Source organism: Nyctereutes procyonoides, unplaced genomic scaffold, assembly GCF_905146905.1.
Source record: "Nyctereutes procyonoides isolate TBG_1078 unplaced genomic scaffold, NYPRO_anot_genome, whole genome shotgun sequence".
NCBI classification, from domain to species: Eukaryota; Metazoa; Chordata; class Mammalia; order Carnivora; family Canidae; genus Nyctereutes; species Nyctereutes procyonoides.
Genome location: NW_026575047.1, coordinates 57,032,669 through 57,321,026, shown reverse-complemented (window position 1 = coordinate 57,321,026; position 288,358 = coordinate 57,032,669). Strand labels below are relative to the sequence as shown.

Here is a 288,358-nt window from a genome sequence, read left to right as displayed (position 1 = left end):
TGCTCCCTCTTCTCAGAGGCCTTTAAACTAATCCTGGGGGTAAGCATTGCTTTTCTGGGGAGAACATGGGTACAGAAAGCTACAAGGTAACAACTTTGTAAGCTCTATAAATTCGCAAGCTCTTCCTCAAGTCTCTATAGCTGGTTCAGATAGGATCTCCTTCTACAATGCCTTCCCCAAATACAAAAGCAGGGTCTGTGCCTCACCCAAGCCCAGTTGCTTAAAAGAGTGTAAAAGACAACCAAACTAAGAGACCTATCTAAATATCATCCTTCAAAAGCTGCTAAAACACCTTAAGCCTGCATAAGACTTTGCCTTCCTGCTCTTATGCACAGCGCTGTCACTGGTGACACTGTCCCTATAAGCTGAGACTGTGTTCTTTGTTAGGAGGTTCCAAATTCAGTCTCTCTGTAGTGCAGTAGTGGCAGTGACCTCATCCTTTTCAGAGTCTTGCCCCCGACCATTCTTGTTAAAGGATGCATAGCTCCTGAGCTAGGGTCCTGTGAGACCAAAGAGAATATCCGATTCTAAAAATATATCTTATTCAAGATTATCAAATTTTCAAGATTATCAAATTTTTTCTAGATATGCAAGACAGGCAAATAAATATTTGATGTGCTTTCTTTCAATGTAACATTCAGTAAAGAAATCAAATCTATGTGGTCAAACAAAATCATGAAATATTTATTCCAGTTATATCTCACCTTTATATGTTAGATAGAATGTTCAGGGATCCCTGGGTGGTGCAGCCATTTGGCACCTGCCTTTGGCCCAGGGCGCGATCCTGGAGACCCGGGATCGAATCCCACGTCGGGCTCCCGGTGCATGGAGCCTGCTTCTCCCTCTGCCTGTGTCTCTGCCTCTCTCTCTCTCTGTGTTACTATCATAAATAATTTTTTAAAAAAAGAATGTTCAATATGTTCTGCCTTTTATTAACAAAAAACCAAAAACTATATACAAGGAGTAAGAATCAAAGAAAATTTTGTCATGTTATACAAAAAAAATTAATGGATTTCTTTTCCAAAATTTTATTTTTTTTCTTTTCCAAAATTTTAAAAAGTGATTCTTGTTTAATAATAATTTTAAAAAGCTTGTTTAATTTTAATTTAAGCCAAACACTAGACTTTAGTGCATGTTTGCCTACACATTTATGGAAGGGATATCAAAGTTTCTCCTATGCTCCTCATCCATATGTGTAAGTCTAACTACATATAACATTTCATTATTACAAATTAAGTGATGCTAAACAACATTGTTAACTTTTATTTATTACCTAATAGAATGGATAATTGATTAATGTTTAATCAGCATTGTTTTAATCTTGACTGCTATTAGTAATCTATCCTCAAAAACAGGTTCCATATTTATTTCCCAACATTTTTGGTAATATTCCTCAACATGTATGTTAACTAATTTATTTGCATGCAAAAACAATATTCTAACAAATTGACATTAATGTGACAGTCATTTTGCATAGATGGAGTAATTTAAATCTACAGCTTCAAAGTTTTGACAAAAAATATATGTAGGGGCACCTGGGTGAGTCAGTTGGTTAAGCGTCCAACTCTTGATCTCAGTCCAGGTCTTGATCTCAAGGTCATGAATTCAAGCCCTGTGTTGAGTTCCATGCTGGGCTTGGAGTCAACTTAAAAAAAAAAAAATATATATATATATATATATTATATATATATATACATGTGTGCATGTGTGTGTATGTATATATGTAAAGTATATGATAAAAGTATTTTATCAAAAATAATACTTATTTTGCAAAAGTATTAGAAAAGGTGTTTTGAGATTAATGTTTCAATTTTCCCAACCCTTTATTAGGAGCCTAAAAGTGAAAAAGAAACAAGAATAGTTGAGAAGAGTGAAGATGGAAGAATAGAGGACCGTGGTTTCATCTGATCCCTTGAATTCAGCTAGATAATCTATCTAATCATTCTGAACACCTATGTATTCAACCTGAGATCTAAGAAACAAATTGCTGCAATTCTACAAATAGAAAATTGACCACTTGTTATAAGGTAGGAGATGCAGAGAAGTGAATCTGAGGGAAAATATCAGAAGATAAACCTGGGGTAAGGGAGCCTCTGAAAGCTGGCAGCCAGAAAGAGATAGAGCAGTGGAATGCAAAATCAGAACTTTTAGAAATCTGCTCCTGTGAGGGAAGTCCCTGCTTGAAAGGTGTTGGGGGGGGGGGGGGTGAAGCAGGGATGGAATCCTACCTGGGACAGTGTGGTCTCAGGATCCCTGAGGTCACAAAAAGAATGGAGGGGCCTGAGTGTGGCCAAGTTCCCAAGCATTGGAGCAGCTGCAACAAGTGAACCTAGGAGTGGGCTTTCAGCTTGGTGTTGCCATAAACTGTGAACCACAGCATGATCGGGCAAATGCTCTCAGATCAGGGGCCAAAGAAGCAGCAAAACCACTGCAGGACTCTGCTCCTTCCCCTAGTGTGGGTATGTGTACCATCAGGGAACTGCTCCCAGAGCAAGAGCCCAGAAAACAGCCTTCTGCGGTAAAACCCACCCCCACTCCTGGGAGGATTGGTGAGGGGTATGCACTGTAGCAGTCTGCAGAGTTTGGAGCACACAACAGTGATTGCTTTTCCCTGAAGGTGTACTGAAGAGTGGGAGCTGTCATCCTTCAGCTCCAGAGCTGAATATCGGGGTGTCACCATTTTTTTTCATCCTCTAAAACCACTCTCATAAAGCTTTCAGGGAACAAAAGCCACAAAGAACAACCAGAAGCAGTTTACACAGCCCGGACCCCTGGCAAGGGGCAGTATAATTCTGCCTAAGCAAGGACACCTGAAAATCAGTGCCCCCTCCCCCAGATCAGCAGGAACACTGGGCTAATAGTAAGTTCACAAAGCACACAGAACTGAAAAACTCCTGTGCTAAGAGAAAATAGTATATAGAATTTGAGGGGTTTTTTCTCGGAATTCTTAATCTTCCAGTTCAAAATTTTCATTTTTTTCCCTTTCAACTATCTTACTTATTCAACTCTTCTTTTTAAGTCTTTTTAAAATTTTCATTTTAAAATTTACATTTTATAGACATATTCTTCCTTTTTGGCTTTTTTTTTACTGTATTCGTTTTATTTTTGTATATATATGTTTTTCTTTCTTTACAATTTTGGAATCAAGTGTTTCTGACAAACAGACCAAAACCACCCAGGACCAAGTGTATCACCATGTTCTGTCTACCTGTTTAGTTATATTCTCTCTTTTTTCTTTTTTTGGTTTTTGACCTCCTCTGATTTGCCTAGTGTATATTTTGCCAGGATCATGGCTGTTATTTTTTTTATTTCTTTTTTTGTTCTCCTGTTCATATATTTTACTTTGAACAAAAGGACCAGAAGGAAAAATTCCCAGAAAAAAAAAAAAAAAGAACAAGAGGCAGTACTCACTGCCAGAGACTTAGTAAATTTGGATATTGGTAAAATGTCAGAGCTAGAATTGAGAACGATTATAAAGATACTAGCTGGGCTTGAAAAAAAACATAGAGGACACTTAGAGAATCCACTTCTGGAGAAATAAAAGAACTAAGATCTAATTAGGTTGAAATAAAAAAGGGTATTGCTGAGATGTAATCAACAATGGAGGCTCTTACTGCTAGGATAAATGAGGCAGAAGACAGAATTAGTGATACAGAAGATAAAATTATGGAGAAAAAGAAACTGAGCAAAACAGAGATAAACAATTATGAGTGGAGGATTTGAGAAATCAGTGATACCATAAAGCAAAAACAATATTAGAATTACTGGAGTCCCAGAGGGAGAGAAGTGAAGGGGGCAGAAGGTATATTTGAGCAAATTCTAGCTGATAACTTCCCTAATCTGGGGAAGGAAATAGGCATTCAAGTCCAGGAGACACAGAGAACTCCCCTTCAAACTAACAAAAATATATCGATACCCCAACATGTAATAGTGAAGCTTGCAAATCTCAGAGATAAAGAGGAAATTCTGAAAGCAGCTGGAGACAAGAGGTCTTTACCCTACAAAGTAGGAACATTAGACTGTCAGCAGAGCTGTCCACAGAGACCTGGCAGGCCAGAAAGAGTTGGCATGATGTATTCAGGATACTAAACAAGAAAAATAGGCAGCCAAGAATACTTAATCCAGCAAGACTGTTATTCAGAATAGAAGGAGAGATAAAGGGTTTCCAGGACAAACAGAAGCTATAAGAATTTGTCATCACTAAAGCAGCCATGCAAGAAAAATTAAAGGGGATCTTGTAAGTGAAGAGAGAAGCCAAAAGTAACATAGACCAGAAAAGAACAGAGACAATCTGCAGAAACAGGTATTTTACAGGTAATACAATGGCACTAAATTCATATCTTTCAATAGCTACTCTGAACATAAATGGGCTAAATGCTCCAATCAAAAGACACAGGGTATCAGATTAGATAAAAAAGCAAGACCCACTGATATGCTGTCTATAATAGATACATTTTGGACCCAAAGAAACCTTCAGGCTGAAAGTGAGGGAATAGAGAACCATTTATCATGTTCATGGACCTTGTCTATCCAACAAGAAGATCTAACAAGTGTAAATATTTATGCTTCTAACTAGAGAGCCCCCAATTAAATAAACCAATTAATAAAAAATTAAAGAAACACATTGATAATACTACAATAATAGTAAGGGACTTGAAACCCCACTCACAGCAATAGACAAATCATCTAAGTAGAAGATCAACAAGGAAACAAGGGCTTTGAATGACCCACAGGACCAGATGGACTTAAAAGATATGTACAGAGCATTCCATCCTAAAGCAACAGAATACACATTCTTCTCAGGTGCACATGTAACATTCTCCAGAATAGATCACATGTGGGTTCACAAATGAAGTCTCAACTGCTACCAAAAGATAAAGATTATTCCCTGCATGTTTTCAGAACACAATACTTTGAAATTTGAAATGCAGAAGACATGAACAGACATTTATCCAAAGAAGACCTACACATGGCTAACAAAAACTTGAAAAAAATGTTCAACATCACTCCTCATCAGGGAAATACAAACAAAATCACAATGAGATTCCACCTAACACTTGTCAGGATGGCTAAAATTAACAACACAGGAAACAACAGATGTTGGTAAAGATGCAAGAGAAAGGGAAACCTTCTTGCACTGTTGGTAGGAATGCAAGCTGCTACAGCTACTCTGGAAAAGAGTATGGAGGTTCCTTAAGAACCTAAAAATTGAGTTACCCTATGACCAGCAATTGCACTACTGGGTATTTACCCTAAACATATAAATATAATGATCCAAAGGGGCACCTGCACCCCAGTGTTTATAGCAACAATGTCCACAATAGCCAAACTGTGGAAAGAGCTGAGATGTCCATCAACAGATGAATGGATAAAGAAAGTGAGAGAGAGAGAGAGAATCAAATACTACTCAATCATTTAAAAAGATGAATACTTACCACTTACATCACCATGGACAGAACTGGAGGGTATTATGTTCAGTAAAGTAAGTCAATCAGAGAAAGATAATTATCATATGGTTTCACTTATATGTGGAATGTAAGAAATAGCACAGATCATAGGGCAAAGGAGGGAAAACTGAATGGGAAGAAGTAAGAGAGGGAGACAAACCATAAAAAAACTCTTAACAATAGGAAACAAACTGAAGGGGTACCTGGGTGGCTCAGTGGTTGAGCATCTACCTTTGGCTCAGGTCATGATCCCGGGGTCCTGGAATCAAGTTCCGCATCAGGCTCCCTGCATGAAGCCTGCTTCTCCCTCTGCCTGTGTCTCTGCCCCTCTCTCTCTCTCTCTGTGTCTCTCATGAATAAATAAATAAAATCTTTAAAAAAAGGAAACAAACTGAGGGGTGCTGGCAGGGAGGTGGGTGGGGGATAGGGTAATTGGGTGATGGGCGTGAAGGAGGAAATATGTGATTGATGAGCACTAGGTGTTATATGCTACTGATGAATTAATGAACTCTATATCTGAAACTAATGATGTATTACATGTTGGCTAATTGAATTTAAATTAAAAGAAAGGAAGAAAAGAAACAAAGATAGTCATCAAAGAAAATTTGTTTCAGTGGGGAAGTATGCATTTGTCTAGATTCTAGAGCACACATTTTCAGTGTATCCAATTCTGCTTTCCTCTGGCATGAGTTATTTTACATTCCAGCAGATTGAAGGCAACTGATTGCCCAGCAAAATCCTCCCTGCCTATAGCACTGTAAGCTCCACCTTCCTGTGTAAAGGCAACTGACTTTCTCCTCCAAATGGAAGAGGCCAAACGTTGTGCATTCGATTGCACTTTTCTGCCAATATTCCTGATCTTTAAAAAGTCTCTTTTCTTGTAATTTCCCTTGAATTCATTGCAATGTCTTACTAGTTTCACTGTAAGGATAAATTAAGAATTTTAAATAAATTTCATTTTATAAATGTATGAGAATTATGATTTCATCTTTTTAAAGTATTTTTTTAACCTTTTCACTTTTTAATCCTGATAAAGTCGTTTTTCTTAAATATCTCCCAGAAATTGAGAGAGTAAATGACTTTCCTGGCTTGGTAACAAACCCCACAGCAAGCGTGATTCCAATTTTTGCTTTTAACAAAATTGAATCAGTCAGAAAATAGATCCTTGAAAATAGTTTATAATGATGGATTATTTTGTGATTTGGAGCATATAACTCAAGATATCCACAAAACTAAGTATCTCTATAATAAAAGTCAGCCCATATACACCAAGACATTTTAGTGCTCCAGCTATAAAAAGCTAAAATAAGAATAGATTCAATGTTGAACTCTATCACAATCTAGCATTAAGCAATGTTCATTTGTGGATGCATAGACTAAATGGAAAAGAATCTTCATCCATACATCAAGTTTATCAAGTGATGTATTTCCAATACAGTTATCATATTTATTTAGTAATAGTTTTAATGCATTTTTATGTTTTGAACAATTTGCATGCATATTTTATGACAGAGAAATATGATAGGATAGTCAATAAAAGACATTTAAGCAAAATATAAATTATGTTAAATTGTATGGAGAAGTGAAAAACAAACACAGAAGAAAGAAAAACATATCGTCCAGCTGTCAGAGATTTTGCTCAAATTTAAGAATGATGGTATATTTCTTTCATATCACTAGAGGATCTAGAATTCATTTTATACACTTAAAAGAATGGCATAATATGCATATAATTAAATGTCAATATTTGCCATATACCAACAAAATACATCCTTTTCAAGTATTTAAACTTTAAAAATTTCAAAAAATGGCTTTCGACATGTTTCATCTTAAGTTTAAAAGATTTTATTTATTTACTTGATGAGGAAGAGAGCATAAGCAGGGGAGCAGCATGCAGAGGAGAGGAAGAAGCAGGCTTTCCACTGAGTAGGGAATCTGATGTGGGGCTGAATCCAAGGACGTTGGTATCATAACCTGAGCTGAAGGCAGACCCTTAACCAACTGAGCTACCCAGGCTACCCCAAAAGCCATTTTTACAATGTGTAAAATGTATGAAGTTTTTCAGGGCAGTTTTAGGAATTTGTAAGAAAAGGTTTGAAAACTATTATGATTACTAATGTTTCATTTTAGTTGACAGGGTTTTTTTTTGACATATAGAAGTTTAAAATTGCTATACAGTCAAATCCTGTGATATCCCTTCAGGTGATTATTTTCACTGTCTTGTTGCTTAGATATTCCTCCCTTATTCACTTATATATTCTAGACTTTTTAGTAGCTCCCGAGGAGTGGATTTTAGCAGAACATTCTAATGCCTTAGTAATCACTGTTCAATAACACAATCACTGTCTTTTTTTTCACTGTGTCTTTTTTAAAAAATATTTTATGTATGTATTTGAGGGAAAGAGAGGGAGAGAGAGAGAGAAAGAGAGAGAGATTAGAAGGAGAGGGGCAGAGTGAGAAGCAGACTTCCAGCCAAGCAGGGAGCCCAATGTAATGTTTGATCCCAGGACCCTGGGGTCACGACCTGAACCAAAAGCAGAGGTGGCTCAGCACTGCTTCTCTATGACCTCAGGGAATCCACCCTATAATCCTGGTCCTCTCCACCCGGGACTGTAAACCTGTGGACTTTCACTCCATAAAACAAAAGTGGAATTATCACATATTTCCTTGCATTTATTTAACTTGACATTTAAAGTTTATATATATATATATATAATTTATATATATATATATATATAATTTTTATATAATTTATATATATTTACATATTATATATAAATATATAATGTATATATACATTTATATATATTATTTATATATATTATATATATTTTTTATTGGAGTTCGATTTGCCACCATATACTATAACACCCAGGGCTCATTCTGTCAAGTGCCCTCCTCAGGACCTGTCACCCAGTCATCCCATTCCCCTGCCCACGTCCCCTTCCACTACCCCTTGTTCATTTCCAAGAGTTAGGAGTCTCTCATGCTTTGTCTCCCTCTCTAATTTTTCCCACTCATTTTCTCTCCTTTCCCCTTTAATCCCTTTCACTATTTTTTATATTCCCTGTATGAGTGAAATAATATGATGTTTGTCCATCTCCAATTGACTTACTTCACTCAACATAATACCCTCCAGTTCTATCCACATCAAAGCAAATGGTGGGTATTCGTCCTTTCTAATGGCTGAGTAATAGTCCATTGTATATAGAGACCACATCTTCTTTATCCATTCATCTGTCGATGGACACCGAGGCTCCTTCCACAGTTTGGCTATTGTGGACATTGCTCCTATAAACATTGGGGTGCAGGTGAATCGGTCTTTCATCACATTTGTATCTCTAGGGTAAATCCCCAGTAGTACAATTGCTGGGTCATAGGGTAGCTCTATTTTTAACTCTTTGAGGAACCTCCACACAGTTTTCCAGAGTGGCTGCACCAGTTCACATTCCCACCAACAGTGCAAAGGGGTTCCCCTTTCTCCACATCCTCTCCAACATTTGTTATTTCCTGTCTTGTTAATTTTCAACAATCTCACTGGTGTGAGGTGGTATCTCATTGTGATTATGATTGTACTTTCCTGATGGCAAGTGATGCGGAGCATTTTCTCATTCTCCCATTCTGTAGGTTGTCTTTTAGTTTTGTTGACTGTTTCTTTTGCTGTGCAGAAGCTTTTTATCTTCATTAAGTCCCAGTAGTTCACTTTTGCTTTTGTTTCTCTTGCCTTCATAGATGTATCTTGCAAGAAGTTGCTGTGGCCAAGTTCAACAAGTGTTGCCTGTGTTCTCCTCTAGGATTTCGATGGATTCTTGTCTCATATTTAGATCTTTCATACATTTTGAGTTTATCTTTGTATCTGGTGTAAGAGAATGGTCTAGTTTCATTCTTCTTCACATGGCTGTCCAATTTTCCCAGCACCATTTATTGGAGAGACTGTCTGTCTTTTTCCAGTGGATAGTCTTTCCTCCTTTATCGAATATTAGCTGACCATAGAGTTGAGGGCCCATTTTTGGGTTCTCTATTCTGCTCCATTGATCCATGTGTCTGTTTTTGTGCCAGTACCACACTGTCTTGATGATCACAGTTTTGTAATATAGCTTGAAATCCGGCATTGTGATGCCCCTGGCACTGGTTTTCTTTTTCAATATTCTCCTGGCTATTTGGGGTCTTTTCTGATTCCACACAAATCTTTTCTTTTTTTTTTCTTAAATTTTTATTTATTTATGATAGTCACAGAGAGAGAGAGAGGCAGAGACACAGGCAGAGGGAGAAGCGGGCTCCATGCACCGGGAGCCCGACGTGGGACTCGATCCCGGGTCTCCAGGATCACGCTCTGGGCCAAAGGCAGGCGCCAAACCGCTGCGCCACCCAGGGATCCCTGATTCCACACAAATCTTAAGATGATTTGTTCCTACTCTCTGAAGAAAGTCCATGGTATTTTCATAGGGATTTCATTGAATGTGAATCACCCTAGGTAGCATAGACATTTTCACAATATTAATTCTTCCAATCCATGAGCATGGAATATTTTCCATCTCTTTCCGTCTTCCCGATTTTCTTTCAGAAGTGTTCTGTAGCTTTTAGGATATAGATCCTTTACCTTCTATAGGTTAGGTTTATTCCTAGGTATCTTATGCTTTTGGGTGCAATTGTAAATGGGATGACTAATTTCTCTTTCTTTAGTCACATTGTTAGTGTAGAGAAATGCCATTGATTTCTGGGCATTGATTTTGTATCCTGCCACACTGCCAAATTGCTTGTATGAGTTCTAGCAATCTTGGGGTGGAGTCTTTTGGGTTTTCTATGTACAGTAGCATGTCATCGGCAAAGAGGGAGAGTTTGACTTCTTCTTTGCCAATTTGAATGCCTTTTAATTCTTTTCATTGTCTGATTGCTGACGCTTGGACTTCTAGTACTATGTTGAATAACAGTGGTGAGAGTGGACATCCCTGTCTTGTTCCTGATCTTAGAGGAAAGGACCTCAGTTTTTCCTCATTGATAATGATATTTGCTGTGGGCTTTTCATAGGTGCCTTTTAAGATGCTGAGGAATGTTCCCTCTAACTCTACGCTCTGAAGAGTTTTGATCAGGAATGGATGCGGTATTTTGTCAAATGCTTTCTCTGCATCTATTGAGAAGATCATATGGTTCTTGTTTTTTCTCTTGTTAATGTGATCTATCACATTGATTGTTTTATGAGTGATGAACCAACCTCGTATCCCAGGGATAAATCCCACTTGGTCGTGGTGAATACTCTTCTTAATGTACTGTTGGATCCTTTTGGCTAGTATCTTGTTGAGAATTTTTGCATCCATCTTAATCAGGGATATTGGTCTGTAATTCTCCTTTTTGGTGGGGTTTTGTCTGGTTTTGGAACCACAGTGATGCTGGCCTCATAATATGAATTGGAAGTATTCCGTCCCTTTCTATCCTTTGTAACAGCTTTAGTAGAATAGGTATTATATCTTCTTTAATTGTTTGATAGGATTCCCTGGGATGCCATCTGGCCCTGGACTTTCATGTCTTCGGAGGTTTTTGATGACTGCTTCAACTTCTTCCCTGGTTATTGGCCTATTTACGTTTTCTATTTCTTCCTGTTCCAGTTTTGGTATTTGTGCTTTTGCAGAAATGCATCCATTTCTTCTAGGTTGTGTAATTTATGGCATATAGCTGCTTATAATACGTTTTTATTTGTATTTCCTTTGTATTGACTGTGATCTCTCCTCTTTCATTTGTGATTTTATCAATTTGAGTCTTTTTTCTTTTCTGTTTAATAAGTCAGCTAATGTTTTATCTATCTTATTAATACTTTCAAGGAACCAGCTCCTGATTTTGTTGATCTGTTCTACAGTTCTTCTGGTCTCTATTTCATTGAGTTTTGCTTGGATCGTGGACTGTGTCCCCGGGCACCCTGGCATCCGAGGCCTGTGCTGCTGGAATCACTCCCAGGCCAGGGGTCCTGAAGACAGCAGGATGCAGCCCCCTATGCCGGGAGCCCCAGCCTGACCCACCGACTTCTCCCTGAGGCCCCGCTGGCTGCGGTTCCAGCCCTTTATGGAGATCGGCCATGGTGTGCAGTGCGCTCTCCCCCAGGCACCCCTCCTCTATTAGTGACCCCGGGAGACTGGAGGTGTCCCTGCTCCTCCTGCAGTTCTGCCCGATTTCTCTCCTGAGCATTCTCTGTCCAGGAAGAATCCATGTGGATTTTTAAGGTTCCCACTTCTCCAAGGCTGGGCTTTCCTGTCTTGAGGTTCTCGCCACCCACCTTAGCCCAGCAGCTCGTGGGGCCCCTCCGCAACTTGATTCTTTTTTATTTTTATTTTTTTCTGCCTTCCTACCCTGTGAGAAGCAAAAACCCTTCTCTCTGTAGCTTTATGGCCATTCTCGCTTCAAATCTCAGGTTGAATTCGTAGGTGTTCAGGATGGTTTGAAAGTTATCCAGGTATGTTGGTGGGGACAGGTGAGGTGAGGACCTTACTCCTCTGACATCTTGACCTGCCTTCAACATTTAACATTTTTAATCACACATTGAAATAATTTAAAAGGTTTAACTTTCAGCATGTCATAAGTTAACATTACAAAAAGTACATACTTCTTAAGTATAATCCATGGAATCGAAACAGCCTAAAAATTTGATACTTGCCATTATCCATTTTAAAAAGGGAAAAACAAGCTCTTTCTTAAATAAAACAGCTTAATTGTATATTATTCATTTTTTCCTTCAATCCATATTTTTCCCCTTCCCCCACATATTAGAGATGATTTTTAATAGTTTTAAAATAATTTTAATAAAAATTTTTAGCATAGTATTTTAGTCTTTTGTAGATAACAAAATTGAGTTTTCTGAAAAAAAAATATGTGTAGAAATAGAATATTTTAGTTTTCCATACATGACCTTATCCGAGGAAGAAAAGAAGAGAGAGAGGAAGGGAAAAGGAAGCTCTTAGTAAGGTGATTCTGAAAATCAAGGAGAGTTTTCCTTATGGTACAAATAAAAACACATGGGATTATGGAAAAAAACTAGAGCAGCAAGGAACTTTTTGTCTCCAATTTGTGTTTCCTGTTAGCGCATTTCATACTTCCATGAAATTGCAGAGAAAATTGAGCTTTGCTTTTTTCTTTTTCAAATCCTGTGACCTCCCCCCCAGCCATGCCCTGAGGAAGTCTATACTCTGAATGAAGCAATAGTTCTACAAGGAACACAAGGGCACCCTCCTCACACCAAAGAGCCCAGAGTTGCCAGCGCAGCTCAGTCCCCTGTGACATACATGGTGGCCACCAGGGGTTGGTTTTACAGGTCATGGGTTCCCTGCCAGCTTCCTCAACCACTTAGCACTGTTGCCCCATTGGTTCTAAGGTTAGGAGAGAGACTGGGGGCAGCTCTCAGAGGAGAGTTTTGGAGTAATTTGAGTTTAGATACTGAAGGCTTTCCAAAATCTTTTTCCAATAGAAACTACCTTCTCGGTATTTCTCTATCATTCTTACATACATACTTGTGTTTGTTGATTTAGAGTGAAGCTTCCATACTCTGTTATATTCTACTCCTCACCACCGTACATTGGATTCAGTCTTCCAGAGCTACTGGCTCTCCTACCTGTTAGGTTGTTTACTTGAACTACTGGTGCGATATTTATTATATACAATAACAATTACAACAGGGCTGCTTAGGTGGCTCAGGTCAGTTAAGCCTCTGACTTTTGATTTTGGTTCAGGTCATGATCTCAGGGTCGTGAAATCAAGCCCCACATCAGGCCCTGTGCTAGGCATGGAGCCTGTTTAGGATTCTCTATATTCCTCCTTTTGTCCCTCTCCTATTGATCTCCCTTTCTCTCAAATAAATAAATAAAAATTTAATAATAATAATATTCCTTAAATTCCACAACAGAAAAATCATTTTAACCTATCACATCAATAGGTGAAAGAGGAAAAATAACTTGATCATATTAACAGATGCAGAAAAACCACTTATTAAAGTTAAATACCACTTATGACTACTCTCTGTAAACTAGATACAGAGAGAAACTTCCTCATTTGGATAAAGAACATCTATAAGAAACCTGTAGCTAATATACTTAATGGTGAGAAACTGGAAACCTTCCCACTGAGATCAGGAGCAAGGCAAGTTTGTCCTTTCGCAACATGCTTTTCAACATTGTACTGGAAGTCCTAGCTAATGCAACAAAAGAAGAAATAAAAGATTAGGAAAGAATAAATAAAAATGTCTTTATTTGCAGATGACATGATTATCTTTATGGAATTCTTATAAAAGTTACAAACAAAAATGAAAACAAATTTACAAAAACACTTCTGGAACTAATAAATGATTATTGCAAGTTTCTAGGACATGAGATTAATATACAAAATTTGATTGTTTTCCTATATACTAGTAATGACAAAGTGGAACTTGCAGTAAGCACTATTAGTGCTTTATGATCATTTTGATTTGTGTCCCTAGTGTTTAAATCAAATTCAACTTTCCTTCCTTATTTTTTCCTTTTTCAGTTGTGGATTTCATCTTCTTGTTTTCTTTAGCTCCTCTTTGCCCGTATTGTGTCTTCCAGGTCAAGCTCAGGAGTAAGAAGGCACAGTGAATAAGTAGGTTTCTCCTCCATCCTCCATCCCCCTCTCAGGAAGAACAGCACATCAGAAAGCAGCAACAACACAGTGCTTATCAGTCACTGCTGTCCTGGGAAAGAGTTACAAGTAAGGCAATAACTTACCTACAGTTTTAATGTATGCTTTTATGGTCAATAAATTGTATATTTGTAGGTTAAATGCAATAAACACTTATGGTTTGGAACACTGTATTTTCTTCTATGAGAACAAGGAACTAAGAAGGACTTTTGTTCCTCTAACTACATGAGACACGAGAGTAAAAAGAAAAAAAATTTTAAAGAATTTGTTTTTGGGAGGAAAAGGACTGTGAGACTTTTAGAGTATACAAAATGACATTTTGGGACACCTGGGTGGCTTGGTGGTTGAATGACCACCTTCAGCTCAGGTAGTGATCCTGGGGTCCTGGGATGGAGCCCCACATCAGGCTCCCTGCAGGGAGTCTGCTTCTCCCTCTGCCTATGTCTCTGCCTCTCTCTCTCTGTGTGTGTCTCTCATGAATAAATAAATAAAATCTTTAAAAATAAATAAAAGATCACATTTCTTTTTTTAAGATTATTTATTTATTTATTTATTTATTTATTTATTTATTTATTTATTTATTTATTTGAGAAAGAGAGCAAGGGAAGAGAGATTCTGAAGCAGGGGCTCAATCCGATGAGCCTGAGATCACCACCTGAGCCAAAGCCAAGAGCCAGATGTTCCACCCAGGCACCCTAAATGATGACATTCCTATAAAAGAATGGCATCTTTTACTATATTATAAAAGAGAATTAGAATTTAATGTGCTAATGAAGCTACTTTCTTTGTACCTAGGTAAGCTCACAAATTATGATAATATTAGGACCTAATTCTCTAGAATGTGCTACCTTATTGTGAAGAATCGAAGTTAGATGTAAATTTACTCATCTAACTTTCTTTTAAAAAGGGCCACACCAGGGCAGCCCTGGTGGCTCAGCGGTTTAGCGCCGCCTTTAGCCCAGGGTGTGATCCTGGAGACCTGGGATGAGTCCCACGTCAGGCTCCCTGCATGGAGCCTGCTTCTCCCTCTGCCTGTATCTCTGCCTCTCTCTTTCTGTGTCTGTCATGAATAAATAAATAAATAAAAATCTAAAAAAAAAAAAAAAGAAAAAAGGCCACACCAAGGTTTTCTACAGTGAGTATGCATCTTGTCAACTTTGGTTATAGAGCTCAAAGGATCCTGAGTTGATGATATTTTTAATATTTAACTGAAGAATTGCTTACTGTATCTAAAATTAACCACATCCAAAACTTAACTCTCCCCATCATTAACCATGCTACTGATATCTCTTCTCTGCCCTCAATTTCAAAGGTTCATGACGATTCCATTATGGAATCGGGATGGATTCCCGATTGGAATGGGAACATTCCAACATCTCATATTCACCCATCTTCTGAGTCTAGCCTGCATTTCCATATACTATGATACCTCTACTCCCTCTTCTCCTACTCCAACCCCAGCATCATTTTTCCAACAGTAAGAATTCATTACCATTTCCTAAACACCCAAGTCCCTGCCTTCTGGCCTTTACATACTCTAATCCTTATCTAGGCATCTCTCCTCCTACACAGCCATTTACAGCTACTAAATCCAATAATTCTTCAAGCCAATCATAAATGCTGCCATCTTATCAAAGGTTTCCAGTTACAAATGACTATCATCTTCTGTTCCCACCTTAGAACTTGGGATTTTAGTCTAGCTTTCATCACATTCACTCATTCAATTTAATTGAGCACTTCATTAGGCTTTAGCAATTTATCAAGCTCTAGCATATATGTTTGGCAACTTTCTATTAAATCATCCCAGCCCTCTAGTCACTTAGGGCTTTTCTTGGTGTTGTAGTAATCGTGTTTCTTCTTCTTCATTAGATTGTAGGCCTACCCAGGACAGAAACTATTCTACTTAGTTTTTTGATGGGTTAATGACCAATGTTAAAGGAAGCCAGTGCAACTACAAATTAGCTCATGACCAGAAGACTACTCTTAGCACCTGTGGGGTTATAGACTCTGCCTTCAGATAATAATCCAATGAAAGTGTCAGTAAAAGATCTAAATGTACACTTTGATTACAATGTTCATATGGAAAGACAAACAAAAATAGAAAAAATTTGGAAGAGGAATGCCTGAGTGGCTCAGTTGGTTAAGCGTCCAACTCTTGATTTTGGCTCAGGTCATGATCTCAGGGTTGTAAGACCAAGTTCTACTTTGCATTCCATGCTGGGCAAGGAGACTACTTAAAACTCTCTCTCTCTCTCTCTCTCTCTCTCTGTCTCCCTCTGCCCCTCCCAAGCTCCCTCTCTTAAATAATTAAAAATAAATAAAACAAAAGCTTAAATACACCCTAAGAAATCAATCAATCAATCTTTGGAAAAAGTAACAGGGGAGGGAACTATTTCTAACAGATATTAAAACATGTTATAAACTTTCATTCATTAAAATAGTGTTGGCAAATGAGAGGATGACAGGCCAATGAAATGGAATATAAAGTCTTGAAAAAGAACAAAGTACATATGGAGATAGATTATATCATAAAGATGGCTTCTTATATCAGCCAGTAAAAAAATAGAATTCTAAAATAAATGTTGGCACAAAGGGATAGTTACCTAGAAAAAGTAAAATTGTATCCATAAGTGCACTTCTCACCAGAATATGTTAGAAACATAACAGAAATATAGATACAGAATTTTGAAATTATGTAAATTCTAGAGGAATAAGAAAACCTCCCTGATTATGTTTCAAAATTCAAAATTTAGAAGCTATGAAAGAAACAACCCTACAGAAAACTAGAGAGTGAGTTTACAGGAAGAAAAAAGTATAAATAGCCCTTAACCATGGTAAAGATGATCAACTCACTCAAAATAAGAGAAATACTGGGTATGGGGGGTTGGTAAAGTGGGTAAAGATGAGCAACAGGCACAAACTTTCAGTTATAAAATAAAATCTGAAGATGTAATGTACAGCATAGTGACTATATATCATACTGTATATTTGAAAGTTACTAAGAGAGTAGATCTTAAAAGTTCTCATCAATGGGGCACCTAGGTGACTCAGTTGGTTGAGAATCCAACTCTTGATCTTGGCTCAGGTCTCGATCTCAAAGTCTTGATCTCAGGGTTGTGAGTTCAGGCCCATGTTGGGCTCCATGTTGGGCATGGAAGCTACTTAAAAAGTTCTCATCACAAAAACAAACAAATCTGTAACTATGTGTGATGATGGATGCTGACTAGACTTACTGTGGTAATCATTTCAGAAGATATACAAATATCAAATCATTATGTCTTACACCTGAAATTAAAGCAATCTTTTATGCCAATTATATGTCAATTTAAAAAAAGAATTTGGGAACGACTTTTACAAATTACATATTCTAAGATACATGTTTTAAATAAGTTTTTAACTCTAGTTGAATTCAAAAAGCTAGTGTATATTTTATTTAGAAATAAATGTTGATATTTCAGTTCACTTTTTTAAAGATTTTATTTATTTATTCATGAAAATAAAGATAAATAAAGATTTTATTTATTTATTCATTCTCTCTGATTTATTTATTCAGAGAGAGAGAGAGGCAGAGACACAGGCAGAGGGAGAAGCAGGCTCCATACAGGGAGCCTGATGTGGGACTCGATCCCTGGACCCCAGGATCATGCCTGGGCTGTAGGCAGCGCTAAACCACTGGGCCACCAGGGTTGCCCATCAATTTTTCACTTATATAATAATTTGTAGTCCTTTACGAGAGATATCATGTTCAACATGTAATAATGATTGATTTCAAAGAATTAGGACCATTTAAAAATACAAATCTAGAATTATACTGAATATATAATATTTCTTCAAAGAGATTTACTTTCAAATAAAGGGGAAAGTGTTTTTGTAGGTTTTTCTGATTGTTCTGACTTAAGTGGGAGTTGGTTGTAACAGGAATGGCTAAGATTAGGCATGTGTACCACAGGTATCTTTATAGCACCCAAAGCAGACATCACTAGTTGATCATGGAATATTTAATCCTGTGAGTCTAGATTCAACCACAGAATATTTTTCAAATTAGTGCTCAGGTCAGCCCCAACAACTGATTCCTTAATACCTGTTGCTATTCCTTGCCTTTGCAAAAAGAAAAAAAATTATTATCTTATTTTATTTAAATTCAAATAGTTAACATAAAGTGTATCATTAGTTTCAGATATAGAGTTTAATTATTCATCAGTTGCATATAACACCCAGTGCTCATTACATCACATGCCCTCCTTAATGCCTGTCACCCAGTTAGTTACCCCATCCACCCATGCCTAAAAGCAATCTTTAAATAGGAGTGGAATAAAGCATAAAGGATCAGGATAACAATGTATACATCTTCATAATTCTGAACAATGGGAAGAAAATAGAAGAAATACAACTTAAAACCAAACTGGAATACCATTTCATGCCTACTGGGTTGACATAAATACAAAAGGTTGATAGCAAACTGCTGGAGAGACCATGAGGAAACAGACACTCTCAAATACAGGAGTTGCTAATGTAATGGAGAAATTTGGCAATATGAAGCAAAACTGCGCATGTACTTGTTCTTTGTCTCTACAATCACACTTCTAGGAATCTAGCTTAAAGATACCCTTGCAAAAATGTAAAAAGATGTAAGCAAAAGGGCATTCATTACAGCAAGAGAACAGAAACAGCCCACATGTCAAAAGAGTCTCCTAGACTGAATGTGCTACATGTCCCATGAAATGGTGAATATGAAGCATTCTGGGCAGTGGTTATGTTAGGGTTGTTGTGTTATTCCCTTCACTTTTGTATTTGTTAAATATATTTTTATCATGAAATGTTAAATACTACCCTTTCCTCCCCTTTCCCAAGATTGGCTCTGGAAGAATATTGGTAATTTTTTTTAATTCACCCTAAGGGTCTCTTTGTTCATTAAAGCAAAGATCTGAAGGTGGTCTGAGCCTCTTTAGGAGCTTGCAACAGCCATCTGTTCAGGGAATATTGAGTGTTTCTAAAGTTTGAAAGCCTTTGATATATCGGACTTATGCCTGGCTACTTCACAGAGAAATATTTTGTTGCCATCACAATTCTTTTCCACTCTTCAAATTTATGAGTCCACTGTCCTTCAGGCTTCCATTGGCTGCATTAGTTTCAGCTGGTACTCTCCCTGCTGTTGTCTTGTAACTGCAATGAAATGTTGTTGCTATAATTTGAGGTATCTTTTGCCTCTTCAGTATATCACAGCTCCAAAGTCTCTGTTTCTGGTCCCTAGGCAGCGTTGTTCATAGGGTGAGGACATTACAAGTTTCAACAGGATGTTAAATACTTTTTCAGAGCCAAAACACACACTCCACCCCATGCTCTACCTTCTCTCCCTACCATGAACTAGAAAGAAGCCTTGCAAATAATTATGAGAATGAAATGAGATTGTGTTGGTAAATAGAAAGTGCAAGGGAAATTAAGTGCTAATCAAACAGGAGGTATGTTATATAAAAATACCAGTTTCACCATCCCAAGGTTTTTAATTCCTATAAAGCCTGGCTTGGCTCATAACTTGTTCCACCCAACTCAAACTAGTATGTGTAAATATTTCCATTCTAACCTAAACATCTTCCACTTACATTTCCTAATCTTTTATTTCCTTCCTCCAACTTAAAAGAAATAAATTGAAAGTAGTAATTTTAATATCCTATAGGAATTTCCCATCTAAAACACTTTAAAAAATCTTTCAGTATTTTATGAATCCACATACACTTCTCTGTTGAAGATGTAAGCAAGATCCTGGAGATAAAATCAGCTTTCTTTTCACCCAAAATCAAAGCTCTTCCAAGCTCTTCCAGTCAGTGTCCAGGACTGTAGGGTAAGCAGGTGACCTTGGTGCTCATCTGGTCCAACCTCCTGACTGATCTGAACATCTTGGAGTTTGGCTACCTGAGCCTTGGGTTCTCTTCTCTCTGCACTCCATGCAGAGAAGGGCATGGAGAGAAGAGCATGGACAAGGAGGTAGCTTTGCGATATGTGACAAATACCTTTCTAACCCTTTCTAATGCAAGTTTCTCACACTTGCCCCATATTTCCAGGCCTATAGCTACCCCATATATCCTGCCTTCCTTTCCTTTCACCTGGATAATTGTTTTCTGTCTTCACCTTCTCTGATGTATGTTCTACCTTCAATACCCTCCCTTTAATCTACTTTCCACATTGTCACCACGAAAGCTCGCTATTTATTTATTATTTATTTTTTTATTTTTTTATTCGTGAGTGACATAGAGAGAGAGGGATGCAGAGACACAGGCAAAGGGAGAAGCAGGCTCCATGCAGGGAGCCTGATGTGGGACTCGATCCTGGGACTCCAGGATCACTCCCTGGGCTGAAGGCATCCTAAACCCCTGAGCCACCAGGGCTGCCCACGAGAGCTCTTTAAAATACAGCTTCAAAGTCAAAGTCCCTCAGCCTTAAAAATTTTTAGGAACCATAAAATATAATTTTCCCCCATCAGCTGAGCAAAAGTGGATATAGGCAGATAGTATCTCACCTATTTAGATGTGGTAAAATCAGTGCACTCACTCCATCCAGTAATACAGCATTTTGGAAAAACTGTTCCTACATAAATTCAAATGTAATTTTCCTTTGAAGAATCCAGTTCTAGGAATTCAACCTATATCAATTATTCACCCTGTGCATCAAGGTGCATTTGTGATATGTTTATAGTTTCACTGTTTGCAATAGGAAATTGTTAAAGATATCCAAATGCTTATCAATATGTAAATGATCAAGTATATTTTGGAAACATTTTGCAGAGAACACAACAGACCTATCACAAAACGTAGCATAGATTGTATGTCCTGCAGGGAAAGATATCCCATATCACACTTCCACTGTCATATGTTAAGCAAAGATAGATGATAAGTCACATGACCACCACTTCTGTAAGAAAAAACTATATCCTCATGGAGAAGGCCAGACCCTATGAAGTCCTTTCATTGGCATCAAGCACCAAATCATTAAGGTGCCTCCTCCCTTTATATAATAATAGTTTTTTTTTAACTATAAAATAGATATAAGACCAACAAACTACTGGTTTTTCTTCTCATCCCCAAAATCTCATTTTGTGCTGGTGCACAGACCACAACCTTAGCCTTTGCATTCTTAACTCACTACTCAGAGACAGGGTAACATTTCTGTATAGAATGGGTGAAGGATTTATAACCATATGCTTATTTTGTAGTTTAGCTAAATATTTTTTTCAAGGGTCCTGTGCCAGCTCTCACTTATATCTCAACCCTCCTCTCAACTCGCCACCTTGATGTCATCACATCAGATTTCTCACAAGCCTCAGAAACAGAAACAGTCTTCAGTCTACTGGCTGGGCTCTATTTCACCCTGTCATCCTTCCCAGCCTCTCCCTCTTCCCTGCAGGCTCCTACTCCGACTCAACTGACTCAGGCCTCCTTCTCATTCCAAAAGACCAGGAAGAGTCATGATTCCATCTTAGAAAATTTTAAAAAGAATATGTAAATATTCCATTGCAATCCCATGCCATTCTATACAGAGGTATAAATATATTAAAGATTTTATTTGTTTATTTGAGAGAGAGCATAAGCTGGGGGGAGGAGCAGGAAGACCCATGGGGGTGGGAGGCTGCTCAATCCTAGGACTCCCATGCAGGGCTCAATTGCAGGACCCCAAGATCATGACCTGAGCCAAAGCCAGATGCTTAACCTACTGAAACACCCAGGTGCCCCCAGATACATATTTTTTTTAAACAAAATATATGGACTGGGCAGTCCGAGTGGCTCAGCTGTTTAGCGCTGCCTTCAGCCACTGTGTGATCCTGGAGCCCAGGGATCCAGTCCCACGTGGGGCTCCCTGCTTCTCCCTCTGCCTGTGTCTCTGCCTCTCTCTCTCTCTCTCTCTCTCTCTCTCTCTGTCTCTCATGAATAAATAAATAAAATCTTTAAAAAAAAATAGTGAACTAAGGTTCAAAACAACCAGGCCCTGGAATTACCAAACAGGCACAGTGGTTATGTGGGAAATCAAAAAAGTGAATTCAGAGGAGAATTCAGGCTTCTAAAACTAGAAATAGCAACCTTAGGAAATGTCAGGTGCAAACTCAGAATTAGGTTGTTTAAGAGAATCTGCATAACGCATTAAAAAATGCACAAAAGTGAATTTCAAAGCATCAGAAAAAAAGAAAGTCTGCTGAGGAATCAATAGTGAGCAAAGTATGAGAAGAGCCAGTACATTCAGGAACAATGTCACTGGGGGCACCTGGCTGGCTCAGTTGGTGGACTATGTAACTCCTGATCTTGGAGGTTGTGTGAGCTCATGTTGTGTGTACAGATTACTTAAAAAATAAAAACCTTTAAAAAATGAAGCAACAGTCATTTGAAGAAAAAATGGCTGCAAGTGGTAAATAAAATGCATATTAAGGCAATAAAACAGTTTTATAACTAATAGGTTAACCAGTATCTAATGAAAATCCTGGGCTGGTAAGCTCCATGCACATTGGTGTCCTGACATGTACACGTATAACCTCCATCCTCTTTCCCCTATAGCAGAAACACTTCCCCGAGCAAGGTGTGAGCTCCAGGACTGCTGGCACAGAACAGGGGAATTGAGCAAGATTTTGAGTAGGAAAGGAACAGAGATAGGGCGGGGGGCAGAGGCGTGGGTGAATTTGACTGGAGGCGAACTTCCCGTCTTACTAGCCTTTTCTTTGACACCAGCCTCAGAGAAGTTGTGTCCTGCCCCATTTCTCTCTGTTCCACTTCACCATGTTTTCCACTTCACTGCCTTTCCTATGGGATGAGGAAGAGCAAACATTTGTATCCTAACAAAAACCTGCATGATGTGATAATATACTGATGTTAACCAAGGTGTCATTCCCTTTGTCCCTCCTCCCATTTGAGCCCCAACCTGGAAATTCTTGTCTGACCAGCTAGGAAACAGTGGCCAGAAGGGTGCAGAGATGTAGCACTTGGGTTCTCAAAACAGACTTTGGAAACTGTGTGGCAGAGAAAAACCGTTGAGAGACACTTCAGGGAGGCTCATAATGAGAGCCATTCCTCTCCTTCACTCCACTCAGCTTGACAATGATGCCAGAGTCCAGCAGAGAGGATGAGGAGAGTCCACGGGGATAGCTGGGCCAAGGGGCACGGGACAGAGAGAATCTCTGTGCAGTCTTTCTCTCACTGGCTTCTCCTTACCATGGACTTTTTTCCTTCTGATTCAGTCTTTTGTCACATCTGTGTTTGTTCTGCTATTTTTGGTCCTATTTTCTATGCCCCAAGATCTCTGTTGCCCTTTATCTCAAGTTCACATATTACTAAGTATTGTTATTTTATGTGTGTGTTTGTGCATATGCACTTATGTGTAGTTTATTAGCTTCTAGCTTCTTATTCCCTTTTCTCAACTGTCTCACTTATTCTTCAAATATTTATTGACAACATACTATGTGCCAGACATTCTTTTGTGCACCAGAGCTATAGGAGCAAAGCAAATATTTCTATCCTCCTGTTTCACAAACTTTATATCCAAATAGATTAGGGGCCGTAGCACAAAAAAGGCACGCCGTCAACAAAATCAGCACCTAGACCACAATATCAGGCAGTGATGGGGGCTTTGGAGTAAATAAAGGAGAGGGACCAAAGAGTCAGAGGAAGAAGGAATTTCACCTGTGAACAGGTAGGCAGAGGTCTGTGAGAAGGGGCATCCAGGCTAGAGGACCAGCACAGATGGGGGCTGAGGTTGGAGCAGACTTAGCATGCTCAAGGGAGAGCCAGGAGGGTAGCATTGCCTGCACAGGTATGAGCAAGGGGAAAGGAAGAACACAGGGCTGTGGAGTCAACTGAAGGTGAGCATGTTGGGCTTGACTATGGAAGGGACTTTGTAAAGTCAGCCAAGGGTTTTGGGCAGAGGTGTAACCTTATCTGATAGACATACTTAAAAAGATCACTCAGGATACTATGTAAGAAATACACCAGAGAGGTGGGGTAGAGGCTGAAGGCAAGAGCCTATTATAGTACTTTAAGGGAAAGGTTGTATCTTGGACCAAGATGGTAGCAGTCAAGATGGTTACAGTGAGGAGAAATGGGTTAAGGTATGTTATGAGCATAGAACATGTAGGAAGATTTGGTTATATAATGGAGTGGGACATGAAAGAAAGTAAGCAGTCTCTTCTCTCTGAGCCCTTACTTTTTTTTTTTTTTTTTTTTTTTGATGTAGACTCCATGCTACCAATGTGGGGCTTGAACTTGTGGCCCTGAGATCAAGACCTGAGCTGAGATCAAGAGTCTGATGCTTAACCCACTGAGCCACCCAGGCACACCTGAGCCCTTACTTCTGTTTCCCCTTCTTGAAGTTTCTCTTTTCTCCCTTTTTTAAAAAAGTTTTCTTAAAATTTTATTTATTTATTTATTTATTTATTTATTTATTTATTTATTTATTTATGAGAGAAACAGAGAGGCAAAGACATCAGCAGAGGGGGAAGCTGGCTCCCTTCAGGGAGCCTGATGTGGGACTTGATCCCGGGACCCCAGGTTCATATCCTAAGCCAAAGACAGATGCTCAATGACTGAGTCACCCAGGCATCTCCCCCACCCCCTTTTTTTTAAGTAGGCCCCACAACCAACATGAGGCTTGAACTCATGATCTCAAGATCAAGAGTCACATGCTCCACTGGGGGAGATAGCCAGGAACAGCCCCCTCTCTATTTTTAACTTTTTTTTTAAATTTTATTTATTTATTCACTAGAGACCCAGAGACAGAGGCAGAGATACAGGCAGAGGGAGAAGCAGGCTCCCTGCAGGGAGCCCGACATGGGACTCTCTCCAGGGTCTCCAGGATTACTCCCTGGGCTGAAGGCAGGCACGAATCCGCTAAGCCACCCAGGGATCCCTATTTTTAACTTTTTGATACTAAAGATCTAAACCAAATGTTGTATATTTATTAGCCTTTCTGGAAAAAGTTTCATGCCTTAATTTAAACATGTTTTTTGAATATTTTATAAATTATTTAAATTAAAAAACAACAGGGGCATCTGGCTGGGTCACTTGGTGGAGCATGTGACTCTTCATCTTGGGGTTATAGGTTCAAGCCCCACATTGGATGTAGAAATTACTTAAAAAGAAAATATTTGAGGCACCTGAGTGATTTGGTTGGTTAAGTGTCTGACTTTTGATTTTGGCTCAGGTCATGTTCTCAGGGTTGTGAGATGGAGCCCTGCATCAGGCTCTGTGCTCAGAGCTTGCTTAGGATTTTTTTCTCTCTCTCCCTCAATGCCCCTCCCCCCTGCTCTATCTCTCTCTCAAAATAAAAAAAATCAAAAAAAAATTTAATAAATAAATAAATAATTTAAAAAAACCACAAATTACTGATGTTTGTGATAGGATTTTTTTATTTATATGTATTATTCCAATTCCTTTTATCAAAGTGCCAGTTATCTTCTTACTTTTCATTCCAAATAAAAATGCCTTTTTTTTCCTACAAAAATATATGAGATAGATAGAGGCACCTGCGTGGCTCAGTTGGTTTAAGCATCTGCCATCAGTTCAGGTCATGATCTCAGGATCCTGGGATCAAGATCTGTGTCAGGCTCCCTGCTCTCCCTGTCTCTCTTCCTGCCACTCTCCCTGCTTGTGTACCCTCCTCCTCCCTATCTATTAAATAAATAAATAAAATCTTTAAAAAAATGAGATTTTCATAGTCACATATTAGTGCAATGACCACTACGGTAGTAATGAACACCCTATCACACAGACTACAGTTTCTAAATATCATTTCCCATACAAAATTATCAGGGGTTTTTGAAGAAATGGTTTATTCCAGAATCAATGTAGGAAATGTGTAAGATGAGCCTGGAACGTCATGCTATCCAAGAGATGATGGAAACTATCAAGTATAATTTGACCCAGAAACCAGCCTGAATAGACTCTTACTAACCAGTAACATAAAAACCAGAACACCAAAATGCTATCTGTAGTGATTGAAAGACATTAATATGTTAAAATCCACAAGTTCATTTTGATACAAAACAGAACACCCAAACTGATCACAACTGGAGGATGCTGGGAACCAATTCATTATTCTGCGAGCTAGTTAATACAGAGAAATAATACAACATTTTTTTAAAAAAAAAAAGACTGAGTGGAATGCCAATATATTGAGAGGTCCTTGGGAAAGTTGATTTAGCTTAGTCTGACAATGGCAGTTAAACAGAGCCTGATTGCTAAGAAGACTCCCAAGACCCAATGGCAATGCTTACAATTACATAGGTTGTTATAGAAAAAGAATCCAATGTACTGCGTATAGCAACCGCATTAAAATAAAGACATGCATCCCTGCCAAAGACCATCTCCCAGGAAGGTGTCCAGAGAGGTCAGCAGCAGGCTACCCCTGTGTTCCCTCTGACAGGGCTGTGGCCAGAGGAACATTCTCTCTCTAATAAGGAACCATGTGGCTGGAGAGTTCAGGGCTAAGTAGACGGCTAAGTAGACGGCTAAGTAGAGTATTAGCTAAGGCTAATAAAGCAGAACCCAGATGTAAAGCCAAATTGGGAAGGCAAGGTACAAAGATCCCCAGAGGCTAAGGCCAGAGAGGTGACTCTGAATAGTTCTTCATTGTATTAATTCACATTGAGATGGTTTCCAGTTTTTAGTTATTTTGAATTAAATTGCAACGAATAAGGCTTTTTGTGTACATGTATTTTTGTTTCCCTAGAGTACATGCCAAGGACTAAAATTTCCGATCACAGGTATTAAATTAAATAAAGAACTACCAACTGTTTTTCCAAAGAAGCTGTACCAGTTTTACACTCGCACCAGCAATGCATGAGAGTTCTAGTTGCTCCCCATCCTTGCTAACTCTGGGTATTGTCACTTCTTTTCATGGTAGCCATCCTAGTGCATGTGTAGTTGTACCACCTGGTACTGAAGTTGCCTTTACAGTAAGGTTTTGATGATGAACTTAGTATCTTACATTGATATAGAGCTATTCATATTTCCTCTTCATTTTGTAATAGTTTTGGCAAGTCATATTTTTCCAGGAAATTACTTTTTCCACCTAATTTGTTGAAGGTATTGACATGAAGTTATTTGCAATGTTTCTTCATTATTCTTTTAATACCTGGAGGCTGTAGTAATAATGTAATTCCATTTAATTTCCAATTTTTGCACTATTGTTGCCCTATATTTTTAATTCATTTAAGTTATAAACCTCACAATAAAGTAGTATAATTTTTGCTTAGACAATCATTTGCTTCTTAAAGATATTAAGAAGTAAAAAATAATATAGAGTATTTAATATTTTATATTTACTATATCCAGTAGTATGTACTGCTTTCAGCTGATCTGGATTTCCACCTGGTTTCATTTACCTTCAGACTAAAGAACTCCTTTTAGCTTTTCTTCTAATTCAGGTCAGTCAGTGACAAATTTGTTTATCTTAAACTATCTTTATTTCACCCTTATTTTGACAGATAGTTCTGTTGGACATAGAGTTTTGAATCAACACGTTTTCTTTCAGTGTTTTAATGATATTCTTTTACCTGCTATTCTCCATTGTTTCTTTTTTTTTAAGATTTTATTTATTTTTTCATGAGAGACACACAGAGAGGCAGAGACTCAGGCAGAGGGAGAAGCAGGCTCCCTGTGGGGAGCCCAATGTGGGACTTGGTCCCAGAACCCCAGGATCACAACCTGAGCCAAAGGCAGGCACTCAACCACTGAGCCACCCAGTGCCCCTCTCCACTGTTTTTTATAAGAAGTAGCTGTAATTCATATCATTTCTTTGTATATGAGTGTTTTTCTCTGGCTGCTTTCATGATTTTATCTTTATCCTTTATTTTTAGCAATTCGATTCTAATGTTCTAATTCTAATGTTCTGTTTTTCTTTTATTCATCCTGCCCAGAATTTTCTAAGCTTCTTATAAACTCATGGAAGCTTACATTTTCCCCAAATTTGAGAAACTTTTCACCATTATTTTTCTCAAACACTTTACCTGCCCTATCTTTCTCATCACCTACTGACCTCCAATTATACATATGTTAGACTGCTGAATATTGTCCTACAGGTTCATGACTCTGTACTTAATTTTTCAGTATTTTTTTCTTTTTCTTTTTCAATTTGGTTAATTTATATTTACCTATCTCAATGTATCCTAAATATACTTATGTTATGGGGCAGCCCCAGTGGCGCAGTGGTTTAGCGCCGCCTGCAGCCTGGGGTTTGATCTTGGATACACGGATTGAGTCCCGTGTCAGGCTTCCTGTATGGAGCCTGCTTCTCCCTCTGTCTGTGTATCTGCCTCTCTCTCTCTCTCTCTCTCTGTGTGTGTGTCTCTATGAATAAATAAAAATATATATATACTTATGTTATCTTCAATCTATTGTTATGCCCATCCAGTAAAATTTTAATTTCATTTATTGTACTTCTCAGTTTTAGAATTTCCACTTAGGTCTTCTAATAATTTTAATTTTTCTGCTGATATCCTCTTTTTTTTTTCAATTCATCATGACTATATTTTTATTTGCATATAAACATATGTACAATAGCTAATTTAATGTCCTTGTCTTCTCATTTAAAATCTGGGTCATACGGATTTGTTTCTATTTTTTTGTTTGATTTTTGCTGGTTATGTATCAGATTTTTCTGTTTCATCTCACATTTTGCATGACATTGTATATGCTAGGTTGCTAAGAGTTGTTTTGATTTGGTTGATTTTGACTTCCTTTAGATGTGTGTGGTTTTTTTTTTTCTGATAGGCAGTTAATTCATTGGTATTCAATGTGACCCACTTGAGACTATTTCTAGGCTTTGATATTGTAGCTCTGGAGTAGCTCTTACTCTTGGACTGATATAGTCTCTCCATGAGACACAGCTTCCCCGAGGCCATTTGAGTGAATATTCAGTGTATCAACATTATGTCTTTGAAGAGAGAAACTTCTGGTGAATGAGAATTTCTATATTCCCCAGCCACCTCCCCAGCACTGTGCAATCTCTGGAATTTCTGTTCAACTTGACAACCAGATTTTGCAGAGTATTGACTTATACTTTCATAGCTTAATATGTAACCAAAGACTTAAGTGGACGCTATGCAAATTTCTATAACTCCTTCCTTGCACATTTCTTTGTTCTTTCTGATACTCTACTGTACAAATTGGCTTTTAAACAACTCTGAACTTTAGGCAAGGACCCTACCACTCAGTGAGGTCATGTGTTTTGTGTTGGCTCTATCTCTGTCTCCACCTGCAGTTTGAACAATACCCTCAGTAGCAATTGAGACAATCTTTGGTGTTCATCTCATGTTTTCCCTTTATTCAGGGGTCACAGTCCAGTGCCTGAAAACAACTGCTTTATGTATTTTGTCCATATGCATAGTTGATTATCATGGAAAATCTACTTTAGTATCAGTTACTCCATCATGGCTAGAAGTAGAAGCTGACAAGAGGCTTCTTCTTTTCTTTCCTTTTTTAAAATTTTGTTAAAATGTGTACTTCAATTATTCACAAACAATATCACATACAGATTATACTTTATGTAATTTTCTATAAACTTTAAAACAAGAAATAAATACTTAAACAAATATACAGTATGAAAGTAAGTTTTGAAATAGCTTGATTTAAAAAAGAAATATTTTGAGGAAATCAAATAACAGAGCCCTTCTGTTGACTCTGCTTCAAATGCTACCTCCTACCATGCTGGCACATAATTCTCTAGGTACTAGGATTTAAAATGCACTTGCAGGGGCAGCCGGGGTGGCTCAGCGGCTGAGTGTCTGCCTTCAGCCCAGGGCATGATCCTGGAGACCCTGGAGAGAGTCCCATGTCGGGCTCCCTGCATGGAGCCTGCTTCTCCCTCTGTCTGTGTCTCTGCCTCTCTCTCTCTCTCTGTGTCTCTCATGAATAAATAAATAAAATCTTTTAAAAATAAAATAAATAAAATAAAAAATAAAATGCACTTGCAAAAGCAGATAAGAAATAGATGTGTACATGTAGTATAGGAAGAACTATGTTTGGTCTTTATCTCTGGCTCCTGGCAGAGTTCCAATGAACCCTTGGAACTTCCTGTGTATAAGTAGTGTCTTTTATCATTCATAAGGAACGCCTTTTGAGTCCACCTAAGTTTATGCTAATGAGGTGGCATAGGGTCCTTAGGATGGGACTGGTCACTAGAAAATCTAAGTTATTAGAAGGCTGGAACTTTCAGCCCCACCCCGAAACCCCTGGGAAGGGGAAGAGAAGCATGCAGATTAAGCCCATAGAAGCTCTAGAAGAGGGAGATCTGAGAAGTTTTCATATTGGTGAACACATCCACATGTAGGGAGGGTGGTGTACTCAAGATCTACTGGAACAGAAGCTCCTCCACTTGGGACTCTTTCTTCCAGACCTTACCCTCTCTACCCCTTCATCTGACTATTCTTGCACAACCTTTCTAATAGCTTTTATAGGGGCACCTGGGTGGCTCAGTCAGTTGAATTCCCAACTCTTGGTTTTGGCTCAGGTAATGATCTCTCAGTTGTGAGATCAAGTCCTGCATTGGGCTCTGTGCTCAGTGCAGAGTCTACTTCAGATACTTTCTTCTTCTTCCTCATGTGCTCTCTCACATGCTAATTTTCTCCCCTTGCTCACTTGCTCTCTCTCTAAAAATGAATAAATAAAATCTTTTTAAAAAATAGCTTCTATAATAAGCTGGTAAATCTAAATTAATATCTGTTAAAGAACAAAAATTCACCTTAGTTGGGGTACCTGGGTGGCTCAGTTGGTTAAGCATCTGAGCATCTGGCTCTTTTTTTTTTTTTTTTTAAGATTTTATTTATTCATGAGAGACACAGAGAAAGAGAGAGAGGCAGAGACACAGGCAAAGGGAGAAGCAGGATCCATGCAGGGAGCCTTATATGGAACTCGATCCTGGGACTCCAGGATCACACCCTGGGCTGAAGGTAGACACTAAACCACTGAGCCACCCAGAGATTCCCAGCATCCAGCTCTTGATCTTACCTCAGGTCTTGATCTCAGGAATGTCAGGTCAAGCCCTGAAGTGGGCTCTATACTAGGTGCGGAGTCTGTTTGGAAAAAAAAAAAAAAACTTACCTAAGTAAATTTGAAGATCTAATTGGTTGTATTAACTGATTCTCAAATCACACAACATCCCATCTGGCAAGTAGAGGAAATCCCTGAGGTTTTGTTAAAAATGGAAGGTTTTTATAGGAAGGACGGTGAAGCAAGGATTATTAGCAAAAGAAAAGATTGTTTCAGGCAAGGTCACCCTCAGGTCTCCTCAGGGAGAAGGACATGGGTTCTTACTAGGTGGATTACTTCATCTTTCTTTGAGGAATGGAGAGGGCTCCTGAGACAGATTACCTCAGTGGTGGTGACCAGAAAATTCCTTACCAACTATCTAAGACTACATTTCTGTGGGAAGTTGATACTGCAATTAGGTTAAATATTTTGCCCTAGTTTGGTGACTTGGTCTAAGTGGCTCCATTTTGGGTGTGATTTTCTTTTTAACATAGATAAGTTCTATGAGCCACCCTAATAGAACCTGAGGAAGGGGTTGTAAGAACCTCCAATGTGTAGCCAGTTGGTCAGAAGCACAGTTGACAATGGCAATTGGTAACTAGACTTGCAATCAGCTTTTGAAGTGGGGGCAGTTGTGTAATCAAACTCTAGAGGTTGAGAGCGGAAAAAAACAGTTCCTAGTTGAATTGTATGCATTATTGCTTGTTCAGTCTCAGCATCTGCGCAAGTTTAGGTTCCTGAAATGCCTGGAAAAGGCATCCCATACATCATTTAAAATGAGCTTAGAGCAAACTTTTTTTTCAGGGCTGCCCTAACTCTACTTAAAACTGGGGGTAGCAGCCTCAATCAGTTTTCCTGAGTTTCTTGACAAAGCTTAGTTAGAGTTCTGTTACATCTTTCAAACTTCCTGGAAGACTCTGTTCTCTAGGCAGCATTGTAGCTCCATTTTATGCATAGATCAGGGGCCACATCCATAGCTATTTTAGAGGCAAATGCTGGTCCAATATAATTTTGTATTGTTTGGAGAAGACTAAACCTTGGAATCACTCCTTTTAGCAAATCCTTCGCAACTTCATTTGCTTTTTCAGTTATTTTTTTTAAAAGATTTTATTTATGTATTCATGAGACACAAAGAGAGAGAGGCAAAAGACATAGGCAGAGGAAGAAGCAGGCTCCCCGCAAGAAGCCTGATGTGGGACTCAATCCTGGACCCCAGGATCATGTTCTTTTTTTTTTAATTTTTATTTATTTATGATAGTCACAGAGAGAGAGAGAGAGAGAGAGAGAGAGAGAGAGAGGCAGAGACATAGGCAGAGGGAGAAGCAGGCTCCATGCACTGGGAGCCCGACATGAGACACGATCCCGGTTCTCCAGGATCACACCCTGGGCCAAAGGCAGGCGCTAAACCTCTGCGCCACCCAGGGATCCCCCCAGGATCATGTTCTGAGCCAAAGGCAGATGCTCAGCCTCTGAGTCACCCAAGCATCCCTGCTTTTTCAGTTCTGCAAGGGAAAACTTCCAGCCAGTGAAAGTATCCATGAAAATCATGAGATATTTATATACTCCAAGGGCAGTTGGCATAACCATAAAATATACCTGCCTGTCTTCCCCACCTAAAGCTCTTCTAGTTTGTATTATTTTGGCTAGAGGTAGAAACACTGGGATAATTTGTATATCTATTTTTTAACACAGTACATACATTTCTGTGCAGTTTCTTTTATAGTGCCTCTTGGGATCTTTCTGAGTTGCCTGCAGGCATGAAGGTTGTGTAAACATGGCCATTATGGCAATAGTCTCAGAATTTTACCTTAAGTTGTCTAGTTTGAGATTGCAAGGCTTCAGGAAAAAAGGCAGGTCTAGTTCCAAAGAATGGGAGAAAATTGGAAACCTTAGTTTAGAGAGTCATAGCCAGATAATCAGTGCACCCAGAAGATTCAGGATCCAGCTCCGTTTTATAGACAAACAACAAACATGCAAATGCAATTAATCAGACTGTAATTTAATATTCACAGAGGTTTGTTACTGAGATATAATTTTTTCTCTCTAAAATCACCCTAAATTTCCACCAAAGGTAGCCAAATTTGTTTGTAGAACAAGTATGGTTTTAATGAACTTGGTCTATATATTTACATAAATGCACCAAGAATGGTGATTGTCAATATAGGTTCTGCTTTGCTGGAACTTTCTATAAGGAATTTCAGATTAAATGCTTAACAGCTTCTCAAGGCTAAGTCAAGCCAAATACTTGCCATCAGATCTGCCTGCAATATTATATAGATTTTGGTTAATTACTCTCTTCTTCAGGTTTTCAAAGTATCTTCATGTTCCTGAGTATGCCAGGAAATGACCTTCCTTACTTGGTAAGTCTCCCAGGAATGCTGTAAGCAGGGTCCCAGGTCAGTTTTTCCAAGTGGCTTATTGGATCCATAAAGTCAACCTTATTTCCTTAAAGCTCTCTGGTCATAGCTGAGTCAATGCGTGTCTCTCTCAAATATGATATTCCAGTCAAAGCCTTAGCAATATGACCAATGTGTCCAATGGTATTCTGTTATAAAGATAAAAAGATTTTTATTGAACTTTTGCAAATGTCTTTTACAAAGGAATATCTTCCCAAATTTTTGTAAGTCATAGGTAGCTTAAGTGAAAAAGTTTCCTTAAATCTAGAAGAGCAAACATTAGAGAATTAACAATGTTTCAAACAAGGGTCATAAAAATTATAATCATTGCCAATTCACTCAGTCCCAAATTACTAATTCTTGTTCTGTTTGAATGTAGTTTTTTCTGTTAGTTCCAGGAATTCTTACTCAGTTTAGTTTTATGATCTTAAAGGTATCAGAAACCTGTATTTGTCGAAAGTCCTTTCCCTGAATCTCCTTGAAATGAAACACATTTACAAGAACATCAGGACAATATTTGTAATGACAAAAAGCTCAAAAATAACCACGGTTGAAGATCTTATCAGAGTACATTACAATGCAGTTGACAAGGAAATTTGATTATTTTTGTGACACACAATACTTCAATAACTATAATTACAAGTGATGACATTATACCAGGACGTATTAAAACTTGAGAAATTTCGTATAATTTCTAGAACAGTTAGAGCATTTATCCATACAACATCACCTAAGGTTTATTATTTGTTTCACAATGTTTCCCATGTAACTTAATATATAAAATAAACAAGACAAATTAGTCCAAAAGACTTTTTAGAATTTCATTTTGGAGGAGTTTATTAAAGACCTCAGAAGGTTTTAAAGCACATGCCAAAATAGGATTACAAATATTATAGAACTTAATACTTAATTATCTATTTAACCAAGGTAACAATAAGAGATTCTACACAAGGTTACATAGTTGTTAAGAAAATATAGCTCTTTTTTTCTCTCTTTTTAAAAAGTTTTTATTTTAATTCCAGTAAGTTATTTTAGTTTCAGGTATACAATATAGTAATTCAACAAAAAACTTGGCTTTTTAAATTTAATTTTATTTTTTAAGAAGGCTCCACACCTAACATGGAGCACCCAGGAACCCCCAAAATATTTATTTATTTATTTATTTATTTATTTATTTATTTATTTATTTATGAGAGAGAGCTTGTGTGCACAAGCCAGGGGAGGGGCAGAAGGAGAGGGAGAAGCAGACTCCCCACTGAGCAGGAAGCCCTACATGGGGCTGAATCCCAGGACCCTGAGATCATGACCTGAGCTGAAGGCAGGAGCTTGACCGACTGTGCCACCCAGGCACCCCTGAGAAGATTCAGTTTTCTTAATTAATCAAAGACCTGATAAAGATAAAACACAGAAACTTTGTTTTTTCTAGACAGATTAATAAAATCTTCGTTTACAATTTCTTATCAAGAGATGAGCAATAATCTAAGAAAACTTTTTTATTTTAACAGAGAGAAAAATCAAATTCCAAACTTATACCAATATTCTTTAAAACTCATTCATCCCCATCTTACTCCTGACAACATACAGAACAATTTTCCAAAGATTTTTTTTCATAAACTTTCTACAGCTTTCTTTTTTACATTCAGATTTGTTCTCAGTTTCCCCTCTCTAAACAACTAGTCTGTTTTTGTTTTTGTTTTTTTAATTTTACTTTTAAGTAATCTCTACACTCAACATGGGGCTCTAACTCACAACCCTGAGATCAAGAGTCGCTTGCTCTACCAACTGAGCCAGCCAGGTACCCCCCAACTGGTCTCATTTTAGGACAAAATCACTTTCTTTTTCCTCAACAAAATTGTATTCCCATTTGTCATGCCTTTCTTACCAAAAATATATATCTTACTTTCCTTTTATACAGAGTTATTCTCCCTATTATTTACGGTGGCCTTAACTCCATTTATTAGAATCCTTAATGCTGAGAAACCTTAATTTCTAGTAAAAAAAAAAATAAGTGGTAAACAATTGTGAACTCTCTGTTATACTGAAATTCTTTAGATTGGCCAATTTATGAATTTCTAGGAATATGTACTTCTCCATAGTACAATCTTTGTATAAAGCATGAAACATAACAGACACAAATTTATCTTTAATTTCTCTGTAATAAGACAAAAGTAGGTAAACCTATGTTTAATAATCAAAATTTCAGTATTTTATCTCACTTGGAGAAGACTTAGCCATCCAGTGAATTCAACCCAACTTATCATTTAACCTAGCAAAATTTTAAAGTTCTAGGTTATTGAGGATTTTGGAAACTATTTAAAAGTGTACCTAGACCTTTTTATCTGTTTAGCCTATTTGTTCTTAATGATTACCCATGAAAACTCCATGAGACAGACAAAATTAACCATAATTTTAGTCATGTTTGCTGACAAATTGCAAGATATAAAAAATGAATTTAACTAATAAATTTAGGTAGAATAAAAGTTAATTACCTGTATATTTGATGTTGGTAACTCCAAAAGACTTACCTACTTTAATTAAACCAACAAACTTACACTTTAATTTACCAGAGATTATCCCAGATCACATTAACCTGAAAAACATTTGAGATGGTTTCTCCTTTCTTGAGTTTTAAAGTGCTCGGTTTTTATGAGTATTTGTCTTCTAGTCAACTAAATAGAGCTTTTTTGCCATTAATTTTAGCAATATCATCTGGAGGTAGAAATGTCACATATAGACAAACCAAACAAAAGTCTTATAGTTGAGAGTTGTATTTATCTTTGTTTTTGTTTTTTTTTTTTAGTTTTTTAGAAGATTGTATTTATTTGAGAGATAGAGAGAGAATGGGGGGGTTGCAGAGCGAGTGGTGGGGTGGCACAGAGGGACAGGAAGAAGCAGACCCCTTGCTGAGCAGGGAGCCAGACACAGGGCTCAATCCCAGGATGTCAAGATCATAACCCGAGTGATCCAGGTGCTGCAAGAGTTGTAATTCATTTTTTATCTAAATAACCTTATGGAATCCGAGGGCAAGATTTTGAGCAAGGGTGATTTTCTAGTCTGTATCCTTTAACTTAGGAATGGGGAATGATCCAGATAAAAGTTCCCAGAGAGGTTGAAGGACTTTGAATTGTTTCTGAGACCATATTTGTGTCTTTTGCAATGATTTGTAAGATAAGGACAGTTTGCTTTCAATCCCTGGAGGAATTGGGTTAAATGACATCATAGGTTGATCTACGCATCTGATTACATTTTTCTCAATTTGCTTCTACCTCTCTGGGTACATGGTTCTAATTTAGACTTAGGAGAGAAGATCTTAAAAGAAATTCATACCAGATTCTCATTATCTGCTTCCAATCTGGCCAACTTATAACTACAGAGTTGTCATTGCCTTAGCGTAGTGAGGAGGATTTTGATTTTAATGCTTTGTTCCCCATGTCTCATATCAAGGATGTGAAGAAAGTAGAGTGGTAAGAAGTACTTCTTCAGGAGTTGATATTTTTTAGCTCAATTTTGTCACTGTTTCAAAAAGTTTTTTATTACTTTCTTGCATGGATAGTATCCTGTCAATATTTTTTATAAGATTCCAAATACCAATAAAAATATGTATCCTAAAAAAATATGTATCCTGCTCAAATTGTTTAGTTAATAGGGGGCTTTCTTGGATTGAGTATACAAATACATTTGTATCAAATATATTAATTAGGTATTTCAAAGGATCCTCATTTAGGACATTTGAGTATTAAAATCATGCTTGGTATAATCCTAAAATTTTTGTTATCCCAGTAACCTGTACCTAGTGCATGCTTCTATGCTTCTAGTGACCCAGGATGCTCTTGCTTCTAGCACTTGAGGGTTTTTAAAAAGATTTCATTTATTTATTTATTTATTTATTTATTTATTTATTTATTTGAGAGCAGAGGGAGGAAGAGTGGGAGAAAAAGCAGACTCTTCGCAGATCACAGAGACCAACGTGGGGTCAGTCCCAGGACCCTGGGATCGTAACCTAAGTACAGACACTTCAATGGACTGAGCTGTGCAGGTGCCCTTCACTTGGGGATTTCTAATTTTTTTTTTTTTTACGATAGTCATACAGAGAGAGAGAGAGAGGCAGAGACACAGGCAGAGGGAGAAGCAGGCTCCATGCACCGGGAGCCCGACGTGGGATTCGATCCCAGGTCTCCAGGATCGCGCCCTGGGCCAAAGGCAGGCGCCAAACCGCTGCGCCACCCAGGGATCCCACACTTGGGGATTTCTAAACTCTCCTTGAATAAGCATTTAATCCCCCAAAGCATTTACCTAAGGGGGTCTTTTAAACAAACAAGCAACCTTTCTTCTGACCTTGGATTTCCTTGGTAAGGATTTCTCCCCAACTGCCAAGGTCTGTAATAGGGGTTAGTAGAGACACAGATTCAGCTGGTCTTAGCCTACTGGAAATTCCTTCTCTAGAAATTTGATAAGTAACTCTTAAAAGCTCTAAAAATGCACACTCAGGTTGTTCAGGTATACAAACCTGGCACCCCTCTTGCAGATACTTTCCAGAACATGAGATTTATTTTATGGAGGCCAACAATGATCAGGCATCTCCTCCAAGCAACCTCCAGGACTTACAATCTCCTAGACTCCCTAACAGGACCAGATCGGATAGTTGAGCAGATCCTGAGCCCTCACTCTCCCATCTAGAGGGGCAGAGCCCTAAAGCATATCCGTGCCAATTAATTGCTACTCACTTCATCAAATGGCTCTCCCATTAAAATGTCCTCAGCAGGTACTGAACTCATTCAGCTTGTCAAGGTGCATGAACCTGACAAACTAGGCACTTAGAAGGATTCTCCTATGCCCTTCCTGCAGGTTCCCCAGCAACATAGATGAGTTTGCCCTGCCCTGCCCCTGAGTCCTACCCCAGGTGAGGTATATACCACAACTCCGTATATAGCTGGAGGGGAGCTGAGGGAACCCAAAGGGGTTAGGCAAGAAGTCCCATCTGAGTCACCAAAATTTGTAACCAAACTCAAGAAGTTTGCTGCTTGGGTGCACTAAATTGAACACAACCCAACAAAATGTTGAAAGCCAAAAACTTGTCATTACTTGTTACAAGTAAGTAGACAGTGAAGTAGCCCTCAAAGCATAGTCCCCACCTTGGGGTTAGTAGAGAAGGCTTTTATTCAGTATATTAGGGGCAGAGGAGGGAGCTTGCATACACATTAAGGAACTTATGCATATTTCTATTACTTATGCACTTGGGTTCAATTGTGCATGCCTAGCATGTCAGCATGCTAGTACATATATTGTAGGTTAAAAAAATGGCAGAAAACCCTGCCCATAGGAGGGAGATCTTAGTATTACTATAAGGTAAAAGAAACTTCAGGACAACCAGGAGGCTTCTGCAGGTCCTCAGCTCCAAACTAGCTAGAACTGGCTCAAGCAAGGGGCTACCATGTAAAACACCTAGTTGGGTGCCTTTGTGAGATGCTTCCTCATCTCACACCCTAAGCCCTATATATTAAAGACCAAAATCCAAATGAGTACATTTGAAAATCTAATTCGCTTTATTAAGTTATTCTTAAATAAGGAAGCATCCCATTTGGCAAGTAGAGGGAAGTTCTGAGGAGTTGCACAAAATGCAAGATTTTTATAGGAATGAGGGTGAGTTGAGGAAGTTTTTAGCAAAAGAAGGGATTGTCCCATGCATGGTCATCTTCCCTTAAGGGAAAAAGTAGAGACCTTATCATGCAGATTATTATTTATTTATTTATTTATTTATTTATTTATTTATTTATTTTTGGAGATGGATAGGGCCCATGTGACAGATTACCTCATTTGTGACACTTGAAAATTTCCTGACAAAGAAAAAAGAAAGAAAGAAAGAAAAAAGAAAGAAGAAAGAAAGAAAGAAAGAAAGAAAGAAAGAAAGAAAGGAAGAAAGAAAGAAAAAGAAAAGAAAAGAAAATTTCCTGCCTGATGGGTAAGAGTACATTTCTGGGAGAGGTTGAAACAGCAATTAGGTTAGATATGAAGACCAGGTCTGGTGACTTGACCTAAGTGAGGCTATTTTTGGCCTGTGGTTTTCTTTGTAACACAGACATACTGAAGTTCTTGCAAGAGGCCCCTAAATACTTGGCTATTTTACCCTTTGCTTATACCATGATCTCTGCTGTGTCCCATTTTCCCTCTTGTTGTCAAACTCCGATTCTCCTTTCAAGACCCAGTTCAAGGATATGTCTGGTTAGAAGCCTTTCTCAACTACCTCTGTCCTATTAGCATTAACTTTTCTCTGACAGAATCCTGCAGAGGTTTCTATCACAGCAGTGGAATCATGTTGGGGCACTTAGGTGTTTACAAGTGGAAGGAGGTAGGACCTAGTGATGTTGGCCTTGGAAACTTGTTTTGCCTGCTCTTCCAAGTTTGGAACTTCCTCTTGATCGTTTGGGAGTGGAAGAGATATAGGAGAGGAAGGATAAATGAGGAAGGATATATTTCTTAGAGATTTGGGGTTTTGTTTTTCTTGCACAATATCCTTTTGAGAATCAAAAAGGAAGGTCTGAGGTGCTATAATATAGCAGAAATGGAAACAGTGAAGGAAGAGCAAGATGACTCCATGGCTGGAAGACTGTAGGAGGTTGCCTGGATAGGGGCCCAAGAGGCAAACATCTGACCTGGTAGGCTATTGTGGATACACTGGCACACTGCCTGACTTCCCCCTCCACAGTTGCTGAAAGCCAGTAGAAGTAAAGTTACTGCATGCAGACAGACTACATTTGTTAGGAACCTCAGATGTTGCCCTAATGCTTTTCTCCTCCCTTTAATGTATATGCTGGTCATCCACAGTTGCCATCAGGAATTTTCCAGCCGAGGTTTACCCCCATGTCATGCTATTATTTTGAGCCTGCTCAGAACTGTCCTGGTAGACATCCTTTTCTGTTTTCTGTGTGATTACACAGGGCACATCTGTGTTCTTCCAAAACAGAGATGAGGTCCTTAATACCTAGAGGGACAACAGTGGTGTAGAAGGGAAACCTTCAGTCTTGGCATGTAAATGTGGCTGGAGAGAGATGATAAAGTCATAATACATCTCTGTACCCCACTCAACATGGGCTTCTGTGGGCAGAGACCAATTTCTATTCTAGTGCTATTCAATTAGCATATCCACCACTGTTATTTGCCTGCCACAAGATTAAGAACTTGCATTAGAATGCAATGACAGGTGAATGGATAAAGAAAATGTGTATATATATACTTATATATTATGTTTATATATATTGTATACATATACACATAATGGAGTATTATATGTACACATTGTATATATGTATACAATGGAGTATTAATCAGCCATCAGAAAGGATGAATACTTACCATTTACATCAAAGGTGGATGGAACTGGAGGATATTATGCTGAGCAAAATAAGTCAGTCATTCAAAGAAAGATAATTATCATATGGTTTAATTAATATGTGGAATTTAAGAAACAGCATAGAGGATCGTAGGGGAAAGGAGGGAAAACTGAAGGGGAAGTCATCAGAGACATAGAGATTATTTTTAAAATAATAAGAAATGTCAAGGGGTAGGAGGGAGGAAATTAGGAAAGTCTCCCCTGATGAGGCCCCAAATGAGCTGAATCTTGAGAGATGAATCTTGCAAAGGCAGTCATCAGTGACGATTGGTCACCCAGAGCAGGTCAATCTACCTAGGATTTATTTTAGTTTATGATATGAGATTAGGATTTGACTTTTTTCCCTAAATAGTCCATTTTTTCCAGTATGCTATATTGAAAAGTTCTTACTCTCCTCTATTGATTTAAAATTCCACATTTATCACAGATTGGATTTCCATAAATACAGAAATTTGTGACTTTTGTCCTGGGTATACATTCCTTCATGAAAAAAACCATTAGGAATAATAGCTTTAATTGACATATAATAGGATATATTCTCCTTCTTCTTCTTCTTCTTCTTCTTCTTCTTCTTCTTCTTCTTCTTCCTCCTCCTCCTCCTCCTCCTCCTCTTCCTCCTCCTCCTCCTCCTCTTCTTCTTCTTCTTCTTCTTCTTCTTCTTCTTCTTCTTCTTCTTTTCTTCTTCTTTTTGAAAGTGGAAATTATAGTGTTTTCCCCCCACCTTTTAAATAAATCATTTGGTATATAAACATTCTTCATTAGATATGTTAGTTATAAAGCATAAAAATACATTTGAATAATAGTTATCTATTATTAAAAAACAAACAACGGTCACTTAAAACAATAATAGTTTATTGTCTTTCAGTTTTGTGGTTCAGGAATTCAGGAGAAGCTTAGCTGATGGTTCTGGCTTGGGGTCTTCCATAACCCCAAGATGCATTAAGATGTTGGGACCAAGGCTACAAATATCTAAATGCTTGATTAGAGCTGGTGGCTCCACATCCAAGATTACTGGCAGTTGGCAGGAGATTTCAGCTCCTTGCGACATGGATCTCATAGGGCTTCTTAGATGCACTTCACCACAGTAGCTGGCTTCCCTGGAATGAGTGATCTAAGAGAAGCAAAAACTGCAATGTCTTATGACCAAGCATCAGAGGTCACACGTCATTTCCTCAGTATCCCATTTATACATATCATCTCTGTTCAGTGTAGGAGGGAACTAGATCATTGGGGCCACAACACAGAACAACCATGAACTCACCACCACCAAGACCAAGAAATTGTACACTACCAAATAATTTGCATCTACCCATGTGTCTTTTCCTTACCACAGCCCCCTGCCTCCCTTTGGTATTTATCATTCCACCCTGATTTTTTTTTGTCTCTGTGTGTGTGTGTGTGTGTTAAGATTTTGTCTCTCTCTCTCTCTCTCTCTCTCTCTCTCTCTCTCTCCCTCTCTCTCTCTCTCTCTCACATACACACACACACACACAAATAGGCAGAGGAAGAATCAGGTTCTCTGCAGGGAGCCCCATATGGGACTTGATCCTAGGACCCTGGGGATCATGACCTGAGCCAAACACTCAACCACTGAGCCATACAGGTGTCTCTGTTTTGTTTTGTTTTTTTAATGTCTGCATTCTCAAAAAAATTATTTTGAGATAATTATAGATTCATATACAATTGTGAGAAATAGCACAGGGAGATCCAGTACATTTTTCACCAAGTTTACTTCAGCATTAACACCTTACAGAACTATAACACAGTACTACAACCAGAAAATTAACATTAATATGATTCATCAACTTTCACCATTAATTTCACCATGCACTCATGTCTGTGTATTTGTTTGTGAATTTGGTTGTTTTTTAAAATATTTTATTTTTAAGTAGTCTCTACACCCAATGTGGAACTTGAACTCACAACCCCAAGATCAAAAGCTACATGTTCCACCGACTGAGCTAGCCAGGCACCCTGTTATGTAGGAATTTAGTTCTATATAATTTTGTTGCATGTGTAGATTTATATGATCACCACTATAGTCAAGATACAGCACTTCCATCACAAGACTCCTAGGAATACCCTTATACCTCCATAGCCACTTCCCTTCATCCCCCATCCCAAACCACCAGCAAGCACATTTGTTCTCCATCTCTATTACTTTGTCATCTCAAAACTGGAATGGAATCATACAGTATGTAACCTTTTGAGATTAGCTTTTTTTCTGAGCATAATTCCCTTGAGATCCAGCCAAGCTCTTGTGTGTATCAATAGCTCATTTCTTGCATTGCTGAGTAGTTAGTTCCATGATAGAGATGTACTATAATCTGTTTATCTACTCAAATGTTACAGACACTTGATTTCTTTCCAGTTTCTAGTTATTGAGAATAAAACTGCTGCTATAAACATTTGTGTACAAGTTTTGTGTGAATGTGAGTCTTATCTAATAGTGTAATCACTGAATTGCATGGTTAGCACAGGCTTAGTTTCATAAAAAACTGCTTTATCAAAGATAAAAGTGATGAACAATTTTTTGCTCATAAATGCTAGCATTTGTGCTCTGTAAAAACAATATTGTCATGTATGTAGTCTTCTGGGACTTGCCTTTTCACTAACATTAGGTTTTCAAGATTTCTTCACATTGCTGCATGTAACTGTAGCTTGTTTTCATAGCTATACAAAGGTTTCATTTTGTGATTACTGTACACAATCAAAGGGGAAACAAATTGCTCCCTTTATGAACAAGCACATCATTTACAAAGGAAGTGTTCAGGTATAAGATTTACTTGGCATATTCTTAAGTATGGGGTGCTGAGATTTAAAGACTTTGTTCAAATTTCAGATGGAATACCAAATCGCTAGCCAAAGTGGCTGCATCCATTCATACTTCCAGTGGCAATGTTTAAAAGTTCCTTCTGGAGTTGAGGCAAGATGGCAGAAGAGTAGGTGTCCTCAACTCACCTGGCCCCACCAACTTACCTGGATTACTTTCAAAACATCCTGAACACCTACGAATTCGACCTGAGATTTAAAGAGAGAACAGTTGGAATACTACCGAGAGAAAAGTTTTTGCTTCTAACAAGGTAGGAAGGCAGAGAGGAAAAAACATCAAGTAGGGGAGGGGAACCAGGAATAAGCAGGGCAAAAGCAGTGCCTCAAAAACCTCCAGGGCACAAAAGCCCAGCCAGAGACAAGTGAGAACTTTAAAAATCCGCACCTGAGTTTTCCCTGATGGAAAAGTGCTTAGCAGGGAAATTGGGCAGAATCGCAGGAGGGGCAGTGAAGCATCAAGATTCCCAGAGTCACTATAAGAGGAGGAGCATCCAGGGGAAAGTGCACCACAAACCTCAGTCTGATCTTGGTAAAGGGCTGGAGCACTGCAACCCTCTGGGACATTTGGGAGAAGACAGTTGGTTACACGGGCCTGCTCCAGAGCTGCCTTTACCTTAGAGCCCCGTAACAGACGATGTCAGCTGTCTTCCATTGGCTTCAGGAGAGGTGGTCCCCAGAAGCGCAGGTCTAGTGGCACAGGGCTCTGGATCTGAAGGCTCTGGATCTGAGGGCTCCGAAGCAGACAAAGCCTGCTATCCTCAGTTCCCCCCAGAACAGGCAGAGGCAGGGAGGGCACAGGACAGCAAGGACTCTTACTGTGGGCACCCAGCAAGCCGTGCAGATCAGTGCACATGCACCTGTCTCCAGGAGCATCTAGGCCACTGCAGACTGGGAGACTGAGGTTACTCATGTGGAGCTCTATTCCAGAGCTGGAAATCTGGTCACTGCCATTTTTTTGTTTTCTCTTATTTCACCTAGCACCTGGGCGGGTGGGGGGGGGGGGCTCTAGGGAACAAAGGTCTCCAGGTAAACAGCTCATACTGAGCCCAGCACCTGGCAGGGGGTGGGGCATCTCCACCCAGGCACAGACACCTGAGAATCAGTGCAGCAGACCCCTCCCCCAGATGAGCACCTGGAAGAACAGAGTAAGAGCAATTTTACTGAACAGGTGGCAGTGGAAAGCTCTAGGACTGAGGGAAAACAGTATATAGAACTAGAGGGTCTTTTTTTTTTCTTTTCTTTTTCTTTTTTCTTTTTTTTTTTCATTACAGCTCCTTTTTATATCAGGTTAAAAATTTCCAATATTTTTTCTCTTTTCTCACCTTAACAATATTTTATCCACTCTTCATTTTTAAGCTTTTTCCTTTTTGACTTTCATATTTCTACAATTACATGTTATAGATATATTTTTCACTTCTGGATTCCCTTCAATGTATTCAATTTAATTTTGGTAGATGTATGAAATATGGGTTTTTGTTTTTTTCTATCTCATTTTTTATTACAGTGATGGAAATTAGTACCTTCTAACACACGACCAAAATGCACCCAGAACCAAGTGGAACACTAAGTTGGTTCATTCTGTGAGACTATATTCTCTCTTCCTTTCATTCAGCTCCCCTCTTTTATCTTGTTTATGTTTTTGTGGTCAATGTTGGGTCTTTATATAAGTATTGCTGGTTTATATAAATTTGGGATTGAGTACCTTCTAACATACAGAACAAAATGCACTCAGAACCAAGAGGATCACCCTCTAGGTCCCCTCAGGTAGACTATATTCTCTTCACCACCACTTCCTCACCACCACCACCCTCCACCTTTTTTTTCTTTCTTTTTCTTTGTTTTTGATTTTTATTTTTACTATTTTGTTTTAAAATTGTTTTTTCACCTCTTTTGTTTTATTTTGTTCTGTTCTTTTTCTTTTAATTTCCGGTCTCTGACCTCTTCAGAATGATCTAGCGTGTATTTTACTTAGGTTGTGATTGATATATTTTGACTCAGCTTGCTCAGCCACTCTGCACTGGACAAAATGACTAGAAGGAAGAATTCACCACAAAAGAAAGGACCAGAAGCAACACTCTCTGCCACCGAGGTACTGAACATGTCATAAATTCAATTCGGAAGTACAATAATAAATTTCCTGGTGGCTCTGGAAAAAAAAAGCATAAAGGACTCCAGACACTTTGTTCCTACAGAATTGATATCAAATCAGGCTGAAATTAAAAATAGATTGACTGAGATGCTGTCTAAACTGGATGCTCTAACTGCTAGGGTTAATGAGGTGGAAGAGAGAGTGAGTGACATAGAAGACAAGTTGATGGGAAGGAAGGAAGCTGAGGGAAAAAAAAGAGAAAAACAATTAAGAGCTCATGACAAAAGGCTTAGGGAAATAAATGATAGCTTGAGATGGAAGAATCTTCTTCTACCAGAAGAAGCTGAGAGAGAGAGAGAGGCAGAGAGAACCACAAAGTATATTTGAACAAATCATACTGAGAACTTCCATAACCTGGGGAAGGAAACAGGCATTCAGATCCAAGAGATAGAGAGGAACCCCTCCCCAAATCAATAAAATCCATTCAACATCACATTTAACAGAGAAACTTGCAAATTTCAAAGATAAAGAAAAATTCTTAAAACAGAGCATAACAAGAGATTCTTAACATATATGGGGAGGTAGATTAACAGCAGACCTCTCCACAGAGACCTGGCAGGCCAGAAGATATTCAGGGTCTTAAATTAGAAGAATATGCAGCCAAGAATGCTTTATCCAGCAAGGCTCTCATTCAGAATAGAAGGAGAGATAAAGAGCTTCCAGGATAGGCAGAAACTGAAAGAATATGTGACCACCAAACCAGCTCTGCAAGAAATATAAAATGGGACCCTGTAAACCCTGAAAGAGGAAGCCCCAAAAAAATAATCCACAAAAAACGGGGACTGAATAGGTATTATGATGACATTAAATTCATATCTTTCAATAGTAACTCTGAACGTGCATGGCTTTAATGATCCCATCAAAAGATGCAGGGTTTCAGACTGGATAAAAAAGCAAGACCCATCAATTTGCTGTCTACAAGAGACTCATTTTAGACCTAAGAACACCTAAACCATGAAAATGAAAGGTTGGAGAACGATTTACCATTTCAAATGTCCTCAAAAGAAAGCTGCGATAGTAATCCTCATATCTGATACATTAAAGTTTATCCCAAAGACTGTAGTAAATGAAGAGAGGCACTATATCACACTTAACGGGTCTATCCAACAAGAAGACCTAACAATCATGAATATTTATGCCCCTAATGTGGGAGCTGCCAAGCATATCAATCAATTAATAACCAAAGTAAAGAGATACTTAATAGTAGGAGACTTCAACAAGGCACTTTCAGCAAATGACAGATATTCTAAGCACAATATCACCCAAGAAATGAGGGCTTTCACTGATACACAGGACCAGATGTATTACACAGATATATACAGAACTTTCCATTGGAACACAACTAAGAACACATTCTTCTCAAGTGCACATAGAAGTTTCTCCAGAATAGACCACATACTGGGACACAAATCAAGTCACAACCAATACCAAAAGTTGGAATTATCCTCTGCATATTTTCAGACCACAATGCTTTGAAACTAGAACTCAATCACAAGAGGAAATTTGGAAGAAACGGAAACACGTGGAGGTTAAAGAGCATCCTACTAAAAGATGAATGGGTCAACCAGGAAATTAGGGAATAATTAAAAAGATTCATGGAGGAGACGGGGCAAGATGGCAGAAGAGTAGGGTCCCCAAGTCACCTGTCTCCACCAACTTACCTAGATAACTTTCAAATCATCCTGAAAACCTACGAATTCGGTCTGATGTTTAAAGAGAGAATAGCTGGAAGGCTACAGTGAGAAGAGTTTGTGCTTCTATCAAGGTAGGAAGACGGAAAAAAATAAATAAATAAATAAATAAGCATCGAAGGGGGAGGGGCCCCCCCGCGAGGACCCGAGCTAAGGACAAGCAGCGATAGCCCCCAGACAGGAAAGCCCAGGCCCGGAGAAGCAGAAACTTTACCAATCTTCTCGGACCGAAAGGCACTCACAGGGAGCTCGGGCAGGATCCCAGGAGGGGCGGGGACGCCCTCAGGCTCCCAGGGGCACTAACAGACACCTGCGCCCCGGGGGAGAGCGGGCAACACACCGGGCAACAACACATCGCAGGCAGAGCTCCTTAAAAGGGTGGAGCGGGGCCCTCGGGAGAGGCTCAGGGGCGGCTCCGCTCAGAGGGGGCAGCGCAGCCCCAGGAACACGATTCCAGCGGTGCAGGCCCCGGAGCCCAGGGCGCTGGGGGACACAGCCCACAATCTGGTGCTCCCCTCGGGACAGGCGGATGTCGGCAGGACACAGGGCAGCAAGGACGCTCCAACCGCTGGGCCTGCTGGGTGCCCCCGAGCTGTGCAGATCGGCACCTGCAGTCCCCGGAGCATGCAGGCCCCTGCGGACTGGGAGCTGCGTTAGTTACTGCAGGAGCTGACACCAGAGCTAGAGGAGCTGGCCGCCGCCACTGTTGTTCCTCCTCCTTGTGTCACCTTGTACCTGGGCCTCGCAGGATAAACAGCTCCCACTGAGCCCTGCACCCAGCAGGGGGCTGGGCAGCTCCCCCTGGGGCACACACCTGAGAATCAGCACAGCAGGCCCTCCCCCAGAAGACCAGCTGGAAGGACAGGAAAAAGCAAGTTACTGACCAAGCAGCACTAGAAAGTTCCAGGGGAAGTGGAGGGATTTACAGTATATAGAATCAGAGGATACCCTCCATTGTTTTTTTGTTTTGTTTGTCCCCCCCCCTTTTCTTCTCTCTCTTTTTCTCCTTTTTTCCAGTACAACTTGTTTTTGTCCACTCTGCACTGAACAAAATAACTAGAAGGAAAAACTCACCACAAAAGAAGGAATCAGAAACAGTCTTCTCTCCCACAGAGTAACAATATCTTCTCTCCCACAGACTGCAATTCCATGTCAGAAAGTCAATTCAGAAGCACAATTATAGGGCAGCCCCAGTGGCGCAGTGGTTTGGGGCCGCCTGCAGCTTGGGGTGTGATCCTGGAGACCCGGGATCGAGTCCCGCATCGGGCTCCCTGCATGGAGCCTGCATCTCCCTCTCCCTCTGCTGGTGTCTCTGCCTCTCTCTCTGTGTCTATGAATGAATAAATAAAATCTTTAAAAAAAAAAAGGAAGCACAATTATAAAGCTACTGGTGGCTAGAAAAAACATAAAGGATTCAAGAGACTTCATGACTGAAGAATTTAGATCTAATCAGGCTGAAATTAAAAATCAATTAAATGAGATGTGTTCCAGACTGGAGGTCCTAACAATGAGGGTTAACGAGGTAGAAGAACAAGTGACATAGAAGACAAGTTGATGGCAAGGAAGGAAGCTGAGGAAAAAAGAGACAAACAATTAAAAGATCATGAGGATAAGTTAAGGGAAATAAATGACAGCCTCAAAAGGAAAAATCTACATTTAATTGGGGTTCCACGGGGTGCTGAAAGGGAGAGAGGGCCAAAAAGCATATTTGAACAAATCATAGCTGAGAACATCCCTAATTTGGGGATGGAAACAGTCATTCATTCCAGGAGATAGAGAGATCCCCCTAAAATCAATAAAAATGGCTCAACACCTCGACATTTAATAGTGAAACTTGCAAATTCCAAAGATAAAGAGAAGATCCATAAAGCAGCAAGAGACAAGAAATCCCTAACCTTTATGGGGAGAATTATTATGTTAACAGCAGACCTCTCCACAGAGACCTGGCAGGCAAGAAAGGGCTGGCAGGATATATTCAGGGTCCTAAATGAGAAGAACACGAAGCCAAAAATGGTTTATCCAGCAAGACCCTCATTCAGATTAGAAGGAGAGATGATAAGCTTCCAAGATAGGCAGAAACTGAAAGAATATGTGACCACCAAACCAGCTCTGCAAGAAATATTAAGGGAGACTCTCTAAAAGAAAGAGGAAATCCAAGGAAACAATCCACAAAAACAGGGACTGAATAGGTATCATGATGACACTAAATTCATACCTTTCTTTTTTAAAGATTTTATTTATTTATTCATGAAAGAAAGAGAGAGAGAGAGACAGGCAGAGGGAGAAGCAGGCTCCGTGCAGGGAGCCAGATGTAGGACTCGATCCAGGGTCCCCAGGATCAAACCCCGGGCCAAGGTGGCACTAAACTGCCGGGCCACTGGGGCTGCCCTAAATTCATATCTTTCAATAGTAACTCTGAACATGAAGGGGCTTAATGACCCCATTAAAGGTGCAGGGTTTCAGACTGGATAAAAAAGCAAGACCCATCTATTTGCTGTCTACAGGAGACTCGTTTTAGACCAAAGGACACCTACAGCCTGAAAATAAAAGGTTGGGGAACCATTTACCATTCAAATGGTCCTCAAAAGAAAAAAGGGGTACACATCCTTATATCAGATAAATTAAGGTTTATTCCAAAGACTTTAGTAAGAGATGAAGAGGGACACTATATCATACTTAAAGGATCTATCCAACAAGAGGACCTAACAATAATGAAAATTTATGACTCAAATGTGGGAGCTGCCAATTATATCAATCAATTAATAACCGAAGTTAAGACATACTTAGATAATACACTAGTACTTGGTGACTTGAACACAGCACTTTCTGCAAGAGACAGATCTTCTAAGCACAACAACTGCAAAGAAACGAGAGCTTTAAATGATACACTGGACCAGATGGATTTCACAGATATCTACAGAACTTTACATTCAAATGCAACTGAATACACATTCTTCTCAAGTGCACATGGAACTTTCTCCAGAATAGACCACATCCTGAGTCACAAATCAGGTCTTAACTGATACCAAAGATTGGGATCTTCCCCTGCATATTTTCAGACCATAATGCTTTGTAACTAGAACTAAATCACAAGAAGAAGTTTGGAAGGATTTCAAACAGATCTGTGTTTCCAGAGTGGAAGGTTAAGGACCATCCAGCTAAAAGATGAAAGGGTCAACCAGGAAATTAGGAAAGAATTAAAAAGATTCATGGAAACTACTGAAAATGAAGATACAACCATTCAATATCTTTGGAATACAGCAAAAGCAGTCCTGAGGGGGAAATACATCGCAATACAAGCATCCATCCAAAAACTGGAAAGAACTCAAATACAAAAGCTAACCTTGCACCTAAAGGAGCTGGAGAAAAAAAGGCAAAGAGATCCTACACCCAGCAGAAAAAGAGAATTAATAAAGATTCAAGCAGAACTCAATGAAATAGAGAACAGAAGAACTGTGGAACAGAGATCAACAAAACCAGAAGTTGGTTCTTTGAAAGACTTAATAAGATAGATAAACCATTAGCCAGCCTTATTAAAAAGAAGAGAGAAAAGACTCAACAAAATCATGAATGAGAAAGGAGAAATCACCACCAATACCAGGGAAATACAAATTATTTTAAAAACATATTATAAGCAGCTATATGCCAATAAATAAGACAATCTAGAAGAAACGGACGCATTCCTGGAAAGCCACAAACTACCAAAACTGGAACAGGAAAAAATAGAAAACCTGAACAGGCCAATAACCAGGGAGGAAATTGAAGCAGTCATCAAAAACCTCCCAAGACACAAGAGTCCAGGGCCAGATGGCTTCCCAGGGAATTCTATCAAACGTTTAAAGAAGAAACCATACCTATTCTACTAAGGCTGTTTGAAAAGATACAAAGAGATGGAGTACTTCCAAACTCGTTCTATGAGGCCAGCATCCCCTTAATTCCAAAACCAGACAAAGACCCCACCAAAAAGGAGAATTACAGACCAATATCCCTGATGAACACAGATGCAAAATTTTTCAATAAGATACTAGCCAGTAGGATTCAACAATGAATTAAGAAGATTATTCACCATGACCAAGTGGGATTTATCCCTGGGATGCAAGGCTGGTTCAAAAATCGTAAAGCAATCAATGCGATTGATCATAACAGCAAGAGAAAAAAACAATAACCATGTGATCCTCTCAGTACATGCAGAGAAAGCATTTGACAAAATACAGCATCCATTCCTGATCAAAACTCTCCAGAGTGTAGGGATAGAGGGAACATTCCTCAACATCTTAAAAGCCATCTTTGAAAAGCACACAGCAAATATTATTCTCAATGGGGAAACACTGGGAGCCTTTCCCCTAAAATCAGGAACAAGCCAGGGATGTCCACTCTCACCACTGCTATTCAACATATTACTAGAAGTCCTAGCCTCAGCAATTAGACAATGAAAAGAAATAAAAGGCATTCAAATTGGCAAAGAAGAAATCAAATTCTCCCTTTTCACAGATGACATGATACTGTACATAGAAAACCCAAAAGCCTCCACCCCAAGATTGCTAGATCTCATACAGCAATTTGGCAGTGTGGCAGGATACAAAATCAATGCCCAGAAGTCAGTGGCATTTCTATACACTAACAATGAGACTGAAGACAGAGAAATTAAGGAGTCAATCCCATTTACAATTGCACTCAAGAGCATGAAAAAAATTGAGGAAAACACAAAGAGATGGAAAAATATTCCCTGCTGATGGACTGGAAGAATTAATATTGTGAAAACCTCTATACTACCTGGGGCAGTGTATACATTCCATGAAATCCCTATCAAAATGCCATGGACTTTCTTCAGAGAGTTGGAACAAATAATCTTAAGATTTGTATGGAATCAGAAAAGACCCTGAACAGCCAGAGGAATATTGAAAAAGAAAACCAGGGGCAGCCCAGGTGGCTCAGCAGTTTATTGCCGCCTTCAGCCCTGGTCCTGATCTGGAGACCTGGGATCGAGTCCCATGTCAGGCTTTCTGCATGGAGGCTGCTTCTCCCTCTGCCTGTGTCTCTGCCTCTCTCTCTCTCTCTCTCTCTCTCTCTCTCTCTCTCTCTGTGTGTGTGTGTGTGTGTGTGTCTCCCATGAATAAATAAATAAAATCTTTAAAAAAAAAGAAAGAAAACCAATGCCAGGAGCATCACAATGCTGGGTTTCCAGCTGCATTAAAAAGCTATGATCATCAAGACAGTGTGGTACTGGCACAAAAACAGACACAGAGATCAATGGAACAGAATAGAGAATCCAGAAGTGGAACCTCAACTTTATGGTCAACTGATATTCGACAAAGGAGGAAAGACTATCCACTGGAGAGAAAGACAGTCTCTTCAATAAATGGTGCTGGGAAAATTGGACATCCACTTGCAGAAGAATGAAACTAGACCACTCTCTTACACCATAAACAAAGATAAACTCAAAATGGAGAAAGATCTAAATGTGAGACAAGATTCCATCAAAATCCTAGAGGAGAACACAGGCAACACCCTTTTTGAACTCAGCCACAGTAACTTCTTGCAAGATACATCCATGAAGGCAAGAGAAGCACTGGGAGCCTTTCCCCTAAGATCAGGAACAAGACAGGGATGTCCACTCTCACCACTGCTATTCAACATAGTACTGGAAGTCCTAGCCTCAGCAATCAGACAACAAAAAGACATTAAAGGCATTCAAATTGGCAAAGAGGAAGTCAAACTCTCCCTCTTTGCCTATGACATGATACTCTACATAGAAAACCAAAAAGCCTCCACCCCAAGATTGCTAGAATTCATACAGCAATTTGGTAGTGTGGCAGGATACAAAATCAATGCCCAGAAATCAATGGCATTTCTATACACTAACAATGAGACTGAAGAAAGAGAAATTAAGGAGTCAATCCCATTTAAAATTGCACCCAAAAGCATAAGATACTGAGGAATAAACCTAACCAAAGAGGTAAAGGATCTATACCCTAAAAACTACAGGACACTTCTGAAAGAAACTGAGGAAGACACAAAGAGATGGAAAAATATTCCATGCTCATGGATTGGCAGAATTAATATTGTGAAAATGTCAATGTTACCCAGGGAAATTTACACGTTTAATGCAATCCCTATCAAAATACCATGGACTTTCTTCAGAGAGTTAGAACAAATTATTTTAAGATTTGTGTGGAATCAGAAAAGACCCCGAATAGCCAGGGGAATTTTAAAAAAGAAAACCATATCTGGGGGCATCACAATGCCAGATTTCAGGTTGTACTACAAAGCTGTGTTCATCAAGACAGTGTGGCACTGGCACAAAAACAGACACATAGATCAATGGAACAGAGTAGAGAACCCAGAAGTGGACCCTCAACTTTATGGTCAACTAATATTCAACAAAGGAGGAAAGACTATCCACTGGAAGAAAGACAGTCTCTTCAATAAATGGTGCTGGGAAAATTGGACATCCACTTGCAGAAGAATGAAACTAGACCACTCTCTTTCACCATACAGAAAGATGAACTCAAAATGGATGAAAGATCTAAATGTGAGACAAGAGTCCATCAAAATCCTAGAGGAGAACGCAGGCAACACCCTTTTTGAACTCAGCCACAGTAACTTCTTGCAAGATTCATCCACGAAGGCAAAAGAAACAACAGCAAAAATGAACTATTGGGACTTCATCAAGATAAGAAGCTTTTGCACAGCAAAGGATACAGTCAACAAAACTAAAAAACAACCTACAGAATGGGAGAAGATATTTGCAAATGAGGTATCAGATAAAGGGCTAGTTTCCAAGATCTATAAAGAACTTATTAAACTCAACAGAAAAAAAAACAAACAATCCAATCATGAAATGGGCAAAAGACATGAACAGAAATCTCACAGAGGAAGACATAGACATGGCCAACATGCACATGAGAAAATGCTCTGCATCACTTGCCATCAGGGAAATACAAATCAAAACCATAATGAGATACCACCTCACACCAGTGAGAATTTAGAAAATTAACAAGGCAGGAAACCACAAATGTTGGAGAGGATGCGGAGAAAAGGGAACCCTTTTACACTGTTGGTGGGAATGTGAACTGGTGCAGCCAGTCTGGAAAACTGTGTGGAGGTTCCTCAAAGAGTTAAAAATAGACCTGCCCTATGACCCAGCAATTGCGCTGTTGGGGATTTACCCCAAAGATTCAGATGCAATGAAACGCCGGGACACCTGCGCCCCGATGTTTCTAGCAGCAATGTCCAGAATAGCCAAACTGTGGAAGGAGCCTCGGTGTCCATCGAAAGATGAATGGATAAATATGTGATCTATATATCCAATGGAGTATTTCTCAGCCATTAGAAAGGATGAACACCCACCATTTGCTTTGACGTGGATGGAACTTGCAGGTATTACGCTGATGAAATAAATCAATCACAGAAAGACAATCATCAAATGTGCTCCGGGGCCTGCGCTGTTGCATTCGCGCTCCCGGCCGCGCAGCCCCCTCCGCGGAGCTGACGCGAGCCCGTTGGAGCTGCTCTCGGGTCCAGCCGTGCACGCTGCAGCCCTTTAGGGAGCGCGGCGCATTCTCCCAGGGGCGCAGGTGTCTGTTAGTGTCCCCGGGAGCCTGAGGGCACCCCACCGTCCTGGGGTCCTGCTCTAACTCCCTGGGAGCCCGTTTCCTTCCGGGAAGATTGGTGAAGCTCCTGCTTCTCCGGTACGGGGTTTTCCTGTCCTGGGGTCACTCGCCCCTGCCTTAGCCCGGGTCCTCGCGGGGCCTCTCCCCCTTGGAGGCCTTTTGTTTCTTTATTTCTTTTTGCCCCCGTCTCTCTACCTTGATAGAAGCACGAACTCTTCTTACTGTAGCATTCCAGCTGTTCTCTCTTTAAATCTCAGGCTGAATTCATAGATTTTCAGGATGATTCAAATTCAAAGGTTATGTAGGTAATCTGGTGGGGACAGGAGACTTGGGGACCCTACTCTTCTGCCATCTTGCTCCTCCCCCTATCTTCTCATTTTTAAAAGGGAAAATAAGATCCTCTCATCTCATGCCTCTGCTTGGGGTAGTCCATAGCTTCCTATTGCACTATCTCTTTCAAAGGCAGGCATGGCCCCTGCATGCTGGTCCTTCTGCCTCCCCCCTACTCCCAGCCACACTCTCCTCAACCCAGATCCAATCTCTGACTGCAGAGATTGCAGTCTCTGGCTCTCTGGCTGGGCCTCCCAGAAGACCTTGGCTGTGGGCACCTCCACCAGACCTCTGCTCCTGGGGCCTGGTGACCATCCTTGGCATGACCCTCCCATTGTCTTCCAGCCTCAGCAACTCAAGTTATCAACTGCTTGGGCCCTCCTCTGCTGCTTCTTTCATACCCCATACCCAGTTCAACAGCATATCATGCCTGCTTTAACATGGCCATGCCTACTCTGCACCATGGCCAGGCCCACAGGAATCACAACCTTTCTTTCCAGGATTATTGCAACGGCCTCTTACGATATCTCCTTGCTACTGACCCAGTCCATCTTCATTCTATTCACCAGTAACTGATAATCTTTGAAAACCTGAGTTCAGTCAGATGACTCCTGTGCTCAAAGCAATCCAAAGATTCCCTTCTGTCTCAACTAAAAGCCAAAATCCTTACTGTGAGTCTTTAGCCCCTACATGAGCCCACTCTATGCTACATCTCTATTCGCCCACTTGGCTTGAGACACCTGGATCATCTCACTGGGCCTGGAATTTATTTTTTATTTTTTAATTTTTTTATTTATGATAGGCACACAGTGAGAGAGAGAGAGAGAGAGAGAGAGAGAGAGGCAGAGACATAGGCAGAGGGAGAAGCAGGCTCCATGCACTGGGAGCCCGATGTGGGATTCAATCCCAGGTCTCCAGGATCGCGCCCTGGGCCAAAGGCAGGCGCTAAACCCTGCGCCACCCAGGGATCCCTGGGCCTGGAATTTGATACTGTCCTGTACTTGCTTGTTCTTCACCAAGACATCTCTGTAACTTGTTTACTTAGCCTCTGCTGAGGATTGCCCTGGGAGGTTCCCTCTAAAAGCCCTGGCTACAGTAGCTCAGGCACACCCCTCCCTGATGGGTTCCCCGTGCCACTCCATTTCCTGTGTCCTTCTTTTTGGAACATCCTTCAGAGAACATAGCATTCCTGAGCACTTAATGGTGTTCTGAGAGTGTCTTGTTTAGATGCTGCCAATGTTAAGGGATGCTGATTCTGTCAGGTTTTCCCCCACACCACCAAGCAATTCTTTGACACCAGTCAGTTGTCCTATAATTCAACCTAATTCTGAGACTTCTTGTAAGCAGTGTCAGATCCCACAGTTAAGGGCTCAATCCTGCAAAACTACCTCCCAACACATACACACACACACATTTCAGATGCTAGTCATGAGTTCAGATGATCACCTGTGCTTCTGACCAGCCAGCTATATAGATCAGACGTTTCAACAACCCCGTCCTTGGGTTTAGTTAGGTTGCTACAGTGGCTCACAGAACTCAAAGAAACATTTTACTTACCAGATTCCCAGTTTATTATAAAATGGTATAACTCAGGAATAGGCAGATAGATGAGATGCATAGCGCAAATATGGGGAAAGGGCATGGAGCTTCCATATCCTATCTGGGAGCGCCATTCTCCCTGAACCTCCAATGTTCACAAACCTGGAAAGTCTCCAAACCCCATCCTTTCAGGTTTTTAGGGAGGCATCATTACATAGACTCATTAAAACATTGTTCATTGGCAACTGATTCAACCTCTATCCAGGTCCTCTCCCCTCCCTGGAGATGAGTGGAGTGGGGCTGAAAATTCTCTTTAATCATGTGGTTGGATCCCCTGGCAACCAGCCCCTATCTAAACTGTTTTCTAAAAGTCACTTTATTAACATAAACTCAGGTGTGGCTGAAAAGGTTTTGTTATCAATATCAAGACAACTTCAGCATTCATTGCTTAGGAAATTCTAAGGGTTTAGGAGCTCTGTGCCAGAAATAGGGACAGAGACCAAATATATATGTATTGTTATAAAGCACGATATCACAGTCTCTTCCTACTAGAATGTTAGATCCATGAGAATTATCTGTTGTCATCAACAGATCTGACTTTCAAGTCAGTTCTCAGTGCCTAGTATAGTGCCGGGCACATAGTGGGTGAAGAATAAGTATTTACTGAAGGAGGACAATTAAAGTGACTTGCCCAGGGCCCAACAGCACAGCCTTGTCAGAGCTCAGCGGTGCAGACTGCCAGCCCAGAGTTCATCCAAGCTTGGCCCTGGCCCAGGCAGTTGCGTCTACGAGTTTAACTGGCATAAGACATCCAAGCTCAAAATCCCAGCAGAGTATTCACAGGGAGGCTTATATATCACTGCGTATATATCAGAACAGAAGTAATTTCATGAGGTTCAATGGCTCATGCAGTGTGGAAACCTCCTTGGAGGCCAGGTGAATGAGGTCTTAGTGGAAATATTGAATTTGGCTTGGCGAAAAGCAGGTGGGGGAAGATTCTAGGCTTCAGGAGCAGTGTGACTCATGGAATCTTGGAACCTTATAGTGGAATGTAGATGGGAATGAGCAAGGTCTGTTCTGAGAAGGGTAAGGAGACCTCTTGTCCTGGGGCTGGGCCAGGAGTAGGGAGGGTGGAGTTAAATTAGTAAGTTGGTGCCAGTTCCCCTGAGGGCCTCAAGGGACTTCTGCCTGAGGAGTCAGCATTTGACCTTGTAAGCAACAGGGGACTCCGGTAAGCTCCAGGGTAAAGAAATGAAGGGGTCCAGTAGGTCAAGGAACCACTTTGGCAATATGTGGACTGGTTGAAGCAAGGAGACTGGGAGTCAGGGAGACCCACCCAGAGACACTCGGGCCACACTGAGGATACCTGTAGGGATGGCAGCATCTAGACATGGACATCCATAGACATGGAGCCAGTAGGCTCTGGGGCCTCATTTAGGTTAGATGATGGAGGAAAAGAAAGGAGGGTCCATGGGGTCTTAGTCATTGGAAACCAGGGAAGCTGTGGTCCTTCACTTGCTGTTAATACCCAATTTGGGATGCCATTGGTTCATCGTGAGACCTAACTTCTTTCCCTGAAAATGCAAGTTCTTTAGCCAAATCTTTCTCTGACCCAGGCCTCTACACATTAATATTCTACCCCTAGGAATGGCGTGGGGAAGAGGCTTGATATATGGCATACAATGTGTTCTTAGTATCTGTCACTCTACCCTTCTTACTGGATTCTGACAAATATTGTGGTCTGTGGCAAGGCTCCCCGTAGAGACATGAGACCCTGGCATGGCTGGATGGGGTGTGAGCCCCAGAGTACAGGAGGTGAGTGAGTGTCATGGGGAAGGCGTAAGTGATTTGAAGAAAGATATGGAAGTGACCTGTAGCAGGCACAAAAGGGACAACCCAAGGCTGAGGTGGTCTGGTGGGAAATGACTGAGTATCCCAGGGCAAGAAGAGAAAGGAGGCGCTGGCCTGCAGGAAGCCAGTGACTCCCAGAATCAAGACAGTCCCCATAAGGGCTCTTCTTGCCCAAATCCTCAGCCAGAGTCTCCCTGGCAAGAAATCTCTGCTGCTTTTCTCTGTGTTTCCAAAGGAGAAGGCCACCGTGTTACATCTGTGCATGTCTGGTGGAGAGTGTTACTTGCAGAAGTAGGAACTCCTCAATACCTTTTGCCATACCCAGCATTCTCCCACCCCCGCCATTCATATGCAACTCTCTCTCTCCGACTCCCCATGAATACTGAGGAGAGCCCTTTGTCCCAAAAGACACTTCTGCAATTCTGGTCCTCTCCTCCCCTTCCAGTCACCACCTACAATTTCCTGTCACAGCTTCTCCTAGGCCACCTCAGAACTGCAACACACAGGGGTATTTTGTCTCTGAGGTTTTACCAGAGAGGAAAGGAAAAATACCTCAAACCAAAGTCTGCCTTTGCCACCACGAAATATCCCTCCTTTCAATTAAAAGATAGAAAAGAAAAGAAAGGAAAAAAAGGAAAAGAAAAGAAAAAAGAAAAGAAGCCCTTTTAGGGAAGTAAGGAAAGGCAGCGATAATTAGGCAAAGGACAAAGTCTAGTTACCCAAAAAGTGAATCTGAAAGTAGGTGGAGGTTGACAGGGACAGGAGGGAAGGGTTTAAAGGCAACAGAATCCCGACTTTTTTTTTTTTTTTTAAGATTTTATTTATTTGTTCACGAGAAATACACACACACAGAGAAAGAGAGAGAGAGAGAGAGAGAGGTAGAGACGCAGGCAGAGGGAGAAGCAGGCTCCTCGCGGGGAGCCCGGTCCTGGAACCGCGGGGTCACGCCCTGAGCCAAAAACAGATGCTCCACCGCTGAGCCACCCAGGCGGCCCAGAGTCCCGACCTCTTGGGCTCTCTCTAAAAGCAGATACCCTCGGCAAGTGAGGTACAAAAGTCATAGCACTGGTGTGACTCATCTGGATTTTGAGGCCAGCCGGTCGCAGGAGAGGGCTCCCTGCCGGTTTCCTGGCCCGCGCGTCCCCCGTCCCCCGTCCGGGCCTGAGAGGCAGAGCGAGCCAGAGAGCCTGCCCGCTGCCGGCTGCGGAGCCTGTTCTCTCAAACTCCGCAGGTTCTCCCCCACCCCCGGGTGCCAGGGCGCGTCGGCCGCGTTCTGGAACCTACTGGTGCTTCTAGAAACGAAACCAAACTGCTTTAAAGTTTGCAGCTCCGGTTTTCACGTTCCCCGCAGTCCGCGGAACCCCAGCCGGGGCGCGGCGCGCGGGAGGACTAGGGGTGCTGTGCGCCCCGCCCCGCCGGCCCCGGGCGCCCCGCCCGCGGAACCGCGGAACCGCGGAACCGCGGGCTGGGCGGGGCCGAGCGGGGCGGGGCGGGGCGGGGCGGGGCCGAGCGGGGCGGGGCGCGCGCTGACCGCCGGCTCCTTGCGTCCCGCAGGCGGGGAGCCCGCGCCCCCGCGCCCGAGCGGCCGGCGATGATCACCTAGGAGGCTGGCGCGGGCGGGCAAGAGCGGCGGAGGAGCCGGGCGCGGAGACACGCGGCCATGCAGCGGGAGCCAGCGGCGGCCGAGGAGCCCGGGTGCCCCGGCCGGCGGCGGCGGCGGCGGCGGCGGCGGCGCGGGGACGGCAGGACGCGCGTGGTGCGCTCCAACCTGCTGCCGCCCACGGGCGTCGAGGACCCCGCGGCGGGCGCGCCCAAGGGTGCGCGGCGGCGGCGGCGCGGGGGCGCCCAGCGCCTGGCCGACAACCGGCTCAAGACCACCAAGTACACTCTTCTGTCCTTTCTGCCCAAGAACCTGTTCGAACAGTTCCACCGCCTGGCCAACGTGTACTTTGTCTTCATCGCGCTGCTCAACTTCGTGCCGGCGGTGAACGCCTTCCAGCCCGGCCTGGCGCTGGCGCCCGTGCTCTTCATCCTGGCGGTCACGGCCTTCAAGGACCTGTGGGAGGACTACAGCCGCCACCGCTCAGACCACGAAATCAACCACCTGGGCTGCCTTGTCTTCAGCAGGTGAGCGGGGCCGCGGCGCCCCGGGAGCGCCCCGGGAGCCCGGCGCTGGGCGCGGTGAGCGGTGGCACCGGGCGGGGCGGCCCAGGCGGCGGCCCTGGGGGTGGAGGCCCTGGCCGGCGCGCCCGGGGCGCAGGAAGCCGGACACCTCGGGCTGGGCGCGCGGGGGGCGCCCTGCCCCTGCCTGCCGTTCAGATGCCGCATCCACACCCGTCCGGGGCACGGTCCGGGGCTGGAATCCTGCAGCCTCATCCCCAGCGCCCCCGCCTTTCGAGAAAAAGGAGGGAAATCCATGCCCTGATCTCTGGTTTGAAGTCCCAACTTCAGTTTTTGGCCAGGCTTTCTGGGACAGGTTGTTTAACAAGTTTAACTACCAACACAGGTATCTAAAGCTCAAGCTTAGATAACCCCTTTCTTGTTTTGGGACAACAGTGAAATTGTCACCAAGTTTTGGTGTGACCAGCACAGACATAGAGAAAAGCAGGGGTGATGGTAGCAATGTCCATCCACTGATGTGAGTTTGGAACAGGCCACCCAACTGGGTGCCATCCCATAGTTGACTGTTTAATGTTAATTTTCAAAAAATCAACCCCAGTTTCCAAATGGAAAACGGAGGCTTTCAGGGGTTTTCGAGCCTTGCCCATGCTTGGTACAAGGGAATGTCATCACATTGGGCACTTCCTCTCCCGGCTCCTCCCCAGAGTTTTGGACTCACCGCGTGGGGGAATGCTCTTTTCCATTTAGACTCCTCACCCCCCAAAAAGCCATTTGGCTGCAGAGCAATCTTGGAACAGCATCTAGTACCTGAGCCCTTCAGGTGGAACCTCTCAGGAGGACAGATGGGCTTGGCTTCTCTCCAGAGCTCAGCCCAGCTTTCCTTCCTGTTCACCTTGCTTGACTCCTGCTGATGTGGGCCTCTGTGTTAAAGACATGATCTTGTCCAGCTTCCATTGCATGTGAGACACTTCCAGGAAACCCCTTATGTTCACAGTGGCAGATTGTTTCCTTAAAAGATGAGGGTCATGGTTATTCCTACCTCTTAGGATAACGTAGATGCAGAGTATTATTTCTCACTCTTCCAGCAACACTGGTTGTGCTTCATACTTATTTTACAAATGAGTAAACTGAGGTTCACAAAGGTTAAGTAACTTGCCCATGGCCACACAGCTGCTGTGTAGTGGTATTCAAATTCAACCCAGGTTTTTTTTTTTTTTTTTTTTTCAGTTCTACAGCTTTTCCAACATTACTGGTGCTTGAGGTTCTTAAATTTATATAAAACTCACTTGAGGAGCTTGTTAAAAATAACTCTCAGGCTCCATGGCCAGTGTTTCTGACCAAGCTATTCTGGGATTGGACCCAGGAATCTGAGTATTTAATTAGCACGGAGGTGATGCTTATAAAATGGCTCATACTTTGAGTAATGCTGCCCTCTTGCTCTCAAGGGGTGCCCACTGTCCAGTCAGCAAGCATGATGTCAGTGGACAGGGCCGTGGAATTTCCTGGCTCCTGTTCACAAGAAGGCTGAGGCCAAGAATGGAGGAGGCACCTATTTCACAAACGTCCTCTGTCCCTAGTGTGAGGACTTTGGAAAGCTGTATATCTGCCTTCTGTATGACATAATTGGTGGGACTCCAGCAGGTTTAAGTCTTTACACTCATACCCCTTCCTGTTATCACTGAGCCAATAGCTCCTGTAGCCTCCTTTTCAGAAATACTTGGGCCTCAGGAAATATAGTATAATTTTTAATTGACAAAGTGTTTTTAACCCATTAAGTCAATTGACCCTTAAAACAATTATCACCCCCAACATGCAGATGAGAAAATAGAGTGGGACCCAAAAGCGGTTCTCTTCACTTGACCTTGGAAGGTTTCATGGGATTTTGAAGCATTCACCTTCCCCTTGGACCATACCTATCTGTGTTCTCACCTTCCATCCTGACCAGACTGAGATTCTTAAATAATCAGTACAGCCCTAGGGGCAGGTCCTCAGGGATAATGATGCTTTCAGGAGTTCCTAAATATCTCCCAGCTCCCAAGTTGAATGCTTTTCTGCGGGAGAGAAGGGGTCCTCTCTTTAGGGAGGTCCCAGGTGCTTATGCGTAGGTATGACAGGGGTGTTCAGAAGCCATGTCAAACTCCTCCAAGCCCAGAGGGTCTGAGATTGATGTTTTCAGGATTGAGCTCTGAGTGGTATGCATTTCTCAGCCCTCCCCCGTCGTGTCCTCTGAAAATGGTGAGAGACTTTTGTACCCATTGCATTCCAGGCTGTGTGTAGCTGCCTTGAAACTCCTGTCCATCAACTCAAACCAGTGCCCTGATTTGCTCCTCACTCTGCCAGGCCCTAGCTAGACCCTGGGATAGAAAAGGAGGAGGCTGGGTCTCACCTAGAGCTTACTGCGGGGAGTGATTATACTACAGGATGTGTCCATGGGTGGGATACCTGGGCAGGGTTCCTAGCCTAGGGATGCAGGATGTAGTTCAGGAGAGGCTTTCCAGAGGAGGGCATGAGTGAGGATTAGGAAGGATGTGGGTGTGAAGGGCAGATGCTACAGTGGAGGGAACATGGTGGTGGTGGTAGGGTATGGGATGGGGTCAGGGCAGCCTGAGACTACAACCAGGGCATAACCTGTTTGTGGGGGCAAGGTGTGTGCTTGCAGCCCAGGACCTCAGGGGGCTGGCATTGGGCCAGAGAAGTCCAGGAGATGACTTATTTTATGTCAAACCAAAATTTGTTCAGTGCCTTTGGTTACTGCAGAGACAGTGGGAAGTCAAGTTCTGTTTTGGGCTGTGCCATTGCTCTGGTTGATGTGCAGAGGGGTGTAAATGTAGTCAAAGCATATGTAAATCAGAGTATGAACAAACTTTAGTTGGGGAAGCGTTACCTACTGACACTGTCTCTGGCATTCCTTGGACATCTCTTTGTGTTCCTACTACAACTGAAAGTGCGTCAATTATTTACACCATTATTTATGTTTCCCTCAGTAACATAGTCTTTGGGTCTCTTCTTTATGAGAATCTCCATCAGACTTGTTAGAAATACAGTTTCCCAGGCTCTCCTTTCTCATCCCTGAACTGTTGAGCCTGTGCAGGTGGGAGAGCTGGCATCTACAGCATGGCTTTGTTTACACATGAAGTTTGTGAAGCAGTCCTCTGCTTCCATGTCCTGAGCCGATTGCATCCTCTTATGGATTTCAGATTTTTGGTATTTAGGAAGATCCTCCTGAGCCATGCCCAGTGGGATGAGAGAGAGGTGGGTGATCCTGGGGGGTCAGGTCCTGTCAGTGGCTTCCCAGCTGGTGGGATTGGTCAGTTTGAGCATCACTTAGTCATGGCCTGGTGGGTTGGAGTGGGTGTGGGAAGCCCTTCATGGTCATGCAGACTCCTTGATGCTAGCAGAGGCTGGCTAGAGAAGTCATCTCCCTTGGGGCACCAGGTGAAAACAAAGGGGGCTTATTGAGCAGCCAGCTGGGACAAGGTTGGTGTCATCAGGGGCTTGGGCTAAGAGGGGGGTAGGTGGTTGCAGGGTGAAGGCTGATGGGGCTGGAAGAGGTGAGGGGATGGGAACACAGAGTCGGCCTGGAGAGGACTGATTCTGGTGGCAGAAAAGCAGAGAATAGTTATCAGAGAAGGACATTGATGAAAAAGTTGAAGACTCCTAGAAAGGGATGTTGCCCAGAAGAGGCAAAGGGAGGAAGCAGAGACCATGCATAGAAGAAAGTGCTCTCATCCTCTTCTTCAACCATAGGGGCAAGTGGATAACACTGTTAAAACAAACATACCTCACCCCCTGCCTAATAAGGGTGCAGCTTGAGGTAAGGGTGCTACCCAAGGCCCCGGCCTTACCTGCACAGTGTTTCCTAACTTGTCAAGTGAGGTGCTGGGCCCAGGCCAGATACCCCTCCTGGTGCTCTTGTCCTCTGGCCCTCCCTCCCTCTGCCCCATGCCTTGCCTGGGTCAGGGTGTCATTTTGTTTTTCTTTTGTCTCCATTCTCTTTGTAATAATTCAAATAGGCTCTTATGGACACCTTCCAATATCTGTCTCCTAGATGATGGAAACAGTATTTCTGCAGGAAATAATCTGAGATGACTTTTCCCAGAATCATTTGGGCTTTGTACATGGATTTGAGTGTGGTGGGTTGGTGTCTTTCCATCCTCCTTTGGGAAAACAGGTAGTCAGGAGGTGCTCTAATGCTTGCTTATCTTGGAATTGCTCAAACTTTGTTCCCTTTCCTTTGATTCTCACTTCATTTCCCCAGCTCACTGGGGTTATCTGTCCAACTGGCTTACCCTGGACTTCATGATTTGTTTTTTCAGAAGAGCCTGAAATGACACCCAGCAAAGTTCTCCTTTTGTTTTCTGTTCATTTATCTGGCCTCTCCTCTCCTCTCCTCTCCTCTCCTCTCCTCTCCTCTCCTCTCCTCTCCTCTCCTCTCCATCCTTCCCTTTCCTGGGGAGTTGCATCTCTTCCTTGTCAGCAGCAGAGACATCTTTTCCCTAGAAGCATAGCGACTTTGTCTTAGTTGGAGTCAAAGATTTGCAAAAGCAGAGATACCAAGACCAGATCCAGGAGACAGGAATATGCCCGAATAATGCATGACCTCTTTAAGTAGGGCTGTCTCTCAGGTATGCTAGGCAGGACAACACTTGAGGAATTATATTTGGACATTGACATTCATATGGCTTTTAGAAGTTATTTTTCTTTTGATACCTGTCATGTTTCACATGTGACTGGGCTCATGGTTGTCAAATTGTAGAAAAAGAACCTTTCTTTTCCTAAAAATTTGGTTGCCCTCAGAAGGTAGGCATGGGGCAGTTCTTCTTTACTTGTTGATAGGAGGCAAGTGGCGGGGAGCCTGATGCGGGATTCAATCGCAGGACTCTGTTCTAACCTAAGTTAAGGTTAATTCTGTCTTAACCTAACACCAGTCATATTTTCACATTTCCATTTTTTTCACAGATGGGGAAACTGAAGCCATAATTCCATCTTATCCTCCCAACAGTCCCATTACTTTTTATATCCCCATTTCTCAGATGGGGGAAACTGAGACTTCGTATGCCTAAGGTCTCCTTTAGGAGGCAGCAGTACCATGGTTTGAAACCATAGTCCTCCTGCTCTGACTTCACTTTTGCAGTTATTTTTGTGTTTGAAACCTCTACCCCCAGAAGTAGGCCTCTTTTTTTAAAAAAACTGTTGAAAATTTTATTCATCTCAAAGTACTTCCTAACTTCCTCTATGAGTTTGTTTTTTTTTTTGACCCATTAGATATTTAGGAATGTCTTACATAATTTCCACATATTTGTGCATTTTCCAAATTTCTTTCTGTTACAGATTCTAATTTCATTCTATTCACACATATGGAGAAGTACACATATAATGTACCCTCATGAGGTTTCAACAGTTAGCAGCTCATGTTTCATCAGTGTTTTATCCTACCTACTTGCCTCTCCCTTTTATTTTGAATTACATCCCAGATATTTCTTCTGTAAATGTTTCACTATTTATCTTTAGAAAAGCAGGGATCCCTGGGTGGCGCAGTGGTTTAGTGCCTGCCTTTGGCCCAGGGCGCGATCCTGAAGACCCTGGATCGAATCCCACGTCGGGCTCCCGGTGCATGGAGCCTGCTTCTCCCTCTGCCTATGTCTCTGCCTCTCTCTCTCTCTCTCTGTGTGTGTGACTATCATAAATAAATAAAAATTAAAAAAAAAAAAGAAAAGCAATGACTCTTTAAAACTAAACTGCAGGGTCATCACTATACCTAAATTGATACTAAGTCCTTATTAAATACCTAATCTGTGTTCAGATTTTCATTTGTTTCATAAATGCCATGCATATTTCTTTTGATCTGTATGTTTCAGTCAGATCCAAATAAAGTCTTACTGTGATTGGCTGGTAGGTCTCCTTTAATCTGTAGATATCCCCCTCTCAAACTCCATTTCTCTTGCTCATTTTCTTCTTGCAATTATTTTGAAGAAACTGAGTTATTTATACTGTAGAGTTTCCCATGGCCTGAATATTGCCAATTACTTTTCTGTGGCATCATGTAACATGTTCGGTTCTGCGGTAATTCCTGTTTAGTGGTAGATTGGTCTGGATGCTTTATTAGAACTCCCTCAGGTACAGATTTGACTTTCTTTTCATTTTGGTTTTTTTTTTTTTTTTTTGGTCAAAACCATATTCATAGATGTTGCTGTGTACTTCCATCAAGAGGAACATGATGTTTCTTTGCCCCTGTTTTTCTGATGGATATTAGCAGCCATTTGATGATCATGGCCTCCATCTATTAATTTGTTGGTGGATGCCAAATGTTGATGGTCTAGTTTACTATTGGTAATACTTTTATAAAAAGACCCTTCCCCTCATCTACTACCTAAGTTCCCAGTGGTACAAACCAGGAAAAAGAGAGAAATGTTTGATTTGCAGCTCTAGCATCTTCTGGTGGGAACCAGTTGGCTTTCTAAAATTTTTAACCTTTTTATTTTGAAATAATTTGCAGAAAAGTTGCAAAAATAGTGTAGAATTTCTGTATATCCCTCACCTATCCTCTTCAAATTTTAACATTTTACTTGACTGTATTACAGTGTTCAAAACTAAGAAGTTAACATTACCACAAAACTATTGATTTTATTCTGTATTCAGATCTAAACAGTTTTTCCTTTAATGCATTATTGTAGGTCAGTTATTTTGGATATTGATCCTGTATCCTGCCACCTTGCTAACTCATTTATTAGGGCTAGTACTTGCTTTGTGGATTTGTGAAAAATTTCTCTATACTGTCATGTCTTGTTCCTGATCTGAGAGGGAAACATTTAGTCTTTCACCATGAAATATGATGCTACCTTCGGCTTTTGTATAAATGCCTTTATCAGGATGAGGAAGTTCTCTTCATACTTTGCTGAACTTTTTTTTTTTAAATCAAGAAAGAGTGTTAGATCTTGTTAAATGCTTTTTCTTATCTGACATGATCATCTGGCTTTTGTCCTTCATTAAATTGATATAATTATTACATTGATTTTCAGATGTGAAACTAAATTTTTCCTTCCTGGGATCCATCCTATGTAGTCATGGTCAATCCTGTGTAGTCATGGTGTATAATCTTCTTTATAGTTTACTGGATTCGGTTTAGTAGAATTTGCTGAAGCTTTTTGCATCTGTATTTATATGGGATATTGGGATATCTCTGTGGTTTTACTCTAAAGAAAACACTATCCTGGCATCATAGAATGATTTAGGGGTGTTCCTACTATTTTCAGTTTTAGAAGAGTTTGTGAAAAGTTGGTGTTCTTCACTAAATGTTTGGAAGAATTCAACACTGAGGAGAACTTCAATCTAGGCTTTTCTTTGTGGAGTTTTAAAATCACTAGTTCAATTTCAATACTTGTGGGTCCATTCAGATGTTCTATTTGTTTTTGAGTCAGTCATGGTATTTTCTTATTGTCCTAGGACTTGTCTGTTCCATCTAAATTATCTTATTTGTTGTCATACACTTGTTCATAATAATATCTTCTAATTCTTTTTATATTTGTAAGGTTGGTAATGATGTATCATCTTCTATTATGATTTTAACAATGTGAATGTTCTTATTTGCTTGCTCGTTCTAGCTAACAATTTTCCAATTCTGTTGATCTTGTCAAAGAACCAAGTTTTTTTGTATTGATTTTTCTCTATTGTTTTTCTATTCTCTATTTCATTTATTTATGCTCTAATCTTTATTATTTCCTTCCTTCTGTGCCTTAGGCTTAGTTTGATCTCCCTTTTATAGTTATTGAGGTAGAAGATTAGGTTATTTTATGAGTAATTTTTTCTGTTTTTAAAGATTTTACTTATTTATTAATGAGAGACAGAGAGAGAGATAGAGAGAGAGAGACTGAGGCAGAGACACAGGCAGAGGGAGAAGCCGGCTCCATGCAGGGAGCCTGAGGTGGGACTCGTTCCCGGGTCTCCAGGATCACTCCCTGGGCTGAAGGTGGCACTAAACCGCTGAGCCACCCAGGCTGCCCTTTTTCTTTGTTAATAAAGGTATTAACAGCTACACATTTCCCTGTAGAAACTATTTTAGTTCCATCTCATAAGATTGGTTGTATTCTTTTTTCATATTTTTTTGTCTCAAAGTATTTTTCAGTTTCCCTGGTGACTTCTTCCTTGAATTCCTGGTTATTTAGTAATGTCTTATTAATTTTTACATGTTTGTGAATTTTTCAAATTTCCTTCTGTTAGTGATTTCTAATTTCATCTGATTGAAATACTCTGTGTGATGTCAATCCTTTAAATTTGTTGAGGCTTGTTTCATGATCTATCCTGGAAAATGTTCCATGTGTGCTTGAGAAAAATGTGTATTCTGTTGTATAAAGTGTTCTAGAGATATTTGTTAGGTCTAGTTGATTTAAAATGTTTACATTTTCTATTTCCTTGTTGATCTTCTGACTGATGTTTTAGTCATTATTGAAAGTGGGGTGTTGGAAGTTTCCCAAGTCTTACCAAATCTTTTATTTCTGTTAGCTTTTGATTCATGCATTTTGGGGCTCTGTTAGATACATATCTTTTTTTTTTTAGATTGATTTATTTATTCATGAGAAACACGGGGAGAGGCAGAGACACAGGCAGAGGGAGAAGCAGGCTTTATGCAGGGAGCCCGATGCGGGACTCAAACTCGGGACTCCAGGATCATGCCCTAAGCTGAAGGCAGATGCTCAACCACTGAGACACCCAGGCGCCCCTGCATAGCTGTTTAAAATGTTTATGTCTCACTGATGAATTAACCTTTTTATTATTATAAAATGCATTTTTGTCTCTACCAATTCTTATTTTAAAAATCTGTTTTGTCTAAAATTAATATAGCTCTCTTGGTTACAGTTTCCATGGCCTATCTTTTCTTATCCTTTAACTTTCAACATATTTTTGTCTTTGAATCTAAAATGTTTGTCTTGTAGATGGCATATGGTTGAATTTTGTATTTTGAAAAATTTATTCTGCCGATTTTTGCCTTTTGTCATAGTATTTTATTAACATTTAATGTAATTACTGATAAGGTAGGATTTATTTGAGCAGACTTGGGCACCGCAGGCTCTGCATCTAAAAGAAGGTGTTGGGCCTCTTGGTGGTGAAGCGTGGCTTGTGCTGACGACGCAAGACCCGATGGGGCAGTGGGAACTTGATCTTGGAATCGTGGAACTGCTTGACCGCTGGCCGGCGGCACTTGCTGTCTGCAATCTCCTCCACCTTCATGATCTGGATAGAGTGGGCCCGGGCACGGTGTCGGGCACCCATGTCTCGGTAGCACTGGGTGACGGGGCCTGCGGTGGTCAGATCCCGGTATTCCCGGTACATATTGTGGGTGCCACTGCGTGAATCATAACGCAGCCAGATGCCGAAGTTCTTCACCCACAAGGGAGATTTCTCGAACACCTGTCCACAGCAGACAATTTCTCCAGAAGACTTCTTCATCTTCTTTAGTTGAGACACAAAGTACCAGAAGCGGGACTTGGCGACAACATGATTAGGGGCAAAGATTCGCATCCGATACAGGGGCGGAGTGCGACATTTAGGGGTGGGCAGACAGCGCCCTACCACCTTGTACTCTCGCAGCGTGCCCGAGGCCTTCATCGCGTACTCTCCGCTCTCGCTGCCACACCAAAAAAGACAGATTTATGTCTTCCAATCTGCTGTGTGTTTTCTATATGTCTTGCATGTTTCTGTTCCATAGACTGCCATTACTGCCGCCTTTCAATATTTTCTAGTGTACCACTTTAATTCCTTGTTGTTTCTTTTACTAATTGATGTTCTTGGTTATTTTTGTAATGGTGCTATAGAGATTGCAGATAGTATCTTAATTTAAAATAATGTAGTTCACATTAATACTAACAATTTCCATTGTGTTTAGAAAATGTCAGGTTAAAAAAAAATGTTAGGTTTAATCCAGTTGGTAGTGAAATGGAATAGAGAAGCCAGACAAAAGTTGATCAAACAAGCTTTTAATGGGACGCGATCTTAGCCGGCGAGGTTCCGTGGCCGGCAGGGGAGGGAGAGAGCAGGGAAGTCCCGGGCAGGGAAGTCGCGCCCAGGCACACCGCTGGGGGGTCTATAAAGGGTTTTTGGCAGGAAGATGGGGGCAGGGCGGCATTCTGATTAGGGCAAGGGTTACAGGTCTTGTAAGCTAAATTAGGGTAGGGCGGCAAGGCCGCGTTATTGGGAGGGTGCTGGCCTGGGGTTGGCGGTTTTGAGGTCCCCAGGCTCGCCAGCCCAACAGAAAATTCATTCAGTGCCCCCCTCAGTGCCCGTCACCCAGGGTGTTATTCTATATGTTGGCAAATTGAACACCAATAAAAAATAAATTTATTAAAAAAAAAAAGAAAATTCATTCAGTATAATTCTATTTTTTCTTTCTCCTTTGTGCTATTACTATCCTATAAATTTGTACCTTTACACATCGTAAGTCTATCAACACAGATTTATAATTACTGCTGTATGGAATTGTCTTTTTTAAAACCTTTATTTAAATGCAATTAGCCAACATATAGGACATATTTCATATCTGATGTAGTGTTCAATAAGTAATTATCTTTTAAGTCCACATAGGAAAAGAAACAGTTATGAAAAAATATACTTATCTTTTTTGCATTAACTGGTATATCACCTTCAGGCAGCCATGTGATGTGGAACTATTGCTGCTGATTCTTTTTTTTTTTTTTTTTTAAGATTTATTTACTTTAGAGCGCAGGCAGTCCCACATGAGTTGGGGAGGGGCAGAGAGAGATTCCAGCTGATGCTGCCGCCAGAGCAGAGCTTGAGGCAGGGCTGGATCTCCTGGCTGCAGACGTGTCCCGAGCCAAATACATAGAGCTGGACGGTAACAGACAGAGTCAGTGAATGCTCTGGGTATTGGGCTTTACCCACAGAGAAGGTCCAGCTCAGCTCCCATTACAACATTGTTCTGAGGTTGGGACTTTGTGAGTTACTCCGAACTCAGCCTGCCTTTTCTGGAAGGGGTCAGATATCTCCTGTCTGGGAGCAGGACTGCCTCCAGGTGTGCTTGCAAATACTTAGTTATCACAATGACTGCTGGTCTTCCTCGTGCTTGGTGCTTGGTGTTCCCGGCCAGGCTGCTGCATGGTATCTGATCTACTTGGTTTGCTCTGGACAGTCCCACCCCATAAAAAACTGCCCTGCCACCAAGGCGATTTAGGCCCTCATTGAAAAGCATTTTGGGGGCACCTGGGTGACTTAGTTGGTTAAGCATCTGCCTTTGGCTCAGGTCATTATCCTGGGGTCCTGGTATTTAGCCCCACATCAGGGTCTCTGCTCAGTGGGGAGTCTGCTTCTCCTCTCCCCTCTGCTTGCCACTCTATCTGCCTGTGCTCATACCCTCTCTCTCTTTCTCTTTCTCTCAAATAAAACCTTAAAAAAAAAAAAAAAGGATTTTGGGAAGACTTTGAAAGAAAGCACTTATCCATGTTTCTGGATTACTTGACTTGAGAAGATTCACAAAGGTCTGTGTGACATTGGGATCCTGCCTGTCACAGTGGGGTGGTTCCTATCTGCTGAATTCCTGAAGCAGGGGAGCCCAATGTACTTATTTGTACAAGTCTTAACCTTGCTATATACAGTACATCGAAGGAACTGGCAGTTAAAAATGGAAAGGCTATTTTGATTTTGATTTTTTTTTTAGAATACTCTTAGCTTGGTTTTCCATGTTTGCTTGTTTTGCATTTTCCCAGAGTACAGTTTGTATGCATTGCCCTGGATATACACTCTGTGGTTATTTTTCCCCTGAGTATACTGTAGTTTGAAATATTTTGCCTACAAAACTATTTTCATTAGGTAATAACACATTCTTTTGCCCATTTTAAGCCAATCAGGGACAATTAAAACCCCTTCAATGAGGTTGAACCCTTGCCAACAGTTAGATGCTGAGCAGGCTGCATCTCTCTTCAGCCCAGTGCCCTCATTTAAATAGAAGGGAGGACTAAGTGACATGATGCACAAAAAGGCTGAAGCAATGCCAGGCAGGCAGGTAAGTGTTTGAAGAAGTTATCTATAGCTCATTATTATGATTATTACTACTACTATTATTTCTATTATTGTTCAGAGCTTTTGGTCAAAATCTTTCTTAATATTGTTAATTACACTGAAGTAGATGTACTGCCAGCCCAAACAACGAACTTTAAGTGTCATTTAGCCTGTGTGGTTTCACCATGGGTAAGTGGACAGTTTTGGAAAAGCATTTTGAAATACTGAAATAATGGGAGCAGTGGACTCCCGTTGCTACCTTCATGAACCCTTGATAATCCAGGGGTACCCTTGGTTGGCTCAAGTATCTTCTTATAAATGCACTTCACTGGAAAAGCACTACAGGGAAATAGCAAAATTAAGGCATTTTTGTTTCTTAGAAAGCAGTGTGATGTAGTTCATTAATTATTTGGCAATAACCCTTTTATAATGTATCAAATAAGTTAAATTCATTGATCCATTTAACGGTGTCTTTGAAATTCTCATTTTTGTTTAATCAACTGTTGTAAAAATTTAAAAAAAAATCCTAAAGTAAGTCTTTGGTTTTCAAAAGGAAAACAAACCTAGAGCTGCCAGGACTTGCTTCCTCCAGAGATATACCCTACGGGACTCCTCGGACAAGTGCTTCCCAGGCATCCTAATCCATGATCTGTGATCTCAGAACAGTCAAGACATAAGATCAGAGTGGGAATCTGCTTTAGTTTTTCTTGCCCATCAGGTTTGCCTCTTTCAGGAACTGTAGGACTTTCCTAGGAAGGCCCCAGGGTGTGAGACGAGGGGGTAGTCTGGGTCTTATAAAGCTGTCCATCCCAAAGCTCTGGAGCCCCCCTGAGAATCCCATTTCTCCCACTTCTCTTCCTGTTGTTCTTCTCTCCCCATCAGTGCTTTTATGAATGGAACCTGCTGCCCCCAAAGGAATCCAGTAACAGAGGGGTTAATGAAATGGAAGGAAATGCGGCTGTCACCAGACAGTTGAGCTGAGCTCTTTGTTCTCACTTCTTACTATTCTTCTATCCCACCCTTTGTTTTTGTGTATTTCTAATAGCAGTTTTTTAAAAAATCAAGTTCAGGAGGGTCTGTTTTTGGTTCCTGTTTGCATACTTCGTTGAAATGTGACCTTGGGACTCTTGGTGGTATGTATAGTATGTCAGCTGTGGATAGGGAGGTGCATGTGGTGGATGCTCAGTGGCACCCCATCTGTGCCACCCAGACTTCTTGTTCCAGCAGCCTCATCTCATTTGGGTGGCACCCAGAATCTGGGTTTCATCTAGACGTTCCAGTTCTCTCAAGAGGTGAGTGGGTAGAAGAGGGGGCCCTGGGACTTATTCTGAGGATGTTGGCATAACCTTTTTCTGTGCTTGGGCAGAGATGCAGATGGGGCCTCTCCCCCAGCCCTCTGCCATGTTGGACATCATTCTCATTTCAGTTACAAAATCTGTTCTCTCTCTCTCTCTCTCTCTCTCTCTCTCTCTGTCATCTTCATTGTACAGTGGCTCAGGAAATGTATTGACTCCAAAAACTCAGGACAATCTGAGACAAAAAGGCAACGCAGGAAGTTGAGTGTTATCAGGAGGGAGGCAGTGGTTCCTCTTGGGATGCTTTCAGCTTTTGTCTCTCTCAGAAAAAGCAAACCATTTTAAAACATAAATCCAAATGATATATTTCAGAATGTCTTCTATAAATGACAAATAAGGGCCAGAAATGTTCCCCACAGATGTTCTGCCGTCTCAAGATACACATGGCATTTATTTATTTTCTAAAAAAGAGCACTTTTATTAAATTGCCTAATATTAGTTTTGTCTTGTTCCTCACGGCTAGTTGGTAGAAGCCTAGGTGGTACCTTTCCATATTGTAATTGTTATCACCCTCATTCTTTTCTTGGTTCATTTTGCCAGGACAGACTTTAGTCAAATCAGATGTGTGCGACTTTTCCTGGCACTTAACTGGCATTGTGACTTGCATTGTAACATTTTCCATTTACAATTTTTCTTTTTTTGGAAAGAAAATCGTTGCCTTTAAGTGGGATGGAAAGTTTGATTCATTACACTGAAATCTGGTTGCTGCATTGCCTTCTGTAACAGCACGGTGAGTGTTACACCATGTTGTGGCTGGGATGCCAAGCTTGCAGAGGCCCCTGGTGTTCTTCCATACAGAGATGAGGACCCGAATTGGGTCCCACTACTGTGGCAGCAGCCCCATGGATAGGAACTTCTTCATGGGTTCTGTTTAGACTCACTGTTGATCACTGTGAACCCCAATGCTTATGGTCTTAGTGTCTTTTTTCCTTTTGGTTTCACATCCTCTTAACTGCTCTGTGAAGTGTGTGGGGGATATAATGGGGATTCCCTCATAGTAAGCCTTTGGGGCTGGGTGGAGGGAGCATAGTGTCTGTGATTCCTGGCTCTGTTCCAACAAGTGTGTACAGTAACGTCTTAAATCAGTCCCTGCTTTTTCAATCCTGTGTTAACTTTGTCTTTTCATTGTCTGTATTTGAGGCTTTGAGATCTGGGGCCCCATAGATCCTGGTGGTTTACAACCCCTCCCAGGACCAGCCAGTTCCTAGTGAAGGCCAAGGACTTACTTGTCTGTGAGTGCACCTTTCATATGCAAACCAACCAATCCAGAGCTCCAGAGCCCACACTCCAAATACTTCTTTATTAGGCTGTTATCCTCAGGACCACCATCTCCCTGCCCCCAATGGCCTGGGGCTGGGCGGGGGTGGGGTGGGGTGGGGTGGGGGGTGCAGGTGCCAGACAGCTAGGGGCAGCCCCTGTGTACCAGAGCTCCCTGAAGTTGTTGCTAAGCCTGCTTACCCTACCTTTCCTTCCAATGGAAACCACAGTAAAAAGTCTTGCTCACATTTTCCCCTTGTCCTGATGGGCCCAAGTGCTTCCCTGTGTGACCGCCTGTGGTGTTGCATGCCTCTTCCTCTTGGAACTGTGAATGATTGTATTTTTAATGGCAGTCATCTCCTGATCTCTTGGCCTCAGCACACCTGAATAATAATAAACCCTTCATGTTAAGACATATCCCAAGAAGCTGCTTCCCTCAGGCCTTCTTCACCCTCCTTGTGTGCTTGACTTTACTTGTCCTATCTACTGCTGCCTTTGTCAGTGCCTCACTTCTGGTTCTCCTTCCTCATTGTCACTAGAGCTGTATTTTTTGGATTATAAATATGTCATGTCTTTTTCTTTGAATGTTGGAACCTACCAGTAAGCCTGGAGGTCATCCCACTACATGGCGGGGTGCAGTCCTGGACCTCTGTGCATGGGATCCTGGGACACCTGTAGCCCAGCCCCTCTGCACTCTGCCACCCTCACCCCATCTCTAGGCCTTTTTCTCTGACTCCTGATGACTGCTCTCTCCTGCTCCATCTATGCTGGGAGCAGAAGTCCCCCCTCTGTACCCTGGGTATTACTGCCCTTCTTCTGTTCCAGCTGTTTCTATGGACATACTGCTCTGTCCTGCTCTCTGGTCCTCTCTGGGACCAGCCAGTTTTCACTGTCCCTGTGGTTATTGTTCCAGAGCAGGGCCTCAGCATCTTTGACTGAATATATAGATGAGTGAGTGAACTAATCATGATATATGGGTCATGGCACGATGAATGCCTGTGTTAGAATAATGGCCCCCTAGAGATCCTGGTCCCCAGAACCAGAGACTATTAAGTTACATGGTACAGAGGTATTAACGTTGGTGTGATGTGAGGGCAGTTGCTAATGAACTGACCCTGAGATGGGGACATTATCTTAGTTCTTAGTCAAATCACAAGTCCTTAATGTAGAAGAAAAGAAGGCAGAAAAAGATGCAGTGTGAGAAGGGCTCAGGAATTCTCGCTGGCTTCAAAGATAGAAGAGCCACAACTTGAGGAATGTAAATGGCCTGCAGAAGCTGAAAAGTCAGAGCAACAGACTTTCTCTTGCATCCTCCAGGAGGAGCACTGTCCTGCAGAAACCTTGGTTTTATTCCCATGAGACTCATGTCTGACTTCCTGATTTCCAGAACTAGACCATAATACATTTGTGTTGGTTTAAGCCACTGAGTTGTAATTTTTAACATCAGCTCTAGGAATTGAATACATTAGTGTTCCTGGGAGGATATAACAAATACCAAGTGCTTTAACTACAGTTTTTGGTGTGTTACTATTGAGTTATATAGTATCAGTTAAAAACATCTGTAACTATTTGAATTAGTTGAGAATACATGAGGATCTCACTTTGCTTAGTGGGATCACAAAGACATGATATGTTGGAAAAGAGGTGTTTATTATTTTCCAGTTGAAATATTTAATAATTAAACATTATGCATTTCTCTAGTATGGTATGCTTTCAGAATTTTAAAGAACTTGTACGGTGAAGTTCCTGGCTAGCCTTGTAAATTCTTCATTGACCCTCTCTGGAAATGGTGGCTGAAGAGAGGCCTCAGCTCAGAAGGTCCAAAACTGGAGAGTGGAGAGGTGGCCCATGGGCTCTGGGATCCCAGGTGATGTTATCCAGGGCCGCTGACCACCTACTTGTCATGCACTACCCTGCATGAGCATCCAGGGCCATCTTCAACTTGGATTTGTGTGTAGATAGGATCCAGTTGTTTAAATATTTCAGGCTCTTGAGAAAGTGTCTCAAACCAGAGAATTATCCTGATATCATGACAGAAACCAGAATTTACCAAGGGTAAATGACAAAGAGGCTGCATATATCCTTTTTAGAAAAAATTAAATGTTATAGACAGTCTTTTTAGTGTAACTGGATCATATGAGTCATCTTCAATCCTTTTTTTTTAATTGGAGTTCAATTTGCCAACATATAGCATAACACCAAGTACTCATCCCATCAAGTGCCCCCCTCAGTGCCCATCACCCAGTCATCCCCACCCCCTGCCCACCTCCCTTTCCACCACCCCTGTTTGTTTTCCAGAGTAGGAGTCTCTCATGTTCTGTCTCCCTTTCTGATATTTCCCACTCTTTTTTCTCCTTTCCCCTTTATTCCCTTTCACTATTTTTTATATTCCCCAAATGAATGAGACCTTATAATGTTTGTCCTTCTCTTATTTCACTTATTTCACTCAGCATAATACCCTCCAGTTCCATCCACGTTGAAGCAAATGGTGGGTATTTGTCGTTTCTAATGGCTCTGGAATATTCCATTGTATACATAAACCACATCTTCTTTACCCATTCATCTTTCAATGGACACCGAGGCTCCTTCCACAGTTTGGCTATTGTGGACATTGCTGCTAGAAACATCGGGGTGCAGGTGTCCTGGCATTTCCTTGCATCTATATCTTTGGGGTAAATGCCCAGCAGTGCAATTGCTGAGTCATAGGGCAGGTCTATTTTTAACTCTTTGAGGAACCTCCACACAGTTTTCCAGAGTGGCTGCACCAGTTCACATTCCCACCAACAGTGTAAGAGGGTTCCCTTTTCTCCACATCCTCTCCAACATTTGTGGTTTCCTGCCTTGTTAATTTTCCCCATTCTCACTGGTGTGAGGTGGTATCTCATTGTGGTTTTGATTTGTATTTCCCTGATGGCAAGTGATGCGGAGCATTTTCTCATGTGCTTGTTGGCCATGTCTGTGTCTTCCTCTGTGAGATTTCTGTTCATGTCTTTTGCCCGTTTCATGATTGGATTGTTTGTTTCTTTGTTGTTGAGTTTAATAAGTTCTTTATACATCTTGGATACTAGCCCTTTATCTGATATGTTGTTTGCAAATATCTTCTCCCATTCTGTAGGTTGTTTCTTTTGCTGTGCAAAAGCTCCTTAACTCGAAGTCCAAGCAAGTCCGAACTTGCTTTTGTTTCTCTTGCCTTCATGGATATATCTTGCAAGAAGTTGCTGTGGCCGAGTTCAAAAAGGGTGTTGCCTGTGTTCTCCTCTAGGATTTTGATGGAATCTTGTCTCACATTTAGATCTTTCATCCATTTTGAGTTTATTTTGTGTATGGTGAAAGAGAGTGGTCTAGTTTCATTCTTCTGCATGTGGATGTCCAATTTTCCCAGCACCACTTATTGAAGAGACTGTCTTTCTTCCAGTGGATAGTCCTTCCTCCTTTGTCGAATATTAGTTGACCATAAAGTTCAGGGTCCACTTCTGGGTTCTCTATTCTGTTCCATTGATCTATGTGTCTGTTTTTGTGCCAGTACCACACTGTCTTGATGACCACAGCTTTGTAGTACAACCTGAAATCTGGCATTGTGATGCCCCCAGATATGGTTTTCTTTTTTAAAATTCCCCTGGCTATTCAGGGTCTTTTCTGATTCCACACAAATCTTAAGATAATTTGTTCCTACTCTCTGAAGAAAATCCATGGTATTTTGATAGGGATTGCATTAAATGTGTCAGTTGCCCTGGGTAACATTGACATTTTCACAATATTAATTCTGCCAATCCATGAGCATGGAATATTTTTCGATCTCTTTGTGTCTTCCTCAATTTCTTTCAGAAGTGTTCTGTAGTTTTTAGGATATAGATCCTTTACCTCTTTGGTTAGGTTTATTCCTAGGTATCTTATGCTTTTGGGTGCAATTGTAAATGGGATTGACTCCTTAATTTCTCTTTCTTCAGTCTCATTGTTAGTGTATAGAAATGCCACTGATTTCTGGGCATTGATTTTGTATCCTGCCACACTGCCAAATTGCTGTATGAGTTCTAGCAATCTTGGGGTGGAGTCTTTTGGGTTTTCTATGTACGGTAGCATGTCATCGGCAAAGAGAGAGAGTTTGACTTCTTCTTTGCCAATCTGAATGCCTTTTGTTTCTTTTTGTTGCTTAATTGCTGAGGCTAGGACTTCTAGTACTATGTTGAATAGCAGTGGTGAGAGTGGACATCCCTGTCTTGTTTCTGATCTTAGGGGAAAGGCTCCCAGTGATTCCCCATTGAGATTGATATTTGCTGTGGGCTTTTCAAAGATCAATTTAAGATGCTTAGCAATGTTCCCTCTATCCCTACACTTTGAAGAGTTTTGATCAGGAATGGATGCTGTATTTGTCAAATGCTTTCTCTGCATCTATTGAGAGGATCATATGGTTCTTATGTTTTCTCTTGCTGATATGGTCAATCACATTGATTGCTTTATGAGTGTTGAACCAGCCTTGCATCCCAGGGCAAATCCCATGTGGTCACTTTGAATAATCTTCTTAATGCACTGTTGGATCCTATTGGCTAGTATCTTGTTCAGAATGTTTGCATCCATGTTCATCAGGGATATTGGTCTGTAATTCTCCTTTTTGGTGGGGTCTTTGTCTGGTTTTGGATTAAGGTGATGCTGGCCTCATAGAACGAGTTTGGAAGTACTCCATCTCTTTCTATTTTGCTGAACAGCTTTAGTAGAATAGGTATGGTTTCTTCTCTAAACATTTGATAGAATTCCCCAGGGAAGCCATCTGGCCCTGGACTTTTGTGTCTTAGGAGGTTTTTGATGACTGCTTCAATTTCCTCCCTGGTTATTGGCCTGTTCAGGTTTTCTCTTTCTTCCTGTTCCAGTTTTGGTAGTTTGTGGTTTTCCAGAAATGTGTCTATTTCTTCTAGATTGCCTAATTTATTGGCGTACAGCTGTTCATAATATGTTTTTAAAATCGTTTGTATTTCCTTGGTGTTAGTGGTGATCTTCAATCTTTTTTGATCTCACACCCATCAGTAAAATGTACTTATGCATGTGCACTTAATGTGTGTTTATTTTTTTTTTTATTTTTTTTATTTATTTATGATAGTCACAGAGAGAGAGAGAGAGAGAGAGAGAGAGAGAGAGAGAGAGGCAGAGACACAGGCAGAGAGAGAAGCAGGCTCCATGCACCGGGTGCCCGACGTGGGATTCGATCCCGGGTCTCCAGGATCGCGCTCCGGGCCAAAGGCAGGCGCCAAACCGCTGCGCCACCCAGGGATCCCAATGTGTGTTTATTTATGTATAAGTCATAGGTATTCAGTACATGATTGATTGAGTAAATAAATACATTAGTAAATATTTATTAGTTAATAAATCAATTAGAGAGGAATATCAATTATAAATCAAAGTTGTGATATTTTTGCAACCCAGTGATGGTGTATTTTTTTGTGTGTGTCCACTTCTTCAGGGACCGTTGCCCTGGAACATCTTCAAGTAGCTTTATGTTGTAAAATCATCTCAGACCACTGAAAGAACATTGTATAGTTTCAGTTGTATGTCAGCCCAATTCATTCTTTTGATTTCTCTTTTATCTTAGATTACTTATGAAGTTTTGAAAAACTATAGGCACCACCATGTACACAAAGGGACAGTCCTTACTTTTGTGCAGTGGGGTTGGTTCTGGTGGTCAAGAACTGTGAGGTGCTGGGTATCTGACTAGGTTCACTTTCTTGACCTTTGTGGGTGACTGCTGGTACAGGTGGTAAGCCAGCATGGGCTTGTGACTTCACACTGGGCAGCCTGAGCTGGGCTGCACAGGCACACCAGCCTCCTGCCTTTGAGTGTGCCTTTCTCATATGCCTTAAAATTTTGGATTTTTTTTTTTACTATGGTCAAGTATACATGACATTTGCCATCATAACTGCCTTTAAGCTTACAACTCTGTGGCATTAATTATATTCACATTGCTTGCAGCCATCACCACCACCTGTCTCTAAAACTTTTTCATATTCTCAAAGTGAAACTCTGTACCCATTGAACACTAAGTCCCAATTCCCTTCCCCAACCCTTGACAACCACTATTGTACTTTCTGTCTCCATGATTTTGAGGTACTTCTAGATACCTCATATGAGTGAAGTTATTCATGTAGTATTTGTCCTTTTGTGACTGGCTTACAAGCTTCGCATAATGTCCTCAAGTTTCATTCATGTTGTAGCATGGGTCAGTATTCCCTTCCTTTTTGAGGCTGAAAAATATTTGGGGATGTGTACATATCCCATTTTATTTACTCATCCTTATGGCGATGGACACTTGGGTTGCTTTCATCTTTTGGCTGTTGTGAATAATACTGCTGTGAACATGGCTCTGTGCAAATAAATGCTTAAGTATCTTGTGATTTACGTTTATGGTAAGTTTTTGCATGAATTTAATTTGGATATGCTTTTCAAGGTCTGTATCCAGGATGGTACAGTGAGGGATGGTTATTAGGGCACCATGAATTGTGTATGGGGTCATTTTCCTACTGTTAGTTTTTGTGTTGGTCTCATGAACTCTAAAGAAGGTTGCTCTAGCCCTTTAACTGGAGATGACACTGCCAATGGACAGGCATCCAGGATTTCCAGCCACATGTTTACTTACCACACTTGTCTCCGCCCCTCCCTGGTCCCCCTTCTCCTATGGACCAGGACACACACTCAACTTGGAGGTGTTGCTATCAACAGAGACAGTGTCATGTGCTCCTCTATGCTCTCTTGCTTAGCTATTACCCCACTATTTATCTTTGAGTTTGAGATTCCTTTTGAATCTACAGGCAGCCCTGCTTGCTGGCTGCCTGGGCACTGCTGTGGGCCTGCAGTGTAGTGTGGGGAGCAGTGCTGGAGGCTGAGGGGACACTGCTGGAGGAGGTCAGGCCCGGTCACTACAGCTGCATTCCCATGCTGGCCTCTGATGCACAAACGTAGAAGGGGCCATGCTGACTTGTTGATTTTGAAGCCATTGATCTTGATTGCCATTCAGTCAACTATTTTATCTCCATCTGCCTTTATGGTTATCCATAGCATGCGTCCTTTGTTCACACTGACCTTTGGCAGTCAGGTTATGGAGTTGCCTGCTAGTGTATCTCATGGCTGAGGAGAAGCACTGGCGGAGGGGGGTGGGAGCTGATGTTTTACTTGGTGATTGTCCACCATGCACAGAAAGGTACCACTTTCTCCCTGCATTTGGGGGATTACTCCTGGCCAGTTCAGCCCATTGATAAGGCCTTTGTTCTGGGCTGTGCCCCTTTTGGTCAAATCAGATGCATGCACTGATTGATTATGGGAGGAACAGGGAGGTCAGCCTTATCTAAAACTTTGTCAGAGGACAAGTCTCCAGGTCCAGAGTGCTGGCTGCTTTGCAGCTGGGAGCTGAGCCAGGGGTGTGGGGCAGGGCAGGGGGTCATGGGGAGGGATGGGGGAGCTGCACCCTGGCAGCTGTTTCTCTACTTCACTCATTTCTCATTGTGTGATCATAACGCCCCCTCTGAAAGAGGCTGGTTTTAAACCTTCTTTTACTAATGAGTGAGGGCTTGCTCTACCTATATTTTAAAGGCTTCAGGAACACAGAAGTTGCATCTAAAGGAAGATAATTTCCCTTATTTATTTTCCTTTTTTTTTTTTTATTTATGATAGTCACAGAGAGAGAGAGAGAGAGAGAGAGAGAGAGAGAGGCAGAGACACAGGCAGAGGGAGAAGCAGGCTCCATGCACCGGGAGCCCGACGTGGGATTCGATCCCGGATCTCCAGGATCGCGCCCTGGGCCAAAGGCAGGCGCCAAACCGCTGCGCCACCCAGGGATCCCTTTATTTTCCTTTTGAATACCTGTAAATTTCGTTTATCTCTTTAAAAATAATGGGGCATTCATAAAAAATGAATACATTAGGAACATAGAGATAGGTAGAAAAATATCTCTTAAGCTTCATTATTCTAGACAGGATCCTTAGTTTTGGAAAACTTATAAACATGTATTTTATTCGCATCATAGTTCACCTTGAAGCTGCAGTTGCTTTACCCTTCCTTCTGTGGAAGGTCCAGCTGGCTTAAGGATGGGATGCAGAGAGAAACTCAAGAATTATTTTCTCAAGGTCATTTCTAATGAATGGTGAATTCTTTTTTTGAAAGTGTTCAGATTGCAACAGTATGACATACAACCAATTGGAAATAATAGATATTATCAAAGTATATGACAAAGAACTTTTAAATAAGGTAATGATTTGTCTTGAACAAAAGTTTCTACTGTGGTGGGCTTTGTCACAGTTTTGTCAGAGGATGATACTGTCATTATAGACAGAAACTCCAAAACTGTACCTTGAGACCCTGGGAAGAGGAATCAGGTGAAAAGGAGCCCTTTCTGACAGTTGCCTTTTGAGTGTTCTTGAATTTAGAGTTTTGTACATCAACTGAAAAGAGCATCCAGAAATAGCTTCTAGAATTAGTGGAGTCTGTGGCAGTAGCTGTGAGTATGGTGTGATTTACCCAGGTAACTCAAATGTTGGGAGTTTCGTGTTTGTGGTTACTCATTTGTCTTTTATAATTTGGGAATGAATTCTCCTTGAATATCCTCAAAAGACCTTTTCTATTCTTGATTCTTGGATGAACTCTGAATACACGGGAAATAAATGAGGTTATTTATGGCTAAAGGGGGGATGTTGAAAGAATATGTATTTATACATAGATGCCTAAAAGACCTTATATGTGGCGTGTGTGTGCCCTATGTGCACACAGAGCTGTACTTGCTATAATATAATGTAGAATTATAATGACAAAGCACTGTACAGAGAGGAGGATCTCTTTTCTGCACCAAATATGAACTTTGAATTGGGAAAATGTATCTTTGTGTTTATATAGGGGTAAAATTCAGTTTTTTTTCCCAATAAAAAGATAATTTATTATGTTTTCTACTATTTAAATCACATCTCTCTCCACTTGTAGAGAATTTCCTTCCATTTCTAGTTTTCTGCTTTGAAGTTTAATTTCTGCAGAGCTGTGTTCCCTGAAAGCCTCTGTACATACTGATGTGGGTTTCGGCAGTAATAAAGGACTTTGGAATGCCACAGCCACATCCTAGACTGTGATCACAGTAGGTTCATGGAGAGTGGACTTGCTGCTGTATGGTTCATGTCAGCCCTCTGGCACCAGGGAGAAGGCATATGGAGTGACCGTATTGGACACAAATTCAAATGTACTCTCCCTCTAACATTAAACCATTGGCACCTCCTACGGCTATTTAGAATACTAGGTTTTGAAATTCTAGAAAATGGAGAGAGGTAATCTTAATATTTAATTAAAACTTTTTTTAAATTTTTATTTATTTATGATAGGCACACAGTGAGAGAGAGAGAGGCAGAGACACAGGCAGAGGGAGAAGCAGGCTCCATGCACCAGGAGCCCGACGTGGGATTCGATCCCGGGTCTCCAGGATCGCGCCCTGGGCCAAAGGCAGGCGCCAGACCGCTGCGCCACCCAGGGATCCCTAATTAAAACTTTTTGATCGTAGAGTCAGACTTTTACAGTTAAAACAGACTTTATAAAATTAGGAATGAGGTTTAATGATTGTGACCTAAAACCCTGCTGACATCAATCATGAATGTCGATTATATAAAATCTGTTCATCACATTCTGTGGAAACCATATGACTCTTATATAAATATTTCAGAAAATACAAATGAATATAAATTAATGTTTTAATTTCTAGCAGTTCCTTTAAACACAGTAAGTAGAAAAATGGAAAACAGAGACTTTTGGTTCCAGAACAGGAAGGTGTAGATTCACTTTTCCCAGCCCCTTTACTATAAATACAATGAAATCCTAGAAGTAATTCAATAGGAATAGTAACAGGACACTAATAGTTGGAGGAGAAGGCAGACTGGCTAGGTACCTCAGAACCTGAGGAATGATAACATGGTGAATTCACCAGATTTCCTTTTTATTTTTTATTTTTATTTTTTAATTTTTATTTATTTATGATAGTCACAGAGAGAGAGAGGCAGAGACACAGGCAGAGGGAGAAGCAGGCTCCATGCACTGGGAGCCCGATGTGGGATTCGATCCCGGGTCTCCAGGATCGCGCCCTGGGCCAAAGGCAGGCGCCAAACCGCTGCGCCACCCAGGGATCCCTCCTTTTTATTTTATATATACCCAGACTAGATGTGGAGAGGCCTGTTACCAGAACTGTCAACAACTATGGACAAAAACAAAACAAAGAAAAAAAAACACATGGCCAAAAAAGAAGGCCTACAGAGTCTCTAGTGAGAGCCCGGAGTCCTGCTCTACTGGCATGATGCCAGCAAGCAGTCTGGTCCTCCTCTAGGGGCAGCATCACAGAGCTCTGTGTTCTCCTGCCCTTATCCAGGGTCAAAAGGAGACCCAGACCCAGGGGCTTCTGCCTACCTGACCACACTACAGCAGAAGGCGGCCCAGGGAGGTGCCTTCCATTCCCTTACTAATAGCATTAACAGAAGGACCTACAGTAAACATCATACTTCATAGTTGAAATTCTGATGCTCCCCCCAAAGAATGAAAACAAGACAAGAATGTCTGCTCTCATCAACCTATGTGATATAATACTAGAAGTTCTCATCACTCAAAAAGATAAGAAAAAGAAGTAAAATGCATACAGCTTGGACAAAAAAAAAAAAACCCAAAACCCAAAACCTCAATTTGTAGACACATGATTATGAAAAAAAGTCTTAAGGAAGCCACCAGAGATACCCCAAAACCTCTGCTAGACCTAATACATTTCCTCATTAAGATTACAGGATACCTACAGATTTGATGAAGTCCCTATCAGAATTCCAATGAAATTTTCGTGGAGCTAGAACAGATAATTCTAAAATTCTTATGGAACTTAAATAAAATCTTTAAAAAAAAAAAAAAAAAAAAGGCAGCCCTGGTGGCCCAGTGGTTTAGTGCCGCCTTCAGCCTGGGGTGTGATCCTGGAGACCCGGATCAAGTCCCACCTCAGACTCCCTGCATGGAGCCTGCTTCTCCCTCTGCCTGTGTCTCTGTCTCTCTCTCTCTCTGTGTCTGCCATGAATAAATAAATAAAATCTTTTAAAAAAACAAAATTCTCATGGAACCGCAAAACACCCTGGATAGCTAAAGTAATCTTTAAAAGAACAAAGCTGGAGACATCACAGTTTCTGATTTCAAACTATATTACAAAGCTATAGTAATCAAAATAGTATGCTATTGGTTTAAAACAGGAGCATATATCAATGAAACAGAATTGAGAGCCCAGAAATAAACCCCTGGAAAATGGTCAGTTAATTCATAACAAAGGAATAAACCCCTGGAAAAATTGTCAGTTAATTCATAACAAAGGAGAACTCAGAAATAAGTCCACGGAAATATACTCAGTTTTTGACAAAGAAACAAAAGCAATTCAGTGGGGGAAATATAGCTTTTAATAAATGCTACAGGAACAATTGAGTAAACAAACAAAAAGCCCAAGAATATAAACCTTGTATCTCATATAAAATTTAGAAGGTATCATAGATTTAAATGTAAAACTATAAAATTTTAGAAAGAAAACATAAAGAGGATTTGGGACCTACTGCTAGGCATAGAGTTGTTAGTCTTGACCCCAAGAACATATTTGATAAAAGGAAAAAAATTGATGAATTGGACCTCATCAACATACAAACATGCTGTGGGACAAATGTTGCTAAGAAGAAGATAGCTTACAGACTGAGAGACAATATTTGCAATTCACAAATCCAACAAAGCATTTGTATCCAGAATATATAAAGAACTCTAAAAATTGAACAAGAACAACAACAGAAAAATCCAATTAGAAAGTGGTAAGACCGGGATCCCTGGGTGGCGCAGCGGTTTGGCGCCTGCCTTTGGCCCAGGGCATGATCCTGGAGACCCGGGATCGAATCCCACATCGGGCTCCCGGTGCATGAAGCCTGCTTCTCCCTCTGCCTGTGTCTCTGCCTCTCTCTCTCTCTCTCTCTCTCTCTGTGACTATCATAAATAAATAAATAAATAAATAAATTATAAAAGAAAGTGGTAAGACCTAAGGAGACATTTCACTGAAGACAATCTATGGAAGGCAGTAAGCGCATGAGTAGATGTTCAGCATTCTTAGATAACATAAATCAAATTAAAACCACAAAGAGATTTCATTGCACATCTACCATAGTAGCAAAAATAAAAACATTGATAACACTAAAATGGTGGTACATCCATACCATGGAATACTATTCAGCAATAAAAAGGAATGAACTGTTGATACATACTACTTGGATGGGCCTCCAGGAAACTTTCCTGAGATCAGAAAGCCAATTTCAAAAGGAAACATCCTGCTTTATCCCATTTATGTAACATTTGTGAAATAACATAATTATGGAGATGGGGAACAGATTAGTAGTTGTCAGGGGTTAGGAGTAGAGGAGGGTGCATGTGGCTACAAAGAAGGAATGAATATGGGGCCTTTTATTTGATGTGGTTTTAAGAGGCTTTACACATGGAAAATTACATAGAAGTACATACACAAATACACTCATATGCTCAAAGCTGGTGAAATCTGAAGAAGCTCTGTGGATTGTACCAATAGCAATTTCCTGTGTTGCTGTTGTACTCTGGTTATGCAGTATCTTAACATGGGAGATGATGAGTGAAGGGTGAACAGGACCTCCCTATCCATTTCTTTGCAACTTCTTGTGTATCTATGATTATCTCAAAAAAAGTTTAAGAGTAGTCATTTCATTATATGAACTATAATTATTAAATATGCAGTTGAGACACAAACTTATTAAACCTAGTGCACAATGAGAATGTGAAACTGCCAGGACCACAGCCTCAGGAGGGAGCCCTGGTCCCCTCAGGATGCTATGCCACTTCAGATGAGAGTAGGGGAGAAGATACGCCTGCTACTTTTTCTAGGGAGAGGTAGCATCATAGGTTTACATTCTTTTCAGCAAAGATGAAACACTTAGGTAACAATATCCTCTTATGGGTGTGAGCATAATCGTGAAATTTGTGAATAACTATAATTAAGGGCAAATAGAAGGTTCTTATTATTTTTTCAGACTTGACTTTAAGGAGACTTAGTTCTCTGGTTATAAGGGATATAAAAAACACTCAGGAATATTAGTTTATTAAATTAATGCCTGGAAATATCCACCAGTATTTTATTTTAAAGTACTTTTATCTTATAGTCATGAGAAATTCAGATAATTGCAATTGGAAGGGATGCACCAATGCACATACCCTGCTGCTTATTATCCCTTTCTCAATCCTAGGAGTGTCACAGCCCTTTGCCTTTTAAATCAGAACTGTAATTGTGTGCTCACAGCCTATGCCTTCCATAAAGAACAGGTATTGGATAAAAACATATTGTTGCATCATGGTCCATACCTAAGTAGTTATGCATCTTTAACACATTTACAAGAAATGCATACTGTAGCAAAATACTACACTGCTGTGCGATGTTCCTAAATAAACAAGCAAACAAGCTTGTAGTCAGAGACATTCGCTCCCATGAGACAAAACATGGTAAAAATGGGGCAGGTGTCTTGCACTCATGGACAGGTGAGGAAGTTTTCAATGGGAAATGCTTCCAAAAACACACTAATTGTTAACTATAAAAAAAAGACTCCTTCTGGAACTGAAAGAATATCCTGGAGTAATACACACTCTTACTCTGTTTTCTCAGGGGAAATTGGTTTTAAGGAAACGCCTCATGCAATATTATCAAGAACCATAACTCTCAATGGGATGCTTCCTGTAAAAAAAGAGCAAGGGACTCTGTTGCAGAGTAAGTCTAAAGATACAGAAAATCCAATCTCGATCTGCATTTCAGTAACAACATCCAGTTGTTGGATTAACGATAGATTAGCTGTGCAGAATTAGAGATTAAAGGGAAACTTTGAGTATGGAGCCAAGCCCTGAGGCTATAACTGGGATGCTATATAATGCCATCTAAGATGGCAGAGGCCCTCAGAGGCCCTTTGGGCTTTCCCACTAACAGTGTGACTGGGAAGTAAATAAATAAAATCTTCAAAAAAAAAAAATGAACTGAGATTAAAAATGTAGTTCAAAGTGTAAGTCCTCAGAGATTCTTTTTTTTTTTTTTTGAGATTTTATTTATTTATTCATGAGAGACACAGAAAGAGGCAGAGACAGAGGCGGACGGAGAAGCAGATTCCCTGGAGGGAGCCTGATGTAGGACTCGATCCTCCATCCCCAGGATCACGACCTGAACCAAAGGAGATGCTCAACCACTGAGCCACCCAGGTGTTCCAGTCCTCAGAGATTCTTAATGCTGAGTGTTGGTGTCACCTGGAAAAAGTCAAAAGTATCACAGTTTCTGTTAGCAGGTCTGAAGTATCACAGTCTAAAGCAGGTCAAAAAAGAACCTGCAGAAAGCAGGGAAACTGTGCTTCCCTGGGTACACACTTCATGGTAGGGCCTTCCTGTGTGACCAGCCACTTATTGCTGGGGACATCTGGTGTGGAGCTTCATGGAAACAGCAGAACATCTTCTAAAGTTATGCTAGATCCCCCAAGAGCACTGGTTTTCAAAGTGTGGTCCCTGGACCAGCATCATTGCATTACCTAGGAACTTGTTGGAGGTGCACATTCTATCACCCTGTCCCTATCCAGCTGAATCAGAGAGTCTGGAGTGGACACCATGATCTTTTTGATGCTGTCACATGCTGAAGTTAGAGCATCCTGTCCTTGAGCATGGTTGGTCAGCTGTCTCCCTATTCTTGTCCTTCACACTGTCAAGGAGAAGGAGCAGCGCCCTGCAGCCAAGATCTTCCTTCCAAAAGCATAGTCATCTCGGTTAGGGTCTATGCCTGCCTTGTAAACAAGGCCACCTGTGTGTTTCCCCTTCCGTTTGCCCAGTCTACCGCATGTTCTCAGCTGTTTTTCAGGGGCCCTCCTGCTAACTAGAAGCAGGCAGGTGATTTTCACTGAATTGGCTGTTTGTGAATGTGCCTGTTTTCTGGTTCATTATCCATTAGTGTCCATTTGTGTTAAATAATAGTTCTGGGAACTTAAAGAATATTGCAGTTTATAACTTCCTGCTTTGTTCTTCAAGTCAGTGTCATTATCTACACATAGAAAGCCCCGTTCTAGGTGCTTTGTGAACCGAGGTGACATATTAGTCTCTGCCTTTAAGAAACTTACAGCCTAGTTGGAGGGACAGACATGCGCATCTATGACATTCCTAGATGTGTGGCTCTTTGCAAGTGACTTTTACTCTCATGCTCCTCCTCTGTGAGTCAAAGATGATTTGCTATGGAGTGTAGTGCCCATGAGCCAATACCTGCAAGTCTTAGGACAGTTTTACTATGTTGTTGGCATTAATTGAGTAGAGGAAATCTGGAGAAGGTGGGGCTTTAAGGGGCCTTGGGAATATCTTAGTGTTTGAATAGGCAATTAAATTAATTAATTAAGTGTGTTTGTGCTTGATTGCCTTGCTTCAGTGTTGGCTAGGGCAATTCAGCTCATACCATGAACCTTAAATGCTTCTCACCTTGATAGCACTGCCACCTCTGTGGTCAGGGAGTGTTTCCTTTGCCATGCCACACTTGTGGGATAGTCGGTTCATACAACCCTCAGAAAGGCAGTAAGAAGGAAAAGAACATTAACAAAGAAAAAAGGATACAGAGAAAGGGGTGAGGTATCTGGGAAAGATGGGGCAGGAAGAGTATAAGGAACTGAAGGGAAGAGAACATGACAATGGATCAGAGTGGAGTTTGGGATGCTCTTGTGCCCAGTGACAAAACTCGTGCATCATCTTCATGTAGTACAGAATGCCCTGACTGCTGGAGCCCAGAAAGCAGCTGTAGAGGCTGAGTGAAAGTCTGTGTCTCCACACTCTCTGTCACAAGTAGGGGAGCCATTTCTGAGAGAGATTGCCTCTGTTGGGAATCAGGATGGCCCATGGGTCATATATATATATATTTTTAATCTTAGACTTAAAAGTGAAGAGAAATCTTGGTAGCAATACTTTACTGCAAAATGACTTCATTTTTTTAAAAAAAGATTTTATTTATTTGTGAGACACAGAGAGAGACAGAGACACAGGCAGAGGGAGAAGCAGGCTCCCTGCAGAGAGCCTGATGTGGAACTCGATCCCAGGACCCCGGCGTCACACCCTGAACCAAAGGCAAACACTCAACCACTGAGCCACCCAGGCATCCCAAACGACTCTTTAAAACATAGAACTGGGTGTTATAATGAGAAAACTAGCACAAAATGGCCTGCAGCCAACCCTCTTTGGTGCTATAGACTAGGTTTCACTGACACTAGATTCCAAAGAGACATCAGTATTACCTTTCAGTGAGGTCTTTGGGGAGCATGACTCACATGCCTGTATGCTTTGTGATCTTTATTTTTTTTAATTTTTATTTATTTATGATAGAGAGAGAGAGAGAGAGAGAGGCAGAGACACAGTCAGAGGGAGAAGCAGGCTCCCTGCAGGGATCATGACCTGAGCCAAAGGCCGATGCTCAACCACTGAGCCACCCAGGTGCCCCCAAATGGCCTCATTTTAACTTGACTAATTACATCTGCAAAGACCCTATTTCTAAATAAGATCATGTTGTTTGGTTCTGGGTGGGCATGATTTTTGGGAGGATGCTATTCATCATAGTATAATTGCTCTAGTCACTTACTGACACTTGGAAATCTCTGTAGAGAGTATTTTTAAGGATTCCATTTTGGTGTAAGAAACGAGGATTTATTAAGAGCAGAAAGTTGTAAGGCTTTTTGGAAATCCATGGCAATGTTTGTCTTCTGGATGTCTGGATCAGGCAGTGAAGTAATATACCCAGGAGCCTCTCTGTAAGTTCAGCGAGAGTGTCACAGTACCCCATGCCCAGCACAATCCCTTGCACACCATCTGAGCTCAGAGTTTGTAGATAAATAGAAACTCAGAAAACATGGCACATTAATCCCTATGGTATTTAGAAAAAAAAATCCTTTAAGGCAATCTAATTGATTGCCATATATTTCAAGAATATTGCTGGGTCAGCTTTACTTTCACATCTCTACACATTGAATGTGTATTTTTAGAAAATTCCCAAATGTGGTTCCATCCCGTATTAGGAATTGCCCGCCCACGGCATTCCCCCGGAGAATGTTATCAAGGAGATTAACTGTGTCCATGAATAAATCTGGCATTTTTCTGAGGGAGCATAAACACGCAGAACCCATTACAGTTATAGTAATGGCCCAACAGCGTGTAATTGCAGCACGTACCTTGTATGGGAGGAGTCCGTGGAGAACCCGAGCCACACATGGCTTTGGAATGAGCTAGCCTTCCTTAGAAAGGAGAGGATGTGGGCAGCAATCCCAGACATCCAGACAGTTGAGGAGGAGCTAGGCCCAGGGGCTAGCCTGTCAGATGAGGGTAGGACAGGGTGTGGTGGGGAAGGTGGGTCGGTGGCCAGGAGTTTTGTTAGTTTTGTTTGCCTTCATTGCAGATTTGTCATTCACTCCAAAAATGATTTTGGCTTTGAATAATGTGGATGGGCAGTCAGCCAAAGGAAAGTCTGACAGGACATGAAGCTGTGAAGCCAGAGAAGTACTGATGTCTCCCTCTGAGAGTACTGCTAGCTCAGCTAATTGTTTTTTGGTGCCTTTTGTAAGTCTGAGGAAATGAGTTTCTTAAATTGGAAATACTGATTCTCATAAGTTATTAGATATTGAAGCTCTTATCAGATGACAAGTTTCCCAAAGCTAATTTTTTTTTTAAAGGGCATAATAGTTAACATGAGAAGAGATAATCTTCAAGTGTCACGTCTTCCTGGGATAGCTTGGGTGTGGGAAAATGAGTCACAGAGTTAGAGTTCTGTACTAAAGATCCAGACACAGTGAAAGGAGGAGAGGGGTCATAATAGAGCAAGTAGTGCTTTGGTAAAGCAGAGATGTGGTGTCTGGGGACACCTCTTGAGTAAGGTGAGGGAGAGGATGGAGGTGCAGGGCCAGGAGCTGCCCTGTGCACTTTCTTTCCTGCACTTAACCCCCTGTGATGCTTGTGTGGCGGGGTGAACCCTCTACATGCCTTGTTCCGTTTGTAGATCCATCCACAACTCCCACTGCTTTTCCCTGAGGACCTAGCTGCCTCCCCTTACTATGACTGACCTTGGCAGCCTAGCTGGCCTCTCTGCCTTTACTCTTGCCTATTCCTGCCTTTAACCCTTGCCATAGCACGCACTGTGTACCCTCCACTCAGCTACCACAGTGGTGCCTTAAACTATAAAGCTGATCATATGCATCTCTGCTCGGAAGCCCCCCAGCCCCACCTGCCATATGCCTTTTCCTGGGCCTGCAGGTCTTTGTACCTGGCTGTTTGCTTTCTCTCTCCCTCATGTCGTCACCCTCCCACCTTGCACCTGCCTTATACCACCTGGCCTCCTGGCAGTGCCCTACCTCAGGTCCTTTCTCAAACCTTCCCCCAGTACTCTGTAGGTCCAGTCTCATATCCTCAGGGAGTCCTTCCCTGACCACCCTATCTTTGTCCTTAATGCTGGTCTGGGGAAGTGCTCGACAGCACTTCACCACCACCTGTCCTTTTACCTGTTTGACCTTTAGCTGTTTTGCAATCCTGCCTCCTCATTATAAGGTAAACTCCAGAGAGGCAATGACTGGCTGCACACCTGGCTCCTAGAGTAGAGTGATGCTTGTCTCCTAAATGATGCTCAAAAGAATATATATATATATATATATATATATATATATATATATATATTTAATGTGTATTAACATATGCATGTATGTATTTTAAAGATTTATTCATTTATTTTGAGGTGGGGGGAGGAGCAGAGGGAGAGAATCTTTCAAGCAGACTCCATGCTGAGTGAGGCGCCTCACTGGGGTGGGGGAGTAGGGCTTGATCCCACAACCCATGAGATCATGATCTGAGTGGAAACCAAGAGCTGAAACACACTCAACCAACTGAACTGAGCCTCACAGGCACCCCAGTGTGTATGAGTATATTTGAAAGAACAAAGAACATCAACACACTCAATATTCATTGACTCAGTTACAAAATACTTTTACTAAAAATATCTATTTATGGGGTACTCTATTTTAGTACTTAAAAAAAAAAAGATTTCATTCATTTATTCATGAGAGAGAGAGGCAGAGGAGGCAGAGGGAAAAGCAGGCTCCCTGCAGGGAACCTGATGTGGGACTTAATCCCAGGACCTCTGGGATCATGGCTTGAGCTAAAGGCAGACGCTCAACTGGTGAGACTCCCAGGTTCCCCTATTTTAGCACATTTTTAATATGGAACTGATATTATGTCCTCAGTGTAAGTTTCGTCAAATAAATTCAAAGCCTGTGGGTAGTCATTGATCATTGGGTGTTGTCAGAGGTTATCATTGTCTTTGTTGATGTCAGTACCACACATGAAGCCATGTGAGCCGACACCCTTTCCTTACACCAGACATGTATGACCAAGGTTTGTAAAAATTCTTTTATGAAAAAGTATTCTTTTGATCAGCATATGTTGTTACAAGAAAAAATGGGAAAGGATGGAATACAACTGGTTTCACTTCCCACACCTTACCATGTTGATTCTTTTTTTTTTAATTTTAATTATTCATTTGAGAGGGAGAGAGAGAGAGAGAGATAGCAAGAGAAAGCATGAGGGGGGCAGGGGGTGTGAAGAAGGCAAAGCAGACTCTCCACTGAGCAGGGAGCCCCATGTGGGGTTTGGTCCCAGAACCCCAGGATCTTAACCTGAGCTGAAGACAGGTGCTTAACTGACTGAGCCATCCAGGCACCCCTACCATGTTTTGTTGATTCTTATATTGGAAGTATGATGTTTGTCACCTGTCCTTTTTCCCCAAACATTACATCATTACATATGATGTTGATGTAGCTTTACAAATAAGGTTACCAGGTATCACCAGCCATAACACTTGTGTTTAATGCACATTCCATTTCTACAAATATAATCTGGGGAAAATAATCTTTAACACAAAGATTAAAGTTCTGTGAAAGACAGCCAGTATTTGGGACAGCAAAAGAGGAACACAACTTAATGCTGTCAAATTGACACAACAGATATTATGGTAATTTCAATTGTTAGAATACTGTATAATATTGTATTTATTAAATTGCACTTAAACATAGCTTTAATTAAATGGAAATGCTTACATTTGAAAAGAAACATAGAAATTATATTAAATATGGGACATTAAATTTCCCTCCAAGCACTGTTTTGGCTGCATCCTTTAAATTTTGGTGTGTTCTGTTTTTGTTTGCATTTATCTCAAAGTATTTTCTAATTTCCCTTGTGATTTCCTCTTTGACCCAATGGCTATTCACTAGTATATTGTTTAAGATCCACATGTTTATGTATTCTCCAAGTTTGCTTTTATTACTGAATTCTGAGTTCCATTTCATTGTGGTTGGAGAACACAGTTGGTATATCAATCCTTTAATCTTACTGAGGCTTGTTTATGGCCTAACATATGGTCTATGCTATAGAGCATTCCATGTGCACTTGGAAAGAATGTGTATTAACTGTTGTTGGATGAAATGTTCTGTACTTGTCTGATAGATATAGTTCATTTTTGTTGTTCAAGTTTTCTGTTTCCTTGTTTTTCTGATAGTTGTATTCATTATCATAAATGGGTTTTTGGAATCTTCAATATTTTTGAATTGTCTGTTTCATCTTTCTGTCAAATTTTTGCTTTATGTGTTTTGTGACTCTTAGGTGCATTTATGTTTTTAATTGTATGACTCCCTGATAGATTGACCCACTTGTCATTAGAAAACATCCTTTGTTATCTCTCTAGTACCAATTTCTATTTTAAATCTATTTTTCTAATATTAGTATAGACAATCCAGCTCTCCTGCTTACAATTTGCTTATTATACTTTTCCATCCTTTTACTTTCCACTTTTTTATATTTTTGAATCTAAAATGTGTGTCTAATAGATAGCATGTAGATGGATCGTGTTTTTTAATACGACTCCATTTTGTTGGGGCACTTGAGTGGCTCGGTCAGTTAAACATCTGCCTTTAGCTCAGGTCATGGTCTCAGGGTCCTGGGACTGAGCCCTTTGTCTAGCGCTCTTTGCTCAGCAGGGGAGTCTGCTTCTCCCTCTCTTTCCAAGCACTCTCTCTCTCTCTCAAATGAATAAATAAAATTAAAAAAATCAAAACCCTCCATGTTGTCAATCTCTGCCTTTTAGGGAGTTTGATTCATTTACCTTTACTGTATTTACTGAGAAGGCAGGACTTAAATATGTCATTTTGCTATATTTTTTTTTATTGTGTCTTATGTATTTTTTCCTCTGTTCCTCCATCACTGTCTTATTTTTTGTTAAGTAGATATTTCCTTGTGTACTATTTTTTCCCTCCGTGTCATTTCTTTTATTTATTTATTTTTGGAGGGTGGAAAACAAAGCAAAGTGTATTATCATAAAGTTTAGCAAGGTTTATTGAGGGATAATACAAAGGTCCCCAAGAGGGGAGGGGACCTGAGAGAGTTACTCTGTTTTTTGATATCTTAGAAGTTGGCCTGGGTATTAATATTAAAATTAACATCCTAATTTATTGCAATCTAGTTCAGTAATAACACCTTAATTATAGTATTGTAAAAATTTTGCCCCTAATGTCTTCATTTGCTCTCCCCTTTCTTGTGTTATTGTTATGAATTACATACTTATGCTTTACATGTCCATCAACATAGATTTGTGTATTCTTTTTGAAAGATTTTATTTATGAGAGAGCACGAGGGGGTGGGGAGAGGCAGAGGCAGAGGGAGAAGCAGGCTCCTCACTGGGTAGGGAGCCCAAAGGGGCTTGATCACAGGACTCCAGGATCATGACCTGAGACACCCAGGCACCTCCCATCAACATAGATTTGTAAGTGTTGCTTTATGCAGTTGTCTTTTAAATCAACGGGAAAAAGAGAAAACTATGTTTATACTGTCTTTCATGTTTACTTAGTAGACAGTTTTACCTGGTGCTCTTTATTTCTTCATGTGAATTCAAGTTATTGATAGTGTGCTTTTATCTCAACCTGAAGGATACTGCTTAGTAGTTCTTGTCAGGGAAATCTGCAAGTGATAAATTTTCCCAGTTTTTGTTTATTTGTTAATGTGAATTTCTCCTTCATTTTTGAAGGACAGTTTCTGTTGGATATAGACTTAGTGGATGGCAGCCTTTCTTTCAGCATTTTGAATATGTTATTTATCTCCCTTTATGATTTCTGATGAGAAATCAGTTAACACTTATTACTTGATAGCATATCTGAGATGAGTTGCTTCTCTCTTGTTGCTTTCAAGATTCTATTTGTTACTAAAATTGGGTTTTTGACAATTTGATTATGATATGTGTTTAGACCTCTTGAGTTCATCTTACTTGTATTGTAGTTCATTGAGTTTCTTATGTGTGTATATTAATATTTTTCATCAAATTTAGGAAGCTTTTAGCCATTATTTATGTACTTTCTTCCCCTTTTTCTCTCTCTTCCATTGTGACTTCCATTTTGTATGTTTCCATACACTTGGTGTCCTACAGGTTTCTAAGGCTCTGTTGGTATTTATTCCTTTTTTTTTTGTTGTTGTTCCTCATACTGAACAATCTCAGTTGATCAATTTTCAAGCTTTCTGATACTTCTGTCTGCTCAGAAATCTGTTGAGCCTTTCAGTTTTTTCATTTCAGCTATTATACTTTTCAATTCCAGAATTTCTACTTGGTTCTTTTTAAAAATTTTTTATCTCTTCACTGATATTTTTAATTTGGTGAGATTTAATTCTCATATTTTCATTTTTTTAGACATGGTTTCCTTGAGTTCTTTGAACATATTTAAAATAGCTGATTTAAAGTCTTTGTCTTGTAAATCCAACATCTGAGCTTCCTTGGTGACAGTTTTGCTTGTGTATGGGCTGTACTTTCTTGTTTCTTTGCATTGTCCCCTAATTCTTGTTGTTGCTCTGTTGAAAATGACATTTAAGGAATATGATCCAGAAATCTGATTCTCTCTCCTCCCCACAGTTTGTTGTTGTTTTTCTTTGTTGCTTGCCTGGTGACTTTTCTGAACCACTTTTCTAAAATTTGTGTTCCTTGTTTTATGGTCACTGAATATTACTTGATTACTAACTTAGTGGTCGGATTACGATTGAGCAGTCCCCTAGTCTTTCCTGGTGGGCTCTGTATTCATGTTGTGGCATGTCTTTAACACTCAGGTAGGCAGTTGACCCTGTTTTAGCCTTCACTTTCTGCTTATTCAGAACTTCACAGTCAGAAGTTAGAGCTTAAGGCATACTTAGGTCTCTTTTGAGCATGCACACAGCTCTGGGCATGTGCATATTTGTATGCATGCTTATGGCCTTCTAGATTCCCAGGAATATGTTGGAGTTTTTCAAAGCCATATATTATCTCATTTTCCAGATTTTCTTTCTTTCTTTCTTTTTTTTTTAATTTTTATAATTTTTTTTTAAGCTTTTGCTCATCCTGTTGTTTGCTTCAACTCTGATTCACAATCTGAGGCAGCCTATACACTTGCCTTTAATTGTTTTTAACCAACACCTCCAGGAAAAAGGCTTTTCACACTGACTGGGTTCCAAATCAGATCAAATGAAGATAGTTTTGTTAGAGAGATCTTCCAGGGAACAAACTGACTAGTCAAATAATTATACATCTGTGAGGATGGGCTGTGCAGGCACACGTGTGTTTTGTTACTCCCAGTGGTTGCCAGGCTGTGGATTTTCACTGTGGTTATGGCTACTATGAAGCTAGCGTGAGGGTAATAGGAATGAGTAGGGAAAGTTAAAATGCCAAAAGCTCACTGCTCTTACTGAGTTTCAGCCATTTTTCTTTAATAAATATTCCCAGATTATTGCTAGTCTTTGATTAGTTTTCAGAGATCTGAAAAAGTTGATCTACTAGAATATGTAAAAAGAGTTTTTTCTTTAATTGATTAACTTATGAAAGTTTGCACATTGCAGGGTATCAGGAGATCTTTTTTAGATTAAATGGTTCATAACTTAATGAAGGTAGAATTTACAACCTTAGATGGAAAATCTAATGTAAGAAAGACGTTATATAGAAATCCAGATTTGTTTTTATTTTAGGTTAGAATCAGCAATTCAGTTTGGCTTGGTAAGTAAGCTTTGGTTTACCATGGTTAAACTTTTAAATGTTTATTTGCTGTGAATTAGCAGCACACCACTTTGTGTAAGGTGTGAAAGGAGAGGAAATTGCTATATGTAAGATAGTTTTCCCTACTGACATTATTATCTAAGTTGTAGGTTCACTCTGTGTGAGAGAATACATGAGTTGGTATGTCTTTGGAGTGAAATAGACCTGGATTTGGCTCCAGCTTACCTTAGAGGCTAATTAATTTGAACAGATACATAAAGCCCATGTTCTTCTGTAAAAGGGGAATACTACCTACCTTATAGCCTTATTGTGAGTTATGCAAAGGCATGTCACATCCTTGTGACATGCCTGGTTAGCAAGGATAGGAGGAAAAAACATAAACCAGAAAAATAAAATTCACATGCTGTCCCAAAACTCACAAAGCCAGGTTAAAATTCTAATGTAATATCGAAATAAACATAAATTATTTGCACCATTAATTGTATTTTGAGAAGTAGTACATAGCAACTTAGTATCATACAATGCAAAATAACATATTTTATGATTCTAAAATGTATAGGTTAACTATAGATCATTTGGAACATACAGAAAGAAAAACACAGCCATCATGTGTAACCTTTTCTGCCACTCAGAGATATTTTTACTATCCTGATATATCTACAGCTTTGTATCTCATGTTGGTCACATCATTACTGTATTTCCTGTGTAATAAAATATTTTGAAAATGTATGATTTTGAAAGACTGCAGAGTTTCTGCTCTAAAGATTGTCACCATTTACTTCATTGCTTGTTAATTTTTGAACTAGTTATGCATCCTTGTGCACAATTCCTGTTGGTTATCTCTGGATATATTGCTTCAGGGCTCCTATGACTTATGGGCAAAAGCCTCTTTCTTTTTTCTTTCTTTCTTTCTTTCTTTCTTTCTTTCTTTCTTTCTTTCTTTCTAAAAAATTTGTTTTAAAGATTTTTTATTTGCAGAGAGGGGAGCAGAGTGAGAATCTCAAATAGACCCCCATAGACATGGGGCTCAATCTCACGATCCTGAGATCATGACCTAAGCTGAAATCAAGTTTCTGATTCTTAACCGACTGAGCCACCCAGGTACCCCCAAAGCCCTTTTCAGTATTAGGTGCCACAATTATAATGCTTGCTCAGAGTCCTTTTGCTCAGGCTTTCCCTAAAGAGGCAAAAATGGCATCTTTTGCTTTTAATTTAGGTCTCTTTGATGACTAGTAAGATTGTGAATTATTTTCTTAAGGTTACAAGCTATATGTATTTCTTGTTTTTAAATCACCTATTTCTTTTCTAGTTAAACAAAATGGTGTTTATTTTTCATTAAAAATTTATAAAATATATAGATATCCCAACCTATAAATTGATTTTTATCTGGTATATATGTTGCAGGTACTTTTTCTTCCACTTAATCATTTCTTTCTATTTCTTTTATGGTGAATTTTTTGACATAAAGTTTGAAAATTTTCATTTAGACAAACCTATTCTTAGCTTCTTTTATACCTTTTTCGCTTTAAAAGTTCTTCCAAATCCTGAAATATGCAAATAGTCACGTATGTCACCTATATTCATTTCTTTTCCTTATGATTTTATAATGTCTTAATTTAAAAGTTTTACAGTTTGAGAGGATAGAGGTATATTTTTCCTCTTCGTGTAACAAATCTGTCAAAAAAGAATGTATTGAATTCTTTCTTCTTCAACAATTTAGAATCCTAAAAAAAAATTCAAAATCCTACTTTCATTGTATTAATTTTTAAAATCTTATTTCAGACCACTGATCTTACCTTGCACATTACATTGCATATTTATGAGCATTTTAGCATGTCGTCATGAAAAATCCTTCTACTTCAGTAGTTTTTTGGGTATTTTCACCTGTTTATTTTTCCATATAAATAGTAGAAATATTTTCAAACCACCCACTACCTCCAGAAAAGTCCCTTTGGAGTTTTGGTTGGGCTTGCTCTTATATAAGGAGAATCAACATTAGTAAGGTGCAGAATGCTTCCATTTAGGGCAGTGGGGTGGGTCTTTGTATTAATCAAGTTTTTTTTTTAATATTTATTTATTTGACAGAGAGAGAGAGAGAGAGAGAGAGAGAGAGAGAGAGAGAGAGAGAAATAGCAGGCAGGGGGAGAAGGTGAAGCAGGCTCACCACTGAGCAGGGAGCCTGATGCAGGGCTTAATCCCAGGACCCCGGAACATGACCTGAGCTGAAGGCGGATGCTTAACCAACTGAGCCACTGAGGCACCTCTAAGTTTCCTTTAAGTCACTCAGAAAGCATGTTGTTTTTGTCCATATAGATTATGCACATTAAATTTTTAAAAATATTTATTTTAAAGGTTGGGAAGGGGCAGAGGAGAGAGAGTCTTAAGCAAACTCTGTATTGAATGTGGAGCCCATTGTGGGGCTCGATGCTTACTCAGCTGCTCCACTCAGGTGCCCCTCTGCACATTAATTTTTAAATTTATTTCTTTACAAATTTAATTTTTGTGGTATTGTGAATGGACTGCCTTCTCTGGCCAAGCTTCCTCTCTCAGATTTTTGAACTTTGTGTCAGTGCATAACTATATTACTTATAGTTATATTTGGTTATTTTATTGAAGTTATTGTAATCATGATGGTTCTATCATATATATTTATCAGCATACTGTGACCTATTCATTTAATGTCTTTTGTTTAAAAATATCTTCTTAGTATTAATTTGCTGTCTTAAAAAAATATTTTCTCATATGTTTGTCCTCTGTTTTTCCACATTAAAAGTTCCTTTTCAGTTTCAGTTTGCTTTAAGTGTTATCTCTTGTAAAGAACAAATATTTTGGGGTACCTGGTTGGTTCACTGAGTGGAGCATGGGACTCTTGATTGTGAGGTCATGAATTTGAGCCCCATGTTGGGCATGGAGCCTACTTTTAAAAAAAAAAAAGAATTGAAAAGAGCAGGGTGCCTGGGTGGCTCATTGGCTAAGTGGCACTGCCTCTTGGTTTCAGTTCAGGTCATAATCTCGTGGTTGTGAGATGGAGCCCCCCATTGGGCTCCACACATAGTTCAGGGTCTGCTTCAGATTTTCTCTCTTTGTCCTTCCGCCTGCTCACTCTTTCTCTGTTTCTCTTAAATAAGTAAAGTAAACAAACAAAATCTTTTTTAAAAAGGAAGAAATATTTTTCTTTTTATACAGTTTTGGCCTAAAGTTAAATTAGTTAAATTGGCAATGTAAAATTATTCCTACATTTCATTTTAATGGGATTTAATATCAAATAAATAATGACATAGATTAATTGTATTTTTCCATGTGGCTTCTTATATTTGTGACTTTACCTCACAGTTATTTCAAACAAATTGCATGAAAATGCAGTTTACTAGAATATTAAAAGTAGTTTCTTGTGTAAAGTAAAAATAAGTATCTTTGTACTCTACCAAAAAGCATGTGTGTTTACAAGCCACATTTTGCTTTATCGTCATCATAACATTTCATTACATATAATTCTTCACATTCTTTAGTACTCTTAATCTTTGAGAGAGCCCCATGTTGTCTTGTTTCCATTTTGGAGATAAGGAATCTGACCCTGAAAAAGGCTAAACAATGTGTACCCAGCTGGATCTGCATCTGTTAAGAGTTGAACTGATATTTGAACCTCATAATCATTTTTCACTGACTGCTTCCTCCCACCTGTAATCTGATTGGACAAGAAAGTTTGGAGAAAAGAGTGTGAGCAGTTTATGTTTATGTACATTTGGGCAGTTGTCTTCACTAAAGACATTACCTTATCAATCATTCCTTGTAAGATGAAGTATGTTACATGAAATTAAGTTCCCCAAGTGAATAGATAGTATTTTCATTTTAATCGTCTTTGTACTATCAGAATTGGAAGTTAATCTATTAAACTGATCATTTAAATATTGGTTTTACTTTCCCATGGGATACAGACTGTTAAAAGAAAGAGGAAATTTTATATTGTAAATAGTTGATTACATAGACTAGTGAAATTATAAAATATGGGCACATTTTTTCCTACACATTATCAAGTTCTAGGATAGGGACCTACCCTTTTGTAGCCCAGAGTATAAGCTACAACTGGAATTTTTACTCATTCCTTCAGGAGGCTTTTCTTTGTAAGTATCCCATCTCCCTGATGAGAGCAGTACTTTAAACATGGGATCTTATACTTTTTACTTTGCAGATTGGTCAGACCTCAGAAATTCATATGGGTAAAACAAAACACATTTTTTTCTCATTTTTAAAATTTCTTGCAATATTGTACTATCTCAAAACTGTAGTACAATGGCTGAGAAAGAGGGAGAGAGGTGGCCAAACCTTTAGCATGGTTGACAGTTACCTTTTAAAATGATATTAAAGGTGTGGTAGTATTCTGGAAATATTAAACAAATTTATACTTTACAAAAAGTACATAGAATTCTATATTTCATGGGTTTTTACTATGCCTATCTCTTAATGGAAATCTGCATTTTTAAGTTATGTAAAACCAATCAGAATTGGTTGGCACAGTCAGGAAAACTTTGAATTCATTTGATTTTCCATACTTTTACACTTTAAGCTTTTAAAGCAAACCCAGGGGCAGCCTGGGTGGCTCAGCCGTTTAGCGGTGCCTTCAGCCCAGGGTGTGATCCTGGACACCTGGGATCGAGTCCCACATCGGGCTCCCTGCATGGAGCCTGCTTCTTCCTCTGCCTGTGTCTCTCCCTCTCTCTTCTCTCTCTTTCTCTGTCTCTTTCTCTCTGTGTCTCTCATGAATAAATAAATAAAATCTTTAAAAAAATAAAAAATAAATAAAAGCAAACCCAGAAAAGCAATGTAAAATTTTTCATTTTATTCATCCTAATTTTCATTGTTCTGCAAGTTCTATTTATCAACTTCAGTTTAATTTGTAAATTTTAAATATTACTAATTTTAAAAATAATATAATGGGAATATCACACTCTGAGAAATAGTTTTAATTTTTTCATGAATTAATTATTACAGGTATTCTAGATCCTTACCATGGAAATTTCTGGTTAAAAAAAGATTTAAATAATTTTCCTCCTTTTCTTGAAACTCTTTCATACAATGTAAATGTCAGATATTTGCCAGAGTATCAGCTTGGAATTGGAAAGATAAAGTTTTCTTATATTTCTAAGAGTTGGAAGTAAAAAAACAAATCACTTTGAATTACAAAGGTATCACGTTTTTAAAGCAAAAATGTATCATTCTAAGCAGAGTAGCTAGTTGCTTGGTAAGGTTAACATATTCTCTAAAATTGCTAATAAGTAAAACCAGTCTTTTGTTTGAACATTTCCACCGCAATCTCATTTTCTTGGGGAAAGGTGCTTTTCACATGTGAAGAAAATATAATCATTAAAAAAAAAAAAAAGCTTAATGATTTTGCAGAATTCATTTCTGAGTTTGGCTGTATTCCATGCCCTGTAATAATCATTGAGAATTGGAAGAGGTAAGCAAGCCCTAAAGTTCTTTGCTTTCTAAGATTCTGCATTTGAAGAACATCTGCTATTAAATAGCAAAAGTGATACATTGAAGTTTCCTACTCCTGGCTTTGGAAATGGAAAGCTGGTGGAGCAGGGGAGGAAAGCTAACTGAGAGGGTATGTGCACCCAGAGGGCAGGCACCCCACGTACATATTCCTGTGCCTACAGAAGCCAGCTCAGCCCCAGGAGATGCCCTTGTTCTCATGGAGTTGCACTGTTGGCTGGGTTTCACAATAAGCTAGACATGGAGATTTTTATAAATGTCTTTTTATAAGCTTCTTTTTTTTAACCGAAGGCAGAGGTTATTGTGGGCCACTGGTTAGAGACCTCAACACTCCCGTGGAATAGACTCTCTATCCACACTCTAGGTACCATTTTTAGAAGAGTTCAAAATAGAACCTTGAGACAGAGAGCCACAGTTCCTACTTTATGCAGTGAAAATGCATTTATAAAGCATACTTTAAAAAAAATCAGAAAACAGGCCCAGAGTATGTGAATGGCCAAACTGTCACTACTGTATTTTGGCTCTGTTACTTCCCTGTGCCCCCCTCCCTAGGAGGCCACACAGATTTCTCCTGTTTTAGAATTTGAGGTTATGTTAATAATTTGAGCACTGGTCATTTCAACTGATCAATAATCTGAACTAATTATATTGTTTGAACAGGCATCTGGTTTGATTTTTGTTTTTTGATGGAGCATACCAGCATGAATTAACGGAATTTAACTTGAGTGGTAGTTTTGATGTAAGGTTGGTAGAAGATGCAGCAGATAAAGGGAGTTCAGTTTAATCAAACTGATTTTAACAAACAGCAGGAGGTTCAATTGTAATATCTTTTTTCCTTAAAAGGACCTTCTAGTCTCTTGAGAGAACCTTTGTCCATACATACTGTTTACAGTCCAGATGGACATTTCATGTTTAGAAGGTATACACCATAAGCAAAAAGTGAAAATATTTGTATATTTTCCCATTAATTTTTAAACATTGGTCCCAGACTCTGACATACTTTAGAATTCTAGGTTCTGTGACTCACTCAGCCTTTATCATCTTTCTGTGCTCAATTTTGGAAATATAAAATATTTTTTCACTTTTTATACACAAAATAAATTCCCAAACCAGAAATAGTTCCAAGAGAAATCCAAAGTAGCCTAATTTAAATGTAAAAAAAGGCTCATTCATTTATCTTTAGACATAACTAACTCCCATCTGCCCAGCTTTAGGGCTGTGGAAACCTGCAGGGATCACAAGGAAACATGTATTTTCCAGAGCAACTTTAAAGAAACAAAACAACAAGATCCCAGTAAGCATGGATAGTGCTGAGGAAAGGGGGAAATGAGGATTTGCACTTGAGACCCAAAGGTGTGGATGTGCAGGTGTCACTGGTGTCACCATCACTGTTCCTGGTGCCTCTTGTGGCTTTTCTTATATATGCAAGGTTTACACCTGGGATCATTTTCCTTTCCCAGAGTACAGGTCAGCCTAGATGAATTCTGTTCATTTTTCTAAACCTGAAAAAGTTTTCGATTCTCCTGTGTTTTCAAAATATATTTTCCCTAAGTATATAGTTACAGATGGACAGTGTTTTCTTTCAGTACGTTAAAGGTGTTTCTCTACTGTCCTTTTGCTCCATGGTTTCCAGTAAGAAATTTATTTTTCTTTGCTTTCCTTTTATGTACCTAATGTATGTTTGTTTCTGTTCTAAAGGTTCTTTCTGTCATTGATTTTAAACAGTTTGAATAGGATGAACATGGGAGTTGTTTTTTTCTTGTTTCTTGTGCTTGGGATTTATTGAGTGTTTTGAAACTGTGGCTGTATAGTTTTCATTACGTTTGGGAAATTTGGGGTCATTATTTCTTCCTCCATTTTTCTGTGTTCCACTCTTCCCCCTAGTCTAATTATAGGTACATTAGGTTACTAGAAGTTGTCCCATAGCTTCCTGATTCTCTTTTCATTCTTAATACCTCAATTTTTTTTAAAGATTTATTTATTTGAGAGTAAGCCAGCCCACTCATGTGGACGAGGAACAAAGGGAGAGGGGGAGGGAAAGAGAGAATCTCAAGCACACTTCCTGACGAGTGCTGAATTCAGTCCCAGGACCCTGAGATCACTTGTTATAGCTCAACCAACTGAGCCACCCAGGTGCCCCCAAGCCCCCCATCTTTTTTTAAAAAATCTGTGTTTCATATTGGAGAGTTTCTGTTGCAGTGTGTTAAAGTTCCCTAGTTTTCTTTTTCTTTTATGTCTAATATGCCATTAATCCCATCTAGTGTTTTTTTTTATTTGTTTGTTTGTTTTGTTTTTTTAAAATCTCAGACATCGTAGTTTCAACTCTGGAAGTTTTATTTGGGTCTTTATTTTTTTAATCTTTTGTGTAGCTTCTTGAACTCATGCATTATAGTTATAACTATCTTAATGTCTTACTTATTTTATTTGTATCATTTATGGATCTATTTAATGATTGATTTGTATCCACATTATTTGTTATATTTTCCAGTTTCTTTGGTAATTTTTATTCTTTTTAAAGATTTTATTTATTTATTCATGAGAGACATACAGAGAGAGAGAGAGAGGCAGAGACACAGGCAGAGGGAGAAGCAGGCTCCTGTGGGGAGCCTGATGCAGGTCTTGGTCCCAGGACCCTGGGATCATGACCTGAGCCAAAGGCAGATGCTCAATCACTGACCCACCCAAGTGCCCCTGCCTGGTAATTTTTTATTAGAAGCTGAGCATTTTGAATTTCACCTTGTAAGGTGTTGGGCTTTTTTGTGTTCCTATAAATGTTCTTTTTTTTTCTTAAATTGAAGAATAATTGACATACAATATTGTATTAGTTGTAGGTATACAGCATAGTGAATATTTATATATACTATGAAATAGTCACCATTAAGTCTAATTACCAAGTACACCATACAAAATTGTTGGTATTACTGAATATGGTCCTTTTGCTATACATTACATCCCAATTCATTTATTTAATTGGATGATTGTACCTCTAAAACATTTTTATCTGTTTTGTCCTTCCCTCTATCACTCTATTCTCTGGCAACCACCAGTTCTCAGTATCTATGAGTCTCTTTCAGTTTTATTTTGTGTTTGTTTTTTATTTTAGATTACAAGTGTAAGTGAAATTGTATAGTATATGTCTTTCCCTGTTTGGTTTATTTCACTTAACAATGCTCTCTAGGTTCATCCATGTTCTTGCAAATGACAAGATATCATTTCTCTCTGGGCTGAGTAATATTCCACCACACATATTTTTTTTTGTGTATATATATATATATATATATATATATATATGTACACATACACAAAGTGGAATAATATTAGATGGAAATTCATCTATTAGTGGACATTTAGGTTGCTTTCACATCTTGGCTATTGTAATTAATGCTGCAGTGACCATAGAGGTACATATATCTTTTGGAATTAGTGTTTTGTTTTTTAAGATTTATTTATTTTAGAGGGGGGAGGGCAGATGGAGAGAATCTCAAGTAGACTCCCTCTGAGCATGAAGCCTGACATAGGGCTCCATCACACGACCCTGAGATCATAACTTGAACCAAAACCAAGAGGTGGATGCTTAACCAACCGACCTGCCTGGGCACCCTAGTGTTTTTGGTTTCTTCAGATAAATATATAGAATTGCTGGATCATACAGGAGCTCATTTTTTTTTTTTTTTTGTATATACCTATTAATTTATTGTACATATTCTCCATTAATTCCCTTTATTCCATTTTATTTATTTTTTTTTTTATAAATTAATTTTTATTGGTGTTCAATTTACCAACATACAGAATAACACCCAGTGCTCATCCCGTCAAGTGTACCCCCCAGTGCCCGTCACCCATTCACCCCCACCCCCCACCCTCCTCCCCCTCCACCACCCCTAGTTCATTTCCCAGAGTTAGAAGTCTTTATGTTCTGTCTCCCTTTCTGATATTTCTCACACATTTCTTCTCCCTTCCCTTATATTCCCTTTCGCTATTATTCATATTCCCCAAATGAATGAGAACATACACCGTTTGTCCTTCTCTGGTTACTGTGGCCAAGTTCAAAAAGGGTGTTGCCTGAGTTCTCCTCTGGGATTTTGATGGAATCTTGTCTCACATTTAGATCTTTCATCTATTTTGAGTTTATCTTTGTGTATGGTGCAAGAGAGTGGTCCAGTTTCATTCTTCTGCATGTGGATGTCCAATTTTCCCAGCACCATTTATTGAAGAGACTGTCTTTCTTCTAGTGGATCGTCTTTCCTCCTTTATCGCATATTAGTTGAGCATAAAGTTCAGGGTCCACTTCTGGGTTCTCTATTCTGTTCCATTGGTCTATGTGTCTGTTTTTGTGCCAGTACCACACTGTCTTGATGACCACAGCTTTGTAGTACAACCTGAAATCTGGCATTGTGATGCCCCCAGATATGGTTTTCTTTTTTTAAAATTCCCCTGGCTGTTTGGGGTCTTTTCTGATTCCACACAAATCTTAAAATAATTTGTTCTAAGTCTCTGAAGAAAGTCCATGGTATTTTGATAGGGATTGCATTATACGTGTAAATTGCCCTGGGTAACATTGACATTTTCACAATATTAATTCTGCCAATCCATGAGCATGGAATATTTTTCCATCTCTTTGTGTCTTCCTCAATTTCTTTCAGAAGTGTTCTGTAGTTTTTAGGGTATATTTTGAGAACCATTTGAATGGTAAATGGTTCTCCAACCTTTTATTTTCAGGTTGTAGGTGTCCTTCTGTCTAAAATGAGTCTCTTGTAGACAGCAAATAGATGGGTCCTGTTTTTTTATCCAGTCTGAAACTCTGCGCCTTTTGATGGGGTCATTAAGCCCATTCACGTTCAGAGTTACTTGAACTTCTTCTTAAAGGGGAGTTTTAAGAGTCCCCCTTAAAATTTCTTGCAGAGCTGGTTTGGAGGTCACATATTCTTTCAGTGCCTGCCTGTCTTGGAAGCTCTTTATCTCTCCTTCCATTTTGAATGAGAGCCTTGCTGGATAAAGTATTCTTGGTTGCATGTTCTTCTCATTTAGGACCCTGAATATATCCTGCCAGCCCTTTCTGGCCTGCCAGGTCTCTGTGGAGAGGTCTGCTGTTACCCTAATATTCCTCCCCATGAAAGTCAGGGACTTCTTGTCTCTTGCTGCTTTAAGGATCTTCTCTTTATCTTTGGAATTTGCAAGCTTCACTATTAGATGTCGAGGTGTTGAACGGTTTTTATTGATTTTAGGGGGGGATCTCTCTATTTCCTGGATCTGAATGCCTGTTTCCCTTCCCAGATTGGGAAAGTTTTCAGCTAGGATTTGTTCAAATACATATTCTGGCCCTCTGTCCCTTTCGGCGCCCTCGGGAACCCCAATTAAACGTAGGTTTTTCTGCCTCAGGCTGTCGTTTATTTGCCTTAATCTGTCTTCATGGTCCTTCAATTGTTTATCTCTTTTTTCCTCAGTTTCCCTCTTTGCCATTAACTTGTCTTCTATGTCACTCACTCGTTCTTCCACCTCGTTAACCCTCGTCGTTAGGACTTCTAGTTTGGATTGCATCTCATTCAATTGATTTTTAATTTCTGCCTGATTGGATCTAAATTCTGCAGTCATGAAGTCTCGTGAGGCCTTAATGCTTTTTTCTAGAGCCACCAGTAGCTGTAGAATAGTGCTTCTGAATTGGCTTTCTGACATTGAAGTGTAATCCAGATTTTGTAACTCTGTGGGAGAGAGGGCTGTTTCTGATTCTTTCTTTTGAGTTGAGGTTTTCCTTCTAGTCATTTTGCTCAGTGCAGAGTGGCCAGAAACAAGTTGTATTGGAACACGGGGGAGTATCACTGGCCCCTCTAGCTGGTCTTCTGGGGGAGGGGCCTGTTGCGTTGATTTTCAGGTGTTAGCACTTGGGGGAGCTGCTCTGCCCCTGCCTGCTGCAGGGCTCTGCGGGGGTTGTTTACCCCGCCAGGCCCCAGGAGGAACAGCAGCAGTTGCTATGGCAACTCTGGAAGCCTGGATTCAGCCTCCGCAGGAACTATGGGGCTCGGGGCTCTCGGCTCTCCGTCCGCAGGGCCTGGAGGCTCCGGGGCGGGGCCGCTGATCTGCTCAGCTCGGGGCAGGAGCGTCCTCGCTGTCTCGGGCCCTCCCGGCCTCTGCCTGTCCCGGGGGAGGCCGGATCCTGGGCTGTGTCCCGGCGCCCTGTGCTCCGGGGCCTGCGCTGGTGGATTCGCGCTCCCGCCCTGCAGCTCCCTCCCTGGAGCCGCTCCCGAGCCCCTCCGAGCTGCTCCGGTCGGTCCCTCCGTGCGTGCTGCAGCCCTTAGGGAGCTCGGAGCACTCTCCTGCGCTCGCAGGTGTCTGTTAGTGTCCCAGGGAGCCCGAGGGCATCCCCGCCCTCCTGGGTCCTGCTCCAACTCCCTGCGAGCCCCTTTCCGCCCGCCCGGGAAGGTTGGTGCAGCTCCTGCTCCTCCGGGACGGGGCTCTCCTGTCCTGGGGACACTCGCCCCGGCCTCAGCCCGGCTCCTCGCGGGGCCCCTCCCCCTCGGAGGCCTTTTGTTCCTTTATTTCTTTTTCCCCGTCTTCCTACCTTGATAGAAGCGCGAACTCTTCTCACTGTAGCATTCCAGCTGGTCTCTCTTTAAATCTCAGGCCGAATTCGTAGATTTTCAGGATGATTTGAAGGTTATCTAGGTAATTTGGTGGGGACAGGTGATTTGGGGACCCTGCTCTTCCGCCATCTTGCCCCTCCCTCCAGGAGCTCATTTTTAACTTTTTGAGGGATCTGTATATTGTTTTCCATAGTGGCTATACAATTTATATTACTATGAACAGTGTATTCTCTTTTCTCCACATCCTTGCCAACCCTTGTTATTTGCCCTTTTCATGCTCGTCATTCTGATGTGAGCTGATATCTCATTGTGGGTTTTTCTTTTTTAAAGCTTACTTATTTAAGTAATTTTTACACCCAGGGTGGGGTTTGAACTCACAACCTGGAGGTCAGGAGTCACATACTCTTCTGACTGGCCAGCCAGGCTCCCCTCCTTCTGGTTTTGGTTTCTGTTTACCTGATGACAAATCATCTTTCTGTTTACCTGATGACAAGACATCTTTTCATATGTCTATTGGTGATTTGTATGCCTTCTTTGGAAAAATACTGAATTTTTTTTTTTGTTTTTTTGATACTGAGTTTTAGGAGTTCTTTATATATTTTGGAGTTAATTCCTATAAATGTTCTTGAGTTTTGTTCTCAGTATAGTTAAATTGCTTAGAACAGTTTGGTCCTGTGGAGGCTTACCTATATGTTACCTTTGTGGGGCAGGATCAGAGCAGCCTTCAGTCTGTGACTCATTTTCTCCCTACTACTGAGGTGTAGTCCCCATCAGATCACTCTACCTGAGTTGACATGTTCTACCCTGGCTGGTGACAGCGAGGACAGTTCCTCTACCTCTGGGCTCCAGTGATCTTCCCTTTGTTTTTTTAATTTCAGGTGGCTCTTTCCTGGTCTTGGATAGTTTCCTTACATGCAGTGCTGATCTCAAACTCAGCTGAAAACTCAAGGGGGGACCCTCTGTTGACCTCCATTATCTTGTCTCTCTCTCTTTCCTATCCAGTGGATTTTATATCTCAAACTTCATAGTTGTCGACTCTGGAAGTTTGATTTTGGTCTTTATTATTATTATTTTTTAATCTTTTGCGTAGCTTCTTGAACACATGGATCACAGGTATCACAACTGGGCAGCTCTCCCCTGTCTGGCCCTCTGCCCTGCAAACTGCAGCTGTTCCCTGTGCTTAGACCTTTGGCTCTGCCTGGTTCCCTGTCCCATCTGCAGCCCACATCTTCCTCCAGACAATACAGTGGGGCAAATGTAGGCCTCGCTATGTTTGTACCACTCTCCTTCAGTCCCTGTGGTCCAATGTTGGAAAACTGTTTTTTTTTTTCTTTAAAGGTTATTTATTTATTCATGAGAGACACACAGAGGCAGAGACACAGGCAGAGGGAGAAGCAGGCTCCATGCAGGGAACCTGACGTGGAACTCGATCCCAGGACCCCAGGATCACAACCCGAGCCAAAGGCAGACGCTCAACCACTGAGCCATCCAGGTGCCCAGAAAACTGTTTTAAAAATGTTTTTTGTTCCAGTTTCTTACTTGTTTCACAGACGAGGGTAAATCCTGTACCTTTATTTCATCTTGGTTGGAAGTGAAAGTTTGTGGTCATTTTTGAAAATGGAATTATTCTTGGTCTTCTTTAAAAATCCAACTGAGAGATTAATAATGTGTTTTGCTGCCCTTCTATAGTTGAGAGAAAATAACAGTACAAGGTTTCAGAATAGTGTATTCCCCTGTGTCCAAAGAAGAAGAAAGACAGCCTCGTACCAACAAAAAATAGCTTGTTTTAATTTAAAGTGGAACAAAATGAATATTTTTTCCCCTGTGTTTAAGTGAGGCTGATCGTAGATAAATTAAAGCGCTTTGATATCATCAGTAGAGCACTCTTGCCAGCCCAAGAACAAATGCAAGTGTTCTTGGAAAAGGTTTGTGGGTGTGCTTAGGGCGTCCTTGTTATTTTCCCTTGCTTTGAATGAAAAAAGAAAGGTATTTATTTTTGTAGTAACGTTTCCTTAAAGTGATTGTGTAGCAACGGGTAGAACATAAAACTCTACATTACAAAGCAGAAACAAACAGAGCTTTGTAGTCTGTACAGGGCATGATATCCAAACTACAGAAGTGTTCTTTAATGCTGTAAGAATCTCAGTGAGGTTCCTGTTTCCTGACTTGTTATTTTTTAAGTGTGCTTGATACCATGTTCTTCACCAGAGAGTAGTCAGAAACTAAGGAAACTTGAAAAACAAAAAGCAAAAACAAATAGCACAAAACTAAAACTCAGTCATTTTGGTTGTAACTCCTAGGCTTCAGGTTCTTAAGAGTGTCAGGCAGGAACCAGAGCTGTCATCTTTGCTCTTAACAGTGTTCATGTGCTCTGTCTCCTAGAGATCTTTGGTCCATTTCAGAGGAGCCGTGTGGGGAGAAACCTGGAATATGCACTGAGAACTATCCTCGTGCACTGTTCCTGGATGGTGCTATGTACTGCCAAGGGCAGTGGCTATCTGGCCACAGGCAGCTCCCAACCCCATGCCTCAGTGTCCCCTAGCCTCTAGGACAGTCTTGTAGAGTGGAGAGCAGTGGGGTGCATCCAGGCATGGACAGATACACAGGGGGCCGGTGGGGGACAGCTGAAGCCTAGCCATACTGAGGAAGCACCTTGAGTCCAGACTGGGTCTGAGCTCAGTCCCCATGTGTCAGAGAGCCTGTGTGCACTATCTTTATACTCCTGATGCATGTGGTTTTTTCTCAGCCCCTGAATCTTTTCTTTCCCACAATCTCACAAGTGCCTTTTCACTATCTTTCTTGTAAATTTTTGGATTGCTTTCCATTTAGGCATGGTCTTGCCACACACACTTGAAAAATAGTGGAGAGGACAGTTTATACTATCTCCATCTGTTTAAAGTGGAAGCAGACCCTCAGGGGTAGTTTCCATTTGAGGCCATTGAAAGGCTTCTTGCACGCCCCACACTATTAATTTTGTTTTTCTCCTCTGTTCTCCTCCTTATCTCTGTTCCTTTCTCTTAGAGTTTTCCTCTCCTTACTTCTCCCAACCCTGCCTTATGTTCAGTGGGATGCATCACTCTCTTTGTGGCCAAGAACTAGCCCTTCAGCAAAATTTGCTTCTGGCCTTCTTCTCTTAATCATTCAAGTCTAGTGTCTATGAAGAGGCCATAAGAACTGCGGGCTCTGACCTCCTGGCAGCTCCCTCTGGGTCCATGCACTGTCTTCTGATGCTGACTTTTCCCCAGTCTCCTATGTCCCACCCACACTGACCCATCTAGGACCTATTTGTCAAAGATCCTATTGCCTCGTAGCTGAAGAGTGTTAATGGATTGTAACTAATCCATTGAAGTAAAATTCCTGCTAAGGTACTCTCAAGGTCATCTTGACCCCTGCTGGATAACACAATTCCGCCACCTCATTAAAACACACGATGGTTGTCATCTAGCTTGAGGACGTCAGCCGACTCACATCAGGGCATAATTCCTTTTTCTCTGCTTTGGTAAGGTTGTTGTCAAAGGGAGGCCATCATATGCCCTCTAGTTAGCTTGTAAATATAATTGATGGTGTTTGGGTCTTTGTAGCACCTCACCTTCTTGGCTTTGTGGATGATTCTCCAACCACCCAGTGGTTGCCTGCTGGAATTCCAGGAGGGGTATTTTGTGTGGAAGGCTTTTATGTCAGATCCTAGGCAGCCTTTGCCCTCTAAGTCCTGCTGGGACTGTTTGTTGTTTTCAGACGATGGCACAAATGTCTGTTGATCTTATGCCTGTTGCAGGCAGGTATGAGGTAGAGCCCTGTTAAACAGGGCATTATAGGTTGGTCATATAATCTGAGTCAGTCTGGCTATTATTTTCTTTGGCTGTCTTTCATGGTGTATTTTATTTTATTTTATTTTTTTTTCAGTGAGCTCTGTGCCCAATATTGGGCTTGACTTCCTGACACCAAGAAAAGAAGTAGCATGCTCTACTGACTGAGCCAGCCAGGTGCCCATTAGGGTGTATTTTTAACTTTTGCAAAGCAGTTTGTGTGCCCAGAACCCTGTTGGCATTGCTGTACTTTGAAAACAATTAAGTACATAGATGTGCATTTCCTAGAATACCTTCAGATTTAAAGGAACCATAAAATATTGCAGGCAAGAGGATTGGTCTGCAGTTAAACTGCATATGAATGGTTGTGACTTCTAAGAGATATGAGTGGGGGTGTCAGACTCTGATTGGTTGGTAACTCACCTGTCTTCTGCCCTGCTCTCCTCGTTTTCCTGGCAACCCCACCCTGTGTGTAACAGCTATCCTGTTAGGTGACTAAGGACAGCAAAATTAGGGAAACTTGAACTAGGCTCTTGGGCTTTCTGACAGCAGATCTAATTAATTAGAAGGTTTGTGGGAAATGAGCTTGGGAATGGTTTTCCTGCTCTGGCCTCCTTGTTCCTTCCTTTCCATCACTGCCATGGATCATTGGGAGTTAGCTGTAAGTGATGGAGTAACTGCCAGCAGACCTTAGTCTTTGTTTTTTTTTTTTTTTTTTTTTAATTTTTATTTATTTATGATAGTCACAGAGAGAAAGAGAGAGGGAGGCAGAGACATAGGCAGAGTGAGAAACAGGCTCCATGTACCGGGAGCCCGACGTGGGATTCGATCCCGGGTCTCCAGGATTGTGCCCTGGGCCAAAGGCAGGCGCCAAACCGCTGCGCCACCCAGGGATCCCCAGACCTTAGTCTTTAATTGGTGACCCTGATTTTTAAGACAAGGCTCTAAAATACTCTTTTGGTTATTTCAGAAAAAATTCTTGTAATTAATTTCTTATGTTCAGATAGTTTATCATACATGTCCTAGATATACATGAAGTACTTAGAGTCTTTAGCTTGGTGACTTCAGGACAGGCTGCTTCCCTGTTAGGTGACCAACAATGATCTAAACTCCCAAGTGGCAGGGCTCCAACGGTGGAACCAAGAATAAAGGCCTTGGGAAAGAGGGCTAGGTGTCTTTGGTCCCTTTCTTACTCTCTTTTTTGGGATTTTTAGTAGCAAGTCCCATACTTAAATCACAATGTGTTGCTGGAGACTAGATCACTGTGTTAGTGGAAGTGTCTTCCTGCTTTCCTGGCATATCCTGGGTGATGAGCATGGTTCTCAGGCACACTGTACATCTGTGGACCTAGGAGTGACTTTGAGGTCTTCCCAACAATAAGAGGGAAGTGAGTACAAATGAAACATATAAGGCAGAAATTTAATTATGTGCTACAAAAAAACCCGAAATACCATTCCCGTATAAAGTAAATGTTCCCTTTATTTCAGCTCACAGCAAATTTATGATGAAGTGGATGGGTTCCTTATATTAAGGTTTGATGCTCGATTTGATTTTTTTCCTTGTCTTTGATTTTTTTAAAAATCTTATTTAAAGTTGACAACATAGAGTATAACACTCTGTGCTTGTCTCTGATTTTGAAAGAAAAATATATTCCTTAGAGAAAATCAGAGTGAAATGCATGTCCCCCATTACCATGGCAAGCAGTAATTGTTCCTGAAGGGGACTCCCTGAGGGAGTTAATGTCCTTGGTTCATGACAACACCTCTTCCCCCTACTCACCCCTAGAATATGTTCAGGAACCAGGGGAGTTACAGGCTTCCTCCTATATGCTAGGACCTGTCCTCCACCATGACATCTTTCAGGGCTTGCATCATCCTACACAGCTGGACTCTTTCTGGTAGTGGTCCCTCCTCTCCACCTCATAACATCCTATCCATGGCCACCAGGGATGCTCTTACTCAGGATGCAGTTCATCCCAGTTCTCAGAAAGCTTGTGTAGGGCCCAGGCCTCAGAGAATACAATAGGGACTCTCTCATTTAACCATCATATCTCTTTTATCCCACAATGGTGCCTCTCTTCTGTTAGGACCTTATTGCTGGCATCTGGTGCCTCCCCATATCTCCATCTCACGGCCAGTGAGCACATCACATCCTCCTAACCACTTCAGTTTTTCCCAAAGTCCAGGAAAGCTTGTTTTAATGTTAGCACTTGTGAATTTCCTACTGTCTAATCGTAAACGCACACCCTACCTTATCCAGGAAACTTCACTAGGTATCTCCAAAGAATGGACAGTATTTGGAATAAAAGTACCATAGATCCAGACTTGCCACTCAGGAAGAGTACAATATTGGCATAAAAAGATGAGTTGGGAATCATTAGTTACTTACACAAATGTTTCCCACCTGAGAAACAAGTCACAAAAGAGAGAATGTTTTAATGAGGATTGTTGAGCAATTGTGTTGAAATAATCTTTTGTTCATTAAATCGTTAATTATGGCTAGCTGCTTATTAATCCAAATGCCTGGCAAGACAGGCCACAGTGAAACCGTGAGAGAAAGCAGATGCAATATGAAAACAAACTTGAGAACTAGGAATGAACCTTGATATACAGGGGTGGGTGACCATGGCAATGTTATTTTCAAATTGCAAAACAAAGGGCCTTATTAATATTAACATAGTACAGCATGGAAATAAAGAGTTAAGTCAGCTTGGAAACAAAGAGTTAACTCTTTTTTTAATAATAAATTTATTTTTTATTGGTGTTCAATTTGCCAACATACAGAATAACACCCAGTGCTCATCCCGTCAAGTGCCCCCCTCAGTGCCCATCACCCATTCACCCCCACGCCCCGCCCTCCTCCCCTTCCATCACCCCTAGTTCATTTCCCAAAGTTAGGAGTCTTCATGTTCTGTCTCCCTTTCTGATATTTCCCACACACTTCTTCTCCCTTCCCTTCTGTTCCCTTTCACTATTATTTATATTCCCCAAATGAATGAGACCATATAATGTTTGTCCTTCTCTGATTGACTTATTTCACTCAGCATAATACCCTCCAGTTCCATCCACGTTGAAGCAAATGGTGGGTATTTGTCGTTTCTAATGGCTGAGTAATATTCCATTGTATACATAAACCACATCTTCTTTATCCATTCATCTTTCGATGGACACCGAGGCTTCTTCCACAGTTTGGCTATTGTGGACATTGCTGCTAGAAACATCGGGGTGCAGGTGTCCCGGCACTTCATTGCATCTGTAAGTCAGTTAAGAGGGGGTATGATCTATCAACCTGATTTAACTCATTTGAAAGGTAAATATATTTAGCTTTAAGTGTTATTTGATGATTGCTTATCGCTTTTTTTCTTACTGATATGTTCTTCCGTGGTCTCCCTCAAAGAAATCAGATTTTACCTTCATCTCTACTATAAAGACAGCTACAGAATTCATAAGGAAGTCATTTCAGTGTCTCAACTGACACCAGTCAATGCATTTTCCTTTTAAAAACATTTGGTTAATTAGGATTTCATTTAAAACAATTACCCCCCCACCAAAAAAAAAAAACAATTATCCCATAAAGAATGCTTGACTGTCATAAGAATTGTCAAAGCCTTCATTCGTTCAGCCGGAGCATGTCTGGTAGGCCTGCTGTAGGTGGGTGTGGGGATGGGTGGCCTGAAGACCAGCTGGGAGAGGGCTGTGCACAGGGCTGCAGTAGAGTGGGTGAGAAGGCACATGGTCAGTCTAGGGCACTACCTGGCTGCCTGGCCTCCCTGCCTGGGGTGCAGGTGCTCAGAGACTGGGCACATGATCACCTCAAGAGTTCAGAGGTACTTGGCAGTAGAGATAAGAAGGCATTTGAGCCAATTCTTGAAAAATTTAAAGATTCTACCAAGTGAGGAAGTGAGTAAAGGAGGTTTTGCTAGTCTCACACTCACTATGGTCATTCTTTAAAAGTTCTGAGAACCTCTCAAATCGTCCCTTTTGCTTTTTTGTTGCCTAATAAAAAGCTACACTCTGAGCTCTGGTGGAGGCCCATCTGTTTGACGGAAACATGGGTGTGTTGAGGTATAAGCTGTGGTCAGACTGTAATTTAGATGCAGTAGAGAAAAATATGTGCTTGCCCTTCAGTTATTCCTGGAGAAAGAATGTATTATGACTTGGGGAAAGGAAACATTTACGGTAGGGAGGAGGAAAAGAATGTGTTAGGGCAGCTGTTTGGTGTAGTTCATGGAATGAATGAAAAATCACTTGTTCTATGCGTGGCCAAGAGGACATTTAGTCTTCTGTATAGAAATAATCATCTTCAGCAGTTTTCACTGCTGCTTCTCAATGCAGTAAGGACCACATATAATAAGATAAACTTCTTGGCAAAATTATTTGAAATAAATATGATATGTGCCTTCCATCTTTGATTCCAAAATACTGTTTCTTCTGGTTGGTTTGGGAGTTATAGGAATTATAGGTTTTATTTTTGTCTTTTATTTTTAGTAAAGGTAGAAAATTATTTTCATGAAGCAACTTATCAAATGTTGGGCAATCCCTAGAGTTAGATGAGTTTGGGGAAGGAAGATAGCCCAACCTTCATATTTCATCTATGGATTTAACATTTCCTTGTGTTCTTCCCCTAGAAGATAAACATAATCCTTCAGTCTGTGGACCCAAAAGGTGCTAGAGAGAAACATGACCCACATTTCTTGGGCTATAAGACTGATTTTTATCTGGACTGTACTTGTATGTTAATGCATTATTTTTCTCCTCAAGATCTATGTATAGTCAATTCATTACTGTTTCAGCTCAGAGAGAGTATAGAAGTAAATGTGAAGTGTGCTGCAGTGGGCAGGTGTGGTTTTTAGTAAATACAAGTACTGAAATATTGATGATGATAAAGGATTTTTTTTTTTAAATAAAGTTGGTATCTCTTTTCCCGGATCATGACTCTTAGGCACAGTAGAATGAACTTAAAGCCATGTAGGTGGCAGTATAGTTCCAATCCTTTTTGAGGTACTGGCTCCGATGCCTGTGTACGGCTGAGTATGACAGATTGCATCTGCAAAGTGGGTCAAAGGGACTCAACTAGTAATCCAAAATCAAGCTTGGAACGTTTCATTGAGTAGGGACCCAGCAGGCTCATGTGGGCCCATGTGTTGAAATTGGAGCCAGCTTCTCCAAGAATATCCCCATGGACCATCATTGATATACTGTTCTAGCAATGCCCCTTATATTTCTTTTTAAAATTTTTTTAAAGATTTATTTATTGGGAGAGGGGGACAGCATGTGCATGAGTATGGGAGGGACAGAGGAGAAGGAGAGAATCTCAAGCAGACACCCTCCTGAGCCCAGTGACAGGACTGAATCTCATGATCGTGAGATCATGACCAGAGCTGAAATCAAAAATTGGATGCTTAACTGCTAAACCACCCAGGTGACCCAATGCACTTTATATTTCAAAAGAGTTTCTTTTTTATTTTTTTTTATTTATTTATGATAGTCACAGAGAGAGAGAGAGAGGCAGAGACACAGGCAGAGGGAGAAGCAGGCTCCATGCACCGGGAGCCCGACGTGGGATTCGATCCTGGGTCTCCAGGATCGCGCCCTGGGCCAAAGGCAGGCGCCAAACCGCTGCGCCACCCAGGGATCCCTCAAAAGAGTTTTTACTTTTCCTCCATTCTTGCCTATTTTCCAAACCAAGAGCATTTATCTACCCAGGATTTATTATAATTTAAGCAAATCTCAAAAGCTAATACTTAAAATTCCTAATATTTCTGTAATATTTGATACTTTTAGAAGAAATTTCAGAATCATTCTACTATTTAAGAAACATTTATTTGAATATATATATTAAATATTCAACAAATACCTAATGTTTGCTAGGAAAATCCTGATTTGTTTCCCAGGGACAGTTCTGAGAGGCAATTTACTTTGCACCATTAGCCATATTTTACAGAGAAGATGACTTAATGTTCATGTTTACAGAAGTTGGATGGTGTACCCAAGCAGTCAATGGCAGAGATGAACTTGAGCAGTTGCTGTTTATTTTAGGTCGCATGCTCTTTCTCCTCTATTTTGATGTCTCTCTGTCAGTCATCTTTTATGTGTATATCTTTGATGTATATACCTGTTTGCAAGTGCATGTTTGCACACACACACCCCATACATATAGATATACACACACATACACATGCACACACATGTCTTGGGGCAGAGCATTGTGAATACAGACTGGCAACATGTAGGTGGCGTTGGAAGTCATGCATGCCTGAGTCTGGGAGGAAAGCTGCTGCTTCCATTCTATACTCAGAGAAGCCAAGGCCCATGGAGGTTTGGGAACTGCCCAGAGTGGCCAAAACTGAGTGAGTTTCATTGTCAGGTTTTCTGAATCCACTATTCAGTTCCCCTGCTGGCATGTCCGTTATGAGCCATCTTGCAAGTACAAACAGGATTGGCAAGATGCTTTGGAGTTTTAAGAATGTATATCCTTAAAAAAAAAAAAAAAGAATGTATATCCTTATGGGATAAGTGCTGATGACAGAGCCACTTGCAGATGGGAACTGGATTTCCTGAGGATAAAGCCAGCTACACAGGGGCCAAACTCTGGTTCATATGGACTCACAAAGACAGAGGAATTTAGGCTGCTTATTTTGATTCTTAGGAGAACCCTTGAGTGAGTAAATTCCTCTAGAGGCACAGTCCTTGTAGCCAAGAAGCAAAGAAAATGTGCAGATGCCCAGATGGCAAGAGGACATTGGCAGACCCACCTTGCTTAACACCTGGTGTGTCCTTAGCACCTCGCATGAGCCCTGCAGAACCAACTTGATATTTCAACAGATGAAAGAAAGGAGGAGCATGGGATGCCTGGGTGGCTCAGCGCTGTAGTGTCTGCCTTCGGCCCAGGGCGTGGCGTGATCCCGGAGTTCTGGGATCGAGTCCCACATCAGGCTCCCTGCATGGAACAGGCTTCTCCCTCTGCCTGTGTCTCTGCCTCTGTGTGTGTGTGTGTGTGTGTGTGTGTGTGTGTGTGTGTGTGTGTCTCTCATGAATAAATAAATAAAATCTTAAAAAAAAAGGAGTGTAGGTGGAAAAGTGTAATTTAAGTGTTAGAGGAGACATTATGGTAGACTGGGAGGGAGAAGACCAGCACGGGCTGCAGTGTCACTACCTACCTTCTTACTAATGATTTGTTTCCCTTCGGACCCCTGAGATTGCTATGCCCAGGGGGTCAGATGAAGATGTATTCCTGAGACTTGGCTTTGCCTTATCAGGAATTATCCACCTGAAAAAGATTCCTTGGTCATGTGGACACCAGGTGGAAACTAAGTTTCTGGTGAGATCCCTAAAATGGCACACCCCATTGAATATTAATCACACTTTCCTCATATGTACAATGCAGTTGTATGTACCAAATTTTGGTCTGTGATTTATTTCAGGCAAAATAATGGCCTCCCCAAATATGTCCATCTTCTAATCCTCAGAACCTGTGAATATTTTAGGTTACATGGCAAGGTAGAATTAAAGTAGTTAAAATCATTTAGGCTTAAAATAAGGAGATCCTTTTGGATTTTCTAGGTGAGCCCATTGTAATCACAGAGGCCCATAGGTAGAAGAAAGAAGAAAGAGAACCAGAAAGAATGCAAATCAGTAGGAAAGACTTGGCCTCCATTGTTGGCTTTGAAGATGGAAGAAGAGGTCATGAGCCAAGGAATGTGGGCGGCCTCTTAGAAACTAGAAGAGGCAAGGAAACAAATTCTCCCTTAGAATCTCCAGAGAGGGACACAGCCCTGTTGATTCCTTGATTTAGCTCAGGGAGACCTGTATTGGGATTGTGACATCCAGAACTCTAAGACAGTAAATTTGTATGGTTTTAAGCTACTGAATTTCTGGCAATCTGTTAACAGCAGCCATAGGAAACTTGATTTGTGATGTTATTGACCTGGCTCAATAGACTGTCCACATAGCCCTAGGTTGCAGTGAGAGGGGTTCTCAGGACTGAGAAAATCTGCCCGGATATTTATCAATGTGTTCATTTCAGTTTTCAAAGAGGAAGGCCCAACTCTGTGTTTGCGATGTTAAGACAACACAGTCTGTACTGTGGAGATGGGCATATGCCAGTGTTTCCACAGTGCACTTTGCCCAATTTCTGTTCTGTTCTAAGAAGAAAAGCATCCAGACAGAGAGTTCCCAAATAACGTCTTGGCCCAAAAGCAACATTTTACTGATTTAAAACAGGAAAATCATTTAAAAAGACTCTCTGGTGAACAAAGATGGCTTTGTATGTGATACTGAACCTAAGTAGGCCACATGCCTCCCTCATGTGGAGTGCATGTTCCCTGTGTTGACATAAAAATGTAGATGAGATCCTTCCCTTTGGAATACTGGGAGCCTTTAGCCAAAGGCGTGTGGCTGGCTGCTCACCAACCTGGATCAGTTATCAGTGTGATGAATTCATAGCATAGGAGATTTGCTGCTATAGTGGCTTTTGTATTCTGGCAGACACTTTAGGGTTCAGAGATTAGTGTGAGGGACTCCCCAAGGGGGATTGTGATGTCCTTCCTACTCAGTGGTGGGAACGGGCAGCTGGCCAGGTAAGCTGTAGGTATAGTGGTATCAGGGCCAGGGTGCTTTATAGAGCTAGGATGTGTAGTTTTCCATGCCAGATCAAACAGTTTTACCAAAATGAGCAAATTGAGGCCCAGATGTTGGCTACCTGGGACCTGAATAAGAATCAGCATTTTAAGGCTGTGGGATTGCACTGTCCCCCAGAAGCTTACACCTGAGATGCATTCACAGCAGCCGTGACTGCATACAGAAGCAGCTCAGGGCTGCCTTACTCACATTAACAAACCTGCTCCCCAACCACCCACGATGCTGTCACAGGAACTGGTGTCCTCACTTTACAGATAGGGACACTGAGGCTCAGAGACATGACTGCCTGTGCAGACTGCAAGTGCCATATCAGAGGCCAGTGTGGGGCCTGGTTCTGCCCTGACTTCTCAGCTCACTCACCTCCTGCTGTGTGCCCAGGTGCTGCTGAGGGGTATCCAACCCTGTCCACTGTGCATGACTACTGCCTTGGGGGTCTGGGGAGCTGCTGGCTGAGTAGCCTCCTAAAATCCCAGTGTGTACCCAACAGCATATAGGGGAGCACATGTGGGATAAATCCCCTAATACAGCCCATCTCCCTGGGGACACTCCACACCGTCACTCCAAAGGGTTTTCTTTTCTTCAAGTTAGTTACCGAAAAGGAAACACATTTTCCCTTCACCCACAAGGGCTCACCAAACCCTTGGCCTGCAGCTGAAGCTCTAGTCAGGGACAACAAAAGGATAGTGCAGTCATCCAGTTGTTCAAACACCAAGAATATACTAAATGCATGGATTTTACCTCTGTAAAAACACAGTCTCTGGTGTCATTGAAATACTGGTAATAAAACTGATAAAACAAGTAAATAAGAAATAGATGCTTAACATTGTTACTGTGAGTATTGGTGTTTGAAGTAAAGTGGATTTAATTAGGACAGGTAGGAAGCCTCAGGGAATGTTCCAGAGTGGGCTGGAACACTAAACAAGGCTTAGTTTATACATTACTGGGGACTCCAAGTGGGGTCTGTCTATCTGTTGTCCATGTGCTAGTGGCACTGTATGTGTTTCTGAGGAGGAGGAAGGGATGGTTGGCTAGAGTGGTCAGGCAGCTACCACAGAATTGGGTTTTGCTGTGATCTGGAGAAAGTTTGTTCTTTTGTTCAGTGTTTGTGTGTCATCCAGTCCACTTTAGTAGTGGAGATCTGGAAGCTGTTTCACCAGATTGGAATCTGGCACTTTGCAGGAAGGAGAAAATCACAAAGAGCCTGGTTTTTCTCCTGTTGATTTGAATCTTCTCATTGTTCCATGCTGCCTTCCAATGTGTCCTTGGTCATTTGCTAGGATGTCTATAGGCAGGCTGAGACAGGGGATCTCGATCCTTCCCCCATCAGATACATTTCAATAGTCGTGATTTCACATGTATATTCTGTCATCCATGTGAAGTGGGGGACTTAGTCCCTTCTCTTTGACAAATGACCTGCACGACAGTGTCTCCTGGGCTTCCTGGGCCTGTTGAAGCTCTCCTGGCTGCAGGAGGACAGCAGGCAGTGGGGGCTGGGTGGGCACCTATGACTCTCACCCTAGGGCACTAGCCTCAGAGATGGGAGTCACCTTAGTTTCGACTCCAGGCCCTTGAATCACAAACCACAGACTGTACCTGGCACCTCAGGAACACTTGCCTCCAAGATACTTTGATTTAGTTGGCTCTAGAGTCCAATCCTCCCAACCAGGACAGGACCATCATCACCAGAAGAGTGTCAGATGTCGGAGCCTGCTAGGAGGTTATAACTGCAAGTTAAAGGAAGAGGGCAGGTGGGAGATAATATGGGGTTCTTTCTTGGCCAGAAGAAGTCCATATCCCTGATTGGTGGCCTTGACAAACCTTGCAAGGGTTATGTTTGAAGAAGCCTAAGATCACAATTGTAATAGTCATAGACCCTCTCCTAGGTCTCCTGACTTCTACTTGTGAGTTTTGGGGCATGGACTTAACCCCTTCTGACCTTAATTATCTTCATCCTTAAAATGAGAATGTCACCACCTCAGGGGCAGTGCAGAAACAGAACGAAAATGATGACATGCAGGTGATGGTCAGCATGGCCACTGTCACCATATTTTTACCCAAGGAGGAAAACAAAGAGTTCACCATTCCTTCCTAATTCTAGCATTGTTGATTTTTCTCAGAAAAATATTGGGTGAATCAGTTTCCCCGGGTTAGTGCTACCATTACTGCTCTACTAGAGAACACTGAAATTTGGCTGTCAAGCTATTAATACCAAAGGTTTCTTATATCACCATACAAACTGCATCAAAAGAAATTGTGTCACCACAGCATACTTTGATCTATTTTTAATATTCCCTCTATTTTTCTCTGACAAGAGCAGTGCTTATTTGAGGTTTTTTACTGACCAAACTTTGTAGCTTGTCATAATTGAGGGACATTTGTAATATGGAGAAATGTTGTTATACTGATTCTTTTAGAAAGGCTTAATATAGACAAGAAGTTGCTTGCATGATTTCTAATTCTGCATAGTAGGGAGAAACCCAGGGTGTTGGTCAGGGAACGATCTGGAAGTTAGTGCTGTTCAGTAAGCCCTAGGAAGACTTCCCAGTGGTGCAGTGACAGACAGTTTGGGCTGCACTGACCCAGTCTGCCATGCCCATTGGTTAAGAAAACTGCTGTGCTGCTCTGGTTTTTAGTCCCTTCAGAATAGCAAATGGGAGGAGAGGATCTTGTCATCAATGAAGACTTTTACCCTTCAAATTCTGATTCAGAGGAAGCAGGGAGCTTTGGGGAAATGGTAGCCAGCAAACAAACCCTTTCCCTCTCCAGCCCTCACACACCTGAGCAGGGTGGGGCACTGGGGGCTAGGTGCCTTTGGAGCAGTCTTTAGTCCATCTGGGGCCATGGAAGGCACTGGTGCAGCCTACCTGCCATGGGCTGCAGGCACTGGAGAGCACCATTAGAAAGCCCTGAGGTGAGTCCCACAGAGCAGAGCATCTTGGAAGTCTTCTAGCCTTTAGTGGGGAAGGTGACTGTGCATGCAAGGGTAACCACATGCCCAGGTCCCTGGTATCATTCTTGCTCTTGGGGCTGGAAGAGACTGCCAGAGAAGGGGTAAAGGTTTGTGCTCCTCTCTCAGCTGGGGAGCTACTTCACCTGCCACAGGAGGGGACCTGCCATCACTGTAGAAAGCACAGCAGAATCCAGGTGTGCTAAGCAAGAATAGTAACCATTCCTCCAAAGGGGCTGGGCTGCCCAGGAGAGGAAGATGGTTTGAACAAGAGAAATCAAGCTGGGGGCAGTGACACTTGTGGCCACACAAACAAGAACTGCTCATAGTAATTGAGGGCACTGAGTCTACTGAAGAAGGGAAGTGGGGAAGATCAGCTACTGAAAGTAGGAACAAAAACCGTGAAAGACCTCAGAATAAATTTAAAAAGAAAGGTTCAAAGCCCTTCTGATGAAAGTGTAGTACCATTCTGAAGGATGTCAGCAAGCACTCAGGGATGAAAAGCTTCCTGTGGCCCTGGGTAGGAGAGTCAGTGCTGTCATAATCCCAGTACTCCCAAGGGGGATATGCCTGTGTGTAGTTCGATGCTGCTTAGAAGGTGGGACTGAATAAAATGGCCTTAAAGGTTTATAATGCTCCAGTAGAGCCAAAACATTTTTTAAAAGATGAAGGAAGGACTTTGTACCAGTTAGTGAAACATGGGCTACAGCATAAGGGTGTACACGACTTGCAGGTGCCCTGCAGAGTAAGGGTAAGGAACCCATCCAGCAGTCACTCTGCATTGCTGGCCCAGCTGGTTTGGGACCTCTTTCCCCCAGAGGGGGGCACCCAGTGCTGCAGCTGATCCAATACACTGCAATCAAACCACTAGTATCACGGTGTGGACAGGAAAAATGACACGCTGATTGCTTGAACACAATAGATAAACCTCCGATACTGTATGTGAGAATTTTAAAGTAGGTATTTAAGTTCAATGGGAAAAGGATTATTTAATAATTAGTGTTTATACAATTGGCTATGTGGAAGAAATAGCATTGGATCCTTGATTGTACCTTATAAAAATGAATGTCAATTGGTTTGAACATTTAAATATGAAGAGAACTCTGCATTCCTACCCCCAACCCCCCAAAACAAGGAAGCCACATTACAGCCAGGGGCACAGGAGATTTTCTGAGTTAGGCCTAGAAAGGTCAGGCATATGTAACTAAATAAAAATTTTAACTGTTATATGACAAAATATGCCACAAATAAACATTATAAAAACTGTAATACTTTAGAGAAAAAAAATTCAAGGCAGAGGACAGAAAGGAGGTTAATATTTTTAATATGAAAGTTCTCACAAATTGTCAAGAAGGAAGCAAAAAATATAGAAAAAATGAGGGGAACATAGGCGTTAATTCGCAGAATAAGTCAGTTGGTCTGGGAGTCAGGGAGATGCAGATAGAAAGGTAGAGTGCCCTCTCCTACCTTTTCAACTGGAAAGGGAGGATTTGGAAAATGAAGATTCCAATGGAGATTCCAATGGAGATTCCAATGGAGATTCCAATGGAGAAATGTAAATTGGTGCCTTTAAAATTATTAAAGACACAGGACCTCTTCCAGCTTTAGGGCATTGCCTGCCAGAATGTGGATCATATTATTTCTGCCCATTTTGTGAGAATATCATACCAACAAGTGAATTATTGTAGTAGAAATTACCTTGGCAACTCTAAAAGTGTGCCCCAAGTGTTTATTACATGCTTCAAATGGCAGTAATCTTATTATTATTGAGATGATGAATCTGATCCCCTGGTCTTGATATCTAAGGAATTATTTTTGAGAATGTCCCATGAAATTCAGAAAAGACTGCAGTAGAAATGATTTGTCAAAAAAAAAAAAAAAAAAGTTGAAACTCACCAGGGGTTTTCTAAGTGATCTGGCTTAAGGTATCATTTTTCTGTCACAGGCTAGTATATTTCCTGAGAAAAATTGTTTCTTCTGGATAGGCAGTGTTGCATTGTAGCAAATAATTGTGTGGTCCCAGCATAATACAGTGTAGGCTGGGAAACTTCATCTACCTCACCTTCATTCTAAAGAAGCCTGAGGCCCTTGTTACATGGGAAATTCTGCATTTTCTGACTGTATCTCAGAAGGCTCAGTATAGACTCATTTGAGCAGTCTTCTCCATGCACACATGTGCTTCTACACATGTGCTTCTATATATATCTGGAGCATTTCTTGCTATGCATGTAGCTTTTAGAAGACATCTGGAATAATAAGTATTTTAGAAAATACATTTCATGCATATGGGTTAAATTACTATACTTTTGGTAATTTTGCTAATCATAAGATTAACTGCAGGAAAACCACTCCCAAGGATCTTCTCACTGCCTTTGACTTTTAGTATTAAATTAAAAAGCCATTAGCATGTCTCACCAGAGGAGCAGATGTTTCAACTTAGGGTAGAAAGAAGACACATTCTGGATGTTGTGCAACATACTTGGGTCAAGTTCCTGTGGCAGATTTTGCCATTTCTGTTTCATTGCTGATTTCTCATGTATATGATTTAAAAAATATGTTGGTTTAGTTAATGTTTACTTGATAATCCATTTTCCAGAATGTTTGTCACAGGTGCTTTGAAGCAGTGCTTCTCAACCTGGGATGATTTTGTCCCCCAGGAGGCATTTGGCAATGTCTGGAGCCATTTTTAGCTGTTACAGCTTATAGGGAGGGGCACACTGCTGGCATTTCTTGGGTGGAAGCCAGGGATGCTGCTTAACATCCTGTAAAGCAAGGTGGCTAGCTCTCTGTGGCCCAGGGACCCCTGGGTGGCCCAGCAGTTGAGCGGCTGCCTTTGGCTCAGGTTGTGATCCTGGGGTCCTGGAATCGATGGAGTCTCACATAGGGTTCCCCATAGGGAGCCTACTTCTGCCTCTGCCTATGTCTCTGTCTCTCTGTGTGTCTCTCATGAATAAATTAAAAATCTTTAAAAAAAAAAAAAAGAATTATCTGGCCCAAATATCTGTGCTGAGGTTGAGAACTCCTGCTTTAAAGCCACTGTCTCTCATTCTGGGCTCTTCATTTCTCTGCCTTTGTGTAAATGAGGGTTTATTAAATTTGAGATAATTTTAGAGTCTCAGTGGATCTTTTTAAAGTGCTGTGAGAATTTTTCCTGTCTATGTCTCTCTCTCTCTCTCTCTCTGTGCTCCACACACACGCCTTCATTTGTTTACAAGATGAAAAATAACTTCCATGGAGGATTTTCTTATCCCCAAGGCATTGGGCCTTGGCACTGATGATTATTCCACGAGGTTCTTGGATCACTTGCCGTGAACCTCCCATTTAGGGCTTGCCTCACCGTGTCCTGGTTTCTCCTTCATTCTGTTTGCTTCAGACATGTTGTGCTGCTCCCCCTTCCTGGGCCCGAGGAGTCCTAAAGTCCAGCCAGGCTGGGGATGCTGCAGTCTAGTTGGTTTGCATGGTAGGTTTGTTCCATGGTCTTCTCTTTTTCTTAAAAATGTGTTCTGTGGATCTTTATAAATACTTTACATTTGAATATAGCTCAGCCTTGAACTATTCAAGAGAGGAAGAATATGGATTCAGTTCTTGTCTAAGATGCAAAGCATCCAGAGATTTCTACCAACTGTTTTTGTTGGTTTAGTAGATGTAACAGAACTTAGTTTAGTTGCAACAAGCCTGTCTCATCCATGGGATGAGTTCCTTTATCACAGGAACTGTGATAAACTGAGAGGCCAGAGTCAATTTGATGTTTGGAAAAGAACTCTCTTTTTACAGGGATTAATTGTTCTGTGCCAATGAAATAGTAAAGTATGGTGCTGAGCACGCAATCTTATTTTCACTGTGATTCTACTCATCTGGGTGCTCTATTTTACTTAACTGCAATGAATGATTATGCCATCTTTCTAAGTTAAGAAAACAAAATAGCGGCTCTTGCTTTAACTCCAAACCACAATTTAACTGTAAGGTGTAACTTGTTCACTTGTAATATTTCTGATTTTATTAGTCAAAGTCAATCTCTTGTTTCAAAAGCATAATGAGGAAAATAGCAAAGTCAATCTTGTTTCAAAAGCATAATGAGAAAATCATGCACACAAAAAAAATGGAAAGTGATGTCAAAATAGAGACTGTGGCCTTGCTCAATTTGAAGATCCTTGTGGATGGTCTGATGCCCACCTGCAGAGCAGGAAGTCTGTGCAACCAGAATGAAGGGCTGCTGGGGGTTAGGTGTGAACAGTTTCTGTGGGAAGACAGACCTCCATTTATGGACCAGGCACCTGAGGTGCTGAAGTTCAGGCTTCTGAGCCCCCAGCTCCTCTCCTTCCTCTGTGCCTCTTAATGACTTATCCGTCATTATGAGGCAAGACAGTGCCTGTGCTGGGGTTTCAAGCCCTCGGTGGGAGCAGTGACCAGATGTGAGGCAACATCATTCATTATTGATCATTCCAGAGTCAGCTGCTTAGTACTGTTTGGAAATATTCTCTGGGGGAAGAAGTTTTCAAGAAAGGTGGGGGCAGCTTTCCCTAGAAGTGACCAGTAAGATGCCTGCCATAGGCGAGATGGCGAATTTGAAAATGAGCAGTTTGGCCAATAGCCTTGTCTCCAGCCGTGCCATGTGTGCCCTACCCAAGTTGGGAGCCCTTGTCAAAGCTACCAGCTCATTCCAAAGCCATGCAAAAAAACCTGCTCTCCTGCCCCAGTGACAACCCACTGACTGCCCTTCAGCCCCAGAGGGGTGTCCCCAGAGTCAGAGGTCCGAAGTGGGTGGTGTCCAGGTTGCCAAAGCTCAGAGGCTCTTGGCCGCAGTTAGGGATGAGCTCATCTCTCAATCTGCCAAGGCCCATTTAGGACACACTTCCCAGTTTGTAGCAGAGACCACAATTTGGTGACTTCTAACCTTGGATGTGGCTGCTCTGGTTGTTTGGAAATAAGTAGACGGTCAGACAAATGGACTGAAATCTGTGTCAAACACTGCAGAGGTCTAGGACTGTTTGCCTTTCCACCCTTATTCAAGTATATCAGTATTTTACTTTCAGACTACATTGGTCTCTGGGCTGCATAATTTAAAAGAAAAAAATAAAAAGTTTTTGGCTTGGAATTTTGCAAAGTTGTCAATAGACAACTCCTTTAGGAGTTGTAGTTGTTCCTCTGTTAGGACACCAGATCAGGAGTGCTTTCAAAAGCAAATGGCCCTTGAGGCTTCATGGTTCCTGGAGATTTGGTCCTTTGCCTTCCTGGCTTGTGACTTTGGTTAGGTCATTCCATCTTTATTTCTCTAAGTGGGAATATAGTGTTAGGATTGTGTGAGGACTTAGTGAGATAAAGCTCCAGATTCCTATCTTTATCTGCATTTGTCTTCAAAGCTGTGGGCAACTCCTACAAGGCCAACCCACATACGCTACTAGCGCCTTGAAGATATCACAATTGGACTCTCTTCCTTCCCACAGCAGACGCACTCCTGTGTAAGGTCAGTGGCTCCCACATTACATCCACCAGGGCTGGAGATGTGGATACTCACATGCCCATTCTCTTATTTATTATATTCAATTAATTAACATATAGTGTATTAGTTTCAGAAGTAGAATTCAGTGATTCATTTGTCTTATAAAACACCCAGTGCTCATTACATCATGTGTCCTCCTTAATGCCCATCACCCAGTTATCCCATCCTCTCACCCCCCTTCCCTCCAGCAACCCTCAGTTTGTTTCCTATGATTAAGAGTCTCCTATGGTTTGTCTCTCTCTCTCTCTCTCTCTCTCTCTTTCTCTGATTTCATCTTTTATTTTTCCCTTCTTTCCTTTATGCTCCTCTGTTTTGTTTCTTATATTTCACATGAGTGAAGTGATTATTGTCTTTCTCTGATTGATTGATTTTTTTAAAAAACATTTTATTTATTTATTCATGAGAGAGACAGAGAGAGAGAGGTAGAGACACAGAGGGAGAAGAAGGCTCCATGCAGGGAGCCCAATGTGAGACTCCATCCCAGGACTCTGGGACCATGCCCTGAGCCAAAGGCTCAACCACTGAGCCACCCAGGCAGCCCTCTCTGATTGATTTATTTCACTTAGCATAATACCCTCTACTTCATCCATGTCATTGCAGATGGCAAGATTTTTTCTTTTTCTTTTCTTTCTTTTTTTTTTTTTTTTGGTGGCTAAGTAATATTCCGTTGTATGTATGTGTCACATCTTCTTTATCCATTCATTTGTTGATGGACCTCTGGGCTCTTTCCATAGTGTGGCTATTGTGGACATTGCTGCTATAAACATTGGGGTGCGGGTGCCCCTTCAGATCACTACATTTGTATCTTTGAGGTAAACACCTAGTAGAGTAATTGCTGGGTTGCAGGGTAGCTCTATTTTAAACTTTTTGAGGAACCTCCGTACTGTTTTCCAGAGTTGGCTGTACCAACTTGCATTCCTTACAATAATGTAAGAGGGTTCCCCTTTCTCCACATCCTGGCCAACATCCATTGTTTGTTGTGTTGTTGATTTTAGCCATTCTGACTGGTGTGAGGTGGTATCTCATTGTGGTTTTGATTTGTATTTCCCTGATGCCCAGCGATGTTGAACATTTTTTCATGTGTCTTTTGGCAGTTTATATGTCTTCCTTGGAGAAATGTCTATTTATCATATGCCCATTCTCATCTAATCATTCATGGTGGGTGTCTAGTCATATAGATTATAGTCAAATTTCCATGCCCATTCTTTCTTCCTGTTTCTATTTCTGAATTGACTTCTTTTGATTCAACCCTGCCTTATCTTTGATTTGGGCAGTGCTCTTCTAGCCTCTCCCTAAATTCCATTCTTTAGTATAAGTAGTCCCCTTGGGGTATGGTTTAGGCTAAGATTCTTTTCATCTGTGGGACACCTGGGTGGCACAGTCAGTTAAGCATCTGACTTCCGCTCAAGTCATGATCTCAGGGTCTGGGGATTGAGCCCTGCCTCCAGCCTCATGTTGGGCTCTGCACTCAGTGGGGTGTCTGCCTATATCTCTGCCCATCCCCCCAATTCATTCTCTCTCTCTCAAATACATAAATAAAATCTTTTAAAAAATTTGAAAAGGGGGACGCCTGGATGGCTCAGCGGTTGATCGTTTGCCTTTGGCTCAGGGAGTGGTCCCGGGTCCTGGGATCGATTCCTGCATCGGGCTCCCTATGAGGAGCCTGCTTCTCCCTCTGCCTATGTCTGTGCCTCTCTCTATATCCCTCATGAATAAATAAATTTAAGAAAAAGAATCTTTAAAAAAATTTTTAAAAAAGGAAAAGATTCTTTTAATTCTTTAGGATCTAAATTCAGGTGTCCCCTCTTCTAGGAATCAGTCCCCAATTGCCTATTCAAAACAAGTGTTCTTCCTTTGAGCATTAAATTGTACGTAAAAACTGTAATGTGAAAACCTTTAAAAAAAAAAAAAGAAAAGAAACTGAAAAACACAACCCTGAATCTCTTCTTTCTCATCCTCACTTTATTTCTTGCTCATCCTCACCCAGGATATTCCTTTATTGATTGGTTTTATTAAAGGAGAGACATTTTTAACAGAAGGGAGACAGCACGGGAGGCAAGTGAGATGTGCCGCATTACTCCTGTGTGCCTCCAGTGCCAGCACCTGAGTAGGGTGTGGGTGTGGTGAATGAGGAGAGGACAGGAGTGGGATTCCCATGTGTAGTTGTGAAAATAGTTTGCCATTGAATTAAAGCTAACATTTTTACAGCAAGGGGAAGTATACAATAGAATATGGCCATGTCATGTTGTTAGATAATGTAAGGGTAAGAAAACCAAATGTGTATTCATGTTGCAGCCATTTTGAACTTTTTCATTCCTCTCCTAAAATACCGAAATAGAGAAGAAGCAATAATCTCCAACTGTAAGATGTCCTGGAAGCTGGCAGGTGGCAGCCCCAGACATGTGGCCTGTGGTATTTTGTGGGCAGCCTGGCACTGCAAACACCCGTTGCTACTTTGTATTGATTACACTGTTACAGAATTTGAATGATCATGTCATATGACAATAGAGGAGTAGCCTGTGTGTGGGATCAGAAATGAGCATGCCTCTTTGTGCAGCCCGGGAGGACTCTTAAAAACAGAATTTCATTCTTGAATTCATAGACCAGGTTGGAGATGAGGGCAGTGATGATCCAATTACTCTTGTGACTGTCTTTGTACAAGGAGTGGCAGTGGGTCACCAGGGATGTTGACTGGTTGTGGCAAATTGGAACCTATTGTCACCTTAAAAAAACAAAAGCTGCTTTACTGTTAGGTAGTGAAAATGATAGCCAGTAACCTAAATGCAAATCTCCTGGGAAACAGTACATTAAAGATGAAAGTATAATTCCCTCATATTCTGCAAGTGCATTTTTTTAAACTTTAAGTTTTTTTTTAAGATTTTATTTATTTATTCATAGACACACACACACACACACACAGAGAGAGAGAGAGAGAGAGAGAGAGAGAGAGAGAGAGAGGCAGAGACACAGGCAGAGGGAGAAGCAGGCTCCATGCAGCGAGCCCGATGTGGGACTCAATCCTGGGACTCCAGGACCATGCCCTGAGCCGAAGGCAGGCGCTGAACCACTGAGCCACCCAGGCGTCCTGACTCCGATGCCTTTCAAAAGATAAAACATTAACAAGACATTCTGACCAATATATCTTGAACCCTGTATTCATGAAGAAGAGCTATGTGAACAGTGATCTGAAGGAAAAACATGCTTTCAACTACTTAGAGTAATTCCTGTGAATTCTGTAAGTCAGGTATCTCCTTTTATGGGATTGAACCTTAAAAAACATAACTAGTACAAATAAATAGTTTAACTCAGCCTAAACATTAAATAACCAAAAATGATGAATTAAGGGATCTTAAAATTTTATTTACTGCTTGTCTTTAAATAAAATTTGTCATTGGTTATCCTCTTGTTTCCTTATTTTTTCACTCCTGCATTTTGTTGTTTTGAACAAAAAAAAAGGCTCAGATGAAAATCACCAAGTTCAGCATGACTAATTATAAAATGTTAGTAATAGATTTTCCTAGAAGGGGAAATCTATTAATCTCAAAAAGCTCACATTAGCCTCAGAACATTTTCAAAATCATTTATTTAATATTCTCAACTGTTCAGCTGAGGAAAGAGCAGACCCAAAGTGAGGTGGTTGGTGCAGAAAAACAGAAACAAAAAAAATAGTGGCAAGGCTTTTCTTAAGAAAAGACTTGCTTTTGTCTATGGCTTCATCTGTGGATCTTTTAAATATAAGACATCTTTATCACTCTACCCCTTTTAGGTCCCCCCCCACACACTTTTCAAAAGAATCACTCTTTTTTTTTACTCATGAACTTTGAAATCTTGGTTCAACACACCAGAGTTCAGACCTTTCAGGAATTATGAGCAGGGAATTGCAGCTAATTAGAAGAGCCAGTTGACATTCCTGTGGAACAATTGTGCACCATGTTTGTAGTATTTATAACATAGCTGCTATTTCAAGACTGCACATTTTCAGGGTTTCCCCACATGTTAGATTTTATTTATGTGAGAGAGAGAGAGAGAGAGAGAGAGAGAGAATAAGTGAGCAGGGGGGAGGAGCAGAGGGAGAGAAGATTCTCAGCAGACTCCCTGCTGAGCATGGGGCCCAATGTAGGGCTTGATCCCAGGACCCCGAGATCATAACCTGAGCTGAAATCAAAAGTCAGGTGTTCAACCAGCCGAGCCACGCAGGCCCTCAGGGTTTTCCCACATTTTAATATGTTATTCATGCCCTCGATGGGCTTCCAGTTTATGGGAGAGAGAAAAACACGTTTGGATCTTGCTCTGCATTCTTTTCTTGCCGAATAGCTTTTCCTCAAGTATGCAGATTATAAAACTCTGGTACCTGGTAGAATCTTTAGTTTGTTACACGCTGTCCAAAATTGAGCGCCAGGAAGGGGGAGCATCTAGCTCCTGCTTCTGTGCAGAAAATGGAAATGGGGCATATTGATTTTTTTGTTGTTGTTGCTCTGCCAACTCAGCAACTGAAAACAGTGTTGCAACAACATGGATGGACCTAGAGGGTATTATGTTAAGTGAGTAAGTCAGAGAAAGACAAATACTGTAGGATCTCACTCATACGTGGAATCTAAAGAACAAAACAAAAACAGATTCACTCATACAGAGAATAAAGCTACCAGAGTGGGGCAGGGTTAGGTGGCAGGTAAAATTGGTGAAGAGGATTAAGAGGTACAAATTTCCTGTTATAAAATAAGTAGGTCATGAGCTGTAGTATACAGCATAGGGAATATAGTCAATAATATTACAATGACTTTCTATGGTGACAGATGGTAATTACACTTTGGGGATCATTTTGTATAAATATATTGACTCACCGTGATGTACACCTAAATAGGAATTTGTGTGTCAAAAAAGAGAATACAGATGTATTAACTTGTTTTCTGGGGGTCAGGAGTCCAGGCATGGATTGGCTGGGTCCTCTGGCCAAGGTTTCAAGAGGCTACCACTGAGGTGTTGGCTGGGCCTATGGTTTTATGTGAGTCTTGGGTCCTTTTCTAGGCTCTTTGGGTTCTTGGTGCAATGTAATTCCAGTGGCGGTTAGGACTGAGACCCCACAGTCTCAGCGCTGCCATGTGGCCACTTTCAGTGTCTGATTTCCTGTCTCTGGCCTTAGACCCAGATTTATAGGACTCCTGTGGCTCCATGAGGCCCACTCAGATGGTCTCTTTGTTGATTGGCCCATAGTCTAATGATTGGTCACCCTAGTTACATCAGCAGGAGTGATTTCCACCACATTCACAGTCCCTACCTCACTCTGGGGCGGCAGGAGTGTGTACCCCAGGACTGATCTGAGGATCTTGGGGCCATCTCAGAATCCTCTCTTTAGAAAGAATATTATGTGGGCAAACTAAACAGTGCTACTTCCTAATTGCTATGAAGGAATGCAGAGTATTGAGGACTTGGAGATTTCCAACCTTGCTACTATAAAAAAAAATACAAGTTGTGTGTCTCACGGGAGTCCTCGTTTCCTGGAGGAGTGCAGGCCCCTCCCTGGTGGGGGTTAGAGTTGACAGGGCAGCCATGGTGCAGTGTGCACTCCTGAGACTTTTACCATGGAGAGGAGGGTCACCCATTCTGTCCACCCTGAACTGCGTCCTTACTGACCTAAGGAAATATAAGGGAGTTCTAAATTGTTTACCGGCTGCATATTTTTTTTTTTTTTTATTTATGATAGTCACAGAGAGAGAGAGAGAGGCAGAGACACAGGCAGAGGGAGAAGCAGGCTCCATGCACCGGGAGCCTGATGTGGGATTCGATCCCGGGTCTCCAGGATCGCGCCCTGGGCCAAAGGCAGGCGCCAAACCGCTGCGCCACCCAGGGATCCCTACCGGCTGCATATTAAAGTCTGAAGGAGAGTGTCATTAGGAGGCCAGTGTTATGTAGTATTGTGTCAGAGATTTATTTCTGTCTTCTCTGCAGTGTTTTCCTGTGCACAGATGTGTAGGGGAGTGTGGGACACATGCCTGTAGATAAATCACCTGGTACAGTGCCCTCCACTACCTGCTTTCTCTGCTGCCTCTCTTTCTCTGTCACTGTAGCTTGGGAGCCTGTCCTTCCCAAGGATTCATGGGAATTGCAGTTACTAGGTGTTAGTCTATTCAGGCTGCCATAACAAAGCACCACAGACCAAGTGGCTTAAACAAGTTTATTATCTCTCAGTTTTGGAGATTGAAGTCCAAGATCAAGGTGTTGGCAGGACTGGTTTCTTTTGAGGCCTTTCTCTTTGGCTTGCAGATGGTTGTTTTCTCACTGTGACCACACATGGTCTTTCCTCTGTGTGCACACATCCCTGGTGTCTCTTCCTCTTCTTGTAAGGATGTCCATCACATTGGATTAGGACCACGCCCTCCAACTGCATTTCAACGTAAGACCCTATGTTCAAATATAGTTGCTGGGAAAAAATAAGTGTTATACCTTCCTCATGAGGTCCATGAGAAGAAGGGTTACTCATATATAATGTGTATGTTATATGTAATATATATTACATATTGCATATATCCATACGAATTTATTTTTTAATTTTCTTTTAAGTTAGCTTGATTTTTTTCTTTATATGTGGCAGTGTTTCTTAAAATTTCTATATCATTAAAATTACTTAATGTTCTTATTTTGAAAAATCGACACATTTATAGGTGAGTTTTTAATATATAATATAGCATATAATATATGCACATAGAGTATATACAATATATTTAATATATAATATAATTATATAATAAAAATTACAGAAAAGTAAGCAGGAACATTGCAGGGGTTGGTGTAGGGTCCAGACTCAGCACTGATGCTCCAGCTGGAATTGTTGATGGGACAGTGGGGCTTTGATGGGGAATCTTTGGTCTGTTGAGGTGTCAAAAGGTTCTGTCATGCTGCTCTTCTTTCACAAATGATGCCCAGGTTTGGGTTTCCAAGGATCCGACCTACTGTAGGAATTCCTGTGAGTTGCAGGACCTTTTCACAGAAGCCTGCATTCTTTCAGGCATCCTGGAGCCACCCTCTGTCCTGCTTCCTCTTCTTTCCATGGCTCACAGGGATCCACTCCCCAGCACTGTCACCAGATATCTCCTCACCCAGTGATTGCAGTTCATGGCCACATCGGGATCTGTTGGGGGTGTTCCAACAGGGAGAATCTCCTTGGAGGCTCAATGCCTCCACCAAAGTTGTTATTTTTTAAAAACAGTGCTCCAGTGGAGTGGGCAAGCTAATGATTTAAGACTCCAAGACAGATGGAAACTGACTTTATATTAGATGAGTTCTATAAATGGAATGTAGTTAAGGTAAGCTGAACACAGACACTTCTGCTCCTCCCCTTGTCATCACCTTCCTGTGCCCCTCCCTGGGCAAGTCTGTTACCACCATGGCAACTCCCATCACAACAAAGCCTGTCCACCTCACTCTCAGGGTGTATGCTGCCCTCCTCTGACTAATTAGTGACTTCGCTTTGGGAAACTTCTTTGGGAAGAGGATGGGCTCTTTCAGATTTCTCTGTACTTTCTCAACAAATGATAAGGGAGAGAAACTAAGGAAGTAATGCTTGCAATGATATAAAGTCAAGGTTTGACCTTTAGAAAAGGAGATAGGAACATTTTCAAATGTTTCATCTTTCACACATCAAGGCTGTCTGTCCACAGGGAAGAGGTCATACTGGCAGTGAGCCAGCAGGATGGTTGGATGACTGAGTGCTAATTCTGTCCCTTATCTCAGAGCCAGCTGACCTCGAGCTGGAAGCTAATGGGACCTCCTCACAGCTGTTGAAGCAGTCTTGAAGAATACCCTGGCCTTGTAGGGAGTGTTGGATTGTCCCAGGAAGAATACCTTTGCTCACATTGTGGGCTTGATTATATAGTCCTCAAGGGTTGCTATCCAGTGGTTTGGTCTTGCCTGCATTATTTTTGAGTACAGAGCTGTCTAATTTATCTTTGTTGGTCTTATAGTGGCCAAACTGTGCTTTGCACATGGTTGGTTTGGTGGGCCTTGAATTAGAAGAAAAAGAAAACAGAGGCTTAAAATGGAAGGGGATACTTCTCCCTTCACATCTAGGGCAGCTGATGGCTAGGAGCTCCTGGAAGTATCCCATAGGTTTCCTCAGATCCACAGCGTGGGAGTTAAATAGATGTGTAAAACTCTCAATACTTCTTCTAAAGTTCAGGAGTCATTTAGATGTGACTGACTTGGTCCACCTTGAGATCCAGACTGGCCTGAATCTCCAGGAACTCAGGCGAGGAGAGGCATTTTATGAGACAGGAAACAGTAAGAAGGTGATGGTTAAGGTGAAATGTGTTTTGGTGTGTGTTTTTTCTTTCCCCTCAACACTATAAGCCAGAGGATTTCTTGCTAAAATTTCCTTATAGCATATCATGTTGAAATACAGTCCTGTTTCTATACTTATTTATAAAAATGGATAAAGCAGCCTTGAAGGAATTCTTAAAAATGCCCTTTGTAGGATTAATTGGCCTATATTTTCAGAGTAGGAAAAAAAAAAAACCTAAAGAAGAAATCTACAAATACGGTTTCCATCTAAGAATTTATTAATAGTAACTACTTGATGTTGAAAGCTGACTGTTGGCTGCTGTTCTGAGTGATTGGCATGTGCTATCTACTTCTTGAATGAGTTGAAGAGGATGCATCTATTATTATTTCATACTGCAGATAGGAGAAGGATAGTGAGATGTAGACAGATTCTGCTCTGCGTTTGCCTTTTGTAGTTCCTTCATAATAGTGCACTCACACAGTATTTGTCCTTTTGTGACTGACTTCTTCTACTTAGCAAAATGTCTTCAAGATTCATCCATGTTGTAGCACGTGTCAGATTCCCTTCCTTTTCATAGCAGAATCATATTCCCAGTGTTCATATATACCACATTTTGCTTATCCACTCATTCAGCATTAGACATTAGGGTTGTTTTCCATCATTGGCTGTAATAACTGATGCTTCTAGGAAGATGGATGTACAAGAATCTATATCAGTCCTATCTTTTAATTCTTTGGGGTATATACCTATGGGTGGACATTCTAACGATTTTAAGGTGTATAATTCAGAGACATTTAGTGCATTTACAGTGTTGTGCAACCATCATCACTACCTAGTCCCAAAACATTTTAATCAAATGGAAGCCTGTACCCAATAAACAATTTCTCCCCATTTCCCTTCCTCCTAGTCATTGGCAGCTACTAATCTACCTTCTGTGTCCCTGGATTTGCCTATTCTGAATACTTTATGTAAATGGAGTCATATTATATGTGGCCTTTATGAATATCCCTTTTAAATCTTTTTATTATAGAAATTTTTAACATACTGGAAAATAGATATATTTGTTAAATGAGCTGCATGTGCCATCACACAGATTTAGGTATGATTGATCTTCTGCCAGTCTTTTTAATGGTAGTCTTTTTATCAGGGAGGAAAAGCAGTATGTGAATCGATTCTGGAAAGAAATCCGAGTGGGAGATTTTGTGCGTCTTCGCTGCAATGAGATCATCCCTGCAGACATTCTGCTGCTGTCCTCCAGTGACCCTGATGGACTGTGCCACATTGAGACTGCCAACCTGGATGGAGAGACCAATCTGAAGCGACGGCAGGTGGTCCGTGGCTTCTCAGAGCTTGTAAGTGATCTGATACTTTCAGGGTATCCTGAGCATCACATCCACATGGTACCTCCCATGCTAGCTTTTGGGTGTCAGAGCACTTGCATCCTGCCCCTTATGCCCCCCACCACCACCACCTTCCCCTGCCACTCCCATCAGGCCAGGCTACTTTTCCTAGTGGATAGATGTGGAACTGAGCGTCTGAGAGGATCCCTGACCTCCTGCAACCATGACTAGCCTGTGACTGCAGGGAACAGGACCTAGTGTTTATAATTCTGATTTCTACTGTAGACTTTGGAGTTTCTCAAAACAGTATTTAAAATTACAAAGAATATTTATGACTAGCTGACTGTTAACATTTATTCAGTTGTTTTTCTAGTTTGCTAAATAGCGCTGCAGAAGTAATGCCCTATTCTGAGAGTGTAGCTCTGGAATGTTTTCTCCTCAAGGGTGTTTCTGAGTTTGGCATTAGCTCTCCCATATCTGAATTCTGCTTTAGAGAGCCTCAGCCACAGCTCAAAGATGTACAGTTGATGGAGAGTGAGAAGTAGGAGCAGAAGTGAGGTCTGACTGCTGACACTCACCAACAGACTTGTGGCTGGAAAATCCAAACCCTGTCAGAGATTTCTAACCTATTCCCTGCAGGTCTGTGTAGAAGGTGTGGGGGTCAAACTCCAAGTGAAACTGAGGGGGGCACTTGATAAGCACTGGGTGTTAATACTATATGTTGGCAAATTGAACTCCAATAAAAAGATATACAAAAAAATAAAAAATAAATAAAAATAAAATATTCATAAGGAAAAAAATGAAATGGAAGTAGCATGAATTGTCAGGGATCAGGAGTGTCTGGGAGGGAGGTCAGCTACCCTGAACCCTGACACCTGCTCTGTCCTAGGCTGCTGCCTGTCTCAATCATGCCTGGCAGTCCTGCCATCAGCCTATATGGAAGGAGTCTTTAAGAAGTACCCAAGGAGGACAGCCTGGTGGCTCAGCAGTTTAGTGCTGCCTTCAGCCTAGGGCCTGATCCTGGAGACCCGGGATTGAGTCCCATATGAGGCTCCCTGCATGGAGCCTGCTTCTTCCTCTGCCTGTGTCTCTGCCTCTCTCTCTCTCTCTCTCTCTCTCTCTCTTTCTCTTTCTCTCTCATGAATAAATAAATAAAATCTTAAAAAAAAAAAAAAAGAAGTACCCAAGGAAATGAGTACCTGCATTTCAGAAAGGAGCCACTGGGGAGTCTCTTCCTGTGTCACATAATATGTGTCAATCAATATCATATATTGGGAACTTTCTTCCTCTGTCACTAAAACCTCTCCCTGAACTCCTCCTATAAGAGAACCATCCCTAGAATCAATACCAAAGGCTTCTTTGGAGCAGTTGGCTTGTTTTATAGCTTCTTGATCTCACCATGAACACTGTCAGAATTGGGGGGGAGGGTTGTTTATTAGGCAGGATTTATTTGGGGCTGCCATCCTTGCCTCCCACTCATGAATGAATGTATAACTCCCCCATTGGTCACTATGACTTATCAGAAGGCCAAAGAGAATTCTACAAGCTGGGGCTTCCCGCCTTGCCTTCACTGGTGGGGACTTCAGAGCCTGACACTCTTCCAACCTACAGTGCACTTACTATCATTAGCAGCATCTGCCCCCACTTACTTCCACAAGTTCCTCATTCGCTTTTGTAAATGAGTTGAGATATAATGGACATACAATATTATATTAGTTTCAGGTGTACAACGTAAAGATTCATTATTTGTTTATATTGTGGAATAATCACCACAGTAAGTCTAGTTGACATGCATCACCACACACAGCTACAATTTTCTTTTCTTGTGATGAGAACCTCCAAGATTTACTTAGCAACTTTCAAATATGTAAAGCAGTATTGGTAACAGTAGTCACCACTTATTTACTTTTCTTTTAAGCCTTCTTTTGTGCCAAGTATTTTTTGTGAGCTGCCTCAAATCTTTCTTGGAATGACACAGAGCTGACATAAATATTAAGAATAGCACTTTTCAAAAAAATGGGGTGCTGTCATCATACCAGATCAGGAGAGCTGGTGGAATTTGGGCCCAGTGCTGGAAGTTTCCAACTTCTGCATTGATTGTGTTCCAGGGTTTGGCAATAAATGGGGGCTCACCTTCCACTGCCAGCCCCTTGTCCCCGAGGCCCACATGCATATGTGTTTTCCTAAGGTTGGCTTCATTTCCATACTTTCTCCACCAGGCCTGCCACAGTCTACTAGACTAGAGCCCAGAATTCCAGGGCACAGAGCAGTGTGTTGACTAAGCCTGAAATCAGTACGGCGGCTGCATTGCCTGCCTGGTTCTCGTCATCTCATCTCAGCATGCCTGCGGTTATGAGGAAGTGGCTGCAAGGGCTAGAATGTTACCCTCCTGGGAGAGTGGCTGGTGTGTATGGAAGATGACCTCAACATGAATTAATACATTTGAATCTTTAATGGATGAAAATTTGAAAACTGAAGAGCAGAGCATACATGTTTGGGGTAATGGTGTAGGGAAAGCCACATAGGTGTGTCTCATTGGTCAACTCTCAAGAATATCTTCCATGTTTCACATCTTCTAGTTTTATTCAGTTGCTAAACCCAGTAATATCTAAAAACCTCCACCTACTCTTTTCTCAAACAACAACAGGAACATTTCATAGCTTGGTAGTGCTTTATATAAATGAGCTGTTTGTAAGTTGGATGTTTATTCAAGGGTGGCTACAGACTGTTTCTGTATCACCCTCCATCAGGCCCATGAATGCCTGAGGAAGTAAATGGAGTTGAGCCATAATTTAGTGAAAATAGCCAAAATGAACAACCAAAGCAATTCTGATTTAAAATAAAAGTAAATTGAACACCAATAAAAAATAAATTTATTAAATAAAATAAATAAAATAAAATAAAATAAAAGTTTATCAGCACCCAAATTCTTTAGTATGCATGCACATTGTCCCTGTTATTGGTATATTTTTTCACTTTTTCTTTTATTTTCCTTTTTCTCTAAAAGTCCAAGATATTTTTCTGGTAGCTGAATTCCCATTCATACATTATTATTCTGAAACATAAGAACTGCCCTGTGGAGAAAAAAATAGGAAGTTTCTGGCATTTGAAAGCCTAACAGTTGGAAAACTAATATCCTACACTATGTTAATTTTACTGGAATTAAAATTAATTAAAATAAAATTAAAAATGTTTAAAAACTTAAAAAAAAATTAAAAGCCTGACAATTGAAAAACCAGAGTTCTGACTACAGCATTACAAGGTCAGGAACATTTTAGTTCTCAGTATTGAAATGGGTTTTTCATAGAATGAAGTCAGCTAGTGTGTCTCAGATAAGTGATATGTTGCCATTTTGATGAATGGTCTGTTGGAAGAGGTAGTCCCTAGGAAAACTTAAATTAGAAGCAATTTGCAAAACTGAGGTGAAGAAATGTGACAGGGACTCTTTGTGTATGTCAGGGTCTGGTGAGGAGGCAGAAATTACATTTGATTCAGTCAGGGCAAGTTATATGTAAAGAACTCCAGTGGGGGATTGTGAAGGAAGAACAAAGATCTGAGAAAATACAGACCTCGCTGATAGACCAGTCATTGACCCTGGGAAGAGGTCCCTAAGGTTGAGTCTTGTTTTCATGGCTGAGGACACAGCCATTACTCACATAATGGTAGAAAAGCTTCTGAGGGGGTGTATCAGCCACAAGTCAGCCATCCACAAGAAAGTGCCAAGCCAGGGACCTTGGAGATCCCAGGGGCAGCTGTTGGCCACTGGGCACTGGCTGGGCTCTCAGAATGCTGCCTTCTTGTGGATCCAGTTGCTGCAGTGGGCAAAGGCTGTGTGGTGGCCCCCTCCACAGCCAGCCTGTAGAGCCCAGACCTGCACATTCAGAGGGCCCTCTACTGATGAGGCAAAAACGTAGCTCCGTTTCCAAAAGTCTTGATGAAGTGCTTGTTTGCTTAGGGAAGGATGCTACGAAAGGTGGACGTGGGCAGTGCTGAGGCTGTCCAGGTTGAAAGTGGTAGCAGCCTCAGGATCCCTTGGTTTCTCAGCCAGGGCACAGCTGGGGTGGTTTATGCGTGCATGGCACAGACAGCTGAGCTGGCACGTGGAAGGCTCTCACCTACTTCACAGTGACCCCGGGCGTGGGATTGAGCAAGCTTAACATCTTCCTGAAGTCATATCATGGAGACTATAAGAGACCCCAGTGTGTCACCTACCCCATCTCTGCATCAGGTCCAAGCTGTTAACCTGGGGAGATGGTAATCATACTGTATTCCATAACTCTCACGTGAATCTGCTTCCCACTGGCTATGATGCTGAATAAAGAGACTCTGGAATACCACCCAGTGTAGGGAGCACAGAACTAGTTTGGACCATGCCTCTGCACATGAACCTTAAGCTCACCTTCTTTCTTGCATCAAATGATGATCACTGCACTGATCTTCCTTCCCTTTGCTTATGGCAGGAGATGGCTTAAATAAATAACTTAGATTGGTCCATGACAAAAAAAAAAAAAAAAAAAAAAAAAAAAACAAGAAAGAAAAGAAAAGAGGGACTTGGTTCATGTGCTGCAGGTTCTAATGATTTAAGGCAATGGGACCAATATCTAGAGGATATTGTTTGTTTACCAGCAGACTCCCAATACAGAAATTGAACAGGATTCAAAGACTAGCAGCAGGAAGGCAGCATGCATGATCTGCCCAGGCCCTTGAATCTGAGTATAGGGCTCTCAGACACTGGGTGATGATCCCAGGACTTTAAACTACCTAGCCATCTGAACTCTGGCAAAGGAAACATAGATAATAGGACTTCAAAATAAACATATGATTTAAAAGTGGGAGCCAAATTGACATTAACCCAGAAGTAATAGAGAACCCCAGTGTTTCACATGAAGCTCTCAGGATAACAATTTGAATTTGTTCAGGGTCTCCTGGTATCAGACCTTATCATGCTTCTCACATTCATAGTAGCACAGACATTTTAAAAACAGCTTCACATATTTTAGAATATAAATCTTGGGGCACCTGGGTGGCTCAATGGTTGAGCATCTGCATTTGGCTCAGGTCATGATCCTGGGGTCCTGGGATTGAGTCCCACATCAGGCTTCCCAGAGGAAGCCTGCTTCTTCCTCTGCCTATGTCTCTGCCTCTCTCTCTGTGTCTCATAAATAAATAAGTAAAATCTTAAAAAAATAGAATATAAAGTGAATATTAAGTGAAGATATGAGATTTCCCAAGGCACCCCTGCTGTGGATCACTGAATCAGGGTAGAGTGGAGGCAGTTCTGGGTTCTGTCACCTCCTGAGTTGGCATGCATGCGGGGATTCTCCAGCATGCAGTCCTTCCCTTTTGCACTGGACATCTGCTGTTGCTTCTCTCTCTGTGTGTGTCTCTCTCTCACACACACACACACACCCTCATTCTGACCCATAGTCTTGCCCATGAGGCTGCATGCTTTTAGCCTCTATTCAGGTAGAAGTGTCTAGACTAGTTGGTCTGTAACATTTGCACGATGATTTCTGCAGAAATGACAGTTCCTTAGGCTGACCATTTAATGTAAAAATATTTTTTAGAATTTCATTTTTGTGATTTTTTACTCTTTCAACAGATATTTATTGAGCACCTACTGTGCTTCAATGCAGTTGTAAGCAATCTGTTGATCCAAAGAGGCAGATGTCTTTCTTGTCATCATGTTTATGTGACCTTTGTAAATAGTGATAGGCGCTGAGGAGGGACGTGAAATATTAGGTGAGTGTTGGAATTTCAGATGGGCATTGAGCCAGGGCAGGGCAAGCCTCCCTGAATACAGTGGGAGAGTCCAGACCTGAGATCTTGCTGAACAAACTATGTTAGTATCAGGGAGGAACCTTTAGGGAATGACTTCTATGTCGGTTAATTTACTGAGAACAAATGTTCCTCTAGTTTATCTCTTGGGTAGACCTGTGGGATAATTGCCCACAACCCTGGCTATACCCACAGGGCCATTTGCTTCAGGCTGTTTGGAGCTGCGGATTATGAGGATTTCAGAAAAAGCTGAAATCTTAAGCCTATGGTAGCTAGCTTTTCTCAGGTGTGTGTGGGTGTGTGCACATGAGTGTGTGCACAGGCATGTGCACGTATGCCTGCTGGATGCTCCCTTTGAGGAAGAAGAATGAAACTAGTGTGGAAACTTTCCTTAGGCTGGGGAGAGTCTGAGAAGCACTAGTTTAAAAGATGTACCTAATATCTAGACCTGCACTGATTCCAAGACAGTGTTGTGGCTTTACCTCCATTTTGCACATAAATTTTTACTAAATTCCCAGCAACATTCTTGAATGCCAGGCACTCAGGCTAACAAAGCACAGGGTTACCTTTATAAGGGACAGTTAAGGCCTCTCTTGAGTTACTTGACAGAATTCAAGGAGCTTGGGGAAAAATCACTTTGCATCCATATATGTAGGAGACAAAATTACTTTGTTGTTAGTTGTTTCTACCTATGCATACTCTCAAAATTATCTCTACCACAGGAGGTGAATAAGGACTGTTTGCAAGATCTTGCACCAAAGCTGTTTTTTTCCTTAAGCTTTTTAGGTTGTTAGTCTTTACCTAAGTTAGCTAGATGCTCTGCTGTGGAATCAAAGAGGAAACAATCCATCATCTGAGTGCAAAACAAAGACAGGTATCTGGGCCTGTTAATTGGAAAGGTCAATATCAAACCTTTACAAAAAGATTCATGGTTTTCTTTTACACAGTGAAGTGTAGTTACTAAGCTCATAATTTCTACTGTGGGACATTTTCATTCCCAAACTTAACAATCAGGTAGCTTTAGTTGAAGGATATGAAATATGCAACAGGAAAGACTTTGAGAAAGAACATTACTTGAAAACACAACTGTATTTATTTATTTATTTATTTATTCATTCATTCATTCATTCATTCATTTATTCACTCATTCATTCATGAGACACACAGAGAGAGGCAGAGATTCATGCAAAGGGAGAAGCAGGCTCCCCACAGGGAGCCTGATGCGGGACTCAATCCCAGGACCCTGGGATCACAAGCTGAGCCAAAGGCAGATGCTCAACTGCTGAGCCACTCAGGAGTCCCAGCATAATTATATTTAGACTAAAATTTTAATTCTAGCAAGTGTGGATATTCAAATCAATGTGGTTAGGTAGCTAATATAATTATCTGAGATATACCATGTTTTGCAATATCAACTGTGTTTACTTCATGGGAAATGTAAATTTGGTTATATAATAAGATTTTTGTTTCTAATCCTCATCACTTTGCCCTGGATTCTTTGCCTTCAACCTATAGTCTAGCAAATCAGTGGGTAAAGAGAGTAAAGCATGGTAATCATAATGAGAACAACTAAATGCTGTGGGTTGATAGTACTAAGATAACTTGACATATTAATCCAAAAAGATCTTATGCATGAAAACTTGAACATTCTCTATGTACATTTAATTTAATGCTTTTTTGTAATTGCAAGTGGTCATTTTTTATTTCAGAAAAAGACAACCAAAGCATTAATAGGTTTTTGTTCTATTTATGGTGATATGTGATATGAAATGCTATTATTCTCTTTGATTATATTTTCATTGTTAAAAAAAGAAATTTAATAAAATTCCCACTTTCCTAAATATAGTTGAATCACATCCACAATTGCAAAGAGTTTGAGCTGAGTGTGTTTGTGTGTGTGTGTTTCTGGACTAGAAATTTCTTTACCAGTGGGAAGAGCTGACAAGAGTGAGATCTGTCCAAATGACACCAAGTTCCTCTTCAGAAGTGGGTATGGATGTGTATGTTTATGTCTGAGAGGGTGTGCATGTGTATGTGCACACAGTGATTGTGCATATGTTCCTGTGTGCACACTTATGAGTATGTGTGAGTATACACAGGCATGTGTATGTGTGTGAGAGTATGTGTGTATAGGTGTGACTGTATGTTCCAAAGAAGAAAGCAAAATTAAGTAAAAGGGCTTGACTTACTACTTTCTGTTATCTTTGAGGAGAGGATAAGTATTCTTTCCTGGACTAAGACATGATGTTTAGAAGCAGATTGATCTGTAAAAGCAACATTCCTGGAGAATCTGAAATTGTCAGTCTGGTTATTGAGCACCTACTGTGCACTGTGTGCATTAGGTGGTGGTGGTGGGGTGTTTGGATAATCCAGTCTTTGCTCAGTGGACAGGGAACACTTTGCTCCATGATGGGGTATCTGTACCTGGTGTCATATCCCTTCCTCTAGTTTTGTGAGCAGAGCCCCCAATGAGAGGAAAATCACTGTTTCTACAACATGAAACAAGTCACCACACCCTGATTGCCAGAGCATTTGAATTCTTTGAGTTATTCTAATTTTGTTTCTGAATTTTTAACAGTCTATTTTCCCATTTCACAGGAATTACTGGAGAAGTTACATAATGCCTTCAGTTTTCATGTGTTTCTCCAATGAAAGGCAGTACTTTGTTCTTATTTTGGTATTAGTGCTTCCTAGGATTTCTCCTCTTCACAAGTGAGAGACACTATATATGCGTATATATACACACAGAATCAGTATACACATTTGGACCCTTGTAACAATATTAACATAAACCACACCTTACAGGAAAATCTGTCTTAAGCAAGGACTGTACTTCAGAAGACACTATTACCTCCTTATGTGTGGGTGAAACCGTATTTCCTAATATCTAAATTGGGTTTCAACTGTAGTAAAGTACATTCAGGGCTTTTTCATCATTGTTAATGAATAATCCATGTTGTGAAAGGTACCCAATGATGTGACTTAACAGACCCCAATGAGAATTTTAACCAAGCTGAGATCTGACCTGAAGCAAACTTTTTTAGTTTGTTAGTTTTCACTGAGGTTATTTTCAGTAGTATATCTGTCAGAATGCCTTATACTTCCTCTCCCAATATAAAAAGCATGCATTGCTAGTGACAAAAGTCTTCCCCTCACTCGAGTTCCAGAGAGCAAGCACTTAGGTAATTCTGGGTGAGGTTTTACAGGCTAAGAATTGAGCCAAACCTTAGAATCATTCTTTTTCATACCACACACATATGCCTTACCCAGATAAACATGTCTATATGTGGTTCTTGTGTCTTTTAGAGAAAGGGGAAAAACATAGTTCTCACTCATCTGTAATGGTTCACTTCTCAGAGTAGTAACTGCTGTAGTCCAAAAATGAGCCCTTTTGTTTGGTTGATTTAAAAAGACCAACTTCAAAGGATATGGATTTAGGTTTGTTTTGGATGTGACTTCAAATAGCTGGTTTGCTCATCCGGCCTTTATCAAATATTCTGGAGCCTTGACCATGAGGCAGGAAATTTTATTGAGGACAGACTTGTGGATGTTGATGTCTCCACCTTGGCGTCAAGTGAAGCTGGTGTTGGCCATGGAAATCCTTTTCTGATATTCTGAGTATTGGCCTTTCAAAGCTAACAGTGGACAGGGAAAGGTTGTGCATTGTAGTGTTGGGTTAAGTTCCTGATACTGGACTGTTCATCTCAAGCATTAAAGTCCAAAGGTTGGGGCAGCCCGGGTGGCTCAGCGGTTTAGCACCGCCTTCAGCCCAGGGTGTGATCCTGGAGACCCGGGATCGAGTCCCACATCGGGCTCCCTGCATGGAGTCTGCTTCTCCCTCTGCCTGTGTCTCTGCCTCTCTCTATCTCTTCTAATTTTCTTGATGACTCTCTGAGGGAGGTGCTGTTATTTTTGCAAATCAAAATTTTAACTTTTGCAATTAACAGTAGCTTTGGATGCCCCCAAAACATGCACTTGGGCACTTGAGACACTGGAGCAGCAATGTGGATAGGTCAGTTTGAAAAGCTACTTGTTAAAGGCAGTGCTTGGTCACCACTGTGTGCTCACTGACCTGCCCACATTGGGGGAATGGGATTACTAAGTCCCTGGTTTACTTAGATCATGTGAGGGATCTGCCTCTCCTCCAGTAAGGACATGCAGGCCTGTGGTGGCAGCATGTTGGTGGCACTCACCAGGAAGTACCCCCTTGTTACTGTGGTCAAACCTGAGTGTGCCAGTTCCCTGAAACTGCTGGCCCCAAGAGCCCACACCGCACAGGCCGAGTGCCAGCCGTGCAGTCCTAGAGTGAGTGCTCAGGGAATTCAGTCTCCCTTGCCTCCACAAGGAATCCTCCTGAAGAATGGGGACGAAATGCAGGCTTATGCAGACAGGAAGGAAGGAAGGGAGGAGGGCCTGGCATCAGTTTTGTGATGCTCCAGCTCTGAAACCCCAGCTCTGAGGCGTCAGGACCCTGTGCTACCTGGTGGATTCCTGCACATTTCAGATTGAATCTACAGGAGTCCGTGAGTATACATACCAGCTTGTGTATCAGCATCAAGCTCCAGGAGAGTCTCCCAACTGAAATGTCAGACAGTGATGGCTCAAGGCTTCACTGAGGTAACTCTCAGTTTCAGCGCAGATTTTGTTTTAAATGTGCATGTGTTCATTTGCAAATGATGTTGCAACAAAGTCCCACAGACCTTAGCTTAAATAACCAAGATTTCTTGTCTCATAGTTCTGGAGGCTCAAAGTCCAAGATCAAGTTGTCACAGGGCTTGTCTCTTCAGAGGCTTCTCTTAGCTTGTAGATGGCCATCTTCTCACTGTGTTCTCACATGGTCTTCCCTCCATGCCAACGTCCTAATCTCTTTTTATGAGGACATCAGTGAGATTGGATTAGGACCTACCCTAATAACCTCATTTTACCTCAGTTATCTCAAGACTCCATATCTACATTTTGAGGTACCGGTAGTTAGGACTCTAACGTATAGGAATTTGGGGAGAGGTCATAATTCAGCCTATAAACAGTGCAGTTTCAGGGTGAAAGTGATGCCATTTCTGCAAGTTACATAAGCATGCTGATCACCTCAGATCAACTCACCATTGCATTCCACATCCCTTCTCTTCCACTGCCAGGAGGAAGAAAATGCTTTCTCTTGATGAATTAACTTCTAGAAACTTGCTCCCAAGTATATTACTCCCCCATTATCCTTGGGGGGTACATTCCAAGACCCCCAATGGATGCCTGAATCACAGATAGTCCTGAACCTTGTATATATCTTTTCCTATACATACATACTTGTAATAAAGTTTAATTTACAAATTAGGCACAGTAACAGATTAATAATAACTAATTATATTATAATGAAAGCTATGTGAATGTGATTTCTCACTCAAAATATCTTACTGTAGTTACCCTTCTTATGATGATATGAGATGATAAAAGGTCTATGAGACAAATGAGACAAAGTGAAGTGAATGATGTAGGCATTGTGACATAGGTGTTGTGGTGTTAGGCTGCTATTGATCTTTTGATTATAGTTCAGAAGGAAGGTCATCTGCTTCCAGACCATGGTTGACTGTAGGTAACTGAAACTGGAAAGAGATCAGGGTAGGAGGACTGTGGTGCAGTTAGTTGTCAAAGGCTGAGGCAGGATGGCTTTCACTGGCTGGCTGCAGCCTGCTAAGAAACTGAACATTAATATATGTATGTTAGATATTAAAAATTCTGTGAATGACTGTAGAACAAAAAGAACAAGAATTATACTATTGGGAAAATTTTTAAAATTCGGTTAGAGTTCTTTTAAGTATTTGTGCATTTGTGTGTGTAGGGCACTTAATAGTTAATGCCACTCCAGGATACAAACTCTCCTTCCTAAGTAATTTGTCTTAGAAATAGTGAGAGAAAAACCTTTCAATTCTTGACTAAAGTTTAAAAAAAAAAAGATTTATTTATTTTATTTTAGAGAAAAGAGAGAGAGATCGCACAAGTTGGAGAAGAGGCAGTGGAAGAGGGAGAGAGTGGATCCCATTGTAGACTTCCCATTGAGCTCGGAGCCTGACTCAAAGCTCAAATGCATGATCTGAAGATACTGACCTGAGCTGAAATTAAGAGTCAGATGCTTGGGCAGCCCGGGTGGCTCAGCGGTTTAGCATAGTCTTCGGCCCAGGGCCTGATCCTGGAGACCCAGGATTGAGTCCCACGTCGGGCTCCCTGCATGGAACCTCCTTCTCCCTCTGCCTGTGTCTCTGCCTCTCTCTCCGCCTCTCTCTCCCTCTATCATGAATAAATAAATAAAATCTTAAAAAAAAAAAAGTCAGACCCTTAACCAACTCAGCCACCCAGGTGCCCCTTAACTAGAGTCTTTTGATTTTAGAGTTTCCTTTAAGGAAGATGTCATTTCCATTGACAGGGCATCTTGTGTTTTTCCTATCACCTATTCATTTTACATTATAAAAGGAATCTCAGGATTTATTTTATACCAATAGTAGAAAGAGGGCTCTTCTGAGAATTAGTTTGGGAAAAAGTCTGGACCTGGGGGGCAGACAAGGTGAAAATCAAGTCCCTCTGGCTGCCACCACCACACCTGTCCCCAGTGGGGCTTCCTAGCCAACTCAGAGCTTGTGCTTCTAGTTTCACAGTCATGACATGATTGGAGTAGGAAACATTTGCTTTTATTCTAAGCAAATGAAGCCATTTTCCCCCTTGTTAGACCTTTTTCACAAAAAAGTCCACAGTTAATAGCATTGAATTGTCATGGAGCAGGTGGTCTGGGCATTCCTTCTGTTTATCACCCATTCACAGCTCGGGAAGCCCCACTGACCTGACCATTCCCTTTATTGTGGCTGCTCCTTTTACCTCATCCTATGGTGGTCTGGTCATTTCCCAGCCACTCCCGCCCAGCAACTAGAGTTCCCACTGTCCTGACCCTGCCTCACTGAGGACATACAGCTATTTCCCAGGCCTGTACATTCTCCCAGGGCAATGCCTAGGAACCACACTCTAGGGATGAGGGGCATTTGGGAGGCAGCCCTCCTCGGCCCCACCCTCATCAGGTGTCACTGCACTCAAACACATGTATCTGTCCAGGTTGGCATGTCAGATTTGCCTCAAATATATGACTCTGAAAGGTCCCCCCCCCTCCTTGGGGCCACGTGGAGGACATCTAATCTCCCCTCCCCAGGAAAGTTCTTCAAATCTTTGAAAGCTGCCTGGTGGCTCGCCTGTGGTCTCCACAGCTAACATTTGCCCGTATTTACACTTAGCATGTTACTAATATGGTTGATCTAAACCCAACCTGGGAGGTGCACAGGATCCCCTGAGGAGATTTAGACATCCCCTGAGGGCCTGGCCCACCAGCACTCTGGCCCCTTGGTGTGGGGTGGGCAGAGACATGTTCAGCCTCCCCAGGGCTGTGGACCACTACCCTAAGTACAGTTGCTTCCCTAATTTACAGATAAGGTGGCCCAGGTCTGAGGGATTAGGAGCCTTGCCTAAAATCCTGCAGCTACTCAAAGGAGGGAGCCACTGCAAATGGTACCCTGGCTGCAGAGCCCATTCTCACAATGATCCTCCTCCTGCTCCTTGGCTTGCTCCAGCTCATTAAGGGCACCCTTCTGGGGTGCTTGCATCTGTCCTTTGCTTGCCACCACCAGCAGCCTGACTTGGCTCCTCCTCACCTTTTCTCTCTCTCTCTCTCTCTTTTTTTTTAAAGATTTTTATTCATTTATTCATGACAGAGGCAGAGAGAGAGAGAGGCAGAGACACAGGCAGAGAGAGAAGCAGGCTCCATGCAGGGAGCCCGTTGTGGGACTCGATGTGGGACTTAATCCCAGGACTCCAGGATCACACCCTGGGCTGAAGGCGGCGCTAAACCACTGAGCCACCCGGGCTGCCCCAGTCCTCACCTCTTCTCAAGCGCACTGCGTGGCATCCATGTGGTGTTTCTCACTGCAGTGGGCTCTGCACTCTCTGGAGTAGCTGCCAGAATCATCCACACAGATCACAGTGCTCTTCTGAGCATTCTGACTCAGAAGCCTGCAGGTGCTGTTGGCACTGTGGTAAAGTTACGAAGAAGCTCTCTAGGAGAACAGACAGAAAGTAAAATGATTACTGTCTAAAAATCTGACTGCAGTGGGCTATGTGGAACAGTTTGGTGTGGAGAAACTGCTGATGCTCAGAAGCCGGTCAGGGCAAAATGCATATGTACGTATGTGTCCCTGTATGTCTCTATGTTATATGCATACACACATATATAAGTACATATATACACGTAGGTATAATAGATAGACACACATATTTATGGGTTTCACTTAAGATTTTGTTTGATGAGAGAGTTCTACTCAAGTGTTGACAGAACTCTGACTTGAATATTTTTAGGATACATTCTGACTCTGTGCCTCTCCAGGCTATGGTTTCAATCCATGGCTTCGTTCTGGAGGCTTTGCTGAGGCATGATGGGTGCTCTTACAGTTGAGCACAGACACTGAGTTCTGGGGTTCCAGAGCACAAAGACCTGGCTTGGGCCCCTGGGGACCTCTCCTTCACCTCCCAGCTGGTAAGATGGGGGTAATGGAGACCCTCCTGGGGCTGTTGGCAGGTGAGATGACATCACCCACCTAGGCCCACTGTGTGTACCTCACCAGATAGTAAGGATGGGAAATTGCTTTTCAGCAAGGGTGCAGCACTGGGAGTCCTTCAGATCACGTTTTGCCATGGCAGTGCTACATTTGGGCTTAATTAGCATGGCACCTGAACCACACTTAGGGATGTGACCATGATGTGGAGAGAGAACTAAGCCCTCACTATGGGCCCCTTGTGTGAGAGGCAGCCGGAGCAGAGGCAGGGAGGCAGGTTGAGACTTCAGCCTTGTCCTTCAGAGGATGGATGTGTCCAGGTGGTGCAGATGAGGAAGCAGGAAGTTCTGAAAGACTCATTCACTGCTCACAGATTTATTAAGCACATGTGTGGCAGGCAGTATAATTAAAACAGAATCCCTTCCCTCAGGGAAGCACTGGCTAAGTAATTTGATCTGCGGAGCTGGATTCAAGCTGAAGGCTGCCTAAACCAGCAGGGGAAGGAATAGGCCACACCTCCTCCGCTGCCTGTTACTTGCTGAGGGTAGAGGAGAATACCTGGCCATGTGGTTCCTCCGTGCTTGTGACTGCTGCCTGTCGCATTCCCTCCATAAATTTCTGGGAGAAAAACCCATTAATCCTGTAGGAGAGCAAACCGGGAAATGCTAAATGCTAAAAATCTAAACACTACGCCCTTCAGGTACTATGAAGAAGAAATAAAGCTGCACATTCTTGGCCTGGGTCATGATCTGCAACTTCCTGCTTTCTCAGCTTCCCAACCTGCTCTGGTGGCAGCTGGCTCTTCTCACCCCTTCTTGCTGGCTCAGAGGAAATCCCTATGTTTGGAGGGTACAGGGAACTGCCAGGGCCTGGCAGGAAAGATGCTGTTGGACAGTTGGGGGTCTTAGAAGGTGCAGTCTGGGCAGGCTTGCTCCCCTTGGAGTTGGGGACTGGTGGCATTGCTGCATGGAGAGCAGGCTTTGGTGTCCTGCATTTGCTAGCTTGGGACCTAGGAATCCTAGGACTTCTCTGGACCTCAGTCTCAACATCTGCAAAATGGAGACAATGCCAGCTGTCCTTCTTTCCTGGCAGGCTCATGGTCTGTAGGGATGGCCATTCCCATCACCAGGTCTTCTCCTGCCCATGCTGTTGTCCTTGAACGGCTTCTGGAGGGATGGTGGGAGCAGCCCCTTTGGGCCTTGTTTCAGGGAGAAGGGTTCACTGCTCTGTGCAGAAGAACCTGATAATAAACACAATAGATCTGTCTCAAGTGGGGGAGGCCTGCCTTGAATTCCATAAGTCCACAGAATAGTGGAGAGGCTGGAGAGTTTATGAGCTAGTTGAGAATTGTGCAGAGTTCTGGAAAGAAGGCGGCTACATCATTACCCCTTCCCAGGGCAGTGGTGTCACTCTCTACCTGTGCTCAAGAGCAGGGCAGCTTTGAGACTGTGGTAAGAGCAAGCTCTCCACTGGCAGAGTGCCCGCCCATGGGTTGTGGGATGCTGGGTCTGTAGCTATGACCTGAGCCTCTCTGGTGTAAGAACATGAGAACAGGTACGACAGAACCAACACTTGAGGGGGCTGCTCTTTGAAGCAGCTGCAAGGCAGGGGCACTGCTTCTAAAGGAAAGTTCTGATTTTTAGAGGGAATTGTTTTGTTGCATATTGTCATTCTTGGAAGGTATTCCTCAGAGAAAGGGAGGATATTGGCTTGATGTGGCAGCACCTGTTAGACAAATGTACACTCACAGCCCAGTAGCCTGGGCTGCAGTGCTGAGCTTAGCAGACACAACGCCCCACAATCCAGTGCCACCTTCATTATGAGTTCACATGGCCACCACGGCTCATCAGAGATGCTCCACTTCAAGCTGGAGAACTGTTATAAAAGCCAAGCTTCCAAAGGGGAAATAATCCAGAAGCAGGCCTTAATTTATGTCCAGGGTTTCTCCTGCCTCCTCATAAATATTTAGCAGGCACACTGCAGAATTAACCGTCTGCAAATGGCAGGCTGCAGTCCTTAGTTCTTGGCATCCTGAATCTGAGGGTAAAGCCTGTATGGCTTGTAGTATCACAGGTGGAGCCATCCGTGGTGATAACCCTTATGTTTCAGGGAGGTAAATTAAAGGTGCTGAGATCACCAGGAAGGGAGCATGCTCAGTCCTGGAAACCCAAGTACATCATGGATCTTTGGATAACTGTTTGCACATAATTCCTTGTGTTCCTAGGTCCTTGCTCCACAGGTCGGTGGGTATAGCAGCAGCATTGCCCTCACCTGGGGCTGGTGAGAAGTGAAGAGATTCCAGGTACCACCCAGCCTACAGAGACAGGATCTGCATTTTGATAAGATCCCTGGAGGATTCATATTTGAGTCCCTTCCAGTTTGAAAAGGCACACAGTGCAAGATTTACACCTGATAGAAATACTTGTTTTTCTGCAATTATTTCCTGTGTTTTCCAGACATGAATGGGATAATAATCAGTCTTAATGTTCTTCTTATCCTCTTGACAGAAGCTGATATTTCCATAATTCACTAATTAAGACACTTCTCTTTTTAAAAAGTCACAAAACATAGATCACCTTCAGAAGATGCACTTTTGAAAACCTGTGGATGAAATAAAATTGAGTGATATTCTTTCATAGATGTAGCTTCAGGGATGCTTTGTTTGTATTGCTGATAGATCTCATTGATCTGTGTGGGAGGAGCCTGTGTTGATTGGCTCTGATCCATGTAGTAGTTAATTTTGAGCAGTGTTCCTGGGGTGAATCCTTTTACAGCGGGTGCTGTGTGTCCCAGACTTCATTGAACTGGCAGCCTGTGTTCCCACCGGCTTTTCTTTTTTTTTTAATATTTTTTTATTTATTGTTTATGATAGACATAGAGAGAGAGAGAGGCAGATACACAGGAGGAGGGAGAAGCAGGCTCCATGCCGGGAGCCCGATGCGGGACTCGATCCGGGGACTCCAGGATCACGCCCTGGGCCAAAGGCAGGAGCTAAACCACTGAGCCACCCAGGGATCCCCTCCCACTGGCTTTTCTTAATGAGAATCATTGTCAACTGGCCTCCTAATGAAGTCCCTCTGCCCCCCTACCACAAAATGCTGTTCCATGTCTGACCTGTTTTGCTTCAAACTGTTGGCTTAGTCTTTCATGGTCTGTCCTCCCCCTGCCTCTGTGAAATTCCTTCAATCCACCACTACCCAGAATGAACACACTTTTAGGAGATGCTAGCATTTTGGAATATCTTCCACAGCATGCTGCAGACTTCCTTTGTTTGGTATCCTGGGTTTCTGTCCAGTTGTGAACTTGGGCAACCTTGGGGATTTCCTCTCTTCCTGGAGTCTGGCCTCTTTTTCAGGTAACTGCCGGTTTTTTAATATTCCGAATACCACACCCTATCCTCCAAGGCCTCCAGAAATCTTGCAAATACAAGATTAAATCATGTAACAAGCATTCTTTGTTTTTAAAGTTTAAAACATAAAAGTAAGCTGCAGGTGCACTGTATGTGTGTGTGTGTGTGTGTGTGTGTAGATAGGTACACACAGAGCTATATAGGTGAAGTTATCCCATTGGGAAGTATCTGCCTCAGGAACCATGATTTTTTTTTTTAAGATTTTATTTATTTATTCATGAGAGATGCAGAGACACAGAGACACAGGCAGAGGGAGAAGCAGGCTCCATGCAGGCTCCATGCAGGGAGCCCAAGGTGGGACCCGATCCCGGGACTCCAGGACCACGCCTTGGGCCAAAGGCAGGCACTAAACTGCTGAGCCACCCAGGGATCCCCAGGAACCATGATTTTTATCATGTAGGTCAGCTGAGACTCCAGGAGGCAGTCTTTGGCAGAAATTACCAAGGGTGGAACCATTTACAGAAACTGTGTTCTTTCCAACCTCTGCTTATTTCCTACTGATCTTAGGCCTTGAGGCTTTTTTGGGAAGAGGCCTGCCTCACTTAGGTCTCTTGCAGTATTCAGAAAGGCTAACAACTCTAAAAGGTTGTTGGGTATTAGAGTTCTCGAGAGACATAGCCAATAGGAGAGATAGATGTATCTTTATCTATCTCTCTGTGCCAATATCTATAATAAATCAATCTGTAGGTGCATATATCTAGAGAGATATAGACATATAGATATCTATATATATGGAGGTCTGTATGTCTGGAGAGATTTGTTATAGAAATTGGCTCATGTGATTATGGACAGTGAGAAATCTCATGATTTGCCATCGGCAAGCTGGGGACTAGGAAAGCTGGGGTTGTAATTCAGTCTCAGACTGAAAGCCTGAGAGTCAGAGGAGCCAATGATGTAAATCTGTCTGAGGGCAGAAGATGAGATAAGATATCCCAGCTCAGGGATCCCTGGGTGGCGCAGTGGTTTAGCGCCGGTCTTTGGCCCAGGGCGCGATCCTGGAGACCCGGGATCGAATCCCACATCAGGCTCCCGGTGCATGGAGCCTGCTTCTCCCCCTGCCTGTGTCTCTGCCTCTCTCTCTCTCTCTCTGTGACTGTCATAAAAAAATTAAAAAAAAAAAAGATATCCCAGCTCAGTCAGTGAAGCAGGAAAAAAGAGCAAATTTCTCCTTCCTCTTATCTTTTGCTTTATTCAGGTCCCCAATGGATTGGAGGATGTGATGCCCACTCATATTGGGGAGGACCAGGTACTTTACTGAATCCACTGACTCAGATGCTAATCTCATCTGGAAATACCCTCACAGACACACCCAGAAATAGTGTTTAATCTAGGCACTGCTCCTTGGCCAGTCAAGATGATGCATAAAATTAACTATCACATGTAAACACTTGGTATCTTGTAGTGTTTTTCTTGGAGAGAATATGAAAAGTAAAAAGTAGTGGAGGCAGTTCTGGAGCTTTGGTATAGGCTCTGACCATCATTTGAGCATGGACCATTCTTCTTTTGACCCTGATTAATGGCTTCAGAGGAACAACATGATCCTGGGGACTTCTGAAGGAACATAAGAAGAGGAGCAGAATGAAGTTTGGGGAACAGTTTTGGGGGGTAGTGGGGCTGGGTAGAGAGGGGGGACACCAGCCATGACATGGCCATGGGACCTTAACCATGTCACAGCCCAGGATTGTCCCCAGTTTGGAAATGGACATTGTTGGACTTTAAGGTCTCAGAGATTCTCCCGTCTCTGCTCTGTGACTGCCTTTTATGGAAAAGGACAGGGGCATAGTAAAGGTGTGAGGTAGTGAGGTGGCAGTGCTAAACAGGCAGCTGTACCCCTGTCATCACAGTGTTCAGCTACGGTGTCCACCAGTGTGTGCACTGCACGCCAGGCCCCCTGTGGCAGCTGGGCAGGGGTGTGATATCTACTTCTCAGATGAGATGCAAAGCAAGAGATGCTGTACTCAGGCTTTCAGCTGACACCTGCTCTCTTCTGCCTTGTTATGCTGTAGGAGAGGTTGAGCTTTGTCAAGAATAGAATGGAAGAAGACAGACTTGGGCTGCGAAGATTTTAAATTAGATGTGGGGCCAGACTTTTCTGAATTATTAAGATAATTTATTAAGATAAAAAATAGTCCTAACCTTGTGCGGGAGAGGGCAGGGGGACAGAAATCCCTGCCGTAGGGCCTTGGTTTTGAGAGGAAGATCCAGGCTTGTTGCATTGTTGTCAGCAAGCAGCTGTGAATTGAGGGATGTCCTCATTAGCAGAAGGACGAGGGCTTGGATGATACTTAACACAGAGTCCCCTGGTGGCACAGAGGGGTTATGCTCCAGAGAAATGATGGCACATCTTCAATTTAGACACCTGCCAGGGCTGGAACCTCCACAAGTGGCTCATCTTCACAGCCACCCCCTTGGAGTCCTGTTAATCCTCACCCCACAAAATAGGACTGTCATCATCCCTACTTTCCATGTGGGGATTCAGAATCCTAGCCAGATGCAGCATTTTGCTGGCAGGCACATGGGAGATGTAGAATTTCCATTTGAATTTGCCTGACTTTGCCCATGTTTTTGTTCTCCCGGTGAGGTTACAAGTACCCACACTCATTCATTCATGCTACCTAGTGGATAACCAGAGCTGAAGCACATTATCTTCCCTATAATATATGCTTATTTATTATAAACTAAATTCTGTGCATCAGGTTAAGTCATTATTGTGTTTGTGAGTCAAATCACAAACTTGTAAAATATTTAATAGAAAAGAAACATTTCAGGATGAGATTAAAAATGAGTATCAATGCCTGGGTGGCTCAGTTGGTTAAGTGTCTGCCTTTGGCTCACATCATGATCCCAGAGTCCTGGGATTGAGCCCCTTGTCTGGCACCCCACTCAGTGCAGAGTCTGCGTCTCCCTTTGACCCTTCCATCTCTCTTGTCTTCTCTTACTTTCTCTCTCTCTCAAATAAATAATTAAAATCTTTTTAAAAATGAGTTATCATCAGAAGTTCTGTTTTAACTTGCTTCTGCCCAGGGATCTTGTCAGAGGCCAGCACGGGTAGGTTAGCTGTGAAGGCATTGGTGTCCACTTGTCACAGGGGGATTGTACATGTATATAGCAAAGGGAGTGATCAACACTGCTTTTCCTCCTTGGAAGAGATGGATATTTGTCATAGTGCAGTGGGAGCCTTAGAGACAAAGAGCCAGGGCACCCCTTTCTATGTTCCTATGTTTCTATGTTTTATTCCTTACTTTTCCACTGTTTTCATCGGGATAAACCAAGACAGTTGCCAAAGAACATGTAAGAGTGAACCTGACAGGGATTAGATAAACTGCACCACCATAGCTCTCTGTCCAGCAGGAGCTGAGAATCACCCATCCCATGTCCTGGAAGGACAGAACCACAGCCACGCCAGCTGTCCCCAAGGGAGAAGTGCACTGAAGGCTGGGCAGGGAGCAAGGAGGCAGGGCTGTTTGGCCAGAAGGAAAATTGCTGTTCAACTTCATATCATTGTATAACAAAGGAGATCCTTTTATTTGTTCAGATTTTTAATCCTCATAAGGATTTAGGGATTTGATCAGGAGAAAGAGTGTTGCTAGCCAGTTAAGCATGGGATTTGGAGCATCGTTCTAAATCAGTTTAAGCAACAGAGGCCACTACTGTTGACCTGCTTGGCAGAGCACAGTGAGCAGGTGCTGACATGCAGTGCTAATAGCAGAGGAGGAAGGGAGACATGCATGAAAGCAGTACACATAACACAGTGACTCTCCCTGAGCAGGAGCCCCCTTCCTCCATGCCCGCCATGCTGGACAAGGACCCTGGGGTAACAGAGGAATGCCAGGAAGAGGATGGATGTCTCAAAGGGTTTAGCCTTCTTGCTTAACTCTGCCTGGAACCAGTTATGTGTCTTCTGGGTTCCAGTTTCTTTATTTGTGCCAAGTGTATAAGAAAATATTTTCCTGGTGCTTGTGTAAGGATTGGACCCAAATTTAGGCATGGCTCCTGGCACATGGAAAAGATAGTACTATTTTGAGTTGCTAGGTGTGTCTGCAAAGGCCAGGTGTGTTGTAGATGTTCCCAGGGGCTTGGGATCAGAAGGGTTGTGAGTGGGAGCCAAGCTGAGCCCAGGGGATTTAGAAGGTTTAGGCAAGAGGGACAGTGAGAGCGGATTGGAGTCAGTGATAGAGGTGCAGGGAGAAGAGGGCTTGAGAGGATACTGGAGAGCCAGCTCATAGGAAGAAGTGAGTCCTGGGACCCAGTGAGAGTGAGTTGGTTGCCACAAGCAGAAGTCTGACCATCTGCTGTCATCTGGGATGAGCTGGACTCTCCAGCTGCTAATACTCAGGAAATAAACAAATATGTGGATGTTAAATTAATGATCTAGAATCAAAAGTATGCTGAGTCCCAGGGAAAATAATTTATTTCAAGAATTCCATGTGCAAGCAACATAGACTTCTAAAAGTAAAGCCCTTGCTCTGGGGAAGTTACTTTTGCTGGAGAGGGAACCAAGCACAGGTGGAGAAGCAATTCTTTTCTTACAGAAATAAATTTCTTGGCAGAAAGGAGGTCCAAGATGGTGGTGTAGGAAGACTCTGAACTCAGCCTCCTTCCATGACACACAGAACCTATACCTGTGTATAGAGCACTTCCTCCTGAAGGTGAAATGAGGGCTGATTGAACAGCTTCTATACAACAAACAATTGAGGGACCACATACAGCAGAGCCAGAGAGATGAGACACTGATAATAGGACCCCATTCCCAAGAGGCCACCTGCAGTAGGAAGGGATATTACTGAGGGGGCCCACATGCAGATTTGGCTGCCCTGGGGCACAGTGAAAAAAACAGTGGTTTAAAGGGCAACTGGGGAGTTGGGGAGGGTGCATGGGCTAGATGGGTCATGGGTATTAAAGAGGGTACTTACAGTGATGAGCGCTGGGTATTGTATGTAAGTGATGCATCACTGAATTCTACTCCAGAAACCAATATTGGACTGTGTGTTAACTAATTAAAATTTAAATAAAAAATTAAGGGCAACTCAACTGTTAGTAAAGGATATCTACTTACTAACCCTAGAGCCTCTAACAAATGGGCAAGAAACTGCTTGTACTCTCTCTGGGGTTGAAGGTGCCAGTGAAAACCATTTTTTATGTTCACTTTCCATCTTGATAAACCCGATGGGAGCAGGTTCCAGAAACTCTAGCCAGCCTGGTAGGGCCACCTCAGCATGCCTGACCCCTAAGCTTTACCAACTCTAGCTGTCTCCCTAAGGTGACCCCAGTACTGTACACCCTGAGCATCTGTAGCATATACCCACCTCAGTTCCAGCTGTTGGGTAAAGGGGATCCTGGTACAATGATGAGCTCAGGGACCCCATGGCCTGTGCCCAAACCAGCCATCCTGCTAAAAGGCAGTCCCATTATAGTGTGTTCCGGGAATGCCCCTCCCTCCACATTTGCTCTAGCTCTAGCCAACCTGCCATAATGGCCCAGTGTGGCATGTTCCAGGACACCCCTGTCTTGTGTCCACTCTAGCTCCCACTGTCTTGCCATGCTGGCTTCTATATAGCATGCACTGAGACTGTCCCTTGGCCTGCATCAGATCCAGCCATCTCAGCAAGGCAAACCCAGCATGGCCTGGGACCCTCTTGCCCCACACCTGCTCCAGCTCCAGCTGGCTTGTAAAGCTGCCAGACACAGTTTACACAGGGACTTTTGGTTACCAGTGTGGGGAGGAGTTGGGGGCAGGTGGAATAGGGAAAGGGGATTAAGAAGTACACATTTCTAGTTATAAACAAATATGCCATGAGGATCTCATATACAGCACTAGAAATAGTGTGGAAATAGTGTGAATAGTATTGTAATAACTTTGGTAACAGACTTAAATTGAAATCTTCATATGGATAGCTCCTGACATCTCAGAGCTTAAAAATGGGGCCAGAAACCTAGCAAGAATTTGATCAACTGTAAGTTATTCGTCAATTGTTGCCTCTTCCATTTTCTCTCTAGAGGGACAGAACTGATACTCTATTTTTAGGTTATGAAAGAAAATGTGATAGTTAGAACTTAGTAAATAGAAAAAAAAACAAAAACAAAAGAAAGGCACCAGGAATTCCACTACCCAGCAATAAGTACTCTAAATATTTGGTAATACCTCCTTTGTGATATTTCTCATGCCCTAATATATGCGTATATACATAAATAAATGCAATAGTTTCTAAATGCTGCCCTTTCTGTTTAGGTATTCTGGCATTACACATGCAACTTAAAATACTGCACCATGTCCCTGGATTTTAAAGAAACATTCATTAGAATTATCAAGAATTAATTGCATTTCCTATTTTTGCTTTTTGAAAAAAATTTGGCATTGTAACTATTTCTGAGTTTTACCTTAGTATATTATCCTAGATTTGTTCACTTACAGCATTGAACCGAGTATTGTTCATTTTCACCTCCTAAACGTGCCTGAATTTTCCCATTCTTCTTCATCTCTGTAGCCACAGACCTCTACTGGCACCAAGCTAGAATGCTCTTGTGTGAATACCAAAGATTCACTCCTCTTGCACAACAGAGCCCCATGTAGAGCTCCTCGCCTGTCTTGGTGCCTTTGTGTTGGCCACTCTGTAACAGTAACCTGATGGCTTCACGTGCATGGTCTTCTGTCTGGATCACCCAATCCTAATCAATTTCTTTTTCAACAGTGATCCTTCTTGACCTCATTTCACTTTCAGATGAGTCACCTCTTTCTCTGTTCTTCCTTACTAATCCCATTAAAGGAGATGATGATTTGTATTTGACTTCAAATACAATCCATCTAAAATTGAACTCAGTTTTTCCCCCGCAAAAGTATTTCATTACAATTTTCCACATTTCAGTTATTGGATGCTTCATCCTCCAGCTTATTCCTGCCAAAAGCACTGACTCTCCTTTTCTTCCTATTTGGACCAAGCCAGCATTGTTTTTTGCTTGGGTTACTGTACTGCCCTCCATACTAACTACCCCTCTTGCTTCTGTGCTTCCCCCACCTTCCCTTTAGCCAACCCAGCCTCTGCCCCTTACCTACCCAGCCTCCTCTTCAACCCTCCAATGGCTTCCTCTCTCACTCAGTGTCAAAGTCAATAATGGCTCACCAGCTCTGTATGATCTTCCCCTATCATCTCAGATTGTCTCTTACTACTGTCCTCCTTGCTTTCTTCTCATTTGTCCACATCGGCCTTCTTGCTGTTTCCCCAGAAGCCAGCATGGTTCTGCCTCAGAGGCTTTGAGCTTGCTGGTTCTGTCTGCGATGCTCATTCCCCAGTTCTCTGTATGGCTAACCTGACTCACCCCCTTTAGGTCTTCACTTAAATGTTTTCTTCTCTGTGATTATTTCTGTGACTTTCTCATGAAAAGCAGACTTTACTCTTTTTCTTTGGCCAGGCTCTGCCTTATTGGCCATTTTCTGCCTTATTTTTTCCTCATAATAATTCTTCTCAAACAATATATCATATATTATATTTTTTGTCTGTCTTCTCCCACTCAAATATAAGCTCAATGAATATTTATATATTCATTATATATTTATATTTATATAAATTTATATAAATTTTATATTTATATTCTCTATGACTTTATTCTCAATGTCTAGAATAATGCCTGATAATTAGTAGGTACTGAATAAATATTGATTGAATGAAGAAGGAAGGAAGGAGGGAAGAACGGAGGGCAGGAAGAAGAGAGAGAGGAAGGGAAGTAGGGAGGAGGGAAGGGAGGAAGGTAAGAAGGAAACAAAGTGTCTCTTTTCCTAAGGTGAAAAGAGCCTTGGAGAAGTCACATGACTATATAGTTCCTAAAGAACAGGCAATTTGTTAAGCATTTGTTTTTAGCTTCTCTGTTAAGACCTATTCAAAAAATACAAAGGGAAAATTAACATACCACTAGTGGGGAAAAAAAAACTTTCTGTAGTTAATTATCAGTTGCAAACTTCATCTGCCCTTTTATTGATATAACTGCTCCATTGAAGTACAGTCTACATACAGTAAGCTGCACATATTTCAAATGGACAGTTTGATGAGTTTTAACATGTACACTCTAGGGTAACTGTCACAACCAAGTTAGTGAACATGTCCTCACCCCAAAAAGTTTATAAAGCCTTTCTCCCACCGTTCCCTGAGCCATTGATCTTTTAGTCACTGTAGATTATTTTGAATTTTCTAGAGATTTGTAGTATACTTTTTTCGTCTGGTCTTTATCTCTTGGTACAAAGATTTTGAGATTCATCCTAATTGTTGTATATGAGTAATTTGTTTTCATTGCTATTAATACTCCTTTATGTAGCTATATGTCGACTATATCTCAATACATTTATCTATTGATAGGCATTTGGATTGTTTGTAATTTTTGGCTATTATAAATAAAGGTGCTGTGAAAATTCATGTGTAGATCTTTGTATGGAAATAGGCTTATAATTTCTCTTGGATAAATAAAATACCCAGGAGTGGAATAGCTGGATTATATGGTAGGTTAGTTTTATTAAGAACTGCCAACTACTTTCCAGATTGGCGGCATAATTTTGCTTTTCCACTAGCATGTATGAGAGTTCCGGTTTCTCTACATTCTCAACAATAACTGATATGGTGAGTCATCAACCAGTGTTTTTATTTTAATCATTGTAAAATATATATAATGTAAATTTAGATTGTTTACCACTTTAAATGTATAATTTAACAGCATTAATTTTATTCACATTAGTGTACAACCATTGCCACTATTTATTTCCAAAACTTTTCATTAACCCAAATAGAACTCTCTAACCATGAAGCTATAACCTCCTAGATCCCTAGCCCCTGGCAACCTTTTCTCTACTTCCTATCTCCATGAATGGGCCTATTCTAGGAATTTCATATAAATGGAATAATATTTGTCCTTTAGTATCACTTATTTCGTTTACCAATTATGTTTCGAGTTTCATCCATGTTTGTAGCATGTATCAGAACTTTATTCCTTTTATGGCCTAATAATATTCCATTGAATGGCTCTACCATATTTTATCCATTCATTTCTTTTTTTTTTAATCTTTTTTTAATTGGAGTTCAATTTGCCAACATATAGCATAACACCCAGTGCCCATCCCGCCAAGTGCCCCCCTCAGTGCCCATCACCCAGTCACCCCAACCCCCTGCCCACCTCCCCTTCCACTACCCCTTGTTCATTTCCCAGAGTTAGGTGTCTCTCTTGTTTTGTCACCCTCACTGATATTTTCACTCATTTTCTCTCCTTTCCCTTTCTTTATGGACACTTGGATTGTTTCCACTTTTGGCTATTGTGAATGATGTTACAGTGCACATTGGTGTACAAGTATCTCTTTGAGCCTCTGTTTTCAGTTCTTTGGTTTTATACTTAGAAGTAGAATTGCTGGGTGATGTGGTTATTCTGTGTTTAACTATCCGAGCAATTACCAAACTCTTTTCCACAGTGGCTGCACATTTTACATTCACACCAGCCATTGTATGAGTGTTGCAGTTTCTTTAGATCCTTTTCAACACTTATTATTTTCCTTTTTTTTTTTAAAGCCATCCTAGTAGGTGTAAAGTGGCATTTCTTTTAAGTTTTTATTTATTTATTCATGAGAGACACAGAGAGAGAGAGAGAGAGAGAGAGAGAGAGAGGCAGAGACACAGGCAGAGGGAGAAGCAAGCTCCATGCAGGGAGCCTGACGTGGGACTCAATCCCGGGACTCCAGGATCAGGCCCTGGGCCGAAGGCAGCGCTAAACCGCTGAGCCACCCAGGCAGCCCGTGAAGTGATATTTCATTGTGATTTTGGTTTCCATTTTCTTGATGATTGAAGATATTAGGCATCTTTTCATACGCTTTTTGGCCATTTGTATATATTATTTGGATAGATTTTTTGTTCAATTTCTTTACTCATTTTTTAAATAGTATGTCTATTATTTTTTAAATAGATTGTCTTTTGGTTTTGACTTGTAAGCATTCTATATATATTTTGGACATTAAACCTTTATTAGGTATATTATTGCAGATACTTTCTTTCATTCCCTAGGTTGTCTTTTCACTTTAATCATAATGTCTTTTCATTTGCAAGTTTTTTAAATTTTCATAAAGTTTATTTAACAGTTTTTTTTTCTTCTGTTGCTTGTGCTTTTGTTACCACATTTAAGAATCCATTGCCTAGTCCAAGGTCAGAAAGGTTTACCCCCATGTTTTCTTTTAAGAATTTGATGTCTGAGTCCTTATATTTAGATCATTTTGAGTTAATTTTTATACCTGGTATGAGGTAGGGGTGCAACTTTTTAGCATGGGGATATCCAGTTGTCCCAGCACATCTGTTGAAGAAACTTTTTTTCCCCCATTGAGTGGTCTTCAAAAATCATTTGACTTCATGTGTGAGGGTTTATTTCTGGGCTCTCTATTCCTTTGGTGTGTCTGTCTTTATGGGGAGTACTACAATGTTTTGATTGCTGTAGCTTTGTGGTAAGTTTTGAAATTAGGACATATGAGTTGTCCATCTTTTCTATTTCATGAATTTGAGGATTGTCTTCCATTTCTGGAAAAAAAAAAGGCTGTTGTGATTTTGACAGAGATTGAATTATATCTGTAGTTCACTTTGGGTAGTGCTGATGTCTTAACAATATTAAGTCTGCCAGTTCATGAACAGATGATGTCTTTTCATTTATTTAGTTAATTTCTTTCAGCCATATTTTAGAGTTTTCAGTGTACAAGTCTTTCACCTCCTTGGTTAAATTTATTACCAGATATTTTATCTTTTCTGTTGTAAACAGAATAGCTTTATAAATTTCCAGAGTGTTCATTTTTAATGGACTGAAACAGCTGATCTTTGTGTGTTGGTCTTGTATCCTGCAACTTTGCTGAATTTATTAGTTATAGTACCTTTCTTCAAGATTCTTTGAGACTTTCTATATATAGGATTATATCAAATGTCAGTTTCTTAGTAGACACAGGGCTGATTAGTTATCTGTTTTTTTTCTTCAGTGAGATTGGCAGTGTGTCTTTTAAGGAGTTTTTCCTTTTTCATCCAATTCGTTGAATTTATTGGCAGTGTTTGTTCATACTCTGTCCTAATATTGGTAACTTTCTCTCTCTCTCTCTCTCTCTCTCTCTCTCTCTCTCTCTGTCTCTGTCTCTCCTATCTGTCTGGCTAGAGGTTTATCAGTTTTATTGATGTTCTCAAAGAGAAAGTGTTTGATTTCATTGATTTTTTTTTCTGTTTTCTGTGTCATTGATTTCCAATTTGATCTTCATCATTTTGTTTTGCTCACTTTGAATTAGTTTATTCTTCTTTTCTAATTTCTTAAGGTTAAATATGACATCATTGACTTGAGACCATTCTTCATTTCTAATACATGAACTTAGTGCTTTAAATTTCCTTCTATGTTCTGCTTTAAAGGAATCCTACATATTTGTGTTCTCATTTTCATTCATTACAAAAAAACTTTCTCATTTCCTTTATGAATTCTTTTTGACCCATAGAAATGTGTTAATTTTGTTTTCAAATATTTGGACATTTTCCAGGGATCTTTGTTATTGATTTCTAACTTAATTCTACAGTGGTCAGAAAACATACTTTGTATGACTACTATGTTAAATTTATTCATACTTATTTTATTATCTAAAATATGGTCCCTTTTTATATGCTCTTTTGAGAATATTGTGAATTTTGCTTTTGTTGGGTGGAATGTTCTATAAATTTCAAGCAAGTCATTCTGTTTCATGGTGTTGTTCAAGTCTTCTGTGTCCTCGCTAACTTTATGCCTATTTCTTCTATGAATTATTGTAAAGAGCTACTGAAACCTCTGAGTATATTTGTGGATTTGTCCATTTCTCTTTGGAGATCTATAAATTTTGCTTCATTTATTTCGAAAATTCATTTGGGGGGGGCATTTTGACTCTTTTCTCCCTATGAGATGACCTTCCTCATCCCTGGCAATACTCTTTGAGCTAAAATTTATTCTGTCCACTCCAGCTTTCTTTTGAGTAGTTTTAACATGCCCATCCTTTATTTTTAAACCTGTGACTTTGTTTTTGATGTCCTTTTTTTTATAAACAGCATAAAGTTGGGTCTTGCCTTTTTTTAAAATACTTTTTCATAATCTCTGCCTCTGAATTATTTAAAGGTTTTGCATTTAATATGATTACTGACATACTTAAGTCTGTAACCTTGCTATTTGCTTTCTCATCTTTGTTCTATTTATGTTCTCTTCTTTGTCTAATTAGCTAGAATTCTTTGTTTTGCTATTTTTATAATTACTTCAGGGTTTATAGGATACATCTTTAGTCTGTCTCAAGTGATACTATTTACTTCACATATTTCAAAAGAACTTTGCAGTGGTATGCTTCCATTTCTTTTTTGGCAGTCTTGTAGCCTTTGTACTATTTTATGTGCATGAAATACTATAATATCTTGCTGTTCTTTGTATTTATACATATATTAAAGAGATTCATATAAATAAAGAGATTCCTGGTAGTGTGTGGTTCTTTTGGTGATGATTTTTTTTCAGCTTTTGTGTATATGAAAACATTGTTATTTTGCTTTTTTTTTTTTGAAATATATCCATTTTGGATATCGATTCTAGGTTGACAGCATCTTGTCTTTTAGCGCTTTGAAGATGTTGCTCACCTGTCTTTTTGCTTACGTAGTTTCCAGTGAGAAGTCTGCCACCATCCTTATTTTTGTACCTTTGTATATAACACAGTTGTACTTAAAAAAAAAAAAATAAAAGATTTATTTATTTATTTGAGAGAGAGTAGAGGAGGGGGCAGAGGGAAAGAATCTGAAGCAGACTCTGCACTGAGCACAGAGCCCAACATGGGTCTTGATCCCAGGACCTCAAGATCATGACTTGAACCGAAACCAAGAATAGGAGACTTAACTGACTGAGCCACCCAGGTGCCCTTATATAACACAGATGCTCTTAAGATTTTTTCAAATTGTTGGTTTTGAGCAAATTGACTATGATGTAACATTGTAATTTCCTTTGTCATTTTGAGAATTGGAATTCTTGGATCTGCAGGGTTATGATTTTCATCAAGTTTGAAAACTTTTCAGCCACTAATATTCAAGTTTTTTTTCTCATATCTTCTCCTTCAAGAACTCCAAGTACCTCAGTATTAAGCCTCTTGAAGTTGCTCCATAAATAACTGATCTTTTCCTTTTTGATTCTTCATTTTCTCTGTATTTCAGTTTGAATGGTCTCTGTTGCTGTCTTTTAAGTTCAACTCTCTTTTTGGGGCACCTGGGTGGCTCTGTCAGTTAAATGTCCAATTCTTGGTTTTGGCTCAGGTCATGATCTCAGGAGTCGTGTGATTGAGCCCTTCCTGGCTCCATGCTCAACAGGGAGTCTGCTTGAAGATGTTCTTCCTCTAACCTTCCTCCCATCATGCATGTGTGTGCTCTCTCTCTCTCTCTCTCTCTCTGTGTGTGTGTGTGTGTCTCTTTTCCTCTCTCTCAAATAAATAAAACTTTTAAAAAATTCAAATTCATCTTTTCTTTTGCAATTTTCAATCTGGTATTCATCTCATCTGGTTTATTATTCATCTCCAACATTATAGTTTTTATAACTAGAAGTTCAATTTGTGTCTTTTTCTAAACTTCCCTGTCTCTCCTTATATTTTGATCATAGGAAATCTAGTTATAATTCCTCTTTTAATGTCCTCTTCTGCTAATTCTAACATCCATATCTTTTGAATCAGTTTTAACTTTTTAAATCTTTCTCTTGATGGGTTTTATTTTCCGGCCAGATATTTGGATTTTTCATTATTGGGTGCTGCCCCTTTTCGTGTTTTCATAAATATTCTTAAGCTTGAGTTTCCCTTGTGTATCTGAAAATGGTTTGGTTTGTTAAGTGTAATTTAAGCAGTACTCAACTAGAGCTGATTATTTTCCATTCTGAGTAGTCCACCAGTGTCCCTGAATTATGGCTTTTCCTAGTCTGCTTCCTGGGAACAGGCACTGTTGCAGGATGCGTGTGAACCCAGAATAGAGCTCCTTCTAATCCTTAGATTATTTTTGCCCATCTGTAGTCACTCTTTGACATGCATGTGTTTGTCATCTTTGCTGGATACTCAAGGGGGACTGTGTAAAGGTTTCGGGGGTTCTCTGTACACTTCTGTCTGGTACTCTATACTAAAGACTACAGCTCTGTACTGAAACTCTTGGGTCCAGCTCCTTCACTGGAGAAATCAGCCAATGGGGTTCCCATTCCCTCTGTAATGTCTTTCAAAGCAGTAATCTGGGGAGAAAGTAAGAATCACATCCTTTGTTTTCCTCTCAGGTGTTACTGTCCAAATGTTCAGTGTCTTGAGTGTGTTTGTTCTATATATTTTGTCTATATATTTTGTCATTATTTCTAACTGTAGATTAAGTCCAGGCTCTGTTACTAAATCTTTGCCAGCAGTTGTAGTCCTGAATTTTATGTTTTGAAATCTTTCCTTGTTGAGGCTGCTTTTCTCATCAATATTGTACTTGCCTTTCAATTCACTCAGTTATGGATGCTCAACCTCTTCTCCTAGCAAAGCACTTAGGTCTGCAAGGAGAATGCCCATGACAAGGATGGGCCTGCCTTCACAACATTTAGTCACAGGGGAGTGTGAAGTACGTAGACTGCTTTCATCCAAGCAGGGGTTAGTAAAACTCTTAGAAGTTTGATGGAAGAGAACTCAGAAGTTAAGGATAGAAGAAAATTGTTTCATGTAGAAGATGACATTTAAGAGTCCTGAAGGGTGACTCTTTGATTGACTCTATACTTTCATTAGTATAGAAAAACTTCACATTTGAATAGTACTTTACAATTGGCAGAGTTTCACACTCATTATTTCTCTTAAGGAGATATATGGACATTGGAACACTTGAAAGAACCTTCCCTGGCATAGGACACAGCTTCAATAAGAACAAGGTTTCAAGTAAGCCTTGGATGTGTATAGAAAAGAGTGAGTTCTCCAGGTGGATTAGCATACAGATGGAAGATGGCAGCAGGCAAAACTTCTGGAGAAAAGGTCAGTTGGGGACCATTTTGTCGAAGCAATGATGTCAGGTAGAGACATTTATACCTCATTTATTAGGGAGCAGGAGCCACTGAGTGGAGCATGGGACAAAAATGATAGAAGCCATGTGTTCTGAAATTAACTTAGAAATAGGGTATGGGGATCCCTGGGTGGTGCAGCGGTTTGGCGCCTGCCTTTGGCCCAGGGCGCGATCCTGGAGACCCGGGATCGAATCCCATGTCGGGCTCCTGGTGCATGGAGCCTGCTTCTCCCTCTGCCTATGTCTCTGCTCTCTCTCTCTGTGTGTGTGTGACTATCATAAATAAATTAATTAATTAAAAAAAAGAAATAGGGTATGATAGGAATGGGGAGTGCAAAGAGAAAGTAGGGAAACAGGAGTCTGTTAACAAATGGTATCTCTTCTTCCCTCTACTTGAGCGTTTTTTTAAACCCCTGTCATTCATATTGTTGTCTTGAAGCACACTGAGAAAAGGATTTGAGTGTAAGCAATCAGTATTTCTAAGTGGCAGCCATTAGAGTCTCTTTTGAAAAATTAAAATAAGACAATTATTGGTCCTGAGGCCATAATTAATATACATGATCACTCTCCTCTGCAACCTATTTCAGGTTCCCTCTACCTCAACCAGCCCATCTGGTCTAGGTCTGCTTGGTGGGGTGACCCAGACCCCACTGTGCACACTTGTTGGTGATGGTTGCTACAGCTGTGCATTCATTGCCACCAGTTATGAAAGCACCAGGGATGACCTAGCAAATTCTCTAAATTTCAGACATGCTTCTCCCTGTCCTAGTGATGTAGTGGCAACCTTCTATACTAATGATTTTCAGGAGTTCCTGAACTATGACAGGTAGTAACTATGGCTTTAGGTAATGGAATGGTTTCCTAGTGGAAAATTTAATTCATTCCACTCCCATTTTCCTCCTCCAGGAACCAGAACCATAGCCTAAAGGTGAAGGGACCAGAAACACTAATTCACCCATAATGATCTCTGTGATTAATAAGGGGAGGGGCCACTCTACTTCCACATCTTTTTTACTTCTTTTTTTCCTTTAATTTTATTTATTTATTCATGACACACAGAGAGACAGGCAGAGACATACACAGAGGTAGAAGCAGGCTCCCTGCGGGGAGCCTAATGCAGGACTCAATCCCTGGACCCCAGGATCATGCTCTGAGCGGAAGGCAGACAGACACTCAACCACTGAGCCACCCAGGTGCCCCTCACACCTTTTTTTATTTAAATAGGTAGTGCCATTCATCCAAAGGGGTTGAACTCAATACTGATATGTAAGAGTTACTTTGCACCAGTTCCTCATTAGCACTCAGTATTTTTTTTTATTGTAGTCATATGATGGATATGTAGAAGTATCTCATTGTAGTTTAATTTGTATTTTTCTAATTACCAAGGATATTGAATATCTTTAAATTTTTTTTCTCACATAGATTCTGTCTTTTGTAACATCCCTATTCATGTCCTTTATCTAATTTTCCACTAGGTTAGCTATCTTTTTGTAATTATTTTCTAGGAATTCTTTATATACTCTCTTATCAAAGTCCTGTGCAGATATTTACTTCTATTCTGTGGCTTGCCTCTCCACTCTCTTTATGGTGTCCTTTGATGAAGGTAACTTATTAATAGTTCTATATGATAATTTATTGGTCTTTTTCTTTATGATTAATTCCTCTGGAGGTCTATTTAATAAATCTTCCCTTATTCTGGTATCATGAAGATAATTTTCTAAAAGCTTCATTGTTTTACCTTTCACAGTTAGGACCACCTGGATTGATTGTTGTAGATGAGATTAAGTTTCATTTCCTTTCCCCATGTAAATATCCATTTATCCCAAAATCATTTATTGAAAAGATATCCTTTTCCTAGAGTTATGCCATCTTATCATAAATCAGGTGACCGTATATATTCACAACTCTGGAGGACTCCTATTCTCTTCTGTTTATTTCTCTAACCTTATACCAGTACTACAGTTTTAACTACTCTGGCTTTCTGATTAAGCCTTAATACATGGTAGAGATCTTCCTCTCACTTTGCTATTCTTTTCAAAAGTATCTGCTATCTTTGGTCATTTACCTTTCCATTTTTGGGGGGATGGATGAACTTGTCTAGTTCCCAAAGATGTTGGGATTTTTATTGTAATGGTATTGAATATATAGGTAAGTTTGGAGAGAAAGCAGTTGATAGTTATAATTTTGAATCTCCTAATTCATAAATATATATGTTTATATTTATATATATGTGTGTATATATATATCCTCCCTTAATTGTATTTCCTTTAATTTCTCTGAATAATACTCTGTAATTTCAACATAAAGAACTTGAACATTCTTGTTAGATTTATTCCTACAAAATGATTTTGTAAGCTTGTTCTAATGTGTATATAAATACAATATGTATGTGCATTTTCAAAGCAGTAAATGTAATATACACACACATGCACACATATATGTATGCATGTATGTATGTTTGCATATACAATCTATAGAAATATGGCAGATCTTATATCCAGAAATCTAAACCCATTTATTAATTCTGACAAGTTTTATGAAGGTTTATTTGAGATTTTTTACATATATAGTCATTTTGTTTGCAAATGATGATGGCATTATTTCTACCTTTTCAATTATAGTTTTGGTTCTTTTTCTTACCCAGTTGCAGTGGCAAGAACCTCCAATTCAGTCTTGAATAGAAACGATGATATCAGTTATTCTGTCCCTGATACCAATCTTTTTTTTTTTTTTTTTTTTTTTTTTTTTAGGGGGGAAAGGGACAGTGGGGCCCAGCATGAAGCCCGAAGTGGGCTTCAATCACATGACCCTGAGATCATGACCTGAGCTGATCAAGATGGATGCTTACCTGACTAAGCCACCTAGACACCCCCAATACAAATCTTAAAGGGAAAAATTTGAACATTTTACCATTATATACTATATTTCATTAGGCTATAGCTGAATATATTTTACAGACTAAGGATGATCCCCCTTTTTTTTTTCTTCTTCCCTAGCAAGGAAGCATTATCATGAAGAGATGTTTAATTGTATTAAATGTATTTCTGCTTCAGTTGAGGTGATCAAATGATTTATTTTTTTCCTTTTGGGGTTATATGACTTATTACACTGATTTTTTTTTTTTTTACCAACTTTGAATTCTTGGATTGCATCCACTTTCCTAATATATTGTCTTTTAATATATAGCTGGGCTTAGTTTGCTAATGTTTTATTAAGAATATTTTCATAAATGAGGTAAGCTTGTAATTTTGTTTTTAAAATGTTTTTAGGTTTTTATATCAAGTTCATATTGGCTTCATGCAATAGGTTTTTATATCAAGTTCATATTGGCTTCATACAACATTCATAAATTTCAAACCTAATATATTTAGTAAAATTAATTGGTAACATCTGAATTTGAAATTTTCTTTGTGGAAAGAATTAAGTGATCTTTCAATTTATTTAAAGTTAAATAACTAGGGCAGCCCGGGTGGCTCAGCGGGTTAGCGCCACCTTCGGCCCAGGGCCTGATCCTGAAGACCCGGGATCGAGTCCCACATCAGGCTCCAGCAGGGAGCCTGCTTCTCCCTCTGCCTGTGTCTCTGCCTCTCTCTCTCTCTGTATCTCATGAATAAATAAATAAAATCTTTAAAAAATAAAAATTAAAAAAATAAAGGTAAATAACTATAATGTGTATCTTTTTACTGTAAATTATAATAATTTGTATTTCTCTAGTAATTCTTTTTAAATTTTCAAATTTATTGGCATATAATTATTCATATAATACTCTTTTAATATAGATAGAATCTATAGTAATATCTTCTTTTTTATTTCAGTTGCTCATCATTTGTAGTCATTTTTTTCAAGCTCTGCCTTTCTAGGGTGGGTTAGTTGTTATATTTGGTTTTTTTCTTGGGTTATTTTATTATTCCTTTAACTTTTTTTTAGATTTTATTTACTGTTTTCTCATTTTGGAACAAATGCCTACTTTGTTAAATTTATCATTTAATATTTTGATATATGCAAATAGGCTCTTAATTTCCCTAAAAGCAATAACTATCCCACAGATTGATACATATTATATTTAATATAATTTTCATAAATACATGTCCCAGTTTGTCTTGTGACTTTTTTCTTCGACCATCTAGAATTGTATTCCATAATTTCAGAGCAAATGCATTGGTTTTTAAAAAAATTTTCTTATTTTTAATTCTAGTTTAAGTTCTATATGAATTATGTTTTTGAAATTGATTACTTGCTTTATGGCTCAGAATATGATCAGTATTTCTAAATGTTGTGAGTGCCCTTGAAAAGACTATCCTATAGTTGTTGAGTACAGTTTTTATATATGTCCATCAGGTTAAATTTGTTAATAGTGATGTTCAAATTTTCTGTACCTTTCTGGTTGTTTTGACTATTTGTTCTACCAAATAATAAGAAAGGATAGTAAAATCCCCTGATTAAGATTGTGGATTTCATTGTGTCTCATACGTTTCCATTAATTTTTGCAAGCTATAATTTGAAGTTATTAGAAGATGTAAATTTAGAAGTATTTTTATTTTCCTTTATTTATAATTTAAATTTTACTTAGTTAACATACAGTGTAATATTAGTTTCTGAAGTAGAATTCAGTGATTCAGTAGTTATTTACAACACCCAGTATTCATCACAAAAAGTTCCCTCCCTGGGGCAGCTGGGGTGGCTCAGCGGTTTAGTGCCACCTTCATCCCAGGGTGTGATCCTGGAGATCTAGGATCGAGTCCCACATCAGTCTCCTTGCCTGGAGCCTGCTTCTCCCTCTGCCTGTGTCTCTGCTCCCCCCCTCTGTGTCTCTCATAAATAAATAAATAAAATCTTAAAAAAAAAAAAAGGGACCTCCTTAGTACCCTTCATGCAGCTATCCCATCCCCCCACCTTCTTCCCTCCATCATGTCTTTGCAAATGACAAGATTTCACTCTTTGATGGCTGAGTAATATTCCAGTGTGTGTGTGTGTGTGTGTGTGTGTGTGTGTGTGTGTGTGTGTATACACTACATCTTATTTATCTGTTCATCAGTCCATGGACATTTGGGCTCTCTCCATAGTTTGGCAGTTGTTGATAATGCTGCTATAAACATAAGGCTGTGTGTACCCCTTCGAATCTGTATGTTTGTATTCTTTGGATAAATATCTAGTAGCGCAATTCCTGGGTTGTAGAGTAGCTCTATTTTTAATGTTTTGAGGAACCTCCATACTGTTCTCCAGAGTGACTGCACCAGTTTGCATTCCCACCAACATTGCAAGAATGTTCCCCTTTCTCCACATTCTCGCCAACACCTGTTGTTTATTGTGTTGTTAATTTTAGCTATTCTGACAGGTAGTATATCATCATGGTTTGGTTTGTATCTCCCTGATGATGTATGATGTTGAGCATCTTTTCACGTGTCTGCTAGTCATCTGGATATCTTCTTTGGATAAATGTCTATTCATGTCTTCTGCCCATTTGTTAACTAGATTATTTGTTTTTTGGATGTTGAGTATGATAAGTTCTTCATAGATTTTAGATACTAGCCCTTTATGTGATATGTTGTTTGCAGATATCTTCTTTCCTTCTGTAGGTTGCCTTTTATTTTTGTTGACTGTTTCCTTTGTTGTGCAGAAGCTTTTATCTTGATGAAGTCCCAATAGTTCATTTTTACTTTTGTTTCCCTTGTCTCTGACAACGTGTTTAATAAGAAGTTGCTATGGCTGAGGTTAAAGAGGTTTCGGCCTGTGTTCCCTCCTCTAGGGTTTTGATGGTTTCCTGTCCCACAGTTAGGTCTTTCATCCATTTTGAATTTATTTTTGTGTATGGTGTAAGAAAGTGGCCCCATTTCATTCTTCTGAATGTGGCTATCTAGTTTTCCTAACACGATTTATTAAAGAGACTGTCTTTTTTTCCATTGGATATTCTTTCTTGTTTTTTCAAAGATTAGTTCACCTTAGATAGAGTTGTGGGTCCATTTCTGGGTTCTCTGTGCTGTTCCATTGATCTATGAGTCTGTTTTTGTGCCAGTACCACACTGTCTTAATGATTACAGCTTTGTAATATTGCTTGAAGTCAGGGATTGTGATACCTCTAGCTTTGTTTTTCTTTTTCAGGATTGCTTGACTATCAGGATCTTTTGTGGTTCCATACAAATTTTAGGATTGTTTATTCAAGCTCAATGAAAAATGGTGGTGGTACTTTGATAGCAATTGCATTGTAGATTACTTTGGGTAGTATAAACATTTTAACAGTGTTTGTTCTTCTAGTCCATGAGCATGGAATGCATTTCCATTTCCTTGGATCCTCTTTGATTTCTTTAATCAGTGTTCTGTAGTTTTCAGAGTATAGATCTTTTACCTCTTTAGTTAGGTTTATTACTAGGTATCATATTGGTTTTGGTGCAGTTGCAAATGGGAGGGATCTATTCCTTGATTTCTTTTTCTGCTTCATTATTGGTGTATAGAAATGCCAGATTTCTGTATGTTCAGTTTATATCCTGTGACTTTGCTGAGTTCATGAATTAGTTCTGTTAGTTTTTTGGTGGAATCTTTCAGGTTTTCTATACAGAGTATCATGTCATCTGCAGATATTGAAGGTTTGACTTCTTCATTATTACTGATTTGGATGCCTTTTATTTCTTTTTGTTTTCTGATTGCTGAGGGCAAGACTCCTAGTACTGTGTTGAATAACAGTGGTGAGAGTGGACGTCCCTGTTGTGTTCCTGATCTTAGGGGAAAGACTCTCAGTTTTTCCCCCACAGGATGTTATTAGCTATGGGTCTTTTGTATATGGCCTTTAAGATGTTGATTTATTTTTCTAATGAATAAAACTTTTTGTCATTTCATATTAACCCTTTTTATATATAGAAATGCTTTTTGATTTAAAAATACTTTGGCAAATATTAATACAGGTATAGTAGGTTTCTTTGTGTTAATCTTTGTCAGATAAGCCCTTTTGTCTTTTCACGTTGTTCTTTGGTTTTATTTTTTTTATATTTTTAGAAATATTTTTAGGTTTTTAGGTTTATTTCTGATAAGCCTCATTTTGTTGTTTTTTTTTTTTTAATTCTGACAGTCTTTATTTTCACTTCATGATTCTATTTTATTTACTTTTAATGTTAATATTGGTATATTTGAGTAGGAAGTTTCTTTCATTTTTGTTTTTCTGGCTGGTTTGTTTCTCTTTTTCTGTCCATGTTTGCCTTCTTTTCTTTTATATTTTTGCCTTCTTTTAGATCAAGAGATTATTCTTCCTTTACTCTCTTCTCTTTTTTTTTTAAGATTTTATTTACTTATTCATGAGAGACACAGAGAGAGGCAGAGACATAGGCAGGGGGAGAAGCAGGCTCTTCGCAGTGAACCCAATGTGAGACTATCCCGACAGGATCATGCCCTGAGCGGAAGGCAGATGCTCAACCGCTGAGCCATCCAGGCGTCCCCCACTCTTTTACTCTCATTGTAGTTGTTACATTGGTGATTACAACATGCATCTTTGACTTATCTATATCTAATATGCATTAATTTTTGTTTTCCTAGATAATGCAAGGACTTTAAAAAAATTATTTTTTATTCCCTCCTAACTTAATATGCTCTTGTAGTCATGTGTTATAATTGTTGCTGTTTTTGAACCCCCTAAGACATCATCATTATTTAAGACAACACACATTCATATTTACCCTCATAATTGGCCATTTTTGTTGCTCTTTATTCTTTTCTGCTTCTTACCATTTGATCAGAGCCATTTTCCTTCTCTTTGGAGAACACTATTTAGTCTTTTGTTTTAGTATTTAGTTCTGTTCTACCAGTATCAAATGCTCTCAATTTCCTTTTAAGATTTCATTTTCTTTGGTTTTTAGCATTTTCATGTCATGTACTTAGGTAAAATTTCCCTCTATTTATCCTATTTCAGGTTTTTGGATCTGTGAGTAGGTGCTTTTTAATCAGATTTACTAAATTCTCAGCTATTCTTCAAATATTGGTCCTGCATAATTCTTTCTCTTCTTCATATCTGGGGCTCCAGAAATGTATGTACTGGCCTTTCCTCTCAGTCTTCTTTGTCTTTTGCCCCCTCTGCTGTGTTTCCCACCTTTTGGTCTCCCTGTGCTTTATTCTAAACAATTTTTCTGACCTTTCTTCTAGTTTAATAGTTTTTTTTTTCTTCAGGTTACCAAATATGCTATTAAACCATTCATTCAGTTTGCAATTTGATTTTTTTCAGGTCTAATTTTTTTTGTTTTGTTTTGAGGGGAGGTTGTTGGTTTGTTTTGTTTTGTTTTGTTTTTTCCAAACGTCTCAGGTCACATTTTAAGGTTTCTGACTCTTCCAAAATATCTTTAGCTTCCTGATCATGGCAAGCATGGTAATAACTCAAAGTTCCTATAAGCCTATTTCTATTCTTATTTACGTTGGTTCTTTTTGCATTATGCCTTATTTCTTCTTGTGCCTGCCTATCTTTGAGTACATGTATGAAGTTTTACGTGGAAATTTGTTGTTGTTTTTAAAGATTTATTTATTTATTAGAGAGCAGGAGAGTGAGGGGAGGGACAGAGGGAGAGAATAATCTTCACACGGACTCTCTGCTGAGTGTAGAGTTTATGTGGGGGCTCAATCCCAATCAAGCCAAGACCTGACCCAAAACCAAGAATTGGACGTTTAACTGAGCAATCCAGGCACTCTGGATTATGTTTTTTATAAATAATGTGAAGCCTAGGATTACGTTTTTTTTTTTTTTTTTTCATTAAGAAAGGACTTTTGTTCATTTTGTTCCATATCTGGAGGTTCTAGCAATCCAGAATTGCTTTCATCCAATTTTAGGGGTAGAGATATTCTGAGTCACCCAATTGATTTTAAGCTTGGGCGGCAGTTTCTACAAAGGCTCACTCTTTCAGTTCACTCTTTCTTTGTGGTTCAGTTGTTCATGGTCCCCTAAAAAGGCATAGCTGTTTATCAATCAGGCCCTTCTGTTGGTGAGTTCAATGGGAGGCAGAATAATAACCCTTAGAAGATGGCTGTGTCTTAACTCTCCAAACCTGAGAATAGGTAATATTACATGACAAAGGGAAATATAATTAAGGTCCTTGAGGTAGATTATTCCTAATTATCCTGAATTATTGAGGTGGGCCTAGTATCATCACAAGAGGCTTTGGAGGCAGAAGAAAGAGTACACAGTGATACAGTGTAAGAAAAACTTGGTTTCCCTGCTGCTAACTTTGAAAATGAAAGGAGCCCTAAGTCCAGGAGTATGGGCTGCCTCTGGAAGCTGGAAAAAGCAAGGCAATGGATTCTCTCTTGCAACTTTCGGAAGGAATGCATCACTTTTAGCCCAATGAGACCTATTTCCAACCTTTGACCTCTAGAACTGTAACATAACATATTTACATCATTTTAGGCCACCAAGTTTATGGTAATTTGTTATGGCAGCAATAGGAAGCTAGTTGAGGTTCTAAAACATTTTCTCTAATTTTGCTCAATTTCTGAACTACTTCTTTCAGAAACTGTAGACTACTGTGAGAGAAAAGAGGCCCCATGGAGCCTGCTTCTCCCTCTGCCTGTGTCTCTGACTCTCTCTCTCTCTCTCTCTCTCTCTGTGTGTGTGTGTGTGTGTGACTATCATAAATAAATAAAAATTAAAAAAAAAAAAAAAGAAAGAAAAGAAAAGAGGTCCCAAAGATCAGTCTCAACTCCCTGGACTTTTTGTCTTTATTGTATCTTGGTTTGACTATTCTTTACCTTCTTGTTAAATTGCTGGTACCTTTGTGCAGGTGTTTATAATATTTCCCCAATATTTCTTTTTGCTGTCAAGCTGATGTTTGGTCCCAATTGCATAGTCCTTAATGCTGGACAATCTTCCTTTTGAATCTGAGGACTGAGCTAATCTGGTTGTGCTTTAGCATTCACAATCCTGCTGTCATTTTGGTCTCAGAGTCATTCCCCAGGGTAATGCAAGGACTTCTTCACTGACCTCTTCTTTTTTAAGTCTTCCATCCTGATTTTATTCTTAACAGTAGCTGTATGACTTTTTCCTACATGGTTACCACTGGGACTCGCCCTCAGAGGTTACTTCATTATAGATGTCTCTAGTTCTTTCTGTGCTGCCTGGTGAGAGGAGAGCACCTTATCTCCAGTTAGGATGTCTGTTTAGTGATCCCCAAAACTTGATGGGTTTATACCCACAGCCCTGTCTTTGCAAATTCTATTATGCCCACCTGTAGTGATGGAAGAAGGACAAAGAGGTTCATGGCTGTGAGACAGGCTGACTTGTAACCTGGCAGTGCAAATTTAGCTCAGCAGCATTGCTATAGACATATTGTGTACAGTGGCACCTTGTTAGATCAAGTACAGATTCTTTTAAGAGGGCTATTTTAAAATACAGCTCTCGTTTAGGTTTTGAAGTTGGTTTTCTATAAAACAACTCCTGCTGCTTGCTGTCTGGTTGCATAGCCTGTCCTTAGATACTCTTAAAGCATTTGATAAAAGAAAACGTGGAGCTCTGCTGGCAATCACAGCCCATGAAGGCAGCAAGAAGCATTTGTAGCTGTGAGAGAAAGAAAGTGTTTTGATTTTGAGAAGTTAGGCTCAAACCCAGAACTCTGGGCCTTTGAATTTTGCCACCATCTAAACTAAACCTTGAGGGCTTTTTGAGTATGAAACAGCAAGGAGGCAAGGAACAAAGAATGAAAAGGCAGGGAAAGGAAGGGAGGGGTTGCTCCTCCACTTTCAAATCAGAGTCAATGAGGGTAAGGCTGGCTTTCTACTTTCAAACAAAGAGAGGTCCACCTGATTCTTGTAGTTAGGACAGGAAAATTTGCAATTAGAAAAAGAAGGCAGCAAATTAGATACCCCTTGATCAGTTTTTGTATGCACTGTCAAAAGCTTTGAGCTTCCAGAAGCCTCCTGTAAGGCTTGCTGAGGCCCTTATGCCCCTCCCATGGTCCTAGTCAGCTTTGTTTCCCTGGAGAGGACAGTGGCAGCAGGAAGGAGTGTGCAGTTATTAGAGAAACTGTCATGAGTTGCACTACATCCAGTGCTTCATCATGGGCTACGGCACCAACCTACCTAAGCCCTCCTATATTTAGGACACATTGGATAATACAGTCACAACTACTGCAACCATAGAGTAAATGGTTATTTAAATGTGTTTTATGATCATTTGTATCAAGGCATAAACTCCCAGTGAAACAATGAGTCTATGAAAGTGATTAGAAGAGAGATTACTTTGATTTAAGGCTCCTTAAATGTTTGATATCTCCTGCTACCAGTGCCAGAATGCCTACAATTTCATTGAGACTTTTATTTTTTGTTTGATTAAATATCGACTGTGTGCCAAGGGGACACATTGGTGGACAAGACAGACTATTTCTTTCCCATTTCAGGTTAACTATTTGAAAATATATTTATTTGGCAATACAACGTTTGTAGTAAGTAAGTAAGTAAATTCATTCATTCATTCATCTGCTTCTGCAGTATTGGGCTATATCTGCCTTCCTTTGAATTCCACAGCACTGAAAGTTATGTGGTAAATACAAATTGGATTAAAAATGCAGAACAAAAGTTAGAGTAATTATTCCATTAATGTAGGGTAAAATGCTTTGCCTAAGTTAATTCAGATATTGTTCACCCTCTGTTAATAAATAAGCAACTAGATTAAAGACTGTGAAGAAATTCTTTTACATTGCTACTAAATGAAATGCACTTGTACCAGAGAGGGACTGAGTTTCTGAAATACAGAGAAGCCCTACCAGCCCCTTAGCATCAGATGAGGGAACACCAGGCAGGAAGAGGTTCTCGGCCCCAAGAGCCCAGCATGGAATGCTAGGTCTATTTGGAAGTTTGTAGTATATGAGATCCTTGCAAAATAAGCACCCATCCCCCTGGGCCATGTGTGCATCAGTCTCTGTACTAGTCTGGAGGGGTTCCTTAGAGAACCTGAAGTCTAGCGAAGCATGGATGAAGTCAGCAAGCTCAAAGCAATGGCACCTACCTATCCTACCTAGGGCAGGAGGCTGTCACTTCTTGAAATGCAGGAGGCAGTTAGGCAAGTGGAGGAGTGTGGGAGGGCAAAGGAAGCCATGCAGAAAGGTCTGAGCCTCTCCGGGACATCCCAAGTGGCAGGAATAGGAGGTGGGAGGGGTGGCAGCCAATCCTGGGAAGAGCCTGGCTGCTGTATTGGATGTGAATTTCATTCTGTATGGCAGCAGCTAATACAGAGTAATCGGCCTTTGTAAAAGTTTTTTGTAAAGATGTATTTATTTTATATATATAGAGAGAGTGTGAATGCATGTTGGGGGGGGGGCGCGTTGCAGAAAGGAAGGGGCAGGAAGAGAAGCAGACTCCCCCCTGAGTGGGGAGTCTGACTTGGGGCTGAGTCTCACCACCCTGAGATCATGGCCTGAGCCAGAAACAAGACTTGGATGCTCAATCAAATGAGCCACCCAGGTGCCCAGGGTAATTAGCATTTGAAGGCCAATGTGGGGTGGTGATGTTGAGGCTGGAAGTAGAGGGAAAACCCTGAGTCCCTTGTAACCAGGAGCATCATGACAGATGGCACAAAGGACATTTTCAGGACAGAAGGAACATAGGTGTTCTCTGTGTCTTGTCACTACTTGTTGCTCTCTGTACATTCTCTCACCAGGCTTTTTTGGCACCATGTCATCCAGAGACCAAGACAGACAGCCTCACTCTGAAATCTGTGCATGGAGAGCTGGTGGGGTCTCTGGAAAATGTGCTTATCCCATTTTCAAAGCAGTGTCAACTGGTTCATTTCACTCTTCTTATGATAAAATATAATTGTGTCTACTTTAATGGACAGAAAATATTCTTTTAGATATCACTGCTTATGTTTTAGGGTGGAGGAAATGCACTTTCACTTTTACTAAACAGGAATTCATTTAGTGCAAATGTGAACTATAAGATTGGTTACAAAGTATCCCCCGTGAACCAAGCCTTCCATTTAGTGAATAGTCTGGGTACTGCTCAGTTAGGCGTCATGCCTCCGCCATGTGGTTGAACAGGGGGACACAGCACCTGCAGAGATACCTGCATGGGGGTGGTTGCTGAGCATAAGGGTGAGGTGAGCACTGGGCATCTGAAGGAGGGACCATTTCCTGGAGTGACTTGGTTCATAATGCTCTTGGCTGCTGCAGTTTTGAACAAAAATGCAAGTTCAAGGGCAGAGCTCTCTCTCTTGTATCACTGCTCTGCCTCGTCTTTTTCAGGTAAGATCGAATTGCTTTGTCTAAGAAGTTGGAGAAATATTCAGAGTATAGCAGCAGAAAGTATGAGCATTTTATTTCCAGTAAGGTACTTGTTTGGAATGTCATCAGCTACGCTTGGCCTGAGATGCTCGGCATGCTGTGGTGGTGCTGGAGAGGGCCAGCAGCTTCAGTGTGAGGACCTGCATGTACAAGAGCATTCTTATAGGTAATGACGCTTCTGCAGCACCTCCCAGGACTGAGGCTGTCACGAGCATGGCAGTGAATGAGAATCACCTCTGCATTCTGTGGAATTGTTGATTGGTAGGGCTCCTGAGACCTTGGAGATCCAAGTCTGAAAGCTCTCTCTTGACTTGCTAAAAGGCTCATATCTATTAGACTGCAGAACAAGGACTAATCCCAAGTCTCCTGATTTTCTTTACTCCATTTTTGAGTGAACTCGGGTAACTGCACATCTACAGGCATTGCCAAAGATGGGAAGGAGGTGGCTATCAGCAATCAGACCAGGATATATTTAATTGGAAGCATGTTTTTAAAAATATTAAAACTTAAAACATGTCTAAATATCTTTGAAATTTTCTGTAGAATTAATTATACACTTTCTGGCTTGTTAAACATAGTGTCATCTTTTCCTGGTAAAGCAGAATAGTCTCAGTGTCAGTGGCTGAGCTGGATGTCTGGGAGGCTGAGGAACTGCCGTCAGTTACTTGAAGGCCTCTTGACCTTGGGCATGATCTTAGGCATGGTCCTTCATCATCCTAAATTAAAGGTGGCATGAAAATCAACCCTGTCATGAATGGTGGTGAATAGCACTTAGCACAAGGCCTGATGTTTAGCAAGCTATCAAAAAATTGTAATTGGTGATGCAGATGTTATGGTACAGTTGTGCCTCCAAGAATTACTTACACAACATGGTGCTTTCCATATTTTTATTGAAATCCCTGGGTTTCTGGGCTGTGTTCTACTTGATGAGTAATTTGTTTCTTCATAGTCAATTCTCAATGTATGTTTATATATGCTTTTTTTAAAAAAAACTTTTTGTCATGATAAAGTATATAAAACAGTTTATCATTGTAACCATTTTAAGTGTATAGTTCTGTGGCATTAATTTTATTCACATTGTTGTGCAACTGTTATTATCAGCTACACTTTCCTCTTCTCCAACTATGTATCTGGATTTTTTTTTTTTTAATGGAATTAGCAAGCTCAGAATGGAAGGGTGGGCTGGCATCCTTTTACTCTGTCCATGCTCCAGGTGGCAGGGTTGGCAAAAGTTTGGTGGCTGATAGTGCTGAAGGCATGACCTTGAAGCCGGTTTGAAATGAAGCAGATGGGTAGATGAGTGAATGGGGAGATAATATATTTATTAAATGGGATATTATTATGTTGTTAGTTTACTCAGAAACAATCAATATAACTAGAATTTTCACATCCAAAAAGTGTGCTCTGGATGTGAAATCTTTTTTAAGTGAGAATCTTAAAGGTGGTCTCTATATTAGTGTGCTAGGGCTGCCATAACAAAATACCATAGTCTTAAGTGGCTTAAACAACAGAATTTCACTTCCCAGCTTCCAGAACTATAAGAACTGTAACCCACTTCCACAGGGTTGGTTTCTCTGAGAAACCCCTCCTTGGCCACATCTCCTCCCTTTTTCTTTTTATGATTGTCCTTCAGTTTGTGTCTTTTTCCAAATTTCCTCTCATGAGGATACCAGTCAAATTGTATTAGGGGTCACCCTAATGACCTCATTTTAACTTAATGATCTCCTAAAGATACTATGTCAAATATGGTCACATGAGGTTCTGGGGGTTAGGACTTCAACATATGAATTCTGGGGTGTGGGCAGAGATAATGGTGGTTACACAATCCAATTATCACAATCTCTGAAGATCCCTCCAATTCTAAAAATCCTCAAAATTCTCCCCAATTCCAGATGAGGCAGATGAAACCAGGTAACCTGTGCCCTGGACGTATACATTCCCCAAGGCACATTGTTATTGATGGAACATTAAGAATGCAGCACTGAAATCCAGAGATGGAATGTCCTACCATTTCTGAGCCGCTCACATTACATTTTTCTTAGAGAGAAAGAATAACAAACAGAGATAGTATTTTAAGTGCACCCTCCTTGTCTGCCAAGAATAATCCTGCGTGCTGTGGAACTCAGGCCCTTCGTGGCTATCCTTGATACTGCACCTGCAGATATCTGCCTTGGAAAAGGCAACCAACCGGCTTCAAGATATTTCACATGGCTTTAAATGAACACAAGGCAGCTTGAAACATAGCCTCACTCTAGAAATAGAGCCAGAGGCCATTTCAGTCCACGGGGAGCAGGGCTGATGGCTAATTTAACTTCTAGAAGAGCCTTTTAAAATGGCATTTTAATTTCAACTATTGAATTAAGCTACTATTATCCAGTGAGTTCTCTTTTTAATCTACATGATGCACTGGAAAACAGTAAGAACTGACATTTGAATAATTACCTTTATGGCTGTATTCTGTGCTGGAAACTACAGTGTTGTGGTAGAGTAATAATCACCTGGGGTGGTATTAACAGTGTATATGCCATTGCTGTGATTTTTAACCACTTGCACTTTTTTTGATGGATTTACTTGTGTGAGCAAAGGCAGTTCAATTTTTCACCATGTTGTGACAGTTGGTAGAGAAAAGAGAATGACAAGCCTGAGCAGTGAGAGCTGATTTTTTAAAGAATTCATTAATGATAGTTATTTATACTAAAGGTCTATTCCCTGCACTTCCCTCTGGTTTTCTTCCTCCCCTCTCCCTCCCCTCTACTTCTCTCTACTCCTGATCTGGTCATATAGTTAATGACACTGTTACATCTCTCAGTGGCAGAATTCTCAATGATAGACTTTGTAGTGACCTGCCATTTTTCATCAAGTAGAATAATAAAGTAATTATTGGCTTACACTTTGGTTTTTTAAATGTATTTCATTAAGTATCTATGCAAAATTTTTAGTGCACATTGGGGAAATGTCATTTTATTGTAAGTTCCTATTTTCCAGATGGAATTTGCTTCTCTAAATCTTTATAGGAAATTGGATGATGCTGGTCTGTTTCAAAATAGTCATTTATCCCTTTCAATCATTAGTGGCTTCCTTTGTGGTTATCTCATATTCTCTTATTTTCATTAGAGCAATAATCCTTTCCAGCTCACTTACTCACCAGTACTGTTCTACTAATTGCTATTACATTCTATAATGATCAGTTATCATTCAGTATAAAAATGAGAAAGCATGAGCTAAGCTCTGAGTGCATATTGGCATTCTGCAGAGGGTTATTGCAGAGGGTTATTGGGCAGACTCCTTCCGTGAAATTTCCCTGCCCCACGAGGATGTGAAACAGAAGAGCAAGTGCCTTTTAGAATGCAATAGTCTGAGCCCAGATTTCTCTAATGTATGCATGCTTTTGTTTTAGGTCTCCGAATTTAATCCTTTGATGTTCACCAGTGTAATCGAGTGTGAGAAGCCAAACAACGACCTGACTAGGTTTCGTGGTTGCATGTGAGTATTATACATATGCTTGATCTTGCTCTTACACACACACACACACACATACACACACACATAAATATATAGGATATATATAGTATATATAATATGTACATAATACTGTATATATTATATATATACGATATATATATACACATCTACATGTACATATCTATATACACATAGTTCAAAAATATGCATTTAATATTCTTTGCCACATTGTGTAGCCTTTTAGGAATGCTGCCCGTATCTGAACTTTCTTGGTTGCTTATTGGACTGGTTTGTAAGATCCTGTCAGCAATAGAAACTTGCCCACACTACCTGTGATGAATAATTACTGCTTTTCCTTCCGCTAGCTGGGCCTGGAAAGATGAGGGGAACAAGGGAAGTATGGTTGACTACACGTGGCCCCACTAAATGGAAGCACGCAGGCCAATCAGGAGGAGCCTGTGTGGAAGCATACTCATTCATTCACTTAGGTACTCAGTCACCAAGTATTTGTTGAGTCTCTGCTGCATGATAGGCCCTGTTGTGGAGGGCCCTGAGAGTAATGCAGTGAACTGAATAGTGGGAAAAAAAAATGCTGCCTTTGTGTTTATTTCATTCTAGTTAGGAGAAAAGAGGGACAATAAACAACCAAAGTAAGTAGAATATATATAACTGTCAAATAGTTTAATCCCTTGCTCCAAAATGGAAAGACAAAAAAGGTAGATAAATGACATAGGATTGGTATATGTTGGTACCTGCTGAAGCTGGGTTGTGGGTACATGGGAAATATATATGCTAGTCTCTCTACTTTCATACTTATGCAGCAGCCTCACAGAGAATGAATGTGTGTGCAAGAACATGAAGGACTTCAGGTTTGACCTACCCTAACTTGCTGCGTAATCTCTGGGCCTTACTCTGCTCTCCCAGTTCTCTTGTGTGGAGAATTTTTTTTTTAAGATTTTATTTGTTTATTCATAAAAAAACACAGAGAGAGACAGAGACATAGAGGGAAAAAGCAGGCTCCTTGCAGGGAGCCCAATGTGGGACTCGCTCCCAAGACCCCAGGATCATGACCTGAGCCAAAGGCAGATGCTCACTTGAGCCTCCCAAGTGCCCCTTATGTGGAGAATTTGACGCCTTCTCTCTGCCAGCTTTCCTACTTGACATGTGAGCTGACCAGTCTACTGTTTAGTGGTCCAGGCACAGAGTGGCCCCCCACAGAATATGGGGTGAGGCAGGGTATTCTGTTTCTCGAAGTGCATTCCATTTCTAAGACCTTTCAGTGTATGTTTGAATCTTTGGGTTCACTGGCACATCCAGCATTGTTGCATGTGCCCCATATACAGTCAACTTCCTGTCATACTACAGGGTGATCAATGAATGAAAAGTGTTAGTAAAGAGTAAAATGTGTGTGCTGCAAAGAGATGACCCAGTCACCCAGTGAAATCGCTGATCCATGCCTGAAGATCAGAACTTGGACAATGTTAGATCACCCCTTAAAGGAACCAGTTAAAAGAGGATAAAACTTGTTAAGAAAAATGTTACAATATAGTGTATAAAATATAGGAGAATACTTAACTACTCATATGTAACTGGCTACTATAGATTTTCCCCTGACCTATAGCCCTCCGGGCCATCTTCTGTAGGCCCACAGCCCCGTTGTCCCCCAGACTTCACACATGGCACCATTCTCAGCACCACTGTGAATCTCCAGGACCACATCAGCTAAATGGAGCAGATGCTGGGTTTCCAAAGACCCTGAAATAACCATCTTGAAGGGTGGCAAAGGCATCTTCTAAGAGGAATATTCTATGCACATTTTTGCTTATGAGGTAATTTGGGGTGGTTGACTCTACCAAAGACAATGAATAAACACCCTTCACCAAAGACTATACTCCTCTCTTATGGTCTGTCTTCTCTTCTGTGGGGGTTCCTCCAAAGACCCTGAAAGATGCACTGCTCCCATGCTCTCATGACTCTTCTCATACTTTTGTTGCCTGCTCTTGGGTTGGGTTAACATTGAAAGAGACTGAACCCTAAGACAGCAGCTCTGAGTCCTGCCCTCTAGGAACTACTTTGTCATTGGGATTTAAACAAGTCCAGTTTAGTGCTGAGGCTGGTAGGCTCAGGAGCCCACATTTTCTAGCTAGATAACCTTGGGCAATCTAGTTAACTTTACCCCCTCGAGCACTTGGTGCAAAGTTTTAGTCATTTTAATACACGGAAAGCTTTCAATGCATGCTTAATTAATATTTGCCACTATTATGGTCATTGCTGCTATTGTTAATACTACTGTTACAGATAATACCATAGAGCAAGGAGGTAAAAGGATAAGGATAGAGGTAAAGGTGAGAATACAAATGTGTCCAGGGGAGGGAGGTCCAGTTTAAAGGGGAGGGTGATTTGTCTACAGTATGTGTATTAGAAGAAGCCATAGAAGGAAGGAAGATTGAGTTTTGAGATTTCCTGAATTTGAGGAGCTGGTAAGTGCCTCAGATGGAGTGAACCAGGACTTTAGGGTGCTAAAGTATGAGCTAAAGATACGGATTTGAGGACCTTCTGCCTCGAGGTCATGTATGAATTCAGGGAAGGGGCCCAGGAACGTGGGACGGAAGGCTTGGGAAAAAAGGAAAGGAATAAAGGACTGTAACCCCACAATTAGAAGTGATAGGGGTGTGGTTACAAAGGCAATGTACAATAGTGGAGGCATAGCAAGGACATTTGGGAGATCTGCATGCCACACTCCAGTGGTAATGTAAGGAACGGGAAGGCCACACCATTGGAGCATAGATCCAGGGGGGCAGAGTCCAGATGGCAGGAGATACAAGAGGACTTATATTTTTTCACTATTCTTTCTAGAAATGTGGCATAAAAGGAGGAACAGCTCCAGAGATGAAAGCCTCAAAGAAAGGGGAAGTACTTTTATTAGGAAAAGAGAAGATAACAAAAAGCCAGGCTGGTAGAGATCTCCATGTGGGCAATGGTAACTTTCAGGTGTGAGGAGTTAGTGATCAATGAAGGGCAGCATCCCCTGTCTCCTTCCTTCCTTCCAGTACCTGCACCACCTCCATGCCCATCCCTTAGCTGATTTAGCACCCCTGCTGTAGTTTTTGAATATAGGTAAGGTTTGGTGGGGTCCAGAGTGGATGGCCAAAAAAGAATTCTTGAGACATCTTCCGTGCAAAATGGTCGTTTTGTTAAAGCATGGGACAGGACCCATAGGCAGAAAGAGCTGCTGCTCCCTACAGCCCCTGGATTATGAGGAACAGTTGATTATATACTTTGGGGTTGGGGGAAGTAAAGATTAGGGAAATTTCAGAAGGATTTCCATATGCTGAAAGATGACTCAGGAAGCCTGAAGCCTTGCTATTGTCAAAGCAAGATGGTTTTTCCCTCTAGCAAGGCATTAACATTAAGACAATTGGGAGCTTCCTGGAGGAATTTATACTCTGCCTGCCTCAAGTATTTGTAAATGAGCTGCAGGTTATGAGGACATTTAATTTTATCTATATTTCCTCTGCCTTTTTTTCCCACATCACCCAGCCACTTTTTTTTGGAAGATGGCTGCTTAAGTGGACATCTTGTGCCCCACAGCCTGACAAGCTTACTCAGCTTCTCCAACAGATGCCTCCAGCAAATGTTCCCTAACATGGATGGGCCTCTCTCCCAGCAAGCAAGCTCAGACAGGTCTCTGGAGGTGGGGCACAGGTGACTGTGTGTTGAAGTTTCTCCTTCTGGTGCCTCTGTGGTGCAAGCCAGCATGAGGAGCCCTGCTCCAGGAAGAGTTGAAGGGAGAGGAGGGCAGGTAAGTGGAGTGTTAGGGGAGGGGCCTCTTCACACCAGAGTCCTGTTTGGGGCAGGAAGAAGGGAGTCCCCAGTTCCCATACTGGTCCTTATTATGCTCATGGGTGGGGCTAACTTGGGTGGTAGCCCTGCAGTATAGACACAGGGAGCAGTAGATGAGCAGCCAGTTCTCTGGTTTGCTGGCTTGCTGGATTTCATCACCTGCGGAGGGTGGCCTCCCTTCAGCCTTGCCTCCGCTACTGTCCTGTAGCCTCACTCCAGCCAAGGAGCCCAGGCCAAGCGCAGCCACCATTGTACCAGCAGGTTTCATGACTATATGGTCCAGCCAATCTGAACTCAAAACTTTAGCCATTTGCACTTAGAACTCAGCTTAGGTTTATAGAAAGAAGAAATCTGAATTCCAGCTTTGTCCACTCGCTGGGCAGGTTATTCTGGCATTTCTCAATGTGGCTTCCTCCTAATGCTGGAGATATAGTGGCTGACATGAGAATGGAGGGAAAGAATATGGGTGGAGCTTGAGGTGAATTAGAACACATCATGTAAGAGAGCGGTGTTAGCCATGGTATGTAGGATTAAATGACTTCAATAGGAATGTCTTTCAAGACTGAAAGTACATTAGTGAGTGGAAGGGGGATGGGGAGTGACTGCCATTGGGCATGAGGTTTCTTTTGGGGGTGATGAAAATATTCTAAAACTAGCTGATAGTGACAACTGCGCAACTGTGTGAATATACAAAAAAAAACAACAACAATAAAATGCTCATCCATACACTTTAAATGGGTAGATTTTTTGGTATGTGAAATGTATCCTCAAGCTGCTAAAATAAACAAAGTGTCAGGAGCTCCATTATTGAAGTGCACCTTAATGCTCACCAATGTATAACACAATCCCAAAGTTAAGCACTAATGAAATCCTGACTGTTCTCCACCCCTGCCGGTGCCCTCTCCCTAACCTAAGGCCCCAAGAGGGCCCTGTGAATGGAGAGGGGTGGCCTACTGTCCCAGCAGCTCAGGACACCCTGCTCAGCTGTGGTTAGCCAACTTCGTGGCATAGAGTGGGTGACCTTTGAAGCCACCAGTCAATCAAACATTTTCATTTACCTTTAGAAATAAAGCAGAGAGCCTGGTTGGTTTAGTCTGGTTTAAAATTCCATTTCAAATTATAACCCCATGTTCCATTTCTAATCCCAGAGTCTTCCACAGACTAAGTCCTGAGCTCCCTCCCCACATGCTGGGAGCCTTATGTGACCACATAGGGCTGAGAACCTGTCATTGCCTTCCTGGGTGTGTTTGTTGGGATAGCCACCAGTCAATCAAACATTTTCATTTACCTTTAGAAATAAAGCAGAGAGCCTGGTTGGTTTAGTCTGGTTTAAAATTCCATTTCAAATTATAACCCCATGTTCCATTTCTAATCCCAGAGTCTTCCACAGACTAAGTCCTGAGCTCCCTCCCCACATGCTGGGAGCCTTATGTGACCACATAGGGCTGAGAACCTGTCATTGCCTTCCTGGGTGTGTTTGTTGGGATAGCTATACCACCTGGACTCATTAAAACTGGAAAATGTTTATTTTACCTTGACCCCTTTAGTGGACATACTTACATCTCAAGAAAGTCCATCATTGGCACAAAACACACAATTGGATTATTTCTGCATGTACATTAGAGAAACCTACTATCTCAAAGGAAATTCTGGGGTGCCTGGGTGGCTCAGTCAGTTAAGCGTCTGCCTTCAGCTCAGGTCAGGATCAGCTTCAGCTCAGGTCCTGGGATCGAGCCCTGCATGGGGCTCCCTGCTCCATGGGAAGCCTGCTTCTCCCTCTCTCTCTCTGCCTGCCACTCCCCCTGCTTTTGTGCTCTTTCTCTCTCTGTCAAATAAATGAAATCTTAAAAAAAAGGGAAATTCTGCCCAGGGTTCAGCCATGGAAGGAATTGTCTATTATTTCTTTCTCCCTACCTCTGTCACTTACACAATAGAAGTTTATTATCTCACATTTCTGGAGGCTTGAAGTTTTTTTTTTTGTTGTTGTTGTTGTTGTTGTTGTTGTTTTAATTTTTATTTATTTATGATAGTCACAGAGAGAGAGAGGGGCAGAGACACAGGCAGAGGGAGAAGCAGGCTCCATGCACCGGTAGCCAGATGTGGGATTCGATCCCGGGTCTCCAGGATCGCGCCCTGGGCCAAAGGCAGGCGCCAAACCGCTGCGCCACCCAGGGATCCCTGGAGGCTTGAAGTTTGAGTGTCAGCAGGACTGGTTTCTCCTGAGGTCTTTCTCATTGGTGTGCAGATGACCATCCTCTCCCTGTGTCTTCACATGATCTTAACCTCTCTGCTTGTCTATCTCTGTGTCCCAATTTTTCTTTATACGGATACCAATCATGGAGTTTAGCCCATCCATATGACCTCATTTTGACTTAATTACCTTTTTAAAGACTCTGTCTAAATGTCACATTTGAGGGGATTAGGACTTCAACAAATGAATACCAGGGCAGAGAGCACATGTCAGCCCATAACAAAGAAGTAGGTGTTAGGAACAACTAGATGGGGAACATCTTCCTAGAATCAGGCCTCATACCTGCTTGGCCCTGGGCCTATTCTACCAAGTACAAGGACTTCAGCTTTCCCCTTGTTCTTCAGCTTTCCCCTTCTTCTTCAGCTACCCTGCTGGAGCTTGGCCTGACTTATTCCACCTCCTAACACAGGGGCCATTCACTCAAGAAAGGCCATTCATATCCATGCGCTGACTGTCCTTGTGGTAGTAGTCCTCATAGATCTATGCACCTGCTGGTAACCAGTTCTGGTCTAGCTTAGTGTAATTAGAAAGCACAGTATCACTCAAAAAGTGTGTGTTATATCAACGAAAGCTTAATACAAACTATTTTTCTTGTTTCTATGGAGTTCACCTTTTATTCTGAATGAGCATGACTGGAACTTTGATTGAAACTGTTTTTTTTTTTTTTCCTATTATCCCTCAGAAATAGTTTCTATGTCCAGCTATTACCAAGAAAACTGTGGCCATAGGCATCCTTTCCTTCCAGACGTCGGAATGGTGTTTTGTGTGTACCATCTTATGCATGCTGGTGTCTTGATGCATTAGCCAAAAATAAATCTTTTCTAAAGCAAAGCCTGTCCTGGAATTTCCAAAGGGGGGCCTTTACACAGTGTTGTTTGAACCCCCTGCCCCCATGTTCCTTTGCATGCTTTCTGCAGAATAATTAATGCTGTATCGTTTAAATAACAGGCTTGTGGAAAGTGCATCTCCCTAGCCTGCATTTTGGTTTTGTCTTTATGATTTAGCCTCTCTTCTTCACCAGAAAAATATATTCATTTCCCTGGTTGTAAATAACATGGGTTGTGTCTGAGATTGAATGGTAGCTCTACCCCTTATGCCACTTACCAGGGTCCAGATGTGGCAGGAAATATTGTTTCCCCAGAAACCTGTGTGCGTCCTCTGATCTTATACTCCCCAGGCCATATCTACTCTCCATGTCAGTGACACTGTGTTAGGAGTTGGTGTGAGGGAAAATGCCTGCAGGTGTCCTTGGTGAGCTTTAAGAACCACAGAGGAGTTTGGGTTATGTGTGTGTGGGAGGGGTGAGGAGGCTGTCTACTGATGATGTGGGAAGCTGGCTTTTCTGAAGTCAGCTTTGGAGGCACTGCCTGATGTAGCTTAGGCTGGGCCCCTGCTCTAGTTTTGGAAACCTCCCAAGCCTCCCCTTGTGTGTTCATCAGGCTCCAGGACCAAATCTGTCCCAATGTGATCCTAGCGTGGGGTGATTCTGGTCAGCATGGATGATGATAAGGCCCTCTTTAGTGGATCAAGAGGACAAGTTTGAAAACCAGTGGCTTAAACATGGACTATCCCTCTGGCTCAAAACAGCAAGGAAACCCAGTTTCTAAAATGGAATTTACCACATTTCAAATGTAATACATTAATATTTCTAATAACATAGTGACTTTTTATAAGAGAGATGTAGAAAATGTTGCTGAAACCAATACCATCCCCTTTTCTAAATCTGTTGCATTTCTATACACCAATAATGAAAAAGCAGAAAGAGAAATTAAGAAAACTATCCCATTAACAACTGCATCAAAAACAACAAGATACCTAGGAATAAACCTAACCAAAGAGGTAAGGTATCTGTACTCAGAAAACTATAAAACACTGATAAAGAAATTGAAGAGGACACAAAGAAATGGAAAAGCATTCCATGTTCATGAATTGGAAGAACATCTATTGTTAACAAAATATCTATATTACCCAAAGCGATTACACAGTTAATGTAATCCCTATCAAAATACCAACAGGAGTTTTAACAGAGCTAGAACAAACAGTACTAAAATTTATATGGAACACAAAAGACCCCAAATAGCCAATGCAATCTTGAAAAAAGAAGAGTAAAGCTGGAGACATCACAATTCCAGACTAGTTATATTACAGAGCTGTAGTGATCAAGACAGTAGGGTACTAGCACAAAAACAGACACATAGGTCAATGGAACAAAATAGAAAACCCTGAAACAAACCCACAGCTATATAGTCAATTAATCTTTGACACAGAAGGAAAGAATATCCAATGGAAAAAAAAAGATAATTTTCTCAAAAAAATTGTATTGGGAAAATTGGACAGTAACATGCAGAAGAATGAAACTGGATAACTTTCTTACACCATACACAAAAATAAATTCAAAATGGATGAAAGACCTAAATGTAAGATAGGAAACCATTAAAATCCTAGGGGGGAACACAGGCGGTAACCTCTTTGGCATCCGCTGTAGCAACTTCTTACTAAATACATCTCCTAGTGCAAGGGAAACAAAACTAAAAATGAACTATTAGGACTTTGTCAAGATAAAAAGCTTCACAGCAAAGGAAACAATCAACAAAACTAAAAGGCAGCCTGTGGGATAGGAGAAGATATTTGTGAATGACATATCTGATAAAGTGTTAGTATCCACAATCTATATGGAACTTACCAACTCAACACCAAAAAAACAAAAATCCAGTCAAGAAATGAGCAGAAAACATAAACAGACATTTCTCCAAAGAAAACATACAAATGGCCAACAGACACGTGAAAAAAAATGCACTTCTCTCTCTCAAGTAAATAAAATATTTTTTAATAAAAGATCCTAAAATTTGCATGGAACCATAAAAGACCCTGAATAGGCAAAGCAGTCCTGAAAAAGAAAAACAAAGCTGGAAGCATCACAATTCCGGATTTCAAGGTGTATTGCAAAGCTGTAACCAACAAGACAGTATGGTACTGGCACAAAAACAGACACATAGATCAGGGAACAGAATTAGAAAACCCAGAAATGGACCCTGAACTCTATGGTCAACTAATCTTTGACAAAGGAGGAAAGAATATCCAACAGAAAAAAGTCTCTTTAATAAATAGTGTTAGGAGAATTGTACCACCACATTCAGATGAATGAAATGGGGCCACATTCTTTACACCATACACAAAAATAAATTCAAAATGGTTGAAAGCCCTGAATGTGAGACAAGAAACCATCAAAACCCTAGAGGAGAACACAGGCAGAAATCTCTTTGACCTCAACCATAGCAACTTCTTATTAAACACGTTGTCAGAGACAAGGGAAACAAAAGCAAAAATGAACTATTGGGACTTCATCAAGATAAAAACTTCTGCACAATAAAGGAAACAGTCAATAAAACCAGAAGGCAGCCTGCAGAATGGGAGGGAGAAAATAATTGCAAATAATATATCACATAAAGGACTATAACCAAAATCTGTAAAGAACGTATCAAAGTTAACACCCAAAAAACCAACCTAGCTACCAAATGGGCAGAATATATGAATAGACACTTAATCCAAAGAAGATACCCAGATGACTAGCAGACACATGAAAAGATGCTCAACATCATACATTATCAGGGAGATACAAACCAAACCATGATTATTATTTTTTTTATGATTTTTTTTTTTGATTTATGATAGTCACAGAGAGAGAGAGAGGCAGAGACACAGGCAGAGGGAGAAGCAGGCTCCATGCACCGGGAGCCCGATATGGGATTCGATCCCGGGTTTCCAGGATCGCGCCCTGGGCCAAAGGCAGGCGCCAAACCGCTGCGCCACCCAGGGATCCCCAACCAAACCATGGTTATATACTACCTCATACCTGTCGAAATAGTTAAAATTAACAACACAAGAAACAACAGGTGTTGGTGAGGTTGTGGAGAGAGGGAAACCCTCTTGCACTGTTGGTGGGAATGTAAACTTGTGCAGTCACTCTGGAGAACAGTATGGAGGTTCCTCAATACATTAAAAATAGAGCTACCCTATGACTCAGCAATTGTACTACTAGGTATTTATTCAAAGAATGTAAAAAATACTAATTCAAAGGGATAGCAGCATTATCTACAACAGCCAAACTGTAGGAACAGCCCAAGCCCCCATTGACTGATGAATGGATAAAGATGTGGGATAGATAGATACAGATATATACACAAACATACACATATATACATCTGTGTATATGTATATATAATGGAATATTTACTCAACCATAAAAATAATAAAATCTTGCCATTTGCAATGATGTGGATGGAACTAGAAGATATTATGGTAAGTGAAATAAGTCAGAGAAACACAAATACTATATGATTTGACTTATGTATGGGATTTAAGAAACAAAACAAATGAGCATAGGGAAAAAAAAGAGACATACCGAGAAACAGACTCTTAACTATAGGAACAAACTGATGGTTACCAGAGGGGAGGTTGGGGGGGAGGGGAGGGGGAATTAGTTAAATAGATGCTGGGGATTAAGGAGTGCACTTGTGATGAGCAGAGGGTGTTATATGGAAGTGCTGAGTCAGTATATCATAGATTTGAAAGTAATATTACACTGTATGTTAACTAACTGTAATTTAAATAAAAACTTAAAGAAAGATCTGTGTATCTGTGACAATACAAGGTACTGATGAGGAGCAGTGTTCTCTATGATGAGCAGGAAATGGGCATGAGATCACCTAGCAACCTTCCCTGGCCAAATTCTGAGTCTCACAGTTCCCAGGTCTGTCCTTTCTAGCTGTGGTCTGTCCTTGTGATAAAAACAAGCCTGTGATGCTGACACCAATTCTGACATGTGGGTTTTTCCTACACGGTCAAGCAATTCTGTGACACCAGCTAGGTGTCCTCTAATTTAACTCAATTCTGACACTAGTTGGAGACAGCATCAGACCCCATAGGTTTAAGCTCAATCCCACAAGACTTCCTCATTTCAAATGCCAACTACAAGTCCAGATTGTCACCTGTCCTTCTAACTGATCAGCTATAAATCAGAGGTTCCCACAATTCCCTTTTCAGTTTCAATTAATTTGCTAGAGCATCTCATAGAACTCAGGAAACAATTTGCTCGCTGTTTACCAGTTTATTATAAAATGATATGATAAAGAATACAGGTGAACATACAGAAATGGAAGAGATGCATAGAGCAAGATATATGGGAAGGGGTGCAGAGTTTCTGTGCCCTCTCTGAACATACTACTCTTCCAGCACCTCCATGTGTTCACCAACGCAGAAGTTCTTTGAACCCCATTCTATTGGGATCGTATGGAAGCTTCATCACATAGGCATGATCAATTATGAACTTAATTTCCAGTCCCTCTCTACTCTAGGGAATGGAAGGTGAGGCTGAAAACTAAGTTTCTAGTCATGGCTTGGTCTTTCTGGTGACAGTCCCCACCCAGGAGCCCACCTAGAGTGCCTTCATTAGAACAAAAGACCCTACTATCACCCAGGAAATTAAAAAGGATTTAGTATCCTGTGTCAGGAAAAACTGGGTTCAGAGACCAAACATTAGAACAAAAGATGCTTCTAGTGCTCTTATCACTTAGGAAATTACAAGAGTTTTAGGAGTCCTAATGCTGGGAACTGGGGTCAAAGATTAAGTACTAGAATGAAAGATCCTCCTAGCAGCCACACTTAGAAGGGTTTTAGGAGCCCTCTGTCAGGAACCCAGGGCACAGACATATCTATCTTACTATTTCGCAAAGCCCTTGGACAAAATAAACAAACATCAGGCTGTTGAGATACTTCTAGAAGCCCAGTTACTAGTGAGCAACAGCTCCCTCTCAGCTATCGCAGAGACCCACGGAGACAAGCTGCCCACTTCTAGGGTTCCCCGTTCCCCTTCCTAGTGTCCAGACCTTGAGGAAGAAGGCCTCCTTAAGACCCAAGGTGCACTAAGCATCCACATAATGCATGCCACTTTTTCCTTTGACAGCATACACGACAATGGGAAAAAGGCCGGGCTGTATAAGGAAAACCTGCTGCTGCGAGGATGTACCATCAGAAACACAGAAGCTGTTATTGGCATCGTCATCTATGCAGGTAGGCATGACTGTGGCACATACGGTCTGTAACACAGCTGGCTTGCCACCTGTGCTGTGTGCTCTTGAACGTTGCTTCTTGTTCTTTTTTTTTCTTTTTTTTCTGATTATAAAAGCACATAGCCATTGTAAAAATTTAGAAAACTACGAAAACAGAAGAAAGCAAAATTTCTAATGGTATCTCAACCAAAAGTGTTCTCTCTTAGCATCTTAGCTTATTTCTTTCCATTGTTTTTTCCATGATTCTTACATAGTTAGGGTTAAGTTCATACCCTGCCTTTTTGACTGAGCATATCCTGTAAGTATGATTGGATGGCAGCACTGTTCTTCAGTCCCTGTGTCAGGGTGCTCTGTCAATCCACTGTTGGGCATCGATTTACTGCGCCCCTCATGCTCCCCTTCCAGGACATGAAACTAAGGCCCTGCTGAATAACAGTGGGCCCCGCTACAAGCGCAGCCAGCTTGAGAGGCAGATGAACTGTGACGTGCTCTGGTGTGTCCTCCTCCTCATTTGTATGTCTCTGTTTTCTGCGGTCGGTAAGTCTCCTTCATGGGTCATGAATAAGGGGGCACTATTGGAAGCCTCCAGGTGAGCCCAGTGGGCTGCTGACGAATCATTTTGGCCAGCACTCTAAAGTTAAAAAACACATTTGTCATCCACTTAGACTCAAGGGCTGCTTGCATCAGCACAGACCATATTGGAGACGCCTAGATGAATGAGCTTGACAAAGTAATGTTATTTTTCAAATTTGCAACTTCTTGAATGAAAGAATGTTTTAATCACACCAGTAATGATGATTCCAGCAGAAGTATTAGTAACATGGTGATAAACTGAGAATAATATAGCAGGAGAAGCACAAATGCTACTAATGAGAACTCCAAGAGAAAAGGGAAAAAAAAAAAAAAAGTATTTGGGTCCTAAGAAGGTGCTAGCACTTAGATTGCACATGAGCTCTGGGCTCTCAGATTTGATGGCCTCCAGAACTGGCATGCTGCCCTGGAATGCCTTGCAGGGAACTGTGTTCAGCCTCCAGTAAATGGTCTTCACCACATCTCCTGCATAGCTACCATTGTGAAGCAGATGGGTGTGATATGGTCTTGGAGCTCAGTCCTAAAAGACATGGTGTATGGGACACGAAAAGGGCTTCTGCTATCAGATAGTTGTGGGACTTAGTTGATGAAATAATGTGCTTGGCTTCTGAGAGTCCCTGATAGGTGCAATTTAAGTCTATAGCAAGGGTTGATAATGGGCAGTATCTGGGGCTGACTGATGAAACTGGTATTTTGTGAGGCACACACTGGGAGATTACTTTTTGGGGATTTCCTGTCAGTAGCTGCCAGCACATACCCAATTTCTGCCTCATGACCAGTGTGCTTTTCAGTGCCAACAATGGGAAATGCCCAATGTGAGGAAGAGTCCAAGAACCAGTACCTTCCAGCAGTCTGATTGTGGGTGCCAATAGTATGTGCCATGTGCTTTTGCTTTCTTATGTGGCAAGGCAAGCTAATGAGGCACAAAGTGCCTGTGTTCATAGTCATAGTTTTGCTTTTATTTGCACAAGCAGTGTCTTATTTTTTCATTGGATGAATGGTATATCTTTTTGAATGTTGCTGTAGGACATGGACTGTGGGTACAGCGGTATCAGGAGAAAAAATCATTATTTGATGTCCCTGAGTCTGACGGCAGCTCTTTATCCCCGGTCACAGCAGCAGTTTACTCATTTTTGACAATGATAATAATTCTGCAGGTAACATACTAAGTACCATACGATTAATTGCTTTACTTTTCTGGTAAGAACTTAAAGTCATCATACTCTGCTAAGAATGTCCTATAAATTTTGCATCTGGGAGGACCACAGGTGTACCTGCCTAGTGTGCTGCTTCTTACTTTTCCACCTAACTTATCTTTAGGGTCTTTTTTGGGTACTTTTCAAGTTAACATTCTCCTTTGCTGTCCCTAAGATTCTTACGGGGTTGGTTTTTGGATTATTGTGTTTGTTATATTTTTCCATTCAGTTCCTTCTTTAAAAAAAAACACTATATTTTGATATAATTTTAAGATATACAAATAAGTTGCAAAAGATAGTATGGGGATTTCCCATGTGTCGCTTACCCAGAGTCCCCTAATGTGAACATATTACATTACTTTGGTGCGTTGTCAAAACCAAGAAGCCAACTTTAGTACTTTGCAATGAACTAAATTCTAGATGTCATTTGTTTTTTTACTAGTCTTTCCACTTGTTCCAAGGTTCAATTCAGGATATCACACTGCATTTTGCAGCATTGGTTTTTATTATTTTTATTACTATTACCATTAGTATCGTTAGTTCACATGCCTCATGTACAGTCCCCCATCGCTAACTGAATCTATGCCCAAAGGGCTTGTTTGAGAGTAGAGAAGGGGCAATGAATGTCATCCTAGGAACAAAGTGTAAACAGAGGACGTCTGCTTAGTCTTTGCCTATGAGGGGAGCTCTACTGTCTTTTATCACATCTATTTCATACGACAGGAGCTTTCAAAATTAGTCTTTTTTATGAATGTACATTTCGTTCTAGCTTTGTAGTAGTAGTAGTATTAGCACTACAGTAGGGGTAGTAGGTGTGCACCAACATAAAGTTACCAGGAGAACCCAGTTTGTCTGTCTGGATATGATATTCTGAGCCCATGAACATCAGTTCAATACCATTATTCAAAAAAGATTTAAACATTAACTTTATGAAGATTATTCTTATATTGTCAATGTCTATGAATATTCTTGTCAGAGCCTTCTTCCCTTTGCTCTGTATTGTACAAGATCACAGAAATTGTCCTGCAACACAAACAGTCTCTGGAAAGGCTGTCTCTCCTGAACTATGGGGTTGTGTCCACAGAATGGGCATCTCTTGTTGCTGGGAGCCCTGGGAGAGCCTTGGGGCCGAGTGCCACTGTGGTGCGAGGTGACTTTGCTTATGAGGACTCTGACTCTGTGCCATGTGTTTTTTTCTCTTTCTCTCTCCTCTTTCCTTTCCTAGCTTCTCTCAAGCACAACTTAGTAATACGAAAATGCTTGCTTCTATCCAAGCCATGGTTACCATTCTTCCAGACACGATAGTGGATTTCTGCTCTGCAGTGACACCATAGGCTGTCCTATTTTAAACTCTTTGCCAATATCCTAATACTTTTCCAATACTGACTCTAAACCAACCTTTTAAGCTCTTAAAGGTACAGTATATAGTCCCTACTTATTTGTGGTTGTAGTCATTTGAATAGTTTGGACTATTTCTACAGCTCCCTAGTTCTCATCATTGTTCTTCTATATGCCTTATGTCTTCTAGGTTTTGATTCCAATTTCCTTATATGTTTCCATTGAAATTGTTAAAGTATGCCAGGTGTACTTCATTAATCAGGACATAGAGTTGTATGACGAAGAAACAGACTCACAGCTGCAGTGTCGAGCTCTGAACATCACGGAAGACTTAGGACAGATACAGTATATCTTCTCAGATAAAACTGGCACTTTAACTGAAAATAAGATGGTTTTCCGAAGATGCACTGTGTCTGGCATAGAATATTCCCATGATGCAAATGGTGAGTCTGAGGGTAGGGACTCCCAGTCTGGGCTGGACAGAGCTGCTATGTCAAAGCTGCATTCACATGTGCCTGTGTGCATGTACATGTATGTGTGCGTGCGCATGTGTGCACACAGACACACCAGCTTCAGGGATGGCTGATTTTTGAGAGAGAATAAAACATAGGCTGTCAGAGCAATTCAGGGAACTGAAGCTGGGTGGCATTTATAGAATTCCATGTTGCTGACAACGCCCTATTCACTGCAGTGTCTTGTGTGGTGGGCATCTGCTTAAACAGTCATTTTCTGCCAGACAATAGAACCAGGAAGGACATTCTTGAGGAACTCACTTTTGAAGCACCCAGTCTCTGCCACACCAAGAAATGATGAGATGTTTTTGTTGTTACCCATCAGTCTTCTTATTAGCTGAAAATTCTCAGAAGGGCATTGGGCAATTCATGATGTATTCTTTCCCTTAGAAAGTGTTCATGGAAGCAGAAAAGAAATGTCACTCCCATTTGAATTTTGTAGGTGGTCATTCCTCCCACCTCTCCTTTCCTTATCCTTTGCTGCCTCTGTCCTCCCTGAACCCATAGGGGAGCTATCCACTTCATAAGTGGAGGGTATGGTGAGAACCATCTACCCTCCTGAGCCAGAAGAGAGCACCGTGGTAAGTGTCCTGGTGGCACAATAGGATTTGTGGAGCCATGGTACCTTTGAGAGGCGCACCAGCCAGGACTTCCTCTCCTTCCTGTAACAGCATCTGAGAACATGAAAGAAGTCTTGTCACAGGAATAGAAGCAAATATAGAACAGGAATCAGTACATGGGCATCATTAGGAAGCTTTTATTTAGGGGGGTATAGTGGGATAGATCTTTTAGAAGCATGGGATTTTTGCAAGTTTCATAAAACCAAGCTTTAGGATATCCACTAAGGCCCTTTGTGTAAAATGAAAGTAATCATATTAAACAGAAGACATAGGAACTTATCCACTCAGTTTATTGCTGGTCAGAAGCTGCTACATCGTTGTAGACCATATACACATCAGCAGTGCTCTGAAAGATTGCTACTTTTAGGCTAACATTTGACTACTGCTTCAGGAGGGTGGGACAGACAGTTGTATCCTTGGAGAGGTTGACACCAAGCTCTAAACGCACAAGCCCAGAAGTCTGACAGCACTGTATCTGGGCTTTGTTCTTCTTTGCTTTTCATTCACCACCAAGCTGGGACTTTTATCAGCCAGGAGTGGGTGGAATGGGCAGAAGATTTACTTCTAGGGTGAGGCACCCCCTGAGTTGAATCCTGGTATTGGCAATTACTTGGCCTTGTGACCATGGGTGACTTTCCTTGCCTTATCTCTGTTTTTCTCATCCCAAAAGAAAAGTCTTACTGATGAAAGATACTGAATATAAGGCCTGGCTCACAGGACAGACCAACGCCACAGGCATGCCCAGATTGGAGAGCCCTTCTTACCCCCTCATGCAGGCCACCTTGTGTTGAGATACCTTGTGCTCACACCCAGCACTGAACTTTCCCTTGAAGTTCTTAGTAATTGCTTGTTTTGAATGAATAATCCTCATGAATAGTCTCCTTGCTCGTCCATGATGAAACCAGCTGAACTAACTGGGCAAAGCCAGACAGATGTGTTTGGAGACATCCATTAGCAAGAAATAGTGCAGATGTACTTCATATGATTCACTGAGTGGCCACTTGGCCACAAGAACTTTTGCTGGGCTGTGCCCTCTTGAGGGTTCAAGCATAGAATACAGTCAAAGTAGTCTTTAGTGGAGCTTTGCCTGCTGGCTCTGTATCCTGGTGGCATTTGTCCACTCTGTGCAACCACAAGGACTGTTAGCCTCCCTGATGTGTAGAGCTTCATCCGTATAAGGTGAATGAAGATGATCCCTACCCCCTGCCTGGCCCTGAACAAGGATCCTCCATGGAAAAGCACCATCAGCATACCCTGAGAACCAGTACTTTTGTGTGATTACAGGGCAGATGTTTAATATGTGATCTGTCCTGACAGCCCCACAGAGCCAAGTAGCCCCATGACCCCAGGATAAAGGACAAAGCCTGGAGCCTGGCTACTCTGGGGACTAGGCCTTCACTGTGTCCCTGCCTTCATCTCCCTGCTATCTGCTGCCCAGACCCCATTCATCACCCCTCGAGTCACCTGAAGAGAGAGGCCAAATATGAATCTATATCTGTCCACTCCTTACTTGTTTATGGAATGGGATGGCCACTGTGCCAAAATGCATTGGACCTGAGCTTGGGCATCACATTGACCTGGATGTCATCTCCACCCTCTTGAGTCCTATGCACTTAGCAAGTTCTTTAAGTCTTCTGTGAGTCAGTCTGCTCATCTGTGCAGTGTTGTTGAGAATGTCAACCTCATCAGATTGACTGTAGGTACAGATAAATGAGAACAGCATCCATCTCTCAGTGGAAATTCTCAATAAAGTGGCCTTGCCTTTAAAAAATCTACGGTGGCGAGTGCTCTGAGTCAGCTTCCATTTTCCTAGCCTCCCTGTGACATGTCACCCCATGTCCCTCTGCCCACAGCCCAGCGTCTGGCCAGGTACCAGGAGGCAGACTCAGAGGAGGAAGAGGCAGTGTCCAAAGGAGGCTCACTGCCTCAGCGTGGCAGCATTGGGAGCCACCAGAGTGTTCGTATCATGCACAGGAGCCAGAGCACCAAGTCACATCGGCGCACAGGCAGCCGGGCTGAGGCCAAGTGGGCCAGCATGCTGTCCAAGCACACGGCCTTCAGCAGCCCTATGGTGAGTCCCACTCAGAGGACAGCAGCTGCCCCATTCTGGGGTAGCACCACCTCTCCTTGCCCTGTCACTTAGCTCCATTCATCAAAAGTATCCGAATGTAATAATAGAAATGAGCTGTGGTTGGGGGGTTAGCTCTCCTCAGTTAACAGAACTTTTGTGGCCAACACCTTCTCCCCACAGTGCTGTATCTCTTCTAAAACACTGACATGGCCCCTTTGACATGGCCTCTAAGAATGGGGGATTGCCAGTGAACTACCCAGGTGGATGATGGAGAGGAAGTTTGTCCTGCCAAATGAAATAAATAAAGCATCAGAGTAAGATGACAACTGTGAAAAAGCAAAGCCAAGTAGAAAAAAAAAAAAGTTTTCATTAGATGAGACTAAATCCAATAATTTATTTCTTCCTTGCCTTGGCTGCTGCCCAAACATTTATGGACCATTCTGATCAGTCAGGGAAATTTCCAGAAGTGAGTGAATGACCATCTCTAAAAAATCCTTTCACTTCTAAAATGATTTAAGAGCAGAGAGAGAGAGAATCCATTTTGATCACTCTGTGGTGGCCTCATTCTCTTATGTCCTTTGAAACCCATATAGAGGCTACCTAGTATTACCTTATGGTCATGACTGGTGGGTTTTTATAAAAGCATTTGGGAAGGAGGCCTCTCACACTTGATAGGAGGGAAACTGTGTTGGACTAAGCTTTTCTGACATTGATTTAACAATATGAGTCCAAGAGTATTTGAAACATTCAAACTTTCTGACCTAGGAATTTAGTGATTCAATCAAAGATTTCTCTGCATAGAAGTTTACTAGTAGAAAAAAAATGTATTCAGTGATCAAAGAATGGCCAAATGAATCATAGCATGCCTATTTTGAAATTGTTAAAAGTTGTATTTTCAAATGATCCTAAAAAGGCTGGAAAGTTCAAAGTGCACATGACTGTTGAACAACACAGATTTGAACTGTGCAGGGCCACTTACACACATAATTTTTAAAATAAATACAGTATAGTATAAAGTACTGTATTGCATTTTCCTTATGATTTTCATAATAATATTTTTTTTAGTTTTTTAAAAGATTTTATTTATTCTGAGAGAAAGTGAGAGAGAGAGGGACAAAGTCAAAGAGCATGGGGGTGGGGCTGACAGGGAGAAGCAGACTCTCCACTGAGCAGGGAACCCAGTGGGGGACTTGATCCCAGGACCCTGACATCATGATCTGACCCAGAGACAGACACTTAATTCAGCCACCTAGGCACCCCTTCAAAATAATATTTTCTTTTCTCTAGCTTACATAATTTAAGAATACGGTATATAATGCACATAACAAGCAAAATATATCATTAGTCAACTGTTTATGTTATCAGTAAGGCTTTCAGTCAGTAGTAGGCTTATTTTAGGAGTGTCGAAAGTTATACATAGACTTTTCTCCTGTTCCCCAACCCCTGCGTTGATCAAGGGCCCACTGTATATAGTGTTTTAGGGAAAACAGATACTGCCAATTCATGTATACATTCTTTTTATTGAGATATAGTTGACATATAGCATTGTATAAATTTAAGGTGGGGATATAAATCAAAACTATAATGAGATATCACTTCACACCTGTTGAATGGCTGTCATCAAACAGCCAAGAGATAAGAAGTGTTGGTGAGAAAAAAAAAAAAAGAAGAAGTGTTGATGAGGATGTGGGAAAACGAGAACCCTCAGACACTGCTGGTGGGAATGCAAACTGATGCTGCTGCTAGGGAAAACAAGTATGGAGGTTCGCGAAAACTTAAAAAGAATTACTGTCTGATCTAGCAATCTCACTTCTGAGTTTATATCAAAAGGAAATGTATAAAATGTTTGATGATGTAAAATGTAAATGTATAGAAAAAAGTTTGCAAGGCAACACAGAAGCATGTGTTTCAAAAAAGTATGTATTACTGTCAGGTGATATGTATGATACAGATTTGTGAAATTTTCCCTTCTCTGCCTTTTTCAAATCTTTCTGAATTAGATATGTTATTATAATATATATTCTTACCTGTATTATTTTATAATGAGAACATGTGCATTAAAAGGAATGATTACATGAATTTCATTTCATAGGTTAAGTCATATAGTCTTTTACCAATTATACATAATTCATCATTATAAAATAGCCTATGTATATGAGCCACATGAAGATGTCTTTACTGCTTATAATAAAATCAAGGTGCCTTAAATAGTCAAGCACCAGGGTACCTGGGTGGCGTAATGGTTGAGTCTGCCTTTGACTGAGGGCATGGTTCCGGGGTCCTGGGATCCTGCTTCTCCCTCTGCCTATGTCTCTGCCTGTCTCTCTGTATCTCTCATGAGTAAATAAATAAAATCTTTAAATAGTCAAGCACCATTACGCTTGGCAAGTCACTGGGTTATACTCACCCCTCAGTCTCTGTCCTTTTCTAGGAGAAAGACATTACACCCGATCCAAAGCTGTTTGAGAAGGTGAGTGAATGTGACAGGTGCCTGGCCATTGCAAGGCACCAGGAACACCCTCTGGCCCACCTGTCACCAGAGCTATCTGACGTGTTTGACTTCTTCATTGCACTCACCATCTGCAACACAGTAGTTGTCACGTCCCCGGATCAACCACGGCAGAAGGCAAGTTATGGAGTATCCCTGGGAAGCTAATGCCTTCAACCTTTGGTGTGGCCTCACTGTTGTCAGTCCTCCCTTTCCAGTAGGACTGCTCAGCACTACTTCTCGGGTTTAAGGGGATGTCGTAGGGGCCTTGGTATAGGGCAACCTAGCTCGTTGGTTCTGTGGTGCCATCCCCAGGCTACAGTGAACAGGTAGGAGGATTGGGGCCAAGTGAGAGGGGAGAAACTTCTGAGGCCATGATAAGTGGGGTATATACCAGACTGTCCTGGAGGGGGGCTGCCCTGCACAACCTACATAGAGCTTCAGGGTTCCAAACTCTCACAGGAGAGTGGACAGGATAGGACAAATCTCCTGGACTTGAATCTGTACCTTACCACCCAGCTGAGTGGCCTTGGACAAGCCATTCCCTTCCTGTGCCTTAAGTACCTGACCTGTGACATGGAGGCAGTAGTAAGAGTTTAAAGAAAGGGGTCAGAGTAGGGCTTTGCACATAATAATTGTAACTGGTGTTAAAAGGGCTTTTAATTTCTTTCAAGGAGAGGTGGTCAAGAATCAATCAGCGGTTACTAAGATGGTAGAAATATAGCAATGCCCAAGTTGTTTTTTGTTTGGGTTAATTACAAGGTTCTCTCTGAAGAGAGTTAAGTTTCATGTATGAACAGGTCCTTTATATCTGTTAACAACTCCTCCAGGTAGGCCAGGAGGTGTGTGTGTGTGGGTGCACCTAAGGAGGAATCTGCATAGTGCAGCTAGGCAACTTTACATGGATAAAAACCAGTGTATTCTAGGGCCAGATGCATGCCATAGACCTGCCCCTCAACTGCCCTCTCTCCCAGACCCGTTTCCCTCCCCCTAAGTCAGCGGGTTCCACTGATGGAGCCATTGGTGTGTGATGTTGGATAAACAAAGGGTCTCTGCTCTGTCTTCACAGCAGCATATCTGGCAGTGATGCAGCTTCCCCCACCCCCCACGGCACCCCCCACCATGTTTTTGCTCCTGTGCTCTTGCTCCTGCCACATTGGCCTGCAGAAGCTCCAGTGGGCCTGGTGGATCCAGAGTGGACAGGTCCCATCACCCAGAGACTGCAGGGTTGCACCATCTGCCTTAGGTGAGGGCTGCTTCCTGGGGCAGCTCACCTCATAGCTGCCTTAGTATCCCTTATCTGACCTTTGGGTTCTGCCACCACCCTGTATTCAAGTCCCACTGGCATGCATCCCTAGAGAAGTATCTGGTTTCTAGTTAGACTTGTCTGAGACCCAGACATTGTTGCAACTACTGAATAAGTGAGAGAGACCCCAGCATAACTGAGGCATGTGATGATGGTCACAGATGTAGTGCATTCCACATAGGATACAGGATATTTAATCTCCTGCCTTCAGACTGCTAACGAACAGGTCTCTGGATAGCACTTAGTGAGTGCTATCTTCAAGGGTATTTGGAGCCAGCAGGAGCTCCACTGTGGCTGCTTGAGTCTCCCCTTGGATATGTAGCACATTTAAAGTCTATACAAACAAAGAAACAGCATCTTTACCAAAATTGGTCCCATGTGCCCTGTTTTAGCAAATGCCTAACTTTTCTGGAAGCTGTTATGTAATTTACAACTTTGGGCATATGGGGAAAATTATGAAAATTTAAGGCTAACTATAATTCAATGTTTTGATTGTTGCAACATTTGCTCTGAATCCATTTTCTAGCAGAAAATTAAAATAGGTATATTATACCGGCATTAGTGAACAATACTCATTTAAATAGAAGATTGCTGTTGCTGCATCATTGAGCTGTTTAGAACTTTAGCAAATGTATATAACTGTCATTTTGTTGTTTTCACTTCTTGTTAGAAGATACGTAATGTATTGTGACTTAAAAAAAAAAACATGCTAAATTGTTTGAATCCTGAATTTTTCCAAGCATTTAATCTGTTTGGAAAAGTTCTCTTGGGTTTGGGAATGTTATTTAAATTTTATATAGACATAATTCAAAGCAATGTATAAATTGGTCTTTTGTTAACTGCTTTTTGTAATTGATGGGGGGCAGGGAACAAAGCTGGATTTTGTGCCAGGCATACACTTCTGAACCTCTTCTGCGAAGCAATGGGACATTGCAGTGTGGGAACAGCTATCAGAGGGGATAGTGTCTAAGCTTGCAGGTACTACTAGCCACACGGTCCCTGAGTCAGTCCAGAGCCTTGGTGTGGCTACTTAGGGGATCACATTCTAAAGGAATGTATATTGCTAATTTTTGTTTAAGTAAGTGGAAGAGACCAAAGGATGGTCTCAAGGAAGAAATGCTGGCTCTGGTTGCAGTTTCTACTGTATGCCCCCAAATCTGGGAAATGAGAACTCTGTGCTCTGAGCTTCCACTGGAGAAGTGGAGGGGTGCCCTGTGGTAGTTTGCGTGAGGCATCTAGACATACCTCACCTGCCTTCTGACTGCATCTCTTGCAGGTGAGGGTAAGGTTTGAGGTGAAGTCCCCCGTGAAGACGATAGAAGACTTCCTACGGAGGTTCTCACCCAGCCGCCTGACCTCAGGCTGCAGCAGCATTGGGAGCCTGGCCACCAACAAAGCCACCCATAAGTCAGGGTCCAACTTTCTGTCCACTCTATCCAATGACCGTACGCTGCTCAAGCTGGAGGAGAAGCTGAGCCAGCCAACTAAAGCCATCGCGAGCAATGGCTATAGCAGCGGGGCTGCCAGTTGGACCCCGGAGCACACTGCCCAGGAACAGGAGCTAGAGCAGGAGAAGGAGCAGGAGTGGGAGCTGCGCTATGAGGCAGAGAGCCCTGACGAGGCAGCGCTTGTGTATGCTGCACGAGCCTACAACTGTGCACTGGTGGACCGACTGCATGACCAGGTGTCAGTGGAGCTGCCGCACTTGGGCAGACTCACCTTCGATCTCCTGCATATACTGGGCTTTGACTCCATCCGCAAGAGGATGTCAGTGGTGATCCGCCATCCACTCACTGATGAGATCAATGTCTACACCAAAGGAGCCGACTCAGTGGTCATGGATCTCTTGCTACCCTGCTCCTCAGGTATCCAGCTCCCCTCCTCTGGGCAGTACCCTCAGTTCCAGGTGGAAGCCCCAAGAAATCAGTCCCTTTCCCCAGTCCCTTCCCATGTGAATGTAAAGTGATTTTCATTAAGCCTTTTCTGAAGCAGTGCCCATCAGAGATTTGCCTCTCTGGATTGTCCTCTCCTCCTTTAAGGGATTTGGACTAGAATGCTGAGGGGTGGGAGATGGAGAGTTTTAGTGCCTGAACTCACCTTAGAACAGTGGGGTTGGGGGTTCCTTTTTTTTAAGATTTTATTTATTTATTCATGAGAGAAACACAGAGACAAAAACATAGAGGGAGAAGCAAGCTCCCTGCAGGAAGCCCGATCGGGGACTCAATTCCAGGACCCCGGGATCATGACCTGAGCTAAACGCAGATAGACGCTCAACCACTAAGTCACCCAGGCATCCATTAGCATCATTCTATAAATCTGGACAATGAAGGTTAAGAACTTTTAGACTGGAAGTTCCAAGAGCTTCCATCCTGCTATGATGCCTGGACCAGGGCAGGTATGCAGCCAGGTTATGGTTCTAGCCCATTTGTGAAGCTGCCTCAGGCCACAGTGAGAGCTAGGTAGTGGATGCTGCTGGTCTCTCAGCCGCCTCCATCTGTCCCACCTCAGGCAGAGCAGCTCCATCTTAGTCTCTTTTGTGTACTAGAATTCCATTTAATTTCTATGTTAAACAAGAGGAATTTGAAAACTATTGGTGTTAGAGAGTGGAACTTTTTCCAGCAGAAGGGTTTCCTTTAACCTCCTTCTAGATACAAATGCTTTTGGGTCTTGAGAGAAGAATGGCCTAGGTCCCCATTAGTAAACCTGGTCACCCCTCCTCTCTACTTGGACAATGATGGAGTGCACATCTGACCTCCAGGAGAGAGAGAGGCAGGATGGAGGTGAGGATGCTGCTGGCAGATGGAGAGGTACCTGCTGGGGTTCTGCTGCCTGACCTCCATAGTCTCCCTGTTTATTGTATCCTGGAAACAGCTCTAGGTGCAACCTGCTGTGAAACTCTGTACACTAGGTATGGCCTTTCCAGAGCTCTGGGATGGAACTAGGGAATACTTTACTTCCTGTGGTCCTCTCACCATAATCTCAGTGTCTCAGAACAAGACTCCTGGCTCCCAAGTGTGGCACCACTCCACTGTGGGAAAGTATACTGGAGGACTCTTTTCCCATGGCAGAGCTGTTGCCTCTTAATTTGTAAACATGTCTCTGAAAACAGTTTGGATAGCTTTTCATGGCAGTAACCTACCAGAGGGCAGGGCTTCTGTGCTAGTGGACATAGAATCCAATTCACAGGCTGACTTGGCTTTCCAGGAGCCTTCTTCATTTTGCCATTCCATATGTTGCCTTTTTGTTTTGTTGATTGTTTCCTCTGCTGTGCAAAAGCTTTTTCTTTTTGATGTAGTCTCAATAGTTTTTTTTTGTTTTTTTGTTTTTTTTTTTTTGCTTCTGTTTCCCATGCCTCAGGAGACATAGAAAAGTGTTGCTATGGCCAATGTCAGAGAAATTACTACCTGTGTTCTCTTCTAGGACCTTTGTGGTTGCAGGTCTCATATTTAAGTCTTTAATCCATTTTGAGTTTATTTTTGTGTATGATGTAAGAAAGTGGTCCAGTTTCATTCTTGTACATATAGCTGTCCAGTTTTCCCACCATTTATTGGGGGGAGAAAGACACTGGAACAAAGCAACACGTGGAAGCTAAACAACATGATATTAAAGAACTAAAGGGTCAGGAAATGAATCAAAGAAATCAGAAAGTACATGGAAACAAATGGACATGAAAATACAATGCTCCCAAACCTTTAGGATGCAGCAAAGGCAGCCATAAGAGGGAAGTATATAGCGATATAGGCCTGCCTCAAAAAATGAGAAAAAGTACAACTAAACAGTGTAACCTCACACCTAAAGGAACTAGTAAAAGAAGAACAAAGACCAACAGTAGTAGAAGGAAGGAAATAATAAATATCACAGCAAAAATAAATGACATAGAGACTGGGAAAAAAAACAGTAGGAAGAAAATCTTTGAAACCAAGAGCTCAAAAAAAAAAAAAAAGAAAGAAAGAAACCAAGAGCTCGTTCTTTAAAAAAAGATGAACAAAATGGATAAACCCTTAGCCAGGCTCATCAAGGGAAAAAAAAAACCCCAAATAAATAAACAGAAACAAGAAAGGAGAAGTAACAACTGACACTACAGAAATACAAAGGATTATGAGAGAATACTACAAAAAAAAAATTACATGCCAACAAGTTGGACAACCTAGAAGAAGTAAATAAATTTCTAGCAACATACAATGTTCTAAAACTGAAAACGTTTCTGTTTTCTATAGAAAACTTTCTATTTCACAGAGAAATAGAAAATCTGAACGGACTAATTAATAGTAACAAAATTGAATTAGTAATAAAAAAACTACCAAAAAATAGAAATCCAGGACCAGATGAATTCACAGGTGAATTCTGCCTAACATTTATTTTTTTTTTAATTTTTTTTTTAATTTATTTATTTATTTATTTATGATAGTCACAGAGAGAGAGAGAGAGAGGCGGAGACACAGGCAGAGAGAGAAGCAAGCTCCATGCACCGGGAGCCCGACGTGGGATTCGATCCCGGGTCTCCAGGATCGCGCCCCGGGCCAAAGGCAGGCGCCAAACCGCTGCGCCACCCAGGGATCCCCCTGCCTAACATTTAAAGAAGAGTTAATATGTATTCTTTTCAAACTATTCTAAAAAAGAGAGGAAAACTTCCACATATATTTTACAAGCCTTCTTTATTCTGAAATTTAATTTTGCATCCACACAAAAGAAAAACAGATATGGCAATTATCTGAACAGATTTAATTCTACTATTAAAAAAATCCAATCATCTCTGTGCTATTTCACAGCCTTTCATTAAAGACAGTTTAATGGACCACTGAATTTCAGCCTTCACCGCATACAGCAGGGTTATATATAAAGTAAAAGGTCTGGAGTAGCACTAGCAAACAGAGGTCTCTCGGAGGAAATTACTACCCGTATCTAGGTAACTATAGATGAGAAGCAAAGTTTTCCATCTGTTCCACCATGAAAAAGCCCTGTAAAAGAGTGATATTACTATTGTTACACATTGCCCAAACCATGACATTGAAAAGGGGAAATTAAAAATAAAACAGTTTGTGTAGTTCTCCATCTTATTCTAGGAATTTCTAAGCAGTGTGTAGTTCAGGTAGTATGGGATAGGGAAGATCTCCATGTAGACATCCAGCAACTTAAGATTCAGGATGTTCTGAGACCCCGTTGGTTTCTCAAGAGAGGAACTGGAGGATGGCTCTGGGGTCACCTTGAGGTTATCTAATGATGACACCTGACATTATAAATGCTTCAACTTTACTTTGTGGGGTGGGTGGCTGTGGAGAGAAGCAGACATACAGAGTACTTACCTGTGCTGCTGTACCTGTGTGCTGGTGATAGAGTGAAGTAGGCACATAAGTATTATCCTCGAAATTACTTTAGACCTTTACGATCTTTCTTCAAAGAGATCTAACACTTTTACCAAAAAAGGCATGAAGAGGCTACACTAATGGTGGATGTGACTGTTAGAGGGAATGTGTCCTATTCTTAAGATGTAATCATGGCTTGGAAGTTGTATGGGATCAGGTGGAAAGCAGGGAGTCCACCCCACCCCGTACCTGTATATCTCTCTTCAAATCCCAGGTCTCCATTTATGGGCTCGTGGGACCCTGGATAAGTCACTTACTTTCTTTGCCTCTGTTTCTCATCTGTACAAAGGAAATCAGGATACTGACCTCACAGGAGGCCCTTATCCAAGGGCTGGTCTGATATAAGTATGGAGTATAAGCTGTAGGTCCCTTTCCCTTCTCTCGGGTTCCTTCCCCTTAAGATTCACTTGCTTGAGGTTTGGTCCAGTTGCCACTTTGTGGGGTGTCTAAGACACAAATACCCAGACTGCTCCACCATCCTCCCAAGAGTGAGGATGGAGAGTGGCCCACCAGTTAGCATGGGCCTCACCCACTGCTGCTAGTCAGTAAATCAGTCAATGCATGCATGAACAAAGAGGGGAATTCACCTTCTTATTCTACTGTCTTACTACAGTGAAACTCCTTATAGAAGAAATAAACTTGTCTGAAGTATAGAAGAAATGGAAATTGCACTTAGAGCATTTTAAAAACACATGTTAAGGGGAACCTGGGTGGCTCAGTGGTTGAGCATCTGCCTTTGGCTCACGTCATGATCCCAGAGTACTAGGATCAAGTCCTGCATCTGGATCCCCATGGGGAACTTGCTTCTCCCTCTGCTTATGTCTCTGCCTCTGTGTGTGTGTGTGTGTGTGTGTCTCATGAATGAATAAAATAAAAATTTTTAAAAACCACACCTGTTAAAATCATGAGTAGGAGTGGATGTTTTCCTCTGAGGTTCCCTTCATAGGGTTCTGAGCATTGCCAGCAGTGCCCTGGTAGGGACTCCACTGCAGTGTCCATCTGCACTGCTCAGCCAGAGTCAGAGCTGGAGCAGGGTTCCTCTCCATCTACTGCATCTTGAGGTCAGGGACTTGGGAGTCATCCGTACAGACTGACAGGAGCTGTTACTGTCAGATACTGTGCATGCCCCCCCAAATCCCTCCCTACCCAGCCCCTGGCTGTGGCTGCAGGGACCTTCTTCACGTGCCCTTCAGGCCACCACCACCCACCAAAAGGTGCTAGGTGGCATTGGTGCCACTTCTGCCCCTGGTGTTGCCCCATTGTTCAAGTAGCTATGTTGCAGACACAGAATTCTTCCTACTGCCAAAGACAGAAAAGCTGCAAGGGGTCTGGGTTGCCTGTAGAATAACAGAAAGAAGAGGCTGATATTGTGTGAATATCACTTAAAGTGCAGTATGAATGTGGGAATGCCTATAGTCTGAGATTAGTGCAGGAGAGCCAGGCTGACCACATAACTCGGGGTGGGGGGGTCCATGGGTTTGCTTTCTAGGATAGGGCCCAATGCCCTCTTTTTAGATGCCCCCAGCTCCCTCAGTGCTTGCCTGCTTTGAGTTTGTGTTCTTTTCACCGACCTGGCCCCTCCATCAGAATGTAGATGTATCCCAGCATCTACGAATTGCCAATCCTGCAAACCCCAACACTGGCTCTTCCCAGTGACTGTCCAGCCATTGGTGGGGTGGGAATATGCGAGGGAGAAGTCATGTAAGAATCAGGAGCAAGGTCGTACCTCAGGTGGCAGAGGATGTGTGTGTCTGGAGGAGTGAGGGGCCAAGGCAGAGCAGTACTACTTTGCTCCCTGTCCCAGGCCCTGCTTGGGTGACCTCATAGAGAAACAGCTCAGCGTGGCAGCCTGTGTGATCACACGCTCATCCACGGCTCCCAGTGTGCCAAGCTCCAGGCCCACCCTCTAGCTCCGTCAGTTCTGTTTTGACCAAGTGTTCAGCCACAGCCACTGCACACTGCTGCTTTGCTGGAGTGCAGTCTTCCTCTCCCCTCTCTGGAAACCAAAGTCTTTTATTATTATTATTATTCTGATTCCAAAGGCCCTCAGGTAGACATGTATTTGCTCAAATAACAGCAAGTGGAGCAATTGTTATTATACCCTTCTAAAATTGCTATCACAGTATCAGGAGTAAATGGTAGTCAAAATTAAGATGTCATCTTTGGATTGTCATCTTTTCAGGAAATTTAAATTCCTAAAGCAAAGTAATCTAGGGCACTGTTTTTTTTTTCACTCTTGTTCCCTTAAAGAGCCTTTTTAGACATTTTTTAATGATTTCCCCATGACATTTTAATGCCACAGATATGCTGTGTATTTGTTATATATCTGTGCCTTATGCTCTGCCTAAGTATGTTTTAAATATGTAATTAAAATTAATTCTGGGCTTTTGTCCCAGAATCAATGTTTTAGACCCTCAGGGTGCTATCTTCTCTCTGAAGAACACATGTCTGAGAGGTGAAAGTGTTTCTCCCAGGCCCAGTTTGTCTAGGGCCTGACTCAGATAGTAGACAGCCTGCCCCAGACCAGGGGCCTCACTACCAGTAAGTACAGTTGCTGGATTTAGCAAACAAAATATATTGAATGCCCAGTTAAGTTAAATTTGAATTCCAGATAAAAAACACACAATGTTTTTAGTAAAACTATGTCTTATGTGATATTTGCACATCCTATATTCTGTCTGGTAATACTGTTGGTGCTCTGGGGAAAGAAACTGCATTTTGTATTAAAGTACATTTTTTTCACAAACTAGAAGAATGTGTAGCTTCATTTACATCCACCTCCTGGACCAAGGACACCAGAGCACTCCTAATTAAGTTTTGTTTATATAAGCTCATTTCAACAAAGGTCATTAATAACCATCAAAAATATGATTTGATTCTTTTTTAAAATACCAGCTTTTACTTTAAATTTTACGTGAAAAGTGTGTACTGTTTACATGTGATGAAATAGACTGGGGATGAATCTAGTGGTGGGGAGGTTTACACATGTCTCTTATAGGAGGTTGTTGGAAGGATGTTTTTGTGACATTCCTGCTTAATGAATTGCAACAAAATGCAGTTCCAAACTCAGCCAGCTAGAGCACAGCAGGAAGGTGCAGACCACTTATTTCCCACTGGCCTTGAAACACAGTCATAATATATTTTTATCATGCACAAACTAAAATGCCTTATGCCTTTCCACTCATAATTGGCAGCCCATGAAAATGGCAGATTTAAGAAAGTAAGCATCACCTTGTCATGGATGCCACAGTCAGGTGAGGCTCAGAGTCAGCACTTCTGGTTTGTTAATAAGCAGTAAGTCTGCTCAGCTGTGTCTACAGGAAACAAAAAGGGGCGGCTGTTTGGAGAACTATTAATGGACTTAGTTTTTTCTTTTTACTTGTGGTTAAAAAAAACCCACATAACCTAAAATATACCATCTTAATAAGTGACAGTTCAAATAGTGAACATTGCTGTGCAATAGATCTCCAGAACTTCATCTTGCAAAACAAACACTGTACCCATTGGACAATTGCTCTTGTCTCCTCACCCCCTCAGCCGCTGGCAACCACTATTGTACATTCTGTGTCTGTGAGTATGACTACTTTCATGGGAAGCTACCCTGGAAGTGGGGTGAGAAATGCTTCCAGGCTGGAACCTCTGGGGTGATACCAACCTCTCATATGGGTAAGCTACATATGTAGAGTTGTTTCAATACCATGCAAAGCTACCTGAGGTTTATTGAATGGTCCAGGGCATTCCACTGGACTCTTGTTCTTACTTATCCCTATTTCTGCTTCTAATCCAACCTAGATGATGCCAGAGGAAGGCATCAAAAGAAAATCCGAAGCAAGACTCAGAATTACCTCAACTTGTATGCAGTGGAAGGCCTGCGCACCTTGTGCATTGCCAAGAGGGTGAGTGGGTGTCACCTCCACAAGCATGTGTGCTGACCACTGCCTCCATAGTGCTCAGTGCCTGCGTGGCACTCATCAGTGTGTTTCACATAGGTTCTGAGTAAAGAAGAGTATGCCTGTTGGTTGCAAAGCCACTTGGAAGCAGAATCTTCTCTGGACAACCGTGAGGAGCTTCTTTTCCAGTCTGCCATTCGCCTGGAAACAAACTTGCATCTGTTGGGTAATTATGCACATGAGCATGTGTTGTGCCAAGCAGTATGGAATTTGCAGAGACAGTTCTGGATGGGGAGGTGACATGGCTCTAGTCATTTGGTAGCTCTGCACATGCTTGGCTTGGTTGAAGAATTGCCTGGCCTGATGCTAGCATGGCTCCCAGGCCCAGCCATCCTTGAGAGAACATTCATACCATGGCCTGTTTCTGTGGCCTTCCATGTGCTGTCCGACCAGGCACCCAGTGACAACACCTGGCTTGCCTCCCCTTAAACCCTGCTTTCCCACCAGAAATAGAGATGAGGAATGAGGCTTCTCAACAACTGATGCTTGAAGGGACTCCCTCCACCTCCTACCCCTAAAACAAAAAGAAACTATTGGACTCCAGAAATGGCTGTACTTTACATCTTATGAATGTTTCATAGATTCAATTTGGATGAAAAGAAAAAAACTCATTTTTACTAAAATGTGTTCATATTTGCTACTGTGTTCATATTAGTATTTATAAGAATGTTTATTTTAATATTTAAAATATTTAATACTAAGTCTGTATTAAAGTAGCTGAGTCTTTGTATGTGTACTATGACCATACCAGGAACTGCTTGTGATCAAGCTATATATGCACACACCGCAACCCGTGGTGCCAATAGTCAGATGGTATACCTGGGGCATGAAGAAACTGGAGTCCATCCCTCTTCATTTAATACAGAAAGGCTGTAATTTATTTGGTCCTATTCCCTGGACAAAGGATCTGGGCTATCTATATATCTATATATGCATATCTAATATAGTAATATATTTAATAGCATAACATACACACTTTGTATAATATTCTTTTTTGCCTATGGTGTCCTATAGAGGACATGCACTGCTCAAAAAAGCCCCAAGATCCAGATGCCCAGAGATATCATGAGCAATATCCTTGGGGGTGATTAAATAAAATACTTGGAAGACAGCTGTGTTTTTTCTAGCTTGTTGGGTTTTAATTTACCGCACTAGGACTATTCACATCTAGGAGATGCTTCTCCAAAAGACGCTGTTGATCAGATCTGTGGGATAGGCAGGGGTTCCTTCTTGGTCCTCCTGGCCCATGGGCAGGTTGTACCTGTCTCACTTCTTCGACCCTTCACTGTGGGCACTCTCTTTGGAGGACTCTGACTCTTGGATGCAGTAAAATTTGCCTCCCCAGTCCCTTCTACCAGTGGGTGATGGTCCCACCCTGTGGAGCAGGGCAGACAAAATCTCTTCCCTTTCCCAGAGGGTGAGACCTTAACTGTTTGAGGGCTTGGCTATGAGTCCCCATGCTGTGTACCTGTATTTTTAGGCACTCTTACCTTTCCTTCTTTCAGAGTCTAGGATCCTTGGCTTGGTTATCTGTACTATCCTGGCTCTGTCACTTACTGATCATGAGAGCCTGGGCAAGTGAGTCAGTCTTTTTGGCATCCTAGTCTCCTTATCTGCCAGGTAATAATCCTGTGGGGGTGAGCAGAGGGGGTGCAGTGAAGCACTGAGCAAGGTCCAGGCACAGGGTCGAATACTCGGCTGCACATGGGGATGAATCTTAGGTTACTGCCTCCATATCTGTTACAGCCTAGCTGACCTCTTCTGTACAGACTCCTTCTGGTGGTTGGGCATCCATCACCTCCCTTGGCCTCTATGCTGTATCTCTGTTAAGATGTCCTGAATTTTTAATAGCCCTAGAATACCCGAAGTTCATACTGAACTTGAGATCAACTCACCTTCCTCGATCTTTTTCAGAGGAATTGCTTTCTAGCTTGGATTCTGTAATGTTTACTTGGGCAACTATGTAAACATCTAAAAGTAAGGTTTTCTACTCATCCCTGTTCCAGTATTTTTCTTTTGGGGCTAGGATAATAGAGGTTTTTAGGATCCTGATTCAGCCACATTCTGCTGTCATCCTCAGTGGATGTTTATCTCCAGGGCACATTCAATGGCTCTGAGAAGAGACAGTGAACCACCAGAGTGCCCCACAGTGGGCACCAGCAGTGTGCTGGAGTCTACTCATGCCTGCTGCTTGAGGGCCTTTTCATACATTTTCAGAAATTTTGCAATCACTGCTGTATTGCATAAATTTTCCAGAATTTTGCATAGCTTTTTGATGCTGTTGGTAGCTTGACATCAGCCAAGGTGAGTATATTTGTACCACAGAAATGGGAAAATACAGCAAATCAGCTTCCCTCCTGCTAGCTGGTTGTTAAATACTTAGCATCTCTTGCAGTCTGGGATATTTATTTAAGATTCAAATGATGAAGCCTGAGCTGGAGAGTAGGAGAGCCACCATCATAGCTTTATCTACAGACACTGTGTTCCAAATCCTCACATTAATTTTTGAGAAATGCAAAGTAAACTATTTCTATTTTTAATAAGCCCAAAGCCAAATATCCCTTCTAAACCTTTTCATTTAGGTTCTTATATTAAATAACATCAGAGAACTACAAAGAAAGGGTTACCAAGTATACTATGTTCTTGAAATTTTCTTTTCCATAATGTTCTGGCCAAGAGCCAAAATTCAAAGGACAACACTCTGTTCACTTTCCCCAGCATTCCTGTTTTTTTTTTCCAGATGTCACATGAAACTCCCCTCCCACAAAAAGCCACCTGACACATTTGATCACAGTGAAGCATGGTGGCACTAGCTTGAACCCTACTACCTATCCTGTTATAACACTCAAAATGCCAAGTTCTCCCAAGGCTCAAGCTGTAGAGAGGTGGCATTTACTCTAAATTGCATGGATTCCATTACTAATAAGCTACGTTAGAGAGCTGAAGAAAGACCACTATGCTTCCAGATAATTTTTAAAGAACTGTTCCCTGAGATTTACTCTATTCTCAGCCGCATTTCATGCTGAGATAGGTATACTTTACATAATTCTCTTTGTGAGTTCAATAATATTTCTGTGTTTGATTCAAAGCTGCACAGAGAGGTTAGGATCAATCCAGCAACCTAGTTAGGACCCATTACTTTGGCCAGTTAGCTCCTGAAATGAAGACGCTTTATTTTTAAGGTATTAGGTTTTCCCCCAAGGACTGGAATTTATGTCAGTCCTTCCCTGCTTGCTTTCTTGGAGGACATTTATCAAGGAGCCCTGGCTGAGCAACTGGTTTACAAAGGTGGAGAGTTACAAGTCCCTTTTGTAGAAAGTGGCTCTCTAGTGAAGGGTGGGTAACTGGTTGAGTTACTCACCTAGTACTGCTTTTGTAGTGGAAGCTTTTCTAGAGCAGCCATACAGGTCAGAAGTTTGGAGCATGAGACACACCGTGCATGGAATGCTAGCTATTCCCTAGCTAATCTCTCTCACCTTTGCTTTCCACATCTATATGGTGGGGATAGTTGTAGTACTCACATGTTAGGGATGCTGCAGAAATTTATGGCAATTAATAATTCATCAGGGGTAGCCACCATTATGATTATTCCATACACTGTTATTATTAAGTATGAAAAAGATATTTTTTTAAAGATTTAGAGAGAGAGCACACACGTGCACATGCACAAAGGGAAGGGGCTATGGGAGAGGGAGAGAGAAACTCTTAACTAGACTCCATGCTGAGCACAGATCTGATGCAGAGCTTAATCTCACAACCCCAAGATCATGACCTTAGCCAAAACCAAGAGTTGAACACTCAACCAACTGTGCCACCAAGGCTGCCCTGAACAAGACATTTTGAATACATGAAGACAGACATGATCATCTCTCCCTCTTTCCCTAGATATCAGGGAATATATCACAGAAAAAGTGATATATTGGTAGATGTCAACTCTTTTGGATGATTAAAATAGGGAGCCAGAGACCTAGAGCACACACTATCTCCCCATACTATAGCTGGGGGGCTAGGGGTTAAGAGAAAGGCCAAGACCAGGTGGCTTTCCAGTGCCTGGGTTGTCAGGGATATGCTTACAGTGCACATGAAGTGTAACATGGTTTTATTCCTAAGTAGACTTTGAAACCCACACCCCTGCCTGATTCTTCTCATGTGAACTCTGATTCAGAGCTGAGGGCAGCTTGGGTACAATATCTCTTCCTTTTTAATACCTTCCCAGGTTCCCATTAGCCTTCTGATACATTCAAATGAGAGGTAAGCCCAGGTCTAACACATTGTACATATGGCATGAGATGAAAAGAGAGAAGACTGACACTTACCCCGGAGGGGGCTTCTAGAGAGCTCTTGATGCTCTGTTTCCTGAGCTCAGGTCTGGTTGAACAGGTATGTGATTTGTGAAAGGGCATTATAGGATATATTTAAGAAATGCACGGTTTTTGTACATGTATTATACCTTGGCTCCACGCTCCCAGCACCTCCCAACATCCATTCTAGGAGGAGAAGGGGAAGTGGTGTCTTTCTTAGTCATTTCAGGTTGCCATAGCAAAATATTATACATGGGGCAGTATAAACAGCAGACATTGGTTTCTCACAGTTACGGAGGCTGGAAGGCCCACATCAAAGTGCCAGCCAGTTTGGTTCCTTAAAGAGCTCTCTTCCTGGTTTGCAGATGACTATCTTCTTTATGTATTCTTTAGTGGTGGAGAGAGATCATCTCTCTTGTGTCCCTTTTTAAAAGGGCACTAGCTCCATTCATAAGTATTCCACCCTCCTTCATAATGCCATCACAACAAGGGTTAGGGCTTCAACCTATGAATTTTGGAGATGGGGGACACATTCAGCCCATGGCAGCCTCAGGGAACAGTGTGACAGGGAAAGGCTGGGCCAATGAGAAGTCCTCAGGCAATGCTCTACTTCTAGAGGGAAGGTAGAGACCATCTCATTAAGTTGACAACAGGAGAAAAATTTAAGCTGACCTGGAGAGCACTTGTCTCCACTGGGTAGAAGATTTGTCCCAATATACAGAGGCCTGCATCGGGAAATTCGCTGTTTATTATGTTTGTGGAAATTACCCCTTCTGGATAATGTTGCTTTCAAGAAATAATGGACTTATATAGTCTATTCAGACTGCTAACAGTAAGCATTGCTGAGAACAAATATTGTGGATGTCATTTAGAAGCTGTGTATGGGATGGACAATTTTTAGGACATTTTCATCCTTCAGAATATGGTCATTCCCACCATCTTCCCTACAAGCTTTGTTTCTAAGTTGTTATGTTAAAAATTAGCCTTGTGTTAGAAAGCATTGGAAGTGCTTTGTTGTAGATACAAAGAATTATATTCAGTGCCTCAGTTATTCTGCCTCCTTGACTGTGTCAGTGGAGGGAGATACTAAAAGTGTTCACTGCTGTCCTGAAACGATGAATCATCATCCACAGGAGACAGGAATCAAGCAGGTCCCAGTCTGTGGGGTCATGCCAGTATCTTTGGTACGTTGGCAATGGCATTTGTACCCCATTAGAGTTTGAGGACATGTGAGGAGGGGGCTCACCTACACTTGCACATTTGACCAGGTGCCACTGGGATTGAAGACCGCCTGCAGGATGGAGTCCCAGAAACCATTGCTAAATTGCGTCAAGCAGGCCTGCAGATTTGGGTTCTCACTGGCGACAAACAAGAAACAGCCATTAACATTGCATATGCCTGCAAACTGCTGGACCATGATGAGGAAGTCATCACTCTGAATGCTGAATCCCAGGTATGTAGATTTCCAGGAGGCCCATGCTCTTCCTGGGGCAGCTTCATACCCAACTAGCCCCCACAGCAACAGGAATACTTGCCATTTCAGGAAACTGCTGTAAGATGGGCCTTTGCCCTCTCCCTCTGTGTTTGCACCTGTGTTGTGTTTCTGGCACTTACATGTTCTTGTTATATTGCCTAGGAAAATGTGGGATTTGATGGAATTTCTTAATTTCCAAAAGGTGCATCTCTGGACTTTATTAATGCAAAGTTCAACCTGCTTTTTTTCTGACCTATTCATGTCAACAATATTGGAGAATTTTTTCATGAGGTCACACAAGTCAGCAAATCCAGTCCATTCAGCATTGATGTACCCAGGATAGGATGAGTTGTCTCGGAGATGTCTGGGCACTTAGAGTCTTCATCCAATCATGTTTATCTATCCAAATCTCCGAATATGTAGGGAGTATCTACTTGTCATAAACCTGGCCTGAGCTCTTATTCTTTGAATGAGCTCCCACTTGAAACAACTTTTTTAACTGTATGACGAGGTCTGATTCATCAACTTTTTCTCCTATGGATTATCATTTAGCTGTTACATTTAAGATGGGCCTAGTCACAAAGATTTTTCCTGTATATTCTTATAGTTTATTGCATCTTTAGACACATTCTACTTTGTGTAGAATTTTGTATAAGGTATAAGGGTCAAGTCAAACTTCATTCTTCTGCATGTATCTGACCAATCCAGCACCATTTGTTGAAAAGTCTTTTTTTTTTTTCCTTTGAATCATCTTACTCTTTTGTTGAAAATCAGTTAGTCATGTTTTTTAGGGTCTATTTCTGGACATTCTGTTCTGTTGAACTGATCTGTGTGTCTTTCCTTTCACCAGTGTCATGCTGCTCTATGGGATTTTTTTAAGAAGTCTTAAAATTGGTGGGTTTTTTTTTTTTCTGATTATTCTCTGTCATTAGTTCTTCTGCTCCCTTTCCTGCCTGTCTTTGGGTTATTTAAAAACACTTTAATATTCCGTTTTAATGTGTCTCTTTCCTTCGGCAACATTGTTTTACTTGGATTCTTTAGCTTCCTTTTTTTTTCTTAGAGATTACAACATACATACTTAAATTGTCAATGTCTACTTACAACCGGTATTTTGCTACTTCACATGGAATGAAGTAGTTTTGTCCCTCCATGTGTCCTTTTACCCTCTTATATAGTAGGCATCTTCTGTATGATAGCTACAGAGGTTGAAATTCTCATCAGTTAACAATTTTTGCTGTCAACCAAAAAGCATACTTTAAAGAAGTGAAGAGGGAAGGAATAGCCCATTTTATTTACATAAATATTGACAATCTCTGCCACACTTCTTTCATCCTTGGTGTTACAAGTGTCCTTGTAGCATTTTTTCCCTCTTCCCTACTTTAGAGTAGGTCTACTGGCAATAGATTTTGTTACTTTTCTTTATCAGAGAATATTTTTATCTCACCATGGTTTCTAGGTGAAATCAACAGTTCTCTAAATCATTGTTACCCTATAGCTAATGCATCATTTTTATCTGGATGTTTTTAAATTCGTTTTATTTTGTTTTTAGTTTAAGCAGTTTGGTTATGGTATGTTTGGGCACAGATTTATTTAGATTGATACTCTGGGATTTGCCAAACTGTTTGGCTCTGAGGTTATGTCTTTCACTAAATTTGGCAAATTTTTAGCCATTATTTATTTCTTCAGACACTTTTTCTGTACTGCACTTGCTCTTCTTGTGGAAGATTGATGATATGAAGGTCAGATCTTCTGGTTTGCTTCAAAGCTCTCAAGCTGTCTTCATTTTTTAATTTTGTTTTTCTCTCTTGTTCAGATTGGTTAATTTCTATTGATCTTGGAGTTCACTGACTTTTTCTTCTGTTATTTCCATTCCATTATTGAGCCTATTTAGTAACTTGTTAAAAAATACTTTATATGGTTTATGGTTTTAAACTTACAGAGAAATTGCAAAGATAGTATTGACAGTTCCCATATAATCTACACCCAGATTTTCTTAATATTAACATCTTTACAGTAATCAATGAACCAATATTGACATATTATTACTTACTAAAATCTACATTTGGAGTGCCTGGGTGGCTCAGTATATTGAGCATCTGACTCTTTTTTTTTTTTTTAAAGGTTTCATCTTTAAATTTTTTTTTAATTTTTATTTATTTATGATAGTCACAGAGAGAGAGAGAGGCGCAGAGACATAGGCAGAGGGAGAAGCAGGCTCCATGCACCGGGAGCCCGATGTGGGATTCGATCCTGGGTCTCCAGGATCATGCCCCGGGCCAAAGGCAGGCACCAAACCGCTGCGCCACCCAGGGATCCTGAGCATCTGACTCTTGATTTCAGCTCAGGTCGTGATCTCAGGGTCCTGGGATCAAGCCCCATATCAGGTTCTGCACTGGGCATGGAGTCTGCTTAAGATTCTCTCTCTCCCCCTCTGCCCCTCCTTGCCTCTAAAAAAAAAAAATTAAAAAATAAAATCTATCTTATATTTAGAGTGTCTTAATTTTTACCTAATATCCTTTTTGTGTTCCATATACAATATCACATTACATTTAATTGTCATGTTCCCTTGGGCTCTTATTGGCTTTAGCAATTTCTTAAACTTTCTGGTTTTGATTACTTGGTAGTACTAGTCAGGTATTTTGAAAAATACTCTTATGTGGGGATTTGTCTGATGTTTTTCTCATGACTAGAATAGGGTTTTGAGTTTAGGGGGAAAACTCCATAGACCTAAAGTGCCATTTTCATCATTTTATTACATCATATCAAGAGTACATTCTATCAACATGACTTATCACTGTTGATGTTATATTTGTCAGCTTTCTCCACTGTAAGCCAATTAATTCTACCCATTTCCATATTGTACTCTTTAGAAGGAAGCATCTATGCAGAGTTCACAGTTAAAAAGTGTGGAGTTACATTCCCCTCAATAAGGACAGAGTGTCCACATAAATTATTTAGAATCCGGTGAGCTTTTTATTTTTTAAGGTGTTTTTTGGCTGTAAAAAATCTATTGGTTCTTTATATCCTGTTTTTTTTTTCCCTGAGACTTTTTATTCATTTCTAGAATGTCCACTCTTATTAGAGCATTTTTATAATAGCTGCTTCAGAGTCTTTTTCTAATTCTGGAATCTATCATCTTGGCTTTGGCTTCTGTTGATTGTCTTTTTACACATGCATAGAGAATTTCCTGATTCTTTGTATTCTGATGAATTTTGTGTTGTGGGCATTTTGAATGATACTTAGTTATTTGAAAATTCTGTGGAGAATGTGGATATTTCTTTAGACAGGAAATCCATCCTCTTAGATTCCGGCTGTAAGCTCTGCACAGCCTCTGGATAGTGGTTTTAGTGTCAGTATTATATAGCTTTTGTCAAGCTGTTAGAATATGTCTCACATTTTTGTCATCCCTTAATAAAAGTTTGGAACTTGGGTGACAGTCCATTCCAAGTTTGATTCTCAAAAGTCTTTATTATGCAATTTAGGTTTATGCCTATGTGTGCACAACTTGTGGGTGAGTTCAGGAATTAATAAACTATTCTATGGGGTCAGCTGACCAAGGTCTTCCCTCTTCACAATTTTTTCCAGTACTTTCTGGTTCTCTGGAATTCCCCTTTCTAGGCCTCTGGCCAGAAAGCCATGGTTTGAGTTACCTTGCTCTACTTTGTATGTCTGCACCAACACCTCCATCCAAGGCCAAATGGTGGTAGGACAGAAAGAAAAAAGCAGTAGTAATCTTGCCACTGCAGGGCCACAGCTTCTCTGATAGAGCCTTCAGCAGCATGTAATCCTGCTACCACTGTTAGCAAAATTTCCTGAGGCTGGGTTCAAAAGAATAGAGGGAAAAAAAATAAAAATGGGATATCCACTATCTTCTCTGAGCATTGGGAGTTCTCTTTTCCACTCCTCAAGCCAGAATGGGAAGGCTTCTCTTAGAGCTCTCTATTTCCCTGCTTTGGCAAACACTTCCTCGTTCCATAATGCTCGGGTACAGACCAGGTGCTTCCAGAGGGAGAACAGAAAACTCACTCACTTGTCCAGTGTGCTTAGAATAATGGTCTTCCTCCCCAGTCCAACAGCTACTATTTATTTTCAAAGTCCTCAAACAGTTGACCAATGAATTCTGTTTGGCTGCCATAGCTGCATTCAGTGGGGGAGCCAGGGTGGATGTGCTTACTCCAATTTTAGCAGTGCTTTGTGCTAGCCCAAGGAAACTCATGGTGTTTGTACGATGAGATCCCACATCCTCTTCCAGCCCTACTTCAGTTATTACCACTCCCAAACCCACCTTGAAAGCATATCTCTCCCTCTTCATTATCTTGTAACACTTTGGCGCATCCTAGTCTATACTGTGATCGTGTGTATGTTCAGCTCCTCCCATTTGTTTGAGGACCAGTAACTCTGTCTTCTCAGTCTTCTTTTCTTTTCTCTTACTTACTTTTCTAAATACAAAAAGTCCTCAGTAAGCATCTACTTAACACAACTGAATTTCCAGAGTCCGTTGTAGGAAATTGATTGCTTACCCTGTGGACTCACTTTCCATAAAGGGCCCAGAACCACTTGCCTTCTCTGGAGTGTGTTTATTCCCAGAAATAGCCATGTCTTTTATGTCCCCCGACCCTTCAGTGTCCCCAATAACTTTTCCTATTCTCTCTGGAATTCAGGTACAGTTTTGGAAGGGTATTGCCAATAAAAGCCTCAATAATTATGCTTCTTAAAATATTTATTTCCCTGGTCGACTGGAGAGGTTAGGGAAACAATAATTACACTTCTTTAGAGGATAATCATCACAAGGACTTTTAAAGGGTTTTGTACCTCACAAGTAAATAAGAATGACTGAATAAAAGCCTCAGAGAAGCATAGAGAAGTGCACACAAGGCCCCCTCAGCCTAACCAGCCAGCAGTTTAGCCACAGTATAGTCAGGCATTCCAATGTAAAGATAATCTAGTCTAACTTCCACACGGTATGATGGGCAACGAAGTGGAATCTTATCAAAACCCTAGACAAGCTCATCTTCAATGTGGAAAATCATCTTCAACTAAGTTCTCTTCTGGGCAGCATCTATAACCTGGTGCCCTTGAGATTATCAAACTATCAGTGTTGAGGTAGGTAACCTAATCTGTGGTGCAGCTGAGTGAACTGCGCTTTCCCTCGTGTCCATTTCAGGAGGCCTGTGCAGCCCTGCTAGACCAGTGCCTACACTATGTGAAGTCCAAGAGCCCCGGCAGTGCCCCTCAGAAGACTGAAGGCAACGTGAGCGTGGGGTTCTCCCCTCTATGCCCACCCTCCACATCCACCACCTCTGGCCCCAGTCTGAGCCTCGTGATCGATGGGAGAAGTCTGGCCTACGCCCTTGACAAAAACCTAGAGGACAAATTTCTCTTTCTCGCTAAGCAGTGCCGGTCAGTTCTTTGCTGTCGCTCGACACCTCTGCAGAAGAGTATGGTGGTGAAACTGGTCAGAAGCAAGCTCAAGGCCATGACCCTGGCCATAGGCAAGTATCCAGGCCAGCCAGGCAGGGCCCTGTGAAATGAGTAGCCCCCATCTTATGCAGCTGCTTCCTTTGACACATCTTGGACTTTTCACTTCTTCTATTCTATACTATAAGATAGGGAAACACATCCTTGTTCTTCTTACTGTTTATAAAATCACACCCAATGCAATAAAATAAGCAGCCTGGTCGAAATATAAAACATAGATTTGAAAACCACAAAAATGGTACAATAGTTAAAGCTATATATATATATAGAAGGCTGGTAGATTTAAGAAAACAGAGCTTATACTTTTTCTTGGGAGACAAGAGACTAAAGATCTGCTATCCCAGGCAGCCTCTGCCATAGCAGAGCCCTGCAAGCTAAGCATTATCTCAGAACACCTTAAAAAGAAGGCCCTAAAAAAAAAAGAAGAAGAAGAAGAAGGCCCTTTGCAGGTGCTTCTGGTCACCATGAGCCAACTGGAGTCCAAGACTCCATAGTACTGCAAAACCCCAGAGACTTGATGATCAGAATCCCCATTACCTCTTATCCTTTGAACATTACTAATTTTCCAAGACAAGCATGTAATTAAATGAGTCCATCATAAGCATGTGAATAGTTGCTAAGTCTTACATCATTTCCTTAAGGACCGTGCATCTAATGGTGATCTTTCCTTGAAGACTGTTGGCCTGGAGAGCCTTCTAGGCTCCTCTCCAATGCTCAATAGTCCTCACCTACCTCTTCTGAGGGTTTCATCCCCACCCACATCTGGTTGGGGTCCAGCCTCCAGCCAGGTTTGGGGACTCAGCAGCACCACTTGCTGGTGAGGTAGCCTGGAGAAAGGGGTGATCTTGACTCCCAGATATCAAAAAGTTTGGTCTCCCTGAATATAGAATCCATACCTAGGTGAGATTTTGGATCTCACCAATCAATAGTAATTATAGTATTTTCTGCAAAAGATCTGTGACAGCCTCACCTTTTTGATATGGGGATTGCTACCCTCTCACATGGGATGCTTCATTAGGACAGAATTGAAACTGGTAGAGCCTGGGTCTGAGGTGAGATGGCCTTAGTGTGGTTGTCATGGAGACAGCCTTGTACATCCTGAGGACTATGATAGCAGCTGTGGAGAGTGAGATGAGCACAGAAGTGAACACATGTTTAGCTATGACTCCCTGGTCCAGGCTATGGGAAGGCCCAAGGGGTGGACCCCTTTCAAGGGTGGCTATCTTAGTCCCACCTTAGCTCTTATGTGTCTGCCTTGGCCTACAGAGCTACCTTAGCAAGTGTTGAGGTGGGTGCTGAGGACTGTGCAGGCTGGATACAGGCTTTTCTGAGATCCTCTCTGGGAGCATGAGGATCATACCCCCTGGGTAAGGCTGTCGTAACACATGGAGGAATTAACTACATTTTCACAGCCTGCTCTGCCTGGGTCAGCCATGGAATCACTGGTGTATGATATTTATTAAAAAAAAAAAAATGGAGGTAAAGTCTTAGTTGGTTAGAAAGAAAAGAAAAACAAAATAGACTCAAAAGAGAAAGGGAAAGTAATGACCCATTAGAACATTAGCTCATTTCTTGACCTTGAGTGAAAGCATTAATGGCACCTTGTCCCCAGTGTCCAATGGTTAATAATGTAGAGAGAACATTGTTGTCTGCCATATCTCACTTTGATTGGGACATTCTGGAAAAAGCTGCAGAAATTGTTAACTATTTCACAGAATTTCAACTTGACAGATATTGACTAAATACTTATGTTGGGTCCAGTGCAATAAAGAATAGAAAAAAATATCACAGGACAGAAACTTCCTGTAGCTAGGTTATAAATTACTCTGACTTGTATATCTGCACTTTTTGTATATTTGAAACCTGGGAGGTACTCTGTGATTTGGGTCCTTCTGCCCTATTCGGAAGTGACAATGACTTTAAGTCTATGCTTGCTTTTCCCCGAAGGTGAGGAGATCTCTGACCTATGTCCTGTGTTCCTAACCATTTTCTGTCAGCAGCTTCACTGAATAAATAGAAGTCCTTTTTTTTTTAAGATTTTATTTATTTATTCATGAGAGACAGAGAGAGAGAGGCAGAGACACAGGCAGAGGGAGAATCAGGCCCCATGCAGGGAGCCTGATGTGGGACTCGATCCCGGATCTCCAGGATCACACCCCGGGCCGACAGTGGTGCTAAACCGCCAAGCCACCTGGGCTGCCCTAGAAGTCCTTCTTTATCACAGATTTAGAGGGCCCAAAGGTAAGCACAATACCTTACCTTACCTGATTACCTAGCTGGTAAGCAGCATACAAAAAGAGCTATACAGTTTGCTGGGCAGAATTTAACCTCTTTTGTTCAGTTTAGAAAGCTGTTCACGGGGCAGCCCCGGTGGCCCAGTGGTTTAGCACCGCCTTCAGCCCAGGGTGTGATCCTGGAGATCTGGAGTCCAGTTCTGCATCTGGCTCCCTGCATGGAGATTGCTTCTCTCTCTACCTGGGTCTCTGTCTCTCTCTCTCTCTCTCTCTCTCTCTCTCTCTCTCTCTCTGTGTGTGTCTATCATGAATAAATTTTAAAAAATAAAAATAAGAAAGCCATTCATGTGAGCATGAATTAGAATAGCCTTTACTGATATGTTCTACATATGATAAAGGCTAGAGCTCCATAAGTAATGATGATGACGATGATAGCATCTTTATTATGACAGACACTGTATTAAAGACTATAATTATGTGAGCCAATAATGTAGAGTGAGTACTAAACAAAATGGTAACCATGCTAGCCTGCTTTCTGAAATATCTCTTGATGTAACTGGCAGTTCCAAACCTCACAACATGTTTGTTCTGACTGCTTTACTCAATTTTCCGAGGGCAGACTCTGCGCTGCCTCTCCTTCACTCATCCCCATGACCCTTTCACAGGACTCAGTAGGGACCCCATGAAGATCCATCAAGCCCTTTGATTCTGTGCATCCCAACTCAAATGATTCTTCTATCTGTGATTTTCTAGGAGATGGAGCCAATGATGTCAGCATGATCCAGGTGGCAGATGTGGGTGTGGGAATCTCGGGCCAGGAGGGCATGCAGGTAAAGACTGATCCGGGCTATCCTATATGACCAAGTGGCCTACTGTTTTACCTTCCCATGGCTTTTTCCAACAAAGCTAAAGGGTTGGCCTTCAGTACAATATGATGCTCACCTTCTGCTAAGCCAGTAGTAGAAGATAAGGTATAATGGCTAGTTCTTCATGTTTATGAAGCAGTAAATAGCTTTGCCTAGGTCCGTAAGCAGATTTTTGTGAAATAAGTGGCCCAGAGTGAGGCAAGGTGAGTCATCACCTTCTCTCCGGCTGTTTATGGCTCATCCTTGGAAGAAGGCATGATTTACTATTCCTGAACATTAGGGATACCACGTAAAAAAATGACTCTGCTGTAGGACTGTTGGAACTTGGTATCAACTATAAAAATGGAATGTAGCCATCTTGACTCACATGAAAATTTATCTCTGCCTTTTTCATTTGTCACTAGGTTGGTCCTCAGCATGTGATTTAGATGTTGAACAAATGAGTTCATTAAAAATAACTTTCTTCTAGATGCAGTATTACAACAATTTCCAACATTTGATTAACTTTGAATCATATATTTTTTAACTTGGTGGAGACTTTAGAGAACACGTATCTAGTTTCCTTCTAATCCTTCTAAAAATCCAGATGTTGGTCACCAGTCATTGGTTGATTTAATCATTGATGCAATCAATAATTGTTCAGGAACATTTACATGTGCCAAGGCTGATGCAGAACTCATTAATTTCCTTACCTGACATTAAAATAACAGTAAGTTGGAAAGTCCCAAGCTAGAAACGCAGTAGTTCCTCTTGGCCCATCCTCAGTATGTACCTTACTCTCCTCTTGCCCTTATCTGACCCGAGTCACTGTGCTATATTACTCGTGTAGTTTTAGTTCTTCCACAGAATTGAAAATGCAGCCCAGGGTTGGACTCATCCTGGCCTTTTAACACTGTATGCATGGGGAGTGAATAGGTGAACAAAGTCATTGGTTCATTCTGATGTTTTCATCATTACCTCCACTGTACCTGTTTCCCATAGTGAAGAGCTGACCAAGGCAGTGCCTGTATATAGCATATGCAGAGAAACGCACCGAGTAAATATATTTTGTATGAAAGACTCCCAGATATGTGGATGGGGAGGGGACTGAGTTACCCTCACTGCTCACTCCCCCAAGGCAGGGCCAGTTCAGATATACACTTCAAACCATGTGAAAAGTAATGGGAACAGCTAAATGATAGGGCACATACTAAGATGAAGCTTTGTGTGGGTATAACTTCTAGGTAGGATGTAGTTGGATAGTTCTGCATTTATTTAAAGCTATACTTTTTATTGAGGATACATTATGTAAGATGATTGTAAGGCCTGATACCTTTCCTTCCTATTCCAAGTGCTCAGGTTCCCAGGGAATATTTTCCTATTTGCATTTTAATCAATCCAGTAAGCAAAGGTGAGTCCTTTGGAAGATGGACTTTGTGGAATGCTGTGATAACACAGACACTAGGAATCTGAGCAGAGTCATCAAGAATGAGTAAGGGTGTTTGGAGCTCCCCAGCTTAGCCGAGGTGGGAAGCTTATCCCAGTTAGGCAAAGGAGATCCTGCATCTCCATGAACCTTGGTCTTCGTGGGGTCATCTGGTCCACTGTGTTTATTGAGCACCCCATGGGGCCAAGCACAACTGGGAAGTCAGGGTACAGGGTGATAACAACATCTACTAACCTAGCTCTCATGGAATGTCAAGAAAAGCTGGGAAGATGGGTACATATTTTAAATGTACACAAATAGTTAAAATTGTAATAAATGCTATCAAAGAGAAACACTGGTCTTGGTGTTGAGTATTTCATAGGAAGATCTAATCTAGCTGGGAGCATTTTGGAAGACCACCTTAATGGAGAGACAAACAGTGGGTTTAGGCCTAAATTTGGAGGTGGGAAGGAGTGGCAGAAGGCTGGAAAGGAGTACACAAAGCCTTCAAACCCCAGTATTGACAGGAAGAGGTATATAAACAGTATTTGCTTTGAATACTGTGCATCCCAACTCAACTTGAGTCCTTAACTTTTGGCTTAGGAAGAAGACCATTCAAAGGCTTCACACTTTTCTGTCATGTATAATGACATTATTCTGTTCCACCAGAGCGACTGCATCAAGCATGATCTAACTCTTTTCAAGGAGTTATTTGATTAGAGGGAAATCAGTTGAATTTTAAAAGCAGAATTACATTTTTGTGTAGAACAATCCTCCAAAAATAAGCAGAAATCTGTCTTTTCCTGACATTTTCTTTGACCTTTTTTTTTTTCAAATAGAAAAATTCATTATATGGTGGGTTCTGAGTTATTTTGGGTACAAAAGGTGTCATTTTGATGGCATTTGTCTGGTCCACTTAGTTTAATTGTATAGAGCATGATACTAGTGAAGTGAGGGGATGCTTCTGCCCCCGGTCATCTGCCCTTTCCATGGAGGAAACCTGCTGTCCCCATTCCCTTCTGAGTGGAGTAGACACCCGTTGCCCTTTTGCAGCTTCCTAGGACTGGGTTATATGAAGGCCAGCAGAGCCATGGCTTTGCTTATCACCTGTGGCTCCTGAGGATAAATACTCAAAACACATCTCGCAAGATGGCCAACTGCTTGTATCTGATTCATACAAAAGGAAAAGGGACAGCTTTGGCTCATCTTTGAGTTGAGATCCTAATATGAATGAAACATAAGGAGGGTGGAGAATAGCAGGGAAACTGTGTATATTTCTGGGTTTGGGTTTTTTTGTTTTTTGTTTTTTGGGTTTTTGTTTTTTTTTGTTTTTGTTTTTGTTTTGCTTGAAGAAAGCATGAAAAAACAAAAACTTTTAAATATTTTTATTTATTTATTTATTCAAAGAGAGAGAGAAAAAGGCAGAGACACAGGCAGAGGGAGAAGCAGGCTCCATGCAGGGAGCCCGACGTGGGACTCAATCCCCTGTCTCCGGGATCACACCCTGGGCTGCAGGCGGCGCTAAACCGCTGTGCCACCAGGGCTGCCCACAAAAACTTTTAAAAATCAGCTACATATATTTGAAATCTTAAATGAATTCTGTAAAATGATATTCCTGAACTAGAGTGCTTGTTGAAATTGATTTTTTTTTAATTGAAGGAAATAATAAGGGAAACAGAGGTACAGTTAGCCTTGGCCTGTCACGTGCACATTGTGTTTGAAACTGAATTTCTCCATGCTTTGTATTTGGGAGAGATATGACAGATTTTAGACGGCGTAACGTGTCACTGATAAAGGAACTTCTTTCCCTTTCAAGGCAGTGATGGCCAGCGACTTCGCAGTGCCAAGATTCCGATACCTTGAGAGACTCTTAATTGTTCACGGACATTGGTGCTATTCCCGACTTGCCAATATGGTGCTGTACTTCTTCTACAAAAATACAGTAGGTATTTGACATTTCTGGTTTCTAGGTTTTTGAATCAAAAAGCCTGAGCTATGTCAAACCATCACCTGAATGTAGTCATCTGACCACCCCAGAGCTTCCTGTTGGTTCCATTCCCCTTGACCTTTGTGAACTTACCCTGGGCCTGGCCTGGCCTTGCACCCGATAGGCTCAGAAGTCTAACTCACAGGCACGTGAAGGTTAGTTGCACCCCTAAGGGACAAGGTTGTGGAAACAGACTGATCAAACAAGAATGTCCATTTAGTGCTTTATAATAAGAAGTGGGGGAATTATGAGTTACAGTGGTCCATTCAAGGTCACACAGCTAGTGAGTAGTCAAGGCATTTGACCCCAGTTCATCAGATTCCTCACTCTTAACCACTCTGTTAATGTTTCCTAGGGGCAGACTGGTGAAGTGTCCACAGATAGGAATCCTTTAATCAGTGCTCTCTGTAGAGCAGACAAGGAAATCCAGTGATAAGCAGAAGTGCATTGGCAGTGCTAGAATGTGAATGAGAACACTTGGTCATGTTATGATTGCAATACTGAATGGCTTCTATCAAAACTTACCAACACTGGCTCAAGTGTGTGAGTTCCCTGGTTAGGACACAGGTGCAGGGCCCAAGACACAGGGCCACCAGCAGGGCCTTCCCCACTTTCTCCTGTGCTGGCAAGGCAGATGTGTCACCTTCTGGCCAGCTTGGTCTATAATTGACCCTCCAGTGAGTTCATGTGCAGGCCTGGCTGGCTGATTACAATTCTGTCTCCAGAGACTCTAATCCTGGGCCCTATTCCAGTTCATGTAGACCCTAATGTATAACTTTTAGATCTTTTATTACTAAGTCCTTGGCAGACAGGTGTCTTTCTCCATAGCCCTCCAGGATGGATTCCATGGCCATTTTAGAACCCTGCTCTACCTCTAGATAAGTGATGGACTGCTAAGAAGTTGCTAGTTGCTACTTGTTGCTCTTGTCTCTAATAGCTTGTGGCTGAATGTACAAATAAGGAGATAAAAAACTCTTGGGGTAAGTGATCTTTCAGGGTAGTCCCACAAATCTACCACATTGGGTGCTACAATTCCAATGTCAAGATCATCCTATACTCTTCTAAATAAACAAAATACAATAAATTAAAACATATGTATATATATTTATATTTTTTTTTCTAATTCCATTAAAAACTCTCCATGCTAACTCTAAACTGCCATCAGTGCACCTCTTGGTCATGTCCTTGTCTGTTCTGGAGATTTAGACCTATCTATTTTTTCCAAACCTCTTGCCCCTTCACCCTCATCCATTTTTCTTTTTTTTTTTTTTTAATTTTTTATTTATCTATGATAGTCACACGTAGAATGAGAGAGAGAGAGAGGCAGAGACACAGGCAGAGGGAGAAGCAGGCTCCATGCACCGGGAGCCCGACGTGGGATTCGATCCCGGGTCTCCAGGATCGCGCCCTGGGCCAAAGGCAGGCGCCAAACTGCTGTGCCACCCAGGGATCCCAACCCTCATCCATTTTTCAAAATGTCTTCTAGCAAATGAATACTCAGAAACTCAGCACCAATCATGGCATTTTGATCTGTTGGGTCCTGGAAATTAATTCTGATTAGGTTCTGCCTGGGAGTCTATCCAAGGAAGTCTGTGCCACACCACCCTTGGCCTTTGGCCAATTACTCCCCACAATCTCCTGGCATTGCATCCCCAGAGCTGAGGCCTCCATGCATATAGTTGCAAACCTAGAGGTTCTCAGTTACCAAAGAAGTAGATGGATGCCTGAGTATAGATTAGTGGTGCAGGGCAGATGGGACCCCAGCTCTGTTTCTGTCATTAATTTCTATGCAATCTTGAGCAAGTTATTTGGTCTCTAGGGGTTTTATTTCCTTTATTTGAAAACAATACATGAGAGTTGAGCTCCTCTCTCCATAATTCCTCATGAAAATTTTACCAACTTGGGAGGGAGTGGGGGGGGGGGGTTCAGCATTTCAGTTGCAAATGAGTGCAGAGTAGCCACCTGAATGGGCACAGCCTGCTGCCTGCCATGATGAATCTGTCCTCAGGGAGGGCATGAGAAGAGGGGGTGTCTGTCTTTATTCCAGATAAGATGCAGGGTCTCTGTTCACAAGCACTTAATCTAGTTGAGAAGTGCAAGGATAATTACCCTGCCCCCCAAAGTGAGAATTCATTAGTTTTAGGAGTAAGTTGGTCTTCCTTTCCAAAAAAGAACAGAGAAAAAAGCTTCCATAGCAACAGTAGTTTGGGAAAAAGGCTTTTTGGTACTACAGGAAAAAAAAAAAAATCTCAATTATCTAAGTACTTCTCCTTCCTTTTCTCTTGACTCCAGTTGCTCACTGATGACTCATTATGCAGAGCCTGTGGGCGTGGGTGAGAGAAGTCAGCTGTGGGAGTGACAAGGGAAGAAAGTCAATGAAAAACCCAAGTTTGTCAGTTTTCAGTGTGGAAGGGAAAAGTTGCATTAAGTCATAGATTGAAACAAGACTTGGAGCATATGTGTCATTTTTTTTTCTGATCTTCAGACCAAGCCAATTTCAGGTCCAAAAACCAAAGTTCAGAGAAGTGACTGAGTCAAGGTGAGAACCAAAACCCAGGCCATTTACCTGTGGTCCCAAGCAGAGAATATTCTTCCACCTGGGAGTGTCCTGCCCTCCTGTCCTTGGGAGGGTCCATGCCCTCCAGGCCAAACAAGTGGTTTGAGCAAGTCAGGTTTATTACTCCTACGATGACCGATGACCGTAGTCAAGTCATTTAACATCATGGGCATGAGTATTCTTTTTCTGAATAGAGTAAGCATTCTGGCCCTGCTTGAGCCTCAGAGGAAGTAGCTCTACAACCCTCTGTAAAAACAATAAATCATAAGTACCTACAGTGTACAAGGAGACCTCGTGACTACTTTAAATGCATAAGTTCATGAATCCTCACAACAACCCAGAGCTAAGTACCATTGGGATGCCCATTTCATGGATAAGGGCACTGAGACAGAAGGGCATTAAATGATCTATGCCAAAGTATACAGTTAATAAGTGTAAATGCTTTGTCATTGCTAAATTGCCATGCCCCCATGTAAATGCAGTAAGCCACTGATATTTAGTGATCAAGTAATAGGGGATCCACCCAACTCCTCCTACTGAGCTGAAGAGGCTGTTCAACTTCTCTTCTGCTCACTTTCCTGTTTAGCAAAGCAGGGGTAGCTTTAAGAACCAGTCATAATACCTATACCTCACCTGCAAGCAGAGTAGCCAGTAGATACCTGGGCTTGGTCAAGGCAACAATGTTGGTATCATCATTGACTTTGCTGCTGTGCTTATATATGTCCTCCCTGCCATGGGAGTCAATAATTGTCCATGGTTAATTATCAGAAATAGTATGTAACAAAACAGGTAAGATCTGGGATGTAGAATAGGTAGGTTTCATTTAGATCACAGAGGAGAGCTACTAGGGAAGAAGATGTATCAGCAACCCTAGACCTTGCTGGACCTTTCTGGGGAATTCGTATACTCAGCTGGACCTCATCTCCTCAACTGGCCATGGGAGCATGGTACAGAATTTGTCCTGTGAAGTTAAGGGACTGTCAGGAAGGGCTTAGCCAGCACTTTCATAAGTGCTCAATAAATGCTATTCCACCCAGTCTGCATTTCTTGTGAGTCGGTGCCAGTGTCACTTCTCCATGGGCTGTCCTTGGGAATTCCCATCTCCCCTTCATGCTCAAGGGAATGAAGAGGAAGAGAGAGGGCAGCTTTGGAGGGCTGTCTTTGGAGAAGATTTCTGCCTATAGATTTAGTCCTTATAGACAAATTCTACAAAACCTCTACCTCCTTTGGATGCGAATCTACAAAGACAGTTAAGAATTGCTTGTCCCAACAGTGTATGTTCTCACTCATTTGGGGAATATGAATAATAGTGAAGGGGAATATAGGGGAAGGGAGAGGAAGTGTGTGGGAGATGTCAGAAGGGGACACAGAACGTGAAGACTTCTGACTCTGGGAAATGAGCTGGGGGTGGTGGAAGGGGAGGAGGGCGGGGGGTGGGGGTGAATGGGTGACGGGCACGGAGGGGGACACTTGACGGGATGAGCACTGGGTGTTATTCTGTATGTTGGTAAATTGAACACCAATAAAAATTAATTTATAATAAAAAAAAAAAAAAAAGAATTGCTTGTCCCCACTCTGCCTTTCTTGATTTCAGATGTTCGTGGGCCTCCTGTTTTGGTTCCAGTTTTACTGTGGCTTCTCTGCATCTGCCATGATTGACCAGTGGTATCTGATCTTCTTTAATCTGCTCTTCTCATCACTTCCCCAGCTCGTGACTGGGGTACTGGACAAGGACGTGCCAGCTGATGTGCTGCTGACTGCACCACAGCTCTACAAGAGTGGCCAGAACATGGAGGTGAGGCTCCCCTCCTGCTCCCAACTCCTATTTCTTGGTCCCCTCACACTCCACATTCGCCTTACAGAAAGTGCAAGTGTCCACACTTCCCTTTACATGGATACCCTGAGAGAAATTGTTAAAATTTTGGAAAATGACCAAGAAGGAGCTGAAAAATGGATTCTCTCTACTTGATTGTGCTGTGTATTAAGTAGAGTGAGGTTATTGGTTAGAGTGATCATGGTATATGCATATGTCCAAACCCATCAAGATGTATACATTAAATGTGTGCAGTTTTTGTGTATCAGTTTACCTCAAAAAAAAAGGGGGGGCGAGATTAATAGAAAAAATATAGTGATGTGAAAAGTCTCTACACCAACAGTTTCCAGGAGCCCAAGGAAAGTTCACTTGGAATGAAAGTCAGAATCATGTGGATCACTGCCTCCTGAGCAGGGATTTTTCTAAAACAACCCCCTCGGGATCCCTGGGTGGCGCAGCGGTTTGGTGCCTGCCTTTGGCCCAGGGTGCGATTCTGGAGACCCGGGATCGAATCCCACGTCGGGCTCCCGGTGCATGGAGCCTGCTTCTCCCTCTGCCTATGTCTCTGCCTCTCTCTGTGTGTGTGTGTGTGACTATCATAAATAAATAAAAATTAAAAAAAAAATTTTTTTTTAAATAAAAAATAAAAAAATAAAAAAAACCCCTCAAAATGTGGTTTCTTTTGAATGGGAGTTAACCAGAAGATAAACCCATAGGGAAACCATTGAGAGAATAAGTAAATACAAACAGATATAAATACATGTTTACATCAATTCACTGCGTAGATTGACATGCTAATTACCAGCTATTCCTACAGTAAGCCCTCTAAATTCTTCTCTTTGCTAGTTGGAATTACCGTATATTTGCAGGGGGAAGGGAACTCCCTATCTCTTATAAGTGTCTGATTTAGAATTTGTTTACTTTTGAGTTGGCTTGCCCTGATTACCTTCATTGACATTGGGTTCCCTCTGAGTCAGGCAGCAGGGGTGGGGCTGTGGGATGTGGCCAACTGAGGTTCAGGCAGATGAGGAAGGCTTCTGCTTATTACCTGTCACTGGAGAAATTCCTGTACTCAGCCAGTGGCTGGGGCTGCCGGGAAACAAAACACAAATAGTGTGTCTTATGGAGCTAGGGGACTGAAAGAGGGGCCTCGCCAGCACTTTCTTAAGTGCTCAGTAAATGTTCATTCAGTCCAATCTACTTTTCTTACAGGCCAGTACCAGCCCAGCTGCTTAGGAACTCAGAGTCAAATACAAATCTGGTTACCCAGTAAATGAAGGCTTGATCAGTCCATATCAAGGTCATTTTTGCCCTCAGTGTACAGCTTTTTTAACATTAAACACTTACATGATCTTAATTTAAAGACTCACTTTTAAGAAACATTCCAAATGACCCCCTAACAAAGGGGTCAGCAACACATACCCTGACAAAGTAGGTATGGAAGACCTCAAATTGGAGCAGGATGTCCCGAATTTGAGGTGCTATGCCTACTGTAGGAAAATGCTCCATCAGCAGTGCCTGGGTGGCTCAGTCAGTTAAGGGTCTGACTCATGATTTCGGCTCAGGTCATAATCAGCATGGGTCTTGGGATTGAGCCCCACATTGGGCTCCATACTCAGCAGGGAGTCTGCTTGAGATTCTCTTTTTCTGCCCCTCCCCCTACTCTCTCACAAATAGATAAATAAATCATTTTAAAAATGCTCCTTCATAGGATTTAGGAAGTGACTTTATCTGTCGACCTAGAACTAGAGTAGCTGGTCTTGTGGACAGATCCTCTCAATGATTGACTCAGCTATAGATGAAGCTTCTGCAGACACTTGTGCAGTGTTTTTTTGTTTTTTACCCAGCCTCTGGGACTGAGACTGGTATAGGGACTTTTCACATCACTTGCCAAAGTCCTGAATTAGCAAGTTGCCCTGGGATGCTTATCTTGTACATTGATGGCCTTGTAGATACTGGAAGACATCATTTGAAGAGATGTGCACTTCCCTTTAATCTCTGTGCTTGTTTTGTGTCTTAGGAGTATCGACCACGCACGTTCTGGTTAAATATGGCTGATGCTGCCTTCCAGAGCCTGGTTTGCTTTTTCATTCCTTACCTGGTAAGTTGGCACCTGACAGTCTTTCTCACCAGCTTCTCCAGTGACCCACAGATACAGGACACTACTGTCTTTCAGGCCTATTATGACTCAGACACAGATGTGTTTACCTGGGGAACTCCCATCACGGCAATCGCACTGTTCACCTTCCTTCTGCACCTGGGTATTGAAACCAAGACCTGGGTAAGAGCTGTGGGCATGATCCCAAGGGGTCCTGGTGCTGAGGGCCCCATATTCCCAGAAAGATTCTATGACATCTAGAGGATTTCTGAGCAGACAGGTGACTGCAAAGCCAGTTTCACCATGGAGAAGGGAAACAAACACATGGGCCCTTCACATGTACTCAAGCCCCTAGTGTGGGAACTGCATGCTGCATCCTGACTTGTGTCTTCACCTGGGTAGCACTTATCATACTCCTGACTTCATCTCCCTGATGTGTCCAGGCTGGTCCATATATGCCAAAGGCTTCATCAAGCCCTCCTGGCTGCCTATGCCATAGAACTGTGTTTTCATGAAGCTCTTAGAACAGCTACCCACTGATGGATGACCAGTGCATTTTTGTTGACATAAATACCCTTTCTTTTTCTCCCTTAGACCTGGCTTAACTGGATAGCTTGTGGCTTCAGTATCCTTTTATTTTTCACTGTGGCTTTGATTTACAATGCTTCTTGTGCAACGTGTTATCCTCCATCCAACCCTTATTGGACTATGCAAACATTACTGGGCGACCCCGTGTTTTACTTGACTTGTCTCATAGCACCTGTCACTGCACTGCTTCCCAGGTGGGTATCAGGGACAGTGTCCTTCAAGTCCTAAGCAATCTCTGAGAGCCTTCTCAGGCCTGTTTCTGTACTGTGAATGTCTCAGAAAGCTCAAAGGCACCACCCATAGATGACTGTTTTTTATATGCTCTTTCCAGATTGTTTTTCAAAGCTGTGCAGGGGAACCTTTTCCCCACCCAACTTCAACTGGGGCGCCAGCTGGCCAAGAGGTCTCCCAAGAAACTAATTGCTCCAAAAGAGACCTTTGCTCAGGGACACCTCCTAGGAGAACCCAGGACCGAATCATCAGAACAGAGGAGCATCAAAACCTCTGGACCCCTCTCCCAGAACTGTACCTCACAGGCATCTTGGCATGTGCAGCAACCAGCCTGCTCCCCAGAGGCTAGTGGGGAGCCCAATGTGGTGGACCTGAATATGCCCTTAAGGGAAGACATTCTGCTAGAGGAACTGAGTGGTCAGGCCCCAGGGTCTGTGCCAAGGGAGGCTATTCTGGAAGGGTGTCCTCGAGACTCCAAGATGAAACCCACAAGTACCAGCAGGACAGCCCCCTTGTCATCCATTTTCAACCTGCCCAGTTTTAGCTCACTCAACTGGATTTCCTCCTTCTCACTGGTCAGTGGGCTGGGAAGTATCCTACAGTTCTCTCGAAACAGTTTACAGATGGACAAACAGGACAGCGAGTTCCTCCCCAGCCCACCTCAGCCAGACCAGGATCTGTGTGGCTTAAGGGGGCAGACCACCGACTACTTCTAGGAGCATCTTCCAGGGACTGCAGCTGATGGCAGTAGAAGTGAATACCTTGAAATGGCCCCTCTCTCTCTCTCTCTCTCTCTCTCTCTTTCTTTTTTTTATGACTTAGATGTTAATATTATTTATGTTTATTATTTGCACAGAAGAGTTCTAGTGAGATATATTTTATGTTTCCAAGGCTAACACAGGAAATGAAAGGTACCAAAAAAGAAACTTTATTTTTTAAAAGTTCTAAGTAGAATATATTGAAAAGAGCTTTAACATATATAAAAGTTTAAAGAGTAACACTTGAAAAGTGTATTTAGATTTATTTTTTCATCTCATTTTATAAGAAAATGCAATATGATTGATTTTCTTCAACATGCATGACTTTGGCTTTCCCCACGTGAAAATGTGTGTATGAGCCCTGTGAATCTTAGGTGTGTGTGGATAGCAGTGAGGGGAGATGACAGGGCAAGCATTCAACTTCTTTGTCCTTGTCCTTTGTTCCCCCACGCTGCCTCTGCAAACCTGAGAAAGCTTGGCTCTGTTTCACCCAGAAAATGGAAAGAAAGAATGCATGCATGGAGTTCACCCCAACGTTGAAGTCTACGCAGGCATTCTGTAAAGGTCACCTTGTAGGTATTACAGTCCCTATGTTGGGTCTTGCCTGTCAAAATCATAACAAGCAATAAACAACCTTCACTTTGCAAAAAGAATGTGTCCTGTTGCCACTGTTTTATGAAGTTATTAATATGTTACCTAATAGCATGTTCTGAGTACCACAGGATACTTCCTTTTCTCAAGTCCTTTTAGATACCATGAAAGATAGAGCTGGGTGTCATGCAAGTTGAACACTAAATATGATACTAGGATACACCATAGCTCCATATACCAGGCTATTAGGACCATGAGACCCTTCTTGCCAAGGAGCTAGGCTTTTTAAGTATCTTTAGACATTTTTCTTACGACTCATTATTTCTGTTTCTTTGAACAGAGGGAAAAGGAAGGAAAAAATCTGAAATATCCAAGGCAATTAATTATATAGCATTTCCTCTTCAAAGACCTCTCTTTGCACTTAAAAAATGTTTTTGTTTAAATTCAATTTAGTTAACAAACAGTGTATTATTAGTTTCCTGGGTAGAATTTAGTAATTCATCAGTTGCATATAACACCCAGTGCTCGTTCCATCAAGTTCCCTCCTTAATGCCCATCACATAATTACTTCATTCCCCCCACACCTCCTTTCCTTCAGCAACCCTCAGTTTGTTTCCTATAGTTAAGAGTCTCTTATGGTTTGCCTCCCTCTGCTTTTTATCTTATTTTATTTTTCCTTCCCTTGTCTATGTTCATCTGTTTTGTTTCTTAAATTTCACATACAAGTGATATCATATAGCCTTTCTCTGATTGATTTTATTTAGCATAATACCCTCTAGTTTCATCCATGTCATTGCAAATGATAAGACTTCATTCTTTTTGATAGCGGGGTAATATTCCATTGTGTATATATACACCATATCTTTACTCATTCATCTATTGATAGATATCTGGGCTCTTTCCATAGTTTGGCTATTGTGGACATTGCTGCTATAAACTTTGCGGTGCAGGTGCCCCTTCAGATTACTATTTTTGTATCTTTTGGATAAATACCTTATAGTACAATTGCTGGGTAATAAGTAGTTTTATTTTTAACTTTTTGAGGAAACACCATACTGTTTTCCAGAGGGGCTGCACCAGGTTGCACTCCTGCCAACAGTGTAAGTGTTCCCCTTTTTCCACATCCTTGCCAACACCTGTTGTTTGCTGAGTTCTTAATTTTAGTCATTCTGATGGTGTGAGGTGGTATCTCATTGTGGTTTTGCGTTATGGTTCTCTGATATGAACTGATGTTGAACAATTTTTTTCATGTATCTATTAGCCATTTGTATGTCCTCTTTGGAAAAATGTCTGCTCATGTCTTCTGGTCACTTCTTGACTGTATTTTATTGTCTTTTGGGTGTTGAGTTTGATAAGTTCTTCATAAATTTTTGGATACTAGCCCTTTATTAAATATGTCATTTGCAAATATCTTCTCCCACTCCATAGGTTGTGTATTAGTTTTGTTGGCTATTTCCTTTGTTGTGCAAAAGCTTGTTATCTTGATGAAGTTCCAGTAGCTCATTTTTGCTTTTGTTTCCCTTGCCTTTGGAGATAAGCCTAGAAAAAAGTTGCTGTAGCCTAGGTCAAAGAGGATTGCTGCCTGTGTTCTCCTCCAGGATTTTGATGGATTCCTGTCCCACATTTAGGGCTTTCATCCATTTTGAGTTTATTTTTGTGTATGGTGTAAGACAGTGGTCCAGTTTCATTCTTTTACATGTAGCTGTCCAGTTTCGCCAACACCATTTGTTGAAGAGACTGTCCTTTTTCCATTGGATATTCATTCTTTTCTGCTTCATCAAAGATAAGTTGACCATAGAGTTGTGAGTCCATTTCTGGGTTCTCTATTCTATCCGACTCATCTGTGTATCTGTTTTTGTGCCAGTGCTATACTGTCTTGTGGATTACAGCTTTGTAATTAATATAGCTTGAAGTCTGGAATTGAGATGCCTCCAGCTTTGTTTTTTTTTTTTTTTTTTATTTAGTTAGTTTTCTTTTTCAATGTTACGTGGGTTATTTGGAGTCTTTTGTGGTTCCTACAAATTTTAAGATTTTTAAAAAAGATGTATTTATTTGAGAGAGAGAAAAAGAGAAACAAGCAGGAAGAAGGCGTAGAAGGAGAGGGAGAAGCAGACCTCCCACTGAGCAGGGAGCCTGATGCAGGGCTCAATCCCAGGACCCTGGGATCATGACCTGAGCCAAAGGCAGATGCTTAACTGACTGAGCCACCCAGGCACCCCAGATTTTAGGATTATTTGTTCTAATGCTATGAGAAATGCTTTGGTGTTTTGATAGGGATTTCATTGCATGTGTATGTAGATTGCATTGGGTAGCATAGGGATTTTTTTTTAAGATTTTATTTATTTATTCATGAAAGAGGCAGAGACACAGGCAGAGGGAGAAGCAGACTCCATGCAGGAAGCCTAATGCGGGACCTGATCCCAGGACTCTGGGACCACACCCTGAGCCAAAGGCAGACACTTAACTTCTGAGCCACTCAGGCGTCCCTAGCATAGGCATTTTAACAATATCTGTTCTTTCAACCCATGAGCATGGAATGTTTTTCCATTTCTTTGTCTCTTCTTCAATTTCTTTTGTAAATGTTCTATAGTTTTTAGAGTACAGATCCTTTACCTATTTAGTTAGGTTTATTCCTAGGTATCATGGTTTTGGTGCAGTTGTAAATGGAACTGATACCTTGATTTCTGCCTCATTCTTAGTGTATAGAAATGCATTTGACTTCTGTGCATTGATTTTATATCCTGCAACTTTGCTCAATTCCTTTATCAGTTCTGGCAATTTTTTTTTGATGGAGTCTTTTGGATGTTCTACACCCAAAAGTATCATGTCATCTGTGAAGAGTGAAAGTTTGACTTCATTGTTGATTTGAATGCATTTTATTTCTTTTGTCTGATTGCTGAGGCTAGGATTTCTAGTACTATGTTGAATAACAGTGGTGAGACTGGACATCCCTGTCGTGTTCCTGACCGTAGGGGGAAAGGCTCTCAGTTTTTCACCATTGAGGATGATATTCCCTGTGTGTCTTTTGTATATTGCTTTTATGATGTTGAGGTATATTCTCTCTACCCCTACATGGTGGAGGGTTTTTATCAAGAATGGATGCTGTATTTTGTCAAATGCTTTCTCTGCATCTATTGAGAGGATCGTATGGTTCTTTTTTCAGTGTGGTGTGTCACATTGATTTGTGAATGTTGAACCATCCCTGCAGCCCAGGAATAAATCCCACTTGGTTGTGGTGAATAATCCTTTTAATGTTTTGTTGCATCCTATTGGCTAGTATCTTGGTGAGAATTTTTGCATCCAGATTCATAAGATATATTGGTCTGTAATTCTCATTTTTAGTGAGATGTTTGATTTTGGGATCAAGGTAATGTTGGCTTCATTGAATGAGTTTGGACATTTTCCTTCCATTTCTGTTTTTTGCAATAGTTTCAGAAGAATATGTATAATTATTCTTTAAATGTTTGGTAGCACTTCTTGGGAAGCCAGCTGACCCTGGACTCTTCTTTGTTGGAAGGTTTTTGATTACTGCTTCAATTTCATTACTGGTTATGGATCTATTCAGCTTTTCTATTTCTTCCTCTTTGGGTTTTGGTAGTTTGTGTTTCTCGGAATTTATCTAGTTCTTCCAGATTGCCTAAAGTTTTGGCATATGATTTTTCATAATATTCTTATAATTGTTTGTATTTCTGTGGTGTTAGCTATGATCTCTTCTCTTTTATTCATGATTTTATTTATTTGGGTCTTTTTTCCTTTTGATAAGTCTGGCTATGGGTTTATCAATCTTATTAATTCTTTCAAAGAACTGGCTTCTAGTTTTTGTACTGGCCTTCTTTTATTTCTATATCATTGATTTCTGCTCTGTTCTTTATTATTTCTCCTCTGCTGGATTTAGGCTTTATTTGCTATTTGTTCTCCAGCTCCTTTAGGTGTAAAGTTAGATTGTATATTTAAGACTTTTCTTGCTTCTTGAAGAAGTCCTGTGTTGCTACATACTCCCCTCTTTGGACCACCTTTGCTGCATCCCAAAGGTTTTAAACTGTCATGTTTTCATTTCATTTGCTTCTATGTATTTTAATTCTTAAATTCCTGGTTTAACCATTAATTCTTTAGTAGGATGTTCTTTAACCTCCATATATTTGTGGTCCTTCCAATTTTTTTTTTTTATTGTTGTTGATCCAAGTTTCAAAGCACTTGAGGACAGAAAAGATGCATGGTATGAGCTCAGTATTTTTTTTTTTACCAGTTGACACCTGATTTGTGACCCAATATGTGACCTGGAGAATGTTCCCTGTACAACAGAAAAGAATGTGTATTCTGCTTTAAGATGAAATTCTGTGATTATATATCTATTAAACCCGTCTGGTCCAGTGTTTCATTCAAAGCCCTTGTTTCCTTGTTGATCTTCTGTTTAGATAATCTGTCCATTGCAGTGACTGGAATATTAAAGTCTTCTACTATTATTACATTATTATCACTACATTTCTTTAAGTGTTAGTAATTGACTTTATATTTGGGTGCTCCCAGGTTAGGGGCATAAATACTTATAATTACTACATTTTCATATCGGAAGGACCCCTTTATTATGTTATAGTGTCCTCTTCATCTCTTATAACAGTCTTTGGTTTAAAATCTAGTTGGATACAAGGATGACTATTCCAGCTTTCTTTTGATGTCCACTGGCATGAAAAATGGTTCTCTACCCCCTCACTTTCAATCTGGAGGAGTCTTTGGGTCTAAAATAAGTCTCTTATGAGCAGCATATTGGTGGATCTTCTTTTTTTATTTTAATTATTTTTTAATTTTTATTGGAGTTCAATTTGCCAACATATAGCAAAACACCCAGTGCGCATCCCGCCAAGTGACCCCCGCCAGGGCCCACCACCCAGTCACCCCAACCCCCAGCCCACTGCCCCTTCCACTACCCATGTTCATTTCCCAGAGTTAGGTGTCTCTCTTGCTTTGTCACCCTCACTGATATTTTCACTCTTTTTCTCTCCTTGCCCTTTATTCCCTTTCACTAATTTTTATATTCCCCAAATGAAGGAGACCATGTAATTATTGACCTTTTCCAAATGACTTCTTTCACTCAGCATTATACCCTCCAGGTCCATCCATGTTGAAGCAAATGGTGGGTATTTGTCGTTTCTAAAAGCTGAATAATATTCCATTGGATACATAAACCACATCTTCTTTATCCATTCATCTTTCGATGGACACCGAGGCTCCTTCCACAGTTTGGCTATTGTGGATATTGCTGCTATAAACACTGGGGTGCAGGTGTCCTGCCATTTCACAGCATCTGTATCTCTGGGGTAAATCCCCGGCAGTGCAACTGCTGGGTCATAGGGCATATCTATTTTTAACTCTTGAGGAACCTCCACACAGTTTTCCAGAGTGGCTGCACCAGTTCACATTCCCACCAGCAGTGCAAGAGGGTTCCCCTTCCACCACATCTTCTTCAACATTTGTTGTTTCCTGTCTTCTGAATTTTCCCCATTCTCACTGGTGTGAGGTGGTATCTCATTGTGGTTTTGATTTGTATTTCCCTGATGGCCAGTGATGCAGAGCACTTTCCCAAGTGTTTGTTGACCATGTCTATGTCTTCCACTGTGAGATTTCTCTTCATGTCTTTTGCCCATTTCATGATTTGATTGTTTGTTTCTTTGCTGTTGAGTTTAATAAGTTCTTTATACATCTTGGATACTAGCCCTTTATCTGATAGGTCATTTGCAAATATATTCTCCCATTCTGTAGGTTGTCTTTTAGTTTTTGTCTTTGACTGTTTTTTTTGCTGTGCAAAAGCTTCTTATCTTGATGAAGTCCCAATAGTTCATTTTTGCTTTTGTTTCTTTTGCCTTCATGGATGTATCTTGCAAGAAGTTACTGTGGCTGAGTTAAAAAAGGGTGTTGCCTGTGTTCTCTCTAGGATTGTGATGGAATTTTGTCTCACACTTAGATCTTTCATCCATTTTGAGTTCATCTTTGTGTATGGTGTAAGAGAATGGTCTAGTTTCATTCTTCTGCATGTGGATGTCCAATTTTCCCAGCACCATTTATTGAAGAGACTTTCTTTTTTCCAGTGGCGTCTTTCCTGCTTTGTTGAATATTAGCTGACCATAAAGTTGAGGGTCCACTTCTGGATTCTCTATTCTTTTCCATTGATCTATGTGTCTGTTCTTGTGCCAGTACCACACTGACTTGATGACCACAGCTTTGTAGTACAACCTGAAATCTGGCATTGTGATGCCCCCAGCTATGCTTTTCTTTTTTAATATTCCCCTGGCTATTCGGGGTCTTTTCTGATTCCACACAAATCTTAATATGATTTGTTCCAACTCTCTGAAGAAAGTCCATGGTATTTTGATAGGGATTGCATTAACTGTGTAAATTGCCCTGGGTAACATTGACATTTTCACAATATTAATTCTGCCAGTCCATGAGCATGGAATATTTTTACACCTCTTTGTGTCTTCCTCAATTTCTTTCAGAAGTGTTCTGTAGTTTTTAGGGTATAGAACCTTTACCTCTTTGGTTAGATTTATTCCTAGGTATCTTATGCTTTTGGGTGCAATTGTAAATGGGATTGACTCCTTAATTTCTCTGTCTTGAGTCTCATTGTTAGTGTATAGAAATGCCACTGATTTCTGGGCATTGATTTTGTATCCTGCCACACTGCCAAATTGCTCTATGAGTTCTAGCAATCTTGGGGTGGAGTCTTTGGATTTTCTATGCACAGTATCATGTCATCAGCAAAGAGGGAGAGTTTGACTTCTTCTTTGCCAATTTGAATGCTTTTTATTTCTTTTTGTTGCCTGATTGCTGAGGCTAGGACTTCCAGTACTATGTTGAATAGCAGTGGTGTGAGTGGACATCCCTGTCTTGTTCCTGATCTTAGGGGAAAGGCTCCCAGGGTTTCCCCATTAAGAATGATATTTGCTGTGGTTTTTTCGTACATGGCTTTTAAAATGCTGAGGAATGTTCCCTCCATCCCTACACTCTGAAGAGTTTTGATCAGGAATGGATGCTGTATTTTGTCAAATGCTGTCTCTGCATCTAATGAGAGGATCATAGGGTTCTTATTTTTTCTCTTGCTGATATGATCAATCACATTGATTGCTTTACGAGTGTTGAACCAACCTTGCATCCCAGGGATAAATCCCACTTGGTCATGCTGAATAATCTTCTTAATGCACTGTTGGATCCTATTGGCTAGTATCTTGTTGAGAATTTATGCATCTGTGTTCATCAGGGATATTGGTCTGTAATTCTCCTTTCTGGGGGGGTCTTTGTCTGGTTTTGGAATTAAGGTGATGCTGGCCTCATAGAATGAATTTGGAAGTACTCCATCTCTTTCTATCTTTCCAAACAGCTTTAGTAGAATAGGTATGATTTCTTCTTTAAACGTTTGATAGAATTCCCCTGGGAAGCCATCTGGCCCTGGACTTCTGTGTCATGGGAGGTTTTTGATGACTGCTTCAATCTCCTCCCTGGTTATTGGCCTGCCAGTTCAGGTTTTCTATTTCTTCCTGTTCCGGTTTTGGTAGTTTGTGGCTTTCCAGGAATGCGTCCATTTCTTCTAGATTGCCTAATTTATTGGCGTATAGCTGTTCATAACATGTTTCTAAAATCGTTTGTATTTCCTTGGTGTTGGTAGTGATCTCTCCTTTCTTATTCATAATTCTATTAATTTGAATCTTTTCTCTCTTCTTTTTAATAAGGCTGGATAATGGTTTATCTATCTTACTAAGTCTTTCAAAGAACCAACCTCTGGTTTTGTTGATCTGTTCACAGTTCTTCTGGTCTCTATTTCATTGAGTTCTGCTCGAATCTTTATTAATTCTCTTCTTCTGGGTGTAGGATCTATTTGCTGTTTTTTTCTCCAGCTCCTTTAGGTGCAAGGTTAGGTTTTGTATTTAAGTTATTTCCAGTTTTTGGATGGATGCCTGTATTGTGATGTATTTCCCCTCCGGACTGCTTTTGATGTATCCCCAAAATTTTGAATGTTGTATCTTCATTCCCATTAGTTTCCATGAATCTTTTTTTTTTCTCTAATTTCCAGGTTGACCCTTTCATCTTTTAGCAGGATGGTCCCTAACCTCCACGTGTTTGAAATCCTTCCAGACTTCTTCTTGTGATTTAGTTCTAGTTTCAAAGCATTATGGTCTGAAAATATGCAGGATACGATCCCAATCTTTTGGTTTCGGTTAAGACTGATTTGTGACCCAGTATGTGGTCTATACTTGAGAAAGTTCCATGTGCACTTGAGAAGAATGTGTGTTCAGTTCCGTTTGGATGTAAAGTTCTGTAAATACCTGTGAAATCCATCTGGTCCAGTATATCATTTAAAGCTCTTATTTCTTTGGAGATGTGCTCAGAAGACCTCTGATTGTAGAAAGCGCTATATTCAAGTCACCAAGTATAAGTGTATTATTATCTAAGTATGTCTTAACTTTGGTTATTAACTGATTGATATACTTGGCAGCTCCCACATTCAAGGCATAAATATTCATGATTGTTAGGTCCTCTTCTTGGAGAGATCCTTTAAGTATGATATAGTGTCCCTCTTCATCTCTTACTACAGCCTTTGGGATAAACTTTAATTTATCTGATATAAGGATGGCTACCCCTGCTTTGTTTTGAGGACCATTTAAATGGTACATGGTTCTCCAACCTTTTCTTTTCAGGCTGTAGGTGTCCTTAGGTCTAAAATGAGTCTCCTGTAGACAGCAAATAGATGGGTCTTGTTTTTTATCCAGTCTGAAACCCTGTGCCTTTTGATGGGGTCATTAAGCCCATTCACTTTCAGAGTTACTATTGAAAGATATGAATTTAGTGTCATCATAATGACCTATTCAGTCCCTGGTTTTGTGGATTATTTCTTTGTCCATCCTCTTTCTTTTACAGAGTCCCCCTTAATATTTCTTGCAGAGCTGGTTTGGTGGTCACATATTCTTTCAGTTCCTGCCTCTCTTGGAAGCTCTTTATCTCTCCTTCCATTATGAATGAGAGCCTTGTTGGATAAAGTATTCTTGGCTGCATGTTCTTCTCATTTAGGACCCTGAATATATCCTGCCAGCCCTTTCTGGCCTGCCAGGTCTCTGTGGAGAGGTCTGCTATTAACCTAATACTTCTCCCCATAAAGTTTAGGGATTTCTTGTCTCTTGCTGCTTTAAGGATCTTCTCTTTATCTTTGGAATTTGCAAATTTCACTATTAAATGTTGAGGTGCTGAACGATTTTTATTGATTTTAGGGGGGGATCTCTGTATCTCCTGGATCTGAATGCCTGTTTCCCTTCCCAAGTTAGGGATGTTCTCAGCTATGATTTGTTCAAATACACTGTCTGGTCCTCTATCTCTTTCGGCACCCTCTGGAACCCCAATTAAATGTAGATTTTTCCTTCTGAGGCTGTCATTTATTTCTCTTAACCTATCCTCATGATCTTTTATTTTCTCTTTTTTCCTCAGCTTCCTTTCTTGCCATCAACTTGTCTTCTATATCACTCACTTATTCTTCTACCTCATTAACCCTCATCATTAGGGCCTCCATTTTGGATTGTATCTCATTTAGTTGATTTTAATTTCGGCCTGATTAGATCTAAATTCTGCAGTCATGAAGTCTCTTGAATCCTTTATGCTTTTTCCTAGAGCCACCAGTAGCTTTATAATTGTTCTTCTGAATTGGCTTTCTGACTTTGAATTTTAATCCAAATTTTGTAACTGTTCGAGAGAGGACTGTTTCTGATTCCTTCTTTTTGGTGAGTTTTTCCTTCTAGTCATTTTGCTCAGTGCAGAGTGGCCAAAAACAAGTTGTACTGGAAAAACAATAAAAAGAGAGAAGGGGGGGGGGCAAACAGAAAACAAAAAACAAGGGAGAGTATCCTCTGATTTTATATACTGCAAATCCCTAGACTTCCCCTGGAACTTTCCAGTGCTGCTTGTTCAATAACTTGCTTTTCCCCTGTCCTTCCAGCTGGTCTTCTGGGGGAGGGATCTGCTGTGCTGATTCTCAGATGTGTGCACCTGGGGGAGCTGCCCAGCCCCCTGCTAGGTGCAAGGCTCAGTGAGAGCTGTTTATCCTGTGAGGCCCCTGCTCAGTCCCAGGTACAAGCTAACACCAGGAGGAGGAACAACAGTGACGGGGGCCAGCTCTCCAGCCCTGGAGTCAGGTCCCGCAGTAACTACCGCATCTCCCATTCTGCAGATGCCTGGATGCTCCGGGGGCACAGGGCGCCCGGTGGCAGGAGCGTCCTTGCTGTCCTGTGTCCTCCCGGACTCCGCCTGTCCTGGGGGGGGCAGCGCCAGAACTTGGGTGTGTTCCCCAGTGCCCTTGGCTTGCGGCCTACACCACTGGAATCATGCCCCGGGCGTGCAGCCCCCTCCACCTGGAGCCGCCACCTACGCCGCTCCTGGGGGCCCTTGAAGGAGTTTGGCGGCAGAGTGTGGCGTGCTCTCCCCCGGGGCCCAGGTCCTCTGTTAGTGCCCCTAGGAACCTGAGGGCATTCCCGCCCCACCTGGGATCCTGCCCGAGCTCCCTGCCAGCACCTTTCCATCCGGGAAGATTGGTAAAGTTTCTGCGTCTCCACCCGGGCTTTCCTGTCCTGGGGGCACTCGCTGTGCTGCCTTAGCCTGGCTCCTCACGGAGACCCCTCCCCCTTCGATGCTTTTTTATTTCTTTTTTTCCATCTTCCTACCTTGATAGAAGCACAAACTCTTCTCACTGTAGCATTCCAGCTGTTCTCTCTTTAAATCTCAGGCCTAATTCATAGGTTTTCAGGATGATTTGAAAGTTATCTAGGTAAGTTGGTGGGGACAGGTGACTTGGGGACCCTACTGTTCCCCCATCTTGCCCCGCCTCCCGGATCTTCTTTTTTTTTTTTTAATCCATTCTGATACCTGTGTCTTTTGATTGGAGCATTTAGTCTATTGACATTCAGAGTAATTATTGAAAGATATTAATTTAGTGCCATTGTATTACCGGTAAAGTCGCCGTTCCTGTAGATTATTCCTTTCTAGTCTTTGTTACATTTGGGCTCTGTCTCCACTCAAAGGATCCCCTTTAATATTTCTTGGAAGGCCTGTTTAGTGTTCACAAATTCCTTTAGTTTTTGTGTCATGAAAACTCTTTATCTCTCTGTTCTGAATGACAGCCTTGCTGGATAAAGTAACTATTCTTAGCTGCATATTTTTCTCATTTAGTGCCTTGAATATATGATGCCATTCCTTTCTGGCCTTACAGGTATCTGTGGACAGGTCAGCCTTTTGTTTCTACCCTGGTAGGTTAAGGACTTCTTGTCCCTAGCTGCTTTTGATTTTCTCTTCATCTTTGAAATTTGCAAGCTTCATTATTATATGTTGGGGTGTTGACCTATTTTTATTGATTTTGAAGGGGTTTTCCATGCCTTCTAAACTTGAATGCCTGTTTCTTTCCCCAGATTAGGGAAGTTCTCTGTTATAATTTGGTCAAATAAACATTCTGCCCCTCTCTCCTTCTCATCTTCTGGGACCCCTATTATCTAGATATTATTCCATTTTATGAAATCACTGAATTCCTTCAGTTTACCTTTGTATTCAAATAGTTTTCTTTCCTTTTCCTTTCAGCTTCCTTATTTTCCATCATTTTATCTTCTATATCACTGCTTTTCTCTTCTTCCTCATTCATTCCCATTTTTATGACCTCCACTTGGGACCATGTCTCAATAATAGCATTTTTAATTTAAGCCTCACTAGATTTTAGTTCTTTTACGTCTCCAGTGAGCAATTCTCTTCTATGCTTTTCTCATGCTCAGCTAGTATCTTTATAATCGTTGTTGTAAATTATACTTCAGATATCTTACTTATATCCATATTAATTAAATCCCTGGCAGTTAGTGCTACCTCCTGTTCTTTCTTTTGAGGTGAGTTTCTCTGTCTCACCATTTTGTCCAGAAAAGAAAGGAGAAAGGGGAAAAAAAAAAATAACAACAACAGGAAAACACACACACACACACACACACACACACACACAACCAGATCCTGGGTGTGCTTTGGTCTGCTCCTTAAAAGAAACGAGATCTCAGGGCACTTGGGTGGCTCCATGATTGAGCATCTGCCTTTGCTCAGGTCATGATCCTGGGGTCCTGGGATTGAGACCTGCAGCACACTCTCTCTGCCTATGCCCCTGCCTCTCTCTGTGTCTCTTATGAGTAAACAAACAAAATCTTAAAAAAAAAAAAAAAAAGAAACTAGATCTCAATATCAGAAAGAAAGAAAACATATATAAAATGAAAGGAAACAAAAATAAAAACATATGAAGTATATATAAAAATAAAAACTGGAAAAATAAGAAAATAAAAAATAATACTAAAAGACTATAGAATAAAAAATATTAAGAATGCTATATACTGTTTTCCCCAACATCTGAAGTTTTGCAGCCTTGTCTCATCAATAAATTTGCTGCAAGTGAGTTGTTTGTACTGATCTTCTGGGGGAGGGACCTGTTGGGCTGATTCCCAGGTGGACTTGTCCCAGTGGAAATGTGCCTCCAGTCCAGAGGCAGGACTTGATGTAAACAGCTCCAGACTCCAATAGGTGAGGCTGTTTTGCTCCCAGGAGGCTCTCAGCACTGGTGGGCAGGATGAATATGACTGCATCCCACTCTTAGCCCCAGAGCTGAGAATTTCTGCCCCCCACTCTTCAGTGACCCCTCACAGAAAAGCAATCAACCACTCTGGTCTCCCTGGTTTTTCATCAGAACTCTGTGTTCACCTGTACTCTGAACTATGTGGTTATAGACCCATGCTATTCCTCTCCGGGAAGAGTGGGGGATTTTGCCACACTTCTGCCTTTTGCTGGACCCTTCCCAGGCAAACAGTTGCACAACTGTGTAGAGGTTTGCAGTTTATAGCAAAATAGAGCAGAAAGCCAGCACCTAGACTCCTTGTTCTCAGTCAGCTTTCTTACTTCTATGCTAGGAACTCTGCTGCAGTCAGACACAAGCCATTCTTGTGATCCTGGGATATTGAGACCACACTGTCACACCTGGGATTCCACCCTGCTTCACCATCTGAGCACTTTAAGCCAGGCATACGCACCTCCTCTACGCACACACACAAACACACACACACACACACACACACACACACTGTACCAAACTTTTAAAAGTTCTGATTTTTTCACTGCACTGCTTATAATACTTTGCAGTAACCTCCTGAAGCAGGTTCCCTCTCCTCCGCCATATCCTCAGCTGTATCACATCAGATTCAAGTCTCCCCACATCCTACCTTACAAACAGTGGTTGTTTTTCTACTTGTAGACTTGCAGCATTTGTTTTCTCTGATCTCTGATTGATTTCTCAGTTGTTCAAAGTGATTTGATAGTTATCTAGTTGTATTTCAGGGACAAGACAAACTTAGACTCCCCCTACTCCTTCACCATCTTAACCCTTCTTCCCTCTCTTTGAATTTTGTCAACAGTTGTTAGTCAATTGCTTTGTTCAACCTTGAGATGTGAAGTGAGCAGCATGTGCTCCGTGCTTAGAGGTCTTTTGGCTGCTTGTCCCCAAGAAGAGCAAGGTACAGAGGATGGAGAATCTCAGGAGAAGCAATTCCTGAGCATTGCACAGGAGGAAGAATGGCTGGTTCCAATGGTGAGGGTCATTGAAGAAGACAGGAGATGCATCCTTTTTGGTTAGACAAAGGGAAGGCAGGGCTTACTGTCTACAAGCTCAGAGATAGGATGGGCTTTTGGGCTATTGAAATCAGCAACTCAGACCTAGGGTTTTACTCCCTTCTCCTTCACCTTTCTGAGGTCAGTTGTTCTAAGGCTGGCTCTGTTCCTGGTGATGACATGACCTGAGCCAGGTCCCACTGTCCATAGAAAACGTTGTTGCTCTCCACACAGAAGCAGAGTTCTGGGTTCCTTCACCTCAAGTTGCACAGGTTGGAGTTTTTGACAAATTGAGGGGAGAATGTCTTGACTGGAGCTTCTGGCTAAAGCTGAAAGAAAAGTAAACTTCCCTCCAAGTACCTGAGTTACATGAATGTACTCTCAGGAATATCTGGGTCCTGTTAGAGCAGGGACAAAGAAGGAGTGGAAAGAAAGTGATGCTGTCCCAACTCTCTCCCTGAATGCCTAAGTTTGCCTCATCTCTTCTTGGAGCAACACATACAAAAAAAAAAAAAAACTTACTTGGGAAGATCCACAATACTGCTTTCCAGAGTTAATGTAATAATGGTTGTTAGCACAAAGTACAAGAAAAACCGTATGCATATTTCTCATATGCATATTATCTGAGTTCAGAATGCTCCAGCTTCCAGATTTTCCTGAATTAACCTTCTTTCCCAAGGACTTCTCTCCTCCCTAGATACCTCCTCTTGGAAAATGGTATGATCCAGGAAGTGGCTTTGGGAATATGCATACCAAAGCCATTTCAGAGAAATAAAGATCATAAAGGGAATTGTTAGCTACTCTGTAGGATGACAAATATTCATAGAAGCCTACAGTAATAATGGATCCAATGAGTGTGATCTCAAAATGAACATTGTACAAAGATGAAGTTGATGATTATCTCAAATAAACACTGGGTAGGATTTAGGATGGCAGTGCAGTAGGCAATACACTATCTTTGCCTAGTCCCTCAAATACAGCTAGATAAATATCAAATTCAGAAAAGCCCCAAAATCAATAATGCTGAAAGCGAACTGCAGAACTGGAGGGCGAAAAGAGTCCAGATAGTGGAAAGTAAAAGGTGTGGAGACGTGATTCAGGGGGAAAAGAATTGAGGGTGCTTCAGAGGGTAGGGAGCCTTAATCTCAGAGAGAGGGGGGAGAGAGATAAAGAGAGAAAGTGGTGTGCAAAGGATTACACAAGAAAAACACATCCCCAAAACCATTGACTGGGGAAACTAGAGCAACTGATAATCACAAATTTTTACAAGCAGTGGAATTCAAAGTCTGAAGTTTTAGACGTCCACACCATCATCAGGTGGAGCCTGGTGGGCATAGGGGTGCTTCTGTTGGGAAGGAGGATGGAGGCCTGAGAGTAGACTGCGTGGTCTGAGGATCCCCTGGGTAGCACTGGGAGATACAGTCCCCCTTCTTGGAGTGCATTTGGGGGGAAGTGGCACTGCCTCCAGGGGACAAAGAGCTGGCACATGCCAATGTGCTGCCCTATTCTTTACCATAGGAATAAGGACCCCTGCTGAGGGCAGCAAACCTTGGTGCCTGCTTTTTGCTGTGCTTCATCATGAACTCCAAGCCACTGTATGATGTGCAACTGCTTTTCTGAGACAAGCCAAGACCAGCAATAGCATGGCCATACCCTCCCCCAAAGGATCATTGCAGTTCCATGCTACCTTAGGTCCACAAAATTTGGAGTTTTGAACCCCAGCTGCATGCCCAAGATAAAATAAAGGAACACTACACTGCTGGGTGGGCCAATGGCTTGGACATAGGCCAGGTGAGGGCAAGAGTCTGACAGTTGCCTGGGACATGACACAGGGGATTGTTTTCTCTTTTGTGAGGGTTTCCTAAACAGTGGCAAGTGGAAACTCCCCACTCGGGACAAGAGAGTGAAGCGAGGCCATTTTCCCCTGCCCATCCACCAGCACTGACTGAATTCAGTGAGCGACACAGCACACATAGTGGAGGCTAGAGCCACTTAACCAAGTCCTGCCCTGCTGCACCCTGCAGGTATGCCTTTACTAGAGCAAATCTACCTGAGAACCAGCATAGCAGGCCCCTCCCCCAAATGACCAGCACAAACCCCTCACATGCACCAAGTCTACTTGATAGTGCTGTAAAACTTCAGCTACTGTGGAAATAGGATCAGGCTTATTTTAAAAAGCATACCAAAGCATAGCTAGTTAAAACACCACACAGTGGACAGGGTCCAAATATTCCCCACAGCAGGCAAGGAGAACTGCAGAGGATTGACCTGAGGGAAAGAACAGCCAAAATATAGCAACAGAGTACACACTCTGAAGCACTTCCTGAAGCACCAGGCCCTGGACAGTATAGGCTGTCTTCTTAATATAACCATTACTCTCAGAAGCAGGAAATATAATAGACTTTCCTAATGCCCTAACATGCATGCATGCGTGCATGTACACACACACACATGCAAAAACAGTGACCTAGACAAAATACCAAGATGGAAGAATTCATCCCAAAAGAAAGCACAAGAAGAGGTCACAGCCAGGTATCTAATTAAAACAGATATAAGCAATATGCCTGAACCAGAATTTAAAACTGCAATCATAATAGTAGCTGGGCTTGAGAAAAGCATAGAAAATACTAGAGAGACCCTTACTACAGAGATAAAGAACCTAAAAATTAGTCAAGCCAAAATAAAAAATGCTATAACCAAGATGCAAAACCAACTGCATGTAATGACCACAAGGATGGAAGAAGCAGAGGCATGAATAAGTGAAATAGATAAAATGATGGAAAATAAGGAAGCTGAAAAAGAAGAGGGAAAGAAGAGTATTGGATCACGAATGTAGACTTATGGAACTCAGCAACTCCATAGAGCATAAAAACATTCATATCATAGGAGTCCCAGAAAAAGAACACAGGGGAAAGGGAGCAGAAGGTTATTTGAGCAAATTATTGAAAACTTCCCTAATCTGGGGAAGGAAACAAACATCCAAATCCAGGAGACAAGAGAACTTCCTTCAAACCCAACAAAAGCTGGCCACCAAGACATACTGTATTAAATTTTACAAAATACAGAGATAAGGAAAGAATCCTGAAAGCAACAAGGGAAGACAAATCCCTACAAAGGAAGACAAATCAGGTTCACAGCAGATCTCTCCACAGAACCTTGGCAGGCCATATGGGAATGGCATATTATATTCACTGTGCTGAATGGGGAAAAATGCAGCCAAGAATACTTTATCCAGTAAGACTACATTCAGAATAGAAGGAAAGAGAAAGAGCTTCCCAGATGAACAATAGCTAAATACCCTTCCCCAGAGGATCATTGCAGTTCCATGCTACACTAAGTCCACAAAATTTGGAGTTTTGAACCCCAGCTGCATGCCCAAGATAAAATAGAGGAACACTGCACTGCTGGGTGGGCCAACGGCTTGGACATAGGCAGGGTGAAGGCAAGAGTCTGACAGAAGCTTGGAACATGACACAGGGCATTGTTTGCTCTTTTGTGAGGGTTTCCTAAACAGTGGCAAGTGGAAACTCCCCACTTGGGACAAGAGAGAGAACTACTAAACCAGCCCTGCAGGAAATATTAAAGGGGACACTTTGAGTGGGAAAGAAAGACCAAATACAATGATTAGAAAGGAACAGAGAACCTCCCCACAAACACTGACATTACAGGGAAAACAATGGCACTAAAATCATATCTATCATTAATTATCCTGAACATAAATGAACTAAACGCTCCAATCAAAAGACATAGGATATCGAAAATGGATAAAATGACAAGACCTATCTATATGCTGCTTACAAGAGAGTCCTTTTAGACCTAAAGACACTTCCAGTTGGGAGTGAGAGGGTGGAGAACCCTCTACAATATTAATGGATATATTAAAAAAAAAAAAAAGCCAGAGTAACATCCTTATATCAGACAAACTAGATTTTAAGCAGACTGTAATAAGAGATGAAGAAGGATACTATATCATAATAAAGGAGTCTATCAAACAAAAATATAAGACAATTGTAAATATTTATGCCTCTAACTTGGGAGCACCCAAATATATGCATCAATTTATAACAAAACTATATCTCTAAAAAATAAAGAAACTCATTGATAATAATATAATAATAGCAGGGGACTTTGACATCCTATTCACAACAATGAACAGATCATCTAAGCAGAAGATCAACAAGGAAATAATGACTTTGAATGATACACTGGACCATATAGACTTAACAGATACATTGAGAACATTTTATCTTAAAGCAACAGAATACACATTCTTTTCAAGTTCACATGGAACATTCTCCAGAATAGATCATATACTGAGTCACAAATTAGCCCTCAGGAAGTACAAAAATATTGAGTATGGTATGAACCATGCATCTTTTCTGACCACAGTGCTATGGTGACTTCAAGAAAAATCTGGAAAGACCACAAATACATGGAGGTTAAAGAATATCCTACTAAAGAATATATGATTAATTAGTAAATTAAATAAGAATTTAAAAAATACATGGAGGCAAATGAAAATGAAAGTATGATAGTCCAAAATCTTTGGGACACAGCAAAGCCAGTCCTAAAAGTAAAATATACCACAATACAGGCCTACCTCAAGAAGCAAGAAAAGCCTCAAATATGCAACCTAATGCTATACCTGAAGGAGCTAAAAAAAGGAAAGCAAATAAAGCATAAAGCCAGAAGAAGCAAGGAAATAATGAAGAATCGAGCAGAAATCAATGATTTAGAAACAAACAAAAACTCCCAGTAGAACAGATCGATGAAACTAGGAGCTGGTTCTTTGAAGGAATTACCAAAATTGATAAATCACTAGTCAGACTTATGAAAAAGAAAAGAGAAAAAACCCAAATAAAGAAAATCATGAATGAAAGTGGAGGGATCACAACAAACACCACAGAAATACAAACTAAATTATAAGAAAATATTATAAAAAATTATAAGCCAACAAATTAGACAATCTGAAAGAAATGGACAAATTCCTAGAAACAGACAAACTATCAAAACTGTAATAGGAAGAAATTGAAAAAATGAACAGACCATAATTGGCAAAGAAATTGAATCAGTAATCAAAAATCTTCCAACAAACAAAAGCCCAGGGCCAGATGCCTTCCCAGGGGGATTCTACTAACTATTTAAAGAACAATGAATACCTACCTATTCTTTTGAAACTACTCCCCAAAAAATGGAAATGGAAGGAAAACTTCAAAAGTCATTCTGTGAGGGCAGTATCACCATGATTCCAAAACCAGATTAAGACCTCAATAAATAGAAGAATTATAGACCAATATCTCTAATGAACATGGATAAAAAAATTCTCCATGAGATAATAGCAAATCAAATTCAACAGTACATTAAAAGAATGATTCACCATGATCAAGTGGGATTTATTCGTGGACTGTTGGGGTGGTTCAACGTTTGCAAATCAATTGACGTGATACATCATGTTAATAAAAGGAAGGCTAAGAACCATATGATCCTCTCAATAGTTGCAGAAAAAAAATTTGACAAATTCAGCACCCATTCTTTTTTTTTAATTTTTTAATTTTATTTATTCATTAGAGACACAGAGGGGGGGGGAGAGAGAGAGAGAGAGAGGCAGAGACATAGGCAGAGGGAGAAGCAGGCTCCATGCAGGGAGCCTGATGTGGGACTCGATCCCGGGACTCCAGGATCATTCCCTGAGCTGAAGGCACACACTTAACTGCTGAGCCACCTAGGCATCCCATTAGCACCCATCTTGATAAAAACCCTCAAAAAAGTAGAGATAGAAGGAACATACCTCAACATGATAAAGGCCATATACCAAATACAGCTATTATTACCCTCAATGGAGAGAGACAGAGCTTTTTCTCTATAGTCAGGAACAAGATAAAGATGTCCACTCCCACCATTGTTATTTAACATAGTCCTCAGCAATCAGATAACAAAAAGAAATGAAATGCATCCAAATTGCAAGGAAGAAATCAAACTTTAATTATTTGCAGATGACATGATACTCTATGTAGAAAACAAAAACAAAAAGAAAAGAAAAGAAAAGAAAACCCAAAGACTCCACATAAAATTGCTGGAACTAATATTTGAATTCAACAGAGTTGCAGGATATAAAGCAGAAATCGGTGGCATTTCTATACATCAATAATGAAGCAGCAGAAAGAGAAAATTAAGAAAACATTCCTATTTACTATTGCACCAAAAATCATGATACCTAAGAATAAGCCTACCAAAATAGATAAAAGATCTATACTCTGAAAACTATAAAACACTTATGAAGGAAATTGAAGATGACACAAAGGAATGGAAAAACATTCCATGCTCATGGATTGGAAGGACAAATATTTTAAATCTTTAAATTTGCCACCCAATGCAATCTACATATTCAATGCAAACCCTATCAAAATACCATCAACATTTTTCACAGAGCTAGAACAAACAATCCTAAAGTTTGCATGGAACCACAAAATCACAAATAGCCAAAGCAATCTTGAAAAAGAAATGGAAAACTGGAGGCATCACAATTCCAGACTTCAAACTGTATTACAGAGCTATAGTCATCAAGACAGTACACTACTGGCACAAAAACAGACACATAGATCAGTGGAACAGAATAGAAGAGTCAGAAATGGACCCACCATTATAATGTCAATTAGTCTTTGACAAAGCAGGAAAGAATATCCAATGGAAAAAAATTCTCTTCAATGAATGGTGCTGGTAAAACTAGACAGCAACATGCAGGAGAATGAAACTGGACAACTTTCTTACACCACACACAAAAATAAACCCAAAATGGATGAAAGCCCTAAATGTGAGACAGGAATCCATCAAAATCTTAGAGAGGAACACAGACAGCAACCTCTTTGACCTTGGACATAGTAATAGTAACTTCTTACTAGACATGTCTCTGGAGGCAAAGGAATCAAAAGCAAAATGAAGTATTGGGATTTCATCAACATTAAAAAGCTTCCTCATGGTGAAGGAAACAATCAATAAAACCAAAAGGCAACCTACAGAATGAGAAAATATTTGCAAATGACATATATGATAAAGGGTTAGTATCCAAAATCTATAAGGAACCTACCAAACTCAACACCCAAAACATAAATAATCAGTTAAGAAATGGGCAAAAGACATGAACAGACATTTTTCCAAAGAAGACATACAAATGGCTAACAGACACATGAGAAGATTCTCAACACCATTCATCATCAGGGAAATACAAATCAAAATGAGATACCACTTTATCCCTTTCAGAATGGCTAAAATTAACACAGGAAACAACAGATGTTGGTGAGGATGCAAAAAACAGGGAACCCTCTTGCACTGTTGGTGGGAATGCAAACTGGTGCAGCCACTCGGGAGAACAGTTTTTTGAGGTCCCTCAAGTAGTTGAAAGTAGGACTACTCTAGGACTTAACAATTGCATTAGTAGGTATTTACCCAAAGGATACAAAAAATATTAACTTGAAGGGGCATATACACCTTGATATTTATAGCAACATTATAAAAAATAGCCAAATTATGGAAAGATCCCAAATGTCCATTGATTAATGAATGGATATATATATATATATATATAATATATATATATATATATATACAGAATATTACTCAGCCATCAAAAAGAATGAAATCTTGCCATTGCCATTTGCAATGATGTGGATAGAGCTCAAATGTATTATGGTAAGCGATACAAGTCATTCCAAGAAAGGCAAATACTGTGTAATTTCACTCATATGTGAAATTTAAGAAATGAAACAGTTGAACATGAGAAAAAAAAGAGAGAAGCAAACCATAAGAGACTTTGTTAGAGAGTACAAACTGAGGATTGCTGGAGGGGGAGGCCGGCTGGGGGGTGGGCTAAATAGGTGATGGGTACTTGTGGAGGACACTTGTGCTGATCACTGGGTGTTATATGTAAGTGATGAATGACTGAACTCTGCTCCTGAAACCAATATTACATGGTGTGTTGAGTATAATTTAAATAATAACTTTTTAAAAAAGCACTGGGTAATATATTACTCAATCCTTATCGCAATGTTAAATAATTTTAAAAGGCTGGCTTTCTAAAGCTACCTCTGCTCCTGGTGACAAAATAACAGAACTAATTATTTGACTTTATACAGAATGCCAATTCCACACCCCAAATCAGTTTTAAGTTTCTGGAGCCCAGATCTTGTGTCATCTTCACCTTATATCCTCAGCACTAACATAGAACCTAGCTCTTAGAATATGTTCAGTAAATGTTTGATGGATCCAAGAATAAATGTTCATAATGAAACACTAAAGGCATTCTTGTTAAAACCAGAGATAAAGAAAATTGCTTGTTATAAACTATTATTATTTAATATTTTCTGGAATTTCTGGTTAATGCAGTAATACATAAATTTTAGAAAAGAATGAATATTGCAATCCAAAATCATATTATCATTACTTACAAATGTTATGCTCATATGCCTAAAAAGTCCAAATTAATTAAGAGGTTCTCAGAGCTAATAAGAGAAAGCAATAAGTTGACTATAAGGAAAACAAACTAGAGCTTTCCTATAGAGGCAGAAGGAAAAGATCTAAGTCACCAATACAATAGCAACACTAATAAAATTCAAATGCCAAAGAATGATCTTTGTAAATTATAAAGACAATTTGCCAGAAGTTAGGGAGACATAAACCAAAGTCTTAAACTACAATGACCTGCCTCATTTCTAGCTTAGAAAACTAAACATTGCTTAATCTATCATTTTTCAGTGGGAATGCCATCCCTTCCATAAGATTTTCTCCAAAAAGCTCCTGCTCTGGAACTGACTTACTGTCAGTTCTAGAGACTAAGTGGGGTCCTAGTCACGGCTTCTCATGTTCTATGGGAGTATTGGTATATGAGTAGGATTCTGACACCAGTTCTTTTTCTGCATCACCAACCAAATCTCAGATACCAGATGACTGTAATACAACTCAACTCATTTCTTTTTTTAAATAATAAATTTATTTTTTATTGGTGTTCAATTTACCAACATACAGAATAACATGCAGTGCTCATCCCGTCAAGTGCCCACCTCAGTGCCCGCCACACAGTCACCTCGACCCCCCGCCCTCCTCCCCTTCCACCACCCCTAGTTCGTTTCCCAGAGTTAGGAGTCTCTCATGTTCTGTCTCCCTTTCTGATATTTCCCACTTATTTTTCTCCTTTCCCCTTTATTCCCTTTCACTATTATTTATGTTCCCCAAATGAATGAGACCATATAATGTTTGTCCTTCTCTGATTGACTTACTTCACTCGGCATAATACCCTCCAGTTCCATCCACATTGAAGCAAATGATGGGTTTTTGTCGTTTCTAATGGCTGAGTAATATTCCATTGTATACATAGACCACATCTTCTTTATCCATTCATCTTTCGATGGACACCAAGGCTCCTTCCACAGTTTGGCTATTGTGGACATTGCTGCTAGAAACATCGGGGTGCAGGTGTCCTGGCATTTCATTGCATCTGTATCTTTGGGAATTCAACTCATTTCTGACACTATCTATTGGGAATTATCTATCTACAGATTAAGGGCTCAGATTTAAGCCCTGTAAGACTGCCCTTCGTTTCAGATGCCAATCACAAACCCAAGCTATTGCCTCTGCTTCTGACCTACTGGCTATAAATCAGAGGTTCCCAAAACCTCTCCTTGGGTTCGATTACTTTGCTAGAGCAGCTCACAAAATTCAGGAAACTACTTTACTCATTAGGATACCAGTTTATTATAAAAGCATATAATTCAAGAACAGCCAGATGGTGGAGATATGTAGGGTAAGGTATGGGAAGAGAGATGTAGAGCTTCCATGCCCTCTCCGGTGACATCACACTCCAGCACCTCTATATGTCCACCAATCCAGCAGCTTTCTAAACCCCTTCCTTTTGTGTCTTTATGGAAGCTTTCTTATATAGGCACAACTGATAGACATCAGTGACTTTAGTGATTGAACTCAATCTCAATCCCATCTCCTCTCCTCATAGGTCAAGGTGGAGGGTGGTGTGGGAAGGGTATGAAGACTAAAAATTCTAGCCTTCTAATCACATGATTGGCCTCACTGGTAAGGAGTCTCCATTTTTAGGTGCTTTACAAGAGTTGCCTCATTAACATTAACTCAGAAGTGATTTAAAGGGGCTTGTTATGAATAACAAGACAACTTTATCACTCTCATCCCAGGAAACTTCAAGGTTTTTAGGAGATCTGTGCTAGGAAAGAGGAACAAAGATCAGATATGTATTTATTTATAAGTCACAATATCATAGTTAGCCTAAGGGGAAGTTTGTAGGAGCAGCATCCTAAAAAGCCCAGGTTGATAGTTTCAAATAATAATATAGAACAGGGTTGCCAAACCTAAAATGAGCAAATGAGAAGCCAAAAAAGTTGAGAAAGAAGCTGTGTAGGGCATGACTCACAGCGGCAATGGGAGGCAGAAGCTGGGAAAAGACCCAGGACTTCCCCAAGTGCCCACAGGGCCACCCTGTCCAGAGGTACAAAACCTGGCACATATTATTCTCTAAATACATATTTGCTGAACCAAAACACAAGCCATGTCACACAGCATATACAGGCTTTGGGGATCATGGGCATGTTGTACTATTAAAACTGTACTAAAAGATACTCTACCTTGATTTGACACTTTTGGTATGTCTATTAGATCCATTGGACCTATTGAAGTCTTATGTCTGCTTCCATTTGTTTTTGGATCCTAATAATTGAAAAATAGCATGATGTGGAGGTGGAAACTAGAGTGTCACAAAATTGGATTTTTGATTTTGGATGAGCCACAGAGTAACTGTAAATCCACAAATGTTACCTCCCCTTTGGAATCCTTTTCCTAGTTGAAACATAGTCCAAGTAAATAATTAATAAAGTCTTTTTTGTTCTATAATTCTACTTCATTAGGATAGGCCACCAGTTTTAAAAAATGGCGAAACAATTTTAATTGCTGTCATAATGTGATGTGCTGGACAAGCCCTCCAGGTCCCTTTAGGAAAGTAGCACTTATTCCCCAACTCCTGGCATTGTTGATTCCAACAACTCTCTGGTAAGTACCTCTCTAGAAATACCCTCAGCTAAAGAGACTATCTTCCCTGGCTTGCATTTTCTCACTGGTTGTTCTTTTTTATTTTTTTAAGGATTTTATTTATTTATTCATGAGAAATACAGAGAAAGAGGCAGAAACACAGGCAGAGGGAGAAGCAGGCTCCCTGCAGGGATTCAATCCCAGGATCCAGGGATCACATCCTGAGCCAAAGGCAGATGAGCAACTACTGAGCCACCCCAGGACCCTTCTCCCTAATTTCAACCCACATCTTGGTTTATGTGGATGTACAAGGCTTTAGCAGGTTTGAAGAGATAACACAGCTCCAAAGCTCCTTCTGGGACCAGCCAAGACCTCTGTTACGAACTCATCACACTTCACAGATTCCCTCCACCCAGTCCTGCTTCCTTCCCAGACCCATACTCTGAGAGCATTTCCCAAGAGACTTGCTACTCACTAATCTCAGTCTCAGAGGATATTGAACTAAAATGGCTCCCAGATTAGGAACTAGTTTTCATGTAAAGAGGCTCCTTAAACCAATTTTTAAGTAAATATCAAAATATTTATTTGAAATCACAATGGAGTGGAAGATTTTAATAGGAAATGCTATTTTAAGATATAGTTACATTTTGGGCAGCCCAGGTGGCTCAGGGGTTTAGCACTGCCTTCAGCCCAGGGCGTGATCCTGGAGACCCGGAATTGAGTCCCACGTCAGGCTCCCTGCATGGAGCCTGCTCCTCCCTCTGCCTGTGTCTCTGCCCCCCCACCCCGTGTGTCTCTAATAAATAAATAAAATCTTAAAAAAAAGATGTAGTTACATTTAAAGAACAGGTGTCTCAGTGTGCTTCTGTATCATACTTGTCTGCTATTGTCTCAAATTTATCATCTACAATTAGAACTAAACTTTTCTTAGTAATTTTTTAAAAGATTTATTTATTCATATGTGTGTGAGAGAGAGAGATCGTGCACACATGTGCGTGCATACGTGCACCCAAGTAGGGGGAGGGGCAGAGGGATAGAATCCTTAAGCAGACTCCCTGCTGAGTACAGAGCCTGACAGGAGGCTCACTCTCATGACTCATGAGATCATGACCTGAACTGAAACCACAAGTCAGACAGTCAACCTACTGAGCCACCCAGGCACTCGTTCTCTTAGTAATTTTTTAAAAAGAAACTGGCAGTTTGGGTTGGCACCAATGGCCACATTATGTCTTCTGGGCTTTCAGCACTCCATCACCAACAATGTCCCCTCTCCTGGATGCCTTTCCTCATGTCTCTTCTCAGCTAAAGTGCTCTTACCCCTCTTTCACTACCAGAGATGCAGATGTGGATGTACCAAAACCTTAGCAGCAACCTCACTTTCTTTTGATCTGCAGCAGTTTCATCCTTGGTCTCCAATATTCCCATAAACGCCTAGACCTCCTTTCCTAGATTGTTAACTCCTTCAGGGTGACATCTATGACTTTTAATTGTAGAACAATGACTTGTTCTATAATTACCATTTTTATCCGGAATTAGTTGAGCTGTCCGTGCCATGCATCACTAGAAGAATAAGGTCACTCTTACTGATTTTACTTTGTCTTTAACTTCTTTAACATAATGACTATATTTACCTAAGTAGAAATCAGGATTCCCCACTTTGTCAGTCCCAAGAACAATACAATATAGAAATGGGAATTGTATAGAAAATCATTATATAGAAAATAAAAAAAATTATAATACAAAGAATTTTAGCCTCAACAACAGTAGATAATAAGCTGGATATCTAAAAATTATTTGATTCATTCCTCTCTCTATATAAAGGGAGGAGGAAAAGATGGAACAAAGAACAGATAAACACTAAGAAAACAAGTCACAAAATTATAGACTTAAACCAACCATATCAATAATTACATAAATGTGAGCAAACTATAAAATCTTTAATTAAAAGACAAAGATTTTGAGACGATAAAAAATAAGACCCAACTGTTATCCATTTGAAGTATAAAGGCATGGATAGGTTGGAAGTACAAATATGATAACAAAGAAATTTTTAAAAAGGAAATGTGATTGCTATCAGGTACAGTAAGACTTTGAGACAAAAAAAAAGAGACATCATATAATGATAAAAAGTCAGTTTCTCAGGAGGACATAACAATCCTGAATGGTCTGCACCTAATAATAGAGATTTAAAATACATGCAACAAGGTTCCCTGGGTGACTCAATCAGTTAAGCAACTGACTTGATTTTGGCTCAGGTCGTGATCTCATGGTCATGAGACCAAGCCCCATGCTGGGCTCTGTGCTCATGTGCTCCTGAGGAGTCTACTTGAAATTCTCTCTCTTAAACAAACAAACAAACAAACAAATAAGCAACAAGACAGAAAGGAGAAATAGAAAAATAAAAAATATAGCCTGATCCTCTCTCAGAAATGAACAGAATAGATAAGGAGGGGGAAAATGGTTGTAGGAACTAGGATAGTATAAGTAACTTGTTTCTGTGCTTGTGACTGTGAAATGAGTGGAAAATAAAGACCCAGATGTAAGTGTGCAGTTTCTGCATGAGTTAAACACAGACTGCCTCTACCTCAGCTAGAAGCAGATTAGGCCAAGCAAGGCCAGGGATGAGCTGCAAGGGGAGTAGTCAGAGAGAAAAGTGAGCAGAGAGAAAGGCAGGAAGGAGACTATGGGTAGAGAAGTGAGTGCAGAGAAGTTCTGAGGTCCCTGACTCTCATTGATTAGGAACACAGGTCCTCCTCACCCACTGGCTCTGCCCTGCCCTCTTTCCCTTGTCTTTGTCCAAGTAGGGAGGGCTCCATTGGACTGCTTGCCCAAGCCTCTAGCATCGTGTGCTGACCCCAGTGCTGCCACTCAGTTTCACCCTCATCCTGCATTTTTTGTATCTCTACTGAGTAATCTCTGAATTTGTTCTCAAAGGTACAAAGACTTTCCTTGAGTGTCCATCTTTCCACTGCAGCAAATCCTATGTTTAGGACAAGGCTTCTCACACCCAGGTTCTCACACCAGGTTCTCACACTAGAGCCCATACATAGATTATGAAATCAACTTTTTCTCCATTAGCTATTTCTTTGTCTTTAATGAAATGATGGCTTTTGTTCATCTGAGCCAGCCGCGAGGAAGATAGGAATGCCTGCTCACCTCCCTCCCAGCTGTGATCTTAGAATGAAAGAGGGCTCTTTATTCATGAGAGAGAGAGAGAGAGAGAGAGAGAGAGAGAGAGGCAGAGGCAGAGATACAGGCAGAAGCAGGCTCCATGCAGGGAGCCCGACGTGCGACTCCGTGCGAGTCCATCCCAGGTCTCCAGGCGTGATCCCTGGACCGAAGGGGCGCTAAACCGCTGAGCCTGCCCTTTCTTTCTGCTTTTTTTTTTTTTAATTTTTATTTATTTATGATAGTCACACAGAGAGAGGAGTGAGAGGCAGAGACACAGGCAGAGGGAGAAGCAGGCTCCATGCACCGGGAGCCCGACGTGGGATTCGATCCCGGGTCTCCAGGATCGCGCCCTCGGCCAAGGGCAGGCGCTAAACCGCTGCGCCACGCAGGGATTCCCCCTTTCTTTCTGTTTAAAAGTACTAAAGGTCCTTGGAACAATTTGAACTTAGTTTATATCTGACTTGAAGTATTTTGGAGAAACAATAGTGACAAAGTATCACTTATAATAGCACTGCTTTCCTCCCGTCCTCATTAACAAAAACATAGCTGGAAGCCTCCATAGGAAAGTTTATGACGCAGTCAAGACACTGGATGGCGTAATTAAAAGCAAGGAGAAGCTCCTTAGCCACACCCAGTCTACCAGGAGGACAATCCACTGCTCGTTTAAGCTCCCTGAGCTGTGTGCCCATTCCACACACAGTGGATTCTGACAGTTTAGTCATGGCCTCAGTTCAGGGGGGATGTCCGGTGACTCTTGGGTTTTCTTTGTTACTAGGATTTTCAGTGTCTTCAGTTCTTCTTTGTTAATTTTGCTATTCCATGTACATGCTTCCATGTCAAGTCTTCCAATTCAAAATTTAGGTGAATTGAGGTTAAAAATCATCTGTCATCGTGGGTTCTTATTTAAACCAGCATGTAAACCCCAGATTGTCCGCTGAACTGAACACCTTTCTGGTTCTCACCCTTTTCTACCCTTTCTGGCTGGAGGGTGGGGGTCAACCCTGGCTAAGAGGAGTCTGAAAAAACGACTGTGCTCAGAAAGCCACTGGTGTCCTCTGGTTTGCCTCTTGTACTTTAAGCAGGACCGCCTTCTATGCCACCCCAGGCAAATTAGATTTTTACCACAGAAATTAATATTTCCTAATCTGTAATTTAATTATGTTAAAAGGATTGCTTTTTGGTTTTAGAGACTTTTGACTATATCTTGCCTTTCAAACCTAAATCACAAAAAAATTAATATGTGACACATGATACTCTGGTTACTGGCTCTAGCAAATAATCCACACACAGAGAAATGCAAAAGTGTTTTGGGCAGTCTGGGCCATTAAACTTTGAAATGAATCCATGAATTTCAAGGAGACCTGTGCACGGACACAGAAACTTAATAATATAGGAGACTGTAATGGTTGATATTACTCTAATTTGATTTCTCCAGTCATGTTCATACTTGATATGTGCAGCCAAAAAAGTGGAGATGTTTTACCAGCTTCTTTCTCTTCCTGAATTCCACTCTGTGCATGAGCTGAGGATCTGTGACTCTTGGGTTTTGGTTGTAAATAGTTGCAGTGACTTCTCTGTGGAAAATGATCTGGAATCCTGACCCTGTGTGAGGGATGGCACCTGGCCATGGTGTATAATGGCTCTGCATCCCAGCAGCCCTGAGGGGACACTGAGTGAGCTCTTATTTTCTCTCTAGTACTGCTGATGGGTCAGGGCACCACGAGGCCCACGTGCACTAATTCTGCAGCTTTGACAGAAAGTATCCCAGGCTAGGGACATTGCAAAGGCTTTTCATCATGTTCTTTTCATCAGTCTAAGAGTGACCATCTGGGGGCACTTGACCCCCCCCCCTTCTTGTATCACACTTTCCAGGCCAAAACACTCCCTAAAACAAACAAACAAACAATGCTGCTGCAGCTGCAAAATATCCATCAGTTGAATGCTCAAGATGCCCATAAGGGGGCATGCAGGTGACTTCAGGATGGCTCCCAGCAGATGAAGCAGGGCTGAGGATCCCAACAGAAAGGTACATTTCACAGAAGGACACACAGAGAGAAGTATTGCCACCTACCCCCTTCTTTAAATACAAGGAAAAGAGATTTCAATATTTTAAGTACTTACTATTCTTAAAACTTTTAAATGTAGCAACTTCAAAAATGAGCCAAGGCAGACAAGGGAGGGTATGCTAGGTCTTCTTTATAGACAGTCACAAAGGGCAAAGCGGGCTCCTGAAAACCCACTTGCAAGTCCCACCTTGATATGGAGCCACATCTGCCCACCGGGAAGGCACGGTCATTCTTCAAATGCAGAGTTCAGTGAGTGCCTGTTTCTGAAAGTCTGGTGTGTACTGAGATCTGAAGAGGCATTGGAATTGTTTGAAACCAAAGAGCACATCGAGTGCCAAAGGAGGGCAATTCTGATAGGAAGTTTTTTCTTGCTGATGTTTAGCTGTGACTCGTTGGTGTTCCCAGGAGTGGAAGTCTGACAAGACAGACATTCAGGAAACTCTACCCCTCCTCCATTCTTGTTTATAATTTTATATGAGGAATTCCTGTTCACATGTGTAGAGGGGTTGGCACCCCCACCACTGCCCAGCAAGACTGCCAGTACCAGCCTCACTTAGGGGAACAGGCTGTCCTCCTGTAACACATCCTCCATAAAATGGGATTACAGGGTCCTTCTTGTGGCTGACTGCTGTGGCAAGTAGCTTACCATAAACACCTGTAGGTCCTGGGTGTGGGCCTTGTATTCTGCTAACTGGCAACTCGCTTAAGGACCTTCCTTTTGTCCTCTCCACCCCATGGATATGATTGGGATGTAACTGAGCATATGTTCCTATATCTGTGTGTCAGTGGTCACAACCATAGGTTAGCTCTTGAACCTGTTATCTCTCTGTACAAAACATTTAGAAGTATTTTGTCCTGCCCCAGGGAACCCTACTCCCTCCTTAATACCATGGTTTCCCTTATCCTCCGTCTACACTTCAAAACATAACCTAGGGAGGAGGGGCAAGATGGCAGAAGAGTAGGGTCCCCAAATCACCTGTCCTCAACAAATTACCTAGATAACCTTCAAATCATCCTGAAAATCTACGAATTCGGCCTGAGATTTAAAGAGAGACCAGCTGGAACGCTACAGTGAGAAGAGTTCGCGCTTCTATCAAGGTAGGAAGACGGGGAAAAAGAAATAAAGAAACAAAAGGCCTCCGAGGGGGAGGGGCCCCGCGAGGAGCCAGGCTGAGACCGGGGCGAGTGTCCCCAGGACAGGAGAGCCCCGTCCCGGAGGAGCAGGAGCTGCACCAACCTTACCGGGCGGAAAGGGGCTCGCAGGGAGGTGGAGCAGGACCCAGGAGGGCGGGGATGCCCTCGGGCTCCCGGGGACACTAACAGACACCTGCGCCCCGGGAGAGTGCGCCGAGCTCCCTAAGGGCTGCAGCGCGCACGGCGGGACCCGGAGCAGCTCGGAGGGCTCGGGCGGCGGCTCCGCGGAGGGGGCTGCGGGGCGGGAGCGCGAATCCAACAGCGCAGGCCCCGGAGCACAGGGCGCCGGGACACAGCCCAGGATCCGGCCTCCCCCGGGACAGGCAGAGGCCGGGAGGGCCCAGGACAGCAAGGACACTCCTGCCCCGAGCTGAGCAGATCAGCGGCCCCGCCCCGGAGCCTCCAGGCCCTGCAGACCGAGAGCCCTGTAGTTCCTGCGGAGGCTGAATCCAGGCTTCCAGAGTTGCCATAGCAACTGCGGCTGTTCCTCCTGGGGCATCACAGGGTAAACAACCCCCTCTGAGCCCTGCAGCAGGCAGGGGCAGAGCAGCTCCCCCAAGTGCTAACACCTGAAAATCAGCACAGCAGGCCCCTCCCCCAGAAGACCAGCTAGACGGACCAGTTCCAGGGGAAGTCAAGGGACTTAAAGTCTACAGATTCAGAAGATACTCCCCCGTGTTTTTTTGTTTGTTTGTTTTGTTTTCTTTTTTCTTTTCTTTTTGATTTCTGATTGCTTCCCGCACCCGCCCCCTTTTTTTTTACCTTTCTTTCTTTTTCTTTCTCTTTTTCTTCTCTTTTTTCCTTTTTTTTTCTTTTTCTTTTTTCTTTTTCTCTTTTCTTTCCTTCTCTCTCTCTCCTTTTCCCAATACAACTTGTTTTTGGCCACTCTGCACTGAGCAAAATGACTAGAAGGAAAACCTCACCTCAAAAGAAAGAATCAGAAACAGTCCTCTCTCCCACAGAGTTACAAAATCTGGATTACAATTCAATGTCAGAAAGCCAATTCAGAAGCACTATTATACAGCTACTGGTGGCTCTAGAAAAAAGCATTAAGGACTCACGAGACTTCATGACTGCAGAATTTAGATCCAATCAGGCAGAAATTAAAAATCAATTGAATGAGATGCAATCCAAACTAGAAGTCCTAACGACGAGGGTTAACGAGGTGGAAGAACGAGTGAGTGACATAGAAGACAAGTTAATGGCAAAGAGGGAAACTGAGGAAAAAAGAGACAGACAATTAAAAGACCATGAAGACAGATTAAGAGAAATAAATGACAGCCTAAGGAAGAAAAACCTACGTTTAATTGGGGTTCCCGAGGGCGCCGAAAGGGACAGAGGGCCAGAATATGTATTTGAACAAATCCTAGCTGAAAACTTTCCCAATCTGGGAAGGGAAACAGGCATTCAGATCCAGGAAATAGAGAGATCCCCCCCTAAAATCAATAAAAACCGTTCAACACCTCGACATTTAATAGTGAAGCTTGCAAATTCCAAAGATAAAGAGAAGATCCTTAAAGCAGCAAGAGACAAGAAGTCCCTGACTTTCATGGGGAGGAATATTAGGGTAACAGCAGACCTCTCCACAGAGACCTGGCAGGCCAGAAAGGGCTGGCAGGATATATTCAGGGTCCTAAATGAGAAGAACATGCAACCAAGAATACTTTATCCAGCAAGGCTCTCATTCAAAATGGAAGGAGAGATAAAGAGCTTCCAAGACAGGCAGGAACTGAAAGAATATGTGACCTCCAAACCAGCTCTGCAAGAAATTTTAAGGGGACTCTTAAAATTCCCCTTTAAGAGGAAGTTCAGTGGAACAATCCACAAAAACAAGGACTGAATAGATATCATGATGACACTAAACTCATATCTGTCAATAGTAACTCTGAACGTGAACGGGCTTAATGACCCCATCAAAAGGCTCAGGGTTTCAGACTGGATAAAAAAGCAGGACCCATCTATTTGCTGTCTACAAGAGACTCATTTTAGACAGAAGGACACCTACAACCTGAAAATAAAAGGTTGGAGAACCATTTACCATTCAAATGGTTCTCAAAAGAAAGCAGGGGTAGCCATCCTTATATCAGATAAACTAAAATTTACCCCGAAGACTGTAGTGAGAGACAAAGAGGGACACTATATCATACTTAAAGGATCTATCCAGCAAGAGGACTTAACAATCCTCAATATATATGCCCCGAATGTGGGAGCTGCCAAATACTTAAACGAATTATTAACCAAAGTGAAGAAATACTTAGATAATAATACACTTATACTTGGTGACTTCAATCTAGCTCTTTCTACCCTCGATAGGTCTTCTAAGCACAACATCTCCAAAGAAACGAGAGCTTTAAATGATACACTGGACCAGATGGATTTCACAGATATCTACAGAACTTTACATCCAAACTCAACTGAATACACATTCTTCTCAAGTGCACATGGAACTTTCTCCAGAATAGACCACATACTGGGTCACAAATCGGGTCTGAACCAATACCAAAAGATTGGGATCGTCCCCTGCATATTCTCAGACCATAACGCCTTGAAATTAGAATTAACTCACAAGAAGAAGTTTGGAAGGACCTCAAACACGTGGAGGTTAAGGACCATCCTACTAAAAGATAAAAGGGTCAACCAGGAAATTAAGGAAGAATTAAAAAGATCCATGGAAACTAATGAGAATGAAGATACAACTGTTCAAAATCTTTGGGATGCAGCAAAAGCAGTCCTGAGGGGGAAATACATCGCAATACAAGCATCCATTCAAAAACTGGAAAGAACTCAAATGCAAAAGCTAACCTTACACATAAAGGAGCTAGAGAAGAAGCAGCAAATCGACCCGACGCCCAGCAGAAGAAGAGAGTTAATTAAAATTCGAGCAGAACTCAACGAAATTGAGACCAGAAGAACTGTGGAACAGATCAATAGAACCAGGAGTTGGTTCTTTGAAAGAATTAATAAGATAGATAAACCATTAGCCAACCTTATTAAAAAGAAGAGAGAGAAGACTCAAATTAATAAAATCATGAATGAGAAAGGAGAGATCACTACCAACACCAAGGAAATACAAACAATTTTAAAAACATATTATGAACAGCTCTACGCCAATAAATTAGGCAATCTAGAAGAAATGGACGCATTCCTGGAAAGCCACAAACTACCAAAACTGGAACAGGAAGAAATAGAAAACCTGAACAGGGCAATAACCAGGGAGGAAATTGAAGAAGTCATCAAAAACCTCCCAAGACACAAGAGTCCAGGGCCAGATGGCTTCCCAGGGGAATTCTATCAAACGTTTAAAGAAGAAATCATACCTATTCTACTAAAGCTGTTTGGAAAGATAGAAAGAGATGGAGTACTTCCAAATTCATTCTATGAGGCCAGCATCACCTTAATTCCAAAACCAGACAAAGACCCCACCAAAAAGGAGAATTACAGACCAATATCCCTGATGAACATGGATGCAAAAATTCTCAACAAGATACTAGCCAATAGGATCCAACAACACATTAAGAAAATTATTCACCATGACCAAGTAGGATTTATCCCCGGGACACAAGGCTGGTTCAACACTCGTAAAACAATCAATGTGATTCATCATATCAGCAAGAGAAAAACCAAGAACCATATGATCCTCTCATTAGATGCAGAGAAAGCATTTGACAAAATACAGCATCCATTCCTGATCAAAACTCTTCAGAGCGTATGGATAGAGGGAACATTCCTCGACATCTTAAAAGCCATCTACGAAAAGCCCACAGCAAATATCATTCTCAATGGGGAAGCACTGGGAGCCTTTCCCCTAAGATCAGGAACCAGACAGGGATGTCCACTCTCACCACTGCTATTCAACATAGTACTGGAAGTCCTAGCCTCAGCAATCAGACAACAAAAAGACATTAAAGGCATTCAAATTGGCAAAGAAGAAGTCAAACTCTCCCTCTTCGCCGATGACATGATACTGTATATAGAAAACCCAAAAGCCTCCACCCCAAGATTGCTAGAACTCATACAGCAATTTGGTAGCGTGGCAGGATACAAAATCAATGCCCAGAAATCAGTGGCATTTCTATACACTAACAATGAGACTGAAGAAAGAGAAATTAAGGAGTCAATCCCATTTACAATTGCACCCAAAAGCATAAGATACCTAGGAATAAACCTAACCAAAGAGGTAAAGGATCTATACCCTAAAAACTATAGAACACTTCTGAAAGAAATTGAGGAAGACACAAAGAGATGGAAAAATATTCCATGCTCATGGATTGGCAGAATTAATATTGTGAAAATGTCAATGTTACCCAGGGCAATCTACACGTTTAATGCAATCCCTATCAAAATACCATGGACTTTCTTCAGAGAGTTAGAACAAAGTATTTTAAGATTTGTGTAATCAGAAAAGACCCCGAATAGCCAGGGGAATTTTAAAAAAGAAAACCATATCTGTGGGCATCACAATGCCAGATTTCTGGTTGTACTACAAAGCTGTGTTCATCAAGACAGTGTGGTACTGGCACAAAAACAGACACATAGATCAATGGAACAGAATAGAGAACCCAGAAGTGGACCCTGAACTTTATGGTCAACTAATATTCGATAAAGGAGGAAAGACTATCCACTGGAAGAAAGACAGTCTCTTCAATAAATGATGCTGGGAAAATTGGACATCCACATGCAGAAGAATGAAACTAGACCACTCTCTTGCACCATACACAAAGATAAACTCAAAATGGATGAAAGATCTAAATGTGAGTCAAGAGTCCATCAAAATCCTAGAGGAGAACTCAGGCAACACCTTTTGAACTGGCCACAGTAACTTCTTGCAAGATACATCCACGAAAGCAAAAGAAACAAAAGCAAAAATGAACTATTGGGATTTCATCAAGATAAGAAGCTTTTGCACAGCAAAGGATACAGTCAACAAAACTCAAACACAACCTACAGAATGGGAGAAGATATTTGCAAATAACATATCAGATAAAGGGCTAGTTTCCAAAATCTATAAAGAACTTATTAAACTCAACACCAAAGAAACAAACAATCCAATCATGAAATGGGCAAAGGACATGAAGAGAAATCTCACAGAGGAAGACATAGACATGGCCAACATGCACATGAGAAAATGCTCTGCATCACTTGCCATCAGGGAAATACAGATCAAAACCACAATGAGATACCACCTCACACCAGTGAGAATGGGGAAAATTAACAAGGCATGAAACAACAAATGTTGGAGAGGATGCGGAGAAAAGGGAAGACTCTTACACTGTTGGTGGGAATGTGAACTGGTGCAGCCACTCTGGAAAACTGTGTGGAGGTTCCTCAAAGAGTTAAAAATAGACCTGCCCTACGACCCAGCAATTGCACTGTTGGGGATTTACCCCAAAGATTCAGAAGCAATGAAACGCCGGGACACCTGCACCCCGATGTTTCTAGCAGCAATGTCCACAATAGCCAAACTGTGGAAGGAGCCTCGGTGTCCATCGAAAGATGAATGGATAAAGAAGATATGGTTTATGCATACAATGGAATATTACTCAGCCATTAGAAACGACAAATACCCACCATTTGCTTCAACGTGGATGGAACTGGAGGGTATTATGCTGAGTGAAGTAAGTCAATCGGATAAAGACAAACAATGTATGTTCTCATTCATTTGGGGAATATGAATAATAGTGAAAGGGAATATAAGGGAAGGGAGAAGAAATGTGTGGGAAATATCAGAAAGGGTCACAGAACATAAAGACTCCTAACTCTGGGAAATGAACTAGGGGTGGTGGAGGGGGAGGAGGGCAGGGGGTGGGGGTGAATGGGTGACGGGCACTGAGGGGGACACTTGACGGGATGAGCACTGGGTGTTATTCTGTATGTTGGTAAATTGAACACCAATAAAAATTAATTTATTAAAAAAAACATAACCTGTGAGAGTTCTTCTTTTAGAAGATTTTATTTATTTATTCCTGAAAGACACATAGAGAGAGAGACAGAGACATAGGCAGAGGGAGGAGAAGTAGGCTCCATGCAGGGAGCCTGATGCGGGACTTGATCCCAGGACTCTGGTATCATGACCTGAGCCAAAGGCAGATGCTCAAACACTGAACCACGCAGGTGTCCTGAGAGTTCTTTTCATTGTTTTAGTAATCAGTCATGTTAAAATTTTATAATGCAGAGACATATAAAATGATCTAGGGTCCTGGATCAGGTCTGCATAGGGCTCTCCGTGGGGAGCCTGCTTCTTCCTCTGCCTAAGTCTCTGCCTCTCTCTGTGTATCTCTCATGAATAAATAAATATTTTAAAAATAATAAAATAAAATAAAATTTTATAGTACAAATAGTCAAGGCATGCTGAACATCACTCATCATTAGGAAAATGCAAATCAAAGTCACTTAATAGTCATTAAAAATACCATTATCAACAACAACAACAACAAAAACCCAGAAAATGTGTTGGTGAGGATGTGGAGAAATTGGAAGCCTTGTGCACTGTCAATGGGAATGTAAAATGATGCAGCTACTGTGGGAAACAGGATAAAGATTCCTCAAAAAATTAAATGTTGAATTAATATATGATCCAATAATTCTACTTCTGAGTATATACTCCAAAGGAGTGAAAACAAGGACTCAACAGATATTTGCATATCCGTGTTCACAGCAGTATTATTCACAATTGTCAAAAGGTGGAAGCAAACCAGCATCCACTGACAGATGAATGGATAAACAAAATGTAGTATGTACCTGCAGTGGAATATTATCACCATAAAAAGGAAGAAAATTCTGACATATGCTGCAAGATAGATAAACTTGGATGACAGTAAGCTAAGTGAAGTAAGTCACAAAAGGACAAATACTCTATGATTTCACTTATATGAGGTCCCTGGAGCAAATTCATAGGAACAGAAAGCAGAACAGTGGTTGCCAGGGCTAGCAGAAGGGGAGAAGGTGCAGTTATAATTTAATGGATGGAGAGTTTTAGTTCAGGATATTGAAAAAGTTCTCTGGATGGATGGTGGTGATGGCTGCACAATAATGTACTTAAGGCCACTAAAGTGTAGACTTAATATGGTTAAGATGGAAAATTTTATGTGCATTTTACCACAATAAAAAAATAAGTTAAAAAATTTGCAGCATAGCCAAGAGCACCTTGGAAAATAGGATTTTATATTAAAATGTTTCCAAGCATGCTATTCTGACCAGAGTTCAGAAAGACTGCACTGGCCTGCTCTCCTGCTGGCTCAGCAGCTGGGCCTCCCTAATCCCACTTCACCGTTGTTGAACGGTCTGAGAGTCTATATGCTTATAAAAGGAACATGATAGCAAACGTGTCTACTGAGTCAGAAGCTCTAAATAACTTGTTGGAACCAGGTGGTCATGAATCACTGTCATGAGCTACGTATGACCCACAGAAGCAGGAAACACATTGGCCATGGGAATACAGGGAGAGCCATTCTACTATTTTCAACTCCCACCTCCTCTCAGAG

General features: G+C 41.2%; 2 protein-coding genes and 1 pseudogene across 2 annotated transcripts; 1 reads left to right on the top strand and 2 right to left on the bottom strand.

Annotated features, from left to right (window-relative positions):
• LOC129510221 (TP53-regulated inhibitor of apoptosis 1-like) overlaps positions 1-11,516 on the bottom strand; it is a 16,817-nt pseudogene extending 5,301 nt beyond the window's left edge.
• A 48,919-nt stretch (positions 11,517-60,435) lies between these two features.
• Positions 60,436-249,812, top strand: ATP10A (ATPase phospholipid transporting 10A (putative)). The gene is given in 22 exon segments (XM_055326486.1): positions 60,436-60,993; positions 142,088-142,304; positions 191,717-191,802; positions 203,838-203,944; positions 204,349-204,480; positions 205,561-205,691; positions 207,259-207,511; positions 210,054-210,271; positions 212,703-212,897; positions 215,342-215,930; positions 223,221-223,324; positions 223,418-223,544; positions 228,948-229,132; positions 234,318-234,645; positions 237,619-237,695; positions 240,953-241,078; positions 245,275-245,475; positions 247,514-247,594; positions 247,670-247,774; positions 248,186-248,373; positions 248,511-249,019; positions 249,022-249,812. Coding segments are annotated over 22 exon segments (4,557 nt in total). The 5' UTR covers positions 60,436-60,526; the 3' UTR covers positions 249,153-249,812.
• Positions 70,029-70,605, bottom strand: LOC129510369 (60S ribosomal protein L18a-like). Its single transcript, XM_055326487.1, has one exon. It carries the CDS (start codon positions 70,588-70,590, stop codon positions 70,060-70,062), a length of 531 nt encoding a protein of 176 aa, XP_055182462.1. The 5' UTR covers positions 70,591-70,605; the 3' UTR covers positions 70,029-70,059.
• Positions 249,813-288,358: the final 38,546 nt, after the last annotated feature.

Coding starts and splice junctions, on each gene's coding strand:
- LOC129510369 (XM_055326487.1), bottom strand. CDS start 70,590: ATGAAGGCCTCGGGCACGCTGCGAGAGTACAAGGTGGTAGGGCGCTGT.